Raw genomic sequence first — 278,147 nt, 5'->3', positions numbered from 1 at the left:
TCGGGGAAAAAAAGAAAGAAAGAAAAAGCCCCCCCCCCCGAACAACCACGACCACGCCCACTTTCGATGTCAGACGTTTTTGTGGTTTGGAGCCGAAATAGCTAAGTTGGGAGAGCGTTAGACTGAAGATCTTGGATCTTCTCGAAAAGGCCACGCCCATGTTTTCATTCAGAAGTCTCTGTGGCTCCAGTGGCTCTATGATGGCCAATACATATGACTGAATATTTTCAGGAACACAAGAGATCCCACCAATCCCAATAGTTTCATCAGGTTCGATGTGTCGGGGGAAAAACCCATTGGCCATGCCCCCCCCCAGAACGGCAACGGCCACGCCCAATTTTAATGTCAGAAATCTCTGTGGTTGCAGCCGAAATAGCTCAGTTGGGAGAGCGTTAGACTGAAGATCTAAAGGTCCCTGGTTCGATCCCGGGTTTCGGCAGCCTGGTCTACCTTTTCAGAACAAGCATATGTCAGTGCTCTTTACCGCTCAGTCCATTCAGGGTCAAAGAGCAAAGAGGCAAATGCCAGCTCACAAAAGACAAGTTGCGACAGCCTATCATTTAAGAGATGCTTCTTTTCCAGTGGCTCCATGTTGGCCAATACTTGTGACTCAATCATTTTTAGGAGCACAAGTGATCTCACCGATACCAATAGTTTTCATGGGCTTCGCTGTGTCGGACAAAACATTGACCACGCCCCCCCGAAAAGGCCACGCCCATGTTATCATTCAGAAGTCTCTGTGGCGCAATCGGTTAGCGCGTTCGGCTGTTAACCGAAAGGTTGGTGGTTCAAGCCCACCCAGGGACGACTGTGAGACAGCTTCTTGGAAGATTTCACAACAGACAATTTGCCTTATGTGGGGATGAGCAATCATCACCTCTCTCCGTGCAATGTGCTCTTTTTCTCAGGTTGGACTTTCGACATTCACTTCATTAACGGCAACAGTCTGAACTCTGTTCGACTTCACGTCACAGAGAGCCTCATCAAAACACCACAAGCCATTGCTGAGCCTCGTCCTGAGCGCTCTGGCTCATTAACACATGAAACCTCTGCTGACGACCCAAAGCCCGTATATACCAGAGCTCCCCTCCATTTTCTTAGACTGGCCAATCTAGTCAAGCTAAGACCACAAACACATCACTCCACTTTGATGATGTGTGAAACTTCTTCCAACACATATGACCAAGTCCACTTGACACAAAACAAACGTACCACATGGGACTCAAGAAATTACAAGAGAGTTCAACGGCAACCTGACACACTGCGCACAGTATCACCAGCATTGAGAGGTTGATGGTTTTTTTCCAAAATGGTGGTTTTGGGTTGGGATTTTGAAATTTCCTTTTTGACCTCACAACAGGCTAGGTTGAAATGGGCCATTTAGGTACACTCATGAAGCACTCGTCCCTGGGTGGGCTCGAACCACCATCCTTTCGGTTAACAGCCGAACGCGCTGTCCGATTGCGCCACAGAGACAGGTACCTATGTAAAGTGGGCGTGGCTTCGAGTTGGAATCAAATTGTTCAAAGAGAAAGCCAGGAAATGAGGTGTTAGGTAGCTTCAGTTTGTCTTTTAAGAGATGCTTCTTTTCCAGTGGCTCTATGATGGCCAATACATATGACTGAATATTTTCAGGAACACAAGAGATCCCACCAATCCCAATAGTTTCATCAGGTTCGATGTGTCGGGGGAAAAACCCATTGGCCACGCCCCCCCCCAGAACGGCAACGGCCACGCCCAATTTTAATGTCAGAAATCTCTGTGGTTGCAGCCGAAATAGCTCAGTTGGGAGAGCGTTAGACTGAAGATCTAAAGGTCCCTGGTTCAATCCCGGGTTTCGGCAGCCTGGTCTACCTTTTCAGAACAAGCATATGTCAGTGCTCTTTACCGCTCAGTCCATTCAGGGTCAAAGAGCAAAGAGGCAAATGCCAGCTCACAAAAGACAAGTTGCGACAGCCTATCATTTAAGAGATGCTTCTTTTCCAGTGGCTCCATGTTGGCCAATACTTGTGACTCAATCATTTTTAGGAGCACAAGTGATCTCACCGATACCAATAGTTTTCATGGGCTTCGCTGTGTCGGACAAAACATTGACCACGCCCCCCGAAAAGGCCACGCCCATGTTATCACTCAGAAGTCTCTGTGGCGCAATCGGTTAGCGCGTTCGGCTGTTAACCAAAAGGTTGGTGGTTCAAGCCCACCCAGGGACGACTGTGAGACAACTTCTTGGAAGATTTCACAACAGACAATTTGCCTTCTGTGGGGATGAGCAATCATCACCTCTCTCCGTGCAATGTGCTCTTTTTCTCAGGTTGGACTTTCGACATTCACTTCATTAACGGCAACAGTCTGAACTCTGTTCGACTTCACGTCACAGAGAGCCTCATCAAAACACCACAAGCCATTGCTGAGCCTCGTCCTGAGCGCTCTGGCTCATTAACACATGAAACCTCTGCTGACGACCCAAAGCCCGTATATACCAGAGCTCCCCTCCATTTTCTTAGACTGGCCAATCTAGTCAAGCTAAGACCACAAACACATCACTCCACTTTGATGATGTGTGAAACTTCTTCCAACACATATGACCAAGTCCACTTGACACAAAACAAACGTACCACATGGGACTCAAGAAATTACAAGAGAGTTCAACGGCAACCTGACACACTGCGCACAGTATCACCAGCATTGAGAGGTTGATGGTTTTTTTCCAAAATGGTGGTTTTGGGTTGGGATTTTGAAATTTCCTTTTTGACCTCACAACAGGCTAGGTTGAAATGGGCCATTTAGGTACACTCATGAAGCGCTCGTCCCTGGGTGGGCTCGAACCACCATCCTTTCGGTTAACAGCCGAACGCGCTGTCCGATTGCGCCACAGAGACAGGTACCTATGTAAAGTGGGCGTGGCTTCGAGTTGGAATCAAATTGTTCAAAGAGAAAGCCAGGAAATGAGGTGTTAGGTAGCTTCAGTTTGTCTTTTAAGAGATGCTTCTTTTCCAGTGGCTCTATGATGGCCAATACATATGACTGAATATTTTCAGGAACACAAGAGATCCCACCAATCCCAATAGTTTCATCAGGTTCGATGTGTCGGGGGAAAAACCCATTGGCCACGCCCCCCCCCAGAACGGCAACGGCCACGCCCAATTTTAATGTCAGAAATCTCTGTGGTTGCAGCCGAAATAGCTCAGTTGGGAGAGCGTTAGACTGAAGATCTAAAGGTCCCTGGTTCGATCCCGGGTTTCGGCAGCCTGGTCTACCTTTTCAGAACAAGCATATGTCAGTGCTCTTTACCGCTCAGTCCATTCAGGGTCAAAGAGCAAAGAGGCAAATGCCAGCTCACAAAAGACAAGTTGCGACAGCCTATCATTTAAGAGATGCTTCTTTTCCAGTGGCTCCATGTTGGCCAATACTTGTGACTCAATCATTTTTAGGAGCACAAGTGATCTCACCGATACCAATAGTTTTCATGGGCTTCGCTGTGTCGGACAAAACATTGACCACGCCCCCCCGAAAAGGCCACGCCCATGTTATCATTCAGAAGTCTCTGTGGCGCAATCGGTTAGCGCGTTCGGCTGTTAACCGAAAGGTTGGTGGTTCAAGCCCACCCAGGGACGACTGTGAGACAACTTCTTGGAAGATTTCACAACAGAAAATTTGCCTTCTGTGGGGATGAGCAATCATCACCTCTCTCCGTGCAATGTGCTCTTTTTCTCAGGTTGGACTTTCGACATTCACTTCATTAACGGCAACAGTCTGAACTCTGTTCGACTTCACGTCACAGAGAGCCTCATCAAAACACCACAAGCCATTGCTGAGCCTCGTCCTGAGCGCTCTGGCTCATTAACACATGAAACCTCTGCTGACGACCCAAAGCCCGTATATACCAGAGCTCCCCTCCATTTTCTTAGACTGGCCAATCTAGTCAAGCTAAGACCACAAACACATCACTCCACTTTGATGATGTGTGAAACTTCTTCCAACACATATGACCAAGTCCACTTGACACAAAACAAACGTACCACATGGGACTCAAGAAATTACAAGAGAGTTCAACGGCAACCTGACACACTGCGCACAGTATCACCAGCATTGAGAGGTTGATGGTTTTTTTCCAAAATGGTGGTTTTGGGTTGGGATTTTGAAATTTCCTTTTTGACCTCACAACAGGCTAGGTTGAAATGGGCCATTTAGGTACACTCATGAAGCACTCGTCCCTGGGTGGGCTCGAACCACCATCCTTTCGGTTAACAGCCGAACGCGCTGTCCGATTGCGCCACAGAGACCTATGTAAAGTGGGCGTGGCTTCGAGTTGGAATCAAATTGTTCAAAGAGAAAGCCAGGAAATGAGGTGTTAGGTAGCTTCAGTTTGTCTTTTAAGAGATGCTTCTTTTCCAGTGGCTCTATGATGGCCAATACATATGACTGAATATTTTCAGGAACACAAGAGATCCCACCAATCCCAATAGTTTCATCAGGTTCGATGTGTCGGGGGAAAAACCCATTGGCCACGCCCCCCCCCCAGAACGGCAACGGCCACGCCCAATTTTAATGTCAGAAATCTCTGTGGTTGCAGCCGAAATAGCTCAGTTGGGAGAGCATTAGACTGAAGATCTAAAGGTCCCTGGTTCGATCCCGGGTTTCGGCAGCCTGGTCTACCTTTTCAGAACAAGCATATGTCAGTGCTCTTTACCGCTCAGTCCATTCAGGGTCAAAGAGCAAAGAGGCAAATGCCAGCTCACAAAAGACAAGTTGCGACAGCCTATCATTTAAGAGATGCTTCTTTTCCAGTGGCTCCATGTTGGCCAATACTTGTGACTCAATCATTTTTAGGAGCACAAGTGATCTCACCGATACCAATAGTTTTCATGGGCTTCGCTGTGTCGGACAAAACATTGACCACGCCCCCCCGAAAAGGCCACGCCCATGTTATCATTCAGAAGTCTCTGTGGCGCAATCGGTAAGCGCGTTCAGCTGTTAACCGAAAGGTTGGTGGTTCAAGCCCACCCAGGGATGACTGTGAGACAACTTCTTGGAAGATTTCACAACAGAAAGTTTGCCTTCTGTGGGGATGAGCAATCATCACCTCTCTCCGTGCAATGTGCTCTTTTTCTCAGGTTGGACTTTCGACATTCACTTCATTAACGGCAACAGTCTGAACTCTGTTCGACTTCACGTCACAGAGAGCCTCATCAAAACACCACAAGCCATTGCTGAGCCTCGTCCTGAGCGCTCTGGCTCATTAACACATGAAACCTCTGCTGACGACCCAAAGCCTGTATATACCAGAGCTCCCCTCCATTTTCTTAGACTGGCCAATCTAGTCAAGCTAAGACCACAAACACATCACTCCACTTTGATGATGTGTGAAACTTCTTCCAACACATATGACCAAGTCCACTTGACACAAAACACACGTACCACATGGGACTCAAGAAATTACAAGAGAGTTCAACGGCAACCTGACACACTGCGCACAGTATCACCAGCATTGAGAGGTTGATGGTTTTTTTCCAAAATGGTGGTTTGGATTTTGAAATTTCCTTTTTGACCTCACAACAAGCTAGGTTGAAATGGGCCATTTAGGTACACTCATGAAGCACTCGTCCCTGGGTGGGCTCGAACCACCATCCTTTCGGTTAACAGCCGAACTCGCTGTCCGATTGCGCCACAGAGACAGGTACCTATGTAAAGTGGGCGTGGCTTCGAGTTGGAATCAAATTGTTCAAAGAGAAAGCCAGGAAATGAGGTGTTAGGTAGCTTCAGTTTGTCTTTTAAGAGATGCTTCTTTTCCAGTGGCTCTATGATGGCCAATACATATGACTGAATATTTTCAGGAACACAAGAGATCCCACCAATCCCAATAGTTTCATCAGGTTCGATGTGTCGGGGGAAAAACCCATTGGCCACGCCCCCCCCCAGAACGGCAACGGCCACGCCCAATTTTAATGTCAGAAATCTCTGTGGTTGCAGCCGAAATAGCTCAGTTGGGAGAGCGTTAGACTGAAGATCTAAAGGTCCCTGGATCAATCCCGGGTTTCGGCAGCCTGGTCTACCTTTTCAGAACAAGCATATGTCAGTGCTCTTTACCGCTCAGTCCATTCAGGGTCAAAGAGCAAAGAGGCAAATGCTAGCTCACAAAAGACAAGTTGCGACAGCCTATCATTTAAGAGATGCTTCTTTTCCAGTGGCTCCATGTTGGCCAATACTTGTGACTCAATCATTTTTAGGAGCACAAGTGATCTCACCGATACCAATAGTTTTCATGGGCTTCGCTGTGTCGGACAAAACATTGACCACGCCCCCCGAAAAGGCCACGCCCATGTTATCACTCAGAAGTCTCTGTGGCGCAATCGGTTAGCGCGTTCGGCTGTTAACCGAAAGGTTGGTGGTTCAAGCCCACCCAGGGACGACTGTGAGACAACTTCTTGGAAGATTTCACAACAGACAATTTGCCTTCTGTGGGGATGAGCAATCATCACCTCTCTCCGTGCAATGTGCTCTTTTTCTCAGGTTGGACTTTCGACATTCACTTCATTAACGGCAACAGTCTGAACTCTGTTCGACTTCACGTCACAGAGAGCCTCATCAAAACACCACAAGCCATTGCTGAGCCTCGTCCTGAGCGCTCTGGCTCATTAACACATGAAACCTCTGCTGACGACCCAAAGCCCGTATATACCAGAGCTCCCCTCCATTTTCTTAGACTGGCCAATCTAGTCAAGCTAAGACCACAAACACATCACTCCACTTTGATGATGTGTGAAACTTCTTCCAACACATATGACCAAGTCCACTTGACACAAAACAAACGTACCACATGGGACTCAAGAAATTACAAGAGAGTTCAACGGCAACCTGACACACTGCGCACAGTATCACCAGCATTGAGAGGTTGATGGTTTTTTTCCAAAATGGTGGTTTTGGGTTGGGATTTTGAAATTTCCTTTTTGACCTCACAACAGGCTAGGTTGAAATGGGCCATTTAGGTACACTCATGAAGCGCTCGTCCCTGGGTGGGCTCGAACCACCATCCTTTCGGTTAACAGCCGAACGCGCTGTCCGATTGCGCCACAGAGACAGGTACCTATGTAAAGTGGGCGTGGCTTCGAGTTGGAATCAAATTGTTCAAAGAGAAAGCCAGGAAATGAGGTGTTAGGTAGCTTCAGTTTGTCTTTTAAGAGATGCTTCTTTTCCAGTGGCTCTATGATGGCCAATACATATGACTGAATATTTTCAGGAACACAAGAGATCCCACCAATCCCAATAGTTTCATCAGGTTCGATGTGTCGGGGGAAAAACCCATTGGCCACGCCCCCCCCCAGAACGGCAACGGCCACGCCCAATTTTAATGTCAGAAATCTCTGTGGTTGCAGCCGAAATAGCTCAGTTGGGAGAGCGTTAGACTGAAGATCTAAAGGTCCCTGGTTCGATCCCGGGTTTCGGCAGCCTGGTCTACCTTTTCAGAACAAGCATATGTCAGTGCTCTTTACCGCTCAGTCCATTCAGGGTCAAAGAGCAAAGAGGCAAATGCCAGCTCACAAAAGACAAGTTGCGACAGCCTATCATTTAAGAGATGCTTCTTTTCCAGTGGCTCCATGTTGGCCAATACTTGTGACTCAATCATTTTTAGGAGCACAAGTGATCTCACCGATACCAATAGTTTTCATGGGCTTCGCTGTGTCGGACAAAACATTGACCACGCCCCCCCGAAAAGGCCACGCCCATGTTATCATTCAGAAGTCTCTGTGGCGCAATCGGTTAGCGCGTTCGGCTGTTAACCGAAAGGTTGGTGGTTCAAGCCCACCCAGGGACGACTGTGAGACAACTTCTTGGAAGATTTCACAACAGAAAATTTGCCTTCTGTGGGGATGAGCAATCATCACCTCTCTCCGTGCAATGTGCTCTTTTTCTCAGGTTGGACTTTCGACATTCACTTCATTAACGGCAACAGTCTGAACTCTGTTCGACTTCACGTCACAGAGAGCCTCATCAAAACACCACAAGCCATTGCTGAGCCTCGTCCTGAGCGCTCTGGCTCATTAACACATGAAACCTCTGCTGACGACCCAAAGCCCGTATATACCAGAGCTCCCCTCCATTTTCTTAGACTGGCCAATCTAGTCAAGCTAAGACCACAAACACATCACTCCACTTTGATGATGTGTGAAACTTCTTCCAACACATATGACCAAGTCCACTTGACACAAAACAAACGTACCACATGGGACTCAAGAAATTACAAGAGAGTTCAACGGCAACCTGACACACTGCGCACAGTATCACCAGCATTGAGAGGTTGATGGTTTTTTTCCAAAATGGTGGTTTTGGGTTGGGATTTTGAAATTTCCTTTTTGACCTCACAACAGGCTAGGTTGAAATGGGCCATTTAGGTACACTCATGAAGCACTCGTCCCTGGGTGGGCTCGAACCACCATCCTTTCGGTTAACAGCCGAACGCGCTGTCCGATTGCGCCACAGAGACCTATGTAAAGTGGGCGTGGCTTCGAGTTGGAATCAAATTGTTCAAAGAGAAAGCCAGGAAATGAGGTGTTAGGTAGCTTCAGTTTGTCTTTTAAGAGATGCTTCTTTTCCAGTGGCTCTATGATGGCCAATACATATGACTGAATATTTTCAGGAACACAAGAGATCCCACCAATCCCAATAGTTTCATCAGGTTCGATGTGTCGGGGGAAAAACCCATTGGCCACGCCCCCCCCCCAGAACGGCAACGGCCACGCCCAATTTTAATGTCAGAAATCTCTGTGGTTGCAGCCGAAATAGCTCAGTTGGGAGAGCGTTAGACTGAAGATCTAAAGGTCCCTGGTTCGATCCCGGGTTTCGGCAGCCTGGTCTACCTTTTCAGAACAAGCATATGTCAGTGCTCTTTACCGCTCAGTCCATTCAGGGTCAAAGAGCAAAGAGGCAAATGCCAGCTCACAAAAGACAAGTTGCGACAGCCTATCATTTAAGAGATGCTTCTTTTCCAGTGGCTCCATGTTGGCCAATACTTGTGACTCAATCATTTTTAGGAGCACAAGTGATCTCACCGATACCAATAGTTTTCATGGGCTTCGCTGTGTCGGACAAAACATTGACCACGCCCCCCCGAAAAGGCCACGCCCATGTTATCATTCAGAAGTCTCTGTGGCGCAATCGGTAAGCGCGTTCAGCTGTTAACCGAAAGGTTGGTGGTTCAAGCCCACCCAGGGATGACTGTGAGACAACTTCTTGGAAGATTTCACAACAGAAAGTTTGCCTTCTGTGGGGATGAGCAATCATCACCTCTCTCCGTGCAATGTGCTCTTTTTCTCAGGTTGGACTTTCGACATTCACTTCATTAACGGCAACAGTCTGAACTCTGTTCGACTTCACGTCACAGAGAGCCTCATCAAAACACCACAAGCCATTGCTGAGCCTCGTCCTGAGCGCTCTGGCTCATTAACACATGAAACCTCTGCTGACGACCCAAAGCCTGTATATACCAGAGCTCCCCTCCATTTTCTTAGACTGGCCAATCTAGTCAAGCTAAGACCACAAACACATTACTCCACTTTGATGATGTGTGAAACTTCTTCCAACACATATGACCAAGTCCACTTGACACAAAACACACGTACCACATGGGACTCAAGAAATTACAAGAGAGTTCAACGGCAACCTGACACACTGCGCACAGTATCACCAGCATTGAGAGGTTGATGGTTTTTTTCCAAAATGGTGGTTTGGATTTTGAAATTTCCTTTTTGACCTCACAACAAGCTAGGTTGAAATGGGCCATTTAGGTACACTCATGAAGCACTCGTCCCTGGGTGGGCTCGAACCACCATCCTTTCGGTTAACAGCCGAACGCGCTGTCCGATTGCGCCACAGAGACAGGTACCTATGTAAAGTGGGCGTGGCTTCGAGTTGGAATCAAATTGTTCAAAGAGAAAGCCAGGAAATGAGGTGTTAGGTAGCTTCAGTTTGTCTTTTAAGAGATGCTTCTTTTCCAGTGGCTCTATGATGGCCAATACATATGACTGAATATTTTCAGGAACACAAGAGATCCCACCAATCCCAATAGTTTCATCAGGTTCGATGTGTCGGGGGAAAAACCCATTGGCCACGCCCCCCCCCAGAACGGCAACGGCCACGCCCAATTTTAATGTCAGAAATCTCTGTGGTTGCAGCCGAAATAGCTCAGTTGGGAGAGCGTTAGACTGAAGATCTAAAGGTCCCTGGTTCAATCCCGGGTTTCGGCAGCCTGGTCTACCTTTTCAGAACAAGCATATGTCAGTGCTCTTTACCGCTCAGTCCATTCAGGGTCAAAGAGCAAAGAGGCAAATGCCAGCTCACAAAAGACAAGTTGCGACAGCCTATCATTTAAGAGATGCTTCTTTTCCAGTGGCTCCATGTTGGCCAATACTTGTGACTCAATCATTTTTAGGAGCACAAGTGATCTCACCGATACCAATAGTTTTCATGGGCTTCGCTGTGTCGGACAAAACATTGACCACGCCCCCCGAAAAGGCCACGCCCATGTTATCACTCAGAAGTCTCTGTGGCGCAATCGGTTAGCGCGTTCGGCTGTTAACCGAAAGGTTGGTGGTTCAAGCCCACCCAGGGACGACTGTGAGACAACTTCTTGGAAGATTTCACAACAGACAATTTGCCTTCTGTGGGGATGAGCAATCATCACCTCTCTCCGTGCAATGTGCTCTTTTTCTCAGGTTGGACTTTCGACATTCACTTCATTAACGGCAACAGTCTGAACTCTGTTCGACTTCACGTCACAGAGAGCCTCATCAAAACACCACAAGCCATTGCTGAGCCTCGTCCTGAGCGCTCTGGCTCATTAACACATGAAACCTCTGCTGACGACCCAAAGCCCGTATATACCAGAGCTCCCCTCCATTTTCTTAGACTGGCCAATCTAGTCAAGCTAAGACCACAAACACATCACTCCACTTTGATGATGTGTGAAACTTCTTCCAACACATATGACCAAGTCCACTTGACACAAAACAAACGTACCACATGGGACTCAAGAAATTACAAGAGAGTTCAACGGCAACCTGACACACTGCGCACAGTATCACCAGCATTGAGAGGTTGATGGTTTTTTTCCAAAATGGTGGTTTTGGGTTGGGATTTTGAAATTTCCTTTTTGACCTCACAACAGGCTAGGTTGAAATGGGCCATTTAGGTACACTCATGAAGCGCTCGTCCCTGGGTGGGCTCGAACCACCATCCTTTCGGTTAACAGCCGAACGCGCTGTCCGATTGCGCCACAGAGACAGGTACCTATGTAAAGTGGGCGTGGCTTCGAGTTGGAATCAAATTGTTCAAAGAGAAAGCCAGGAAATGAGGTGTTAGGTAGCTTCAGTTTGTCTTTTAAGAGATGCTTCTTTTCCAGTGGCTCTATGATGGCCAATACATATGACTGAATATTTTCAGGAACACAAGAGATCCCACCAATCCCAATAGTTTCATCAGGTTCGATGTGTCGGGGGAAAAACCCATTGGCCACGCCCCCCCCCAGAACGGCAACGGCCACGCCCAATTTTAATGTCAGAAATCTCTGTGGTTGCAGCCGAAATAGCTCAGTTGGGAGAGCGTTAGACTGAAGATCTAAAGGTCCCTGGTTCGATCCCGGGTTTCGGCAGCCTGGTCTACCTTTTCAGAACAAGCATATGTCAGTGCTCTTTACCGCTCAGTCCATTCAGGGTCAAAGAGCAAAGAGGCAAATGCCAGCTCACAAAAGACAAGTTGCGACAGCCTATCATTTAAGAGATGCTTCTTTTCCAGTGGCTCCATGTTGGCCAATACTTGTGACTCAATCATTTTTAGGAGCACAAGTGATCTCACCGATACCAATAGTTTTCATGGGCTTCGCTGTGTCGGACAAAACATTGACCACGCCCCCCCGAAAAGGCCACGCCCATGTTATCATTCAGAAGTCTCTGTGGCGCAATCGGTTAGCGCGTTCGGCTGTTAACCGAAAGGTTGGTGGTTCAAGCCCACCCAGGGACGACTGTGAGACAACTTCTTGGAAGATTTCACAACAGAAAATTTGCCTTCTGTGGGGATGAGCAATCATCACCTCTCTCCGTGCAATGTGCTCTTTTTCTCAGGTTGGACTTTCGACATTCACTTCATTAACGGCAACAGTCTGAACTCTGTTCGACTTCACGTCACAGAGAGCCTCATCAAAACACCACAAGCCATTGCTGAGCCTCGTCCTGAGCGCTCTGGCTCATTAACACATGAAACCTCTGCTGACGACCCAAAGCCCGTATATACCAGAGCTCCCCTCCATTTTCTTAGACTGGCCAATCTAGTCAAGCTAAGACCACAAACACATCACTCCACTTTGATGATGTGTGAAACTTCTTCCAACACATATGACCAAGTCCACTTGACACAAAACAAACGTACCACATGGGACTCAAGAAATTACAAGAGAGTTCAACGGCAACCTGACACACTGCGCACAGTATCACCAGCATTGAGAGGTTGATGGTTTTTTTCCAAAATGGTGGTTTTGGGTTGGGATTTTGAAATTTCCTTTTTGACCTCACAACAGGCTAGGTTGAAATGGGCCATTTAGGTACACTCATGAAGCACTCGTCCCTGGGTGGGCTCGAACCACCATCCTTTCGGTTAACAGCCGAACGCGCTGTCCGATTGCGCCACAGAGACCTATGTAAAGTGGGCGTGGCTTCGAGTTGGAATCAAATTGTTCAAAGAGAAAGCCAGGAAATGAGGTGTTAGGTAGCTTCAGTTTGTCTTTTAAGAGATGCTTCTTTTCCAGTGGCTCTATGATGGCCAATACATATGACTGAATATTTTCAGGAACACAAGAGATCCCACCAATCCCAATAGTTTCATCAGGTTCGATGTGTCGGGGGAAAAACCCATTGGCCACGCCCCCCCCCCAGAACGGCAACGGCCACGCCCAATTTTAATGTCAGAAATCTCTGTGGTTGCAGCCGAAATAGCTCAGTTGGGAGAGCGTTAGACTGAAGATCTAAAGGTCCCTGGTTCGATCCCGGGTTTCGGCAGCCTGGTCTACCTTTTCAGAACAAGCATATGTCAGTGCTCTTTACCGCTCAGTCCATTCAGGGTCAAAGAGCAAAGAGGCAAATGCCAGCTCACAAAAGACAAGTTGCGACAGCCTATCATTTAAGAGATGCTTCTTTTCCAGTGGCTCCATGTTGGCCAATACTTGTGACTCAATCATTTTTAGGAGCACAAGTGATCTCACCGATACCAATAGTTTTCATGGGCTTCGCTGTGTCGGACAAAACATTGACCACGCCCCCCCGAAAAGGCCACGCCCATGTTATCATTCAGAAGTCTCTGTGGCGCAATCGGTAAGCGCGTTCAGCTGTTAACCGAAAGGTTGGTGGTTCAAGCCCACCCAGGGATGACTGTGAGACAACTTCTTGGAAGATTTCACAACAGAAAGTTTGCCTTCTGTGGGGATGAGCAATCATCACCTCTCTCCGTGCAATGTGCTCTTTTTCTCAGGTTGGACTTTCGACATTCACTTCATTAACGGCAACAGTCTGAACTCTGTTCGACTTCACGTCACAGAGAGCCTCATCAAAACACCACAAGCCATTGCTGAGCCTCGTCCTGAGCGCTCTGGCTCATTAACACATGAAACCTCTGCTGACGACCCAAAGCCTGTATATACCAGAGCTCCCCTCCATTTTCTTAGACTGGCCAATCTAGTCAAGCTAAGACCACAAACACATCACTCCACTTTGATGATGTGTGAAACTTCTTCCAACACATATGACCAAGTCCACTTGACACAAAACACACGTACCACATGGGACTCAAGAAATTACAAGAGAGTTCAACGGCAACCTGACACACTGCGCACAGTATCACCAGCATTGAGAGGTTGATGGTTTTTTTCCAAAATGGTGGTTTGGATTTTGAAATTTCCTTTTTGACCTCACAACAAGCTAGGTTGAAATGGGCCATTTAGGTACACTCATGAAGCACTCGTCCCTGGGTGGGCTCGAACCACCATCCTTTCGGTTAACAGCCGAACTCGCTGTCCGATTGCGCCACAGAGACAGGTACCTATGTAAAGTGGGCGTGGCTTCGAGTTGGAATCAAATTGTTCAAAGAGAAAGCCAGGAAATGAGGTGTTAGGTAGCTTCAGTTTGTCTTTTAAGAGATGCTTCTTTTCCAGTGGCTCTATGATGGCCAATACATATGACTGAATATTTTCAGGAACACAAGAGATCCCACCAATCCCAATAGTTTCATCAGGTTCGATGTGTCGGGGGAAAAACCCATTGGCCACGCCCCCCCCCAGAACGGCAACGGCCACGCCCAATTTTAATGTCAGAAATCTCTGTGGTTGCAGCCGAAATAGCTCAGTTGGGAGAGCGTTAGACTGAAGATCTAAAGGTCCCTGGATCAATCCCGGGTTTCGGCAGCCTGGTCTACCTTTTCAGAACAAGCATATGTCAGTGCTCTTTACCGCTCAGTCCATTCAGGGTCAAAGAGCAAAGAGGCAAATGCTAGCTCACAAAAGACAAGTTGCGACAGCCTATCATTTAAGAGATGCTTCTTTTCCAGTGGCTCCATGTTGGCCAATACTTGTGACTCAATCATTTTTAGGAGCACAAGTGATCTCACCGATACCAATAGTTTTCATGGGCTTCGCTGTGTCGGACAAAACATTGACCACGCCCCCCGAAAAGGCCACGCCCATGTTATCACTCAGAAGTCTCTGTGGCGCAATCGGTTAGCGCGTTCGGCTGTTAACCGAAAGGTTGGTGGTTCAAGCCCACCCAGGGACGACTGTGAGACAACTTCTTGGAAGATTTCACAACAGACAATTTGCCTTCTGTGGGGATGAGCAATCATCACCTCTCTCCGTGCAATGTGCTCTTTTTCTCAGGTTGGACTTTCGACATTCACTTCATTAACGGCAACAGTCTGAACTCTGTTCGACTTCACGTCACAGAGAGCCTCATCAAAACACCACAAGCCATTGCTGAGCCTCGTCCTGAGCGCTCTGGCTCATTAACACATGAAACCTCTGCTGACGACCCAAAGCCCGTATATACCAGAGCTCCCCTCCATTTTCTTAGACTGGCCAATCTAGTCAAGCTAAGACCACAAACACATCACTCCACTTTGATGATGTGTGAAACTTCTTCCAACACATATGACCAAGTCCACTTGACACAAAACAAACGTACCACATGGGACTCAAGAAATTACAAGAGAGTTCAACGGCAACCTGACACACTGCGCACAGTATCACCAGCATTGAGAGGTTGATGGTTTTTTTCCAAAATGGTGGTTTTGGGTTGGGATTTTGAAATTTCCTTTTTGACCTCACAACAGGCTAGGTTGAAATGGGCCATTTAGGTACACTCATGAAGCGCTCGTCCCTGGGTGGGCTCGAACCACCATCCTTTCGGTTAACAGCCGAACGCGCTGTCCGATTGCGCCACAGAGACAGGTACCTATGTAAAGTGGGCGTGGCTTCGAGTTGGAATCAAATTGTTCAAAGAGAAAGCCAGGAAATGAGGTGTTAGGTAGCTTCAGTTTGTCTTTTAAGAGATGCTTCTTTTCCAGTGGCTCTATGATGGCCAATACATATGACTGAATATTTTCAGGAACACAAGAGATCCCACCAATCCCAATAGTTTCATCAGGTTCGATGTGTCGGGGGAAAAACCCATTGGCCACGCCCCCCCCCAGAACGGCAACGGCCACGCCCAATTTTAATGTCAGAAATCTCTGTGGTTGCAGCCGAAATAGCTCAGTTGGGAGAGCGTTAGACTGAAGATCTAAAGGTCCCTGGTTCGATCCCGGGTTTCGGCAGCCTGGTCTACCTTTTCAGAACAAGCATATGTCAGTGCTCTTTACCGCTCAGTCCATTCAGGGTCAAAGAGCAAAGAGGCAAATGCCAGCTCACAAAAGACAAGTTGCGACAGCCTATCATTTAAGAGATGCTTCTTTTCCAGTGGCTCCATGTTGGCCAATACTTGTGACTCAATCATTTTTAGGAGCACAAGTGATCTCACCGATACCAATAGTTTTCATGGGCTTCGCTGTGTCGGACAAAACATTGACCACGCCCCCCCGAAAAGGCCACGCCCATGTTATCATTCAGAAGTCTCTGTGGCGCAATCGGTTAGCGCGTTCGGCTGTTAACCGAAAGGTTGGTGGTTCAAGCCCACCCAGGGACGACTGTGAGACAACTTCTTGGAAGATTTCACAACAGACAATTTGCCTTCTGTGGGGATGAGCAATCATCACCTCTCTCCGTGCAATGTGCTCTTTTTCTCAGGTTGGACTTTCGACATTCACTTCATTAACGGCAACAGTCTGAACTCTGTTCGACTTCACGTCACAGAGAGCCTCATCAAAACACCACAAGCCATTGCTGAGCCTCGTCCTGAGCGCTCTGGCTCATTAACACATGAAACCTCTGCTGACGACCCAAAGCCCGTATATACCAGAGCTCCCCTCCATTTTCTTAGACTGGCCAATCTAGTCAAGCTAAGACCACAAACACATCACTCCACTTTGATGATGTGTGAAACTTCTTCCAACACATATGACCAAGTCCACTTGACACAAAACAAACGTACCACATGGGACTCAAGAAATTACAAGAGAGTTCAACGGCAACCTGACACACTGCGCACAGTATCACCAGCATTGAGAGGTTGATGGTTTTTTTCCAAAATGGTGGTTTTGGGTTGGGATTTTGAAATTTCCTTTTTGACCTCACAACAGGCTAGGTTGAAATGGGCCATTTAGGTACACTCATGAAGCGCTCGTCCCTGGGTGGGCTCGAACCACCATCCTTTCGGTTAACAGCCGAACGCGCTGTCCGATTGCGCCACAGAGACAGGTACCTATGTAAAGTGGGCGTGGCTTCGAGTTGGAATCAAATTGTTCAAAGAGAAAGCCAGGAAATGAGGTGTTAGGTAGCTTCAGTTTGTCTTTTAAGAGATGCTTCTTTTCCAGTGGCTCTATGATGGCCAATACATATGACTGAATATTTTCAGGAACACAAGAGATCCCACCAATCCCAATAGTTTCATCAGGTTCGATGTGTCGGGGGAAAAACCCATTGGCCACGCCCCCCCCCAGAACGGCAACGGCCACGCCCAATTTTAATGTCAGAAATCTCTGTGGTTGCAGCCGAAATAGCTCAGTTGGGAGAGCGTTAGACTGAAGATCTAAAGGTCCCTGGTTCGATCCCGGGTTTCGGCAGCCTGGTCTACCTTTTCAGAACAAGCATATGTCAGTGCTCTTTACCGCTCAGTCCATTCAGGGTCAAAGAGCAAAGAGGCAAATGCCAGCTCACAAAAGACAAGTTGCGACAGCCTATCATTTAAGAGATGCTTCTTTTCCAGTGGCTCCATGTTGGCCAATACTTGTGACTCAATCATTTTTAGGAGCACAAGTGATCTCACCGATACCAATAGTTTTCATGGGCTTCGCTGTGTCGGACAAAACATTGACCACGCCCCCCCGAAAAGGCCACGCCCATGTTATCATTCAGAAGTCTCTGTGGCGCAATCGGTTAGCGCGTTCGGCTGTTAACCGAAAGGTTGGTGGTTCAAGCCCACCCAGGGACGACTGTGAGACAACTTCTTGGAAGATTTCACAACAGAAAATTTGCCTTCTGTGGGGATGAGCAATCATCACCTCTCTCCGTGCAATGTGCTCTTTTTCTCAGGTTGGACTTTCGACATTCACTTCATTAACGGCAACAGTCTGAACTCTGTTCGACTTCACGTCACAGAGAGCCTCATCAAAACACCACAAGCCATTGCTGAGCCTCGTCCTGAGCGCTCTGGCTCATTAACACATGAAACCTCTGCTGACGACCCAAAGCCCGTATATACCAGAGCTCCCCTCCATTTTCTTAGACTGGCCAATCTAGTCAAGCTAAGACCACAAACACATCACTCCACTTTGATGATGTGTGAAACTTCTTCCAACACATATGACCAAGTCCACTTGACACAAAACAAACGTACCACATGGGACTCAAGAAATTACAAGAGAGTTCAACGGCAACCTGACACACTGCGCACAGTATCACCAGCATTGAGAGGTTGATGGTTTTTTTCCAAAATGGTGGTTTTGGGTTGGGATTTTGAAATTTCCTTTTTGACCTCACAACAGGCTAGGTTGAAATGGGCCATTTAGGTACACTCATGAAGCACTCGTCCCTGGGTGGGCTCGAACCACCATCCTTTCGGTTAACAGCCGAACGCGCTGTCCGATTGCGCCACAGAGACCTATGTAAAGTGGGCGTGGCTTCGAGTTGGAATCAAATTGTTCAAAGAGAAAGCCAGGAAATGAGGTGTTAGGTAGCTTCAGTTTGTCTTTTAAGAGATGCTTCTTTTCCAGTGGCTCTATGATGGCCAATACATATGACTGAATATTTTCAGGAACACAAGAGATCCCACCAATCCCAATAGTTTCATCAGGTTCGATGTGTCGGGGGAAAAACCCATTGGCCACGCCCCCCCCCCAGAACGGCAACGGCCACGCCCAATTTTAATGTCAGAAATCTCTGTGGTTGCAGCCGAAATAGCTCAGTTGGGAGAGCGTTAGACTGAAGATCTAAAGGTCCCTGGTTCGATCCCGGGTTTCGGCAGCCTGGTCTACCTTTTCAGAACAAGCATATGTCAGTGCTCTTTACCGCTCAGTCCATTCAGGGTCAAAGAGCAAAGAGGCAAATGCCAGCTCACAAAAGACAAGTTGCGACAGCCTATCATTTAAGAGATGCTTCTTTTCCAGTGGCTCCATGTTGGCCAATACTTGTGACTCAATCATTTTTAGGAGCACAAGTGATCTCACCGATACCAATAGTTTTCATGGGCTTCGCTGTGTCGGACAAAACATTGACCACGCCCCCCCGAAAAGGCCACGCCCATGTTATCATTCAGAAGTCTCTGTGGCGCAATCGGTAAGCGCGTTCAGCTGTTAACCGAAAGGTTGGTGGTTCAAGCCCACCCAGGGATGACTGTGAGACAACTTCTTGGAAGATTTCACAACAGAAAGTTTGCCTTCTGTGGGGATGAGCAATCATCACCTCTCTCCGTGCAATGTGCTCTTTTTCTCAGGTTGGACTTTCGACATTCACTTCATTAACGGCAACAGTCTGAACTCTGTTCGACTTCACGTCACAGAGAGCCTCATCAAAACACCACAAGCCATTGCTGAGCCTCGTCCTGAGCGCTCTGGCTCATTAACACATGAAACCTCTGCTGACGACCCAAAGCCTGTATATACCAGAGCTCCCCTCCATTTTCTTAGACTGGCCAATCTAGTCAAGCTAAGACCACAAACACATCACTCCACTTTGATGATGTGTGAAACTTCTTCCAACACATATGACCAAGTCCACTTGACACAAAACACACGTACCACATGGGACTCAAGAAATTACAAGAGAGTTCAACGGCAACCTGACACACTGCGCACAGTATCACCAGCATTGAGAGGTTGATGGTTTTTTTCCAAAATGGTGGTTTGGATTTTGAAATTTCCTTTTTGACCTCACAACAAGCTAGGTTGAAATGGGCCATTTAGGTACACTCATGAAGCACTCGTCCCTGGGTGGGCTCGAACCACCATCCTTTCGGTTAACAGCCGAACTCGCTGTCCGATTGCGCCACAGAGACAGGTACCTATGTAAAGTGGGCGTGGCTTCGAGTTGGAATCAAATTGTTCAAAGAGAAAGCCAGGAAATGAGGTGTTAGGTAGCTTCAGTTTGTCTTTTAAGAGATGCTTCTTTTCCAGTGGCTCTATGATGGCCAATACATATGACTGAATATTTTCAGGAACACAAGAGATCCCACCAATCCCAATAGTTTCATCAGGTTCGATGTGTCGGGGGAAAAACCCATTGGCCACGCCCCCCCCCAGAACGGCAACGGCCACGCCCAATTTTAATGTCAGAAATCTCTGTGGTTGCAGCCGAAATAGCTCAGTTGGGAGAGCGTTAGACTGAAGATCTAAAGGTCCCTGGATCAATCCCGGGTTTCGGCAGCCTGGTCTACCTTTTCAGAACAAGCATATGTCAGTGCTCTTTACCGCTCAGTCCATTCAGGGTCAAAGAGCAAAGAGGCAAATGCTAGCTCACAAAAGACAAGTTGCGACAGCCTATCATTTAAGAGATGCTTCTTTTCCAGTGGCTCCATGTTGGCCAATACTTGTGACTCAATCATTTTTAGGAGCACAAGTGATCTCACCGATACCAATAGTTTTCATGGGCTTCGCTGTGTCGGACAAAACATTGACCACGCCCCCCGAAAAGGCCACGCCCATGTTATCACTCAGAAGTCTCTGTGGCGCAATCGGTTAGCGCGTTCGGCTGTTAACCGAAAGGTTGGTGGTTCAAGCCCACCCAGGGACGACTGTGAGACAACTTCTTGGAAGATTTCACAACAGACAATTTGCCTTCTGTGGGGATGAGCAATCATCACCTCTCTCCGTGCAATGTGCTCTTTTTCTCAGGTTGGACTTTCGACATTCACTTCATTAACGGCAACAGTCTGAACTCTGTTCGACTTCACGTCACAGAGAGCCTCATCAAAACACCACAAGCCATTGCTGAGCCTCGTCCTGAGCGCTCTGGCTCATTAACACATGAAACCTCTGCTGACGACCCAAAGCCCGTATATACCAGAGCTCCCCTCCATTTTCTTAGACTGGCCAATCTAGTCAAGCTAAGACCACAAACACATCACTCCACTTTGATGATGTGTGAAACTTCTTCCAACACATATGACCAAGTCCACTTGACACAAAACAAACGTACCACATGGGACTCAAGAAATTACAAGAGAGTTCAACGGCAACCTGACACACTGCGCACAGTATCACCAGCATTGAGAGGTTGATGGTTTTTTTCCAAAATGGTGGTTTTGGGTTGGGATTTTGAAATTTCCTTTTTGACCTCACAACAGGCTAGGTTGAAATGGGCCATTTAGGTACACTCATGAAGCGCTCGTCCCTGGGTGGGCTCGAACCACCATCCTTTCGGTTAACAGCCGAACGCGCTGTCCGATTGCGCCACAGAGACAGGTACCTATGTAAAGTGGGCGTGGCTTCGAGTTGGAATCAAATTGTTCAAAGAGAAAGCCAGGAAATGAGGTGTTAGGTAGCTTCAGTTTGTCTTTTAAGAGATGCTTCTTTTCCAGTGGCTCTATGATGGCCAATACATATGACTGAATATTTTCAGGAACACAAGAGATCCCACCAATCCCAATAGTTTCATCAGGTTCGATGTGTCGGGGGAAAAACCCATTGGCCACGCCCCCCCCCAGAACGGCAACGGCCACGCCCAATTTTAATGTCAGAAATCTCTGTGGTTGCAGCCGAAATAGCTCAGTTGGGAGAGCGTTAGACTGAAGATCTAAAGGTCCCTGGTTCGATCCCGGGTTTCGGCAGCCTGGTCTACCTTTTCAGAACAAGCATATGTCAGTGCTCTTTACCGCTCAGTCCATTCAGGGTCAAAGAGCAAAGAGGCAAATGCCAGCTCACAAAAGACAAGTTGCGACAGCCTATCATTTAAGAGATGCTTCTTTTCCAGTGGCTCCATGTTGGCCAATACTTGTGACTCAATCATTTTTAGGAGCACAAGTGATCTCACCGATACCAATAGTTTTCATGGGCTTCGCTGTGTCGGACAAAACATTGACCACGCCCCCCCGAAAAGGCCACGCCCATGTTATCATTCAGAAGTCTCTGTGGCGCAATCGGTTAGCGCGTTCGGCTGTTAACCGAAAGGTTGGTGGTTCAAGCCCACCCAGGGACGACTGTGAGACAACTTCTTGGAAGATTTCACAACAGAAAATTTGCCTTCTGTGGGGATGAGCAATCATCACCTCTCTCCGTGCAATGTGCTCTTTTTCTCAGGTTGGACTTTCGACATTCACTTCATTAACGGCAACAGTCTGAACTCTGTTCGACTTCACGTCACAGAGAGCCTCATCAAAACACCACAAGCCATTGCTGAGCCTCGTCCTGAGCGCTCTGGCTCATTAACACATGAAACCTCTGCTGACGACCCAAAGCCCGTATATACCAGAGCTCCCCTCCATTTTCTTAGACTGGCCAATCTAGTCAAGCTAAGACCACAAACACATCACTCCACTTTGATGATGTGTGAAACTTCTTCCAACACATATGACCAAGTCCACTTGACACAAAACAAACGTACCACATGGGACTCAAGAAATTACAAGAGAGTTCAACGGCAACCTGACACACTGCGCACAGTATCACCAGCATTGAGAGGTTGATGGTTTTTTTCCAAAATGGTGGTTTTGGGTTGGGATTTTGAAATTTCCTTTTTGACCTCACAACAGGCTAGGTTGAAATGGGCCATTTAGGTACACTCATGAAGCACTCGTCCCTGGGTGGGCTCGAACCACCATCCTTTCGGTTAACAGCCGAACGCGCTGTCCGATTGCGCCACAGAGACCTATGTAAAGTGGGCGTGGCTTCGAGTTGGAATCAAATTGTTCAAAGAGAAAGCCAGGAAATGAGGTGTTAGGTAGCTTCAGTTTGTCTTTTAAGAGATGCTTCTTTTCCAGTGGCTCTATGATGGCCAATACATATGACTGAATATTTTCAGGAACACAAGAGATCCCACCAATCCCAATAGTTTCATCAGGTTCGATGTGTCGGGGGAAAAACCCATTGGCCACGCCCCCCCCCCAGAACGGCAACGGCCACGCCCAATTTTAATGTCAGAAATCTCTGTGGTTGCAGCCGAAATAGCTCAGTTGGGAGAGCGTTAGACTGAAGATCTAAAGGTCCCTGGTTCGATCCCGGGTTTCGGCAGCCTGGTCTACCTTTTCAGAACAAGCATATGTCAGTGCTCTTTACCGCTCAGTCCATTCAGGGTCAAAGAGCAAAGAGGCAAATGCCAGCTCACAAAAGACAAGTTGCGACAGCCTATCATTTAAGAGATGCTTCTTTTCCAGTGGCTCCATGTTGGCCAATACTTGTGACTCAATCATTTTTAGGAGCACAAGTGATCTCACCGATACCAATAGTTTTCATGGGCTTCGCTGTGTCGGACAAAACATTGACCACGCCCCCCCGAAAAGGCCACGCCCATGTTATCATTCAGAAGTCTCTGTGGCGCAATCGGTAAGCGCGTTCAGCTGTTAACCGAAAGGTTGGTGGTTCAAGCCCACCCAGGGATGACTGTGAGACAACTTCTTGGAAGATTTCACAACAGAAAGTTTGCCTTCTGTGGGGATGAGCAATCATCACCTCTCTCCGTGCAATGTGCTCTTTTTCTCAGGTTGGACTTTCGACATTCACTTCATTAACGGCAACAGTCTGAACTCTGTTCGACTTCACGTCACAGAGAGCCTCATCAAAACACCACAAGCCATTGCTGAGCCTCGTCCTGAGCGCTCTGGCTCATTAACACATGAAACCTCTGCTGACGACCCAAAGCCTGTATATACCAGAGCTCCCCTCCATTTTCTTAGACTGGCCAATCTAGTCAAGCTAAGACCACAAACACATTACTCCACTTTGATGATGTGTGAAACTTCTTCCAACACATATGACCAAGTCCACTTGACACAAAACACACGTACCACATGGGACTCAAGAAATTACAAGAGAGTTCAACGGCAACCTGACACACTGCGCACAGTATCACCAGCATTGAGAGGTTGATGGTTTTTTTCCAAAATGGTGGTTTGGATTTTGAAATTTCCTTTTTGACCTCACAACAAGCTAGGTTGAAATGGGCCATTTAGGTACACTCATGAAGCACTCGTCCCTGGGTGGGCTCGAACCACCATCCTTTCGGTTAACAGCCGAACGCGCTGTCCGATTGCGCCACAGAGACAGGTACCTATGTAAAGTGGGCGTGGCTTCGAGTTGGAATCAAATTGTTCAAAGAGAAAGCCAGGAAATGAGGTGTTAGGTAGCTTCAGTTTGTCTTTTAAGAGATGCTTCTTTTCCAGTGGCTCTATGATGGCCAATACATATGACTGAATATTTTCAGGAACACAAGAGATCCCACCAATCCCAATAGTTTCATCAGGTTCGATGTGTCGGGGGAAAAACCCATTGGCCACGCCCCCCCCCAGAACGGCAACGGCCACGCCCAATTTTAATGTCAGAAATCTCTGTGGTTGCAGCCGAAATAGCTCAGTTGGGAGAGCGTTAGACTGAAGATCTAAAGGTCCCTGGTTCAATCCCGGGTTTCGGCAGCCTGGTCTACCTTTTCAGAACAAGCATATGTCAGTGCTCTTTACCGCTCAGTCCATTCAGGGTCAAAGAGCAAAGAGGCAAATGCCAGCTCACAAAAGACAAGTTGCGACAGCCTATCATTTAAGAGATGCTTCTTTTCCAGTGGCTCCATGTTGGCCAATACTTGTGACTCAATCATTTTTAGGAGCACAAGTGATCTCACCGATACCAATAGTTTTCATGGGCTTCGCTGTGTCGGACAAAACATTGACCACGCCCCCCGAAAAGGCCACGCCCATGTTATCACTCAGAAGTCTCTGTGGCGCAATCGGTTAGCGCGTTCGGCTGTTAACCGAAAGGTTGGTGGTTCAAGCCCACCCAGGGACGACTGTGAGACAACTTCTTGGAAGATTTCACAACAGACAATTTGCCTTCTGTGGGGATGAGCAATCATCACCTCTCTCCGTGCAATGTGCTCTTTTTCTCAGGTTGGACTTTCGACATTCACTTCATTAACGGCAACAGTCTGAACTCTGTTCGACTTCACGTCACAGAGAGCCTCATCAAAACACCACAAGCCATTGCTGAGCCTCGTCCTGAGCGCTCTGGCTCATTAACACATGAAACCTCTGCTGACGACCCAAAGCCCGTATATACCAGAGCTCCCCTCCATTTTCTTAGACTGGCCAATCTAGTCAAGCTAAGACCACAAACACATCACTCCACTTTGATGATGTGTGAAACTTCTTCCAACACATATGACCAAGTCCACTTGACACAAAACAAACGTACCACATGGGACTCAAGAAATTACAAGAGAGTTCAACGGCAACCTGACACACTGCGCACAGTATCACCAGCATTGAGAGGTTGATGGTTTTTTTCCAAAATGGTGGTTTTGGGTTGGGATTTTGAAATTTCCTTTTTGACCTCACAACAGGCTAGGTTGAAATGGGCCATTTAGGTACACTCATGAAGCGCTCGTCCCTGGGTGGGCTCGAACCACCATCCTTTCGGTTAACAGCCGAACGCGCTGTCCGATTGCGCCACAGAGACAGGTACCTATGTAAAGTGGGCGTGGCTTCGAGTTGGAATCAAATTGTTCAAAGAGAAAGCCAGGAAATGAGGTGTTAGGTAGCTTCAGTTTGTCTTTTAAGAGATGCTTCTTTTCCAGTGGCTCTATGATGGCCAATACATATGACTGAATATTTTCAGGAACACAAGAGATCCCACCAATCCCAATAGTTTCATCAGGTTCGATGTGTCGGGGGAAAAACCCATTGGCCACGCCCCCCCCCAGAACGGCAACGGCCACGCCCAATTTTAATGTCAGAAATCTCTGTGGTTGCAGCCGAAATAGCTCAGTTGGGAGAGCGTTAGACTGAAGATCTAAAGGTCCCTGGTTCGATCCCGGGTTTCGGCAGCCTGGTCTACCTTTTCAGAACAAGCATATGTCAGTGCTCTTTACCGCTCAGTCCATTCAGGGTCAAAGAGCAAAGAGGCAAATGCCAGCTCACAAAAGACAAGTTGCGACAGCCTATCATTTAAGAGATGCTTCTTTTCCAGTGGCTCCATGTTGGCCAATACTTGTGACTCAATCATTTTTAGGAGCACAAGTGATCTCACCGATACCAATAGTTTTCATGGGCTTCGCTGTGTCGGACAAAACATTGACCACGCCCCCCCGAAAAGGCCACGCCCATGTTATCATTCAGAAGTCTCTGTGGCGCAATCGGTTAGCGCGTTCGGCTGTTAACCGAAAGGTTGGTGGTTCAAGCCCACCCAGGGACGACTGTGAGACAACTTCTTGGAAGATTTCACAACAGAAAATTTGCCTTCTGTGGGGATGAGCAATCATCACCTCTCTCCGTGCAATGTGCTCTTTTTCTCAGGTTGGACTTTCGACATTCACTTCATTAACGGCAACAGTCTGAACTCTGTTCGACTTCACGTCACAGAGAGCCTCATCAAAACACCACAAGCCATTGCTGAGCCTCGTCCTGAGCGCTCTGGCTCATTAACACATGAAACCTCTGCTGACGACCCAAAGCCCGTATATACCAGAGCTCCCCTCCATTTTCTTAGACTGGCCAATCTAGTCAAGCTAAGACCACAAACACATCACTCCACTTTGATGATGTGTGAAACTTCTTCCAACACATATGACCAAGTCCACTTGACACAAAACAAACGTACCACATGGGACTCAAGAAATTACAAGAGAGTTCAACGGCAACCTGACACACTGCGCACAGTATCACCAGCATTGAGAGGTTGATGGTTTTTTTCCAAAATGGTGGTTTTGGGTTGGGATTTTGAAATTTCCTTTTTGACCTCACAACAGGCTAGGTTGAAATGGGCCATTTAGGTACACTCATGAAGCGCTCGTCCCTGGGTGGGCTCGAACCACCATCCTTTCGGTTAACAGCCGAACGCGCTGTCCGATTGCGCCACAGAGACAGGTACCTATGTAAAGTGGGCGTGGCTTCGAGTTGGAATCAAATTGTTCAAAGAGAAAGCCAGGAAATGAGGTGTTAGGTAGCTTCAGTTTGTCTTTTAAGAGATGCTTCTTTTCCAGTGGCTCTATGATGGCCAATACATATGACTGAATATTTTCAGGAACACAAGAGATCCCACCAATCCCAATAGTTTCATCAGGTTCGATGTGTCGGGGGAAAAACCCATTGGCCACGCCCCCCCCCAGAACGGCAACGGCCACGCCCAATTTTAATGTCAGAAATCTCTGTGGTTGCAGCCGAAATAGCTCAGTTGGGAGAGCGTTAGACTGAAGATCTAAAGGTCCCTGGTTCGATCCCGGGTTTCGGCAGCCTGGTCTACCTTTTCAGAACAAGCATATGTCAGTGCTCTTTACCGCTCAGTCCATTCAGGGTCAAAGAGCAAAGAGGCAAATGCCAGCTCACAAAAGACAAGTTGCGACAGCCTATCATTTAAGAGATGCTTCTTTTCCAGTGGCTCCATGTTGGCCAATACTTGTGACTCAATCATTTTTAGGAGCACAAGTGATCTCACCGATACCAATAGTTTTCATGGGCTTCGCTGTGTCGGACAAAACATTGACCACGCCCCCCCGAAAAGGCCACGCCCATGTTATCATTCAGAAGTCTCTGTGGCGCAATCGGTTAGCGCGTTCGGCTGTTAACCGAAAGGTTGGTGGTTCAAGCCCACCCAGGGACGACTGTGAGACAACTTCTTGGAAGATTTCACAACAGACAATTTGCCTTCTGTGGGGATGAGCAATCATCACCTCTCTCCGTGCAATGTGCTCTTTTTCTCAGGTTGGACTTTCGACATTCACTTCATTAACGGCAACAGTCTGAACTCTGTTCGACTTCACGTCACAGAGAGCCTCATCAAAACACCACAAGCCATTGCTGAGCCTCGTCCTGAGCGCTCTGGCTCATTAACACATGAAACCTCTGCTGACGACCCAAAGCCCGTATATACCAGAGCTCCCCTCCATTTTCTTAGACTGGCCAATCTAGTCAAGCTAAGACCACAAACACATCACTCCACTTTGATGATGTGTGAAACTTCTTCCAACACATATGACCAAGTCCACTTGACACAAAACAAACGTACCACATGGGACTCAAGAAATTACAAGAGAGTTCAACGGCAACCTGACACACTGCGCACAGTATCACCAGCATTGAGAGGTTGATGGTTTTTTTCCAAAATGGTGGTTTTGGGTTGGGATTTTGAAATTTCCTTTTTGACCTCACAACAGGCTAGGTTGAAATGGGCCATTTAGGTACACTCATGAAGCGCTCGTCCCTGGGTGGGCTCGAACCACCATCCTTTCGGTTAACAGCCGAACGCGCTGTCCGATTGCGCCACAGAGACAGGTACCTATGTAAAGTGGGCGTGGCTTCGAGTTGGAATCAAATTGTTCAAAGAGAAAGCCAGGAAATGAGGTGTTAGGTAGCTTCAGTTTGTCTTTTAAGAGATGCTTCTTTTCCAGTGGCTCTATGATGGCCAATACATATGACTGAATATTTTCAGGAACACAAGAGATCCCACCAATCCCAATAGTTTCATCAGGTTCGATGTGTCGGGGGAAAAACCCATTGGCCACGCCCCCCCCCAGAACGGCAACGGCCACGCCCAATTTTAATGTCAGAAATCTCTGTGGTTGCAGCCGAAATAGCTCAGTTGGGAGAGCGTTAGACTGAAGATCTAAAGGTCCCTGGTTCGATCCCGGGTTTCGGCAGCCTGGTCTACCTTTTCAGAACAAGCATATGTCAGTGCTCTTTACCGCTCAGTCCATTCAGGGTCAAAGAGCAAAGAGGCAAATGCCAGCTCACAAAAGACAAGTTGCGACAGCCTATCATTTAAGAGATGCTTCTTTTCCAGTGGCTCCATGTTGGCCAATACTTGTGACTCAATCATTTTTAGGAGCACAAGTGATCTCACCGATACCAATAGTTTTCATGGGCTTCGCTGTGTCGGACAAAACATTGACCACGCCCCCCCGAAAAGGCCACGCCCATGTTATCATTCAGAAGTCTCTGTGGCGCAATCGGTTAGCGCGTTCGGCTGTTAACCGAAAGGTTGGTGGTTCAAGCCCACCCAGGGACGACTGTGAGACAACTTCTTGGAAGATTTCACAACAGAAAATTTGCCTTCTGTGGGGATGAGCAATCATCACCTCTCTCCGTGCAATGTGCTCTTTTTCTCAGGTTGGACTTTCGACATTCACTTCATTAACGGCAACAGTCTGAACTCTGTTCGACTTCACGTCACAGAGAGCCTCATCAAAACACCACAAGCCATTGCTGAGCCTCGTCCTGAGCGCTCTGGCTCATTAACACATGAAACCTCTGCTGACGACCCAAAGCCCGTATATACCAGAGCTCCCCTCCATTTTCTTAGACTGGCCAATCTAGTCAAGCTAAGACCACAAACACATCACTCCACTTTGATGATGTGTGAAACTTCTTCCAACACATATGACCAAGTCCACTTGACACAAAACAAACGTACCACATGGGACTCAAGAAATTACAAGAGAGTTCAACGGCAACCTGACACACTGCGCACAGTATCACCAGCATTGAGAGGTTGATGGTTTTTTTCCAAAATGGTGGTTTTGGGTTGGGATTTTGAAATTTCCTTTTTGACCTCACAACAGGCTAGGTTGAAATGGGCCATTTAGGTACACTCATGAAGCACTCGTCCCTGGGTGGGCTCGAACCACCATCCTTTCGGTTAACAGCCGAACGCGCTGTCCGATTGCGCCACAGAGACCTATGTAAAGTGGGCGTGGCTTCGAGTTGGAATCAAATTGTTCAAAGAGAAAGCCAGGAAATGAGGTGTTAGGTAGCTTCAGTTTGTCTTTTAAGAGATGCTTCTTTTCCAGTGGCTCTATGATGGCCAATACATATGACTGAATATTTTCAGGAACACAAGAGATCCCACCAATCCCAATAGTTTCATCAGGTTCGATGTGTCGGGGGAAAAACCCATTGGCCACGCCCCCCCCCCAGAACGGCAACGGCCACGCCCAATTTTAATGTCAGAAATCTCTGTGGTTGCAGCCGAAATAGCTCAGTTGGGAGAGCGTTAGACTGAAGATCTAAAGGTCCCTGGTTCGATCCCGGGTTTCGGCAGCCTGGTCTACCTTTTCAGAACAAGCATATGTCAGTGCTCTTTACCGCTCAGTCCATTCAGGGTCAAAGAGCAAAGAGGCAAATGCCAGCTCACAAAAGACAAGTTGCGACAGCCTATCATTTAAGAGATGCTTCTTTTCCAGTGGCTCCATGTTGGCCAATACTTGTGACTCAATCATTTTTAGGAGCACAAGTGATCTCACCGATACCAATAGTTTTCATGGGCTTCGCTGTGTCGGACAAAACATTGACCACGCCCCCCCGAAAAGGCCACGCCCATGTTATCATTCAGAAGTCTCTGTGGCGCAATCGGTAAGCGCGTTCAGCTGTTAACCGAAAGGTTGGTGGTTCAAGCCCACCCAGGGATGACTGTGAGACAACTTCTTGGAAGATTTCACAACAGAAAGTTTGCCTTCTGTGGGGATGAGCAATCATCACCTCTCTCCGTGCAATGTGCTCTTTTTCTCAGGTTGGACTTTCGACATTCACTTCATTAACGGCAACAGTCTGAACTCTGTTCGACTTCACGTCACAGAGAGCCTCATCAAAACACCACAAGCCATTGCTGAGCCTCGTCCTGAGCGCTCTGGCTCATTAACACATGAAACCTCTGCTGACGACCCAAAGCCTGTATATACCAGAGCTCCCCTCCATTTTCTTAGACTGGCCAATCTAGTCAAGCTAAGACCACAAACACATCACTCCACTTTGATGATGTGTGAAACTTCTTCCAACACATATGACCAAGTCCACTTGACACAAAACACACGTACCACATGGGACTCAAGAAATTACAAGAGAGTTCAACGGCAACCTGACACACTGCGCACAGTATCACCAGCATTGAGAGGTTGATGGTTTTTTTCCAAAATGGTGGTTTGGATTTTGAAATTTCCTTTTTGACCTCACAACAAGCTAGGTTGAAATGGGCCATTTAGGTACACTCATGAAGCACTCGTCCCTGGGTGGGCTCGAACCACCATCCTTTCGGTTAACAGCCGAACTCGCTGTCCGATTGCGCCACAGAGACAGGTACCTATGTAAAGTGGGCGTGGCTTCGAGTTGGAATCAAATTGTTCAAAGAGAAAGCCAGGAAATGAGGTGTTAGGTAGCTTCAGTTTGTCTTTTAAGAGATGCTTCTTTTCCAGTGGCTCTATGATGGCCAATACATATGACTGAATATTTTCAGGAACACAAGAGATCCCACCAATCCCAATAGTTTCATCAGGTTCGATGTGTCGGGGGAAAAACCCATTGGCCACGCCCCCCCCCAGAACGGCAACGGCCACGCCCAATTTTAATGTCAGAAATCTCTGTGGTTGCAGCCGAAATAGCTCAGTTGGGAGAGCGTTAGACTGAAGATCTAAAGGTCCCTGGATCAATCCCGGGTTTCGGCAGCCTGGTCTACCTTTTCAGAACAAGCATATGTCAGTGCTCTTTACCGCTCAGTCCATTCAGGGTCAAAGAGCAAAGAGGCAAATGCTAGCTCACAAAAGACAAGTTGCGACAGCCTATCATTTAAGAGATGCTTCTTTTCCAGTGGCTCCATGTTGGCCAATACTTGTGACTCAATCATTTTTAGGAGCACAAGTGATCTCACCGATACCAATAGTTTTCATGGGCTTCGCTGTGTCGGACAAAACATTGACCACGCCCCCCGAAAAGGCCACGCCCATGTTATCACTCAGAAGTCTCTGTGGCGCAATCGGTTAGCGCGTTCGGCTGTTAACCGAAAGGTTGGTGGTTCAAGCCCACCCAGGGACGACTGTGAGACAACTTCTTGGAAGATTTCACAACAGACAATTTGCCTTCTGTGGGGATGAGCAATCATCACCTCTCTCCGTGCAATGTGCTCTTTTTCTCAGGTTGGACTTTCGACATTCACTTCATTAACGGCAACAGTCTGAACTCTGTTCGACTTCACGTCACAGAGAGCCTCATCAAAACACCACAAGCCATTGCTGAGCCTCGTCCTGAGCGCTCTGGCTCATTAACACATGAAACCTCTGCTGACGACCCAAAGCCCGTATATACCAGAGCTCCCCTCCATTTTCTTAGACTGGCCAATCTAGTCAAGCTAAGACCACAAACACATCACTCCACTTTGATGATGTGTGAAACTTCTTCCAACACATATGACCAAGTCCACTTGACACAAAACAAACGTACCACATGGGACTCAAGAAATTACAAGAGAGTTCAACGGCAACCTGACACACTGCGCACAGTATCACCAGCATTGAGAGGTTGATGGTTTTTTTCCAAAATGGTGGTTTTGGGTTGGGATTTTGAAATTTCCTTTTTGACCTCACAACAGGCTAGGTTGAAATGGGCCATTTAGGTACACTCATGAAGCGCTCGTCCCTGGGTGGGCTCGAACCACCATCCTTTCGGTTAACAGCCGAACGCGCTGTCCGATTGCGCCACAGAGACAGGTACCTATGTAAAGTGGGCGTGGCTTCGAGTTGGAATCAAATTGTTCAAAGAGAAAGCCAGGAAATGAGGTGTTAGGTAGCTTCAGTTTGTCTTTTAAGAGATGCTTCTTTTCCAGTGGCTCTATGATGGCCAATACATATGACTGAATATTTTCAGGAACACAAGAGATCCCACCAATCCCAATAGTTTCATCAGGTTCGATGTGTCGGGGGAAAAACCCATTGGCCACGCCCCCCCCCAGAACGGCAACGGCCACGCCCAATTTTAATGTCAGAAATCTCTGTGGTTGCAGCCGAAATAGCTCAGTTGGGAGAGCGTTAGACTGAAGATCTAAAGGTCCCTGGTTCGATCCCGGGTTTCGGCAGCCTGGTCTACCTTTTCAGAACAAGCATATGTCAGTGCTCTTTACCGCTCAGTCCATTCAGGGTCAAAGAGCAAAGAGGCAAATGCCAGCTCACAAAAGACAAGTTGCGACAGCCTATCATTTAAGAGATGCTTCTTTTCCAGTGGCTCCATGTTGGCCAATACTTGTGACTCAATCATTTTTAGGAGCACAAGTGATCTCACCGATACCAATAGTTTTCATGGGCTTCGCTGTGTCGGACAAAACATTGACCACGCCCCCCCGAAAAGGCCACGCCCATGTTATCATTCAGAAGTCTCTGTGGCGCAATCGGTTAGCGCGTTCGGCTGTTAACCGAAAGGTTGGTGGTTCAAGCCCACCCAGGGACGACTGTGAGACAACTTCTTGGAAGATTTCACAACAGAAAATTTGCCTTCTGTGGGGATGAGCAATCATCACCTCTCTCCGTGCAATGTGCTCTTTTTCTCAGGTTGGACTTTCGACATTCACTTCATTAACGGCAACAGTCTGAACTCTGTTCGACTTCACGTCACAGAGAGCCTCATCAAAACACCACAAGCCATTGCTGAGCCTCGTCCTGAGCGCTCTGGCTCATTAACACATGAAACCTCTGCTGACGACCCAAAGCCCGTATATACCAGAGCTCCCCTCCATTTTCTTAGACTGGCCAATCTAGTCAAGCTAAGACCACAAACACATCACTCCACTTTGATGATGTGTGAAACTTCTTCCAACACATATGACCAAGTCCACTTGACACAAAACAAACGTACCACATGGGACTCAAGAAATTACAAGAGAGTTCAACGGCAACCTGACACACTGCGCACAGTATCACCAGCATTGAGAGGTTGATGGTTTTTTTCCAAAATGGTGGTTTTGGGTTGGGATTTTGAAATTTCCTTTTTGACCTCACAACAGGCTAGGTTGAAATGGGCCATTTAGGTACACTCATGAAGCACTCGTCCCTGGGTGGGCTCGAACCACCATCCTTTCGGTTAACAGCCGAACGCGCTGTCCGATTGCGCCACAGAGACCTATGTAAAGTGGGCGTGGCTTCGAGTTGGAATCAAATTGTTCAAAGAGAAAGCCAGGAAATGAGGTGTTAGGTAGCTTCAGTTTGTCTTTTAAGAGATGCTTCTTTTCCAGTGGCTCTATGATGGCCAATACATATGACTGAATATTTTCAGGAACACAAGAGATCCCACCAATCCCAATAGTTTCATCAGGTTCGATGTGTCGGGGGAAAAACCCATTGGCCACGCCCCCCCCCCAGAACGGCAACGGCCACGCCCAATTTTAATGTCAGAAATCTCTGTGGTTGCAGCCGAAATAGCTCAGTTGGGAGAGCGTTAGACTGAAGATCTAAAGGTCCCTGGTTCGATCCCGGGTTTCGGCAGCCTGGTCTACCTTTTCAGAACAAGCATATGTCAGTGCTCTTTACCGCTCAGTCCATTCAGGGTCAAAGAGCAAAGAGGCAAATGCCAGCTCACAAAAGACAAGTTGCGACAGCCTATCATTTAAGAGATGCTTCTTTTCCAGTGGCTCCATGTTGGCCAATACTTGTGACTCAATCATTTTTAGGAGCACAAGTGATCTCACCGATACCAATAGTTTTCATGGGCTTCGCTGTGTCGGACAAAACATTGACCACGCCCCCCCGAAAAGGCCACGCCCATGTTATCATTCAGAAGTCTCTGTGGCGCAATCGGTAAGCGCGTTCAGCTGTTAACCGAAAGGTTGGTGGTTCAAGCCCACCCAGGGATGACTGTGAGACAACTTCTTGGAAGATTTCACAACAGAAAGTTTGCCTTCTGTGGGGATGAGCAATCATCACCTCTCTCCGTGCAATGTGCTCTTTTTCTCAGGTTGGACTTTCGACATTCACTTCATTAACGGCAACAGTCTGAACTCTGTTCGACTTCACGTCACAGAGAGCCTCATCAAAACACCACAAGCCATTGCTGAGCCTCGTCCTGAGCGCTCTGGCTCATTAACACATGAAACCTCTGCTGACGACCCAAAGCCTGTATATACCAGAGCTCCCCTCCATTTTCTTAGACTGGCCAATCTAGTCAAGCTAAGACCACAAACACATTACTCCACTTTGATGATGTGTGAAACTTCTTCCAACACATATGACCAAGTCCACTTGACACAAAACACACGTACCACATGGGACTCAAGAAATTACAAGAGAGTTCAACGGCAACCTGACACACTGCGCACAGTATCACCAGCATTGAGAGGTTGATGGTTTTTTTCCAAAATGGTGGTTTGGATTTTGAAATTTCCTTTTTGACCTCACAACAAGCTAGGTTGAAATGGGCCATTTAGGTACACTCATGAAGCACTCGTCCCTGGGTGGGCTCGAACCACCATCCTTTCGGTTAACAGCCGAACGCGCTGTCCGATTGCGCCACAGAGACAGGTACCTATGTAAAGTGGGCGTGGCTTCGAGTTGGAATCAAATTGTTCAAAGAGAAAGCCAGGAAATGAGGTGTTAGGTAGCTTCAGTTTGTCTTTTAAGAGATGCTTCTTTTCCAGTGGCTCTATGATGGCCAATACATATGACTGAATATTTTCAGGAACACAAGAGATCCCACCAATCCCAATAGTTTCATCAGGTTCGATGTGTCGGGGGAAAAACCCATTGGCCACGCCCCCCCCCAGAACGGCAACGGCCACGCCCAATTTTAATGTCAGAAATCTCTGTGGTTGCAGCCGAAATAGCTCAGTTGGGAGAGCGTTAGACTGAAGATCTAAAGGTCCCTGGTTCAATCCCGGGTTTCGGCAGCCTGGTCTACCTTTTCAGAACAAGCATATGTCAGTGCTCTTTACCGCTCAGTCCATTCAGGGTCAAAGAGCAAAGAGGCAAATGCCAGCTCACAAAAGACAAGTTGCGACAGCCTATCATTTAAGAGATGCTTCTTTTCCAGTGGCTCCATGTTGGCCAATACTTGTGACTCAATCATTTTTAGGAGCACAAGTGATCTCACCGATACCAATAGTTTTCATGGGCTTCGCTGTGTCGGACAAAACATTGACCACGCCCCCCGAAAAGGCCACGCCCATGTTATCACTCAGAAGTCTCTGTGGCGCAATCGGTTAGCGCGTTCGGCTGTTAACCGAAAGGTTGGTGGTTCAAGCCCACCCAGGGACGACTGTGAGACAACTTCTTGGAAGATTTCACAACAGACAATTTGCCTTCTGTGGGGATGAGCAATCATCACCTCTCTCCGTGCAATGTGCTCTTTTTCTCAGGTTGGACTTTCGACATTCACTTCATTAACGGCAACAGTCTGAACTCTGTTCGACTTCACGTCACAGAGAGCCTCATCAAAACACCACAAGCCATTGCTGAGCCTCGTCCTGAGCGCTCTGGCTCATTAACACATGAAACCTCTGCTGACGACCCAAAGCCCGTATATACCAGAGCTCCCCTCCATTTTCTTAGACTGGCCAATCTAGTCAAGCTAAGACCACAAACACATCACTCCACTTTGATGATGTGTGAAACTTCTTCCAACACATATGACCAAGTCCACTTGACACAAAACAAACGTACCACATGGGACTCAAGAAATTACAAGAGAGTTCAACGGCAACCTGACACACTGCGCACAGTATCACCAGCATTGAGAGGTTGATGGTTTTTTTCCAAAATGGTGGTTTTGGGTTGGGATTTTGAAATTTCCTTTTTGACCTCACAACAGGCTAGGTTGAAATGGGCCATTTAGGTACACTCATGAAGCGCTCGTCCCTGGGTGGGCTCGAACCACCATCCTTTCGGTTAACAGCCGAACGCGCTGTCCGATTGCGCCACAGAGACAGGTACCTATGTAAAGTGGGCGTGGCTTCGAGTTGGAATCAAATTGTTCAAAGAGAAAGCCAGGAAATGAGGTGTTAGGTAGCTTCAGTTTGTCTTTTAAGAGATGCTTCTTTTCCAGTGGCTCTATGATGGCCAATACATATGACTGAATATTTTCAGGAACACAAGAGATCCCACCAATCCCAATAGTTTCATCAGGTTCGATGTGTCGGGGGAAAAACCCATTGGCCACGCCCCCCCCCAGAACGGCAACGGCCACGCCCAATTTTAATGTCAGAAATCTCTGTGGTTGCAGCCGAAATAGCTCAGTTGGGAGAGCGTTAGACTGAAGATCTAAAGGTCCCTGGTTCGATCCCGGGTTTCGGCAGCCTGGTCTACCTTTTCAGAACAAGCATATGTCAGTGCTCTTTACCGCTCAGTCCATTCAGGGTCAAAGAGCAAAGAGGCAAATGCCAGCTCACAAAAGACAAGTTGCGACAGCCTATCATTTAAGAGATGCTTCTTTTCCAGTGGCTCCATGTTGGCCAATACTTGTGACTCAATCATTTTTAGGAGCACAAGTGATCTCACCGATACCAATAGTTTTCATGGGCTTCGCTGTGTCGGACAAAACATTGACCACGCCCCCCCGAAAAGGCCACGCCCATGTTATCATTCAGAAGTCTCTGTGGCGCAATCGGTTAGCGCGTTCGGCTGTTAACCGAAAGGTTGGTGGTTCAAGCCCACCCAGGGACGACTGTGAGACAACTTCTTGGAAGATTTCACAACAGAAAATTTGCCTTCTGTGGGGATGAGCAATCATCACCTCTCTCCGTGCAATGTGCTCTTTTTCTCAGGTTGGACTTTCGACATTCACTTCATTAACGGCAACAGTCTGAACTCTGTTCGACTTCACGTCACAGAGAGCCTCATCAAAACACCACAAGCCATTGCTGAGCCTCGTCCTGAGCGCTCTGGCTCATTAACACATGAAACCTCTGCTGACGACCCAAAGCCCGTATATACCAGAGCTCCCCTCCATTTTCTTAGACTGGCCAATCTAGTCAAGCTAAGACCACAAACACATCACTCCACTTTGATGATGTGTGAAACTTCTTCCAACACATATGACCAAGTCCACTTGACACAAAACAAACGTACCACATGGGACTCAAGAAATTACAAGAGAGTTCAACGGCAACCTGACACACTGCGCACAGTATCACCAGCATTGAGAGGTTGATGGTTTTTTTCCAAAATGGTGGTTTTGGGTTGGGATTTTGAAATTTCCTTTTTGACCTCACAACAGGCTAGGTTGAAATGGGCCATTTAGGTACACTCATGAAGCACTCGTCCCTGGGTGGGCTCGAACCACCATCCTTTCGGTTAACAGCCGAACGCGCTGTCCGATTGCGCCACAGAGACCTATGTAAAGTGGGCGTGGCTTCGAGTTGGAATCAAATTGTTCAAAGAGAAAGCCAGGAAATGAGGTGTTAGGTAGCTTCAGTTTGTCTTTTAAGAGATGCTTCTTTTCCAGTGGCTCTATGATGGCCAATACATATGACTGAATATTTTCAGGAACACAAGAGATCCCACCAATCCCAATAGTTTCATCAGGTTCGATGTGTCGGGGGAAAAACCCATTGGCCACGCCCCCCCCCCAGAACGGCAACGGCCACGCCCAATTTTAATGTCAGAAATCTCTGTGGTTGCAGCCGAAATAGCTCAGTTGGGAGAGCGTTAGACTGAAGATCTAAAGGTCCCTGGTTCGATCCCGGGTTTCGGCAGCCTGGTCTACCTTTTCAGAACAAGCATATGTCAGTGCTCTTTACCGCTCAGTCCATTCAGGGTCAAAGAGCAAAGAGGCAAATGCCAGCTCACAAAAGACAAGTTGCGACAGCCTATCATTTAAGAGATGCTTCTTTTCCAGTGGCTCCATGTTGGCCAATACTTGTGACTCAATCATTTTTAGGAGCACAAGTGATCTCACCGATACCAATAGTTTTCATGGGCTTCGCTGTGTCGGACAAAACATTGACCACGCCCCCCCGAAAAGGCCACGCCCATGTTATCATTCAGAAGTCTCTGTGGCGCAATCGGTAAGCGCGTTCAGCTGTTAACCGAAAGGTTGGTGGTTCAAGCCCACCCAGGGATGACTGTGAGACAACTTCTTGGAAGATTTCACAACAGAAAGTTTGCCTTCTGTGGGGATGAGCAATCATCACCTCTCTCCGTGCAATGTGCTCTTTTTCTCAGGTTGGACTTTCGACATTCACTTCATTAACGGCAACAGTCTGAACTCTGTTCGACTTCACGTCACAGAGAGCCTCATCAAAACACCACAAGCCATTGCTGAGCCTCGTCCTGAGCGCTCTGGCTCATTAACACATGAAACCTCTGCTGACGACCCAAAGCCTGTATATACCAGAGCTCCCCTCCATTTTCTTAGACTGGCCAATCTAGTCAAGCTAAGACCACAAACACATCACTCCACTTTGATGATGTGTGAAACTTCTTCCAACACATATGACCAAGTCCACTTGACACAAAACACACGTACCACATGGGACTCAAGAAATTACAAGAGAGTTCAACGGCAACCTGACACACTGCGCACAGTATCACCAGCATTGAGAGGTTGATGGTTTTTTTCCAAAATGGTGGTTTGGATTTTGAAATTTCCTTTTTGACCTCACAACAAGCTAGGTTGAAATGGGCCATTTAGGTACACTCATGAAGCACTCGTCCCTGGGTGGGCTCGAACCACCATCCTTTCGGTTAACAGCCGAACTCGCTGTCCGATTGCGCCACAGAGACAGGTACCTATGTAAAGTGGGCGTGGCTTCGAGTTGGAATCAAATTGTTCAAAGAGAAAGCCAGGAAATGAGGTGTTAGGTAGCTTCAGTTTGTCTTTTAAGAGATGCTTCTTTTCCAGTGGCTCTATGATGGCCAATACATATGACTGAATATTTTCAGGAACACAAGAGATCCCACCAATCCCAATAGTTTCATCAGGTTCGATGTGTCGGGGGAAAAACCCATTGGCCACGCCCCCCCCCAGAACGGCAACGGCCACGCCCAATTTTAATGTCAGAAATCTCTGTGGTTGCAGCCGAAATAGCTCAGTTGGGAGAGCGTTAGACTGAAGATCTAAAGGTCCCTGGATCAATCCCGGGTTTCGGCAGCCTGGTCTACCTTTTCAGAACAAGCATATGTCAGTGCTCTTTACCGCTCAGTCCATTCAGGGTCAAAGAGCAAAGAGGCAAATGCTAGCTCACAAAAGACAAGTTCCGACAGCCTATCATTTAAGAGATGCTTCTTTTCCAGTGGCTCCATGTTGGCCAATACTTGTGACTCAATCATTTTTAGGAGCACAAGTGATCTCACCGATACCAATAGTTTTCATGGGCTTCGCTGTGTCGGACAAAACATTGACCACGCCCCCCGAAAAGGCCACGCCCATGTTATCACTCAGAAGTCTCTGTGGCGCAATCGGTTAGCGCGTTCGGCTGTTAACCGAAAGGTTGGTGGTTCAAGCCCACCCAGGGACGACTGTGAGACAACTTCTTGGAAGATTTCACAACAGACAATTTGCCTTCTGTGGGGATGAGCAATCATCACCTCTCTCCGTGCAATGTGCTCTTTTTCTCAGGTTGGACTTTCGACATTCACTTCATTAACGGCAACAGTCTGAACTCTGTTCGACTTCACGTCACAGAGAGCCTCATCAAAACACCACAAGCCATTGCTGAGCCTCGTCCTGAGCGCTCTGGCTCATTAACACATGAAACCTCTGCTGACGACCCAAAGCCCGTATATACCAGAGCTCCCCTCCATTTTCTTAGACTGGCCAATCTAGTCAAGCTAAGACCACAAACACATCACTCCACTTTGATGATGTGTGAAACTTCTTCCAACACATATGACCAAGTCCACTTGACACAAAACAAACGTACCACATGGGACTCAAGAAATTACAAGAGAGTTCAACGGCAACCTGACACACTGCGCACAGTATCACCAGCATTGAGAGGTTGATGGTTTTTTTCCAAAATGGTGGTTTTGGGTTGGGATTTTGAAATTTCCTTTTTGACCTCACAACAGGCTAGGTTGAAATGGGCCATTTAGGTACACTCATGAAGCGCTCGTCCCTGGGTGGGCTCGAACCACCATCCTTTCGGTTAACAGCCGAACGCGCTGTCCGATTGCGCCACAGAGACAGGTACCTATGTAAAGTGGGCGTGGCTTCGAGTTGGAATCAAATTGTTCAAAGAGAAAGCCAGGAAATGAGGTGTTAGGTAGCTTCAGTTTGTCTTTTAAGAGATGCTTCTTTTCCAGTGGCTCTATGATGGCCAATACATATGACTGAATATTTTCAGGAACACAAGAGATCCCACCAATCCCAATAGTTTCATCAGGTTCGATGTGTCGGGGGAAAAACCCATTGGCCACGCCCCCCCCCAGAACGGCAACGGCCACGCCCAATTTTAATGTCAGAAATCTCTGTGGTTGCAGCCGAAATAGCTCAGTTGGGAGAGCGTTAGACTGAAGATCTAAAGGTCCCTGGTTCGATCCCGGGTTTCGGCAGCCTGGTCTACCTTTTCAGAACAAGCATATGTCAGTGCTCTTTACCGCTCAGTCCATTCAGGGTCAAAGAGCAAAGAGGCAAATGCCAGCTCACAAAAGACAAGTTGCGACAGCCTATCATTTAAGAGATGCTTCTTTTCCAGTGGCTCCATGTTGGCCAATACTTGTGACTCAATCATTTTTAGGAGCACAAGTGATCTCACCGATACCAATAGTTTTCATGGGCTTCGCTGTGTCGGACAAAACATTGACCACGCCCCCCCGAAAAGGCCACGCCCATGTTATCATTCAGAAGTCTCTGTGGCGCAATCGGTTAGCGCGTTCGGCTGTTAACCGAAAGGTTGGTGGTTCAAGCCCACCCAGGGACGACTGTGAGACAACTTCTTGGAAGATTTCACAACAGAAAATTTGCCTTCTGTGGGGATGAGCAATCATCACCTCTCTCCGTGCAATGTGCTCTTTTTCTCAGGTTGGACTTTCGACATTCACTTCATTAACGGCAACAGTCTGAACTCTGTTCGACTTCACGTCACAGAGAGCCTCATCAAAACACCACAAGCCATTGCTGAGCCTCGTCCTGAGCGCTCTGGCTCATTAACACATGAAACCTCTGCTGACGACCCAAAGCCCGTATATACCAGAGCTCCCCTCCATTTTCTTAGACTGGCCAATCTAGTCAAGCTAAGACCACAAACACATCACTCCACTTTGATGATGTGTGAAACTTCTTCCAACACATATGACCAAGTCCACTTGACACAAAACAAACGTACCACATGGGACTCAAGAAATTACAAGAGAGTTCAACGGCAACCTGACACACTGCGCACAGTATCACCAGCATTGAGAGGTTGATGGTTTTTTTCCAAAATGGTGGTTTTGGGTTGGGATTTTGAAATTTCCTTTTTGACCTCACAACAGGCTAGGTTGAAATGGGCCATTTAGGTACACTCATGAAGCGCTCGTCCCTGGGTGGGCTCGAACCACCATCCTTTCGGTTAACAGCCGAACGCGCTGTCCGATTGCGCCACAGAGACAGGTACCTATGTAAAGTGGGCGTGGCTTCGAGTTGGAATCAAATTGTTCAAAGAGAAAGCCAGGAAATGAGGTGTTAGGTAGCTTCAGTTTGTCTTTTAAGAGATGCTTCTTTTCCAGTGGCTCTATGATGGCCAATACATATGACTGAATATTTTCAGGAACACAAGAGATCCCACCAATCCCAATAGTTTCATCAGGTTCGATGTGTCGGGGGAAAAACCCATTGGCCACGCCCCCCCCCAGAACGGCAACGGCCACGCCCAATTTTAATGTCAGAAATCTCTGTGGTTGCAGCCGAAATAGCTCAGTTGGGAGAGCGTTAGACTGAAGATCTAAAGGTCCCTGGTTCGATCCCGGGTTTCGGCAGCCTGGTCTACCTTTTCAGAACAAGCATATGTCAGTGCTCTTTACCGCTCAGTCCATTCAGGGTCAAAGAGCAAAGAGGCAAATGCCAGCTCACAAAAGACAAGTTGCGACAGCCTATCATTTAAGAGATGCTTCTTTTCCAGTGGCTCCATGTTGGCCAATACTTGTGACTCAATCATTTTTAGGAGCACAAGTGATCTCACCGATACCAATAGTTTTCATGGGCTTCGCTGTGTCGGACAAAACATTGACCACGCCCCCCCGAAAAGGCCACGCCCATGTTATCATTCAGAAGTCTCTGTGGCGCAATCGGTTAGCGCGTTCGGCTGTTAACCGAAAGGTTGGTGGTTCAAGCCCACCCAGGGACGACTGTGAGACAACTTCTTGGAAGATTTCACAACAGAAAATTTGCCTTCTGTGGGGATGAGCAATCATCACCTCTCTCCGTGCAATGTGCTCTTTTTCTCAGGTTGGACTTTCGACATTCACTTCATTAACGGCAACAGTCTGAACTCTGTTCGACTTCACGTCACAGAGAGCCTCATCAAAACACCACAAGCCATTGCTGAGCCTCGTCCTGAGCGCTCTGGCTCATTAACACATGAAACCTCTGCTGACGACCCAAAGCCCGTATATACCAGAGCTCCCCTCCATTTTCTTAGACTGGCCAATCTAGTCAAGCTAAGACCACAAACACATCACTCCACTTTGATGATGTGTGAAACTTCTTCCAACACATATGACCAAGTCCACTTGACACAAAACAAACGTACCACATGGGACTCAAGAAATTACAAGAGAGTTCAACGGCAACCTGACACACTGCGCACAGTATCACCAGCATTGAGAGGTTGATGGTTTTTTTCCAAAATGGTGGTTTTGGGTTGGGATTTTGAAATTTCCTTTTTGACCTCACAACAGGCTAGGTTGAAATGGGCCATTTAGGTACACTCATGAAGCACTCGTCCCTGGGTGGGCTCGAACCACCATCCTTTCGGTTAACAGCCGAACGCGCTGTCCGATTGCGCCACAGAGACCTATGTAAAGTGGGCGTGGCTTCGAGTTGGAATCAAATTGTTCAAAGAGAAAGCCAGGAAATGAGGTGTTAGGTAGCTTCAGTTTGTCTTTTAAGAGATGCTTCTTTTCCAGTGGCTCTATGATGGCCAATACATATGACTGAATATTTTCAGGAACACAAGAGATCCCACCAATCCCAATAGTTTCATCAGGTTCGATGTGTCGGGGGAAAAACCCATTGGCCACGCCCCCCCCCCAGAACGGCAACGGCCACGCCCAATTTTAATGTCAGAAATCTCTGTGGTTGCAGCCGAAATAGCTCAGTTGGGAGAGCGTTAGACTGAAGATCTAAAGGTCCCTGGTTCGATCCCGGGTTTCGGCAGCCTGGTCTACCTTTTCAGAACAAGCATATGTCAGTGCTCTTTACCGCTCAGTCCATTCAGGGTCAAAGAGCAAAGAGGCAAATGCCAGCTCACAAAAGACAAGTTGCGACAGCCTATCATTTAAGAGATGCTTCTTTTCCAGTGGCTCCATGTTGGCCAATACTTGTGACTCAATCATTTTTAGGAGCACAAGTGATCTCACCGATACCAATAGTTTTCATGGGCTTCGCTGTGTCGGACAAAACATTGACCACGCCCCCCCGAAAAGGCCACGCCCATGTTATCATTCAGAAGTCTCTGTGGCGCAATCGGTAAGCGCGTTCAGCTGTTAACCGAAAGGTTGGTGGTTCAAGCCCACCCAGGGATGACTGTGAGACAACTTCTTGGAAGATTTCACAACAGAAAGTTTGCCTTCTGTGGGGATGAGCAATCATCACCTCTCTCCGTGCAATGTGCTCTTTTTCTCAGGTTGGACTTTCGACATTCACTTCATTAACGGCAACAGTCTGAACTCTGTTCGACTTCACGTCACAGAGAGCCTCATCAAAACACCACAAGCCATTGCTGAGCCTCGTCCTGAGCGCTCTGGCTCATTAACACATGAAACCTCTGCTGACGACCCAAAGCCTGTATATACCAGAGCTCCCCTCCATTTTCTTAGACTGGCCAATCTAGTCAAGCTAAGACCACAAACACATCACTCCACTTTGATGATGTGTGAAACTTCTTCCAACACATATGACCAAGTCCACTTGACACAAAACACACGTACCACATGGGACTCAAGAAATTACAAGAGAGTTCAACGGCAACCTGACACACTGCGCACAGTATCACCAGCATTGAGAGGTTGATGGTTTTTTTCCAAAATGGTGGTTTGGATTTTGAAATTTCCTTTTTGACCTCACAACAAGCTAGGTTGAAATGGGCCATTTAGGTACACTCATGAAGCACTCGTCCCTGGGTGGGCTCGAACCACCATCCTTTCGGTTAACAGCCGAACTCGCTGTCCGATTGCGCCACAGAGACAGGTACCTATGTAAAGTGGGCGTGGCTTCGAGTTGGAATCAAATTGTTCAAAGAGAAAGCCAGGAAATGAGGTGTTAGGTAGCTTCAGTTTGTCTTTTAAGAGATGCTTCTTTTCCAGTGGCTCTATGATGGCCAATACATATGACTGAATATTTTCAGGAACACAAGAGATCCCACCAATCCCAATAGTTTCATCAGGTTCGATGTGTCGGGGGAAAAACCCATTGGCCACGCCCCCCCCCAGAACGGCAACGGCCACGCCCAATTTTAATGTCAGAAATCTCTGTGGTTGCAGCCGAAATAGCTCAGTTGGGAGAGCGTTAGACTGAAGATCTAAAGGTCCCTGGATCAATCCCGGGTTTCGGCAGCCTGGTCTACCTTTTCAGAACAAGCATATGTCAGTGCTCTTTACCGCTCAGTCCATTCAGGGTCAAAGAGCAAAGAGGCAAATGCTAGCTCACAAAAGACAAGTTGCGACAGCCTATCATTTAAGAGATGCTTCTTTTCCAGTGGCTCCATGTTGGCCAATACTTGTGACTCAATCATTTTTAGGAGCACAAGTGATCTCACCGATACCAATAGTTTTCATGGGCTTCGCTGTGTCGGACAAAACATTGACCACGCCCCCCGAAAAGGCCACGCCCATGTTATCACTCAGAAGTCTCTGTGGCGCAATCGGTTAGCGCGTTCGGCTGTTAACCGAAAGGTTGGTGGTTCAAGCCCACCCAGGGACGACTGTGAGACAACTTCTTGGAAGATTTCACAACAGACAATTTGCCTTCTGTGGGGATGAGCAATCATCACCTCTCTCCGTGCAATGTGCTCTTTTTCTCAGGTTGGACTTTCGACATTCACTTCATTAACGGCAACAGTCTGAACTCTGTTCGACTTCACGTCACAGAGAGCCTCATCAAAACACCACAAGCCATTGCTGAGCCTCGTCCTGAGCGCTCTGGCTCATTAACACATGAAACCTCTGCTGACGACCCAAAGCCCGTATATACCAGAGCTCCCCTCCATTTTCTTAGACTGGCCAATCTAGTCAAGCTAAGACCACAAACACATCACTCCACTTTGATGATGTGTGAAACTTCTTCCAACACATATGACCAAGTCCACTTGACACAAAACAAACGTACCACATGGGACTCAAGAAATTACAAGAGAGTTCAACGGCAACCTGACACACTGCGCACAGTATCACCAGCATTGAGAGGTTGATGGTTTTTTTCCAAAATGGTGGTTTTGGGTTGGGATTTTGAAATTTCCTTTTTGACCTCACAACAGGCTAGGTTGAAATGGGCCATTTAGGTACACTCATGAAGCGCTCGTCCCTGGGTGGGCTCGAACCACCATCCTTTCGGTTAACAGCCGAACGCGCTGTCCGATTGCGCCACAGAGACAGGTACCTATGTAAAGTGGGCGTGGCTTCGAGTTGGAATCAAATTGTTCAAAGAGAAAGCCAGGAAATGAGGTGTTAGGTAGCTTCAGTTTGTCTTTTAAGAGATGCTTCTTTTCCAGTGGCTCTATGATGGCCAATACATATGACTGAATATTTTCAGGAACACAAGAGATCCCACCAATCCCAATAGTTTCATCAGGTTCGATGTGTCGGGGGAAAAACCCATTGGCCACGCCCCCCCCCAGAACGGCAACGGCCACGCCCAATTTTAATGTCAGAAATCTCTGTGGTTGCAGCCGAAATAGCTCAGTTGGGAGAGCGTTAGACTGAAGATCTAAAGGTCCCTGGTTCGATCCCGGGTTTCGGCAGCCTGGTCTACCTTTTCAGAACAAGCATATGTCAGTGCTCTTTACCGCTCAGTCCATTCAGGGTCAAAGAGCAAAGAGGCAAATGCCAGCTCACAAAAGACAAGTTGCGACAGCCTATCATTTAAGAGATGCTTCTTTTCCAGTGGCTCCATGTTGGCCAATACTTGTGACTCAATCATTTTTAGGAGCACAAGTGATCTCACCGATACCAATAGTTTTCATGGGCTTCGCTGTGTCGGACAAAACATTGACCACGCCCCCCCGAAAAGGCCACGCCCATGTTATCATTCAGAAGTCTCTGTGGCGCAATCGGTTAGCGCGTTCGGCTGTTAACCGAAAGGTTGGTGGTTCAAGCCCACCCAGGGACGACTGTGAGACAACTTCTTGGAAGATTTCACAACAGAAAATTTGCCTTCTGTGGGGATGAGCAATCATCACCTCTCTCCGTGCAATGTGCTCTTTTTCTCAGGTTGGACTTTCGACATTCACTTCATTAACGGCAACAGTCTGAACTCTGTTCGACTTCACGTCACAGAGAGCCTCATCAAAACACCACAAGCCATTGCTGAGCCTCGTCCTGAGCGCTCTGGCTCATTAACACATGAAACCTCTGCTGACGACCCAAAGCCCGTATATACCAGAGCTCCCCTCCATTTTCTTAGACTGGCCAATCTAGTCAAGCTAAGACCACAAACACATCACTCCACTTTGATGATGTGTGAAACTTCTTCCAACACATATGACCAAGTCCACTTGACACAAAACAAACGTACCACATGGGACTCAAGAAATTACAAGAGAGTTCAACGGCAACCTGACACACTGCGCACAGTATCACCAGCATTGAGAGGTTGATGGTTTTTTTCCAAAATGGTGGTTTTGGGTTGGGATTTTGAAATTTCCTTTTTGACCTCACAACAGGCTAGGTTGAAATGGGCCATTTAGGTACACTCATGAAGCACTCGTCCCTGGGTGGGCTCGAACCACCATCCTTTCGGTTAACAGCCGAACGCGCTGTCCGATTGCGCCACAGAGACCTATGTAAAGTGGGCGTGGCTTCGAGTTGGAATCAAATTGTTCAAAGAGAAAGCCAGGAAATGAGGTGTTAGGTAGCTTCAGTTTGTCTTTTAAGAGATGCTTCTTTTCCAGTGGCTCTATGATGGCCAATACATATGACTGAATATTTTCAGGAACACAAGAGATCCCACCAATCCCAATAGTTTCATCAGGTTCGATGTGTCGGGGGAAAAACCCATTGGCCACGCCCCCCCCCCAGAACGGCAACGGCCACGCCCAATTTTAATGTCAGAAATCTCTGTGGTTGCAGCCGAAATAGCTCAGTTGGGAGAGCGTTAGACTGAAGATCTAAAGGTCCCTGGTTCGATCCCGGGTTTCGGCAGCCTGGTCTACCTTTTCAGAACAAGCATATGTCAGTGCTCTTTACCGCTCAGTCCATTCAGGGTCAAAGAGCAAAGAGGCAAATGCCAGCTCACAAAAGACAAGTTGCGACAGCCTATCATTTAAGAGATGCTTCTTTTCCAGTGGCTCCATGTTGGCCAATACTTGTGACTCAATCATTTTTAGGAGCACAAGTGATCTCACCGATACCAATAGTTTTCATGGGCTTCGCTGTGTCGGACAAAACATTGACCACGCCCCCCCGAAAAGGCCACGCCCATGTTATCATTCAGAAGTCTCTGTGGCGCAATCGGTAAGCGCGTTCAGCTGTTAACCGAAAGGTTGGTGGTTCAAGCCCACCCAGGGATGACTGTGAGACAACTTCTTGGAAGATTTCACAACAGAAAGTTTGCCTTCTGTGGGGATGAGCAATCATCACCTCTCTCCGTGCAATGTGCTCTTTTTCTCAGGTTGGACTTTCGACATTCACTTCATTAACGGCAACAGTCTGAACTCTGTTCGACTTCACGTCACAGAGAGCCTCATCAAAACACCACAAGCCATTGCTGAGCCTCGTCCTGAGCGCTCTGGCTCATTAACACATGAAACCTCTGCTGACGACCCAAAGCCTGTATATACCAGAGCTCCCCTCCATTTTCTTAGACTGGCCAATCTAGTCAAGCTAAGACCACAAACACATCACTCCACTTTGATGATGTGTGAAACTTCTTCCAACACATATGACCAAGTCCACTTGACACAAAACACACGTACCACATGGGACTCAAGAAATTACAAGAGAGTTCAACGGCAACCTGACACACTGCGCACAGTATCACCAGCATTGAGAGGTTGATGGTTTTTTTCCAAAATGGTGGTTTGGATTTTGAAATTTCCTTTTTGACCTCACAACAAGCTAGGTTGAAATGGGCCATTTAGGTACACTCATGAAGCACTCGTCCCTGGGTGGGCTCGAACCACCATCCTTTCGGTTAACAGCCGAACTCGCTGTCCGATTGCGCCACAGAGACAGGTACCTATGTAAAGTGGGCGTGGCTTCGAGTTGGAATCAAATTGTTCAAAGAGAAAGCCAGGAAATGAGGTGTTAGGTAGCTTCAGTTTGTCTTTTAAGAGATGCTTCTTTTCCAGTGGCTCTATGATGGCCAATACATATGACTGAATATTTTCAGGAACACAAGAGATCCCACCAATCCCAATAGTTTCATCAGGTTCGATGTGTCGGGGGAAAAACCCATTGGCCACGCCCCCCCCCAGAACGGCAACGGCCACGCCCAATTTTAATGTCAGAAATCTCTGTGGTTGCAGCCGAAATAGCTCAGTTGGGAGAGCGTTAGACTGAAGATCTAAAGGTCCCTGGTTCAATCCCGGGTTTCGGCAGCCTGGTCTACCTTTTCAGAACAAGCATATGTCAGTGCTCTTTACCGCTCAGTCCATTCAGGGTCAAAGAGCAAAGAGGCAAATGCTAGCTCACAAAAGACAAGTTGCGACAGCCTATCATTTAAGAGATGCTTCTTTTCCAGTGGCTCCATGTTGGCCAATACTTGTGACTCAATCATTTTTAGGAGCACAAGTGATCTCACCGATACCAATAGTTTTCATGGGCTTCGCTGTGTCGGACAAAACATTGACCACGCCCCCCGAAAAGGCCACGCCCATGTTATCACTCAGAAGTCTCTGTGGCGCAATCGGTTAGCGCGTTCGGCTGTTAACCGAAAGGTTGGTGGTTCAAGCCCACCCAGGGACGACTGTGAGACAACTTCTTGGAAGATTTCACAACAGACAATTTGCCTTCTGTGGGGATGAGCAATCATCACCTCTCTCCGTGCAATGTGCTCTTTTTCTCAGGTTGGACTTTCGACATTCACTTCATTAACGGCAACAGTCTGAACTCTGTTCGACTTCACGTCACAGAGAGCCTCATCAAAACACCACAAGCCATTGCTGAGCCTCGTCCTGAGCGCTCTGGCTCATTAACACATGAAACCTCTGCTGACGACCCAAAGCCCGTATATACCAGAGCTCCCCTCCATTTTCTTAGACTGGCCAATCTAGTCAAGCTAAGACCACAAACACATCACTCCACTTTGATGATGTGTGAAACTTCTTCCAACACATATGACCAAGTCCACTTGACACAAAACAAACGTACCACATGGGACTCAAGAAATTACAAGAGAGTTCAACGGCAACCTGACACACTGCGCACAGTATCACCAGCATTGAGAGGTTGATGGTTTTTTTCCAAAATGGTGGTTTTGGGTTGGGATTTTGAAATTTCCTTTTTGACCTCACAACAGGCTAGGTTGAAATGGGCCATTTAGGTACACTCATGAAGCGCTCGTCCCTGGGTGGGCTCGAACCACCATCCTTTCGGTTAACAGCCGAACGCGCTGTCCGATTGCGCCACAGAGACAGGTACCTATGTAAAGTGGGCGTGGCTTCGAGTTGGAATCAAATTGTTCAAAGAGAAAGCCAGGAAATGAGGTGTTAGGTAGCTTCAGTTTGTCTTTTAAGAGATGCTTCTTTTCCAGTGGCTCTATGATGGCCAATACATATGACTGAATATTTTCAGGAACACAAGAGATCCCACCAATCCCAATAGTTTCATCAGGTTCGATGTGTCGGGGGAAAAACCCATTGGCCACGCCCCCCCCCAGAACGGCAACGGCCACGCCCAATTTTAATGTCAGAAATCTCTGTGGTTGCAGCCGAAATAGCTCAGTTGGGAGAGCGTTAGACTGAAGATCTAAAGGTCCCTGGTTCGATCCCGGGTTTCGGCAGCCTGGTCTACCTTTTCAGAACAAGCATATGTCAGTGCTCTTTACCGCTCAGTCCATTCAGGGTCAAAGAGCAAAGAGGCAAATGCCAGCTCACAAAAGACAAGTTGCGACAGCCTATCATTTAAGAGATGCTTCTTTTCCAGTGGCTCCATGTTGGCCAATACTTGTGACTCAATCATTTTTAGGAGCACAAGTGATCTCACCGATACCAATAGTTTTCATGGGCTTCGCTGTGTCGGACAAAACATTGACCACGCCCCCCCGAAAAGGCCACGCCCATGTTATCATTCAGAAGTCTCTGTGGCGCAATCGGTTAGCGCGTTCGGCTGTTAACCGAAAGGTTGGTGGTTCAAGCCCACCCAGGGACGACTGTGAGACAACTTCTTGGAAGATTTCACAACAGAAAATTTGCCTTCTGTGGGGATGAGCAATCATCACCTCTCTCCGTGCAATGTGCTCTTTTTCTCAGGTTGGACTTTCGACATTCACTTCATTAACGGCAACAGTCTGAACTCTGTTCGACTTCACGTCACAGAGAGCCTCATCAAAACACCACAAGCCATTGCTGAGCCTCGTCCTGAGCGCTCTGGCTCATTAACACATGAAACCTCTGCTGACGACCCAAAGCCCGTATATACCAGAGCTCCCCTCCATTTTCTTAGACTGGCCAATCTAGTCAAGCTAAGACCACAAACACATCACTCCACTTTGATGATGTGTGAAACTTCTTCCAACACATATGACCAAGTCCACTTGACACAAAACAAACGTACCACATGGGACTCAAGAAATTACAAGAGAGTTCAACGGCAACCTGACACACTGCGCACAGTATCACCAGCATTGAGAGGTTGATGGTTTTTTTCCAAAATGGTGGTTTTGGGTTGGGATTTTGAAATTTCCTTTTTGACCTCACAACAGGCTAGGTTGAAATGGGCCATTTAGGTACACTCATGAAGCACTCGTCCCTGGGTGGGCTCGAACCACCATCCTTTCGGTTAACAGCCGAACGCGCTGTCCGATTGCGCCACAGAGACCTATGTAAAGTGGGCGTGGCTTCGAGTTGGAATCAAATTGTTCAAAGAGAAAGCCAGGAAATGAGGTGTTAGGTAGCTTCAGTTTGTCTTTTAAGAGATGCTTCTTTTCCAGTGGCTCTATGATGGCCAATACATATGACTGAATATTTTCAGGAACACAAGAGATCCCACCAATCCCAATAGTTTCATCAGGTTCGATGTGTCGGGGGAAAAACCCATTGGCCACGCCCCCCCCAGAACGGCAACGGCCACGCCCAATTTTAATGTCAGAAATCTCTGTGGTTGCAGCCGAAATAGCTCAGTTGGGAGAGCGTTAGACTGAAGATCTAAAGGTCCCTGGTTCAATCCCGGGTTTCGGCAGCCTGGTCTACCTTTTCAGAACAAGCATATGTCAGTGCTCTTTACCGCTCAGTCCATTCAGGGTCAAAGAGCAAAGAGGCAAATGCCAGCTCACAAAAGACAAGTTGCGACAGCCTATCATTTAAGAGATGCTTCTTTTCCAGTGGCTCCATGTTGGCCAATACTTGTGACTCAATCATTTTTAGGAGCACAAGTGATCTCACCGATACCAATAGTTTTCATGGGCTTCGCTGTGTCGGACAAAACATTGACCACGCCCCCCCGAAAAGGCCACGCCCATGTTATCATTCAGAAGTCTCTGTGGCGCAATCGGTTAGCGCGTTCGGCTGTTAACCGAAAGGTTGGTGGTTCAAGCCCACCCAGGGACGACTGTGAGACAACTTCTTGGAAGATTTCACAACAGAAAATTTGCCTTCTGTGGGGATGAGCAATCATCACCTCTCTCCGTGCAATGTGCTCTTTTTCTCAGGTTGGACTTTCGACATTCACTTCATTAACGGCAACAGTCTGAACTCTGTTCGACTTCACGTCACAGAGAGCCTCATCAAAACACCACAAGCCATTGCTGAGCCTCGTCCTGAGCGCTCTGGCTCATTAACACATGAAACCTCTGCTGACGACCCAAAGCCCGTATATACCAGAGCTCCCCTCCATTTTCTTAGACTGGCCAATCTAGTCAAGCTAAGACCACAAACACATCACTCCACTTTGATGATGTGTGAAACTTCTTCCAACACATATGACCAAGTCCACTTGACACAAAACAAACGTACCACATGGGACTCAAGAAATTACAAGAGAGTTCAACGGCAACCTGACACACTGCGCACAGTATCACCAGCATTGAGAGGTTGATGGTTTTTTTCCAAAATGGTGGTTTTGGGTTGGGATTTTGAAATTTCCTTTTTGACCTCACAACAGGCTAGGTTGAAATGGGCCATTTAGGTACACTCATGAAGCACTCGTCCCTGGGTGGGCTCGAACCACCATCCTTTCGGTTAACAGCCGAACGCGCTGTCCGATTGCGCCACAGAAAACTATGTAAAGTGGGCGTGGCTTCGAGTTGGAATCAAATTGTTCAAAGAGAAAGCCAGGAAATGAGGTGTTAGGTAGCTTCAGTTTGTCTTTTAAGAGATGCTTCTTTTCCAGTGGCTCTATGATGGCCAATACATATGACTGAATATTTTCAGGAACACAAGAGATCCCACCAATCCCAATAGTTTCATCAGGTTCGATGTGTCGGGGGAAAAACCCATTGGCCACGCCCCCCCCCAGAACGGCAACGGCCACGCCCAATTTTAATGTCAGAAATCTCTGTGGTTGCAGCCGAAATAGCTCAGTTGGGAGAGCGTTAGACTGAAGATCTAAAGGTCCCTGGTTCGATCCCGGGTTTCGGCAGCCTGGTCTACCTTTTCAGAACAAGCATATGTCAGTGCTCTTTACCGCTCAGTCCATTCAGGGTCAAAGAGCAAAGAGGCAAATGCCAGCTCACAAAAGACAAGTTGCGACAGCCTATCATTTAAGAGATGCTTCTTTTCCAGTGGCTCCATGTTGGCCAATACTTGTGACTCAATCATTTTTAGGAGCACAAGTGATCTCACCGATACCAATAGTTTTCATGGGCTTCGCTGTGTCGGACAAAACATTGACCACGCCCCCCCGAAAAGGCCACGCCCATGTTATCATTCAGAAGTCTCTGTGGCGCAATCGGTTAGCGCGTTCGGCTGTTAACCGAAAGGTTGGTGGTTCAAGCCCACCCAGGGACGACTGTGAGACAACTTCTTGGAAGATTTCACAACAGAAAATTTGCCTTCTGTGGGGATGAGCAATCATCACCTCTCTCCGTGCAATGTGCTCTTTTTCTCAGGTTGGACTTTCGACATTCACTTCATTAACGGCAACAGTCTGAACTCTGTTCGACTTCACGTCACAGAGAGCCTCATCAAAACACCACAAGCCATTGCTGAGCCTCGTCCTGAGCGCTCTGGCTCATTAACACATGAAACCTCTGCTGACGACCCAAAGCCCGTATATACCAGAGCTCCCCTCCATTTTCTTAGACTGGCCAATCTAGTCAAGCTAAGACCACAAACACATCACTCCACTTTGATGATGTGTGAAACTTCTTCCAACACATATGACCAAGTCCACTTGACACAAAACAAACGTACCACATGGGACTCAAGAAATTACAAGAGAGTTCAACGGCAACCTGACACACTGCGCACAGTATCACCAGCATTGAGAGGTTGATGGTTTTTTTCCAAAATGGTGGTTTTGGGTTGGGATTTTGAAATTTCCTTTTTGACCTCACAACAGGCTAGGTTGAAATGGGCCATTTAGGTACACTCATGAAGCACTCGTCCCTGGGTGGGCTCGAACCACCATCCTTTCGGTTAACAGCCGAACGCGCTGTCCGATTGCGCCACAGAGACCTATGTAAAGTGGGCGTGGCTTCGAGTTGGAATCAAATTGTTCAAAGAGAAAGCCAGGAAATGAGGTGTTAGGTAGCTTCAGTTTGTCTTTTAAGAGATGCTTCTTTTCCAGTGGCTCTATGATGGCCAATACATATGACTGAATATTTTCAGGAACACAAGAGATCCCACCAATCCCAATAGTTTCATCAGGTTCGATGTGTCGGGGGAAAAACCCATTGGCCACGCCCCCCCCCCAGAACGGCAACGGCCACGCCCAATTTTAATGTCAGAAATCTCTGTGGTTGCAGCCGAAATAGCTCAGTTGGGAGAGCGTTAGACTGAAGATCTAAAGGTCCCTGGTTCGATCCCGGGTTTCGGCAGCCTGGTCTACCTTTTCAGAACAAGCATATGTCAGTGCTCTTTACCGCTCAGTCCATTCAGGGTCAAAGAGCAAAGAGGCAAATGCCAGCTCACAAAAGACAAGTTGCGACAGCCTATCATTTAAGAGATGCTTCTTTTCCAGTGGCTCCATGTTGGCCAATACTTGTGACTCAATCATTTTTAGGAGCACAAGTGATCTCACCGATACCAATAGTTTTCATGGGCTTCGCTGTGTCGGACAAAACATTGACCACGCCCCCCGAAAAGGCCACGCCCATGTTATCACTCAGAAGTCTCTGTGGCGCAATCGGTTAGCGCGTTCGGCTGTTAACCGAAAGGTTGGTGGTTCAAGCCCACCCAGGGACGACTGTGAGACATCTTCTTGGAAGATTTCACAACAGAAAATTTGCCTTCTGTGGGGATGAGCAATCATCACCTCTCTCCGTGCAATGTGCTCTTTTTCTCAGGTTGGACTTTCGACATTCACTTCATTAACGGCAACAGTCTGAACTCTGTTCGACTTCACGTCACAGAGAGCCTCATCAAAACACCACAAGCCATTGCTGAGCCTCGTCCTGAGCGCTCTGGCTCATTAACACATGAAACCTCTGCTGACGACCCAAAGCCCGTATATACCAGAGCTCCCCTCCATTTTCTTAGACTGGCCAATCTAGTCAAGCTAAGACCACAAACACATCACTCCACTTTGATGATGTGTGAAACTTCTTCCAACACATATGACCAAGTCCACTTGACACAAAACAAACGTACCACATGGGACTCAAGAAATTACAAGAGAGTTCAACGGCAACCTGACACACTGCGCACAGTATCACCAGCATTGAGAGGTTGATGGTTTTTTTCCAAAATGGTGGTTTTGGGTTGGGATTTTGAAATTTCCTTTTTGACCTCACAACAGGCTAGGTTGAAATGGGCCATTTAGGTACACTCATGAAGCACTCGTCCCTGGGTGGGCTCGAACCACCATCCTTTCGGTTAACAGCCGAACGCGCTGTCCGATTGCGCCACAGAGACCTATGTAAAGTGGGCGTGGCTTCGAGTTGGAATCAAATTGTTCAAAGAGAAAGCCAGGAAATGAGGTGTTAGGTAGCTTCAGTTTGTCTTTTAAGAGATGCTTCTTTTCCAGTGGCTCTATGATGGCCAATACATATGACTGAATATTTTCAGGAACACAAGAGATCCCACCAATCCCAATAGTTTCATCAGGTTCGATGTGTCGGGGGAAAAACCCATTGGCCACGCCCCCCCCCCAGAACGGCAACGGCCACGCCCAATTTTAATGTCAGAAATCTCTGTGGTTGCAGCCGAAATAGCTCAGTTGGGAGAGCGTTAGACTGAAGATCTAAAGGTCCCTGGTTCGATCCCGGGTTTCGGCAGCCTGGTCTACCTTTTCAGAACAAGCATATGTCAGTGCTCTTTACCGCTCAGTCCATTCAGGGTCAAAGAGCAAAGAGGCAAATGCCAGCTCACAAAAGACAAGTTGCGACAGCCTATCATTTAAGAGATGCTTCTTTTCCAGTGGCTCCATGTTGGCCAATACTTGTGACTCAATCATTTTTAGGAGCACAAGTGATCTCACCGATACCAATAGTTTTCATGGGCTTCGCTGTGTCGGACAAAACATTGACCACGCCCCCCGAAAAGGCCACGCCCATGTTATCACTCAGAAGTCTCTGTGGCGCAATCGGTTAGCGCGTTCGGCTGTTAACCGAAAGGTTGGTGGTTCAAGCCCACCCAGGGACGACTGTGAGACATCTTCTTGGAAGATTTCACAACAGAAAATTTGCCTTCTGTGGGGATGAGCAATCATCACCTCTCTCCGTGCAATGTGCTCTTTTTCTCAGGTTGGACTTTCGACATTCACTTCATTAACGGCAACAGTCTGAACTCTGTTCGACTTCACGTCACAGAGAGCCTCATCAAAACACCACAAGCCATTGCTGAGCCTCGTCCTGAGCGCTCTGGCTCATTAACACATGAAACCTCTGCTGACGACCCAAAGCCCGTATATACCAGAGCTCCCCTCCATTTTCTTAGACTGGCCAATCTAGTCAAGCTAAGACCACAAACACATCACTCCACTTTGATGATGTGTGAAACTTCTTCCAACACATATGACCAAGTCCACTTGACACAAAACAAACGTACCACATGGGACTCAAGAAATTACAAGAGAGTTCAACGGCAACCTGACACACTGCGCACAGTATCACCAGCATTGAGAGGTTGATGGTTTTTTTCCAAAATGGTGGTTTTGGGTTGGGATTTTGAAATTTCCTTTTTGACCTCACAACAGGCTAGGTTGAAATGGGCCATTTAGGTACACTCATGAAGCACTCGTCCCTGGGTGGGCTCGAACCACCATCCTTTCGGTTAACAGCCGAACGCGCTGTCCGATTGCGCCACAGAGACCTATGTAAAGTGGGCGTGGCTTCGAGTTGGAATCAAATTGTTCAAAGAGAAAGCCAGGAAATGAGGTGTTAGGTAGCTTCAGTTTGTCTTTTAAGAGATGCTTCTTTTCCAGTGGCTCTATGATGGCCAATACATATGACTGAATATTTTCAGGAACACAAGAGATCCCACCAATCCCAATAGTTTCATCAGGTTCGATGTGTCGGGGGAAAAACCCATTGGCCACGCCCCCCCCCCAGAACGGCAACGGCCACGCCCAATTTTAATGTCAGAAATCTCTGTGGTTGCAGCCGAAATAGCTCAGTTGGGAGAGCGTTAGACTGAAGATCTAAAGGTCCCTGGTTCGATCCCGGGTTTCGGCAGCCTGGTCTACCTTTTCAGAACAAGCATATGTCAGTGCTCTTTACCGCTCAGTCCATTCAGGGTCAAAGAGCAAAGAGGCAAATGCCAGCTCACAAAAGACAAGTTGCGACAGCCTATCATTTAAGAGATGCTTCTTTTCCAGTGGCTCCATGTTGGCCAATACTTGTGACTCAATCATTTTTAGGTGCACAAGTGATCTCACCGATACCAATAGTTTTCATGGGCTTCGTTGTGTCGGACAAAACATTGACCACGCCCCCCCGAAAATGCCACGCCCATGTTTTCATTCAGAAGTCTCTGTGGCGCAATCGGTTAGCGTGTTCGGCTGTTAACTGAAAGGTTGGTGGTTCAAGCCCACCCAGGGACGACTGTGAGACAACTTCTTGGAAGATTTCACAACAGACAATTTGCCTTACGTGGGGATGAGCAATCATCACCTCTCTCCGTGCAATGTGCTCTTTTTCTCAGGTTGGACTTTCAACATTCACTTCATTAACGGCAACAGTCTGAACTCTGTTCGACTTCACGTCACAGAGAGCCTCATCAAAACACCACAAGCCATTGCTGAGCCTCGTCCTGAGCGCTCTGGCTCATTAACACATGAAACCTGGACTGTGCTTCATCGACTCCTCCTGTTTCAGCCACTTGCCTGATATTCTCCTACTCCACACCCCTGACCAGTTTCAAAGGTTTCCCACCCACTGCTCATTGTTTCAGTACTTCCCTGAACACAATGGAGAGGAATGAAAACAAAACCATATCCAAACAGTTGCTCCAGGTTACATTGCTGCTTTTTTAAAATCCATTTTTTAGGTGATGAAACATAATTTAACAAAACTATGTCAAACCCAATATAACTGAGTGAAAGTTTTGTTGTACGCCTTTAACAAAGTACTACAAACGAATGTTTGAATTTCGCATTAAAAGGTAAGAGAAAGAAAGGTATGAAACCATCACCATCCAGGTCAAACATCATCTTGGAAGCCATTACTACCAGAACCAGCCAATGTTTCTTTTGAATCTGGAAAAGAGTCGACTAGTTACACGTAAGTTGGTTGATCTTTCAAAATGTTTCACAGTTTAATACATTTTCACATTCAAATAACCAGAGCTCGTATTCTTCTGGGTTATTTTGTTGTGGTTTTGACATTTGTTTCCCAAATGGCAAATTCATTCCTCTTAAGTGTTCCACTTTGTTTCTTTCCACACCAACCATGGAATTTTTTGCGAGAAAATGCACTTGACAGAAGCCGGACTTTATATTTCTTCTGGCTTTCACATTGTGACGACCATGTTGGATCCACTGTCAATGACTACTTTTTTTCAAATTAACCGGGCGGGATGTTAAGTCTCCACAACAACTCCTCCATCCATGACACGAGGGAGTACGGCTCTCCTCACGTTCAATCTTTTGGCGATGACACGGCGAGACACTCCAGGATACTCCTCTGGTCCACACATCAGCGGTGAGTGTGAGGTTGAACTCTTGACACCTCTGTTGGCCCATGTGGGAGATTGCTGTAACCTCATTGCAGGCTGCCTGCTTTATTTTGAAACTCTGCTCATGTCAACATCACTGGGTCACAGTCCAACCTGTATCTCATATTTGCAAAAATCTAATCAACCACTCAACAAATGAAGAGTCGTAATCGACATATTTATTCAGAGCGATTGTCAAGAATACTGGATCCTATAAAACGGTGTAAATGTTGCCTCTACTGTTATACATCGTAGATTCAGGCCAACATGCAACAAGGCACCCAATGCTATATATTAAAAAAAAAGAAAAAAAAGAAACAGAAGAAATAAACATTATACTTTTGAAATTATAACCATTCATTACATCACTTATTATGGCATTCAAAATTTAAGTCAAGAAAAACATCTTATACACATGATAAAAGGTGAGTCAGTTTCATTATTGGCATGATTGCAAACTGTGAAATATCGTGTTTGGATCTGTACGTTTCCGGAACACGAGGTCCATTTTAAACACCCAGGCTGCCATTTGGAGAATAACCTGATTAATACCATACTGGAAGGAGATTCACTGTCTCTTGAAATAATGACTGATGTTCTGACTTCCCACCTGAAAAAACAAAATAAACCGTATGGAAACAAATTCAAGGCCTGTAAACGATCAAACTAGAGTCCTCCAGGTCGTAATCGGATAAGAGAGGTGCTGGAAGCAGAGTTCATCTGATGTGATGACTCAGGTCCGATCTGTGTCTCCAGTGTGGGACGATGTGGCCTGACCCTTCTGCGAAGTGTCGAGGGCCAGCTGCATGGACCAAATGCTCAGAGGCCGCATGTAGGCCAGAGAGCGGAAGATGCCCTTCTCACAGTAAGCTTCAGGAGTCTGGAAGGCCATGCCCAGCCTCTCCCACACCGTCCGGTAGCAGCCCTCCGCTGTACGCATGCCCTCCTCCCGCATGCCCTGGGAAAACAAAAAGAAAAGCTGCTTTAATCCATCAGCCACAACTCAATGACCATTGATGTGTGGAGTAAATAACACAACTGTAAATGGACTATTATCTTTGTCCCAGTATACATGCACAGAAGTGCAATTGAGGTTTTTTTTCATATATTCTGCAGTGGTCAGTATCAATCAAACGTGGTCCACTGAAGAAAAAGCAGTGAAGCAGGTTGGTTTGATCCCTCAGATGAGCTACTTGGAGCTTAAACTGCTGCAGAAATGTTTGTTCTGTGCTGCAGTCAAACGCAGGGACTGTAAATCTGTAAATAACGTGGTTATTGCAGTGGTGTGACAAAAGGACATCAACTTGGGCTATTAAAATTATTAATTAAATCAGGTTAGACATTCTAGGAGGGTCACTGTGAACGATCCAACACTACACAACACTGACTTATCAAGAAATCACTGAACAAGCAACCTCAGTGTTTGTTGACGACCTTTTCTCAAGCCTTTTGGATTCAGGGACGAGAGTCAGGAGGCAGTTATATTGGCACATCAAACGTTCCTGTCGTTTCCATATGCTCACCTCGTGGATCATCGTGGCTGCCAGGCCGTACACCACCCCGATCCACACCTCGTCCGACTGGACACTGGAGTGGTCGGGCACACCTTCAGGCCGCATGCCGTTGACTGCCCCCATCTGGCCTCCAGCGAAGCTCATTACATTCAAGTCAAAGACGGACTTCAGTGCACTTTGGATCTTTTCTTTTGGGAAAGCCTGCAGGAAGAAGGAGAGCCATTCTGAGACCACAAAACTCAAGACGATCGCCGAGTCTGAATGGAAGACGATTGCTGTCGTGACTTTTTGAAGTCCTGCAGTTACACATATCTATTTTAATCAGTTTGTCTTGTGATCAACGCCTTCGGCTGTGAACCAAAAGGCTGGTGGATTGGAGCCAGGGACCGGTAGGTTTGTGCTAATTCCACCGAGTTAATCATTAACATTAAAGCTGATAGTGCAGGTGAATATATAACTTCAAATCAAACAAAGCAAAATAGATAATTACCCTGGAATTGACAACCAAGGAGTAACTACACGCTATTGTGTCGTATGGTTCGTACTTTAACAGCTTCTCCTTTGAATCACTTGCCTGGTATTCTCCCTCTCCCAGTCCAGATGCCTTCAGGAACCAGTGACCAGCACACTGGTCAGACATGACAGTGTTTGAAAGGCTTCTCCCACTGCTGTCATAGTTGTAGTACTTCCCTGTAAAAAAATGGCGAGGGATAAAGTCAGAACCATGTCAAACCATGAATAACATTTAACTAAGTGAAGGTTGTTTTTGTACACGCTGAAGAAGGTGCAAGTGAATGACGTTACCGTTCCACAGCAGTTTATCGAAGGCAGCACTGCCCCTGTCCAAGAGGTCCTTGTAACGCTGGTAATCCTCCTCGCTGTCCACCAGTCTGGCCATTTTACACATCATGCACAAGGACGCCAGCCAAAGCCCACCACAGTACGCACTGCAAGGTACACATTTTAACATGTATGCGATAAGAGATTTGGTTTGTTTCCAAGTTCTTGTCTAATAGTTTTTCTTTGTGTTTTTGGTCGTTTCAGGTGCCATCTCTCTCTCTCTCTCTCTCTCTCTCTCTCTCTCTCTCTCTCTCTCTCTCTCTCTCTCGCTCTCTGAACTCTCACCTTGGTCCAGTCACTGTCCATCCATCATAGGTCTGGTCAGCATATCCAGAGTTCTCGATGAGACCGTCGCCGTCCAGGTCGAACTTGATCTCGGACGCCATCACCGCCTGAACAAGCCCCAACAAAAAGGTGACAACTTTTATATCTGGAGACGCTCACATCTTGAATTCTGTGTATCTGAGACAGTTTAATACATTTTACCTTACAAATAGGCCACATGTCCTGCAGGTACTGACGGTCCTGGGTAAGGTGGAAGTCCCTGTAAACCTGCAGCACGAACTTCAGGTTCAGATCCTTCCAGTCAGCAGTGTCGTGGATGAGATAGGCATTCAGCCTCAGCCACGGCTCATCGTCTGTAGGAATAATTTGGGATACGTTGCTGAAAAAAAAAACCTCCAAGATAAATCGGCAACATGTAAAATAAATGATTGCTGTTCTTTTACCTGGATCTCCAATGTCATGAGGCACCACATTTTTGGTCTTGAGAGGAGAGTAACGTCCGTTCATCAGATGGAGCCGCTCGGTCAGGTTTTCCTGAACCACGGTACCAGCTGAAAAGAGACGGCTTTTTATTCGACTGTGGTTTTTTTTTTTTTTCAAGTGTAGGACGGAAGTCCCCTGGTGGAAGCATCTGGAGATCGAGGGGCTTTCCTTTCCTGAGCTTTTTCCCTTTTTTATTTTAATCTTTGAGGGGAAAATAGTCATAAATGAGAAGAAATTGTATGTAAAACTTTCAATTACATTTGTAAAATATACTTTTATCGAGCTGAATTTATTTCAACCTGAAGAATTAGAGTTACAGGTATCACAGATGCAGACTATCAAGCCCAGTGGAGGTGAGTTGAGGGGCTTTTTCTCCCACATAATAAAAACCCTGGTCTAAATTCATAATACAGCATCGTCACTTTACTCACCAATGTCGTATTGCACACTCAGGGCAAGTTTGGGCCAGAGCATAATGAGGGCGAAGGATGCGTAGAAGTGCACGTCGTATGTGTTGTACATCCTGTACTCCTGACCTGGAAAACGGGTTAACGTGCGTTATCAATCTGCCGTGTGAGAGCATAAACAGATCTTTCTTTCAGTTCCTAAACAATGAAGATTTGTGAAAACGCAGACATGACTTTTGAGTTTTCTCATAAAAATAAGATTTGTTTAGAGTCGTATTATAAACGACAAAACAACGGGAAAAACATTTATAAACAAACACACGCTTGAGTGCACATGCATACTTGCACAAAAAAAAAGGTAATAAATCAAAAGTAGATTAATTCCGCTTTGACTGGCAAACGTTTTGGAAACATTTTTCCAACAGACTTTTTGAGTACGTGCTCCCATTTTAACGAAAATTCCATCCGCCTTGAATAACAGATATTTCAGTTTTTTTAGATTTTTGCAGAAACAGTTTGACAAATCATTAATAGAAGTCAAAGCACATTAATCCTGAATATGTCGCATGTTTCTATGTGCTTTTTGTGTACGTGCTCCCAACAGCAGAGGACTAGTTATGCATTGTGAATACGCACTTTGCCTCTTAAAGAGACAGGCACACAGAATTAAATTAGACGGGGAGACCAACACAGATCTGAAAAGGTTGGACGCAACGGTACATTTTTAACTCACGGTATAATATAAATATTAAAACGGCCTCATGATCCGTGCCTACCTTCCAGGTAGGCAAAGCGGCCGTACTCCTTGATGACGTCCGGCTGAGCGGGCAGACCGCCGTCCTCGCTGCGCAGCCCGCCGCTGACGTCGGCGTCCTCCAGGAGCTCCGTCCACACGGTGCCTCCGTCAGTCACGAAGTACAGCTCGTTGAACAGAGCAGACTTGTACCAGGAGGGCAGAGAACTGCGACACACGGGAGAACAAGCGTGAACTGGGTTTACCTGCAGAGTGAACGCACGTGGTCCGTCCTGCGCCATGACGCTCTCAGAGCCGTGACCTACCCGTCTTGCAGTATGGGACTCTGCCACTCGTCGATCCTCCGCTCCCACTGTGTGTAGTGTGTCAGTGCGTAGTGACTGAGCGAGGGTGAGGAGTCGCCTTTGCTCCCAAAGTATCGAGTGTATCTCCTGCAAAGAGAAAAGAAAACACCGAAAGGTTTAATTTGATAGATTCCACCAGTTTGGCTCCATCTATTGTTTTTCCCCATTAGTATTATCCTTTTAGGAGCTTTGGTAAAAGAAGAGGCTGTCATTCTATGTTAGGACAGATCAGTTGAGACGTCTACTTTCATTTCTTCTTCTTCTCCTCATACGCTGCATGTACCTGCTGTGTTCTCTCTCACGAGACCCAAAGGTGATTCCTGGCATGTCCCAGGCCAGACAGAACTCCAGGCTGTTGTGGCCCTGAGCCGCTACCGAGCAGCCCACCGCCAACGCAGCCGCCACCTTCTCTCCCTTCGGCGTGGGAGGGCTGGATCCTGCAGGGGGACGAGAGAAATGGAGAAATAAATGGGATGGAATAGAAATTCTCAACAGCGTTGCTCCACACAGTAAAAACACTGAGACAACATTAAACAACTCAGTGTTGTCAAATGTTGTGCAAAACGGTTCCACCTCTGGACGTTTGACCTTTCATGACTTTAATCATGAACCAAGTTCAAGTCAGTCGGTTTAAAGGCTTGTGATTGTATTTGCCCTTTGCCTCAAATTGGTTTAGATCTATTTGTATAATCTTTAAAAGCAGGAAACCACCTGCCAAGTCACTCAGCTGTAGCGTCCCCTCCATGTCTGCCGAGTCGACGTGTAATGTGAGTTTTAGTGTGTTTATTGTGTCCTCGCACCCGGTGGACACGGTCGAGATAAGAGCCATCGCTCAACCGTGTACACAGAAGTCCTGAGAGAATTCCAGTTTTTAAAGCAGAAGTGATATAAGAGCCGTCTCCTTTAAGGCAAGGTAGATTTATTCATATAGCAACATTCAGCCCATCAGACAATCCCCCTCACTGTCCACTTTTAAAACTAATCTTAAAACCCACTTTTATTCCTTGGCTTTTAACCATGTTTGAGACTCTGTCCCTGGTTTTATTGTTGCCAATCTATTGTTTGTTTATTGTATTTCACTGTTTTTACTCTTTACTGTACTTTTTTATTTTACTCTTTTATTGGAAAGCACTTTGGCCTCAGCCACAACTGTTTTAAAGTGCTGTATAAATAAAGCTGACTTGACTTGACTTCAGACACAAAGAGATTCAGAAAAGCATAATATAAAGCACAAGAAAATAAGCAAATGTATTATTTATTGGAGAGCCTGTGTAAATAGTAGTGTTTGAAGTCTTGATTTAAAAGAAGAGAAAGTGTGTCAGCAGGAGGTTTGTTTCACAGGTGAGAAGCGTAGGAACTCAGGTAACTGAAGAACCCAGTTTATTCTTTCAAGACGGCTGCTTGAGGCTCCTTAAGAGAGACTTTTAAAAGTGTCTTAATTAATAGATTTGTTTATTTTAAATGCTGCTGTGCAGCTTGATCTGGTTTGCTACATTTTTCTTGCTCTTGTAGTGAAATACTGCAGTAATAAGGTTATTTTCTGTGTTACTGTAGCAGCATTCTGTTGTCATACGCTGACTCCTAGTGGTCATAAATGGTATGTACCAATAGATTTTGATCTACAGGTCACACGACCAGTCAAACAACTTAAAAAACAGGTGAGTTTGGAAGTTAGGAGGTATAATAATGAGGCCTATAAAGGGTGAATGTATTTTGTTGCGTCTCTTGTGGAATGTCCACAGTTAGTTTTGAATCACTGACCTGTGGGAGAGTCCAGCCGGCCGTCAGTGAGGAGGTCGCTCCATAGTCCACTGCAGGTTCCCTTTGGCGTGAACGCCGTCTGGTGACTGACCTCCCTGTCCGCCTGGTAAAATGCACAAACACACACACACGTTCAATCAACGTCCTCAGATTTCACCGTCTCCTCTCATAAATCAATCACCCGCCTTGAGAACCAGACCAAACCTGCTCTCGGGCGGCGATGCACAGGGTGTACGGGTTCACTGTGGTGCAGTGGTGCAACAGGACCCCCGACACCGCCTCCCCGTCCTTCTCCAGGTGGAACGGCTCGTTCCAGTGGCCGCCGCTCTTGTCGTCTTTCCTCCCCGACCCGTTAACCATTGTAAACATTATGGAGACGTCCAGAGCGTAGTCGTTCCGGTTCTCTATGTCCCACACGAAAACCGCCACTGGGAGACTCGAGTCCTGAAAGACAGAAAGTATTAAATGGTTGACTTTACCTTCTGGGTTGTACTTAATGTCACAACATTAAGCCTTTATCGCACAAGTGACACTATTCCTGTGTGAATCAACCTGCATCTTGAGCAGAGACTGTGGCCGTCAGTAATGTAAAGACTTTTATGTTAATGGAAGCAATTTGTCTCATTTAGAGTTTTTCTAATGTAGAGAGTGAAATATGGACAAGTTTGTTGTTTTCAACAGGTTTACTCACATTAATGGCACATAAACAAAGTTTATTTACACTTTAAATATCCTCAAATCACAATGTGTGACTGACATTTTGCCCGACGAATGAGAATTTTTTTTTTATTCATCTCCGAGGGGCAGTTAGGCACATTTAAAAAAAAAAAAAAAAAAAAAAGAGTTAGAGAAGCAGCAGATTATAAACAGTGTCAGTCCTGCTGCCAGTAACGGTATGAGTAGTTGCTGCGGAGGTAGTGAAGGCAGAATTGTCTGTATAAAACTAATATTATTAGTTAATATTATGTAATATTGCAAAATGTAAAGTAGACGTGAAAGTAAAATTGCACATGAGGAGGTTGTAATAGTCATTTTGGCCCCATAGAGTTGAGGAGAACGGCACTGGGGACGAAGTTTAAGCTCTAAATTTAAACAATGTGTAACAAGGCGGATACAACAGAACTGCACAGTTGCAGTCCATCGAGTCAGAGGTGACAATGACATTATTATCCTGCAGGTCGTGTCGCCACAGAAAACCAAGAACAGAGTCATTGTTCTGCAGAAGGGACAGTTTGGTGTGGAAGTTAATGGACATTGATTCAGCTGGAAGCTGTTTTGTTGCTCTGGTCTGGACGGCGTCGCCATTTTCTGCTGGATTTGTTTTAAGCAGCTGAATGTTATCAGGCTGTCTCTAAACCCCCCCTCCCCCCTCCCCCACAGTTACCTGGTAGTCGTGAGGGATGACGGGGGAGACCTGTCTGCAGGTCAGAGTGACGTTCTGCCCCGGCAGGTGGTAAACGGTCCAGGCCCGGGGGTACAGGGCGTGGTAGAAGGCGTACTCGCCGCAGTAGCCCCAGTTCCAGCTCTGCATCGTCGGCGGGCGCTCCACAGAAAGCACCTGCTGGTAAACCGTCTGTCCTCCGCGGCGCAAACAAACCGTGAACTGGGAGGAACCAGAGAAGAGAGGAGAAAGAAGATCTTTTATTTTTTAATTTTGTTTTGTTAGGTTTACTTGAACGTCCCCTCAGCTTTTATCTGGAGCTTTAAATAAAGAAAACAAAAGGAATCGTGACAATCACAATAAAAGGGGAAGGTCCCCCCCCCCCCCAGAACAGAAGAGTCACACCCCTTCCTGGAAACACACAATAGGCTGTGGGTTGTTTGAAGGTTTCACTTCTCTTTACGACTGACCAGAAACTTTCAGCTGGCAGATGAGTTAATCTAATTTAAAAAAAATGTGATTAATCAGGATGGTGGATTAATCCACGTCCACGTCGACAACCCAAGCGACGACCCAGGAGTCCCGTCAATGTGTACCTGGTTGGCTGTGACAGTTTTGTAGGTGTACATCCCGGGGTGAAGCTGCCACCGGCAGAACTCCCCCCTCCAGCCCCGGGTGATGGTGCCTCCCCCGATGCCACCCAGCGGTACGCCTGCAGGTCAGAGGCAACACGGGCAAACAACAAATGTTAAGAGAAACCGAAACGTAAATTAAAATAGACATTGTGCCTCGAGCTGAAAGAAATCCAACCCAACACCTCAGAAAGAACTAGAAAGATCTATTTTCCTGTAGAAATCGATTTCAGCCTAAAAAACGTTTCATCATGTTGAACGTTTTAATCCTTCCAGATAGTTTAATGAGTCCTTGAAAAATCATGTAAAAATTTCATGTAACATTTTATTTATTTTTTATTATAAATATGTCAAGGATTAGCAAAATAATGGCATTAATTGATTATTAGTTTTCGTGAAGCGTCAGATTTAATATTTAGCACCCTCTTGTGGCATTAAGCCCCATTAAAACCACATTTTTAAATCCCAATTTAAAATCCGTAACGTTAAAGGGGTCATATTATTATTCGGCGTTTCAACACTTTCACATGGTCTCGTTGGTCATATTCAAAGTTTCCAGCTCCCCCCCCCCCCCCCCCCCCCCATTTGAATATCGGATGATAGGAGCTGCATTCAGAATGTGAACGCCGGCTCCGCTGTGGGCTCGGCCTGAACTCACCGTATATTTGACGTAGTGGTTGAGCGCCGAACATGTCAATGAAAGGCGCCTTCTTCTCCACCTGGGTCTTCTTGTACCACCACTTCAGATACCTGCGTGAACACAGTCCTGATTACCTCCCCGAAAGTCAAACACACCAGGAATGCAGGCGAGGAAAACATATCGACACTACGGCTGCACTCTGGGGTCGCACGTTAAAGGTGATCGATGGGTGAACGAAGGTTTTGTAATGACTCAACAGCTCCATTCATCCTATGTGTGCCGTTTGCACACATGCAGAGAGGAAAAAGGGGGAAATTGTTGCAGCTGCATAAAGGAAGTCAGAGTGAAAAAAAAAACCCTCCCCATAACTACTGAATGATCTCATCTTCCAGGTAGCAGCGTCAAAGATGTCCAACAGAAATAATGCCTTGCTTACGTAACGTTCGTATCAGAAAAGTTGTGTTTTGACAAGATTTTCAAAAACTTTAAGCGCGGTTGCCGTGGAAACGGACACCCAAACTGCAATGAAAGTTTTGTATTTTTTTTGAAAGATAGACAGGTAGACAGGGTTTAAAAGAAGAGAGCTTTAAACTGGTTCAATAAAATAAGTTTTTAATTAAAACTACATTCAGATAATGTTAGAAAAACCGGAAACATAAAATATATAGAAAAATAACGAAGGCAAAAACCTGATTGAATTGACTCCGCAGGACATATATAAAATAAATTAAATCTAAATTGTTAAGATGTATAACCAATACTTTTTTTTATATATTTCTGGAAAACACAAGACGAAAAATGAAAAAACAAGCATTGACATAAATAAAATCAAACTAAAACAAAATGTGAAAACAAATTTAAAAAATGGTTAAAATTGTCTAATCGGTAAAAGAGCTGATAAAATACAAAAATACTTTGAAATAAATGTGATTCTAATAAAGTTAATTTGATTGACAAAATTATATGTTGTCAGTTATTTCAACCTTTATGAGAGCGCATATTAAAAGTGCACTTGTAACATTTGCTCTCTGCCCTTATAAAAAGAAAAAACACATTTACTTGTAATATATATATATATAAATATATATATATATATTTCTATGGTTTGCTTTGCACCTTTTATGTGTTTATGGTTGTAAACGACATTACAGGTTGTCCTCAACAGGCCGGAGCCAACTGTCTGGCCTGCGACAAACAGTAAGGCAATCTAAAAAACTACAACAATAGCACTAATTAGTTTATTTATATGGCAGCTTTTATACTTCAAATACAACAGAGCGCAATTAAAAACAATAAGTGGATGAAATGAGAAACTAAAGCAGCACTGGAACAATTATGGAATTTAAAAAGTCACGGACTGTAAATCTCTCCTGTATTTCTGTCTCTCTTAGTGTGTAAATAATTAGATGGTTGGTTTTGCACTTTTTTTTTTTCCAAGAGCATTTTTTTATGTGACCCTCAACACAAGTTTTTAAAACCACAGGCTTAAATTCTTACTACAACTACCTTGACTACCACTACTCATAATAACAACAATAATAACGTCTCCAATTAAAACAACTTTTACTGACATCGTGCAAAACCCCCGCGGCTGTCCCGGCCCTGGGTTTGGCTGCTGGTCAGATTTTGACCCTCGGGGAGGAAGGCTGGCAACCATCAGAGCCGACCACAGCTTTCAGCTTCCTGTCAAACTCTGTGAGACTGCTTCGCTGTTAAAAACGCTTCAAAACGTGCAGCTTCGGGTCGTATCCGCAGACCGGGAGCCTTCCAGCCAAGCTCCACAACAAGGAGATCCTGACGATAGTGCACAACCTGCCGCGGCTCCCAATAGCTTGTTCTCCTCGTCCTATTCACGTCTTCATGAATGCAGCTGCATTGTTGCGTCTCTGGAAGAGCTGCGCGCCACGGCGACGGTGTGCCCGTCCCGTCCCGTCCCGTCCCCGGACGCCGTCGTGTTGATGAGGCGCTGCAGGTTTTAACGCCGTCGTCAACACGCGCCGGCGAAGGAGAAAACAATCAAAATGCCACAAAACCAGTTTGAAACGAACCGTCACATCTGTGAAGGGCGTGGTGGACTTTTTCTTTTTCTTTCTTTTTCAGGTCGACTTATTTAAGCTTAACGCTCATTATGAGACGAGGTTCCTCGCCGACGGCGTCGCCTCTGCATAAAGATAAACGCTGCTTTCAAGCTGTAAACGCTGCTTTCTCATTAGCCGATTTGGTTAATTATCTGAAAGAAAGAAAAAAAAAACCCCGTAGTTTGTTTTTTTGTTTGCTGAATGATGTGCAAAAGTTACCGAATCATTTCTCTAACCGAGACAATCGACTGTATAATGAAAGTCTAAAAACAGCTTAACATAATGTACTAATAATGTTTGTTTACACGACAACGCTGCGCCAAGTCACTTGAAAACGGCTCTCAAGGTGGAACTTATTGAAAGTCCTACGACTCCGATGGAGCGTTTTCACTTGAGAAACTCATGTAAATGGGTCATTTATCACCTTCGACAACGAACGTTGGGGGAGAAGGTTGTGTTTTCGTCCGCGTGTATTTATTTATTTATTCATCCATTGGTTTGTATGTATGTCTGTGACCAACTTTTAGCAGAAGGTACTCACACGAATTGCGTGAACTTTTCAGGGATGATTTGTCATCATTAAAAGGACCAATCAATATGATTTGGAGATGTTAAAGGCGAACCGTTACTGAAAGTAGTTTAAAAAGAACCGAGATAAAATGTCGCATACAAAGCGGATGAGAGGCATCCAAGGAGATCAGCGTCAGTTGCCATGGAGACGCTCCCTGCTCAGTGTCCCACACGGTGATGTCGCTACCCGACCCAATTTAACTATGAGCTCACGGCTATCATGCCAGCTACGCTAACTCGCGTGGCGTTGACCAATGTCTGCGCTCTACCGAGTGTAGCTCTAGCTTTTGTCCTCTATTTACGCTCGTTCCGTCTCACTTCGTCGATCCTCTCAATTCATCGTTGTTTCAGAAAGTGTTGCCACTCTGTTGAGCCGCGATTGAAATAACAGTAAGAGCCGCCGGCTGCTGCTGCTACTTTACATCTCAGATGTCAGCAGGCAGTTTGGAAGACAAACAAAGATCTGTGTTAGATTAGAGTTTTGTTTTTTCCTTCCTCTCTCTCTACAGGCAGACGTTCAGCTTAGGAATAGAAGATTGTCAAACTGAAGAACTCTTGACACAGTGAATGATCCGTCTGGTTTACTGCCTTTGTTTGTGGGCGAGTTTGAAGTCAGGGGTGTAACTTATCTACAAGGTTAACCTGGATCTGCGATACGGCTCTATTGATGATAAATGAGACGAGCGCAGAACTCCATGGCAGCGGCACGATTCCGTTGTAAAACGAGTGATCTCCATGCTGTACGTAGAGTTGGACGACAGTCACGTGGCAGTACGGCTCTCAGGTGTACGACGGGTAACGTGACACTATAGGTTGAAGCCTCCCCGGGCGCTCCACCTCGGTCACATGTATACGGGTTGAATAGAGGGTTGCTGCGGTAAACGTCGACTCAAGCGCCAGAGGAAACGCCGCCTGTGCAGTTCACAGCTGACAATCCAGACTCAATGTGGCTTCGTGCACGAGCCGATCCCGGCTGGCCGTCGGTGAGGGCCGTCGATCCATTGTCAGAGGGCAAACAAACACACACACACACACACACAAACACACCGACAAGCAGTTTACAAATTAACCTCAGACGACGTGTTCGGACTGATCGAAGTAACGGAACAAAAGCCACGCCTTGTTGAGATCCCTATGCATTAAAAAGCTTTTCTCACACTGGGAGACGCCTTCGATTCTAAACTATCTGATTTACCAAAGCTTATTTTATGATTTCACTTATTAATATGACATTTACGTTAAATTCAGGTGATAGATTAATTGATGGTTTTACCCTCCATTCCTAAAAAAAACTAAATGAAATGCAATTATGTGAAAAGTACTTTTCCTGCCCCACCTAAAGCTCTCGGTATACCACCGGTCGAGGCCCACGCCACACTTTGAAACTACAGTTTAAGAGGATTATGCATTTCTTAAAGCTGATATAAGGAGCTTTTTATTGTCTGTCTGAAGCTGCACAAGTGACTCTTTAAATAAGACAAAGACATTGATCGGTCGGTGAATCCCAATGCATGGATGGATGGCGTGCATGTTGTGGTTGGCCTCACCTGATCCCAAGGCCGATGTGATCCAGGACGTTGGACAGCGAGACGTCCTTCGTCTGGAATGGCTTCCTCTTCTCCTTGAACTCGTGCGCCAGACAGATGCGCCAGCCGTCCTTGGGCACGCCGTATCCCGTCTCCTTGGGCACGTACCTGCTCATGAGGTCCGCCGTGGATTTCTCCCCCCAGTCCGAAGTCATGTCTGTGCAGTATCTCTAGGCAAGCCTCAAGCAGTGAACGTGGGTGTGTGTGTGTGTGTGTGTAGAATCAGTTTGTTGAGTCTTCACCATGGATGAGGTGGTTACAGTAGGTTTCACAAGGTCCAGTAAACTGCTATTCCAGTGAGATTGATAAGCTCCTCATGGTTGTGCAATAACCGACTAATCGCCCGGGTTGCAGGTTCCAGTGCCATTATTCAGATTTCACAGTTTTGCTCAGTATCCTCCTGCCTCCCCTCCCCCCCCAGGGGAGTCCTGGATCTGGATCTTCCACTTTCGACCTCTTTGGCCCCTCTGGCACGGATCCTGCTGGATGACAGCCCCAGGAAGTGTCTCAGATGCCGCAGTCTGGGAGCCAGGGAGCCTGCGATCAGAACAGAAATGGGATAATGTCTTGAGAAAACCCGGCGATCATTTTTCACCAGATTCAGCAGGGCCAAAATCCAGAAAGCATCTCTGTAACCGACTGAGCGGCAAGAAGGCTGACCTGCACAACAGCGCCTTGTCATATACAAACATTTACTGTTAAATAAGGACCGGGGTGCGTCTTTTTAAAGCAGCGAACACCAAACTATAAAGGAGATCATTGTTGAATACATACCGGAGCGACGCTGTCAACTGCCTGCAGCTCCAGTCCGACCTCTGGCTGGACCCCGTAGCTTCTGCTAGCTCGGCATTCGACGTGCACAATATAACCAGAGGGTTTAACTTCGCCCTCAGTGCGTCTGTCAGGCACCCACGTCTCCTCAGCTGCCCCACCAACTTCTTCTTTTCTATTACTTTGTCACATCCAAGCCTCGGTTAAACAAACTACTGTATTTATAGATGATAAATAATGAAATATGTGATTGTTGCTGCTGCAAAATTGAGTGACAATTGAAGGAATCTGGACCTTAGATGTGCCTGACAAACATGACGCTGGGATAACTTGTTTAAATAGAGACGCGAAAGCTGCTTGAGCTATACCATTTGGACTGTAAATGGGGGGATTGTGTTCATTTCGACAAGTTCTCCTCCGATCAGTTTACATCACTTGTGATAAGTAGACGTTTTATTCTATTTTTAGTTCAATGAGAACCGGTAATATTTAAAGTTTTTTATTATTTTCATGCTGTTTTATCTCGGGACGGCTGTCTGTTGCCATAGCGACATTATTCCTCTCACTACCCGAATCGTGGGACGGCTTTTAAGTGGCCGACCAAAAACTATTCCTAACATTGTCGTTGCTGGCTAAGTCTTTTTCAAACACGAGTTTGAAATTCATTCCCGCTATGAATTTCCATTATGAAGTATTTAAAAAAAAACGATTTATAAATTGCACGCTGACATCCTTTTTGATCGATGGTTTTGTTCTCCGGGTTAGTTACTGGTCGCTCAGCAGTGGCTCGTCTTCATGGACAGTGTTGTTTACTGCAGCTGGAGTGCTAGCTGACCACATTAGCTGGATTGTCTAAAAAGATGTTTAAATATGGTGTTCCTGTAACAGAAAAGTGACTAAAAGTCTCCTCGAGGATACTACGAAGCATTCCTCGAACTGTGGTTACACTTCCGGCTGAGGTATGTTGTTATATATATATTTTAGACAGCCTTGATTAGCAAAGAGGGCCCAACAGGTTTGAATACAGCAGGATACGAAACGGCAAATTGAAAGACGATAACTTTTATGTTCTCACTGTCACAATTTCGTGGGTCTCATGTTTAAATTATTAACGTATTATTGTTGTTTTATGTCTGTAGATGATCGAAGTGGTCGCCTCCGTGGCCCGAGGCCCCGTGTTTCTCGCCGGGGAGCTCATGGAGTGTCTCATCACCTTCACCAACCCGATGTCTCATCTCTCCACCTCAGCCAGCAGGTAGGATCTCACCCTCCTCACCAAACCAGCTCACCTGGACAAATGTGGAGCGATTTGCGCGATCGACCCATTTATAATGAAATGTAAATAATGGATCGGTTCTTTACGCCGAAAAATAAACAACAACAAAAAGCGTCGTGGTTAGAAAACAGCAAGTTGTGCAAAAAGTACTGAAACGTTGAACAGTTTGGCATAAAAGTTTAGAGAAGCTCATATTAAGTTCACCTGAAATCACATTTTTAGTTTTATAGTATTTTGTAGTATTTATAATATTTCTTTATTTTATTTTGCTGTTGCTGCTTTTGCTATATATATATATATATATATATATAACAAAAAAAAACGTGTCATTGTACAACAAATAATGCAGCTCCTGTTAAATATTGACCAGGCTGTGAAAAACCCTCCCCAAAAATAACACATTGTCTGTTTTTTATTCTTTATTTATTGTTTTATTGTTATAAAAATGACACTGATACTATTGAGGGAAGATAAAAGGGTATCTAATTGGTTAAAATCAAATTTATTTTGACAGAAAGAAAAGAAAATGACAAGAATATATTTTACAAAACTCTATATTTGTATTTTAAAAAGTGTTAAAGACCAATTATTGTTTGTTTTTTTTATATTGTATATAATTTTTCCAGTGACAAATATTGGTCAACAATGATAATAGTGTGATGTGTGTGATAGAGCGACACGATTTAACAGGCCTGTTCATTCAAAATTTTCAAGACTTCTCAGTTTAAAAAAAAAAAAAAAAACTACCCGTGTAAATGCAACCAATTGTTTGGTTTCCCGCGTGGCACAAACTGGAATCTCAGCAGCACAAGTCAAAGTGCCGTGGTGTAACCTTTGCTCTCCGGCTGTGTCACAGTGAGATGCTGGCGTGGGCCAGCGCTCAGATCCACTGTCAGTTTCACGCCAGTGAGAACAGAGTGGCGCTGCCGGCCCGCGGCCACAAGCAGGACGTCCAGGCCGACAGCGACACGGTGCTGATTCCCAGCAGAGGTGAGCGTGCTCAGACTTGTTTCCTACTAAATAACCAAACATACGACAAAGATTGAACTGTGTCGGAAAGTTTACTCCACCCGTTTTCACTCCCCCAGGAGAACGAGGGCAGTGTGTGCTGGACACGCCGCCCAAGATATTATTCTGTGACCTGCGCCTGGATCCCGGAGAGAGTAAAACCTGTACGTGGAAATTAGGTTTTAAACTCTCTTTATCGATTGTGTGAATTTTAGGTTGCTGTACATTTAAAATAGTTTCATGTGTGATTCCCTCTCTCCGTTCCAGATTCGTACAGCGAGCTGGTGCCCATCGACGGACCGCCTAGTTTCCGCGGTCAGGCGGTGAAATACGTCTACAAGCTGACGATCGGCTGTCAGAGAGTCAACTCGCCCATTAAACTACTGCGAGTCCCCTTCAGAGTGCTGGTCCTGCAAGGTGGGAATCATTTCACTTCCTTGCCACTGCTCAATTCTCTCATCCTGCTTTAACTGTGATAATAAAATTTACAATTAGTCATAGTAATGACAATTTTTCAATGTCACAGTTTTTGCCATTAGTACACACACGCAGCAGGAGTTCTAGTCTACCTGCAGTTTAGTTGATGGAAGCAAAGGATAAACATCTTTCTTATAGAAAGTTGTATCTTTGTCCGACTTTTCTGTCTGCTGTTGCCTTTACCCTCTAAAAATACAACCTGTGTCTAACTACCGCCACCTAGTGTCCAAATAATGCAACAAGAATTAACCAAACATGCCAACAATAAGAGCAAAAATGGCTCCTACATTCAGAATAATTGTTCTATTTGAGGAGCGATTTTCATGCAACTTAAAGACACGTCACAGTTTCAAAGCTAAAGGAGCATTCCTGATGAGTTTGATGAGAGAACATCATGTTTTCTTCTTCTTGTTGTTGAAGCAAATAACACACAACTAGAAACTAGACGGTGAACTTCCTGCTCCTGCAGTGGACACGGGTTCAAGTCCCACGGATCATCTGCCCTCATCCATGGACGATTAAAGCTTATTCTGCTGCGACAATCTGTTTTACATTTCAGGGATATTTTGCACATTTAAGGGGTAAATTGTATCATGTTGTGCATCAGGGTATATCGTATAATAAATTGCACATTTCTGTTTTTTAACTTCGATTTTAAAATGTTTTTCTTGTCTATATTTTCTATTTTCTTATTTTTATTCTATTTTGGGTGATGTGTGTTTTGTCTATATTCTCTATTTCTGTATTTTAACTGGTTTGTCTTCACCGCACGCAAGATCACATTTCCATTCTCCTGTGTCTTGTATATTTAGCAGAATTGAAAATAGAAGCTCACTCTGACTGTGAGAGATTCAAATCAGCAGTTTATCATTCTGCTTTTACTGTCGATGTTATTATTCCTCACCTGGATCACCCCCCCCCCCCCCCCCCCCCCAGTGTCACGTCATTGACGTTCCTCCTGTGTGACTTCCAGGGATGCCGGAGGCTCCGTTCCCTCAGGACGAGGAAGTGTCCCCGTCCAACCCGTTCCTGGAGGAGGAGGAGGCGAGCCGCAGGGACGCTCGAACGTTGGAGCGCGCCCTGGACATGCTGATGGTCACCACCTCCAGACGCTGCCCCCGTAAGCCAGACTCTCCCTCGCGCTTCTCCGGGGGGGGGTTGTCCTCATTTTCTGTTGTAATTGTTTAAAAATAAGAGTCGTTTGTATCGCGTGTACTCTGCGCCACAACACACTTTCAATTTAAAGTTTAAAGTTGTCATGACACTACTTTAGCGGTCCGGCCCGCTCAAGATGAAAATGTCCTGCATGTGTCCTCTGAACTACAATCAGTTTGACACCACTAATTTAAAAGGTTCTTTCCTTTTTCACTCGAGTTTTTATTGATTTTTCTCATTTTTGATGAGAAATGACAAAAGGTTCTGATGTAATCTCATAAAAACTGATGCAGCTCGATATTGTTGCACCGTATTTAGTCAGACGCCCATAAAACAGGTGAAACGAGACAGAACGACAGAACAATTTTATACACCGATACTTCTCATCTTCACGTTTTCTTTTCTTCCTACGGGATGATTGAAGTGTCGGAGCTGAACTTAACCTTTAATCTGAACTGTTCCCTTCTCTTCAGACATGTTTAACATCACCAACATGCGAGGGAAGGTGGCAAAGTTCTGCATCTTCAAGACGGTGTACCGGCTCGGCGAGGACATCATCGGCACCTTTAACTTCTCGGAGGGCGACATCCCCTGCCTGCAGGTGTGTTCGCCGCCCGGCCCGCCGCTTCGCGCCCGTAATCTGGACCTGCTGTAACCTTCTGCGCGTCGTCCTCAGTACTCGGTGAGCCTGCAGAGCGAGGAGGAGATCCAGGAGCTGTACCGGCGGAGACCCGGGCAGGCGGTCAGCGTGACGGGACACGGGCGGCACCTGGAGTCCTGCCTGCACACGGCGTCCAGCCACTTCTCGCTGCCCATCCCCCTCAACGTCACGCCGGGCTTCAGCACAGACATCGGTCAGTCGCCAAACGTCCGCCGCTGAGTGGTGTTAGACCAGAACATCCACAGTAATCGCTGCCGCTGTGATGTCACGGTCAAGTCTTTAGTCTTAACCGTCCGCTTGAGCAAACTTTAGTGTCATTCGCAGGTAGTTAGATTCTGCTTTACTTGTCCCACAACAGGGAAATTCACTCATAATTCTATCAGCATCAATAAAATATCTACATTTAAAACACATTAATTAAAAAAATACATAAAAAGTATTCAATAGTAAATCAGAAGGTTTTTTATATTCATTCAAAATGTGGTTGTACTCAATAGTTACTGGTGATTTTTAGAAGTAGTGGCATCGATTACATGCCGTAAATTATACTTGAGTATAATCAAATACTTGGGGAAGTAAATATTTAAAACAACTACATCATTACAGTAATGTGAGTCCTCGTGAATTAACCCTGTCGCAAACAAAACTAATAATTCTGTCGGTTTTGAATGTAATGAAGCCAGTAAAGTAATAACTTTGAAGGAGGAGTATCCTAAATGAAGGAGTATGGCCATTATTCCAGCCAATATACGTAGTTTTGATCGACAAGCTGCAGAAAACCTGCAAAAAAAGCTGTTATTTCCTTGATAATTAGTAATTATTGCATTATTGTCTACAGTTACTACATTTTTAGAGATTAAAAGAAAAGTTGACTCCTTATGTAATAACTTATTAGATATTCAGCACAAAGTTATGACTATGGCTCAAATTATGATATTGGCTTTAGAACCTGCTTAATTCTTTCTGTCAGGCAAGAGTACTAACCACTGCACTACGTAAACCTTAGAGAACATATATATATATATATATATATAAGAAAACCCTGGTTAAATTAGTACACACACACCTAAAAACACTCAATCAGACTCGCACTTTGTTTTGCATCCCTAAACACACAGAAGCTGATTTACTTCCTGGATGCACTGATTCTGACAAAAATGCAAAATAAGATGCACAGTCCATTCAGTACGTTTTATTACAAATATTGGTTGTTAAAAAAAATTTTTTTAATCGGTTTTGTTGCTTTTCGTTTTACGCATCGACAACAAATTGTTGACGGTCCCTTAACCGTCTGCAATATTTAGAGGCCACTGAATTATATGCAGAAACAAATACCATATGTTTTAACAAGTTCAATATTAGAACACATATATATATATATATTAATTCTGTGCCAAGAAACCTCGAGTAAACCCAAGAAAAATCAAGAGTAAACTCCGGCTATAGAAATAAAAACTACAGTAAACACTCAGGATCAATCATGGAGGTCACATGGTGTCATATATATATATAAACATTTGATTTAAGTACAAGGTGCTGAGCTACAAGGACAAAACCTGCAATAATAGTGAAACGTGACATAATAAATGATTATTCTGGACGCTTCTCTCTCCTTCCTCCGCCCAGTGAGCCTCAGGTGGCGCCTGCACTTTGAGTTCGTCACGGCCCGCGAGCCCATGGAGCCCCCCACCGTCCTGCAGAACCAGTCGGAGGTGACGGTGTGGGCCGGGGCGGAGCACGTGGACGTGGACACCTTCAGCTGGAACCTGCCCATCAAGGTCCTGCCCACCAACCCGGCCCTGGCCTCCTACGTGTCCCAGTTCACCGGCACCAACAGCATCACCATCTGACCCCTCTGGGCACCGGGTCGCCCCAACCGGGAACCACCTCCTCCACGGTGCCGACACACCTGTGCATCATCGTGTGTGTGTGTGTGTGTGTGTGAGTGAGTGAGTGAGTGTGTGTCGTCTCTTTCGGTGCTTCACATTCCAGCAACACAAAGCTATTCCAGAGCCAGTGGACGTCACGACCGGCTGAACAGCTGAAGGTGGAACACGTCAGACTGTGCGTCCGAACACTGATGAACTCTATTTATTTTAGATCCCACTCCTTTCATTTCCCTTTTTACCAAACCACCATCTCTAATACAAGCTGTTGTTTTGTTTTTGTTGAATAATATATATATATATATACCTGCTTTATTTCCAGCTGGTCGTAGGAACCACAGGCGAACAGCGACAATATTCAAGACCTTTATTTGGATATCACACGAGTTACAGCAGAAAAACAGGTCGAAGTTAATAGAAATATATTTTATTGTATGGAAGTAGTTGCTGATATTTACAAGAGATTATTGGAATGAAAGTGAGACTAGTTCATTATTAAAACATCTGGAAACACTAAAGAGAAAAGTATAGAATTATGCTTTTAGTGTTAAAATAAATCTTCGTTAGAATGAGTTCTTATTATTTTAGCTGCTAACTGTGTTAACTGTTAAATACTGAAGATTAAATAAAAAAAAAAAAAGATTGCTGTTTCCTCAAACTGTCTTTTAAATAAACTTTCACAGGCGAACATCGTTCCTACATTCATTTTCAAAGTTTTCACTCGTGACGTTTATAAAAACCGCCTGTTGGAGAGCGGCGAGCGGCGAGCGTCTGTCTCAGCCGTCCAGCTGCTGCAGCTGCAGCGCCCCCTGGCTGGGGTCCCGCATGCCTTCGCCGGGGGAGCACGGCAGGCGGGGGTCCGCCGTCTGGACCAGGACCACCTTGCAGGTCAGCGGTTCCACCCGGACCTTACACCAGGCGGGGAAGTCGACGGGCCGGTGCACCCTGGAGGCAGCAGAGCAGGCGGGACTCACTCAGGTACTCTTGTGTTACTCGGCGTTCAGTTCAGGGGAGCGGTACAACGGTTCAGATTTAAACTTAAGTTTCTTTCTCGTGGCACGGGTGATTAAAAATGTCTATTTTTCCAATAAAACTTAAGAATTACCACAGAAAATGACTTGAATCTCAGGCCGCCTCGCTGATATCTCAGGTCTCACTCTCATCTGCTCAATATGTTTAAAAAAATCTATATTTTCTCTGAATAATTTATATAATTTGTGGACCAGATCGGAGCGGGTTTTGGCTCCGGGGTCTTATGACACCTCTGGTTTATCGTATTTAAAAAATGGTTTACATATCCAACAAAACCAACTGCCTGCCAAAGTCTATTGTTAGATTGTTTGAACCGCTTTTCCAACATTTCAATCAAAAAATCCCACAAGTTTGGCTTTTATTTGGACACCAGATTAACTCACATGGACCTCGCTGTTACAGAGCTATACTAATAAAGTAGTTTATATTTTAAAGACTTAAAATGATGCTTCTGTGAGGTCATGAATTATTCATAATTTCCTCATGACATTATTAAAATACTCTTAATTGAAATGGAATCTTTGGTGTCATGCCCTGATAGTTTAACATTTATTTCTTTTTTCTTTTTAACTGTTTTCTCATTTTACGTTGGTTTAAAGTGTGAAATGGAAAAACTGAACAAAACTTTTCAGATTTATCCCCGTAATGTTTACAAGTTTTTTGGTCCTACGTTATAAAGTCTTGATTCCAGATAAATTCCTCCATCGCAACTCGTGCAGGTTTGTAGTACCAAGCACTGAAACATGCTTCACACGCGCATCAGGGTTCCTGTTAAGCAGAAGCGTCACACTTTTAACTTTGACTCAAAACTCTGTGTGACGGACTTTAACTCAGGATTATCAGTTTGGAATAAATATTAATCCAGCCATTCCAAGCCTTCACTCTTCCCTCTCAGCTGTTGTTTCATTAGGTTCATTTGATACATTGGAATTCGTATCGGTACAATAATTGTTATATAAATTAAAAATTTATAACATTAATATGTTTTATTTTTTTTTATTTTAGGTTGTCAAAAGTTTTTATTTGAACTATGTGGTCATTTTTAAATGTCTGTTGGTATATTTTATATTAATGATTTAATAATGTAATCTATAATCCCATTTGCATTAAAAACAAAAATCTCAAATTAGTATGAATTATTATTAGAATTAGTAGGGAAAACGTGGCCGTGAGAAATCATCACGAAAAAATTACTTTTTATATTTAATAGAACACATTTTTAGATCTTAATTTATTTTCAGAGTAATACAATATGAAAAGTAAAACTCGTTATCGCATTTACAAAATGTATAGTTAGCATCTGACTGGCATGAGAAAGTTCTGCTTTTATTTTGTAATTAATAATAATAATGTGGAAAAACATTTAAGTTAGGGAGTGGTGGTGTGTGATGACTGCTTTATAATCACATGTGCTACTATAGCTGCTTCTTATGTGTAACTCCTTTTGAATTACCAATATATCAATAAATCAAACAATTCAGCTTTTATTTTCTTGAGGTTTAATTGGAATTATAGAGGAGGAGAACTAAGAAAAAATATTGTTTTTTCCGTTGTTTTTTTAAAAAAAAATCTTTTAATGTGACTATCTTGAAGTTATTAAGAAAAACCTTGAACTGAACATTTAATATTTCATTATAAACTAAAGTAAAACCTTCACTTTCTGGACATGAGCCTGTTTAAACCACATGATGGAGGCTTTTTGCCAGAGGTGACCTCTCAAACATTCTGATTACTTTAGGAGGATGTCGATATTCAAAATGATTCCGCGTCTGCGGCGCAGCGACGGCGACTCACGTCTCGCAGCAGCCGACGCCGACGGGGTGCAGGCAGGTGCACTGCATGCAGGCGTTGTCCATCCAGGTGTCGCCCAGCGAGTAGTGCCTCCCCTCGAACACGCACAGAGCTGCAGCCGCAAAAAACGTGGACACGGGGTCACATGTGGGACCGCCACGCCGGCGTGCAAAAGAGTGTGTGAGAGATCTGTGAAGGGTGAGGTCTCACCTCTGGAGTCGAAGTGGCACTCCAGCGGCGCCGCGCCGCCGCCGCCGCCGGTCCACAGGAGGAACCCCGCGGCTGCCAGCACCCAGTTCACCCCGGAGAGCTCCATCTTCGTCTGGTCTGCTCGGCTTGTGGTCCGGCTTCTCCTCCGGCGCCCTCATTTATACATCCGGAGGCTTCGTGAGTGCGGCGTGGAGGCGTGGCTCCATGGCGTCGTGTGTGTGTGTGTGTGTGTGTGTGTGTGTGTGTGTGGTTGGTGGGGGTAAACTGAAGGGGGCCTTGTATCTTGGCGCGGTGTCTTCCGGAGATCACCTCGCTGCGCTTCAGCGGGCATGAACCCCTAAAGTGGTAGAAACAATGACACATCCATGCGGTGACTAAGAGAGGGAAGGGGTGAGGAGGAGGGCAGCGAGGGAGGGAGCGGAGGGGAGGAAAGAGGGATGGGACGGAATTATCAAACATGATTCACCACCATGCAACTTCTTTTTAATGTATGGAGACAATATTTCAGCCAAATCACTGTACAGAAACTGAGAATGTGACTAATGTGAAACACCTTTATTATAAAAAGATGCAATAAATAGTTGCTTTTTTTATGACTTATGTCCAGTCTATATATAATAAATGCACATATTTTACTATTTCCGGCATAAAAATCCTCTTTCTCTAGTTTGTCAAAACACTAATTCCATTCAGCGTAATGTTTCATGACTTTCTCTCGGGTCCAAACATTTGAAAACATTCTTAACGCTTATCCAAGTGCATATTTTCACTTATAAAGCATCACTGAAGTGATTTTACTGGAAGAAAGACGATTTTCTACCCAAAGAAAAATAACAGCAGCTCCTATTTCAGTGTTTAACCTTTAAATTCATGTATTCTGTGATTCTCATCCATTGACAACGTTAAGTTACCAAATATGGTCGTTTGCTTGATAAAATCTGAATTTCCTACCAGTCAATAGATTTTCAGTAAATTCAAACTGTGACTTCGTCCAGTTTATTCAGTTTCTTTGAGACGATCCTACCTGGATGAATGAAAAGCATGGAAAGACTGCGCCGTCTCACCGTCCACTAGTTTCCTTTTTGTCGTGACCACAAGGTGGCGCTGTGTTCTGAGAGAGTTCTAGGTTCGAGTCGACTGGATCTTCTCTTTGGATTTTCTCCCTCCCACGGTTCTGTGAGGTTATTTTTTGACTCTAAATTGCCGTCATGAGTGAATGTGTGATTGTGTTTTACCCAAATTTAATTAAATAGAGTGATACAGAAGATGGATGAAATGGTATACTATTTCATTTTTGTGTGGTATAACATACTATTCTTAAAGTATCTTCGATGTGGGTCAGATTTAATTGATGGGAAAGTCTAAGTTTACATTTTGCATCCATAATATCACTATGAGACACATCAGGATTGAGGTGTCAAACATTTTAGTTCAGAACAATTTCATCTTCATTGGTCAGATCCAGTAGATTAGCGCCGTTAATAAACCTTTAAATTGAAACCTGAAAGAATTTCTTTGTTGTGGTGCAGAATATACATGAGGACAATGTCCACGTTTTCACAAAAAACCAAACAATTACTACTCAAAATGACGACAATGTCAACATAAAGACCATTTTAAGTAGAACTTCCGGTGCAAAACACAGTGAAATGTCAGAATAACTCCTCTCGCTGTTGCATTATGGGTGTTTTAACAAAGTCACTCTGACTGCATGTAATTTGCTATTTAAAAAAAAAAAATCAATCTATGAAATTTTTACAATTTTCTTGATAGTTTTGTCCCGATTGGAGCCTCTTGCTGGCCGGTTTTGGCCCTTGGGCCTCATGTTTGACACCCCCTACATTAGGACGTAGTTTCCTTTTTTTTAGTTTTTGGGTAATGCGTCTGTCACGTCATTGATCACAACCTGACAAAAATCCTCAAAACGTCATCTGACCTGACCTCGCTGGGTTTTTATCCGTCCGTTTGCCAGCGAAACATGAGCTCATCTTCTCCCACTTGTTCCCTATCTGCAGGCAGAGCCGGAGATCCTAGGAAAGAATCCTCTCACAGGAGGCCCCGGAGCCTCGTAACGGGGGGGGGGGGGGGGCGGTTTACTCTCATGCCCCCACCGTAGTTCCAGTGTCGACGGTCTCCCGTCACTCAGATGTGTTTCTTCAATCGTTCAGTCAGTATGACTCACAGCTGGCTCCGTCCAGCTGCTGCTCGCCGTTTCTTTCCGTTTAAATCATCAGCAGGTAAATGTGGAGACGCCTCCTACGGTCTTAGAATCAGATGATGATCTCAGGGTGGGAGATGGTTTGAAATCTTCCGTGAGTTCAGCCTCGGTCACGCCGACCACCTCAAAGCCTGCGGGGTCCCATACAACGCCCCGACGGGAGACTTCCCACCCCGACCAGAACGACTGTTTCTGTCGTCAGCGTTGGTAAACTGGGAGGAACTCGTCCAAACACAAGGTTTTTTCCAGTCACACGCCTGTTCTGTTCCTCTTCACGGACATGCACTTAATTGGTGACAAGTGCGTTTTAATTGGGAAAACTTTTTGAAAGTTCACGAGGCCCTCATCGTGACATCACCGTGGACTGTTTGTACTGGTTGAATACTTTCCGTGTAGAAAAACAAGCCGGAAAATGGATTCAGTGTCGGTGTCTTTCTTTTTTCTCGTCCTGTCTCGTTAATGGTTACTGTGAACACTACGTTAGAATAGATCACATTGTATTAATCCCACATGGGGAAATTTGGTATTAGATGATAAGATAATTATAAGATTATAAATGTGTAAAACTGATGTACAGAAGATCCAGATGGGGGAAAATACAGATGTTTACAGTTTTTACATGTCTGTTATGTCCAACTCGTTCCAGTTCAGGGGCCACATACAGCTCAAGTTCATCTTGAGTGGGCCAGGCTGGTAAGATAGAGTCATAATAAACTTTAAAGTTTTGGTTTGTTGTGGCACATGTGAGTGTACTTTATGAAAATGTCTATATTAAAAAAAATAATACTACAGAAAATGACTCAGATCTCAACATAAAGTCAATTTAAGTGAAACCTGGTGAACAATACAGTGAAATGTCCCCCCCAAAAATTCTATTGCTGTTCCATTATGGGTGTTTTTAATAACTCACTGACAGGCTGTGAGGTCAGTGCTAGTTTGGACATCATGGAGCGGGAGAGTTTGGACTGGAAAAAAAAAAAAAAGGAACAGTATGCACAAATAAATTGTTACTAAATACGTTTAGAAATAATAAATAAGGGTAACGCACATTGTAAAAAAAATAAATAAGGATAAGCCACATTATAAAGAAAGCAACAATATGCATTAAACATGTAGTACATGTATGTGTGTATTTGTTTTACGATTGATTTTATATGGAATTTATCTTAATCTGTCTGGATTAGTGCAGAATGAAGTTTAAATTGCTCTAAAAAGTTTCTATATTTCGCCAAATAAGAGATTTCTAATTTTTTTTTTTAAACTGCTCCTTTACAGCGTCTAAGCCCCGCCTCCTTGTCCACTTCCTGCTTCAGACTCAATCAATCGATCCCCGCTGCCAGGATTCTTCCTCGAGCGAACTAAAGCCTGGGAGCAGCCCGGCTCGACTACTCTCCCCTGCTCGTGTATTTACTGCAGTGTTGTTGTGAAGCTAATCGAAAATACCAAATCATGTCCGGAGAGACTTCACGTAAAATAATGTGTTTCCCGTGACTGCAGCCGCTCAAAGAGACGTTTTAAAGGGAGTGTAGAGACCGCGGGCCTCTCCAGCCGTGTGTTCGGGGTGTTAGCCGGGCTCCGGGGACTGTTTATGGTGAAGAATCGAGGCCTAACCGCTAACAAAGTCTCCCGTCCACCGTGAGAGCGGAGTTCATGTTGAAGGAGTCCGGGTCCTGGTCCTGCTCCTGGTTCTGGTTCTGGTTCTGCTGAGAGACTAGACTTCTCCCCTCGGAAGATGGACACTGACAAATTCAACTATGTCTACAGCTGTGACCTGGACATCAACGTTCAACTCAAGATGTGAGTTTGTGCTGAAGTGTGTCTTCTTGTCTTGTGACTTCTCTCTTTGTTTCTCACTTTTTCACTATTCGCAGCTTCTTAAGCTGCGATTACAACCAACCTGCAAGAACCAGGCTGATAAATCACGACAAAGTTGTATGAAAGTAACTTATCGGTCAGATTTTTGTTCATCCAGCCCAAATATTCCCATAAAAATCTTTACATTTCACCTTTTAAAGTGTCTTTTTTTTTTAAATTGATGAAAATATCTATATTGTCACAAAAACACAGCAATTACTACAGAAAATGACTTCAATTTCAACATAAAGCGAATTTTAATCACGCAAACTACAGTGAAATGTCCCAAAACATTATTTTGGATTATGCATGTTTTTGTTTTGCAACAAGAAATTTGTTCCTTATTTCCTTTGGTGGATCCTGCTTTTACCCACAATATATGGCATGGATGCATTTAGTAGTATGAAGTCATTTGTCTACACATAAAGTATCTTAGATGTGGATCAGATCAGGCATCCTTAATATCAACATACATGATATTCATGATATATCCAGGGGTGCCAAACACATTTCAGAGTTCAGGGGCCACTTAAGCCTCGTCTCCTCTGCAGAGAATATGATGTGATGGAATCCCCGTCCAGACTGCAAAAAGTTGTGATTGGTACCCAAGGGTTATGATGTTTTTCGTCACCCTTCCTTATGGGGTACCTAGTAGAGGAGCAAAACACCGCCGTCTGCTGATTGGTCAGTGATTTAGGTCACTCTCAACAAGCCCGCAATATTTGAATCTCTCATTGGCCGTATGAGTCCTCTTTTGTTTACATGCATCGCTTTCTGCACTCTGGTCTTTGTTAACACGACTGTTGCGCAGTGACATCACATGCCTGTGTCGTCCACAACCCCGCCTACATTTTAGACACGCTCTCTGTGGCGTTGGGTTTGTTTACGCTTTGGTTTAACCGTCCCGTCACATGTGCAGTGGAAACAAAGCTACACAGCCCAATTTCTAATTGTTTCTAATTAGTTACTCCAACTTCAATCTATTATCATTTTACTTGGTAATTAATTTATCACAAAATTTCTGAACCATAGTAGTTGACATTTTCTTTTTTCCTCTGTCAAACTTTGAAAACATGTCGTTTGAAAGAAACTGCATGCCCACATCAGGTTGTAAACATTTTTAATAAAACACACAAAAATCCCTCTAATACGTCGCCAAACATGAACTTATTTGTCACGCCTGTCTCGATAAGCATCTTCCCTCCTCTCTGGTCTCCCCTCCGCTCCTCCAGCGGCAGTTTGGAGGGAAAACGAGAACAGAGGAGCTACAAAGCGCTGCTGGAGGACCCCATGCTGCGCTTCTCCGGCCTCTACCAGGAGAACTGCTCCGACCTCTACGTCACCTGTCAGGTGTTCGCTGAGGGAAAACCTCTCGCTCTGCCCGTCCGCACCTCCTACAAAGCTTTCAGCACACGATGGAAGTAAGAAGATGTCTTTTTTATGTATCGTAGACGATTATTCGCCAACTGTTGATTTGATAGCAAATCAAACCTACACTGGTTCTCCCTCTCGCTCTCTCTCTCTCTCTATCTCTCTGTCCTGTGCAGCTGGAACGAGTGGCTCCGGCTGCCGGTCAAGTACCCCGACCTCCCTCAAAGTGCCCAGGTTGCTCTCACGGTGTGGGACATCTACGGCCCCGGCAGAGCTGTTCCTGTCGGGGGAACCACGGTCACCCTGTTCGGGAAATATGGGTAAGTGTTGCACAAGTACTTTCACGTCCTTATTGACTGAAAACAGTCCGTTTTAAAAAGAAGTGAGTGGAGGATGTTTTTGTTTTTTTCTTAAAATCATTAGTCCAAAACATTTGTAAGACTAACATGGCAGGTCACTTGGAGGACAAACCAGGAGTGAGTACATTCTTACCACTTCCTCATGTGACGTGCTGGAGTCACACCACATGATTCCAGGAGGAAATGTCGCCTCTTTCTTCTGATTTGAACTCGTCTCTTCCTTCAGTGTGGAAACAAATCCCAGGACCATACAGACTCAGGCCTTGTCTAGACAGGAATGTTTTCCAGTCAAAATGCATTTTTGGTTCACATAACATCTGTACCCAGAGCCACTAAAAACGCAACTTTTTGAACCGTTGTTACGACACATGAGCCCCACGGCTGTAGTAAATAGTTGTTCTAATCTGCACATGCTCAGTAGATGGACAGTAACAACAATGGGAGTTTCAGAGGGGCACTGCCGAATCTTCAACCCTGGAAATGACCTGGATACTGAATGTTTCCTATCCCTGGTTGTTGTTTTCGGATATTTCACGACATTCTGGTTACTCTCACACAGTTATGAACTCATCTGCCAACTGCCATCAGAACTCTGTAGCCCACTGAACAATCGGACTCAGTTACTGAAAACATCATGTGGTACCAGTTCGAAGTACTGTGGGCCTGCAGTAGATCTTTGATTGTCTGTGGAAATTAAGAATATCTGCTGCGTCGTGCTCACAAGTATGTCGGCGGGTAAAAATAACACCGAGATCGCCCAGTGAAAAGTGATGCAAGTCCCGTCACGCGTTGTGTGCCATGAGAAAGCTTCCTGAACCTCCAGCACAGCTGTGGAAAGACATGCGAGTGTAAATGGGTCAAGAGATTAGCCTCCTCCCGTCTCTCTCCAGCATGTTCCGGCAAGGAATGCATGACCTGAAGGTCTGGCCCGGCGTGGAGGGGGATGGAGGGGAGCCCACCACCACACCGGGGCGCACCAGCAGCAGCCTGGCCGAGGACCAGATGGGGAGACTTGCAAAGGTACGACGCCGCCGAGTGTGCATGGACAGGAAAGTGACAGGCAAGGACGGGATTGTGTGTGTGTGTGTGTGTGTGTGTGACTTAAAGGACCTCAACACTCGAGGATCAGGTGAGCGAGAGACTGTGTGTTCAGATGCAAAGCCCTGTCTAAACCATCGTCTGTTCCAGGGCCCTGACCTGGAGGTACTCGGTGATGTGAGTACAAGTAGAGGAGTCAGTGTGCAGAATGCAGAATACGTGTGACGTATGCGTACGAGCAAAACCTCGGTCAGAATGTATCTGTGAACAAACACAAGAAAAGCAGGTATTTCTTGATTTTCTTACCTGCTGCATCAATGTTCACTGTGTATCAGGTACTTTTAACTTCCTAGAAGCTTCTGCTTCCGGATACGATCCTGAAAACTCTGTAGTACAGAAGAGGCGTTTTTATTTTTACCACAGGAAGTGCGAGGGAGCGTTACAAGAAGTCGCCATGGAGACGGGCGTAAGCAACACTTCCTGGAAACGCAGTCGTGTAAACGGGGCCTCTGTAAAATACTCTTATACTTCTAATTCTTTCATGATTTATCCACAAAGAAATATTAACATTTAGAAAACTGTTTCTATCCAGCAGAATTTATCGTCAAATATTTGAATCCTTCACCTTGAAATATATTGTTTAGCAATTTGAAGCTTTTAATTTGAAACTTTAACTACTCGTTGGAGGTACCTCTGCGTTACTCACTGCTCACTATATCTACGGGCAGTTTGAAGTTTCGCGGGACAAACATGTAAACTCTCTTTGACGTTCTCATGAATACGCTGTGGCCGAGGTTTAGCTGTGGAGCACTTCCTGTCTGTAGAGTCGTATGGCTGCGTTCTTCCAAGCATCACCACACACATCCATTCTCTCATTTTCTGTTGTCGCCATACGTTACCCCGCGTGTGTGTGTGTTTCTGGTTTTGATGCGTCTATACATGGGGGGGGGGGGGTCAAACAACATTTTAGTTCAGAAGCCACATAACATCCTAATTTTATCTTGAGTGGTGCCTTGATGATCTTCAAAAAAAATTAAAGCTTTTAGGTTTAATTTTGAAAACGTCCATATTCTCACAAAAGCAAAGGACTTCTACGGTCCCCACCCTGACCGCATGGCGCTGAGGCTAATGCTTCATGTCTCTCATGTCATCATCACTGAGATCTCAGCTCGGGTCTCATTGTGCTGTTTTGTTCGCAGTGCGTAAGAAAATTCTTTTTGAAATCAATTTTTATTTGGGATTTTTACAATCTTCTATTTTCTGGTTTTGGCCCTTATGCTCCCCCCCCCCCCCCCCCCCCCCCCCCCCCCCCCCCCCCCCCCCCCCCCCCCCCCCCCGGGTCTGTAGAGTTAAAATGATGTTCACCAACTCGTTTCAGCTGTTTGGGGATTTTCAAGGAGAATGTTTTAGATGGATGACACTTTGCTCTCTCTCACCTCACTTGCTCTCTCTCGCTCTCTCTCTCGCTCTCTCTCCCTCCCTCCATCTAACGTCGTATATTGTTGTCTTGAGGCTGCTACCAGTTCTTCCGTTGGTTTCAAAGCGTGACCACTAATTCTAACCAGCTGAGCTGTGGTCGTCCTCGACGTTCTCTAACTGAGTGGACCGGCTGGCCGCTGCCACAGAGTCGGTGCATGACTGTTTGACATGTTTGCGCCCCAGCCACCGCGCTGTGACCAGCTCCACCACAAAGAACGCCTCAAACCTTTTGTCTTTCCCTCTTTGGTTCTATTTTTTTTGTAATTCTTTGTATTTGTCCTCCTCGTCCTGTTCTTCTCCCTCCAGCTGACCAAGGCTCATCGACAGGGCCACATGGTGAAGGTGGACTGGCTGGACCGGCTGACCTTCAGAGAGATCGAGATGATCAACGAGGTGAGAACCAGGGATCACGTCTTTATTTCCTCCATGTGTCTTTTTCATCGTGGTCTTCGTAACCTTTGTGTTTTCGCAGAGTGAGAAGCGCAGCTCCAACTTCATGTACCTCATGGTGGAGTTCCCTCGTGTCAAAACCAACGACAAAGAGTACAGTATTGTGTACTACGAAAAGGTATTTTCAGTTCCGTCTTTCTAGACGCACGCCGCCGTCACCTGAACGCCGCTGATCGCTGTGTTTCATTGCGTCTCCGCTCAGGACGGAGACGAAGCGTCGCCCGTTCTCACCAGCTGTGACATCGTCAAAGTTCCCGACCCTCAGATGGCCATGGTGAGAGGATGAACGACGCGTCATGTCTTTATCGCAGCTTTAAGGAAATGATTGAATCCTCGTTATTCTGAGGTTTTGGTTTTGGTTTTGCTCGCGGCCACAGGAGAACCTGGTGGAGAGCAAACATCACAAACTGGCTCGAAGCCTTCGCAGTGGGCCGTCGGATCACGACCTGAAGCCCAACGCCGCCACAAGAGACCAGCTCAATGTAAGCAAACCCCGCTGGTCAACATTCTCCTCTCATAGCTGATGTCAGGAGCAGAAACATGAACTAGTTGGAGTAAGTTTAACAAAGACTTTGTTGACTCTAACTCACCTCGAGGTAATTAGTATCATGATTCTTTATATAAATACTTCATTGCTGAATGGAATCAAAAAAGAATCCATCCGTCTGTATTCCCACCGACAGATTATCGTCAGTTACCCTCCAACCAAGCAGCTGAGCTCCGAAGAGCAGGACTTAGTCTGGAAGTTCAGATATTATCTCACCACTCAGGAAAAGGTGAGTTTATTTGTTTGTTTGTTTTTTAAAGTCATTTCTACCCTTGTGGTTGTTTACAGTTTTCTCCTCGTCCTCTTTCGCCTCCAGGCCTTGACAAAGTTCCTCAAGTGTGTGAACTGGGATCTGCCCCAGGAGGCCAAGCAGGCGCTGGAGCTGCTGGGCAAGTGGAGGCCGATGGACGTGGAGGACTCCCTGGAGCTGCTGTCCTCTCACTTCACCAACCCCACGGTGCGACGCTACGCCGTGGCTCGCCTGGAGCAGGCTGATGACGAGGTGGGTGGAACGAGGGGCACCGATGACGATCCGTCTCAGGCCCGGGTTACGCAACGTTCTCCGGTGGGAACCCAACGTTCTCCGGTGGGAACGCTGCGTTCTGGCTTTTATTTTTGTTCCAGAAAAGTTTTGCGTTCTGAAAGCGACGTCTGTTTCCACAGCGACGGCAGAAACACTGAACACGATGCAGTTAGTATGCCAGGCCACAAGTTGGCGCTGTCGGTTTTTGTAATGAAACCCCACACACACACACACACACACACACACACACACACACACACACACACACACACACACACACACACCAGGTACACTCTGCACTATCATGAGGACTGTGACTCTGGTGGTTAATCTTCTCGCGTCTCGTCTGCAGGACCTGCTCATGTATCTCCTCCAGCTGGTGCAGGCGCTCAAGTACGAGAACTTCAGTGACATCCAGGGAGGCTTGGAGCCGGGCAGCAAGCGAGACGGCCAGGGGCTTTCAGATGAGTCCACGCTGGACAGGTCAGCACTCCGAAGCTATAAATACGACTTTGTCTGGCTGTGGAACACAAATAAGTCATCAGTCTATTACCTCACAGAGGCAGGAAATGGGTCGAACAGCAACGTTCAGGGGAGTTCAGCATGTGCTGTTCTCTCCCAGAATCTAAATTTACCCCCAGCCGTTCCCTGGAAGTGCCATCGCAGATTTTCAGAATTGGAATATCTGTTGTTCAGAGAGCGTAATGAACCAAATTGGGCGTTTCGATTTTACTGGCAGACGTTCCGGCTGTGGCCAGAATCTCCTCCGTCTCATCCGTGACTCCTGAACACTGTCCTCTCAGTTCTAGTAAACATGCGAGAGCTGGTCTCTGGAAAAAGCTATTTTTAAAAAAAATAAAAGCTGCAGACGTCAAAATAAAAATGGAACACAGTCAGTCAACTCATCTAAAGCTTCACGTTCCACTTATGTTTGTTATCATGATTTGGAGAAGCCGACCCTCTTATGTCATGTCTTTACAGTTCCCAGATAGTTCCGTCCGGTCAGTCCGCGGCGGCTCAGAAGGGAAAAGACGCCGACAGCGAGAGTCTGGAGGTCAGAAATGAAGCCCAACGTCTGCAGAATTTCAAATATCTCCCGTTGTCTTGATCGATGTTGTGTGAGTAAGACGTGTGTCATTCTGTCTGCGTGTCTTCGTAGCAAGACCTGTGCACGTTCCTCATCTCACGTGCATGCAAGAACTCGACGCTCGCCAACTACTTGTACTGGTGAGTACCGCTTCACTCACACGAGGAGTGTTTGTGAAGCAAATGATGTGTGAAGTGTTTTTGTTTTTTTGTTTTTTTTCCGATTCAGGTACGTGATTGTGGAGTGCGAGGATCAGGACACTCAGCAGAGAGATCCAAAGACTCACGAGATGTACCTAAACGTCATGAGGAGGTTCAGCCAGGCGTTACTCAAGGTGGGAAACGGACGTGATTAATCTGAATATAAGACGACCTCCAGTCCCGCGTCGTGCCTGAGCTCCCCGTCACTCTGTCCCACCGCTTCACTCCGTTTGTCCTCCCTCCAGGGTGATAAGAGCGTCAGGGTGATGCGCTCGCTTTTGGCGGCGCAGCAAACCTTCGTGGACCGACTGGTGCAGCTGATGAAAGCCGTCCAGCGGGAAAGCGGAAACCGCAAGAAGAAGGTAACGGCGGAGCGAAGACATTGGCGGGTTCACACAGGAAGTGATTGACGGATTAGAAAATAATGGCCGACGGAGGGTCAAATCTCAGGAAAAGGCTTTTTACTATGACATGCAGAGAAAGGGTGTCTTCTCACAGAGGAGTGAACTTTTCAGCGTTCGTTACCATTTCCTGATCGTCTTAGCAGTTTGGTCCGCTCGCCGCTCTGACCTCGGCCTGTCTCTTCCTGTGCGTCTGCAGACGGAGAGGCTGCAGGCTCTGCTGGCCGACAACGAGAAGGTGAATCTGTCCGAGATCGAGCCCATCCCTCTTCCCCTGGAGCCTCAGATCAGGATCAGAGGCATCGTCCCCGAGACGGCGACGCTCTTCAAGGTAAACAACACTTCTGTGGCTCACCGAGCTCGTCTGACCTCCTGACCTTCCAACCGTTTTCACTACAGAGACTGAAACGGAAAACATTTACTGGCGGTTTATTTTGATAGGTTGTTTGGTTCCCGTTTGCATATTCAAGTACTTTTTCCTCACTTCCCGTCAGAGCGCCCTGATGCCGGCGAAGCTGATCTTCAAAGCCGAGGACGGAGCCATGTATCCCGTCATCTTCAAACACGGAGACGACCTGAGACAAGACCAGCTCATCCTGCAGATCATCTCGCTCATGGACAAAGTAAGAGCCAAGAATCCTCTCTGAAGAAGAAGTATTAAGATGAAAGTACACGTAAAATACATGGAATAGATCAGAACAGCCACTTTGGCTTCTTTCTACCACCGAGAATTAGTAATGAGCGGCCATGTTTAACCTTTAGAATTGTTTTTGGGAGTCAATTTACTAGTTTTATCTTATTTTTCTTATTTTTAAATACCATTTTTACTTGTTTTAGCTCTATTAGCCACAGTTGTTGCCATTTTACTTGTATTTCTTTCTTATCGTTTTCAAGTGGGTTTTTCTTTGTTTAACTATTTTAGAAATTTTAACCATTTTAACTGTCGTTTTGTTTTATTTTCCACTTCAAGCTACTTTCATATAGGATTCTTTCCAGCTGTTTTCTTTATTGAAAGTGTTATTTCGTTTTAGTTATTTTTGCCATTTTTTTTCTATTTCTACTTTACAAATTTTGTCGGTTCTTCCTCTTTTGTTCCTTTGAGATTTATTTATTTATTTATTTATTTATTTATTTATTTATTTATTTATTTATTTATTTATTTATTTATTTGGCATTTTTAGCTTTTTCAACCAATGTCGGTCGCAGAGCTCTGGTAGTTTCGTTGTCCTGCTCTATAGATCTTAATATTGATGTTTTGAATTAATCAAATTGTGAAGCTTTTCTTTTCTGCCTTTCTGACAAATGCTAAATATTTTGTTGTTTGTTTGTTTGTTTGTGTGCAGCTGTTAAGGAAAGAGAATCTGGACCTGAAGTTGACGCCCTACAAAGTTTTAGCCACCAGCACAAAACACGGTGAGAAACACGGCTTCAGACTAGTGAGTTAGTGAGAGTCGTGAGAGACACATATCAGGTGTCCAGGGGACATGTGTCACCATGTCCCCTGATCGATGCTTTTAAGGCTCAAAATTATGAAATTATGAAAAATCATATTAAACATAATCAACATATTTAATCACAGTCCAGTCATTTTGTTGCAAATGACTCATTACTGTGTACGATCATTTAATTTCAATTTAATTATTTCAACTGGACTTTCTGACCACAAATTCAGTGAGTAAATGAATTAATTTTAGACAAATTTTAAATCATAAATTAAAAAAATAAATTGATCCGTTTTACATTTTCCAACAGATTTGCTATAAAAAATATTTTACATAATTCTATATTTTTTATATATATTTTTTATACATATAAATATATATATTTTTACTAGTCTGACTTTAAAATGTCTGTAAAAAAAATGAAAAGGAACCTTGAAATAACTTTTTCTATTTCAAGTACTGTAGTAGTGTGTACTGTACACAAGAGTTAAATGGGAAACCAGTTTAAAGTATTTCAGTTTAGAAACTTTACTACTTTTTTTCTGAAACGGAAATAAAAAGTAGTTGCAATAGTTTTTTTTTTGTTTTTTTTACTTTTCAGACTAAACTTTGTTGAATTTGAATGAACTTCGTTAATACATATTAAAACATTTTAAACTTGAAATTATTCCGTTTTCATCCCGATTTCTTAAAAACAAAGACTGAGGAGAAGCGAACGTTAAACCTGGAGGATGTTTTAACATGAAATGTGGGAGAACCGTGACGCCGAGGGTTTTGGATGTTTGTCTTCCTGCTGTAAACGGTTTAATGTCTCCTTGCAGGTTTTATGCAGTTTGTTCAGTCTGTTCCTGTGGCTGAAGTCCTGGCGACTGAAGGAAACATCCAGGTGAGTCAAACTCCAGGTTACAGTCCTGCGTCGTTTCACTGCATTTTTCACCAGAAGGTTTTATTAAAACCTGTGGAGATTTTTATCTAGTAATTGTTTAGTCGTTTTAATCATCTGCACTGTAAACATGCAGCACTTTGCCCGCCTCTCGTCTGAACTTCTTTTTTCAAACTTTTATTTTGACAGAGCTTCTTCAGGAAACACGCGCCGAGTGAAAAAGGACCGTACGGCATCAGCTCGGAGGTGATGGACACCTACGTGAAGAGCTGCGGTGCGACACTTAAATCCGATCCGGTCTTTACTCCTCTGGCCGTTCAGGCCTGCGGAGAACGTAGAGTGACGTTTCCCCGTCTGTGTGTCCTTGCAGCTGGTTACTGCGTCATCACGTACATCCTGGGAGTCGGGGACAGACACCTGGACAACCTGCTGCTGACCAAGACCGGTGAGGCAGACTTCCTCCTGCCACGGCCAGCGGCGCTGCGCTCTCTCTAAAGGGATTCTCCTCTCTCTCTCTCTCTCTCTCTCTCTCTCTCTCTCTCTCTCTCTCTCTCTCTCTCTCTCTCTCTCTCCCAGGAAAACTCTTCCACATCGACTTCGGCTACATCCTGGGCCGAGACCCCAAACCGCTGCCGCCGCCCATGAAGCTGAGCAAAGAGATGGTGGAGGGGATGGGCGGCATGCAGAGCGAGCAGTACCAGGAGTTCAGGAAGCAGTGTTACACCGCCTTCCTTCACCTCAGGAGGTACACTGGATCTGTTTCCTCATCTCCAATAATCGAAATAAGAACTACTTTAGAACTGAGTATTAGGACCGTCTTAAAATGTCAGTAAGAAGTCTTTAAAATAGAGAATCAATCCATCTTCTAGACTTGTTTAGTCTGTGTTTTCAAAAAGATTTTCTTTTACACGAACCCACATCGAAACCCTGTCTAGACCTGCGTTGAGCCGGTCCAACCTATAGGGGGCAGTGTAACGAGAAGCATAAATCCCAGTTGAACTCCTTCATTGAGAGAATGTAGATATATGACCAGCAGGTGGCGGTAATGCAACTTTATGGATGTAAACTTTTGTTAAACTGAGAAGAAGACCGATCATGAGTGTTTAAAAAAAAATTATATATATTTATTTTTTTTTTTTTTTGCGTATACCACGTTTACAGTCAACCACTGAGCCGATCTTTAAATTTAACTATGAAATATATTTTTTATATATTTACAACCCCAGAGAACTCATCTCTTTTCAAATTCAGCTGCTGCAGTGTGACTGTTTCTTCATCACTTCAGTAAAGTATCTCTCTTCCTCTTCCTCTTCCTCTTCCTCTTCCTCGTCCTCCTCCCTTCAGGTACTCCAACTTGATCCTGAATCTTTTCTCCCTCATGGTGGACGCCAACATTCCCGACATCGCCCTGGAGCCGGACAAGACTGTAAAGAAGGTGGGTTTGTTGAACCGTCGGTTGAGGGGGACGGGCAGCGCCGTGTCGGTGGCGTCCCGTCTCGTCTCGCCTCTCATACCGTCGTGCAACACTTCAGGTGCAGGACAAGTTCAGACTGGACCTGTCGGACGAGGAGGCGGTCCACTACATGCAGAGTCTGATCGACGAGAGCGTGGGCGCCCTGTTTGCAGCCGTGGTCGAACAGATTCACAAATTTGCTCAGGTGAGTGTATTTAATGATACAACCTCTAAAAAAGACCGAATCTTTCATCACATCAGCAGTTTTATGGAGAATTATCTGTTAAATTTCACCGCCGAGTGTGGAGGCGGTCCGACATTCGACCTCTTTGGGAATCTGCGAGTTGTTTTATCGGTTGTCGCGGCAAGTTTGACATTTCTGATCCTATCGGAAGATGATCTCAGTCTGTGAAGCCGTCTCACTGAACAACAAAAGACCAAAGTTTTCGTGACGAGATTTCGCCAGGACCCGCTCCATCCGACCGAAGCTGGAAAGTGAACATGCATCAAAAAAAAAAAAAAAAAAAAAGAGGTTCAAAACCAGCGACTCTGATTTTATAGCCTGCTAAACGCTGACACAGCAACTTTTCAGAACCAGTGTGTTTCCCCCGCGTCACCTCGTCTTGAAACGTCTCTCATCAGTATTGGCGCAGATGAACGGAAGCGATTGGCGAAGACGCCGACGCGGACGGAAGACGCCGCCGACGTCGTTCGGGATCCGACGGGCGCCGTTTCTCGAAGCCGAAGAGAAAAGGAACCCAGTGACACTGTTTTAAAAAGGCCGAGATTGCACTGCCAACCTTTACTGCAAGACAGCGTGAGCCGCGACGGGCTCTTTGCTTTCTCCTGTAAATATCGTGTACATTAATTATTAAAATGAATGAATGAAATGTAAGGCCAAAATAAAAGACTGTTGTTACAACTAAAAAAAAAAAAAAAATTGCTCACTGTTGTTTCTCCGAATTGTATATTTGTCTGATCATTTTAGCCCGAAAGTCCCGCGGCGTTCATGACACGCAACATGCTTCTTAATAGAGCATTGCTGACCATCTGTGGACGGACAAACCGTCAACGCTGGGGGCAGAAACCATCCGGACCCCCCCCCCCCCCCCGCCGGGGGGGGTGAGTCACACAGCCAGTGACTCAGCATTTCCTGACAGGAACCTGGAGCGACTCTCTCTGGACCAGTGTGTAGATGAGAAATTACTTTTTACTATTTATACTTTATAAAAGGTTTTCAGTCGATGAAATAACCATGAAATCCTTCTGTAGATATTTATCATCAGATATAAAATATTTGCCGTCGACCTGTAGAATCCTCGTAAAATTGGAAGGATAAAATTGTCAAATCAAAATAAAGGAGAAAATCTGCTGATTCGAGGATAATTTAAGTCAAAGGTTTTTAAAAGGTACTACGTATTAAGACTGCAGCGATACTTGAAGTACTACGTGAGGACTCTGGAGGGAACAGCGGCTCCACTGTCGTCAGGTGCTCGTCCCCCGGCGCCAGCGTTCTGCTTCGAGCGCCCGTCAAGTTGTTATTCATAAGAAAAGCAATACCGCCGAGTCGTACGTGAGGCTTTGGACGAGTCCCCGGGTTTCTGTGGACTCTGGAAACGGCAGAAACAAACAAGGCCGGACGGCCAAACCCTCAGTGTGGCGTGAAGAATGCAACACCAGCAAAACAGAAGGCCGGAACAGCGAGACGTCAGGATGGTCCGTGTTTCCACGGCGGCGGCGGCGGCGCTCCGGTGGGGGCAACTGTGAGTCAGAGAGATTTCGCGGCAGCGGCCGACGGGAGTCGCGTCGCTCCGGAGGAGGCCGGGCGGCGCGTGGGGGGTCAGAAGATTTTCTTCACTCGTGGTTTGGACTTGCCTGGCGAGACGCAATGGAGCTCGACGGCGAGGCGGGAAACCGCCACCGCAAGGCCAATCGATGCGCGTACGCAGAAGAAGAGATAAACTCTGCCCGCTTCACCGGGAGTCGACCCGCCGCGCGCTGAACGCTGACTCAGCGAGCGCCGTTGGCGGTCGTCCGGTGGGCCCCCGGGGGGGGGGGGGGGTCAGAGGTCATGGGAGCGCGGCTGTTTCGGTTCTCTTGAGCCAAAAACGTCAAACGTTTCTCTTGAATAAATTCCGTCTCGGTCGTCATGAAAACATAATCTGATCAGATTAACAGGAACCTCGTCTGGAGTTGAACTTCCTCTCAGATTAGAAGCTTTTCTGTGTGTTTTCCTTTCATCGAATTTGAAATCCGTGTTTTAGCTGGGAAGGCACACGGTGATGCAGTAACTCCAGAATTCCTCTAAAAAGATCACGAAGGATGAAATCAGATTAGAGTTCAAGGACAAATTCAATTACTGAGAGGAAAATGTTATGAAACCTGTTTTATTTTTTTTATTTTTTTCTCTCCTTAATAACTAAATAACAGACTACGGAAGAGTTTTAGAGCCACTGAAGAAGAAAAAAAATTCGGAGGCTAAAAAAAAAAAAAAAAAACCTTCGTGGCCTCATGAAAAGTCAAAAATCTAATTTGAGATTGTTTTCAGGCGGTTTAATGAAGTGATGAAAAGACGCTTCAGGACAGAGTGTAGCTCATAAACACGGAGCAGTTATCATCAGAACCAGGACCAGAGGAGACAGAGCAGCCTGCTGCCTGGTTCTGTAGAGGGAGTTCGTCGAGTACGAAGGACGAAGACACGGATCCTCGGCTGCTTATTTAAATGTTCTTATTAATCAAGGAAATCCTGTGTAAAATCACACGTCCATCAGCAGTAAGCAACCCGATATAGTCAGAAGTAAGTGATTTAATGTGAATTCACATCTACGGGCGAATGATGAGATGGACAGACGTCTCTCCGTGAAAATTTTTTTTTTCAAATTTGATTATTTTCGACTTTTTCTGAGGCCACAAAGGTTTTTTTTTTTTTTTTAGCCTCAGAATTTTTTTTTTTTCTTCAGTGGCCCTAAAACTCTCCCGTAACAGATGGACGCCTTAAAACAGCTTAAAGTTGTGTCTACTGCCCAAAATATATTTTTTAAATAACAGTTTGATTTACAAAAATAATTAAGAAAAACGTTTAAAAACCTACAAAAAAAAACAACTTGTTTATCTTAATGTGGCTCTAAAACGTTAAAAGTTAAAAATCAAACAGTACGCTGAAGTTTATTTAAGTAAAAACTTTTTAAAGTAAAAACACAACTTTTCTAAGATGTTTCTTTTGCAACTTCCATAACTTCGTCCATGTGGTTGTCCGTGTACTCCCGTTGTTAATGTTTACTGTGAATTCCTCTTTCATGTCGTTTCTTTACAAAAACAACCACCAGCACCACCTTGTGGCCTGGCATGCTCACTACGCCCTACTTGGTGTGAAAGCCAAACTTCGGAAATGAAAACGATGCGTCAGGTAAACGGGGCCTCGATATGCTCGGCTGAGATTATGTGTATATTTTGATTTTACCTGTGATAAGCTGGGTTTATCATTTAGGAATAATCTTCTTCTGAAGCAACTGAGTGAGATTAAATCTGTTCGTCTGTCCAGAAGTTTCCACTTCCACACCGTCAACATGTTGTCCCACGAGTTGAGACCTCACCGCCGGTACAGAAGTATAGTACTTCTTTTTTTTAACCTTGACCAATGAAAGTAGGGGGGAAGGTTTTTGTCTGTATTTATTTATTGGTGTGTATTTATGTATGTATTTTACCAAGTTTTTGCAAAAAAACAGAAATGAATTAAAACTTTAACGACAAACAGTTTCTGAATAAATCCCAAAAGACCGCAGATAAAAAAAAGTCCCATGAGAGAGGACATCCTGGAGATCAAAGGAAATCAGTGTCTGTTGCCATGGAGACACACCAGAGGCTGCCGTTAACCAATGGAGCGCCACCGCCCAGCTGGACCGAGAACTTTGACCCGTCACAAACCATCTCGTCCACGTCCCACAGCCTCACACGTCTCCTGCGTTTTGCTCGAGTCCTCATTGGTCCCACGTCTCCACGGAGGAGTGCGACGGATTTGGGATGCTGATGCCAGAGTCCGGTCCACATGCCCGCCCCCCGCTGTCCCAGTACGCCGCCTGATCCCGCAGCGCGTCACACGAGCTCACGTGGACCAGCGTGGACGGGAGGTGTGTCCACGAGTGGACGGCAACATCTGCCAGCTCCAGGTGGACGTCACCGAGGTCCACTGGGAGCGTGGACACGGGGGCCAAAGGGACCGGGTCTTGTCCTGGAGCCTTGACGGATGGACAGAATAAATGAGCGGATGTCACGTGAGTAAGAACGAGAACCGAGATGAACGTCAGGAACAAAAACCACACCGGGATCCTGGGCTGGTTTTCCGTGTCTCGTCCGTCTCGGCTGGATTTCCGCCGACACGCGATGAGACATGGAAAGATGAGCAGGAAGGACAACCCCAGTCCCAGATACGCCACAGGCAGCTGGCCTGCAGAGGGAAAACACTCGGGTGGAAATGCTTTGTCAGGAATTCATTCAGTCACTATCGTCCCCACTTGGAGGACTTACCTGCCTTACCTTACCTTACCGTACCTGCCTTGCCTTACCTCCCTTACCTTACCTGCCTTACCTTACCTTACCGTACCTGCCTTACCTTACCTTACCGTACCTGCCTTGCCTTACCTCCCTTACCTTACCTGCCTTACTTTACCTTACCTGCCTTACCTTACCTCCCTTACCTTACCTGCCTTACTTTACCTTACCTACCTTACCTGCCTTACCTTACCTGCCTTACTTTACCTTACCTGCCTTACCTTACCCTACCTGCCTTACTTTACCTTGCCTGCCTTACCTTACCTTACCTGCCTTACTTTACCTTACCTGCCTTACCTTACCTGCCTTATCTTACCGTACCTACCTTACCTTACCGTACCTTACTTTACCTTACCTGCCTTACTTTACCTTGCCTGCCTTACCTTACCTGCCTTACTTTACCTTACCTGCCTTACCTTACCTGCCTTATCTTACCGTACCTACCTTACCTTACCGTACCTTACTTTACCTTACCTGCCTTATCTTACCTTACCTGCCTTATCTTACCTTACCTGCCTTATCTTACCTTACCTGCCTTACCTTACCTTACATTACCTTACCTGCCTTACCTTACCTGCCTTATCTTACCTTACCTGCCTTACCTGCCTTACCTTACCTTATTATAATTTGAAAAGCCTCATAAGACGAATTAAACTAGACTTGTTAGGACGTCTTGGACGGCGTTTCACTCTTCGTCCAAGCTCAACTCCAACTCCACTCCTCTTCCTCACCTGACTGGGAGAGCGTTTCCACACACCGAGGAGCAGACTGGGGAGAGGCGGCCATGGAGAAGGTTGGGAAGGAGAAGTTGGCCACGATGCAGTGGTTCTGACCCGGAGACAAACCGGAGAATTCCACGTAGGACACCGGCTCCTTGCTCCACACCGTGCGGCTCTGAAACGGGAAAACCAAAGAGCGTGACTGATTACAGCTCGTTTTGACTGATTACCGTTACGCGCTGATGCTTCAGAAGCGACGATAATCCAAGAAATACAAAAACCTTGAAGGAGTGGATTTTACTTTGGAAAATTTTAAATAAGATTTTATTTATAAAAAACAGAACGACATCTTAAAAGCAGTTTTTGTGATATGCTTCTGGTATATCGACCAAAATCCTCAAACATGTAGTATAAATTGTCACCACTAGGTGGTGTATTGAGTCACTGACAGACAGGAGGAATAGTTAACATAACGTCTGGATCCCAGCATCGACTCGACACTGCCATCTAGTGTACAACAGAGGCAGGATTATCGTGGAATCGCTTTAATGTTATGAGACGTTTCTATTTTCACTTGTTTTAGCATCTTCTTTTGTTTTTTAGCTATTTATCGGACGACCTTTGTAGTTTTCAGTTCGTCGGTATCGACTTTAGTAAAGTGTTTTATTTTATTTTGTAAAAAAAAAAAAAAAGTCCTGATTAGCATTTTGAAAAAATTTAAACCAGTAATATGAGTTTTTCGTAGTAAACGGATGAAGTGAGACCTGCTGCTCCGACCGGTTGAGGCGGTTGTACACGGTGACGGTGGTCCAGGGCTCGATCAGCTGTGAGACCGGACAGCAGCGCTCCACAGAGCACCGCCTGTTGGAGGCACAGGGGAACTGCACCTTCACCAACAGCTGCTGCTCCTTTAAAGAGACGGAGACAGAGGGAGGGCTGAAGGCTGGGGGGAGGGGGGGGGGAGAAGGATGAAGTAAGGAAAGATTAAGTGACAGAAACAAAAAAAAGAGAAATATTGAAAATAGTAAGGACAGAAGAAGAAGAAAAGCCAAAGGAAGAAATAGACAAACAAGGAAAGGAAGAATAGAGAAAGAGAATAAAAGAGAGAGAGAGAGAGAGAGAACATAATAAATCTACTTTCACATGTTGTAATGAGACAAACAAACAAACAAACATTGAGAGTGACTCAGCAGAAGTTGTACAGGCGAAGACATCAAACCCAGAGTGAGACTGACTGAAGTCGCTGTAGTCGAACTTGCAGGGTTTTGTCCACACGGTGGCGCTGAGGTTGAGGTGGACGCCCAGACGGATCATGTTGTACAGGTGGAAGTTGGTGAAGACCTGAGAGACGTCGCAGCTGCTGGACGAGATCCAGACACACCAGGGGACGTCCTGCCAGGGGGCGCTGCACGCACACACACACACACACACACACGCACACACACACGCACACGCGCACACGCACACGCACACACACACACACGCACACACACGCACACGCACACACGACAACGTTTAGATCTTATTCATATCAGAGACTCAGAGCAGCAGGTTGAAAACTGATTCATGAAGGAAGGAAGGGAGAGAGAGAGAGAAGGGAATGAAGGATAGAAGACAGAAGGAAGGATAGAAGACTGGAGGAAGGAAGGATAGAAGACAGAAGGAAGGGTAGAAGAGAGAAGGAAGGATAGAAGACCGGAGGAAGGAAGGATAGAAGACAGAAGGAAGGGTAGAAGAGAGAAGGAAGGATAGAAGACCGGAGGAAGGAAGGATAGAAGACAGAAGAAAGGGTAGAAGACAGAAGGAAGGATAGAAGACTGGAGGAAGGAAGGATAGAAGACAAGGACGGGTAGAAGACAGAAGGAAGGATAGAAGACCGGAGGAAGGAAGGATTGAAGACAGAAGGAAGGATAGAAGACAGAAGGAAGGATAGAAGACCGGAGGAAGGAAGGATAGAAGACAGAAGAAAGGGTAGAAGACAGAAGGAAGGATAGAAGACCGGAGGAAGGAAGGATAGAAGACAGAAGGAAGGATAGAAGACAGAAGGAAGGATAGAAGACCGGAGGAAGGAAGGATAGAAGACAGAAGGAAGGATAGAAGACCGGAGGAAGGAAGGATAGAAGACAGAAGGAAGGGTAGAAGACAGAAGGAAGGATAGAAGACCGGAGGAAGGAAGGATAGAAGACAGAAGAAAGGGTAGAAGACAGAAGGAAGGATAGAAGACTGGAGGAAGGAAGGATAGAAGACAAGGACGGGTAGAAGAGAGAAGGAAGGATAGAAGACCGGAGGAAGGAAGGATAGAAGACAGAAGGAAGGATAGAAGACAGAAGGAAGGATAGAAGACCGGAGGAAGGAAGGATAGAAGACAGAAGGAAGGATAGAAGACAGAAGGAAGGATAGAAGACCGGAGGAAGGAAGGATAGAAGACAGAAGGAAGGATAGAAGACCGGAGGAAGGAAGGAACAATAGAAAGAGGGAAGGAATGAATGAAACCTAAAAGACAGAAGGAAAGAATAAAGGAAGGGAAAGAAGATGGGAGAGAACAAATAATGGATGAAAAAAGGAACTTCTAATGAACAGAGGAGGTAAAGAAATAAACGAGGGAGGAAGGATTGAAGGAGAGAAGAAAAAAGTATAAAAAGAAAGAGACGTAATACTGAGAATTTAATGAAAACTTCCTCACATTGAATCTCCTGACAGGAGACAGGCGAGTTTAAAGTACACATCAGAGTAATCAGTCGCTATAGTACACAGAGGAAATCAATACAGGGGAAGAAGGAAGGTATTTTAAAAAGTCCCCTCATGGCTGGAGAGGTGATGAAGAGGAAGTCTTCGCTCTGACTCACCCCTGCGTCTTGGTCTGGACCGTGAAGGTGGTATTAGACCTGGCCTGGGGACAATCCCACCGCAGGAGGCAGCCTAAGTCCAGCGACTCCACCCGGGTGTCACAGACTGACCCGGTCGTCCCTGGAGACGTCGCACGAAGCCCGCACACTAAAAATAGCACACACACACACACACACACTCTCACACACACACTCACTGCTTGATCTGTTAAGTCCACTTGTCACAACTTTTAACTCTTTTCAGTGAAAAGGGCCCCCGGGCCGACACACACACACACACACACACACACACACACACACACACACACACACACAGTCACACACACACACACACACACACACACCGACATGATGATGTTCACTCCACCTGTGATGAAGAGGAGGGCCGCACACACCCTCAGCCAGGTGCCACCCGCCGCCGTCGTCATGGTGATCTGGTGACCTCCGGATCAACGACACCAGACTGTGATGGACCGCAACGGTCCGGAGACGGAGGACAACGCTGCACCTGCAAGGGAGGCTCACTGAGGAAGAGGAGGAGGAGGAGGAGGAGGAGAGGGGATTATCTGCAGGGAGGTATGATAGACGGAGGGACGGCGGGGGGGAGAAAGGGGAGGGGAGAGATAAGGATTTAATTGAAGGCTGGTAATTTGTAAGAGAGAGGAGAGGCTGTAATCCACTTAACTCTTCATCAGTGACCATATTTGGTAACTTTGGTCTCCTTCGACTAACGGAAGGAAGTTCAAACAAATACTAGAATAAAAGAAAAATAGCTGTGCTGACAATTGAGATTTGTTTATATATATATATACTGTATATACAACAGGAATCTTCAGCTGCAGCTGATGATGAAGATGAATTTATTTAAAAAAGATCTGCTTTCAAAATGAAACAAAATCAAACAAAACACCCGATTAAGTTGAATAAATCATATTTAATATACTTCTTCTTGTAGATTGTGTTGCTGGACTCAATTATGCAAACTCAATTAATCCTCATTTAAAATCATTTCTTAACTAAAAATGTAAAAAACATACATATTTTTGGTCAATTTTACGGCTTCCAAAGAGATTTGATTGGTTTAAAATGCTGATTTTAAAGTGTTGACGTATTCAAATATCCTCTCAGGGTTAAAACGCTCAAGTGTCTTTTATTTTGTGGGACTTCCCTTTAAAAGGCTGAAGTGGAGGATTTGACAGAAAATAAAAAAACTATAACTTGAAGGTGTAAAAGTACACATCAAATTATGATTAAAGTAAATTTGCACTTTTGCACAGCAGCACGTTCTATAAAATGCAATTTCTCTATGTTTTCAGCCAAATTGATGTCAGTACCTCTGTGTGACTGTAGGGGGCAGTGCTGAGCACAATATCCATACATCCTTAAATCCTTGTTTCTGTACTGAAATAACGGATTAATTTATAAGTTTTACAACCGCGAAGACAAAAGTAAATATGTTTCTACACCAGTTTATTCTGTTCAGGGCTGCAGGTGGTTAAAATGCATATTTAGAACACTAGATATACATTAAATAACATCTGAATTGTTTTACATTAAAATATTGGCTCAATATCAAAACAGGGAAATATGTTTGGGATTTTTCATATTGAGCTATTAACATGCATTTCTAAAACATTGAAATAAATTAACTTTTTTTTAAATATATTCCATGTATATTTTCTATTTGATGCCTTATTTTTTTTTAATCTTTTGCTTTTAGAATCTCAAACACAGAATTATAAGATGATTATCCTATTTTCTTGACAGATGTCCCATAATTATTACAATAAAGATGTGACGTGCTTTTTATTTATGAATGTTTAAAAGAGCGAATTGTTGAAGAGTGAATGAGGTTTTTATTTTCAGACGCAAAATATTTTCTTTATTCAGCAAAATGGAAAAAAAAAAAGGTTTTTAAAAACAAACACCAGGAGGCCACGGTTGCATTCTGACTTTTTATTCAATGCCATATTTAAATAATAAGAATCTGTACATCTTTTAAGCAGGTCTTTGACCTTTTCATTCCCAAATATAAGGATATCAAGAGTTTCCATATTAACAACAGTAATACAGTCCAAGTGCTTCAGCAGGCAATCTGAAGGGCCGACAGATCGTACAGCAACAGAAACGGTCTCAACGGTGTAACACACACACACACACACACTCTCACACACCCTCCAACACACTCTCACACACACGTCTTGATAATTAAAGACATTAAAGCAAACCTGCCTGTTCATTCAGCACCAAACATAAACAGAAATCATTGCAACAGCGTTTTAATACTAAGCTTGAACATTCCTCATCATCAGTCATGTGAATCTTTACAGAACTGGAGCGTTTAACATGCAGAGTCGGCCGCAGTGCCGCCCTCGGTCCAGCAGAGGGCGGCAGAGTCTCCAGTACACTTCTAGTCCCACAGCTTGTTCTGGGAGAAACTCCCAACGTTTGTTGTAAAGTGAGTAAAGTTCTCCTGCGGGCCGAGCGTCCCGAGGCCCGCGCCCAGAGCGCCCGGAGCGCCCGGAGCGCCGGCAGAGTATTGCTGCGTTAAAATCTGTGCAAACTTTAAAGAGGCTCCGCCGGCGGCGTCCGGGAGCGAGCTTGGCGACGGGTCTTTTTTTTGTTGTTTCGTTTTAAGTCTGCGCCCCGGGCAGCGCCAGCCCCGGCTCCGGGCTGCTGGTGGTGGTGGTCGGGGTGGGGGAGGGGGGCAGGCCTTTGGGTCCGGGACAGAGCAGCCCGTGCGACGCCGCGCGGTCGACGTTCAGGTTCTTGTAGGGGTTCCGGCGCGGCGGCGCCCGCAGACACATGGAGGGGAAGCGGAGGCCGGCCAGGCAGCAGCCGGGACACGAGATCACCTCCTCCTGGTCCAGCGAGTGGCCGCTGCCCGAGCCGAACGGCGAGGAGCCGGCGGGGTCGCCCGCCGGGGAGTGGTAGCCGTTGTTGTTGGTGGGCGTGCTGGTGGTGGCGGCGGCGGCGCTCCAGCCCAGAGGGCGGCTCACCACCACGTTGTTGTTCTCCAGGTTGGACAGAGGGGGGAGACACTGAGGCCCGTGGCGGATGGCCGACCCCCAGCCGTTGGAGAGGCGGGGCGAGGAGTAGGAGGGCGGCGAGGGGGTGCTGCCCAGCGTGTCCGGGGAGCTGGTGCAGTCCATAGGCACCTCCTCCTCTTCCTCCTCTTCCTCCTGATTTATCGACAGCGTCCCGAAGGACATCGGGATCCCCGAGTCGCTCGCCTGCTCCGCCTCCTTCTCCCCCAGAAGACTCTCCTCCTCCTCCTCTTCCTCGGTCGCCGCCGTCACGTTGCCGTCGTCCTCCTCGGCGAGGGCGGCGTTGGGCGTGGACGTGAGGTGCGGCGGCGGCGTGCAGGGCAGCGAGTGGCAGCGCCGGTGCCTCCGGGGCGCGTCGGCGCGGCCGTCGGCGGACGCCGAGGCGTCGTCGCAGTCCGGCGGCGGCGGCAGGGTGAAGGTCAGCGAGATGACCGACTTGCTGGGCGTGTCGAACAGCTTGATCTTCCCCCCGTTCAGGTCCTCGCGCTGGGAGAACGGGTTGACCCGGGCGGGCGGCGCCAGCGTCCCGGAGGGGGGCGTGTCCGGTGGGTGGAGCATGTCCGACTTGCTGCGGGAGAGGCGCGGGTCCGACACCAGGCAGAGCGACCGCCTCCGGAGCGGCCCGGCGGACGGAGAGGCGGCTTGAGGGGAGAAGGAAAATGAGAAGACGTTAAGGAGAGACGGCTTCGGGTCCACGGCAGGAGATTATAATCCCGCGGGTCGTCTCACCGATCGCAGCGGCTTCGTCCTTCTGCTTCCTCTCCGCTTGTCTTCGCTCCAGCTCGGCGACGATCAGGGAGAAAGACGGACGCAGCTTCGCCTTCATCTGGCGGGAAACAGGAAATGGTCAGAACGTGAAGCCAAACTTAAGAAAATATCATTGCTGCTGTGAAAATAAAGTTTTTCTTACGTTACAACAAGCGATGGCGAGTTCCAGGAAGGCAGCAGGACAATCTCCAACCATCTGCTGGAAAGCCTCCACGTCAAGACCAAAATCCTGAAACACAGATTACAAATACTCAGATTACTCTAAAAGAATTCTGTAGTGCGAGTATTTACATTCAATTCATGATTATAAAGTCATACGTTTCTCGTTGAACTTTTGTAGCCGATAAATAATTTTATCACTGAATTTTACACCGTTTTAATGTAGACATTTATTATTATTATTATTATTATACTATGACAATGAAAACTACTTGAGTGATGTGTCAAAAGAACTGATAACTTTACTGATATTTGATTGTTGCAGAGGGACACTGGTAGAAATCAATCCCATTACTACTTTTCTTTCTATTAATATAAAGAAATGAGCCTCTGCTTCATGTCGTCTCCCTGCTGTAACGTCAAACAGCCACCAGGGGGAGCAGTGCTCCTGCGGGTGTAACCTGATGCAGCGTCCTACATAAACTCGACACACACACACACACACTCCCTTTCACTTTTAATCTCCTGCAGCTGTAATCTTTCCCTGCAATGCATTATGGGAAACCGCCGGCATACTGAAAAGCATCTCTTCATCAACACAGTTAAAAGAATGTAAACAGATGAATTAAAACGTGTGTCTGGTTCTCCACAGAGCTCTGAGCTGAATATTTATCTTAGGGGAGCGATGCATGCATGCAAAAATAAATAACTAACAAAAAAAAAAAAAAAAAAAAAAAAAAAAGGAACCTAAATTTGAATATAAAAAATGCACCAAAAAATGCAAAAAAAAATAAAAAAATTTAAAACGCACCAAAAAAATATTGGAAAAATTTTAAAATTAACAAACACACAGAAAGACAAAAAAACAAAAAAACAAGAGCAATCAGATTCCTGTCTCACGGCCAAAATGTTTCCAGATCACCTCCAGAATTTAACGGAATCTTTTATGGCCTGAAATTTATCTGTGGTGAAAATTTCGTCACAATCTGTGGAGCAGTTTTTGACAAACTAATAAACGCAGATGATTTTATCACTTCTTTGGCGACTCAACGACCCCAAAAAAATTTTAAATACAAAAAAAGAACCAAACACAAAAACATGAACAAAGAAAAGAATTAAAAACTAAACATTTTTCTAAAAAAAATTAAAAAAAATAAAAAAAAATTTTTGTGTGTGAGGTCAGACTTAAAAACACACACACAAAAATGTATTTATTTATTTATTGTAAATTTTTTGTTTTTATTTACACCCCCACACCCACCGTACAACAGAACCAAAAAGAAACACCAAACACACGTTGTGTTTCTAACGTGACCTTGAGAGCCCGAGGCTGTTAATCTGGGAGGAATTTCACTTGATGCAAAGAGAAGTGAGTCGACTTCCTGTTTGTGAGCGACAGCGATCAGCGGAGATATGAAGAAACACTTTACATATCTCTAAAATCATCTGCTGAGTCATGAAACGGCTGCTTGAAGTCCGATTCTGTTGATCCTCGTTTACATTTCATGTCTTAAAACAAACATTTAGTTTCAGTCGGCACTTTGTCTGTTATTCACTTTAGTTTTCACTTATTTTAACATGATTTGTTTGTAATTTCCTTCTAAAAAATGTGTTTTTATAAAAGGAACCTTGTGCAGAACGTCAGTTAACCAGTTGTGTGTGTGAGCCGGTGAGCTCGAGGTGACGGGTGGAGACGCTGGTCGGTACCTCGGTGCGCGGCAGGATGTCGGGGTCGGCCTGGATCCTGGCGATGACCTCACACAGGATGATCCCGAACGCAAACACGTCCACCTGCAGAGCCGGCGGGTCGATAACGGAGCAGAACCACACAGAAACAAAGTGGGATCAGTGTTCTGGTGGTTCGGAGGTCTGATCACCGCCACAGAGTGACGACTCAGCAACTTCAATTAAGATTTAAAAAAAAAAAAAAATGTCTCCCTGACATGAAGAAAAGACAAACCAGGTTCTGGAAGTACAAATTACTGCAAAATACTTAAAGTATCTAAAGTGTGTGTGTATAAAAAACCTAATGTTCAGTTTGTTTCCTCTATGAGACATTAATGACGTCAAAGAGCAGCTCAGAACCGAAACATCAGTTTAATGTGACACCAACAACTCATGTACACACCAAACACACACGTTACATAACTGTGTGTGTGTGTGTGTGTGTGTGTGTGTGTGTGTGTGTGTGTGTGTGTGTGTGTGTGTGTTTATGACCGACCGATTAAATATTAATGTGTGGACGTGGACGCCTGGCGTTCATCACACCGGCGGTGCACCTTGAACCTCGAGGAGAGAAAGTCACTACCTTCTCGTTATACAGCTCCCCGTGCAGCACCTCCGGGGCCATCCAGTAGGGGGAGCCCACCACGGCCAGCGGCTCCTGGTCCTGCTCCTCACTGCAGACGGAGAAAGAAACGAGTTCAATCAGCGTCGACACAACCAAGAAGGTCTTATTAAACCAAAATTAAATGACATTTAAAAAAATTAAAATAAAACCTAAACGTTTATGATACAAATAAATTTAAATACACTAAGAAAATTACCTTCATACAGTTCATACTGAAAGCCTCTTCTCAAAATGGATTAAATTATTATTTTATCCCGTGTGAATTTATTTATTTTTTTTTTTTTAAATAAATAAATTTGTAAAAATCACCCAAAACTTTTTTCATGTCATTATGGGATGTTTTGTGTAGAATTTTAAGGGGAAAAAATAGATTTAATCCGTTTTGGATCGAGGCCGTAACAACAAAATGTGGGACAAAGTGACGCGTTAATATTTCCAGATGAACCGAATGAGATTATTCTCATTCTGGTTAAATTAAGCATGTTTGCCAAATATCTAGAGATTAAGAGAAGAAGTACTAAAGACATTTATTATTGATTGCATAACTATTTTCCATGTATAAATTTGAAGTCAAGACATTTCTTGTCTTATTTCAGGATTTTTATTACCTTTTTATAATCTTAAGTGCTTTATCTCATCTTTCATCTCGTCTGGAAACTAGAAGGTTTTTGGAATAATTTCATTTAAAAATAAAAACATTAGAAACTCTTACAGCCGTGTGTGTGTGTGACGTGAGCTTTCAGTTTCTAACGCGGCGACATTCTGCCGACTCGTCATTATAAAATAGAACCGCGGTGGATCAGATGCTGAACAGTGACGCACCGAAACAATAATAGAGATTTATCAGGGTTTTCAGCGTGTGACGAGTTCAGGACGACGGGTAAACAGACGGACGAGGAGGAGAAACTGTCTGTGTGTGTGTGTGTGTGTGTGTGTGTGTGTGTGTGTAGTCGTCCTCTGTGTCTAAGAAGCCACAATGTTTTTCAGTTAAATAGAGATATTGTGCAATTTTAGCTGGATAGAAGAGGAACACACACACACACACACACACACACACACACACACACACACACACACACACACACACACACACACACACACACACACACACACACACACACACACACACACACACACACACACACACACACACACACACACACACACACACACACACACACACACACACACACACACACACACACACACACACACACACACACACACACACACACACACACACACACACACACACACACACACACACACACACACACACACACACACACACACACACACACACACACACACACACACACACACACACGTTGGCAGACACTTCCTCCCTGTTCTATTTCCATCTGCTACTGTGGGCTATGATACAGCAAAAGATGGTGGCGGAGGGAGAGGAGAGGAGAGGAGGATGAGAGGAGGAGTGGGGGAGGAGAGGGGGTGGAGAGGAGGAGGCTCCATGTAAACAGTATCTGGAGTGGAGGTCTGCGACGCAGGAGGACGGAGGTCAAAATGAGCAGAAAGGAGAAAAATGTAGATGAAGCAGAAGAGATGAGTGACGGAGAGACGAGATCCAGGACGACTGGAATAGTTTGACCTTATTTGGAGAGCTTTCCCCAAACACACCCCCCCCCCTTCTCTCCTTTCCCTTTCTTCTCGGAGCAACACACACACACACACACACACACACACACACACACACACACACAGAAACAGTGTCGTCGCCACCATCCGGCTGCAGGATGCGACTGTGTTTGAGTAGAATTAAAAAGCAAACAACCTCGAAAGCCTCGGAAACAAACGAGCCGCCGTCATTGAAACCAGAGTCCAGAGCAAACACAGTGATTGACACACATGCACACACACAAACCCACCCGCCCACCCCACCCACACCCACCCACACCCACACACACACACACACACACTTTCACTGTGAGCATGAAAACCAGCAAAGCCATGAAGCTTTTTGTCGCCCTGAGAACAACACACACTTGTGTCAACACAAAAGGTGGCAGTGAGCGAACACACGCGCACACACACACACACACACACACACACACACACACACGCACGCGTGCACACACACACGTGGGGCAGGCCAGGTTACAGCAGCAGCTGTCCCGTCTCAGCATGAGTGGTGTGAAGATGGACGATGACTGATGGGACGTCCATGTGTGTCTTTATAAGTGTGGACAGGACACACACATACACACACATACACACACATTCAGACCTTCAATGAATGTATTTCGCAAAAATACTTCAAATAAATTTGTTCTGTTTAAAAAAATTGAAATTCCTCAAATTTACACTTTTTTGATTTAAATGACTTTTTTATTTTTTTTTTTAAAGTTTGAACTTTTTCGCACTCCTCCAGTTTCTCAGCTTCTGGAAATTTTACACCTAATTTTATTCTCATGACTTTACAGTTGCTCTTTGTTTCAAAACTGCTTTCTAAGAATCTGAAAAATGACACTCGTGAAAAATCTCATTAAATTTCAGTCACACTTTGACTTTAATATTCAGTTTCACTTCAGAAAAACAGGATTTTTTTTTTTGCCTTGATTATTTAACTTCTGTTCAATTAAAGGAATAAAATTTTTGGTTACTTTTTCCCTTCATTGTTGATCAACGAGTGAAATATACTAGAAATTCACACGTCTTTTATTTTTATTTAAATTTTTTCACCATTTTCCAGAAGTTTTTGAACAAAACCTTTACTTTTCATATTCACTTTTAATTTAGCAAAATACAATTATGGTAAATCTGCTGGAAAGTCCAATAAAACCCACATTGTTGTAACATGGGGACACTTTTTGAACCTCTGTTGTGTCCAAGAGTCAAACGTCCTCAGAGGAGCAACTTCTTATTCTACCGGAGTCACAGTTAGAACGTTCCCCCTCGTCGTGGTGAACACATTACACCAACCAAAGGGAAAAATCTGAGGGATTATTAATCTATTGAGAGCGAGTGCAGCGTTTTGTGATGGGGGGGGGGAAGAGGAGGAGGAGGAGGAGAAAAAGAAAAAAGAAAAAAGGAAAAGAAAAAGAAAAAAAAGAAGAAAAAAAAGGAAAAGAAAAAAAAAAGAAAAAAAAAGAAAAAGAAAAAAAAGAGAAGAAAAAAAAGAAAAAAAAAGAAAAGAAAAAAGGAAAAGAAAAAGAAAAAAAAGAAAAAAAAGGAAAAGAAAAAAAAGAAAAAAAAGAAAAAAAAGGAAAAGAAAAAGAAAAAAAGGAAGAGAAGAAAAAAAAGAAAAGAAAAAAAAAGAAAAAGAAAAAGAAAAAAAAGGAAAAGAAAAAGAAAAAGAAAAAAAGAAGAAGAAGAAGGAGGAGAAGAAGAAGGAGAAGAAGACGAAGAAGACGAAGAAGGGGAAGAAAGAGGGGAGAGAGAGATAGAGAGAGAGAGAGATCAAACAGAGTGAAGGAATGTCGTCTATCAAACTCGTCTTATCTAATCGCAGCGCCGGCGGAAGGTTTTCAGGTTTTCAGGCGTCGGACTGACCTGTAATCTGGGATTTTCTCCGCCAGGCCAAAGTCTCCCACCACGGCCGAGCACACGCTGCCCTCCCAGCGCACCAGGACGTTCTGCACAGAGACGCCGTCACGTTACTACTACACACTATATTTACCTCCAGTCCAACACGCCTCATCTCCCCGGGCCAATCGTCTCTCCTGCTCCGGCGGATAGAAGAAGACAAAACCTTTAATATCTCGTCGGATCAGAACCGTAAAGTCGGGATTTTCACTTGATCCATTAATTCATAGAAAAACAGACTGAAGATTTCGGCTCCTGAACCACAGTAGAAATATTAATTATAAAGTAAACGACCTGGAAACCGGTGAATTCCTAAACGTCTCAGGGTTTATTTGACCGTTTCCTGTTATTGTGAGGATTTTTTCTCTGCTTTGTGTTTCTAACAAGAAAAGCGTCTTTATCGTTCTGTATATTATTTAAGTTTTACTGGTTTATCAGTGAAGATTAAAACCCATACAAACTGCTGGTCAATGTAGAAATGCAACAACAGTTCATGTCACTGAAGTATTGAAATAGAAAAGTGGAACATCGTCTGCATAGAGCTTTACTCTTTTAACTCTTTACAAGGAAAATCAAAGGAATATCTAAAGGAAACAAACACATTTCGCCTCCAAATCTCAGTAAAAGTTTCCTTGTTTTCACAAGTCAAATCATTTATTACCACATCGTCAGTGAGCGTTGGACATTTCCCTCAAAGACTCAAACGTTATATAAAACAAAAAGGCTGTTGGACAATTGATCGTTATCTGAAATCCCCTCCAGTGCTGGAATAATTTCTGTCCTCAGAACAAATGTAATATTAGATTGAAATCACCTTTTCAGACCCAGATAACGTAAATAAAGTTGATTGTTTGTCGTCTGCTGCGGCAGAAAACTGCAACCTTTAGAAATAAAAGAACCTTTTTTTTACCAGATAAAATTTGTCTCGAGCTGCAAAACATGTAAAATTTATGAAATGAAAAACTAAAATGGAGGTTGATTTTATAAAGCGTCAGGTACAGATTAGACATTTTATTTTATTATTAATTTCTGTATTAATTTCATTATTATTATAGTAATTTTAACCATTTTATATTTCTTGTTAATTCCAGCTCTTCTGGCTGTTTTTAGTAGATTGTAATCTGGATTAAACCATTTCTGAATATCAGTGTGCAAAGCAAATAAAACTAAAATGTTTATTTACTCGTTATTCTGTAAATGTGGCCAGAGGGGCTGAACCTCGTATCCGATCGTCCTGCGGGTCAGACTGGACCCCCCCCCTGTCCTGCGTTGGACGCACTTTTAACCATTTAAAGACTCGCGATGGACAAACTGGCGTGTAGACGTACAGAATGTAGATACAGGGCGAGTGTGTGCCGTCACCTTGGAGGTGAGGTCCCGGTGGAAGATGCCCTTGCTGTGCAGGTACTCCAGTCCTCTTGCGGTGTCCAGCGCCAGGCGGAGCCTCACGACCCACGCCAGGTAGACGTCGCTGCCCAACAGCTGCTCCAGGTTCCCGCCGTTGATGTACTGCAGCGTCAGAGGAAAACACCGCCGCTCACAACCTGCTCGTCCAGGTGACGCCTGCTTCCTGCATCGTTTGGCGAATTTACCACCACCACCACCTCCACCAGCTTCGCTTGTTCAATATTGCTCGTGTATCTTTTAGAAACCAAACAAGGCCTATTTGATTATTATTATATTATTATTATTTCTTCATAAATCAAACCACAATGATTTCAATTCTTATTCTCATAAGCAAAGTGCTGCATTAATGTCACCTGGATGAATATAGGATCTACTTTTTATCCATTTTTCCCTCTAAAGTCAAATAATCTAAGGCTTTTATCTTCTTTTTGGGTGCAGCAAGACTCTGTATTATTGTAGACAGATGCTTATATTTACCATTTCTTTGTACATTTTAAGATACAATACTAAAAACAAACATGACCTGTAATAAAAGTCCTTGTTTGCACTGAATATTGAGATTATTCCTCATACATTTTAACCAAAAACCTTCATAAACTCTTTTTTTAATGGTTTTATCATTTACAAGTTCATTTGAAAAGAATTTAGTTTTCTGTATTATAGCATTTAAAATCAATGGCAAAAGGAAATCTATTGTTATGAAATATATTTACGCTTTTTTTTATTATATAAAAGCAACAATTACACGAGACAAAACATAAAACAATGCTCGATATTGGATAAATCCATAATATTTGGTTTGTATCAAGTTATCGGGGTTACATGGAGACCTGCCTCTACATGCAGTAATTACACTGAAGGTATTATGTGTGTTTAATCAGGTCTTAAGGTCCAAATCCCCCCCATCGTATCCTCTTATTTCCATTGCCTCTGGCCCTGGTTACCATGGCAACACCGCATCCATCACCGCAGGTGAGAGGTCACGAACTGACCGACCTCCGCTTGTGTAACCGAGTCGATTCTGCTCAGACACGTATTGATGTTTGCATTCAGAGTTCATTAGTGATCTCGACTGCAATCAAATCAGCAAAAGCCTGATCGATACGGACGGTGAAAACTTAGAACTGTACCGCCAGTCTGAGCAGAACCACATCTGCAGGTTAGGGTCAAATAAGTGAATATAGTAAAAAAATAAAACAACAACATTGATACAGGAGGAAAAATGTGAACAAGTGAAAGTTGTTAATAAAAAATCTAAAGTAAAAATGCTAAAATAATGTAAGAGCAACATACAGATTAATTTAACATTCAGACAGAGTATAATAAAATATATTTAAGTGAAATTGTTGGGAAAAGTATAAGAAACGTGTTGAGAAAAATGCTCATTATAGTTTAAAAAATAAAAATGGAAAACTAATTTATGAGGAAGAGAGATTTTACTTTTTTTTTTTTTTTAAATTTAACTATTTTGAAAAGTTTTAGAAAAATCACAGGATTTTATTTTAACGTTCAGTGAAAAATGTGGTTTGGAAAAAAATAATAAATTAAAATATTTTGAAGAAAATTACAAATGAGAAAAAAAAAGCAAAAATTAAATTAAGTGAGAAAAAAAATATATATTTTACAATCCTGTGCATAACCTGTAAATGTATACAAATGAAGCGTGACTAAAAATACCTCTTATTACAAAGTATTTCAAAATTAAAAAGCATAAACATAAAGTAAAAAAATATATTTTGCAAGAAAAGTTTAGGGAAGTTCCCCAAAAATGTAAATATTGGAAATAAAGACTAAATATAATAAGAAATGTAAATTCTGTGTAACTATGATAAATTCTCACTTCCCCCCTAATATAACACCTATGGCCACTATGTGTGTGTCTGGATCCTGCTGGTATAATATCACAGCATGTTTATACCAAAGTGCTGCCAGCAGGCGATCAAACCATCATCATCCTCCCACACTCATCACTCACCTCGGTGAGGGCGTGCAGCTGCCCCTCGTGGACACACACTCCGATAAACCTGCAGGAGGAGCGAACAGCAGGTCAACAACCGTCCAACACGGAGGATCTTCCTGCAGAGCGGACGAACCAACCGGCCCGTGGTTACCTGAGTATGTTGGGGTGCGACAGCCGGTTCATGAGCTGCACCTCCCTGAGCATGTTGGCCCTGTTACTGGCCAGGATGTTCATCTTCAGAGCCATGACCTGACCCGACACGCGATGCTGCACCTGAAACAAGACGCAAACAGTTAAATTGGGTTTTATTTTGACACGGGAACGTAAATTAAGCCAGCTTAGTTTAAAAATTTACTCTCTAGCCTCAGCAAGAGTCAATCAGCCTGTTAACGCTCCGTTTAGACGGCAACGTTTCACGCCTGTTACTCGTTCTAAATTCACATTTTTAAGTTATGTTAACTAACAAAGCAGCAGCAATGAGAACACAACCTCCTCACTAACACACAAGGACTAAATATACAAATCAAGACAGCGAAAGGTGATGAGTGCTGCGTCACATCTGCAGCCAGAATCACAAGAGCCAGAGTGAAGACAAACAAACACTATAATAATTAAACACCCAGGTAAAACGTGAAGCCTTTAATAGTCTATTAATGGTCCGTTATGATAAACATGTGCCGTATACATACAAGCTGAAAGGAGTTTAAAATTAGTGTAGAAATCAAAAAAAAAAAGAGCTGCCGGCCCTTTAAACAAAACACTGAAGCAAGGCATTTAGAACACCTGAGAGCGCCATAAAACACAGATTAATTTATTACGGGCGCGTTAAATCGCATCATTATCGCCGCGCAAGGCCGTAAAGTTAAAGTGCAGCACGACGCCGAGCAACGTTTGGAGACGCCGTCTGGTACGGTAACCATGGCGACCCCCACATGTCACCCACCCCCACGTGCGGGATACACATTTCTGCACGTCGGCTTGGCAAGTAGCTCGGTTTGCAGTGAGAAGCATGCGAGGAGGAGAGTGTGTGTGTGTGTGTGTGTGTGTGTGTGTGTGTGTGTGTGTGTGTGTGTGTGTGTGTGGTGAGAAAGTCCAGCACTGTACGTGAGAACACAGGAAACAGTTTCATCATCATGACACACTTGGAAATTATTGCTTCCAACGTTCCAACGTTCATCTTGATATATTTGGGTGTTTCGCCTGCTTCCATCCCGGCTCTCCGACGTGTTTATTCCGTGTAATCTGGAAGGGACATTTGAATTATGATTAAAGAATCCCACCTCATGTATATAATCCAGCAGCCGACCTGCATATTTAAGGTGGAACATCCAAAAGCTAGAAACTGTGGTTTTACCGGATGCTGCTTAATATAGAACATCTAATTAAAAACCAGCATCACATGTTGTTAATCTGCATCTGTTAATTTCTTTTCAGTATATATAGTGTAAATTTGTTTAAACACTGAAGCATTAAATCACAGCTGAAGGCTGTTAGAACTGTTTAGCACCAGATGGTCTGCTCCTCACTTTCTCTCGTATAACTTAGAGGCAAAACAAGATATTCCTCTCTCACATTTTGCATTTCAAACTAAACTTTGGTCTCCAGTATTAAAAGGACCCCGGAGTTCAGGGCTCCGTTTTCATCTTGTGTGGACCAGACCGGCCAAACAGAGTCAGAATAACCTTTAAAACTAAACTTTAAGAGGTTTTCTTTGTTGTGGTGCAGCGATGAAAGGTGACCGCAACTGATATTTTCACACAAACGAACAATTTCAATTTAACTTTCTGGTTCAAATTCCAGAAAACTTCTCTAGTTGTTGCTTTATATGTGTTTTTTACAAACTCTGACAGCAACGTGTTGTATTAATTACTCTTAAATTAGTTTTATTAGTCTCCCTGCAATTTTCAAATTTGCATGTAAATAAACATTTCTAATAAAATTTGACGTTTCTTACATTTTTCACCTCAAAGTTTGAAGAAACTAAAAGTTTTGTGTGACTATAACTGGTGACCGTGTAGAAAAAAAAAAAAAAATCCTAATATTTTGTATTAATAAACATTTTTGCAGCGTTTCAGAAGCGGTCAGCGTCGAGTTTTACATTCAGGTATTTAGCTTCAGTCCACTTTGCTTTGCTTTATTATTAGCTGGAAGGTTTCAGGTTGCGTCTTCATTAGAGAATGAAGGAGATTGAATGAGGGTCGGGGGGGGGGGGGTGGAAAGCCTATTAGAGCACAGACAACAACACTATTAATACACACAAACAAAGTAAATCTTCACCACGTCAGCCTGAAGCGAAGTTCTGCACACATAAAATAAAAATAAATAAATAAAAATCACTCGCTCACACTTCTAACGCCGCTACGACACTTGAGGACGACGTAGGCCGACGGAGCACAGACTCCCCCCGACCGCCTCGGGATGTAAAACGCACTCGGCCACTCTCTCCCGCCGCGCCTACGTGAAGAAATCCCCCCCCCCCCGGCTTTAATCCCCGAGATTAGCGGCGACTCGCTACACGTACGACGGCGGCGGCGGCTGCAACCCCGTTTGATCCCGAGCATCTGAAGCAGAATCTAAATATTCTAAAAGTCATAGAGACTCGTGTGTTTAATGCTGCAGCACGAAGAGAAGCCATTTATTCATGAGGTCACAGAGATATTTAGGAATCCTGGAATATCAGAACAGACCTGGAAAGTGTGTGAACGTGATGGAAACACGCCGAGGCGACACAAACCTCCCCAAACCTTTCGGTTTTGTCTCGACAAAGATTGTAAATGAAGGATTTTTTTATTTTTATTTTTTCCCCCCTTGGTGGTTTAAGTTTCAAGCTGGAGAGCCACATTTCCACTCCGCTTCTCCCCGGGATGCTCATCTCGCCGGCCTCGCCACAGGAATGTCCCCGGGCCTACCAGCAGATTATCCCGCCAGCGACTCGCGCGCTCGGACACGCCCTGGAGCTCAAAACACACTCCGCCTGTTAAAGTGCTGCCGTCAGCAGACGCAAAAGGTCACCGGCGTCCTTCGCTCGTCTGTCATTAGCCGGCGGCTCAATGAGGAGGAGGAGGAGGAGGAGGAGGGAGTGCAGATGGAGGATGAAGGCAGGAGAAGGAAAGACGTTCGACCTCCGACTGGTTTGAAAGCAGCTGAAGTCTTTTTTCCTTTGGACCAAACAAACCGACTGTTTCCACTAAACAGAAGTTTCAGTCGTGACAGATGGAAAATTCTGTAGTACTACAAGATTTCTTCTTTTTTTTTTTTTTTTTTTTTAAGTTTGTTTGCATGATGGCAGCCAAGTTCTTTTTTTTTTTTTTTTTTTTTTTTTTTTGAGAGTCTGCATGACTTCCTCTTCACGGTTTGAGATTCAAAGAGTCCAGAACCTCCAGTCTGGAGACGATTTTCGTTTTTTTCTACGCGATATTTTCGCAGGAAGTTGAGGGGAATCGGGTCGCTACGGGAGTGTCGTGATAAACACGAGGGGGGGGGACAGCTTCACGCCGTCTTTCACGGGTACTTTCCTCACCGGATCGGAGTTCCGGCCTGAACATTTTGGTCTCGAGAAAAAGCAACAGTCAGATTTTAAATACTGAAGTTTTTACTGAATTACGTTGGTTTAGACGACATGACCGCACGACCCGACGACACACCGAGGGACTTCGCCTCCAGCCGGCGCCGCAATTTTTAAAGCCAGTGTGAACTGTTCCCTCCGGCCACGTTTACTCAGTTTTAAAGTGAAAATGCAAATTTCTTGTTGCGTCTTGGGAGTGCGTTTACACGACAACGGTGCTCGGGAGTCGCCGACGATCCAATTTTTGGAAATTACGTGTCGCTACTCCTCCAGAGTGTCAAGACTCCCAGTGCATTTTCTCTTGGTACTTTTATTTTGACAGTCGCCGTGATTAACAATCCAACTTGGTCGTCTGTCCACTAGAATGTCTGTGTTCTCCCGTTATTGTTCATAGCGTGTCGTTCTCTGTTCGTGTGGTTTCATTAAAAACATAAAAAAAAAAGTAGCACCCACTAGTGGCCAAACATGAAAACTACATTGTTTAGCATTTCTGCCTCTGCATTGTAAACGGACATCGTTTTCAAAATGTTGCGTAAAACTTTTGAGAAACAAAAACAGCACATTGACTTTGATTTTCAAAAAGTGCAGTTTTAGTGCAAAGAGCACTTCAGAACGTCAGAGTTTTAAATCAACCGTGACAATGTTGTGAATAACGCCAGCAAAGTTTTGAAAAGTACTTTTTTGCAGCTGCACTGTTCCACAAAACAAAACTGACGTGGTTCACTGACTGAACCGCCTCCTTTGCAGCACTTTTCAACTACATAAAGCATAATTTGTTTCATAATCTGCATTTTGTAGACCATCACAGGATCGTATAAATCAGATGTGACATGTGAGCGTCATGCTGAAGTTTGAAGGGACTACTTCCCCCCCCCCGAGGGGCCGGACAACAGTCACTGGAGAAAATTACTCCTCCTACTAACCAACTGGAGGCTTAAGCCGCCGCCGCCAGAGGCTCTGCTCTGCGCTGGAGCATGAAACAGCTCCGGAGCCGAGTGGGGTCGGTCGGTCGGTGGACGAGCAGGGAGGTCCGGCTCTGTGCGGTCGAGTCGGGTTCAGAAACCCGACCTGATCCTGGAGGCGGAGGGCAGCGAGCAGACAAGCCGACACACAAGCCGTCAGTCTGCCTGTTGCATAACGACAACACAAAGGTGAACCCCCCCCCACCACCCACCCCACCAACACCACCCATATCCTGAAAACACAAGAGGTGACTCTGGTTCATGCAGGGAAAAAACACTGATGAATGCAACCTCAGCTCTTTTATTCCTCCTACACTCCAGGTCTGCACACTTTTCATGAAATATCTCCTGAAATCAAAAAAAAAGAAAATCCTTCAATACAGACAAAACCCAGCCTCATCTCTTTCATGCTGTTCTTGATAATCACTGAAGAGCTTGTGATGCATTTATTAACGCGGAATAAAGAAATCTATAGAACCGAGAACTGCAGATTTTCAGATTTTTTTTTTTTTGCCACGTCAGCAGTTTTACCCATTTTTACTATTTTAAGAGATTTTGACAAATTTTTCTTTTTAACTTGAGGGTCAATCATTTTACTTGAGGACCCCCCATACGGCCCGATTTCACCTCGAGTGGGCTGAACCAGTAAAATAGAGCCGTTATAACCTTTGAATTTAACTTTGAAAGTTTTTCTTTGTTGTGGCACTAAAAGCAAATTTAAAGATTTCAAGGATTTTTATTGTCAAGCCATTACTTGTTTTTACATATTCCGGGAGGAAAATCTGTTCCGGTCGACGTCAAAACCATAAAAAAAAGAAAAGAATGTAGTAGAATAAAATAGAAGTGAAATGTAAAATAGATGGGAAATGTCCCTATTTTCACAAAACCAAACGATTGCTCCTGAAAATGACAGAATTAAAATATCAACATTTTACAAAGTGTTTTTAAGCCTATTTTGTGGCTTTAGTGTTTCAAGTCATTTTAGCCTTTTCAGCAGAGTTCCGCTGCGTCTCCACTCAGCTGACTCTAATCCGCCTGCTATTAAATACAAGACGCGAGCGCTCCTCCCAGTCCAAACAAAACCAAACAACAAAACACTCAATCCAAGACGAGGCGAAGTCGGCAGCGCTGCTCATTTTGCTTCATGTGATCGGATCAGCGTACGGAACAGAACTTTCTCCCCAGAGTAAAACCTTCACGTCACACCTGCACGTTTCCCTCAGCCGAGGCGAGATCCTGGATCCGTTCGTCCTCGAGTCCCGAGTCTCAGGAGAAGCTCTTGTTTATTAAATCTGAAGTTCTCTTTCGCTGTGGGCTTCACTTTTATTCCAGCGGGATTTGGAGAGGCCCCGGTCACAAGGTGGGGATTGAGAGGCCGGAGTATTTATTAGGTTGAGGGGTTTATGGTCTGGAGCTGCGGTGCAGGAAGTCTGAGGATTCTGGAGTTTTACTCAAGAAGTGAATTCTTTTCTACAGAAAGAGTCTCGTTTTTTTCTTCCTTGTTCTTACTTTAGCAGAGTTCTTAATGTCTTCTCCGACGCTCCCTTCCTCTCCGACGCTCTAAAGCCACGTTTACACGTCAAGTCAAAACGCATCGACTTTGAGTGCGTTTCAGAAAAGTTTCACGTTTCCACGGCAACATTAAGAAAACAATGTCTATCCGACATGATGACATGCAGAACACCAACATTTCTTCCAGGTCAGTTAAGCTTTTTTTTTTTTTTTTTTTTTTTTACACACGTCGATATTGTGATGGATTTACAACGGCGACGCACGATTAAACAAACACACCTCAGGATTGCACCTTCTCGGTTTCTGAAACATGAAGCGCCCAGAAAAACTAATTATCTGCTTGTGTTTTCTTGAAACTCATTTCTGGTTAAAACCACTTCTGAAGGTGTTTTTTTTTTTTACCGCCGATTTGTGGAGCGACGCAAAGATCAAATTCAAATATGAGCAAAGGAAAGTGGGCGAGCGCGTTTCTGACGCCACGAGAGATAAGAGCTGCTGAAGCATTTCAGACCACAGAGAGCGACGACTTCAAACACAAATGAGCTCAGTTCCATTTGTTTACAGGGGAGCGGCCTTCCTCCGGCCTCCGCCGAAGACGACGGCGCTGCCGCCAACATGTGGACTTAAGGAAACGCTTCATTGTGCTCCGATGTAAACACACACACACACACACACACACCGTCTCCTCGCATGAACCTCAAAAAAACATGACGAAAGAGTCGGTTTGAAAACAGAAGTGTTGAGAAAGAGAGTTGCGCAATCGTCTATTTCAATCCCCGGTCCAAGTTGAGCAATAAACATGGCGGTTCATGTGAATGCGGGCACGTCGCATGCTCGCCCCGGCGCTGTGGTGTTTGTGCGGCTGTGCGGAACATAAACAAAAAAAAAAGCTCAAGGGGAGAGCGGCGGCGGCGGCGGCGGTGGTGGTGGCGGAGCTCGCCCCGACTGGATGGAGAGCGGAGAATAATGAGGGGAAGAGTGCATCGCCAAGGCGGCAACGTTCAAGTCTGCACTGGCTCCTTCATACCAACAGCGCCGTCCAATCCACACACACACACACACACCTAATCCCAAACACTGAAACTGATCACAAGCTCGCCGCAGACAGCCGATGATGGATGGTGGAGCAGTTTTTCTTTTTTTTCCTTCCTCCTTTGTTGTCGTTTTATCTTTCCAGACCTGAAATTGTTCCTGAAGCAGAGGTGCACAAAGAGCCGGTCACATCTCGACACGTCCTGCCGGGAGATCCCCCCCCCCCACAACCCCCCCACGGGCCCCCGTTTTGTTCCAACAATCGCCATCTCTTTCTCCGGCGCCGCTTCAGGGACTCTCCACGCCGCCGATGTGAAAGAAATGAGACGCAACAAAAAAAACTTGGATAACCCCGAGAAGCGGCGCACGATATGAACCAGAGGGACGAGACGGAGCAGGTTTGGAAACGTACAAAGACCAAATGGACGCGTCGGCTTGTTTCTGGGGTTCCTCGGGGTTCAGATTGAGGAGCCGCCAACGTCACAAGTGAACAGTGACCGCGTTGCTTCACACTGGACGTTGGCAGCAGCTCGCTGTTCATCGAGTCTTCCAGAGCGTAAAGTTTGTGTCTTCATTAATCTCCGTCTCCATGCGAGGAAGGAAAACGACCGACTGCACACACCGAACTCCGTCGGTACCGATAAAACCAAACGGTACCATGTTTCGGTACCCGATCGCATCGTAAGTGGGGGAGTGGAAGAGTAGGCGAATTTCCGAGCCGTACTTGAACACAGCATTGCACGCACACGAGCGTAATCACGTCGGAGCAAGCATGGCGGAGACAAAGTGCTCGACGGTCTCCGCTTTTGAACACGTGATGCGGATTACGCTGCAATATTTGTGGCGTGACGTGCAAGGCCAGCGGCGGGGGAAACTCTCAGAGGAAAATCCTGGTGAAGCACTAGATTTATCTCACGGTTGAAGAGTGCACAATTTAATAACCTCAGATCTACCATCACAGATCTACAGATCTACCATCACAGTGTTTCCAGAGGGTAAAGAAAGGAATAGGAGTTACTAGTGGGGTTTTAATTTGTGCATTGTTAAGAAAAAACACTGCGTAGTTATCGTTAAGGGTTTTTATTTTGAAGACATTTGTGAAACTGCGATTTGATTTATTAAAAGTTCATATATTCAGAAATATATGCTCAATTAAAAAATTTTGATTTTATTATGAAACAAGTTACCATTTATTACCACAGACACACAAAAGTAATGAAAACTGGTACCGTGAGGTACCGGTATCGGTTCCCAGGTATCGGTACCGTATCGGTGCAAATGTGAAAGGATCCCATCCATTTGCACGCTTCAGTTTTTCCGCAATAAAAGCGACTGAGGGTTTCAGCTTCTAACCAGCAGGCGCGTGAACGCGACACTCCGATGTGTCAGAGCTGCGTTTGCTGCAGCTCGTTTACGAGTCTGTCCACGCCAGCCGGCCCGGGGAAAGCTCCTTTATTTGCCGCTTTGTTATTTCAACGTCCGGTCACTTCCTCCGCCGCTGCCATCCGGACAAATGGAGCGAGATACCACAATAAAAGCGCCATAATACCACAATCACATTAAGCCTTTGAAAAACTGCCGTCTTCGCTTGAATCACAAACAAAAAGGACAGAACACACGGGGACACAGTGAAATACTGATGCCAAATACATCTTTAGGGTTTAAATCAAATATAATGACGCGTGTAGAGAACATGCATTTGTGGGATGGAAGCAGAGCTCAATCGTTCAAATTAGCCAGAAGGCTGGTTTGGTTCTTGGCTCAGTTGTGTTTTGTTTTTTTTTGTCCATAATTCCTCCAAGACATTTCTCAAACTTGTAATACAAAACTCCTAAACGACACCTTTGTGGTTTCTGAACTATGAGGGATTCAGATTTCAGGGCAAAAGTAATTATCTGACGTAGTTGGGGCATGTTCTCCAGAACAAGAGGCTCCCGTTGAAATATCCAAGATTACAAAAAGCGGGAGATAAACACCAGCGATGAAGGCAGAACGGATAAAAGTCATCACGGCGAGGGAAAATGGTTCTGTCCGGCAACAACTTTTGAGTAAAACTTAAACACACACACAGAGACCACAGCAGTGTTTGGCAACTCACTTTCTTCACATTATCACCATGTCACAAGCAGCTGACGCTGACACACACACACACACACACACACACACACACACACACACTCTAAGCCGGCTATATCGCAGCCGTTATGACATTTATAATAAATAGTTAATTTTATCACAAGTCGAGTGATTAAAATTAACCCTTTGACTCCGTTATGTAAAGAATACCTCCTTGGACAAGTTTTATTGAAGTATCAATGTGTTCAAACGTCAGGGAGAGAAGCTGCCATCAAACCGGATTTATTATTTTTTTTGACGGTCAGAATTTTATGATTTTGGTCGCCATGACAACGGACTCGCATCGCGACATAGGAACACAGATTAGGAGGAAAAGACCAACGATATCGCCGCGGTGGTTACGTTTCGTCTGACAATTCAAAATGTCAGTTCTGTGACGACAGAAGTCTCAACGTTCATCAACCCCCCCCCCCCCTCCCGACGCAAAAGACTGAGTCGCTCCACAGCGTCTGAAAACAAAGAGCGTATTTCCATGTCACATGTAAATGGTGGAAAAAGACCAAATGAGAAGCAAATCCGAGAAGAGGCCCGCTCTTCGTTTTCTTCAACACAAAGCAGGACTTGATGAGCAGACACAGAAGGAACTGTTGGTCCAACCAGAAATTGATCCGGTGTTGTTGGTTCAAATCCCCACAGCTCTTAAACATACAGAATAAATAATCTCTTCCTGCAGTCTGGAGAACCGCGGAGTAATTACGCAATTTATTTGAGATTGAGGGATTTTTTTTTTTTTATTGCTTGTGAGCAATCGGGATTGGAAGTGAAGGGACTGTTGCACAAGAGCCAAGGTGGGGGGGCACACACACACACACACACACACACACACACACACACACACACACACACACACACACACACACACACACACACACACACACACACACACACACACACACACACACACACACACACACACACACACACACACACACACACACACACACACACACACACACACACACACACACACACACACACACACACACACTTTTTTTTTTTCTTGCTCCCCCCTTTTTTTTCCTCTTCAAACTGCACAATTGCATTCGGGCGAGGTGAATGGCCGCCCGTCCGCCCGCCGCGGGCCTCCATTGATCCGCTCCGGACCCCGAAGCTCAACAGCAGCGTGCACTCATGGCAGGAAGCCAGAGCCTTTGTAACGGCGCCTTAAAACCTCCAATTGAAGTGCGAACATCTGAAGGAGGCTAAATTTAATAAAACATCAGAGGGAGGTTCGTTCCCGCTGAACACTCCGCCTCCTTTCTCCTACGAACTGCGCCGGGACGCGGGAGCGAGGGCCGATTCGTCGACAAACGCTTAAACCTGAGTGATGGCGGCAGCGACAACTTTGCATTTAGATGGAGCGATTTAAAAGGGCAGGCAGAGCCACGCGTTAAGTGGCGACGTAACGAGCCGGCGGTAAACACGGCGACATTTGCAAGCTCGTTGGCCATTCAAAGGGCAACGCTGAGGGAGTGGCCTCGCCACGCCCGGCGTGCTCCTCTTCCTCAAAAGACTCCTGAAGGCGAAGACGCAACACGACAAGTCCAGCGTGAAACCGAAACACAAGGTTGACGTGAGGTAAAGGTCAAGCTTTGTTTAGTTTCAAATTAAAAATCAAGTCTTGAAAGGAAAAACGTGTGCTACACTACATGCTCTTATTGTGAAGAGCTGCAGTTTGGATGCTTTTTTCCCCACCATGATTTTTATTCCTCTACGTCACGATTCCTTCTCAACAGCTAAAGTTTAGTGTAAAACTTTATTTTCTTAAACACTGCATTTATTATACGCATAACAGACTAAATAAAAAGTAAATCCGCTTTAGAAAGTGAAACTGTTCCGACAGGCGCAGACTAGATATAAAGCCTCCGATCCTGCGTCATTAAAAGTGCTTGGGGATTTTAAGTATTTCTCACTCAACCCAAAATTACTAATTTGACAGTCGAGGTTCAAGCCGTCATGGTGGTCATTAAAACTCACACTGGAGATCTGGACGGTTTCTACACTGGATGAACTTCCTGCAGATACCACAATAAAAGCGTACCACCATGAGGCTGAAGCAGATCAAGGAAAGCATAAAAAAGATGGCCTCATAGTAATTTTCCACTAATAAATATGTACGAAATGTACTTTAATATTTCATTAAATTCAGCACAGAAATTCACATTTTTCTGCTTCGTTGTCGACAAACAATTCATCGGTTTACAAATGTGGATTCTTACAAACAAGCTTCAAAATCCTGCCTTCACATGATTCCTTATAAAAAGTAAGCTGCACTACAATAAAGTAACATGCACACGAGCGTAAGGCCTTTTTAAAAATATTAAGAAAACAAATAAACAAATGGGGGCAGAAAACCGTTTGTGACCTTCAAACCACATCATAGCTTCAAATCCGGGATAAACGAGGCCACGAGAGGAGAAAACAAAACAAAAACAACTTTGCTCCAGTTAGTTTTGGTCTCATTTCAACCACAGATTTTAAAGAGATTTAACTCTTCCCGTCTTTTATATGATGGAAAAAAAAGATGACATCTATATTTTCTGTCCGAGTCTAAGTCAGATTTAAGTATTAAAGTGCAGTTAAGCGTCAAACAAAAGGAAATGAAGTCATTTTTCCTTTAGTTTTCTCTATTTTCACTGCAGAAAAAACAACTTATGATCTTTTAAAGAAATATTTGATTCCATTTTTTTCTCTCAATGCACCTAAAAATGACTGCAGACGTCAGAAATATTGTCAAAAGTGCCGTGATTGTCCTCAAGAGCTAAAACACACAAACAATTCCAAAATAAAAGTTAACGAGGCTCCGCCATTCAACAAATTCAGGCTTCAACAGGTTTTAAGCAAAAGTGCAACATCAGCAACTACGATACTTCAGTAGAACGGAACGCGAAAGATGACGAAAATCTGTTGTTTTTGCCCCTCCCCTCCCCCGCCCTCTCACACTGAGCTTCCCTCGGTGAGGCTTTTCCTCTCAGAACGAGGCCGCCTGGTCGTGACGGAGAGTCGGGTTTCTACCTGTCCAGTATCCGCTTACACGCCAAGAAACACGCCGCCTCCGTCTGGACGCACGTGTGACAGCGGCGGCCAGGGGGTGCGTGGCTTTACGCCACCGAGCCGTGGACTGCCTGTTGACGAAGACGTAGTAAACCTTCACTTCTCATTGGGGGAAAACGAGGCTCAATCAGGCGAGGCGACGTCAGAAGGTCACGAGAGGCCGGAGCTTCTCCATCTTAAGGTCCATCTCCGGACCGGCGTCGCAAATTAGCCGATAAAAATAAACGTCAGTCTTCCGTATTGATTTATGGAAGGCCGGTGACATACTGAGACCGCAGCTCGTTTGTCCACGTCTATAAAAGGACATTTAGAGACACGCATGTGGCAGAACCAACAGACATTAGAACACCGCGATCATTCTGCGGTTTTACCGTCTCTGAAATTATATCAATCTGCAGCGACACAAACTTAAACTTGCAGTCGGTGTCAAACGTTTGGCGTCTCCCCAGTCGAGCCCAATGGAGGAGTAACGGTTTAATGAGACGAGAATTAAAGCATAAACTCAGAATGCTTTGATCATCTGGATTCACTTTGAAGATGAAAGGGTTCGAATGAGCTTTTCTCCCATGTTTGTTTTAGATTGTCGATACTGATGAATGGTGACGTGCGTCACCTCACAGTGCTTTAGGCTCCGCCCACAGCCCAGGTCTTGATGCTCGATAACGCCTACATGTGTGATCGGACCTCGAACCGGCGCGCGCCACCCGCAGGTCGTTTTCTCTCTCTCACCTTGAACACCTCGGAGAAGAAGCCCGCCCCGATCTTCTCGCGGCTGAAGTCGTCCAGGCGGGCCAGGCTGGACACGGCGCTGCGCAGGGCCCGGTAGGACGACGGCCGGATCCGGTTGGTCCCGTGGACGCTGTGCATGGGCGGCTCCGCCTCCCCCTCCGCCTCGCCCCCCTGCTCCGGCTCGACCCTCTCCGCCTCCATCTCGGGAGGAGGAAGAGGAGGCGGCGGGATGAGGACGTGGGAAGTTTTAAAATCCAGTCCGGCTACTGTTTACATTTCCCATGTCGGCTGCAAGGCCACAGGAGGAGAGAGAGACCGAGAGAGAGAGAGAGAGAGGGAGGGAGGGATGGAGGGATGGAGGGGAAGAGCTGCAGCTGTGGTCAGCAACCAGTTGGGCCTAATTCCTCTTGTCAGATGGCAGCAGAGGACCGGAACAAGCTGGTGTCAGTCAGTCTGTCTTCAGCTGAGGACGCAGCTGCAGCGGCGCATCCTGCTGCGTCAGTGCGCAGTTTGGGTGAAGTCCCACATGGGAGGAGGAGGAGGAGGAGGAGGAGGAGGAGGAGGAGGCCGGGCCGCTGGGTTTCCTCACTGCGCAGGCTTCTGCCGTTGCTGCTGCTCCTCCTGCAGAGGCCGGGGCTCCCCGCCCGGATCCACCAATCGAATCCAGTAAACGCAGACCTGCCTCACGGCCACCGCAGCCTATTGAAACCACAGAGGAAGAGTGAGGATGGAGGGAGGAAGAGGAGGAAGAGGAGGGGGTGGGGGCAGTTCTGATGAGACTCTATCATCCCATCACTGGAAGTCATGATGCTCCTGCCCTGGAGGAAAAATCCTCAAACTATCAGACTCTGACGCAAGAGGTTTTTTAGGGCATGACTGCAGCTCTGACTGTCATGATGACATGGAGTCCAACACCACCACCACCCCCCCCCCCCCCCCCCCCCACACACACACACACACACCACACCCCCCAAACCTGCAGGAGGAAGACGAACCATCAGAGAGTTGACTCATGTCATCAGGTTCTCAAGATAACGAGCACGAACACCGCGGCTCGTCGTCACTCGCTGCACTTTGCCCATAAACGCGGCGGCAGCGGCCCCGAACCAACCACCGCACAGTGTTTCCCGGTTAGCGGTCGCTCGGGTCACATTGACGGGGGGGGAGAGGAGGTGGGGAGCGAGTCCTCAAAAAACCCTCCGAACGGCCGCAGGAGGAGGGGAGCGCGTGCAGAAGCCTCACTGCAGCGGCGGCTCGTGAATTATAGATGGGACTTTTCACGGGAGTCCACGCGCGCCACACGCGCAGCAAACACCGGTGACCGTGAAGAAAAACGCTGACGCATAAACCCGCACCGACACGCCGCGGAGACGCGTGTTTCCGCGGAGGCACGCAGTAAGGAGGAGGAGGAGAAGGAGGAGGAGGGTCGGACTCACCTGGCCTTCCCCGGGAAAATACAAGCCCCCACCGCACGAGCCCGGACCGAGCTTCCGGTTACCGAGCGCTTTACGGGACTAATTAATCCTCCGCCGCCACCGGCACTCAACAGCGTGGCTCCGCGGCTCGTCTCTCGGCTGCTCGCTGCGACTCTGCGGCGTCGCGTCGCGGAGGGAAGTGGAGCGGCGACTTCTGCTGCGCTTTAACGGAGGGGGGCGGGGCAGGGGAAGGGGGCGGGGCATCACGTGATCACCGCGAAAATAATGCACCTGTGGGGGCGCGTCACCCCCCCACCCCACGCCTCTCACCTACTGTCCTAAATCCAGTTTTTTTTTTAAATTAAAGTACCTAAAAAGTAGTTTCACAAGGGAATATGCACATTAATATAAATTTGTACTGAAATTGTAATTAGGAATTTTATTTGATTTTAAGACATTAATTTTTATTGATATTTTAACTCTCGTCTTTTTCTGTGTGGAGCAATGGTACTAAGAATTACCCTCCAAGATAAATAAGATATTTCTATTCTATTCAATTCTATTCTATTCTATTCTATTGTAAGATGAGTAAAACTATGGATGAATAAAGCATTACAAGCTATATGTAGACTAATCGCCGGCATAATTTATACATTTGTTAGACCACTGCATCACTTTTTTAACATTTACACAGATCTGCTGGGTATTTATGCAGCTGCACACATACATTAAACAACTTGTCAGGTTCAAGTGATTCAGTGAAGCAAATAAAATGAGCTCAGGCCTTCATCAGGTGACAGACTGAAGGAGAGGAAAAAACAAGGTTGTCCTTTAGAGACAGGTGATATTTCTATTTGTTTAATGGCTTAAATAAACATACAGTGTTTGGCTCCTTACTTATGTCCTGTTCCCAGTTGGTGCATCTGATTGATGGTTATTATTAGAGATTATTAAAGGTGATGTCGTTTGTCATGAAAAGTAACTTTACACTGACAATAAAGACTTGAAGTATAAACATGTCCTTTAATAATCCTTTAAGTTACAAATGTTCAATTCACACATATTTTAGTGAGTGATAATATTTCTACTTTTACTACTTTTACTATTAGTTATGCTTTTCCTACTACAACTACTACTTCTACTACCAGTACATCTTCTACTACTACCACTCCGACTATGACTGCTACTTCCACTACTGCTGCTTCTCCTTCTGCTACTACTACTGGAATAGCTTTAACACATAGAAATATGAAATGCAGTAGTAGTAATAGTAGTAAATGGATAAAAACTGATACTTTTATTGACTTTTTAAGTATTCAGCCCAGGAAATGTCTGGTTTGATTAATATATACCACTAATGACAGAAAAACAATGGAAAAGAAAGTAATCACTAAATCTTATTGTACTTTAAAAAAAAAAAAAAAAGAAAGTAGGATGACAAATACACTTTATTATTCCTACACCTTTTCAGCTCTTGACTAATTATTATCAGTGGTTTTATTAAATATATGAGGAATAGAAAAGTCACCGTTAGATGTAGATTTCTTTAAGAATAAAGTCTTATCGGGTAAAATCCTCCATCCATGTCCAGTTTGGAGGCGCTGGAGCCCAGAACTCCAGGTGAGGTCAGTTTCCACTCTGCACAGACCAGAGAGACACTCACACACTCACCAGGGGGCGATATGGAGTCCACAATTCACTTCCGAGCACGTGGAGAACATGCAAACTCCCCATAGACACCTCCTAGTGCGGGGACATTCTTACAGCGAGGTCCGGCCGGCTGCGTTTGAGCCGCCTGGAGGCGTCGAATACCAGCGGGCCTTAAAGAAGTGTGTCGTACAGCCACAAGCGATCTCACACCTCACAGCCACATACTCCGAGTGCTGACACACCATTAACACGTCGCCTGGATCTGTCTGTGTGTGTGTGTGTGTGTGTGTGTGTGTGTGTGTGTGTGTGTGTGTGTGTGTGTGTGTGTGTGTGTGTGTGTGTGTGTGTGAGAGTGAGATGTTGCAGAGTTATTATATTGCGTTGGCTCCGTCACACCACTGTCACTGGCAATAACAAGCACTATTTATTATTTAGAGCTGCCGATCACTAATTCATCTCCGCGGCTGTGAGATTCCCTTTGAGTCCGAGCCAGGCTTTAACGGAGCGTGTGTGTGTAAGTGTGTAAGTGTGTGTGTGTGTGTGTGTTACAGGAGATTATTTTGACCCCGGTTGACCTTTTCCGAGCCGCTTTATCGCTCCTCTGATGACTTTGTGTCGTCGTCGGACTGATTAAAGTGAGGACAATGTAATAACGTTATGAGGGCGCAATGAAATGGAGTGAAAAGTGAAAAATATGACGCCTATATCATCCACTATTATATCATTGATGAGGAAACTGCACAGAAAACAGAAAAAAAATACTTTTAAATTCAAAATATGGTGTATAATTACGTTATTGGTTGTAGTTATCACATTTTGAAAGACTTGTTTTTTTAATTCTGCAAAATCGTAACACAACATATTAAAATATTCTGAAAATCTTATTATTTTGGTTCAAATATGTTACAAATTTAGCCCTTTTCTGGTTTGATTAGATTGAAAATTGACCAAGGTATCATTGTTTTTGGTCGCTTTTACACTACAGGCTATTATTATGATATTAGTTGCTGCTGCCACATAGTCAAAACAAATACAACTTAATCAAAGTAATTTATAATTAGTATTTATAATGAGTGAATTCCACTCCTGATTATTAGTGTGTGTTAAAAAGTGATAAATGTGAGTTTGCCAGCGCTCTGAGGGCTTCTGAGGATTATTGACGTGAGCTTCTGATGGACTGTCTCTTAATGTTGCTGGAGGTCTGCCTCCCCGCTGATGAATGGGCGGTTGCCTCTTGTCAATACAGCAGATCAAAGACCTGCGTCAATACGTCATTAATGTAAACCGTGGCCTACAGACACAGGAGCTACACAACCTGCGCCTTTATAATAAGACTATTAGAGTCTAAAATCAATGGGAGTCAATGTTTCTTGAAGGAACAAAAAAATAGAGGCGATAATGAGGTTGGTTGGTGTGGCGTTATGGTTCAGACCCCCTGCTGGCGAGTTTTAACAGCAGCGCTGTCCTGCTGCCTCCAACACCTGAGCTCCTCGGAAAGATGCGAGCCTCAAACACAAAGTCAGGGGGTTAAAAACACCCATAATGCAACAGCTCCAGGAGATATTTAGCATCTTTAAAATTGGCTTTATGTTGAGATTGTTGTCATTCTCCATAGAAACTGTCTGGTTTGGTGGAAAATATCAACATTTTCATCACGTACACTCTGAACCACAACAAAGAAAATCTTTAAAGTTTAGATTTAAAGGTTGATATGGCTCTATTTCACCGGTCAGACCCACTGAACATGAAACTGGGCTGAATGACACCTGCTTTAAAACATACACACCATAAAACAAGCACTCATTCAAGAAGAAATGGTGACATGTGTTGGATATTTGTCCAGTTTTACGCGTCTTTGAAAGATATTTCATTGCATAATCCTCATGTGAATTAGAATCTTTACGCCCACTTTAAAGTCTTCAAGTCTCGACACACAAATTTAGACTCACATGTATTTTAATGTGCGGTCAAACAAGGCCAGTCGCTTTCAAAGAAGCACCAGTCTCCCCTGAGGGCTGCTCATATACACTTTTCTGTGGAGGTGGAAACTAATTCACGATAAACTCATAGGCGCAAAACTACAAGTGTAACAGCCACGACAGTTATAAACTAGATATAAAGACTTAAGTGATATTCTACATTAAATACATCTAACTAACATTGGAAGAGTGGGTTGCTTTAAGACAGCTGTTAATGATAAAATCTTATAATGTGAAATAAACCAGGAAGTCCTGCATTTACCCAAAAGTTACCAAACAATGTGAATTCGTCCAGAAACACTTTGCAAACCAAGAAATAAAATCTCTGCGTGCACGAGACTGATTATTTACTCCAGGCTGGACGCTCCTGCAAAGAAAGATCAATAGAATTCGCCTGTTTAGCAAAACCTGACTTGAGTATGAATTAAACATTGAAGGAGACCTCTCCTCCATCTGAAATTCCAATTTCCACCTATACGTACAGGCAAGTCCGGCCGCCGCGGTTCCGTACGGCGGGCCTGCTGGTGGAGGTCACCTCTCCTCAACACTCATCTGTGGTGCGGGGGGTGGAGGAGAGAGGGCGGGGGGTCCCCGCCACCTTTATAATTGGATTCTGTAGCACACCAGCTGTTTCATGTGGCCAGTCCCCAAAGGTTTGAGTGGTGGTGGTGGGAGGGGGGGTGGGGGATGGGGGGTGGGGTGGGGGGGGGGGGGGGGGGGGGGGATTCACACATGGGACCACAGCCTCCCCCCACTCCTCCAGCACTGGATGAAGAAAAGCTGCCAAACGAGCAGACAGACGAGGGGAGACGGAGCTGCCGGTGGGGGGGGGGGGGGGGGCGCCAGGAATACGAATATAGCTTAATACCCACGACAATAAAAAGATACTCAATAGAAAAAACACTTGAAACACGAATAACGTTCATGATTTTAATAATCATAAAAGTTTTTAACGACAACACGACTGCATCAAAGATCGAAATCATCTTAGCGATGATTTTCAACCAGCGCCACTCGATTGCTGGTGAAATATTTAAAGTTTGGACACAAGTAATAGAAAATATTGCATCATCGGCATACAATTGTGCTGTAATATATGATGGGACGTACAAACACTAGTCTCTAAAATGTCTCGATAGATAGATAGATAGATAGATAGATAGATAGATAGATAGATAGATGTCTAGATGTCTAGATGTCTAGATGTCTAGATAGATAGATAGATAGATAGATAGATAGATAGATAGATAGATAGATAGATAGATAGATAGATAGATGTCTAGATGTCTAGATGTCTAGATAGATAGATAGATAGATAGATAGATAGATAGATAGATAGATAGATAGATAGATAGATAGATGTCTAGATGTCTAGATGTCTAGATAGATAGATAGATAGATAGATAGATAGATAGATAGATAGATAGATAGATAGATAGATAGATAGATAGATAGATAGATAGATAGATAGATAGATAGATAGATAGATAGATAGATAGATAGATGTCTAGATAGATAGATAGATAGATAGATAGATAGATAGATAGATAGATAGGTTTTAACTAATGAAAAGTGTGTCTCAGGCGGGACGCAGTGGACCCGAGGGGACCGCCGTTGGTCCTGCGTCGTCCTCCAGGGCCGAGTGAAGCCGCTGGAAAGTGGATGAGAGCGAAGCGCTCGGCTTAAAAGAGACAGTAAAGTAAATTAGAGTCCACTCAGGGACTGATCCGTCATCTCATTAGGAAAATGAAATGTCTGGATGATACCTTGTGATTCATTTAGCAGGAGAGGGTCGGCTTTTTTTTTTTTTAAAGTTTGTTTGTTGTCTGCTGTGTGAAACGTGAGCACGGCGGCGCTGCCGGCAGGTGAGACGTGCCGTCGATCTCGTGACAACAGACGTCAGGAATCAATGGGAAAAACGTCCCAGAGTCTCGTTGTTCCCCGACCCCGGCTCATTTCCCCCCGAAGCGCTTTTGTTTCAGGTTCTCCACTCCCTGCACAGACGCCACGGCCGGGGGAATAATAGGCAGTTAAACGCAGATATAATTGCTTCTCTCACACAGTCGGCGTTTCCCGGGTTCCCCCTCCGAGTCCCGACACGCCCCACCGTCGTCTGAGCTTCGGGTTTCACCTCGCAGGTGATCGGCTTGTCTGCCTTGTTTCATCTCTGGGACTGTGATGTGTTTTAGGGGGTTTATCTCCCCCTCCTGACAGAAAACATGTTTTATTTACCGAGGATGAAGTTTCACCTCAGAACTGTGTCAACGGGTCGGCAGGTTAAAGGTCACCGCTTGTGTTTCAGCCACTTTCTTAAAACTAAACTATTTTCTTTCATCGGGTATCTGGACTTCTTTTTATTTTTCCAAGGAATTCTTACATTTCCTTCCTATTTGAATACATATATCTGTATTTTCTATGTTCTTCCATAGACGTTCCATAGCGACAGGATAATTATATACCGAGTATATACTGCATTTTACCCCACCAGTACAAAAAAACCTTCAAAATGGCAACTTGTATTTAAAAAAACAATTTTTTTTTGTAATTAAAGAAAAAAAAATCTATATTTTAAAACAAAGCTGTTTGTACCTGAACGTCTACTTAAGAGTTGCGAGTGCGACTCTGCTGCCCGCCTCCGAGCTTCTTGCTTTAACTGGCCGTGAAATGAGGCTGATCCTGATACGGGAGGATCAATAAGCAGCTCGGCAGGCTGTGGACAGTAGTGATCTGACAGAACGCCACGTTTTTCACCAATATGAGAAGCGTGCAAATCCCCGTCACCGACGTCACGTCGCATTAGAACGTATAAACACATGAACCTGCTTCACGGCCTCAAATAACCACAAAGCACAACAACGTCTGAACGCTTACATATAAACTGAAATATATATTTTCTATCAAGAGGCACCAATGATCAGAATCTGGATTTTAAAATGAGAAATGTTTAGTTTAAATCTGGTTCACCTGTAGACACACTTAAACTGATAATTGAAATAAATGTTTATAAAAATCATTAGTTAATTCAATGTACATATGCAACATAAGTAGGTTTTTAACATGAACTATATACAGTTTTAACCTGTATATACACAAAAATGTTAAGGTGAAAAGCAGTTCAATTGTAGATATTTCCACTAAAGTGTCAATACAAGAAAGGGATAGCACTTTTAAATAAAACATGTCGATAATAAAACTGAAAGTTTGTCATTTTGGAATATATCCGTTGAATATTTTGTATATATTGCGGCTTATTAATGGATAAAATTCACCTCGAGAATGCCGTTAAAGGGATTTAATTGCTTTTAAAATCTCTATAAATGTAATTTCTCTGAATAATTTTGAAAAATATCTATAAGTTCAAATATGTTCAAAATACAACAAGCAAATTTTTTTTTAAAAAACACCATAAAAACAAATTGTGAAATTTGAAGGTCGCAGTACTGTTATAACATAAAGTATCTTTAAATATCAAGTGAAATAACTATAAATGTCTGTATTTTAAAATATTAATTCCCTGACACCTGTTCTCCAATAAATAAAAAATTGCAAATTTAAATAATAGAACAACATTTTCTTATTTCCTGAGGAACTATTTGCCAAACCGAGCTGTGGAGCTGCTGCAGTGCTGCAGGGAACCAGCAGCAGACAGTATGGATCCTCCACTAACCCACTGACCTGCATTGCAGAGGCGCTTTCTGTCCCCCCCCCCCCCCCCCCCCCCTTCTTTCTTTCTTCTACATGTTCTGTGTGTTTAATGAGACTTAAGCCTCTTTCTTTTACGGTGGCTCCCTCTAGTGGCTGCACACTGAGCTGCGGTCCACTCACATCTGTGATTCACACCAAGTATAGTTTTTTTTGTTTGTTTTTTTAAGTGTATCTACAGAGCCACATCAACATTTATTCTCGTCTACAGCCTTAAATGGTTATAAAAAATTTTAAAATTGTTATAAACAATCTATAGTCCATATCCTCACGCTGACATGCTGATATTTCCCACAGTCTTGTCTGTCTCTCTGATGTTTTGGAGAAAATTGCTTCCTTCCAGGAGGGTGCAGGACTTCCTGTTTATATTCATATTGGAGATAAAAAAGCCTCTTTATGATTTATATTGTTTAGAAGTGAGATTTTGTCAAACATGAGGCCCGTGGGCCACAACCGGCCTGCAAGAGGCTCTAATCCGGCCAAATCACCAAGAAAATGGTCCAAAATTTTTAATAAAATGGAATTTAAAAAAATAAACTAGTTTTTTAAGAATAGTGCACACAACCCAACACCAAGACCCCGAGCTGAGATATCAGCGATGCTGCCGTGACAGATAGTAAAACGAGCATTAGCCTCAAAGCCGTCCAGTCAGGGTGAGTTTGTAAAAAACACCCATAATGCAACAGCTAAAGGAAAAAGGGTTTTTAAACATTTTACTGTATTTTCCACCAGAAGGTTTCATTAAAATTGGCTTAATGTTGAGATTTTAATCATTTTCTGTAGTAATTGTTTGGTTTTGTAAAAATACGAAACGTTTACATCATGTTTTACATTACAAAGAAAAACTTTAAAGTTTGAATTTTAAGGTTATTATGACACTATTTTACCGATCTGGTCCAGTCAAGATGAACTCATAGGCTACAAACATGCAGATTAAACGTTTAGAATGTTATTTCTCATCGTAAAGGTACTTAGTTATTTGATATTTCCATCACATCTAATAAATATACCCCCATTACTGGAACTAAGTAGTAATTTATGGGTACTTTGGTGTGTATTTTGTACACATTACTTTTATCAAGTAAAACTTATACAATCACAAGTAACCACCAAGTGAGTCTGTCATTTGAATTCATATTAAAACCTTTTATTCTACATGTTTGTAAGAAATAATTGAATCTTTTTAACCTACAATCCTGATTTATTCCTACATTTATTCACCATGGTGTAGTTTCTATTGACTAGTTTGTGCTTCGATTGCTGATATATTCAAATAAACTGAATAAATTTCTTTTCTGTGAAATTGCAGTTCAAGGAGTTTTGAAAATAACTAAAATACTTCGAGATTAATACGTTTGAGTGGTTTTTAACAACGTTTGCTTGGAACTGGGGCAAATTAAATCAGAAAAGAGCCTATAAAGAGAGTAAATAATTACAGTAATGTATTTGTAGTGTTTGTATGCTATTTAAATCACTTTAAAAAAAACAACAACTAAGCAGCACTCTTGTATGAACATGTCAGAGATGAAGTGGTTCATTAAACTAACTTTGTATTCTAACAAATAACGTGTACTAATGCAGTGTATGTTGACTTTCAGGCTTTACCGTTTCGTAACATAACAAGTTAAGTCAGAGCATCCGGTGAAAATAGTTGAATAAAAGTGTTAAATAGCTGATTTACAACGTCCTGGAGGTCATTCAGGTGAAAATCTTAATTACAGTTCAACTCCGGTTATATTTGGCGGCAAATTCGGATCAGAGGAAAGCTCTCAGCAATAAGTCAAACAGCTTTCGGTTAGGATTTTCAAAATTAAACTCAACCTAAAAATTATAATAAATTCACAAAGTTGTTTTATTCCGCCTCCCCGCCCCCTTCAGAGTGCCCTAATGAATAAATAATGATAGATGAAATGAGATGTGGAGGAAAGATCCTGAAGTTTGACCAGTTTGACTTGGTGTGCGCCAAACCAGTAAAATAACAGACTAATAATCTATAAATAGCCCAAAACATTTGTATGTTGTCCGTTTGTTCAAGTGTAAAGGAATAAGATATCTTTTGTTATAGTAAATGTTTTTACTATTATTTTAGATAAATCTGGTGCAAAGCATCTTTCCTTTAAGATTAATGTATTTTATTCATGGTCTAAAAAATAAATATATAAAATAAAAAAAGACCTAGTGTGAGCTGCATTGGACCCTGGTTTGGTTTTGGCCTTGGACTAGTCTTTCACACTTTTTCTGTAGAGTCAATCAAACCTTGAGAGCCATTTTATTTAAAAAACAATTTAAGAATACATTTGTAGAACGCATGCATAAGTATACATACTGTGTGTGGATGTGTAATCTTCATAATTATTATAACCTTTGGAGGATTAAATCATTTATATTTGGTGAAGCTCTATTAAGCTCTGCATTGTGAATGACGAGGAAAAAAACCTTTATGTTCTGCATCACCGACTTATTGAATTGAGTTTCTTTTATTTGCAGCATGCAGAGAGTTCCCGCCGCAGCCTCTCTGCCCTGCGCGAGCTTCACGGCCTCACTCGGGGTATAAACAGCTCGAGCGGGCGGTGCGCCGCGACGCTCACAGCAGCCGAACCAGCCGACGACCTTCCGGGCCTCGTTCCGCCTCTCTTCATCCCGGTCAAACCATGGCTCTGAGCAGCGTGGAGAGGCTCCAGGTGTGGCTCTTCAAGGCGTTCACCGCGGTCCTCTTCGCGCTCTTCCGCGTCTTGTCCCCGCGGAAGTCCGCCGCCGAGTCCGGCAAGAGGCTTCCGCCCGTCCGACACCCGCTGCTGCTCGAGTCGGCGACGCAGCTCGCCCGCAAGATCCGGAGGAAAGAGGTGTGTAGCCGGCCGGCGGAGCTCCGCGGCTGCCCGCTGCAGCTTCCGTCAGTGTGTGTGATGGTTAATGTGTGTGTGACAAACACAGCAGGCCCGTTTTAGACCCAATCAGATAGCAGCACGTTTTTAAAATTAATATTTAAATTAAAATCTCGCATTGCTGGGAACCGTTTACCAAGGACACATCTAGTTTCATAACCCCCGAAGAGTACGACTCTTTACTTTGCTTCAATTGTACTGCAATACAAGATAAATACAATTACGAATATTCAAGTTCAAAACATCATCAACAGTACTTTTACTTGTTAATGAGTACAATGTGATCAATCATAGTACTCAAATCCAAGTATAGTTACATTCCTTAACTTGGTCCTGAAATTTAGCTCCAAATATTTTTCTACTTTTACTGAGCTCACTACTACTAGAGTAGTAATTTGAAGTGTGGCAACATCTCATCCACATTTTTTTACATTTTATTTTCATCAACAGGATTTTAGAATTATTTAAAATTAACACCAGACAACATCAAACTACAATGCAGTGTTGTTGTTTTTTTAAATAGATTTAAAGCATTTAAATTTAGAACTTCTACCATTATTATAATACTCATTGTGACATTTTACTTCAGTTTTAAAGTAAAGTGCGTTGTGGGTAATTTGTTCCCCCCACTTCTGGTAGTTTGACCTGTTTTTCATGTGTGTGAGTAACTAATCCTTGTGTGTGTGTGTGTGTGTGTGTGTGTGTGTGTGTGTGTGTGTGTGTGTGTGTGTGTGTGTGTGTGTGTGTGTGTGTGTGTGTGTGTGTGTGTGTAGGTGTCCAGTGTGGAGGTGGTGCAGGCTTACATCGACAGGATCCAGGAAGTTAACCCTCTCCTGAACGCCGTCGTCCAAGACAGGCAAGACGGAGCCGCGAGCAGCTTCACCGCCGACATTAATTCAATCGACACAGACTGAAATTTGAAAAGCTTCCAAAACCTACACATATTTCATATTTAGTACACATAAAGTACTTTATTTTTTTGGGTATTCTTTATCATTTCAGCCTACAAGTCCTAAAAATCAAAACCACAAAATCTCAAAATGTTCAAATATTTAATAAAATCAAATGTTTTAGCAATTAAAGTGTAAAAATAACAATTAATGCGCCAGTATTAGGTTTTTAATTACGCCTATAGATAAAACCAGGCTGGTGTCTCGAGTAAATATACACAGGATTATTAAATTCAGTGTAAAAGTGTCATTATAAAGAGGTTTTAACATACTTGTGTGCAGTTTTAGTGCACACATACGCAAAAAGTATGACTTCCTATATTTTAGAGTGTATTATCAAAGAGCTCATACTTTAAAAGAAATTTTTTTTAAATATCTTTGAAAGATTTTTACATTTTTGGCTAAAGTGTGAAAAATACAAAACAAAAGAAGTAAAACTTCTCGTGTTTTAATCGATGACACAACTAATACTACAGTGATATTTACAGTATTGGGGGTTGTAGGAGCTTAAAGAGTAAAAGTAAAATACTCTGTAAAATCAAGCAGTATTTGTGGGATAAAGTGAGTTTGCGCTGTGTAGGTTCTCCACGGCGCTCCAGGAGGCGGCGCTGGTGGACAAGCTGATCGAGGAGGAGAGCGGAGGGGAGGACGTGCTGGAGGACCGGCTCCCCTTCCTGGGAGTCCCACTGTCTGTCAAAGAGTCCTTCTCCCTGCAGGGTAACTCACCTGCTGCTTCCTCGTAACGAAAAGTACTCGCACTACTCGAGTAGGAGCAGAAATACTTGTGTAAAGGTACCGACTGAACTTCTTTTCTCGAGTGGATTTAAGAAAGTATAAAAAGCTGTAGTGGATTTTAAACTTTATATACGGTGGTGTTTTTTTTTTATTTTTTTAAAGGATCTTAATCCTGTGTGTATTTCTTTTTATATTAGTTTGTATTTGACCAAATTTTTCACAAAAACTACTCACCCGAATTGCATGAAATTTTCAGGGAAGATGTGACGTCATAGAAGGACCAAACGGTTACATTACGTGACGTTAACGGCTAAACGTTTACGAATAAATCCCGCCAAACTGCGAAACGGCACTATTAAATCTCCCAGAAAGCCTTGCAGCCTCTCCATAACCTGGTAGCTGAGCCGTTTCCATAGCAACAAGTCACGTTTCACACATCGATACTGGCTTAGTATCGAGCTGAGCTAACGGCTAACATGCCGGCGATGCCAACTCGGTATGCTAGTACGGAAATCGCCAATTGCCAACGACCCATTTGTCGCCATGGAAACCAGTAGACGACAAGTCTATTTGCTCCACCACACCACTCCTTCCATCATTTGTCCTGGCCGTTTCAACTGCTTCATGTTGACAAATTTCCGTGTGACCCCTTTGACCTTTGACCCGCGACCGCTAACCGGGGTAGCGACGTCACTCTTGTCATGTGGGATATCAGCGGACAGGGAATTGAAAACTGAACGTTCTGGCGTCAGTTTGAAAACAATGGAAACATAACTGACCGCGTTATGATGAAAACATGTTTAGGAGCTTTTTATGACTTTGACCTTTGACCCAATTGCTCTCAAAATCTAATGGAACCGTCTTTGGATGAAGACAAATCATCCCTGAGAATCTTTGGTAAAATGCAGAAGTCACATGACCCCTTCCGAGGCTCCTGGACTGAAGTGGGTGTGACGTACCTGATGTAACATGTGACACTCCCCCCCCCCCCCGTCCTGCAGGCATGCCGAACACCACCGGCCTCCTCTCCCGGCGGGACGTGGTGGCGACCTTGGACGCGCCGCCGGTGGCGCTGCTGAAGAGGGCGGGCGCCATCCCGATGGGCGTCACCAACACCAGCGAGCTGTGCATGTGGCTCGAGTCGCACAACCACCTGTACGGCGTCACCAGCAACCCGTACGACCTGGAGAGGATACCGGGCGGCAGCTCAGGTCGGCACGGCAACGAGGGGAGACAGAGAGGAGGCGGGGTTATCGGTGAACGCTTCACAAAACGACCATTTAACCCTTCAAATGCCAGTTTGGCTTCTTGACGTCACGACAGAAACGTAAACGGTTTATTTCTTAAACCGTCTTGGATGAATCAAATATTAGCATCAAGTTGAAAACGACTGTTTTGTTGTTTCCGAGTTTAAATTTACTCTCCCCTTACGTCACTGGGGATAAAAATCTAAATGAAATAAAAACTTAACTTCAGTTCTGATCAAAACTATGAAATACTGACGTTATTTGTATTTTATCCGGTTAAATGCCAGTTTGATTACACGACATCAATATAGGACAAAAATCTTAATTTCCATATTTAATGATATTAAACTGTATTTATCGGTTTTATATCAGTCTAATCTGTCAGATTAGCCAAGTTATTGACTTTGACGTCATTATTTGTGTTTGTGGAGCATCATGTTTACATTCCCCTCAGACTCAAGTCATTTAAGTCCAATTGGAAAAACATGTGATCATGATTTCCGTAATATTGTCAGAAATCAGTCAAATCTCTTTATTCTTATAGAAGATGTAACGTCTCAGGACGGTCGGTAATATTGAAATAAATCTAGTAAAAGTTTTGAATCTGTTTTCAGTCACGTCAGGTAGTTTCAGCTCAAGTTTAAAAAAAAACAAAAAAAAAAACAAACATTAATAAGATTAAACTTTGGCGCCACCTGTCTGTTGCTCTGGCCCTCAGGGGGGGAGGGCAGCATCCTGGGGGCGGCGGGGGCCGTCATCGGCGTGGGCTCCGACATCGGGGGCAGCATCCGCATGCCCTGCTTCTTCAACGGGATATTTGGACATAAAACCACCCCAGGTGAGAGACACTGAACACTTTATTTCCGTTCCCTGTAAAAGCATAAAAAAATAAACAGACTTAACGCAGCTACTTAATACCGGAATGGTTAGAGCCCGATAAGTAACAACCACACGTTTTATTACACTATTGTTAATTTATGATGGTGAATCTTTGCATTTGATCTCGTATTAAACCGACACGTAGAGGATAGGAACATTTGTTTTTCTGCAGTGGAAACCAACAAAGAAACACAGTTTTCTTTAAAAAAAAAAAAAAAGGTCTGAATGAAATCACCTTTTATATAAAAAAAGACAACAGCCCCTGGATCTGATCCCTGTTGGTTCTGCAGGCGTCGTGTCCCGGGACAACCAGCATCCTCCCTGCACGGGCAGACATGCCGAGTACGTCAGCGTCGGGCCGATGTGCCGCTACGCCGAGGACCTGCTGCCGATGCTGAAGGTCATGGCGGGACCCAACGCCAGCATGTAAGAACCCGGCTGCCGCTCGGTGTTGCGCAAGATCTCCGCGAGACACGCGGCGACCTTTACCCCACGTTGGCATTCTTGAGAGAGGCGGGCCGGGACAAGTCCGGTGCCGCTTGTTTACACGGACCTTGAGCCAGCCAGCGTCTGTTAAAGTGTCTCTTTGTTAATGTGCAACTGCCGAGCGGTGATGTGATCCGCGGCGTCCGCCTGCAGGTTGTCCCTGAACACAAAGGTCGACCTGAGGAAGCTGCGGTTCTTCACCGTGCCGCACGACGGCGGCTCCCCGTTCACGTTCCCGGTCAGCCGGGAGCTCGTCGCCGTCCAGAGGAAGGTGCGGCCCGAGACTCACAAACATGTAAACGTCCAGGACGTTTTCCAGGTCCTTTAACCCCCCCCCGTGTGATCGGCAGGTGGTCGCACGTCTGGAGGCCGACCTCGGCGTGGAGGTCAGGGAGGTTCGATTCCCCGAGCTCCGCTATGGCTTCCCCATCTGGAACACCTACATGGGTCTGCCGGGCGCCGACGGCAAAGTGAGTTTTTGAGAGAAACAGGAAATTGCAGTTTTTTTAAAAAAAAATGCTGCTACTGCGCATGCTCACCAGGGCCGTTCGTTTAGTTCTTCTGCACATGCTCAGTAGACAGTAAGAGTCATGACAACCCGTCCACATTCTCCTGGGACTTGGTACCGACCTTTCACCAAACGCTGGAGGGAGGTCTCGTTTTCGTCTGTGTTTATTTAAATTGAGCGTGCTGCGGGGGGCGCCGGCGCCGGTCGGCGTTACTACGGCGTGCAGAAAGCACCCGGACAGGAAGTTGACGTTTTTCAGATGAACCGTCGTCTCTCCTCAGCCACCGCGGCCGTTCGCCGAGCTGATGGGCGGGCCGGGCCGGCCGGCGTGGCCGCTGTGGGAGCTGCTGAAGTGGATGGTGGGCCGGTCGGAGCACACGATGGCCGCCATCGGTAAGATCACACGCTCTCTGGTGCTGCTTTCCTGGCGTTTGTGTTGAAGCCGTGTGTGTGTGTGTGTGTGTGTGTGTGTTCAGTCCTGGGCCTGATTGAGATGACCCGCAGCTCCAGACCGTCGCCCTTCATCGTCCAGCAGAAGGAGAAGCTGCAGAAGGAGGTGGAGGAGCTGCTGGGAGCCGACGGCGTCTTTCTTTACCCGTCACACCCCAGGGTGGCGCCCAAACACCACAACCCGCTCTTCAGGCCCTTCGACTTCGCCTACACAGGTCAGTCACTTCCTGTGTGTGTGTGTGTGTGTGCCTCTAATGTAAAATAGAATGAGTGACTCTTTAGTATATTTAAGGAAAAAAGAGCGAAGGAAGAAAAGAACGCGAGAAGGAAGGAAGAAAAGGAGGAAGGACAGACGAGCAGCATCAATAATCCTCGTTTGACACTGGATGTTTGTTTGTTGTGCCTGAAGGTTGTTTACATGTAGAAGATGCTTTGTTCTTCATGAAAACAAGAGTTTCAGTGTTTCTCCGGTAGAGATCAATGATCAGATAATCAATGTCTGTATTGATCTGGAAAAGAAGAGTCCACACACACACACACACACACACACACACACACACACACACACACACACACACACACACACACACACACACACACACACACACACACACACACACACACACACACACACACACTTCAGTTTGTGCTGGCGCCCTCTAGTGGTTTCCCTCCAGACTGTTTCTCCTGCTCTCTAAGACGCTTTCAGATCATACCTACAAAGTTTTTCTTATTTACACACCAGTCATTTAAAATGACTTTTGATTCTTTTAAATAATTTTTAAAAAAAAGGCACAATTATTAAAAAGAAAAAAACAGCTAAAATTACTAGATTATCTAAAAGGGGGGAAAAAAGAATAATGAATCTGCTTAGAAGAGATTAAGTCTTAACTCCTCCCTGTAAATAGTGTTTCTGTGTTTTAATCTCATCTTTTCTGCTTATATTAGTCAGTTTAAACCTTGTACATACTATTTAAAATGACTCATCCTGTCTTATTTCATACTCTACTTTCTTTCTATTTATTCTTTGTGGAGCAAAGCTGAAAGGAATTTCCCTCTGGGATTAATACAGTATTTCTCTTTTATTCTAAAATGTCAAAACTGTCAAAAGAAGGATGAAATCTCTAAAATCAGCTACAAAAACAGCTGAATTGTAATTAATATTTAAGAAATGCAACATAAAAAAACTTCACCTCAGTAAATTTGGTGGAAAACGACCAAAATGTCAGGAAGGTTGCAGAGTCCCGACTGAATGAAAAAGAGATGAACTGTACCTCATCAGATATTCTCCTCCTCCTCCTCCCAGGAGTCATCAACATCCTGGGGCTGCCGGTCACCCAGTGTCCTCTGGGGCTGGGGGAGGAGGGGCTTCCCCTCGGGGTGCAGGTGGTTGCTGGGAAGCTGCAGGACCACCTGACCCTGGCCGTGGCTCTGCACCTGGAGAAGACGTTCGGGGGCTGGAGGGACCCCGGAGGACGCTCCCAGTAATGTGAAAAACAACACGCCGTGACCAAACGTCCCCGCCGGAGCACGAAGCGCCTTCGTCCACTAGAGAGTTGAGATTTCTTTTGCACTACGGGGGGAAATCGCCCGATCGGTTCAGTGTGACTTTAATTTTGTCGTTTCTTTTCAAGTGAGGAAAAGCTTTAAGAAGAAATGTACAATATTTTTGTTCTTGATTTCATTTTATAATTTCTAAAAAATAAGCTAATAAAAGAAAACATGAATGACGTTTCTCAGCTGGTTTCTGTGTCGTACACGAAAACGCAAAGATTCTTTGTTCTGCGTTTAATGTGACATTTTGATATTGACGCCCGTTTCCACGGCAACTTCAGAAACACAAAACAATGTGGTTGGCCCCCGTTGGTTTAAAAACACACACACAAGAGAACAACACGCTTTAAACATTAACAATGACGAGTCCCTGGAGAACATGGACGGGGAGTCATGACACTCAACCGTTAAGGTCTACTGAGCATGTGCAGAACAACCATTTCCTACGGCCGCAGTGCACATGCTCAGTAGCAGCATTCCAGAACAGCTCTGCTGTCCCATTTACATGGAGACGGTGCATTTTTTTTTTTTTTTTTTGAAAAGTTGCGTCTTCCTGTTCCCAATGGAGACGGAGTATTTTCCATAAAGTTGTATTTTTCTAAACCGTTTCCATGGAGATGGGACGTTTTTCAAAAAGTTGTGTTTTCAGTGACAATGAGCAGCGTCGTGTAAACGGACACACAAAACAACCAAAGTGTCACGCTTCAGGACCAGGACCAGGAGCCTCCTACCGAGGAACCTTCGAGCCTCAAGCAAACTCAAGACACACTGCTGCTGCTGCGAGGCGAGAGAGCGAACCACTTCACCACTGAGCCGTAGCAGAAGCAGCCAAACACAAGAAAGAATAGAAAACACCTCATTGGAGTCTTTTTTTTTTATTTTCTTCCCTTCTTTTGAAAAAAGGATGAAAAAAAAAAAAATGTGTGGAACATCTACCAGAAGGCTCCAGACGGAACTATCCAGCCTCCATCAATCGTCACAAAACACTTGTGAACGGCAGAAGAAGCTGCGAACGCCACCGGTGTACAGAAGGATCACAGACGGCTCGTCGGTACGGACGCTGCAGAATCAAGTGGTGCGGCTCCGCCCCCTCCTGAGCACAGCGCCATCCGGAGGAGACGTAAAAAAAACAATAAAAGAGGAAACAACCAAAAGAAAAGAGGAAAAGATACAGAATTGATCTCCTGCATGTTGGCGCTGCAGGAGAAGGGAGGAGGACGACCTCTGACCTTCCCGGCGCTCCCGTTTTGGCCCAAATGCAAATACTTGTATCTGTGTGTAAACATGGCTTGAGAACCCGGGGGAGATGGGGGGGGGTGGGGGGTCTGCGGCGCCTCACGACGTGTTGGTGATGGGCTTGTACTTCTTGAGGCGGGTCCACTGCCCTGTGTTGTAGTTCATTTCGAACACGGTGTCCACCAGCATGGTGGTGCTGCCGGTGCCGTCGGCTTTGGGAAGCACCTCCGTGTGCTCGCTCAGCTTGATCTGGATGATCTCGCCCTGCTCCGGACACGGGTTCTCTGCGGGACCAAGCACACGCGGCGGCTCCGTTAAAGAGTCTCAGCAGTACGTTCCGGACTATTGAGCGCGCCTGAATAAGCGCCGCACCCACTAAATTAAAAAAAATAATAATAAAACCTGTAGAACAAGATGAGTGCACGATAGTTTCCAAGTTTACTGCATTTTTTTTTTTTTTTTTAATTGCTCAATTTGCAAAAGAAAATATGTAAAAAAAAATTTTTAAGTATGAAAAATATCCTGATAAAGTTTTCTTACATTAGAATTCAGATTTATATTCGTGTGTTTTTGCACTAAAGACTGAAAGTACAGGAGGAAACACAAAGTTCACCTCTGGATCCGGCCATGAAGCCCAGGATGAGCGCCTTCTCGGGTCTGGTGACCTTGTTGGCGGTCTTGAACATCTCCTGGGCGGCGTACATCTGGTCTCTCTGAGGGGCACAAACAGCAGAGACGTTCAACGCGCCGCCCCGCCGCCGCCGGAGCGCTTTGCCGCCGGCGTCCTGCACGTTACCGTGAGCGACAGGTTCTTCTTGGGCTGAGGCTGCGGCGCGGTGGGGGCCGGCGTCGGCGTCGGGGTCTGAGGCGTGCCGGGAGGCTGGGTGGGCGTCTCCGGCTGGGTGGCGGTGGCCGTGGCGGCGGGGCCGTTGCTGGCGGGCGTGGAGGCCGGCGTGCTGGGGGACGTGGGCGTGGCGGGGTTGGCCGTGGTGCTGGCGTTGTACATCGGCGTCCTCTGCTTGTACTGGCCCGGCAAGGCGGCGCCGGCGCTCGCCGTGGCCGACTCCTCCGGCTGGCGGGCCGCCTGCAGCGTGTCGCGAGCGGAGCCGCCGGCGTTGGCTGGTGGAGAAAGGACGAGTTTTAATTCAATCGACGCGAGGCGTGAGGGAGGGTCGGCGTTGTGCGGCGAGGCTCACCTGGCTGCGCCTCGGAGCTGGGAATGTAAGAGGAGGAGGGAACCATGCTGGGCGTGGCGGGGAGGTAGCTCGTGGAGGGAAGAGGATTCTCGTTCAGCGCCCCCAATTTCTGAGGAAGGAAGACGGAAGATTTCAGGAAACATTCTGTGGATTTGATATTTTAAATTCTCGCCTTTTTCTATAGACGGAGGTGAAATACCTGTGCGGAGACGAGGCCGGCAGCGTAGTCGGGCGTGGTGTTTTCCACCACCGCTTCCTCTTTAGCCGCTTTCTCTCCCGCCTCCGTTTCTACGTCGAAAAACACAAAAACAACATAAGCATCACCCATTCGTCAGGAAACCTCTTCAAAACGACAGCCGGTGAAACGTCGCTACCCAAAGTCTTTCTCCTCCTCTTCGCTTCTCTTCCGGCTCCGACCATGTCCAGCTCGGAAATATCTAACAGCTGAAACAAACAAACAAACAAACAAACAAACAAACAAACAAACAAAGTCTCATTCAGTCACGCTGAGTCATTAAAGCATGTGGCCGACACGAGTCGAGAGCAGAAACAGCGACTCACCTTGACTCCTCTTTCTTTGCGCAGCGGCGTCCGCGGGGGGGCGATGGGGGTGCGGTTACTGGGGGGGCTGAACATGCTGGGGGTGGGGGGGCTGCGGAACGGAGCTTTAGGAATCCCTTTGAGAGGAGCTGAGGATCCAAACATCAGACATCGCCGTTAACTGGAACCTCTCACCACTTAATGGACCAATCTGTGTGTGTGTGTGTGTGTGTGTGTGTGTGTGTGTGTGTGTGTGTGTGTGTAAAACTCACTTGTAGTGTCCATCTTTTTGACCAGTCCTCTCCCTTTGGCATGAAAAGGCACTCCGGCGGTCTTCTTCAGCTGCTGGGCCGTCTCCGTGGCTGAAACACAAACAAGCGATCGGTTTCCGACTCTGAACCAAAACAAAACCAGTCGATCGTCACGTCGTCGCAGCGAGAGACAAAAAAAAAAGAAAACGTACATTTCTGGAGCAGCTCGGCTCGCAGCGTCGCGCTCTTGGGCTTCCTCTTGAGCTGGAAATGTTTGACGGGGGGAGTGAGCGGCCCCACCAGGGTGGTCAGCGCACTCTTGTTTAGGTACTGGCACTCCAGAGGAAGCATGGCGGACGCCTCACATTCACTGACTGAGGAGGAGGAGGAGGAAGAGGAGATTTAAAAAATAAACAAAAAACAAACGTCCCAGACTTCTCACCGATCAATCAGTTTGATTAGTAAAAAGAAAATAATGAGAAATCAGAAATTTCTGATGTGATTCAACATCATCGGACCAGGGTTTTGTCCCACGGGGGGACACGTTTAGGACCCCTGATATTGAGACAAATATGTACATGGAGTGTTTTCCTGCTCTCGCTGGCACCGAGCCAACATGACAACACAATCCAAAAAAGAACAACCTTTCTCCCTGAGCTCTCCGAGAATGTCCTGCACGTTAGGATTCTGCTCCTCCAGGTCCAGATTGAGGGAGCCCGTCTCTGGGAAGGACTTGAGGATGTCGGCCACCATCAGCACCCACGGCTCCGAGTCCACCGTCGCCAGCTGGATGATCTCCGACAGCGCCTCCTTCATCTGGGAGGAGAGGCGGGGTTCCGTTATGTTAGTGGAGGAGCACCGTGATAACTGTACACCAATGACACGTCACTAAACTGACTTTGTGACTGCTGTTTCTTCCTCCTGGGGCCGATAGTCAATAGTCATATTGACTTAAATTGTTGACTTATGACAATGTGATGACTTATAAAGCAACAGAAAATTTGTGATTATTTTAAAGACTGCATGAAACTTGGCATTAAAGCACAAGTTTCCTCCCACAGTCCCAAAACGTGCATGTGAGGCTCACCGGTAATCCTAAGAGTCCGTTCACACGTGACCTTAACACGGCTTCCAGCCTCATTAAGCCAGAGGAAAATTCATTTAAAAACACTGAAAGGTGTTTAGCACAACTTTAGCACTTTGATGATGCATTAACCTTGAATATTAGAAAGTATTGGTATCGTGGATACTGGCCTCAGCAGACTGATAGTAAATCTTGCAGTGTGGCACAACCACTACATCCACTGGGAATAGGTTCAGGTTCGGTGTCTTGCCACTACCGCCACACAAGGGACCGCTCTCCAGCTGCTTCACCGGGGCTGTTTGACCGGGAACCAGGCTGTAGGACCGCCCTCCCCGCCCCGTCGTACCGGGAGCGGGGTCCGCCCTCCCCGGGCCGTGGGACCGCCCCTCCCCTCCCCGCTCCCTCACCCGGCCGTCCTGCGCCCTGCCCACAATGTCTGTGCGGGACCCGCCAGACTAATGTCGCCCGCCGCAGCTGCTCCACATTTCTGAGTTGTTTGGAGGGAAATTCTCCGCGGAGTCACGAATCTTCGGAGGAAACTTTAACCGAGTGTCAGGAGCTGCTGAAGGGACAAACTGTCGCACCAACAACCGCCGCTCTCTGCTTTTTCCTCGCGACACACGACCGCTTCGCCGCGGCGACTTTAACACATTTTATTAATAAAACAGACTTCTAACAAGTAGAGTAACAACTCGTAGGGGTTGAGGGATTTTTTAAATTCAGCGCAGCGGAGTTTTTAGACATTTCCCCGCCGAGAATATGAGCCAGAAAGCCGCCGGGCTAACGGCGGAGCTAACGGCTCAGCAGCCCACCTCGTCCACGGTCCTCCGCGGGAGATGCAGCATCCCGAGCAGCAGCTTGAGCTTCACCGGCGGCGACAGGCTGGAGAAGCAGAGCCGTATGTTGTCGATCACGGACACGGTGAGGAGGGAGGCGATGCTCGGGGGCGTCCACAGCTCGTCCGTGGATCCCAGCTTGTTGTGAAGCCACAGGCCGGTGTCGCTGTCCTTCATCGACGCCATCTTGGAAAAAGAAGTGTTTTGAGTTCGGGCATTTTAACGGGCTACCTAAGAAAACAGTCAGGACCCCGCCCACACCGAGGCGGGGGACGATTCTCACCAGTGAACCACAGCCAGCTCAATCACACAGACACACACACACACACACACGCATACACAGCTGGACGTCACCTGGAAAACACACACTTTATAACTTCTTCACGTATTGTTCTGTTAATAAAGTGATAATACAAATCCCGCAGACACCAAAGTGCAAAATAATCTACTCTTGTTCACTGTCTGCCCCTAAAAGTCTCATTATTTTCCTAAAATATGACTTTTTATGCTTGGAAAAACAAATGAGTTTGAGAGGAAATCATGATAAATAAAGTTTACGGAGAAACTCAAAATAATAACAAACATTTTCAGCATTAAATTCATTACAATTGCGATATGGACACATTAAAATGATAAAAGCAGCTTTACTGCCAAAGCATAGGAGTTGCAGGTTTAAAACAATGACCCATTATATTCTATTTGAAAGGCTTTTTTAATAAAAAAAAACAATTGTAAACTGTGGGGAGGGTTTGTTTTTAGTGTGTCTCCCTTACACTTGTATTACACTCGCTTAGGGGGATAAATTAATATTATTGACTTAACTTCACTGCACTTATTATGATTTATTAGAACATATTAGAAATGAGGCATCTTGGGAACAGAGGGAATGATCTATCTATCTATCTATCCATCTATTTATCTATCTATGATGATACCTGAGTGTAAATCTGTCTTGAAGTTGCTCCCGAGTCGGATGATTTAGGCGCATGCGCACTGGCTCGGTGCTCATAAACCAGTGTCGGTGGGCATCTTCTCTCTCCTCCGCTTCAGCAAAACATCGTCGCTAATTAACGGTAGGTCATTTCTCTGTATCACACAAAGGACGGGAAATAAACACAGTACGTGTGAGTCGAGCGTTTATAGGGCTTTAATAACGAACGTTATAAAAGATGTTTTTTGTTTTTTTTAATGCACAAAGCGCATCAGTTGTTGGTTTGATTCATTACGTGGCGGCCGTGTAGACGTTGTTTTTGATTGCGCTCGTATCCGTGCACGAGCGCTGAATGTTTATTTCCACGCCGAAGGTTTCGCTGCATCGCGTCCATGGCGTCCCGGTGGTTCGTGCAGGCGGCCGCGGTGCTCGTGCTGGCGGCGCAGCTCCTCTGTGTCGCCGCGGTGGAGGCGGATCAGGAGACCGGGACTGTCATCCCCGCTGAAAGTAGGTGCTTCGAACACAGTGTGTGTGTGTGTGTGTGTGTGTGTGTGTGTGTGTGTGTGTGTGTGTGTGTGTGTGTGTGTGTTTACGCAGGCCGGTGATGTCTGGAGGTCCCGCAGCGCGGATTCTAGGTCATTTAATGAGTTTGCGCGTGAAACGGGGCCTTCTGACACACACACACACACACACACACACACACACACACACACACACACACACACACACACACACACACACACACACACAGAAAAAAATCTAATCAAAATTTGTAATCTTACTCATACAGTCAATAATCTTCATATCCATGTTATTTCGTTTGTTCTTGAGGGAAATCAAATCATGTAATTCTATTCAAGCGCTCGAGAACAATGTCGTCTTAAGTAAATTTCACAATATTTAATCGAGTTGAGCACTGTTTCTACCACATGATGTTTTTAATGCGCTGATGTACATATAAATGTACGACTGTACGGTGTCCTTGCGTGCCGAGAAAGTCGCCTTCAAATAAAATGTATTATTACTATTATAATCTTCCACATACTTAACTGGAAAATACTTATAATTCAGGACCATTCCCACTGTGAGTTCTGACTTATGTGGAAGTTGTAATTATGCTCATGCATACATAAGTTACTACATAAGTATTAGCACCATTCACAAACTACCACAATTCCACGAAATACTTAAGTCCAATCTAAGACATGTAAGCAGAACGTGCGCAATGAGATTTAACTGCAATTTACACACACACAGTACCACGATTGAAATATTTTACTTGTACAGTACGTCCACAGTGGGAATGCATATTAACATATTTTGAATTTTATTAAGCATTTCTTTTATCCAACAGTGAAAATGTAACATTTTGCTTTTATATTCTTATTTGCTCAAGAAATCAGCTTTAAACTTACTGAAATCTCTTAATATTTGACTATTCATATTGTAATTGCCTTCTGAAATACAGATACCGGAGTGTTCTGTTTGGTATTTGTGATCTTCACAGGATTCGAAAGTGATTAAAAGTCGAGTAACATGACGCTTTTTTGTGCTTTAAGTCAGTGGGCAGAGAAGATTTGGCAAACTTTCCTGCCGCAACCCTCATACTCTGCATTTCATCCCACAAATGCATCTTTCTTACAAATCTGGCTTCATTTAAAACACGTAATCCAGATAATATGTGAATTTTACGCCATCGAACGCCCAGGAAATGCCATAAATCTTAATCTGCGTACGTGTTTCTGAACTCTTGTCTCATGCGTCCAGGTCGTCCCTGTGTGGACTGTCATGCCTTTGAGTTTATGCAGAGGGCGCTGCAGGATTTGAAGAAGACGGCCTTCAACCTGGACGCCCGGGTGAGTGAACGCCGCGGCGGGATTAGCATGCTCGGGCTTTCTCTTGCTTATCTCGGCTTTGCTTTACCCAGGAACGTTCAACCCCAGCCTGTGGGCGTGGCCCTGCACCGTTTAAAACAACAAGATGCAAGTTCATGATAAAAGTAACCGCTGTTCCCGATCTGTCCACTGGGGGGGCGGCACTGCTTCCTTGACAATAGAGAATGTGCAGTTGCAAACGCAAACAAATTAAACAGGTGGCGACGGTGCGTGAAGCCGGCGAGAAACTTTAAAGCTTCATTATTGCGAGCGAGTTAGCATTAGCATTAAAGCCGTACGATGAGGGCGAGGGACTGCAGGAATCCTGCGTTCTGATACCAGACAGACTTTTCACTATATTAATTCACATATTATGTTTTGTCGTCCTGAATGTCCTCAAACGACTCGACAGGCCGCCGTTCAGGTTGACTCAAGTGGGTGTACGGATGTCGGGAAAACATTGTCGTCTCCACGGCAACCGCCATGCTTCCATGAGCGAATAGGGACCCGTTTACAACATTAACATTTCAAAGGGGAAAAAAAACAAACATTGTTTTTGCGTTTTCATTTCATAAAAGATTTGTGTTTACATTCCAGTGTTTGTAAAACGATGTCCGTTTACAAGGCAACGGCAGAAATGCTTGAAAACATTGTAGTTGGCCCGTTGGGCCACTAGTGGGTGCTGTTGTTAGTTTTTGTGATGAAACCACACAGACATGAGAACAATACGCCGCGAACACTAACAAATGTGAGAACGCCGACAGTGGAGGCCGCCATTATTGTTATTGTCCATCGACTGCGTGGGTCATATGGACGATCGTATCTGTCCGTCTGAGAGTCTTGTGCTCTTTCTGTCCTCCTTGTTTCAGACGGAGACGCTGGTGCTGAGGGCGGAGAGGAGGGCTCTGTGTGACTGTATGCCCACCAGCTCGCTGCGCTGAACTCAACCATCAGAAATCAGCCCCCCCCCCTCACATCTGTCTCCTAACCTCGACTCATCTGCAGCGACTGTCATCCCAACTCTTCTACACAAGCCGCACTTTATTTTGTTTTCCCTCCATTCCACCGTCGAGTGACGCTTTGGTTTGAAGTCACGCGTCGTGGGGCCACGTTACTGCGTTCCCTCATCCGGGGCCACTTTTATACACCCATGTTTTACGTTACCGAACGCCCGCAGGCCGACTTTCCATCGACAGCTGTCATCCGTCTCCGACGAAGCATAAACTATTTTTTAATACTTTTTAGTATTTGACTGTATAATGTAGATACAATAGGACGCATCTGTACATTTTACCCGTCGAATGTGTTGTACGAGGTTAATGTTTACGACCATTAACACACATGGAATTGTAGCATCGCATAGAGATTATGTATAACAGTTTAATAACAGTCTTAATTAGTCGTTTGAATGATTACCATTACCGGGAGTCCGAGTGGCGTCACGCTGACTTCAGGTCATTGACGTGGTCGTGCAAAATAAAGGTTAAGCTTGTACTTCCCTCCGTCGTGAGGTCTTCTGTAAAGAGAGGTGAGGTTTCGCCACGTCGGCGGGCAGACAGGAGAGTACTTGTAGGTTTTGACTTAGCGCAGCACTGTAGCATGAATTTACAGCACTTTTCTGTTCACCTATTGTTAAAATAGATTGTATGTATAGATTACATAAGCTGTATGCACACGGGTCCATGTGATGGAGGTGTCTGATGGAGGTGAGTCAGAGGAGGAGGGAGGGAGGGAGGGAGGGAGGGAGGGAGGGAGGGAGGGATCAACACCGGCGGGAATAATAAACGTCTCTGTTGCTTGTTACTTTGTTAATATGACGTCACAAGAAGCCCCATCGATTGTCTTAATGTTGTACCGATAAATAAAAACACTGAACGACCTTTACAGCTTCGATTCCGTCGTCTGTGTCCAGCGAGCCAAAGGTTGAATCTGGAGTTTGATTCCCGCGCAAAAAAACACTCAGCCAGTCATTTTATCAGACTACTTCAGTTTGTAAATGTGCAAAGCTGGTAGGAGACAAACCCGTAAATACATGAGCTGAGATAAATAAAGTCTTATTTGTTAAAAAAAACAACAACTTGGAACTGGAACCAGCAGAGGGCGGTAGCGTAACCACGGACGCCAACTACTGTTGAACCCAAGTGAAGAAGAAGAAGATGGGAAACAGTCATCAGGGTCGAAAAAGACCGGCAGGAATCAATGTTGATACACAGAACCAGCAGATGGCGGTAATGCAGCTTTATGGACGCAAACTGCTGTCACAGCCAGAAGAAGAAGAAGAAGAAGAAGAAGAAGAAGAAGAAGAAGAAGAAGAAGAAGAAGAAGAAGAAGAAGAAGAAGAAGAAGAGCATTTTTGAAAAGCAAAACTGCCAAGAAAAGACATAACTTGGGTTAAAATGGATAAAATTTGGTTTATTCGATCCTGTTATTATATTAGTCCCACCAACTCATAATAAAACTTAAAATGACTGATTTTAAAAAGTGAAATCTTCAGTGTTTTCCTCCCCGTTTATCCATCATTATCTTCCTCTGCTATTCTGTTTTCTCCTTTAATATCTTGTTGGGTAGAAAAAGTTGCTTCACATCGGTTGAAACCAGAGGGGCCAATTCAGAACTACTTCAAACAGAATGGAAAAAATATATATATTTTATTATCGTCATTTCACCTTCAGTGGGGTTGTCTTCGTTTAAACAACTGGCTTCTCCCATTGACTCAGTGTGTCTGCTCGGGGGCTCAGGCAATGTTTGCCTGTCTTAAAACACTGTAAAAAAAAAACCACTTAAACAAAACAAACAAAAACCCTAAAACATGCAGGACAACTTTAACCACAGGAACCAAACAACTCGTTTTGTTCTCTTGACTTCTGGATTATTTATTGTGAATTCTGCAGCGGCCTCCAAACAGACCATTTCACATTCATTGTAAATATTCTATGGGGTATTTTTGATGCTGTTTATGTCTGAGGTTTTGGAATCTTGAGGAATTGTTCAACCATATGTGTGTTTGTGTGTTTAAAGGATTTGCATACGATTCAGAGTTTGAACCAGGAGTACATGACACAATATTTAAAGACCCTGAACAAGCCTGTGGCGTGTACAACAGACGAGTATAGTGTAGTGTTTGTGGAAAACATTGAAGACCTGCAGGAAATGAAGACGGTGTGATGCTTCTGAAACTAGTTTAAACACCTTGACGCACCTGATTTCTGATCAGAACAGCATCTTAAGGGAGACGGAATCAACATGTGACAGTTTTGGAACACGACGTCAGGACCCACAAAAGGACAAAGCTCATTTTGATGCTGGAGAAATTTTCTTTATTCAATGTCTGTTCAATTATCCATAAAAATGAAGCCTGAGTTCATTTGAATTTGTTGACAAATGCTGCACGCTCAGAGTCAGGAAGGGTCTCTATTAAAGATTGCTTTAACTCTTGGATGAAAACTTTTGCTTCAGATCAAATTGATCAAAATTAAACTTTTGAAGCTCCTGCTTGGATTAGATATTGACAACATGAATCCCCTGCAGTTACACCTTTTTATGTGAAGCTGCTCATCAGCCAGCACCTCGTCGCTCATCGACATCAACCTACTGTGGTTCATCTCCAGAGGCTTCGACCCACAGTGGTTCATCTCCAGAGCCTTCGACCCACAGTGGCTCATCTCCAGATGCTTCGACCCACAGTGGTTCATCTCCAGAGGCTTCGACCCACAGTGGCTCATCTCCAGATGCTTCGACCCCCAGTGGTTCATCTCCAGAGGCTTCGACCCACAGTGGTTCATCTCCAGAGGCTTCGACCCACAGTGGTTCATCTCCAGATGCTTCGACCCCCAGTGGTTCATCTCCAGAGGCTTCGACCCACAGTGGCTCATCTCCAGAGGCTTCGACCCACAGTGGTTCATCTCCAGATGCTTCGACCCACAGTGGTTCATCTCCAGATGCTTCGACCCCCAGTGGTTCATCTCCAGATGCTTCGACCCACAGTGGTTCATCTCCAGAGGCTTCGACCCACAGTGGTTCATCTCCAGATGCTTCGACCCCCAGTGGTTCATCTCCAGAGGCTTCGACCCACAGTGGTTCATCTCCAGAGGCTTCGACCCACAGTGGCTCATCTCCAGATGCTTCGACCCACAGTGGCTCATCTCCAGAGGCTTCGACCCACAGTGGCTCCTCTCCAGAGGCTTCGACCCCCAGTGGTTCATCTCCAGATGCTTCGACCCCCAGTGGTTCATCTACACATGCTTTGACCCCCAGTGGTTCATCTCCAGAAGCTTCGACCTGGAGAGGATCAGAAGCTGTGGGAGTTTGGGAAATGAGACGTGCATGGTTAAATACAAAATGTTTAAATGTCAGAACGGTGCTTCTTATACCTTATGTTCAGAGCTTGAAATAATGTCACTATGACCAACATCCAATGAAAGAGTCTTTCAAGATCAACTAAACACTACAAACAGATGTGTTTACTCATTGTGTCTGATACAGATAAAGAGTTTAAGTCCATAACATAATGCTGCTGCTTCATACTGCAAAAACAACCAATGAATGATCCTCATTTTAGGAGTGACGGTGTTTCCCTCGTGAAGCCTATAACTCATCAACATGCGCTTCCAGATCAATATCATCTACTCACCCATCTTTACTGCAGCATTGTTTTGTACTGGTGCTGCTTCCAGCGCAGACACAAGTGCAAAGATCAGGAACACGACGCAGATCTTCATTTTCTAAACGACAAAAAAAAACATGAAGTATTCCCAAAACACACCTCCAACAACATATACAGCAGAGAATACGACTGGATGAATGTAAAGAGAAAGAAAAGATTTGCAGCTACCTTAAAGTTGACGTTCCAGGTCAAGTAGAAATGATCTTGAGAAGCTCAGACTGTCGACTGGAAGCAGGTGAATTCTTGCTTCCCAAACTTCCTTTTTATAAACTTCTGAGCTGTGCAAACATGTTTGCTGTCGGCTCCCGTGGTGCCATTACAATTTGCAAATTGAAGTCCACTTTGCAAATTTGTGACAAAACTGCTCTAAGGGTAGAGCACGAAGGGCAAACATTCTAGCACCGTAGGCTAACGAACAATTCTCGTACAATTATTTAAAGTGCAGATGACACCAAATAAATACCCCAAATAATGTATTTTCATGAGATAACAAAAAATAAAAATCTATATTTTTAGCACCTCTTTGAAGTTCCAAAATGCGTAGCCTGGGAAAGCAGCGATCGCACCTGAAGAGGGATTAGAGACCATCATCACTCCTGACAGCGAGCACTGGAGTCCCTCAGGGCTGTGTGCTAAGCCCACAGGTGGAACAAGTAAACTTTTTACTAAAGTACAAGTAAAAGAACCAGTCTAGAAATGTAGCTCAAATAAAATGTACTCAGAGTAGAAGTTACTTTTTTGACAGAATAGAAAAACATAATTAATACAACTGAAATGTGGCAATGATAGTCTTTCAGAGTGAAAATGTGTGCACTTCATTTAAATGGTGTAAAACTAGAAAAAATTCATTCTAAATTAAAACGGGACCTCGCACTCTGGCCAATCAGAGTCGGTTCATTCATGGCCTCTGCACCATTTAAATATTGATAAAACATACATTGGTGTGAAAAAGTGTTTGCCCACTTCCTGATTTCTTATTTTTTTTAATGCACGTTTTCCCGCACGCAAATGTTTCAGATCGTCAAACAAATCCAAACATTAGTCAAAGATAACACAAGTAAACACAAAATGCAGTTTTTAAATGAAGTGTTTTATTAATGAGGAAGAAAAAAAAATCCAAAGCTACATGGCCCAATGATCCCGCCCAAAAAAATTAATCCCCACCGAAAATCGTAATTGAGCATCAAGACCTGCGGTTTCAACGTAGCCATAGGAACAAGGCATGGAGTGAAATACATTAGAATCGGGTCACATTTCGCTGAAGGAGGCCGAGATGTCCTGTGTCCTCAGTCACTCCTTCACCTGCTCCTGTGAGACTGTAAAGAAATACCTTGTGATTTTAATCATATTCCCTGTTTAACTGAGATTAAATTACATTTTTTTTTTTAACTCTCCACATATTGAGGATTTCCCTTTTACACTCTTCTGACGACTGAGGGAAGCTGGCTGATTTCTCTTCAGCCGCCTCCTCCAGCTCACTGCCCATCATCCTCTTCACATTGGTCCTGATGGTTTTTACATCGTCAACTCATTTTCTTGCCGTTCCTTTTTCCACTTTGCCACGCTCGGCCTCCTTAAGCTACAAGTCACGTGTGGGGGGAGGACGCTTGAAATCCAAGGACGCGGGTTTGGTTCTCACAGTCGTTCATGAGCTCATGGTAATTTTCTACCTGATTATTCAAAAAACAAAAACAAAAAAAACTGTATGTCAACAGGTAATTATGGGTTAGCTGTCCAGATTAAAATGAAGTATTGCTTTTATCTTTGGTCTGCTGGGCTTGTCAAGTAGAAATGATGTTGATTTATGAACAAGCTGCCAAGCAAAGTTTCCCAGGCAAATATGTGACAAAGCCTAAATTTACCCCAGGCGCAAAATAAAGTGCACAAACACACTTTAATCCCTGGAGACAGATCGGCCACGGAGAATAAACTAACGCAGTCACATGTCTGCGGCCACCCGCCTAATTATCTTCATGGTTCCACAACATCTCAAACGACAATGAAGCCAAAGCCGACTGGTCAAGTAGTCGACTTCAGGGGGAGACGCTCAGGAAATCCACACAGAAGGCAGGAATAACGTGTGCAGGGTTTACTGATTGTGAAGCGACAGAACGAACCATTACACCGCTGTTTGCTGCCTGTCGCCTTGTATAACAGCAGTATTACCTGGTTCCTTTGTCAGCAAATACCAAGAGGCGTTTTTTTTTTTTTTTTTATCTTAAAGTAAATATTCCATTATTTTTATTTGCCTTTTCAACCGTCAGTCTGTTTGTGCCAGGCCCTGAAGGCCAGAGGAAACGCAAATGTTTATTTTCTAAATTTCCTGACACGTATATTTGGTAAATTCACAGTGCAAACAGGATTAAGAGATTGTTATTATGGTCTATAAGTAATCTCTGACACGCTATGCACCATCGGGTGTTTTCCACTCTCTCTTAACATTGAATGTCGAGAAATGTTGGGAACATCCGGTGCGTCGACGTGCGGCGGTGCTCCTTCTTTTTGAACATGTATGATTTTATGCACCCGGTCTCCTCCTCCGGTTTGCCCTCTGCCACATCCACAATGTAATATTTAAATCTTTGGAACTCCTTTCGATTGTCTCGAAGACAGGCTCTGCACCCCGTCGGTATCGTCAAATATTGAAAAACTTTGCCAAACTGTGTCAGCCACACCCACCGTCACTGATTCACGGGCGAAGATTTTGCCTAAAACGTCCACAAACAACGCGATTCCCGGGCGTCTGAGACGAAAGATCGGACCGGGGAAAAATTGTTCTTAACCCGGTCGGGTGTTGTGCAGAGCTTTAGCCCGCGACTACTGTCGGATTGTGTCTGATATTTGGGGAGTCCTAGCGGCAGCTGCGATCCCGTAGACTTAAAGGAGACATATCATGCTTTTAAATCCTTCCTTTTTACATATAAATCATACAGTTGTGGTCTATACAACGCGAAACTGCAATGCTTGGGTCTGAATTCCTCATTATTAGAGCTCCACAGGCCCCTTTTCAACCCCTTTTCTGATGCGCTTCTGAGAGCAACTCGTTTTGGGGCGGTCTCTTCAAATGCAAATGAGACACTTCATACCCCTCCTCCTCTCCAGGTTGCAGAGGTGACACTCGGTTCAACTACACCCTGTTCGGCCATCTTTGTAGTTTGATAGAACAGATACAATTATCTAGCGGCGCAGAAACTTTATATTCACACATTATTTACAAAATGTCAACAACGGAAGATTTGTCCATCCAGCCATACATGTTGGAGCCAGAGTCGGACCCGGCAGAGCGAGATGAAAATGACGATGATGCACCTACAGAACAACGTCTTCATATGGATGTAACGCAATGGTGTGTTACTATATTTACACTAACTTCTCCATCCATGCCCACTACTACAATACTGCCTGTATTACAACGACTATTTAACACAGAAGTTACATTATAATCTAAAACGAGCACACAGCGCTAACATATGAAGACGGTGCAACTGCTAATGCTAACAAAACAATGACAGGGACGTCTTATCATCACACTTTTTAGCGTTATATACAGCTTACCGAAGTGCTCTGTTCGTCGTCTCCATAGATAGAAGGAACTGACCGCTCAATCAGACCAAGTCTTTCGGCAAATCCTTCTTTATACTGGCGGAGGTTGCTGAAGCAGTCGTCCTTAAAGTGATTCGCGCACACAAAAATGACCTTACCCACAGATGTGGGTACATTTCTGTGAAAAATAAAACTCAACCAGGCACTTCGAAAAGGTTCTGATGCTGGGAGACGGTGTAACGAAGCTTGTGGGTTACTACATCCAACAACCGAACATTTCGACTTATCCTCTCGTAACTTCGGTTGGACTACAAAATCGCAGCGAGAAACAAAAATGGCGGATTGCTCGAAATGTCGATGTCCTAATTTGGCAGTTCCGCTGAGAATACTGTGACGTCATTGTTCAAAAAACGTAATAGAGAATAGAAAAATCGAAACCGATCGCAAAATATGACCAAAACAGAATATAAAGATATCAACGGAGCACCTGAAGAGACTACTTTGAACTTTTCTGTACTTCTAAACACTCTAAATATACAACAAAATGCATTTAAGGGCTAAAAAAGTGGATTTAGCATGATATGTCCCCTTTAAACAAACCAATAGAAATGCAGCACGACATGACGTAGTTCATAAACACTGGACTCACGGCGATAAGCGAATACTCAACATCGTCTTCAGCACGCTGAGAGTTTCTTTACAACGATGACAAAAAGAACGATTACAAGGTTTCGACCAGCCCGATGGCGGAAAATCGCTTGTGGGAGCCTAAAAGAACAAAGAATGAGGGTTTATCTTCTTTACTTAAATAAGAACAGTAAAGTACTTTCAACTTCTTTAATTCAGCAGTACAGATATTTGTGTAAAAATAGAGTTCATATTGTTAAACAAGAGTAGTAGAAAAAGTACCGTTTGAACTTCACTTGCGTGGTACTGATATTTTTTTCATAAAAGCACAAATCAAACTTCTAAATCTTTTGCCTTTAATTATTTATGCCTTTTCAGTAATCTTGAACATTTTGTTATTGCTAGTGGTGGATTATAGGCATTAGTAATTGCTTTAATAATTCAACTTGTATTATCCTCCTGAAATAGTCAAAAATACTTAAAAGTATATTAATATCACTTTGCGCGCATCTCATTGCCGAGAACACCTGAACGCAGCAGCATCTCCACTGCACATGCGCAGTGCATCCTCCCGTTGCGCTGCAGAGGAGGAGCTGCTGCTTTATAACGCAGGATTTTTTTTATTTTTTTTATTATTATTATTATTTTGTGGAGTAGGTCTACGAATCGAACACGGTGTGTGGGGGCGGAGCAGAGGGAGGAGGAGGAGGAGGAGGAGGAGGAGGAGGAGGAGGTTGAAAGTGGGGGTGGATGCAGCCTTATCAATAGCAGGTTGCTTGTGATGATCCAGTTCAAACTAGTTCTGCTTTACATATGCGACTGTGCCACTGCAAGCTCTCACTGAACATGTGTGTGTGCGGCTCTGTCCCAACTTTATTGGACATTTCATACTTTTATGCCGACGTTGTTTCCTCTGGCACCATTTTCTCATATTTGGACGGTGGAGCTTGTGATTATCAGTAAATGTCAACAAACACACGTATTCACGACAGGGAATGCTCTTTGATAGACCGATTCTGAATGATAATGGGGGGGGGGGACGGGGGGACGACGACGACAAAGAGCCGGAACAAGCGTCTCAATCGTCCTCTCCTTCGCCACTGCAGCCGCCGCGGCCGTGCGTAAAAAGCCGCCGCTTGTGCTCGTGCGTCGTAGAGCGCACACAGATCAGGTTCGAGGCGGGGATATCACGCTCCCTGCTGGTAGAGGGGAGGGGGGTAAAAACTGGAGGGGAGCAGCGGAGGACTCACTGCAATGCCGCAGAGCTGTCAGTCAACCGGCAGAGGAGGCTGCACACCGCAGACCTGAGCTCAGCTTCAGCACCGGTTTCACCATCGATTCACTGCTTATTATGGAGCCTGTTTAAACTGCGCAGTGGCGATGGCCGCCAATGCAAAGTGCAGAAAAGTGCGTGTAATTTAATTATTTTTGATTTATTAAAGAAAATCGCCAGCTTTCCTCCGGTTTGACGCATCGCTCCCCCGCGCGCGCGCGCGCGCGCTCTCTCTGCGCCTTTGTGCTGCATCCTCACGCAGCCCGAACGAACCGGGAAACCTCCTCACCGTGAAGACAAACCGGCTCAGAAACAACCCCTCCGCGCAGTCTCACCATCACACCCCTCTTCGAAGGCCCACTTTCTCAAAATACACACGTCGCCGGGGGTGTCGTGCCTCAGTTGTCATCCGCGCCACAAATGGTCTTTCCTGCCTCGGGAGCGCGCGTGCATGGAGCAACATGAACGTGATGCGACCGGATCGGATTTTACTGCAGAGATCGCGGATATTTTACCCCCACCCCCCCCCCCACCCTCAACAAATTAAACTTAAACTTCACCAAAAAACCTTGAAAAAATACAACATGTTTTTACAAAAAATAAAAAACTATTTTGAAGGAGTACATGTATGTTAAGATGTTTTTGTATTTTTTACATGTGTGACTTATTTTTTAATGTTCTGACTGGATCTTATTATTGGTATCATGTTTGTTTTCCAAAATCAATAAAACAATATCGCTGGTTAGAGCAAACTCACCCACAGTAAGAGGGTTAGGGAGGTAAATACAAAGCAACACTATCTGCATCTTTAAATCCTAAAATCAATGGGAAATGGTATTGGTGAGTGTGTTTTGCCGTCTAACACTTTTCTTTTGTAATTGTGGCTTTCAGAATGACTGACTCACGTCGAGAGAAATCCACTGTATGTGATGCATATTTTAGTTCATGAAATATTAAAACCGTCTTTGATTTAACTGGACCTGAATGTTAAATAAGGTTAAAACGCTGAACAGCCACATGTGGCTGCAGAGCTGCAGGTTATAGTGTCCCCAATGAAATTTTAACTGAATTTTTTTCAAAGAACTAAAACGGTTTAAATAGTGTCTGCAAAAGTGGAAATGGCATTATGAAATTATGTAATAATTCAATATAATGATCATTATATGTAAGTAGTAATAATGATTCGAACAGCATCACTTATAAAGTTTATTTTTAAAAATACTGAATATTGTAGTAAGAATTATTTCAACTTATCTTTTAATCATATATTCACATATCTGATCTCTACCAGCAATACTTCATAATAATATTTCTGAGCAGAATAAATCCTTCAATGAAGAAATTCTCTGATTTAAGTTGAGTAGCTAGATGTTTATTTTCATTGGCAGATCTGTACAAGATGTAAAGATGAATAGTTTTACTCTTCTGTGTTTCAAGGAATCTGATATTATCCTGTGTGCAGAAATAAGAAGGTTTGACGGAAGAAAACAATAATCGTCAGTAGTTTAGTTTCTCACCTCGGACGATAGGAAAAGTTAACCATGAAAAAAACATAGATTAAAAAGAAAAAAGTCCGAGATGAAATGAAAGTTTAAATCAATATGAACAAACTCCTTTTTCCACCTAATATTATTTTTGCAATGTTTAAAACGGAGCTTATACCGATTCATTTATTTAAGTTTAGCGCCTGTACATCTCTCTGGTGACTTTATGTCCAGTCTTGTTTTACTTCTTACCCATCAACATCATAATTGTCTTCTCTACATAAAAAAGTTTGGGCGTTTCACTTAAACAGCTAAAGAAATAGATAACAAGTCAATGGTCAATATGTGTTAACTCATTTCTCATTTTTATCTTTAGTGAGTTGCGCTATAACTGAGATACTATATGTGTAGTTTAGGTCTTGAGAATTAATAACAATTACAACAGTTTTAAAATTCTCAATCACACAAACTAAAATATATATATATATTTTTTAAATGCTATTACATCATGTTTGCTCAGTCGCAATATAAGACTAGAAAATGCAAATAAGTCAGAATAAAGTTGTTTTTTTGTGCGCAAATAAGCCAAATATATTGTTGGATTTGAGTACTTGGTGAAACATATTCAGTTAAGTTCTCCTCTCGTGTCGTTCTGCTCACCATGAAGATGTACTGGCTTCTTTTTTTTTGTGTGGTAAAGGTAACAGACCTCTGCTTTAAGCATCTCATTCACATGTACTCATATTCCTTCATGCATGCGCGCTCCCGCGGGTGGGCGGGTTCTGGCTGGGATAGCTACCTTGGCGCTACACCCCCCAACACACACACACACACACACACACACACACACACACACACACACACACACACACACACACACACACACACACACACACACACACACACACACACAGCAGCCTGCTCAGATGCGCATGCAGAGAGGGAGGGAGTGGGCGTGTCTCCCCTCCCTCCCTCCTTCATCAGCATCTAACGGCGCAGCGCCTCCGCCAATGTGCGCAGCTCAACCCCTGAACCCGCATCTACCCGCCCTGCCCGCTTATAAATACGACTTGAATCGCACCGGCAAGTCTTGGTCTTCAGAAACGCTCAGGGTTGCAGCAGAACATCCCCCTTCGTCTTATCCCCCCTCCATCGTTTCTCTGTTTTTTAACAAAACCTTCATCCATTTCCACTCATCCCTCCCCCACCCCATTCAGTCCTTCTCGTTTTGTTTTTGTTGTTGTTGTTTTTTTTTTTTTTTTCTTTTCTTTTCTTCTTCCTCCGAACCGTAGCGATTTGTTTTTTTGCGGCCAGTTGCATGCATTGTTCGTCTCCCAAAATGGTTTGCGAGACTAAAATTGTTGCGGACGAACACGATGCTATACCTGGGACCAAAAAAGAGTCGATGATGTGGAGCTCGGCTCCGTCCACCGCGGCTCTGAACCCCGCTGAGGCCAAGGATGTGCGGAGGGACGCGGTGTTTATCCGCGAGTTCGAGCGCGCGGACCAGGAGGAGGTGCGGCGCATCTTTTACGAGGGTATAATGGAGAGGATACCCAACACTGCGTTCAGGGGGCTCAGGCAGCAGCCAAAGACACAGTTTTTATATGCTCTTCTGACAGGTAAGCGCCCGCATCGCTCCAAACTCTCCTGCTGATTTTATAACATCTATTACGCATGGAGATGATTTTTTCTCCCTCCACCAGTTCAGACAGGCTCGTGTCTCTGTTGCGCTCTTATCTGATTTTGTGTTAAATCCCAAACAAATCAAACGTTTCCTTGGCACCGTCCGGCCGCCGTAAAGGCAATAAGAACAGCTAAGTTTGAATCCGCTGCGGCACCGTGAAGCTCCCGCACCGGCCGGCATGTCGCGCATCACGCAACAAAAGGCATGGCCGCCGCATGGTGCATGTGTGTAAACCGGCGGGGCGCCGCCGCTCCGATGGTGTGATGACATGCCGGTGCCGTGAATGAATGGCTGAATGAATTCTGAGGGATTGGCCCACAGGGTGCGCGCACGCACACAGGAAAGCACTCCCCAACATGCAAAAATAAATAAAAAAAATCCTCCCCTCTACGACGTGCACACGCACTGTGCTGGTGTACCCCCCTCCTTCCTCCTCCTCCTCCTCCTCCTCCTCCTCCTCTTCACAGCCGCCGATCTCCTCTGGCTTTTGTTGATCCTGGCACAGAGTTCAGCCTCCGGCGCCGTTACGCACGTTAAAATGAGGCCGGTCTACCAAACACTGGTTGTAAAGACTGCGACAGTCCGGCTTATAAAGATAGATAACACTTGACAGCAATGCCTGTAACCCCCCCACCCCCCACCCCCACCCCATACCCCCCCCCCCCCTTCCGCGCGCTCTGCAGGTTTTCTTTTAAACAAATGTGATCGAGTGAGAAGTCATCACCCAAACTCGCAGACAAAACGCATGCCACACAACATGCTATGCGCATCCTTTCTGCTTCCTCGACCCTTTGCGCCCCCCAGCGTCACATCTCATTAATAACCCCCCCCCCTCCCCCTTTCAAAAAAACAAACAAATTAGAAAAAGAAAAAAAGAGTTGCACTGGTTGGATAAAGTCACTACTAACACGCTGAAGTCCTGGTAGAAGCCACAGAGAATGCGGATACTTCTTTGCAGCATTTCTAACCCGTCTTGTTTCACAGAACGCAGGTTCATGTGAGGAGGCGTTGATTAAAATGTTTGTATTTAGGATAATTAGATGTATCGTATTGCTTTTGCCTTTTTCTATTCACCTGTGTCTGTTTGGGATCAAATTCTGCCAGAAATCAACCATGTGATTCTCTTTTCTGACAGGTTTCGTTTATTTTTCTTCCATTTCTCCATAGTAATGTGCTTTTACGTGACCAAATCCGTCACGCTGACCTGCTGCGCGCCCCTCATTCTCATGGGTGCGCGGTACTACTACAGCAGGAAAGTTATCCACAGTTATCTGGACTGTGCTCTGCACACGGACATGGCCGACATAGAGGCGTATTACATGAAACCCACAGGTAAGGAGGAGGGGAAACCTCAACTGCTCTCACCGAGTCATCACACACGTCCTCTGTGTTTTGTCAGCTGGCAGCGCTCCACCACCTCCACGAGCTTTAAACCAACATTCCAACTATGACATGGCGTAAACTGACTAAATAGTCCAAGCTCCTTTGTATTTGATCGGTCCGAGTCGACTTGCACCTTTAGAGAGAGAGCACTGGGATTCAGGGGGATAAAATCTCAAAGCACGAACACATTGGATGTTTGTAAATCGTATTTGACATCATATGTTCTCCTGATGTTGTGCAGCCCTACTTTAGACCGCGACGTCCTCCCATAGCGCGCGGTAAAAACCGACCCACGCGCAGGGACACAGAGGAAAGTCCTCCAGACTGGAGTCTTGCTGTTTGTTCCCAGACTGAATGGTGCACAAGTAGCTTTGAACTGCCACATTCAGGCCCCGTTTACACAATTTATTTATTCCCTCTATGTAAAAATAATACAGCAGAGTGGGTGCAGGGTGCTTTTAACCGAATGCCAAGTAGAAGTTCCAACAACCTGAATCAGTTTGTGTGTTAAAAAGTTAAAGTGAGTGACTCTGCGGCGGCAGAATGGACAAAAGACGAGAGCGACAGAAAAAAAAAAAAAAAAAGCAGCTTGACGGACACGTCGCGATAAAAGTTTAAAGCGCAGCTCGGGTCTGGAGAGGCAATGCAGAGGCAAATCATCAAATATGCAGGTCATTTCTCTGCTCTCCTTCCTTCCTTCCCACCCATCCTCCTCCTCCTCCTCCTTCTCCTCCTCCTCCTCCTCCCTTTCTCCAGTCCTTCCCCCACTCGCTTCCTCTCCCCTCCCGGCCTGCCGGGGTGGGGGTGACGGCCATCGCAGGGCTATTGATCGAGCAGTGGAGGCTGCTGATACACTTTCCGCAGAGACGGGAAGGCTCATTTCCCTCACTGAAGTTTCTAATATGAGATCAAAAAAAAAAAAAAATCAATCCACCCTCTGGTGTTATGTCGAGCTATTAATTCTCCACCGGAGGTTCAACTTTGGCAGCTTTGCTCCTTCTTGGAGACGTCCTTCCCCTGTTCACCCAAACCGACACAGAGAGCAGGCATTAGTTAAGCCAGTCAATTACCCTCCCTTTGTCCGCTCCTCTCTGACATTGTGCTCTCCGGTTTGGTAATCCACTGCACGCACAACTGCAATTTAGCATTCCCATTATCGCCGCGGGGCTGCGATGGTTTAGAGGGGGTCAGGCACCACCGCTCTTGGACAATGCTGATGATTACAGCCGCGCAGACTGAATGGGCCCGCGGGGACGGACACCTGGGTACCAGCGCCGCCGCCGCCGGACAGCCTCGGCTGTCGGAGCGCGTGCGCCGTTGTTGTGTGCGCTTTGTGTGGCGTGTGCGCCGGCATGAAGGAGTCGGTGAATACCGGCATTTGGCACGCTGCGGGGAAACCGGTTGAACTCGCCCCGCGGGGTTCAACGCGAGGACGGGCTGGAGGAGCTGGAGATCGGCTTTGGTTTGTAACGTAGACGACGCCGTTTAATCTTGTTTGTTGAGGTTTTAAGGAGTTATGTCACTTACCTCTGGTGACCTTCAGGGTTGTCGGGGTCTTTTAAACCACAACTAGCCCCCTTTTGTTCTCAGTCTATTTGAAAGTCCCAGAGGGGAGGAAGATCTCGTTCTGCTGCACTCTGCCAGCCTTACCACCTGCCGCAGGTCTTCTTTGTTTTTCAAAGATGAACCTGCACATGAGCTCTAAACTGACATCCCTGATTGTTGATAATGCAGGTATCCAAATGTGGAGATTGCTTCTTGTGTATTTCGTAGTTTTGGTAGTTATGCCACCAAAAAAGATGGAAAAATCTCATGTGAATAGGAGTTAATGAGGTTTTAAAGTTGTCTTTGGAAAACCACAGCTGTCAGTGGTTTTAAAATCTCTGAGTTTATGATGTGCTGCCAGCCTCACCACGTGCTGGAGGTCCCATCCTTTTCTTCTTTCTTTCTCCTCTTAGTGTTGTTTAGTTCGGCGCTGGTGGAACTGTGTGTGAGATGTTTAAGATCGTGTGATGAAGGGCTCATGGTTGATGAGTGGGTTTTCAAGCTGTGAAGCAGATCTGAGTTCTGGAGGTCAGGGGGATCGTTGAGAAATATAAAACTACATGTCAGAACTGATTCTGGTATAATTGAGACAAATAAACATGGAAAAAAAAAAAAAGATTTAGTGTAAAAAACCATATGTGCACAATATGTCACAAAGTTAACGCTATCGTGATATCAACATAAAATATCACAGAAGACTGACTGAATCACAGAACTTGTGCAATAAACTAAATTAAATTTAATGTAAATAAAACTAAAAAGCAAAGAGCAAGAGAAAGGGTGGTGTGTTTGGAGGGCAAAATGTCAAAATATTCATAAATCGCATACGTGAACATTTGTATTTATCACATTATTCTGGATTTTTCCATTATATTGTGCAGCAGTTACGGTAGTATTTCACTATATATGACCAGATACTTTAAATTGAAAACATTTAACTGGCATGAGTCTTGTTTTTAAAAACCTATGAAGTGTAACAGTCCCCAACTATAACACAGATCTCAAATATATGTGAAAGAAAACAGGATTCAACCAATGATGGGAACTCGTGAGAATCATTTAACCCTCACTAAATCTGAACCTGCTGATTTATAGTACTACAGTAAACCAGAAACGTTGAGGTAAGAAAGCCCATGAAGACGCAGTCAGTAGTAGGAGGTAATAAGAGGAGTGACTGGAGCCACATGCCACAGCGATACGACAATGGATAGTGTTATCTCCTGTGTGTGTGTGGAGCTGCGATCGCTCAGTGTCTGTCCGTTAAGGCCGACCGTCACCGCTCTCATTTCCACCTGTAATAACGTGTGTGAGTGGAGGCGGACAGGTTGTAAAGCAAACCGAAGAAACAAGGAACCAAGTCGATTCATGGTCACAAGTAGCAGGAATTCGGCACAAATGACTTCAGACGCCGTTTTCAAATCTCTCGTTTTTTTTTTTTTTCCATTTGGATTCGAGCTCAGAAAGGATTTGAAACTTTTCATTTCTAAGAGTTCATTATTCAGATCCAACGGTCCAATTAAAAGTTGACGATTCGGAAGAGTTGCAATTAAAATACAGTGGCTGGCGGGAGAAAAAAGACCTCTTTGTACTTGCCCTGTTTTTCTTTCTTTTTGTTCCTTGTCCTTCCTCTGAGGACAGAAACTAATAAGGGAAATCAATAGATGTTCCTCAGTGGAGCATTAACAACTTACCGTACGCAGCATTTTTGGAAAGAAACTGTAGGAGAGGCCATGAAAGTCCAGAGGAAGCTTTTCCCTCAGAAATCCACAGAAGAGACTAATTTCTCTCGTTTGTTAGCGACGTTTTCACAGTGAGAACACGATGAATATCTGATCATCATCCGATTTCTGTCATTAGATAAAGATCACGTAAACAGAAAATTGTCATTTGTGAACATGAGGTAACAACAAGCATGTTGTTTGTTGGACTATTCTGGGGTGAACTCTTAATTTTCAGAAGTTTTGGGGTGTACATTAAAGCCCAGTGGGATCTTGCCTTGTTTGAATTTCAGAACGTTCAGACTTTTTGAAAATGGTCGCCCCTCAGGCCACCGGTTGATGTTTTCTGTAATGCAACCACAAATGTACACAGAGAAGTACACAATGTAAACATTCAAGCTTTTTTTTTTTTTTTTTAAACGGGGTTTCTTCATCGTACAGTTCTGGTGTATGTAAGAAATCAGTCTCAACGTATGCAGACGATGGTGTAGTAAATAAGGCTGTTAAATTCAAAATAGTGAGCAGCACAAACACTCGTCTGGGATCCGTCGTTGAAAACTGGATTACAACCACGTGCTTGAGAGAAAGTGGAGTTTTCCCTGTTTACGAGGAGGCTTCGTAAACACTTCCCAACAAGTGAACTTTTAATCGGTTCTCAATGTCGTTCGTATCGACGAACAACTAAAACTTTGCAGTTTTCTCTTGGAAGCGTCACGCAAACGCGACCTCAGCTCGCGCCAAGAAAGCTTCAGCTATGATCACCGATCAGCCAACGAACCAGCGTTCCTCTTCAAGTAAGAATCCAGCCGCAAACGCACAAAGTAGGTTTGCCTTCGGGTCCAAGCAGGATTCAGGTTCTCGCACACGGGTTGGCTCTCAATCCGCTCGCCTCCCGAACAGAGAGTGTAATATAACAAGAGGTCCGCCTCGACATTAAAGCTGAACCCTCCACGGCTTTCAGTTTCACCCGCTGATTAATACAGGCGGTTTAATGAGGCGTCATAACCACGGCGGGAGTCTCATCGGTGCAGGAGACGCTGTAATACCTGCCGGTCAGTCTCACCGTGGCTCTGCATGTGTGTGTGTGTGTGTGTGAGAGAGAGAGAGAGAGAGAGAGAGAGAGAGAGAGAGAGAGAGAGAGAGAGAGAGAGAGAGAGAGAGAGAGAGAGAGAGAGAGAGAGAGAGAGAGAGAGAGCGTGGGTGTGTGTTTGTTCCAGAAGAGAGAGCAGCTTCCTCTGCTGCTACCTGCTGTGCTTATTTTAGCTCAGAACGACAGAATGAGGGAGACGGATAGAGGAGGAGAGGAAACATCTGAGAGGGGAGCGCTCTCCGTCGTGTCACATGATGTTGCTGAGCGCGTTGCAGGCGAGTCCACAGCTCGTCGGTGTGAAGATCCACAAACGGGATCTCCTGAGGATGTTTCTGACTTACCGCAGATTTAGAAGGCGGCGGTTCGCTCACTCTCCCACCTGTATCACTCCTCCTCCTCCTCGTCGTCCTCCTCCTGCTCCTCGTCTCGGTTTCATATGAGCTGGAGGTGCAGAGGAGGCGCTGCGGCGGCTGCCCGGGTTATCCGTCATGTTGCTTCCTCCCAGCAAAGGAAACACTCTTCTGTCTCTTTAAAAAGCTGGAAGATAAACAAAATACACAAATGACAACAAACCTCAGCAGTATACACAGAATACATTGCCGGTAAAACCATTCCTATTATTCGGAATACTGTTTGAAATATACATTTAAATGAGCGCAGTTTCAACAATATGCAGTTTTAAACGAAGCTTCTTCCTGCAAAATGTTCTTAAGTTGCAGCATTTTGCCAAATTGACCCTCATTCAATAGCGTTGCTGTTTTTTCTACTTCATCAATAAGGTTTGAAGTTTAAACAAATTCTATGCAGCAGTTACATGTAATTCAGTGTCTTCTAATGTTCTTCTCTTTCAAAATCGTCTCGAGGCCTGGATTGAATCCTCTGGCAGTTTTGTTGTCATGTGTTTGACGTCCCTGAGCCAACTTGGAATGTTTCAGTATGAAGTTAAAGTTCAGATAAATATCTTATAAGTCAAGATGTTTGAGACACAGTAACTGGAATTTCAGCATTATATGTGTATCTTGATAAGTTTTCAAGTGAAAACGAAACTTTCATTGTGCTCTGGGTGCTCGGAGCCACTGAAAACGCAACTTTTTGAAAACAGTCCAACTCTGTCTCTAGAAAATGACTTTTCTGAAACGCAGGTACTGCGCATGCGCACCACAACCATAGTAGATAGTTCTTCTGCACATGCTCAGTAGATAGACAATAAGAACAATGTTTCCCCCAGAGTCTCCGTACTCCCCTGGGACTTGGTACTTTTATTTTGACAGCCACCGTAATAACAATCCAACTTGGTCGTCTGCCCAGTATAATGTCCATGTTCTCCCTTTGTTTATGTTTATAGTGTGTTGTTCTCTGTGCACGTGTGTGTGGCTTCAATACAAAAACAACCAACACGGAAACTACATCTTTATCAGCGTTTCAATGTCAACGGACATTGTTTTCAAAATGTTGCCGTGTAAATGCAGAAGTTATCTGAAACGACGAGGCAAAAACTGTGTAGTCTTCACAGATTGTTGCGTAAAACAGGGTTTTAGTGATGAGTCCCGGTGTAAAAATACACTGTAATGTGCAAAAGCAACACTCTCCACCTGCGTGTCGTATTTATAGTCAAAAAACTGCAATAAACTGCTTAGATGTGAGCAGCTTGGCGGTAAAGCGAGAGCCTCCACGATGAGATGGTTCGGACTTGTAAAAGAAGGTGGAGCTTTCAGACGGTGGAGACGTTGGAACTAAACACAGAAAAACTCTTGACTTTGACCTTCATTCTGTAAACCTGCAGAAAGCCGTACAAAGTCGGGACACTGTGTTTCTCTTAAGGCCGATGAAAGCTTCCCAGAATGCACCGTTCACCCTTGTTGTTTTGCTCCGATGCTAATGCTACGTCGCTAGCAACGATCTCAGCTCGGGCCTCGGGATGCCCGACGATAACATAACTAACTCACTGAGGTAAAGATATATCTCAGTCTTTATAAAAACCTTCGTGTGACGTAAAGGATCGGCTCCTCGGACCTCACCGTGTGCCCGTCGCCTCACCACGTCAGCGTGTTTCTCCTCCATTCAGTGTTTTGACGAAGCCGAGCTTGTCATTAATAATGCATTGTCGTCCCACTACCCTCTGCCTTTGTCTCACGCTCTGCCTAAATCCACGCTCAACAAAGGCGCTCAACTGACGTGTCGGCGGCAGCTTCGTTCGCGGCCGCATTGTGCATCTTCTCGCCATCTCCGCTCTCAAGGCGAGTAATCAGCAGCATTTATCATAACAGAGGCGCTCTCTCAGGCCCCGCCATTGATCGGCGGGTGATGACTTGCAGCTCTGAAGATTAAAATTGATTCCCACGGCAGTCGCGGCCAAATTAGCTTGATCAGGTTTGATGCACACATCGTGGTGCACGTGGTGTAAATCTTGTTTTTGCTGTTAAAACAGCCTCGAGCCGTTAAGACACGGAGTCCAGTAGAACTCTGAGGGACGCTGCTGATGGAGATCTCGTCAAACTCGCTCAAATCCTCACAGTAGCTCATTTTATTTTTTTCTGCCAAGACGTTGATCAGCAATATTGACCAAAGTGAAACACGAAGGCCAACTTTCAGGAATCGAGTCTGAACGTGATGCAATTAACGCAAAGATAACAGGTTACGTAATTTGGCTCGACGCCATACTTCCTAAGAAGTAAGTACCAAAGTGTATTTGAAACATTGCCATTTAGAGGATTTTAGTATTCACCATAGCGTCATCACCTGCTTCGCTTCTCTAACAGAACAGTACAGAATAGGTAGCAGGTCCCGTCATGTTACTATGGTAACATAAGGGAGCAGGTGTGAGGTTCTGTTGCAACAGTAACAGAACAGAACCTCTCGTTGAACGGGCAAGAAGACGGTTCCGTTACCAAGGTAACAAACAAGAGCAAATATGAGCTTCAGTTCTGTTCAGGCGATCACTATGGTAGCGGACCAGAATTGGTGTGAGGTTCTGTTACTATGGCAACAAAACATAACGGTGCTCCTACTCTGTTCTGTTCAGAACAGGTAACGGGTTCCACCGAATTGGTATATGTTTCTGTTGCCACAGTAACGGAACAGAACCTCATACTTGTCCTGTCATGTTCCGTCAGCATAGTAATAGAATCTCATGTCGGTTCTGTTCGGTTACCATAGTAACAACTTTAACAGAACTGTTATGGTGACAATTTGGAGGTTCTGCTCCGTTCCTGTGGTTGCCATGGTGACGGCACAGAACAGGTCTGAGCTGTGGGTTGTAGGTGAGAGAAAAATTCTGCCCCGAGGGCCTTTGATCCCCCGGATGAAGGAGTAGAATCTGCTGTGACGGAGGCCGTGTGACGAAGCACTATGAACGGACGGGCGGTAGAGAAGCCGAGAGTCAAAGGAACAACGAGGCAATCTGAGGAGTGAAAGAGAGGAGGACTCGTCTCGTTTGAAGCTTTTTCCTGTAAACGCCGTCCTCAAAACAGATGAATTATTCATCCTGTGTGTGTGTGTGTGTGTGTGTGTGTGTGTGTGTGTGTGTGTGTGTGTGTGTGTGTGTGTGTGAACACATCTGGAAAGCGTGTCCAGTGTCACATGGTCACGTCCTCTCATGCTCTTTTGCCCGCGGCGGAGGAGGAAACTGCTGATGTGCAGGTTGTATGTGACAGGCTAATCCATACTCCCAGCATGCACTCTGGCCTCAGGAGCTGGGCGTGTCTGTGTGTGAGTGCATTAAGGAGTGTGTGTGTGTGTGTGTGTGTGTGTGTGTGTGTGTGTACAGTATAGGACATGAGGACACCTTCAAGTAACAACATTAGTAATTGGTCCTCAATGGCTTTTACCATTAAGACAAGATCAAATCATGAAATGATAAAATGCTTTAAGGGGGAAGGTCAGTAGAATTTTCATTTTTACATTTTGTGAAAAAACTCTAAATGTTGTCGTGTAGATAATTAGATGTGACATAGTTCAAACTGCATCTTTGAAATCACAAAATAATTAACCACGAATCTAGTCAAAAGTTAAAAATATAGGAGAAATATCACAATCTAAATTTGATGAAATTACAATTACAATGCAGCCTAATTTGAGTGTCTTATTTTATAGACGTAACCTAAGTAAATGTAAAAAAACACAAATAAACAAGATAAACTTTACAGTCTGATCTGTTGAATTTTTAAGGAAAAAAACTCTGAATTAAGGGAAGAATATTAAAGAAAAAGTCTAAATATTAAGAAACTTAAACATTTCTAGTTGATGTTCACCATAATGTTTTGATAATTTAAAATAAATCTTATTACTTAAGGTTTAAGAAGTGAACAGGGTTTTTACTGTATTGTGGCACTAATATACCATCATACATTCCTCGCCAGTGGTTATGTTTTGGGGAATATTTTCAATTATAAAATATAATACACAAATTTATCATCACGGGAAAACCCTTTTAAAAACACAACAGGATCAAGTACAGCAACAACAAGAGGGATTATAAATATCTAAGTTAATTCAGGGAGAATGAAGTGACGGTGCTCATTGTTACGTTGGTTACTGGTCCTAATAAGAACAATAAAGTCGTGTTGCGGGAGAAAGTAGAGGTGAAATCAATCAGGCGGGGGAAACGCGTCGCTTGCAGAAACGCCTGCAGTGATGCAACACTTTTCAAATCATGAGCGCACTGCTGCTTGAAGTGACCTCACCGGAGAGCGCAGAGGCAGTGAGTGGGTTCTTTTCTTTTGTTTTTTACGCCCGCAGTCCAGCGCCGCTGACCGGAGGCAGACCGAGGCCTCGTCTAGACTCCACGCCTATCGGCTGAATTAGCCCCGCAGGTTTCATGTGAAGGGGAGGAGAATAAGCTCTTCAGACGCCACAGAAGCTCCGTGTGTGTGTGTGTGTGTGTGTGTGTGTGTGTGTGTGCGTGCACTTTTTGGATTTCATGCAGGGTTCATATCTCGACATCAGTTTCACTCTCCCACACGCACACATGTATGGAGGCAGATTGACACCCCCCCCCCCCCCCCCGCCCCTCCCCCACACCATCGAAATAAAGGGGGAGAAATGAGATCTGCTGCATTAACAGTACAGTAATCTAATCTCTGAATATGTGAGGATGATTTCGAAGGATTCCCAGAGCTCGGAGCGCTTCCTCTGCTTCATTTCTTTCTTGTCTTGAGATCATCTGTATCCCACTGGTCCCCTCCCCCTCTGTAATGATGGCAACCCCCCCCCAAGCTTCTCTTTGTACACCCTGCCAGCCATAATGGATCCTTTCAGGCTCGTTACTTTTACTGTTAACACTGACTCCTCGGCTCACTCTTCCTCCGAGAGAGGACGGATGAATGACTGGATATTTTCTCTCAATTTCCTTTTTTTTTTTTTTTTTTTTTTAATCTGACTGAGTGAATAAGCTCATTCATTTACAGCCACACATTCACATAAACGGAGGACGAGCACGGCGTCACCACCGGGTTGAACTTTACTCACAAGCACAAACTTCAACTTCCACGTAGAAGCAAGTCTTGATCTTTAAACTCTTTTACAAAAATATATATAAATATTTCCCAAATTGTGAAATTACAAATAAACAAATACAAAACTGTGACAGATGCATGCAAAATTCACAAAGTTTTTGAGCTATTGTCAATCTGCTTCAGTAAAAACTGGTCAAAATACAACAAAGGCCCCTAAAATGTAACCATATTTGTTCAAAATAAATATATTTTGTGTACTGCAAATAGTTTCAGTTCACAGTAATCGTGTATTTTGACTGAAATATGATGCCAAAGTTAAAAACCTTCATTTTTGTTGCATCTCGACTCTTCATTGACACGGAAAACGGCATTTGCGAGTCTCCAAACACTGCTTGTTTGCTCTCCCTCTCCGTGTAGAACATGGATAACTGCATAAAGTCTGCGTGAATGTTTATATTGTCCTGTTTTCTCGTGGTTGTCTGCAGAGTGTCCTGGCGTGGAAGCGACAGCGGATTCAGCATTTGTCGCGATCAAAATATTGCCGTCCGAACGTGAAACTTCTCCAGGAACGATTTCCAGTCGATCGTTCTCGTGTAAAACAGACTGGGTCCAATCAGGGCCGAGAGAAAGAGCACTGTTCTTGAAGCTCATGTTGACCTGGCCTGGTGCAGGACTCCAGACCACATCAAGAATATTCAAAAGCAGTTTAAAGCGTCACTGCAGACGCTGCAGTTCAGATGTAGACTTGTGGTGTCAAACATGCTTTTCCTAAATTATTCGCCGCTTCGTTTTGATTTAATTGATAAATACGACATATTGCAGAGTTTGCGCTTACTTGTCTCGAGTTACATGAGTTTGACGGCCCAGCCGTGGAAGCATTTTTGCCCCACAACAGCCTCAAATAGTCCCCAGTCGCTTCTTCCCCCTCTGCGACGGCGCCGAAACAGGCAGATTATGCAGAACGTGCAGCCTCAGCTGGGGAATCCCAACAAAGCACCTTTTATCTGGGACCAGTGGCGTTTGGGTCTGGCCTATGAAGGAGTTATTTTGGAGCCTGTGGCTGTTCTCCGGTAACTTTCCCGGCACATCGCTGCGTGGCGACCCCCCCCCCCCCCCCACCCCCACCCCCCCCCCGTGTGTCGGGGGAAATGAATCCCGGTGGTTTGAAGGCAGACGTGAGTCGTGATGTCAGAAAAGCTCCACACACTCAGTTTATTCCTCTTAGATCAACGGCAGAGATGGAGGGAAGACGGAGAGCATCTGACATGTCGTTTCTTTTTCTTTCTGATGGAGCTGTTTGTCTCATGTGATCTTTTGGAGACACACACACACACACACACACACACACACACACACACACACACACACACACACACACACACACACACACACACACACACACACACACACACACACACACACACACACACACACACACACACACAGTATGATGAGCCGGGTTGGCGTGTGTGCCCTCCTGTCCTGTCCTCATTCCTGGCACAGCCTCAGTTCAGACAGATGGTCAAAAGGGCTTTGTAGAAGTATACCCCCCCCCCCCCACACACACACACACACACCTTTATCACACGATGATAATGTCGAGCACCACAGGGGTTGACACCGCAGCTTTGACATCTGCCTATAATAAATCCACATTGTTCGCTGGTAAACCTCCACAGAATCACACAACTATTTTTTTTTTAATGTTCATTTTATATGAGGAATTAGAAAATAAAAACAGATATAACAGTTTATTTCAGACCATGCACTTTTACATTTAGTATTATGTATTCATTTTAAATTTCCGATTTGTTTCCCGAAATATATTTGTTTCTATATTTTCTTTTTTTAATGATGTGCTTCCACATTGGCTTGATTTAACTTTATTAGCCTTTTTTCAAATGTATTTATTTCTGTGTCACTGTGCATACATCAGTAAACTAGGACGTAGGTTATTGTTCCGTTTTAGAAGTATACAAATGAATGAATGAATGAAAAATGCATATGAAAATAAAAGAAAAAGGTTAGGAAAGAAATGACTAAATGTTTAAAAAGGAAGACGTGAATAAATGATCGTCAAAGGGACTAAATAAACAAAAGTGAAATAGATTTTTGAATTAATTTGTAAATGAATGTTTGAATCAATACACACATTAAGGTGGAAGTAAATAGATAAACAATCATGGATATGATTGAAAAAATAAACAAATATAAAAATAAAGATGCATTTGGAAGTTAATAATAAATTATTTATTGTGGAAATGAAGGAATTATTAAATGTTGTAATCAATATTTAAAAAATGAAAAGAAAAGTATAGATAAATTTTGAAATTTATAAATAAAGGCAAAAAAATCTATAATAAATAAAACAGATTTTTATCATCATCACCGTACTATTTTTTATTAAATTATATTATTGTCATTATTATAAAACCTTTTTTGTGTTCTTTTCATTCATTCATTCATTCATTCATTCATTCATTCATTCATTCATTCATTCATTCATTCATTCATCACTTACTTGCGCCACGTTTCATTAGTGTTTCATCAGAGACGGATTTCTTCAGTCACTGCATGTGTTTGATAGAAAGCACCTAACGCAGTTTTAACTTGTTTGCGCGGCCGTGAGAATGAGCAGCAGAAGATCAGGACGAGGAGGGTTAAAGGTGTTGGAAAGGGAAAGCACAGACCCAGAGAGAGAGAGAGAGAGAGAGAGAGAGAGAGAGAGAGAGAGAGAGAGAGAGGGGGTCGGAGTGTGGACGGACAGACGGACACAGAATTTGACCGTCCGCAGCTCGGCCTCTGCCAGTCACGGAAAAGTCAGATTTACTCCAGCTGCAACAAACAGATGGCCTTTTAGTACAAAAGCCACGTAACCGCTGCTAACACAAGCTGCTGACGCTAATGCCGCGGCGGTCTGGACGCGGTTACGTAAGAACGGCAGGAGGCTCAGAGGGTCGCTTCTTTACCAAGATTATGATCAGCGTGGGAAAGAATCACGAGATGTCACCTGACCTCAGGGTGAGCGAGGTAGAAGGCAAAACTGCTCTTAGTTAAAACACACTGAAGTGAAGTTACAAATTTATGAACAATATGAAATAAAATTGTCGACATATAGCTCACGTCAAGACTTAACCTGATGACACAATAAGAATATGTAAAAAAAGTGGAATAGAGAGATAAGTGATAAAGCCAGTATAACAGTTTTGACAGTTGCAGGCTATATATAAGGACTTATGAGATATTTTAAATTAGAATAATCCAACAAGCTCAAGAGTTTGTTTTTTTATTGCCGATTGAACAGCTTTTAGTTTATATTTTATAATGTGAGACAAAGATAAAGGCAAAGGTAAAACTTGTTTCCTTCAACCTCAACAATTATCAGTAAAAAAGGCCACTCAAGGGCAAAAACAACGATAAGTCGCGAGTCCAAGCTGAAAATTCAAGGCTTGAACGCTGTGAGTAAACAAATATCAGCGTTAAAACTGGTTCATATTCACATTCTTCACAGTTCTCTGGTGGAGGAGCGCTGTCTGCTGGCTTTTCTGGTTCTGCTTTGTTTTTTCCTGCGCGTGTCTGTGGAAAGCATCTGTGTGATTAACACTGTTTTAACAATGTCTCTTCAGTTTTCACGGGACAAAATTGGATCCTTGAAACATGAAAATGCCACATTTCTTCCATGTAGTGACTGAAAGCTTCAACCCCTCTCCAACCACGAGTGTCTGCAGTTTCAATCAGCGCAGTCAATGAGTGGATAATGACATTAAGGACCAGCCGGGCGCTGGCCTCTGGCTCCATCGCTCAGACTCAATCAGGCCCCTCAAGCCTTTACAACATGATGCAATATGCAGCTAATGTGAGAAAAGGGGAAACGAGAACTTGCAAACCGCTTTCAGTTTCACTTTCATCTGTGCCGTTTACAGTTCTGCTTGACGGCCAATTACCATGATAACCTCGTTAAATAAGCCCTGTGTGTGTACAGTTATGTAAGAGTGTGAGAGAGGGTTTGTTTCTTTTAGTGTCACTACTTCCTTTGAAATATGATCCAAAGCTTCAGTGTTTCAGAGCAGTGACGCTCCAGAGTTCCCCTTATTGTTTTTAGGGAGATATTTTGGAAGTTTTCCCGTGTAGTCTCCCCAGATTACCACGAGGAAGGTCTCTGGACCCTCTTGACACGCCCACTTTCATCAAAATAAAAGAGTCTAGCCTTAAAAAAGGCAGTTTCTCAGGGCTTCTTTACATTTTAGAAAGTCTTTCTCTTTCCTTTACCAGGTGCAAATTTTGACAATTTCATAGTAGAAAAAGCAACAGACCCTTGCTGAGATCTGTGTGACTCACTACTGCCGCCTAATGTACAAAAGTGGCACTGCTTGATTTCTACATACTGCACATTTAAAGGCCGAAGGGAGCTAACCGTATAGTTGTTGTTTTTCTTCTGCTGTGCTCCGCCAGGCTCCTGTTTCTGGGTCGCAGTGCTTGACGGACGGGTGGTGGGCATCGTGGCGGCGCAGGGGCGCGAGGACGACAACACGGTGGAGTTGCGGCGCATGTCGGTGGACTCCCGCTACCGGGGCAAAGGCATCGCCAAGGCGCTGGGTCGACGCGTCCTGGAGTTCGCCGTGCGCAACAACTACGCCGCCGTGGTCCTGGGCACGACGGCGGTCAAGCTGGCCGCCCACAAGCTGTACGAGTCGCTGGGCTTCCGCAGAACGGGCCAGAGCGAGGACTATCGGCTACCGGGGATGAGCCGCTCGGCGCTGGAGAGGCTCTTCTTCCAGATCCGCTATAGCCGCTACCGCCTGCAGCTTCGTGAGGAGTGAGAGGTGACAGGGAGAGGGAGAGAGAGAGAGAGAGAGATGGAGAAGGGGAGATGGAGAAAGAGAGGGACAGAGTGAGAGAGAGCAACGACCCTCCTTCACCGGCCCCGGCAGCATCCTCTCCTCTGACAGCTTTTATTTATTTTGTGTCCTTAGAGATAACTTTGAGTACTTAACACTTCTTTTATTTCATCTTAAAGTCACTAACGTTTCTTTTTATTACTATTAAACTTTTTTTGATGTTGTTTTTTTGTATAATAATTTTACATTCTAAATAAGAGTTTGTTATTCTAATTAATCTCTATTTTTTTGTATTTTTACCCCTTCCTTTTCCACTGTGGGAGATATAATTTGGCTTTTTTTGAAGAAGACATGAAACAGCTACAGACAGTTTTTTTTTTTTTGTTTGTTTTTTTACCCCCCCCCATTCTCAGCCTCTTTGGCTTCAGATGTGAAACTCCCCTTCATTACTATTCCACAACTCCAATCTTTGCCCTTCCCCCAGTACGTCCAGTCTTCCCCTCGGTGTCCCCACGGCTGAATTCAATGAGTTCAGCTGCAGGGGACGGGGGGGGGGGGGGGGGGGGGGGGTACATCCAGGTGCACGCTCTCGTGCAGTTTTACATAACCCAAGTCGGCTTTTGTCCCGAGAACCCAGACAGCAGCGTGGTCACAGGAACATGCATCGTCCCCGGTCCTAAACGGACTTGAATCAACATGATGCATCTTCCTCACACACCTTCCTCCTCCCTCACCCCCTGATTGGATGTCTCTTTTCGTTCCGGATCACTTGGGGTTGTTTTTTTTTCCCCCCACCGGGGGCCCGTGGAGAGGGTCCCCGATTTGGTTGAGGTGACAGGAGGGTGGAGCTTTTCTTGCTGGCAGATTTTTTGAGATGAAATATAGCTGCATGTCTGAGCTTGTCTGCGTGCGTACGAGTGTTTGTTGGGAGTGTGTTTACTGTGTGTTGGAGTATGAATGTGTGTGTGTTGGATGAGGCTGTGGTCAAACGTTGGACCTCGTCTCACCCTTCGCGCTATAAGTCAAGTATTATCTGACTGAATATCACTACTTTCTATGTGTGCTTACAAATTGTTTACGGATTGAATCAAGACAAAATCAATGTGGGACTGATAATGAGAATTTTTTTTTTAACTTTGAAGAAGAACAACAACAAAAAAAAAAATCACCTTTAAATATGCAAATTTTACTGTCAAAACTACGACAATTACAAAGTAGCTGCAGTCTACGCTCCACATACCGAATCCAGGTTATTGGGGAACAACTTGGGTAAGATGTGAAACTAGCAATACCTGCAAACCTACAGTACACGACTGAGCACAAACAGCAAATAATTCTTTTGAACCAGTATATGGACATTAGGATCTCCCCCATGTATTTATATTGTGTATACAGCTAAAGACTCATGTAGCGAAGTTTCTCCCATAACGCCTCTCTCTCCTCCCTCCATCCTCCCACCATTCAACCAGCAGCAGTAGATTCAGCCATCCACTAATCTGAGCCTAAGTTGTGTCACCCAACCATTTGTAGAAAAGTAGATATAAAGAAAAAAGTTACACAAAAAAAACACATAAAACTAAAACAAAAATCTGATAAAAAAAAAAAAAAAAAAAAGGAATCAAACGTAATTGTTACGAAGATAACACTGACCCTCCTTGCCTTGCTTTCCTTTCCTTCTTCCCGAACCCCCGCCTCTCTCGGACTCTCCCTCCGTCCCATTCATGACTCTGTCTGCAACCCTGGGCTAGACCACACACCTTCCATTCAGACCCCACGCACCCTCCTCCACCCACCTTTGACCACTCCTGGTAGAGGCCCCCTTTCCATCCACCCCTCTCCTACCCCACCCAAAAAAGCTCCACCTCTGCATGTGCCACAGAGCCTTGCTGCACTGCTTTTATTATTCCATTCGAAGCTTGTCGGACCAACCCTTCGACCCCTGACCCCTGACCCCCCCCCAAACTACTGATGCCATCCAGGCAGTGTTTGACAGAAAGCTGGCTGTTTTGCACATGATACTATACGGGTGTGCGAGTGTGCGTACGTGTGTGTGTAATCACTCGGTACACTCACCCCCTTGCAGCACTGCCTGGATGACACCATGCCTGCCAGCCAACCAACTGTAGAATGCAAAAAGCAATGCAAGTGTGGCATGCCTCTGTACCCAGTGTGTGTACGGTGCCTGCCCTGGAGAAGTGTAGAAAAAAAATGAACACAAACGCAAATATACATACACACACACACACACACATATATATATATATATATATATATATATATATATGAAAGAAAATAAGCTTCTTTTATAGAATGAACATAGAAAAGAAATACGTGTTTCTTTTGGGGGTAAAAAACAAGAGAAACTGTACCATTTGCATGAAATGTCTCTTTGGATGCAAATATAACTCTTAGGAGAGAAACTCCTAGCACATGGCATACAGTGGAACCATAGGCTTGTAATTACTTTTTTCTTTTTTTAAATAGTTGTTTATGTAAATTTAAATTATCTTATCAAACAACGGCGTGGAAATAAAGTTGGTTAAAAAAAAGAAAAGAAAAAAAAAGTTGCTATTTAGAAAAGTTTGTAATCAAGATGGAGAAATAAAAACATGTTTACTTCCATGAGGAGGACTTGAGCGAAGCAGTTGGTAGTAAAGGTCTTACTTACTTATGGGCATTCGAGGAACGACGCAGAAGGAGGAACATCCATCACCAGTCATATCAAGTGAATTATCTTTCATTCTTCGAGTACTTCGTCAAGTACGCAGAAAAAAACAAAGGGAGAACGAGTTAAATGTTTAGATTTTCTCCCCTCAAACTCCAAAATGCCTAAAACAATAACTGTATGCGCCGGCTTTCTTTGCTTCTAGTATAATACACTTTCCACACTGTTATTTATCTTTATTCCTCCTCAGTGGACAGAGTGACCTTAGTTAGCTGATGAGACGCCGTTGTACTTCAAGGCTTTTGTTTTTTTTACTCCTTTTTAAATAAAGCTTAGATACCAAGGTAATATCTAGTACAGTATACTGCATTCAAATACAAAAAAACACAACATTTCGCTGTCTTTCTGAAATAACAAGATACCTGAAAATACTCAGAGGCCAAGAGTCTTTTTATAGTTGTAGTTTTTTTTACTCCCGTCGCCGCTGACAGAATTTGGATATGGACCATTTCTAATATATAGACGATTCAGAAACTACTCCAGAGCAGATAAATAGAACTTTTTGTCCATATGCTCGCCGTTATGATAATCTGATCACAGACGGCAACGGGTTTGAATTTGTTTTGGGACAAAGTTCTGATCGAGTTTCAGACTCAATGTCAACCAGACTGGCTTCAGACTGGTTTTGTACAGGTATCAAACAAACATGTGGATTGGTTTCAAAGTTTTGCATTAAATATCAGTTAGTATTAGATTAGCTCAAAGTTATATTTAAAAAAAAAAAAAAAGCCCCTTGTACTGTTTTAAATCAATATTTTGATTTATTTTTAAACTAAACGCTCCCCACTTTCGAACTAGCATCAGCTTTGACTCATCATTGATCTATTTTACTAGTTTATTTACTAGACTGATCTCCGACAGGGTTTGGACTATATAGCGACAGGTATTTGGAGAGAGTCAGATTTGCACATGAACTAATACTCCATGGACACAGGACGACGCAGCGAAAAATGAGAAAATATCGAGCAAATGCTTAAAATACTTGAAAGTGATATAATTTTGAGTGACCTCCCAGATTTAGAAAAAAGCCACAAAGACAAAGTTAAGTCAGAGAAAGAAAGCGGCCATTGTTTCATAGCGCGAATGCGATGCGTAAAGATTTTCCCAAATAAACCGACACAAGGCACAAACGCACTGATAGCATCACACGGTACTGTTTTAGATGTATTTCTATCGGGGCGACATGTGGGGGATGCCTCACACCACATCAATGCATCTGCTTTGAACTTGGTTGTTGCTGGAGAGTTTAAAAAAAAGAAATAATAATAATATTTTTGTGACGTTTCTGGAGCTACAGCACCACTGACTTTTCTACAGGATTACATATCGACATTTAGTGCAAATTGGCCGCAACGAAATCGCTGAATGAATTTCTTGAATTCGCATAAAACATTTGCATCCCAGGACTTGTCCCACGGTTGTCCCAGATGACTCAAGCCCGCCTTGAATTTTTGTGTGGTCAGTGTGAACGTGTTTACTTTGCATTGGGAGGAGGGGGAGGGGTCGGTTGACCCGGGTACCTCTTCCAGGGATGGCAGTGGGTCGAACTCTGCTTGGCAGCAGTGAGAACAGCGGATATGGGGGAATCTGGACCGGCCTCCACCGTGCTGGGACGGTTCTCAAAAAACAAATAATAAGACAGCCATAAGCAGGAAGTAGCCTGCAGAAAATGGCGCTGAACTAGCAAGACACAGAGACGAGCGATATTGATGACGACACGGGTTTAGCGTCTTGTGACATGCATAAAAAGTTTTGGACAATTTTGACCCCAAAAATATTAATTCAATGCGATTCCAAGTCAAACGTCAGATAATTTCATGCATTTTCTTGAGTGAAAAACTACTCAGGCGTTGTCGCAGCCCGGTGGATCATTGAGGAGGTGCTCTGGTCTCGTTGAGCGTCAGTGGTGCTGGAGATTCAGACTCCATCACAGAGTCACGGCCACAACGTTGAGTGTCAAACATCCGGCGTCAGGCAGCGTTCAGGCCCTCGCCGCGTGACTCAGCCCACGCTCCGTGAGACGTGGCACGCACACACACACACACACACACACACACACACACACACACACACACACACACACACACACACACACACACACACACACACACACACACACACACACACACACACACACACACACACACACACACACACACACACACCCTGTGGTGAAGACCCCATGGACGAATGTGAAGTCTGTCGATTCTGAGCCATTTCTGCTGCTGCCAATCTCAGTTTCTTGCCTGATGAAATTTGTGCATTTTGAGAGAAATTATAATCCACACTGGTACATATTCTGATTGAAGGTGTCATTGATGTAGATGCCTTTGCAAAGGCCTTATGCACTGGAATCCAACGCTGGAGTTCAATTATCTTGAGGACTGCATGGCTTAAGGTGGTCAAAGGGTGATTTTTGAATTGTAAAGACAAAGTGCACTGACTATAATGCATTTATTTCTGGTCCGAGCAACGTCTGTTTTTTACTTCATGTGAATGCTATGCCCTGTGAAGTCTCACCTCTCACCGCTTGGAAACTGGTACTGCATACTTAATGTTAGAATGTAGTAATTGAACTGTATGCGATGTCTACCAGAGTGTACGTTTCGGTACACACCATTCCTCTGAAATGCTCTGCTGATGTACAATCCGAAAACAATCGTACACTTTTTGTTTCTATCTGGGATTTTTTACATTTTTTTCTGTGATTTGTTCGAGTGCAAGTGAGCTTTCCTATTGGTTGAGGTTTGAGAAGGTATGCTGCATAAATGCCTGGAGAAGGTATTTTTCTTTTCTTTTTTAAGTTTAGAGTGCTTTACAGCCCCCCCCCCCCCCCAAAAAAAAACTAAAAAATTAAATATTGTGATGCTCTCTAAGCCAAGGCTGAAACAGAGGCACAAGTTGAATGCAGCTTGTTTTTTTTTACTTTACTGAATCGCCAAAACTACCAAAACAAAGGAAATATCTGTATGGGTCAATTTTCATCAAGTCCAAACTGCACAATTGTACAGATCCTGTGGGCTTGTTGTGTCGTTGATCAGCAGCCTTGAGGGTAAACACTCGCAGGTATGAATGTAAACTGCCAACATTTTCCGTTTTTACTGGGTTGCTTTTTTTTTTGCTTTATGAATAAGAGGAACGTGGGGGGGGGGGGGGCAAACAAGCAGCTATCGGTTGTTCTACCATTAAGTGACTGAAACCACTACGTTAGATGTTAGACATGTTTGTGCGATTGTAAATAACTGTATCACTACCTACTGCTGATGTATTATTTACTCCAACCTACTCATCTTTGCTGGTTTTCAACCAAACTTTTGTTTTGTCTCAGAAAATGGTCATCGCCTGGATTGTTCCACCTAATGAGGAAGGCGAGGGGCGAGGGAGGAATGTGCCACATTGGCAGTTAAAAGAGGGGTGTGTGTGTGTGTGTGTGTGTGTGGGTGTGTGTGTGTGTGTGTGTGTCTGTGGGGTGGAGGAGGTCTGCAGCGACAGAGCTCCCCAGCATGGACTCCCTCTCTCTCTCTCCACCTCTGGTGATGGATTTTGCTCCACTGTGGCGAATACAGAAGGACTCACTATGGACTGAGGCCACAGGTGCCAAGAACAAATAAGCACTTGTAGCACAACTGTGTCTTGTTTTGCTATTACAGGTAGTCTGGGATTATTATTTTTTCCTATGAAGAAAATGGATAAAGTTTCTCTTCGGTCTCCTGTATGATTGACTGTATGTGTCATAAGCATAGCTACAGGACATGATACCGTAATGTATAATTCATACTGCAAACCCAAGGCTGTTTTTTTGAGGTGGAAATTTGCCAAAGGTGACAGTAATTGCTGCATTTGTATTCCTCACATGGCTATATTTGTTTCAACACAATCCTATACTCGCCTGTTATTGTTTGGAGAAAATAAATCCTGTCCACGTGCCATCGAATCAAGCAATAAATACAAAGAAACAAGACAACACCGCAAGATAATGACGCATAATCTACAAGGGTTTTTATCAGAAGAAAACCCATGAAATGCGGCATTGATATTGTATCCCTTATACTGTACCAATTACTGGCAGGGATGCCATCATAGCATTGGCATTATCACATCACCACTCATATTGAAGCCTGAAGGGGTGTTTGATTGTGAAATGGGTTTTTTTGTATTTTTCTTTACAAAGAGGTGTCAAAAGTTCTTTCTTTCTTTTTTTTTTTTTTAACTCAACGTCGAAGTACACGGGTGTACCTCTGCATATTTGTACAGATGTCAATAGGAAGTGACACGAGAGGGATGGTGGATGCTAAAGAATGAGCAGTTCAAGCAGACAGGGTGAAAAAAAAAAAAAAAAAGATGGCGTAGACGCGCTCTGAAAATACATTCACATGTAAATCATTGAACTTTGAAGGGGACCTATTATGCTCTTTTTATCATCTGCAGGAGTCTCACCCGATAAATTTCAAACTGCCTCATTAGACAGTCCTAAAATTAAATCTGGGCCCACTCTTATTAAAAGAGGCACTTTGAAAATCTATTCATACCATTCTGTGTTGAGTCACTAACGACAATCTGTCTTTCAAACGTTTGGCTTTGATTGGTCGTTGCAGTGGTTCTACTTTGGGGAAAATATGTTCTATTGATCATCTCAAACCGGATGTCTTATGCTAAATCTGTTAGTTCTTGAAACTTACCCAGTCCGTATTTTACATGTGGTCAAACTTTAATTCTTTTTATATTTTTTGGGTGTTTTATAGGTGTAAACCTGATTATTAACCACTGTGGAGTAGCCAAAGGGATTCCGCCATTGTTTTATTATCTATTTCCTCAACTGTTTCTTCGAATGACTCAATATACCATCTGGTGGTAATAAATGGTATTGCAAATCTCAATAGGGAAGTCTTTGGCAAGCTAATATGTATCTTGACAATATTTACGGGTCATGAAATATTAAAAAAGCATCATAGGTCGACTTTAACTACGAAAACTTCCGTCTTACTTATACTACTGACTGCAAATCTCAACCACTGTTCCAGTACTCCCAGAACAAATCACAACTCTCAACTATGTTGACGTTCCTCACTAGTAAGATTCAAAGTGTTTTTGCTGTTTTTGAATCTACGAGTTAGTAACTGTAAAGTTGTAAAGTACATTTTACTGTAAATAGCATCTGGGGTTCTTTTTTTTTTTTTTTTTTTTACCCCTTTTGTATTTGCATCTGTGGATTTAAAATGAATAAATATATTTTAAGAGTATTTACAGTATTATTGAAGAGATTGTACAGTAGTGCAGGTGTCCTAATCTGCCCTACATCACAAATGACCCCAGACAGACGCCGGCTTTCAGAGGTTAACAGCGCGCGCCATCTTAGCCACCCGGTGTGTGTGTGTGTGTGTGTGTGTGTGTCGGCACCGGCGGGTTCACACACCCCGTCTGCTTGAACTCTCAGGATGTCTGAGGGAGCCGCCATGACAGCAGAGCGCCGGGTGATAAGAGCGGCTCTGGAGCGAGCTGTTGCGATGGCGAGGCTCTCTCTGCCCCCGGAGCCCTGTCATGGCTGTTGCCTGTTGCCAGGAAACCGACCCGCACAAAGCACAGCAGGGGGATTGATATGCAGCCGCACTGTGGGGAGGCAGGCGGGTCAACCGGCCGGCTCCGATGGAGGACTGATGGAGAGGTGGAGCAGACAGATAAGGGGAGGGAGTGTGTAGCCCCGGGGTGAGGAGAACTTAAGGGGAAGACTTTGGTTCCAGTGAGGAATTTCAGAGCAGAGGCCCTCAGGCCAGGAGAGTAAATAGTGTTTGGGGGCTGCTGTGCTGAGGGAGATCCAAGAGAAGGCAGTGACTGAAGCCTTTTGGCAGATTTATTGAACTGCACATGTAAAAAACAAATTGAGAAACTACCTTGCTGGTTTCGCCGGTCTGACTCAACCACAGTGCAACTGCAACCTGTTTTTTTTAATTTTTTTTTTAAATGGGGTCTTTCCGCTTTCAGTTCCCTTTTCTGCCTTTTCCTTTGGAAGACCGCTATATTACCACCTGGGATTACGAAGATGATTTATTATTGTGATTATCAACCCTTTCTTTTATACCGACGACAACTGGAACACTGTATAGATGTAAAGATGGGATTTCCTGCATTATGACGACGATTGAAACATGGATGTACATATATTGTATCAATTAAAATGACGATGCATTAAGCTTTTATATGTGGCACAAGTCAACTGTTTCTTTCATCAGACTCAGAACTGGGGGGCGTTTGGAGTTAAATGGGAGAGTCGCAGTGATACAGGAGTCTGAAATGACAGCCGTGGGGATTTATGCACCAGGGAAGATCTACTTACACACCAATGAAGCCGATGCCGTCGACAAGTGGAGCCTTCCCCCCCTCAGGACTCGCATCCTGCTACCGGCATCGGCTAGGACGCTCTGCTAAGTGTGAGGGATTTAATTGATATCTTAAATAAGAAAGTCTTCCAAGAGATGCGACACGTAAAGGTCCAGAACTGGCCTGGAGGAGGCAGAAATCACCGAAAGGAGCCCTGATTGTGTCGAGAATAAATCTGGACGTGTCAGAGAAAAAAACCACAAGAAGACATTTTTCAGACACGATCTCGCATTGGAAAAAAAAGTCCACCAGTGTTTTGGCTTCACAGCAATAAGAGCAGAGGCAAACCAAAAAACTGAAAAGGTTGTGAAAATCTGTATTAGGGAAAAGTAATAGCTGGACAATCATGAGCATTAATTAGAGTAAAGTATTAGGGTGTATTGGAATTGGAATATTAAGAACAGAAATTACTTTTTGAGGCAGGCCAATGATTTCACACATCATCATCCAGATCATTTTGTTTGATGATTATAAACAAAACATTTTCTCAATCACTTCCTACTTGTCAGGTTCTAATTCACTGCTGCAAAATGTACTAAAGTGGAAGTTTCCTGGAATCGCGGATGACATGAGGAACCAGGTGATAACGAGCACACGGGGGGGGGATTATATTTTGCTGCCTTGGGCCTGAAAATCAGATGAAAAGGTTTAACCTGCGAGACGCTGGCACTCTGCACAACTGAGCTGAACATGAAGGAGCTGCGTCGCTGTTTGTGCTCACGAATCTGCACATACCAGTCTCACGCTTCCCTCGATTAAAAAAAAAAAAAAGGGGGGGGGGGGGGGGGGTGCACACTTAAACCTCACAACAATGAAAGAAAAGAGGGCCAGATTTCCATAACACTGTCCAGCGCCGTGGCTCTGAACTGCTCATACTGACCTGGTGAGAAAAGCTTCCCTCACATCAGCGTATTCCTGTCAGCTGGAGAAAAAAAAACAAAACAACAACCAACAACTCAAAAGCTCATTCCGCACTGCAAAAGAAAGGAAGCTGCCGGAATGTTAAGCAACTGTTGGATTTTCCACACGCCACCTTTGTCCCCACATAAAAAAGTGACAACTCTCATAATTAGCGGCCAACATGAGGCGACATTTCAGATACATGATGGGGGGCTAGGCTTTGTTCGATATGTCACGAGGCGCAGGGGTCTGCCAGCTCCGCTTTGGCCAACTTAAAGGGTCTTAATTGCGAGACAATATCAAAAGGGGACTGAAGAGGGTCTTGCTGTGGCTGCCAGAGACGAGGAAACTCGGTCAGTGTGTCTGGAAGACGGCGAGTGCGTGCGTGCGAGCGCATTCATGCCGGCTGTGTGGATAGAAACTGTGTGTGTTCGTGCTGGAGCGTTTGTGGAATGTGCGAATGTGAGCGCGAGACAGAAACAAGAAAAAAAAATAAAAAACGAAGGGGCGAGTAGCTGGAGTAGCCGAGCGAGCAGAGGAAGCTGGATGTGTAAAGATGCACAAGGTGATATTTATGAGGCAGAAGCACCAATTCAAGGTCAAACTATTGTGGCATTCCAATGAGACTGGATACCTGGATGGAGGGTAGCTTATGAGAAAACCCATGCAAGAATAGGGAAGAACATGCAAACTCTGCACTGAAAAGAAAAAAAAAAAGAGGATGAGGAGTTCACACACGTAGGAACGACTAAGGCCTCGTTTCCGCGACATTTTAAAGTGAAAACGAGACATTTTCATTGTGTTTTGGACGTCCATTCGCGTGACAACGGCACACGGAGTCACTGAAAAGACAACTTTTGGAAAACAAATTCCGAGATGGAACGTTTCTAAAACTCCACGACTCTGTCTCCGTCGAAACTGGAGACGAAATGTGTGAGTAGACGGACAATAACAACGGTTTCCTGCATGATGTCAAGACTCTCAGTCCAGATTCTCCCGGGACGTGGTAGTTTTATAATTTACAGTCTCCGTAGGGACAAACCAACTTGGTCGTCTGTCCATACGAATGTCCACGGGAGTGAGTTTCTGCCGATGTCGTGTAAACGTAGAACTTTTCTTAGTTGAAAACTGAAACTCAAAGCGTTTTCACTCGCCATGTGGAGTCGGTGGGAAAACAAAGGAAAGAAAATGAACATTTTGACGCTGAGCCAACATTTAAACTCTTCATGTAGTTTTCAGGATGTTATTAACATGTAAATTCAAATGGTTCATTTTGTCCCACCGCTCAGGAAGGCACCATTACTGCTGGGTGAAGTGTGATTTGCCAGTAGGGGCTGCAAGGCGGTCGGCGGTTCAATTCCGATTCGACAGGCTTTTTGTTTGATTTTTCTAGATGTGTGTTGATTTTATTTTTTCTGGTTTCCAAATCCAAACACAAACTTGAGCTAATTGATTCTAAATTGGCCCGAGGTGTCATTTCTGTGTATTTGTCCTGTGATGGACTGACGTGTTCAGGGGTGTAACCTGCCTTCAACACGATTGTTATTTCTACCTCGAGTAGTGATCGAAGACACTTAACTAGTAAATATAACACATACTTAACAGATTTTGACGGGGAAAAAAAAGCCGATTAAAAGCTTTTACTATAAAAACTCCTTTTCCTTGTTCAGTTCCAAAACAAATCTGAGTTTATCTCAATGATACTTTTGTAATGTCTTTCAAAAATGTAACTAAAGAAGGCATGCTGAGTTGGTGGTTTCTTTCTGAAAACACATCCTGCTTCGTGGTTCAGGAAGGATGTGAGAGTCATACGACACGCAAACAAGCTTTATTCAACAAGGACAGAGAAAAAACATCGAACCGGCAACCAGTAAAAAACAATCACACCTTATTTCAGGTACGGAGAACACAACAGCTCCTAACAATGTGCTTGATGAGCCACTCTCTTGAACAAGGAACTTGGCAACAGAGAACAAACGCATTGTTGGTCCTGATAAGACAAGGAGGAGGAGGAGGAGGAGGAGGAGGAGGAGGAGGAGGAAGAGGAGGAGGAGGAAGACGAAGAAGAGGAATATTTGCTTCTCTTTTTTGCAGGATGAACAGCGAGAGAGAAAAGAAGGAAAGAAAGAACTGGCGCAATCCAGTCTGTGGCTAGAAGCAAGAACCGGGAGCTGCAGCTGCCTGGTTTCCATGGCGACGAGGATGCAGGACAAGAGGAGAGAGAGAGAGAGAGAGAGAGAGAGAGAGAGAGAGAGAGAGAGAGAGAGAGAGAGAGAGAGAGAGGATGAGACGAACAGAGATACCACGAGGGGAGAAATGGAACAAGAAACCCAGAGAGGGCAGAAGGGTGAGAGAAAAGTAGATTTAATAGAGAGGCATGTTGGTGGAGGAGGAGGAGGAGGGTGGAGGGAGGAAAGGACGACTCAGGGAGAAAGGATGCTCAACTTAGACATGGATCCCCAAGACTTGCCACTGGAGACCGCCACCTTCAGGGGAACCTGGAAAAATACATGAGTGAAAGAAAAGGTGACACACATGATTCCTCTGTTATCTTTGCACACGTCTAATTTAAATAATGCATCCAATCCTCCTCCGCCTCCTCCTCCTCCTCCTCCTCCTCCTCCTCCTCCTCTACTTCCATTAGCGTCTGCACCGTGTTGATGAAAGAAAAGCTCAACAACGTGAAGATGTGAATCCCTCGCCGTTGCAAAATCTCCAACCATTCTCCGACTTTACTCACTTTGAGATGAACCCCGAGGTGGTGGATGTGCTGGAGCGACTCCATCGTCCTCTTCACCAGAGCTGCACACACATCGCCAGAGGAGCGACCGCACAAAGTTAGCGCTTCACCACCAGAGAAAATATGTTTAGTGAAAATAAACAAAATACGGACACACTTTTACTGTTGCTAATCAATACAAGTGAAATCTCCATTCCTGCGTTTTCAGTGACCCCGGGCAACGTTGTCGCGTTTCCGCAAGAAAATGTAGCGTGAACCGAATTTACCTGCGAACCGCTCCACCTGGGAGTCCTCCACTTCGAAGAGGAGCTCGTCATGGAGCTGCGCGATCAGCCTGCGGAACAGACAAAACATAGGTATAGAAAACTCTTCGTCAATAATGCACGCGGCCGTGTTTTTCCAAGTGGAGATTTAGAAAGAAGCTATGATATGAAAGGGGTCATGTGAGGTTTTCCCTGCAATGAGACAGTTTAAATTTGGATGTAAAAAACAAATAAACAAAAAACACTTTCTTGAATTTAGAGTAGATTTGAGAAACTTCCCATTGTTTTTATATTGAAGGCTTTTTTTTAAGTTCATCTGAAACCACCAGTAAAATATGTAACTGCTAGTTAAAAAAAAAGAAGAAGTTGATTGTATATCTCTGTCCTTTCCTTTTTTTTAAGTGTCCAAATTAAGTTTAGTATAAAGAGACACAGCCTGAGCGTTTTTTCAAAAAGTTGGGTCTTCAGTGGGACACAGAAAACGCAACGAAAGTTTTACATTTTCACTTAAAAACGACCTTAATTAAACAGCTTCTCCACCAAAGTGTCCATTTACTGTACCATCATCTGCCTACGCTGAGACGCATTTCTCACAAAAGACAAACACTGAGTGGGTCTTAGAGAACAAAGAAGCTGAAAGACGATGGAACACTGGAACTCTGCATGCGACCAACTAGTGGTCGGGAAGGAAACTACAGTGTTTTTAGTGTTTTCTGCAAACGGCAATAAACTCATAATATTTGTAAAATGGAGTCAAAGGAGATAATAATGGCAGGTTGTTTGTCAGTTTGTTTGACCTGGCAGAAAGCGAGCCGGAGGAGGAGACCAGGTTGAAGATCCTGATCATGGCCGTCTTACAGAGGTCAGCGGCTGAGCCTGCGCACACAAATCACACGTAGATCCATCAGAGGAAGAGTCAAACTCTGCTGAGCAAGCAAAGGTTTGATGACGTTTGTGTAGTGTGTGATGTAAAAAAAAAGAAGAAAAGTAAACCAGCTTCTCGTGAGGCGGTACAAGTTTACTGCACATGACCGTCAATCGGCACACCTTGAACCACGAAGTTGACGGCCTGCCTCTCAGCCTGCATGCGGACTCCCCAGACGGGGCAGCTGATGTTGGGGAGCGCTCGCCGCCGACCCATGATGGACAGCGCGTAACCTGCAAACAAAAACAAAAACTTGGTTAAAAGTTTTGCAACTCATCGTGACGTCGGCGGGTATCTTTGAACGTCACTATTTCACTCTTAACACAACAAATGTTTCCCACAGATTTAATTACACCTGAAATACGTCAGGAAAAAAAAGGCCCAACTCGGGATCTTTCCATGTTTAGTGCCTCTTAAAAAGCCTAACAGATAAATTCTAGTTAGAGGCTTTTACTTTCACATCTGTGAGGTCTTTGTATCTAACAGTTGTTAAACTACTGATTTTGCACAGAAGCTTACAACAAAATTAGAAACAACAAGACCAAACATAGATTTCCGACCTCCGCCAGGTGTAGACATGGACACAGGGAAATGACCGATATTCCACATCCAGATCAACTGTCTTTATTCCTTTATTTAATATGGTGATATGCGATTTTATTTCATAATTTGAAAGAGCACAAGATAAGATAATATACTGTAAAATGAACATTTTCTATTGTAACAACTACTTTGATCGATCACCACCGATATTTAATGAGTTTTTACTTTGATGAAAAAGCACCTGTCTATCAATTTTTTATGAAGATCAGCTTATTAGTTTTTGAACGCAGATGATTTTATAACCTCCCTGGCGGAGGTAAAAATGTTCCCAATTTGCCATCATTCTCTATATATGTGATTCTGTTCTAAATATGTTCTTTTTATTGGTTGAATAAAAAGTAGTTTGACCTTCTTTATATTCTAAATATCAAAATAAAAAAAAAATCTAACGAAAAAGGGGAAACCAGAAGAAAAGAAAAACACAAACCTCCGCTCCACAGTTTAACAAAAAATTTGACTTATTTTCAGTAACTTGCACAACACTGCACATTATCATATGCAGGTATGCGACACACACACACACACAGTGGACCAGGACATTCCGGCAAGTGGACAAAGGCGCAGGCTTTCCAGCTAAATCCCTCTAGTGTCCGTTACTATGAGCTAAGCCGGGCAGGGCATGAAACCTGAATGACCCTCTTCCTCGGAACACAATTGTGCACACAAGCGTATTTGCATAGGAAATGAGCGCACTACAGTCGGTGACAAACACGAACCGTCCACTCTTTGTGAGACGACCCCGTGACACACGCATGTGACCTCCTCACCAGGAATGTGACCTTTGTTCTGGGTCTGACAGCGATGGTCAAAGACACGCACAGGTATGGAAGTGAGTCAAACTGGAATGTGTGTGTTCGTCAAATCCATTGAGGGGACCCCCCCCCCAACAACAACAACACACACACACACACACACACACACACACACACACACACACACACACACACACACACACACAGTCGAGGTCATTGCTGATCCAAGTTCATGGCAGTTTTCATGATTGCAACAGCTTAAAGTCAACAACAACAACAACAAAAGAAATACAGTTGGGAAACAACACAGAAAGATTTGATCGGGTCGTACTTTGTTCTTAGTTTGTTATTGGAAAGACGTTCCTTCCTCATGAAACACATCCGAACCTGAAATTCCTCGAAACCAACTTGCAAAGTGGAAAAATCTGGAAGCGGGTCTTCGTCATTAAAGCCTTGTTTACACGACGAAGTTTCAAGTGAAAATGGACTTTTAATGAGCTTTTAATGAGCTACATAACTTTTTAAGAACTATTATTACTGATTTAGAGTGACTTTAAATACAAAAGAAACAAACAAACTCGACTTAAAATGAGTTTCCCAACCAGTGCCAGGGGACGTCTTCACTACGAAGTGAGAACACAAACCACGACACCACCATGGGTTTCTAGTTGCTTCCAAAAAAGCAATCTCCTTTCTGTGTCTTTACCTCTTGTTTTGCTTCGTGAACAATGAGAGCTCGAGTGACACGTGGACGAGACGCACAGACTCAATCCGACTGGCAGCTTCATTCAGAGAAATCCAGCTGTGCTTCCAAGGTTCCTTCTCGTTGGCCATCAAACTCTTCCTGCATGATGCTCTCCTTCACTTTCACCTCCAGCAGCCTCTCCCCTGCTTTTCTCATCACTTTGCTCTCACTCCCACACTCTGCCGCTGACCTCACCTTCACGTTTGCCCTTTGCAGTCTATTTTCGACCAACATGACGGCCGCTGAGGCTGCACTGTTCACCCCGCCTTGTGCTCGGCAGGGAATATTGCTGTATCAGAAACCAGTCGCCTATAAAGTCGCCGCACGGTGGACGAAGAGCCACGGCGCGCATTAATCTCCGCTCCCGGAGTCATAACAAATCTTTTTTTTTGCGAGTGCGTGTCTTCTTCCAGCCGGCACGAGGCTGCAGAGGACTATTTTATTGATCAGCTACATTCCTGTGCAGGAACGAGCGAGCGAAGGCAGCGAGAGAGAGAGAGAGAGAGAGAGAGAGAGAGAAATGAAAGCGGTGACATAGACTGGAGCAGGCCGAGTAAAAAAATGAAATATTGATGATCATGGGAGGAAAAAAAAAACACACACACACTTGAATGGCAAACGGATTTCACGTGCAGCAGAGTCAACGCACTGTATAGTTTTAGCCACATTCACCCGAACACCAAATAAAAGCAGTGACAGCTGTCATGGAGGGCGACCAACTTCCACTGGGAGGAACTTGGGGCTTCACCGTCTTGCCAGAGGAGGCTTCCAGTGGCGACCTGTTCAGGGGGCAACCTGCCGCCAGTCCACCCAATGGTGGTGAACATTGTGAGCGTCTCAGACTAAAGACCTGCGATGGCGCTGACATATTTGTTTGTGGTTTTAAAATGTGTTGCATGGTGAGGGATGTTCACAGTTCAGTCACAACCACCACACTTACTGCCGCACACAGTGTGACGACGGCAGTTTGCAGATTCCCAAGAAGGTGAAGTGTTGGACGACGTTCACGTTCTTCCTCTTCGGCTATACCAAGACTTTTCACTGCAGATCAAGCAACAGCACCATTCCTTGTTAGGTTTCTTTTTTTTTTTTTATTTCCTGACAGCACTGTCAGCATATTTAGATTTTTTTTATTTGTATTGACTTTTTATTGTTACTACAAACAATAATGGAACAAACAGCAGGGAAGCTCGATCTTGAGGTTGCGCCCCCCCATGGGGGCATGTTGTTACTACACAAAATCAGGCCTGACCGTTAAAACAAGTTAAAACAAGTTAAAACAGCATATTTAGATTATGTAGAAGATACTGAAGGTTTTAACCTCTGATTCAGTGGAGATTATTATCGTACCGTCACATTTACTGTCGCAGCAAGTTTACAAAAGCCAGGTTGTGTAACAGCTAATGAAATCACAATCACTGCTAAAGTCTCTGTAGCAGACAGACAGACAGGCAGGCAGACAGACAGACAGGCAGGCAGACAGACAGACAGAAGGCGAGGGACGAGTGGAGCACTGAAATCCCAGCACCATCTCTGATGGGAGCGTCACCATGGTGATGAGCTGATTTAAAGCCCACAGTTTGGCGCCTCGTCGCTCTGCCCCTCAGAGCGTGGCTTCCTCTGTGATCCGAGCGTGGCGTTTTCAAAGAATGGGTCCATTACCAGCCTGAGATGAGGAGCCTGTTTTCTGGGAGCAGGGGGCGGGGGCGGGGGGTGGGGGGGGGGGAGTGGGGGCGTGCCGCCGGTGATAGGTTGTAGTGGATGATTGAGCGCCTGTCTGTGCGGAGCGACGGGTCAGTGTGTGTGTGTGTGACTAAAGTGTCAGCAGCCGACGTGATAAACGCCCCGCACGCTGACCTACTTCCTGAGTTCTACCATCAAACTAGGTTCACAAAACAGATATAGAATTTCTGCATTTTTACTAATTCCTGCAAATTATGACCGTTATGGTTTAGTCTGTAACTGGATAAAGTTCGAATTAAGAAAGAAGCTTAACATTTTCTCATAAAACAACTCAAATGTCCACATTTAAAATCTAACTTAAATCATTTTAAAGATTATTCACACGCTTTTTTCGAAAATTTACGTTTTTGAACGCTTTTGTGACTTCCTGGTAGTAAAAGCTCGTCACTTTCAGTCTGGACCGCACATCAGTCAGAAAACACCGTCTTTATTGGTTTTTTTTTTTCAAACCTAATTTAAAAGGATGATTCATTAACTAGCAGGGAAGATGGACGTTTAACTCCAACATCGTTCTCAGTAAAGTGTCTGTTATGATGTATTCTGACCTCATCCCGCCGCCCGTCCACACTCACACTGTGCACAGTGTGCACTGAGGGTTAAAGTGCAGACTTTACACTATTTTGTGTGAGCGTGTTCAAGTCTCAGGTGTGCTGCGTTGGCACTTTAGTTGGATTATAAATAGTGTCCCGTCTGAACCATCAGACCTCCCCCTCCAGCCCGCCGCTCTCCATCCACTCTGTCCCCTTCAAGTATTGACCCACGGCAGTTTGTCTCAGTCCTGCCAATGCAAGCACATCTTCTTCATCTTCAGCCACACGATCCCACAGTGTGTGTGTATGTGTGTGTGTGTGCACGCTCATAGTGCACAGAGGAAGTCAGAAAAGCAGGCATATATATAGACATTGTAATTCCTGCCTTCAACCCGAGCCTTGACTAACTGTAACCTCTAATCCCGTAAACATTCCACTATTGAGTACTGAGATCCTGCAGCACCTTCAATCCTCTCGTTAACTTTCAGGTAATACTTCACAGAGCAGACGCGGTGGCGTTGTGCACGTACACACGCACCTTGTTTGCGGCTCTGCTGGATGGTTTTCTGGATGAAGGCCTGGACTTCCCTGTACGTCTGGAGGAAGCTGTCCTGGAATTGAGCGGCCTGCTCGATGCTCACCCCCAGGATCTCTGACAGACGCTCGCGCCCTGCACGGAGCAAAACAGATCAGTGCTAAAACAACACTTAACAGGTGTCAAACCTAAGTCCCGTGGGCCAGAATCGGCCCGTAAGAGGCTCTAATCCAGTCACCAATCCACCAAGCACATTGTTAATACTTCGAAGAAAACATGAGCTGTTTTTTGGGGGATATTTCACTCCATTTTACACCAGAAAGTTTGATTAAAATTTGTTTTATGTTGAGATTGTCGTCATTTTCCATAGTGATTGTTTGGTGAAAATAGAGACATCGTCATCACATAAAATCCACGCTACAACAAATCAAAAACCTTAAAACTTTAATTTAAAGTTTATTATGGCACCATTTTACCGGTCAGGCCCACTCAAGATGAAATCGGGACGTATGTGGAAGTAAAATGTTTTCCAAAAGACACTCACGTAGTGCTATTAAGATGCTGTTAATTTGAAGTATTTGATGATGATTCAGGGTAAATGGTGGCGTGGTGGTTGGCACAGTCAACTCAGTGAGACTGTTATGGATTCATGTGTCTCTGTGCATTTTGCAGGTTCTGGTTTCTCAATAAATTCTGTTCCATTTCCCCCCCAGTGGATCTTTTGCTTATGGAGTATAAGATAGGCTTTATGGCATTCAATAAGTACTTGTATCGGTACTCAGTATCGGCAAGTATCTCAAGTTTAGTGCTCGTATTTTGTACTCATCTTTTAATAAAGTGGAATTGGTGCATCCCGAAGTCCTTTCAAGAATAAGAAAATAATTCCTGAGTGGTTTATGGCACGAGAAGGTCCACTCCACAAACCATCTTCTAGGATAATGGTGGGATTCTTAAAGCCAGCGAGGTTACAAATGATCATGTTGGAAGTGAAGTAAAATCACATTTAGTGTCAAAAGAAAAAGAAGAAGCCAGAGGGGGGAGAACAAAGTTGAGAAAAGGGATGAGTGAACAGAGGACGAAGAGGACCAGAGGGTAAGATGAGACGAGGAGAGCCAAGTCAAGAGTGAGAAATTGAAGAGGACAAGATAAAAGGAGTGGGTGCACTGACCGGGGCAAGACTGCAAGTGTGTGTGTGTGTGTGTGTGTGTGTGTGTGTGTGTGTGTGTGTGTGTGTGTGTGTGTGTGTGTGTGTGTGTGTGTGTGTGTGTGTAAGCGCTGATGTACGGTTAATGGCACGTGCGACAGGAACTAAGAATTAATACTATCGCCCTCCAGAAACTCACAGCTGGCCCCTTTTCGACCTTCGCCGAGCCGAATGATGAACGGGCTCAGTTTGAGACTGGGAGGCAGATTTCGTATTCATCTGCCGGAGGAGGACCGACATCATTCTGTGACCCCACATCCAGTCTGGAGACCAATCATGGCAGACGAACAAGTGTGAAGTGGAAATGCCAGTCGCAGATCTATGCCCGGACAAAAAGGATGTACGGAGGAAACAGCCTTTACATCAGGAAAGGGAACACCTGGTGTCGAAAGGTGTAAAAGACAAATTTATGAAAATAACTAAGAATGTCGAGTTCTGACTGTTATGAAAAAAGTGCTGAAGCAATAAAGACTTCACAAATTAAACACTACAAACATTTGTATAGTGTTTCTGTACGACGGTACTCAATAGTAATGCTCAGGCTCAATTTATATGAGGTTTTCAGGTGAAAACAGGAAACCTTTGTTGCGTTTTGGGCGTCTGTTGACACGAAGTCACCGAAAACTAAACTTTTTGAAAACAGCTCCCAAGGTGGAACTTTTTGAAAACACTCCTCCGAGGAAACGGGGAAAACGCAATTTTTTGAAAAGCATTTTGTTTTTGTATTTATTTGGATTGCTATTACAAATGTGTGCCCACCCCCCGTCGTGCAAACGAGGCCTAAATGTGTGTGAGACCCGTCCACTTCCACCTGCCTTCGTCCAATCATTTTGGAGTGGTGCAGAAGAAGGATGAATGAAGACCTAAAGCACTGGTTGGGGTCAGAGTTCGGCACTGAGCCGTGATGGTCAAGCTGAAATCATTGGGACGGGCCCTGAAAGTGTTGTTTTACCAGCGTGTGTTTCTGTGTGTGAGACGGTCCACATTCCTGGTGAATGAGGTCAGACTTCGGAGTGAACTTTGACCCCCGTGACTGACGCGCCCTCTCGTACCCCTGGCGGTCTTTGTTGTCCTCTCAGTCTGCCGTCTTTCACCCGTGCTGCCGCCCTCCTTCACCCTATTTTCATCCCCTCCTCTTATCCCCGCCAAATGAAGAGGTAAGGCACATCACAGCTGTGTGATGCGCCGGTCGAGGCATTTCCAGAAAAGTCCTTAAATGCTAATCCGTCCTTTCACGTGTCGTGAATGAAGACCTGCGGGTTTACGTGTCTCTCTCTCTTTTTTCGAGTGCACGCCACATCTTACCTACTTCAACTCCCATTTATCACCCAGTGTCACGGCTCACCCTTCCTATTTGCTGACCTATTTGTATACATCCGTATGTGTACGTGAGGGTCTATGGTGCCGCGCTGCCCCTCCTCCCTGGCCTGATTATTGTCTTGCAGGAGAAAGCTTCCCTTAGTGTTCGGTCGCCATGGCAACGCATCCCTCCATGAAGAGCTGCCTGTCTGATGCTGATCAGCAGCTCCTCACATTCCCCTCTTTCTCGCCCGGCCCCGCCCACTCTCCACTCTTCCCCTTTCCCCTACATTACTCCACCACCTCCCCCTTCCACTTCTGCATGGAGCCTACATTTTTTTGCACTTGCCCTTCCATAAGTGGCGTCTGAATTCTCCTCACACACTTCAGATCTGTCGTGCATTTTCAGGCCTGACCTTTTGTCTTCCCACTTGTCCCCGCATGCATCTCTCGGACCCCGACGTGACTCACACGAGTAGCTCTCACACTTGCGCCACTTTAGCTGGTATTGTTTGTTTTATTGACTCATTTAGGGCGACAGAGTGCTTCTATTTGTTTTCTCCTGCTGAGCTGTAGTGAAAACACCACATAACTTTCGATCCTCAGCATGAGAGTGCCAGATTTTGTAAAAAAAAACAACAACCTCTGAGTGCACTCGAAGCACATTCGGTGCAACGTGGGAGAAAAGCCACTGGCCCAGTTTCCCACTAAATCAGGATTCTGATGCAAACCATGCGCTTTAGGGTTAGCTGATTAAATCAAACATATCTTCTGGGTTGTTGTTGCTGTTTTTCGGGGAGAACAGTAAATGTCTTGTATTGATGTTCTGGGTCAGAGTGGGCACGTGAAACTAATGAGCAGGACTAATTCTGCATGTCACTCCAATGTTTACTATCGCAAACAATTTAGATTTGATTTCCACACTGAAAGACAGTTTTTCCACATTTCCGCCATTGATCATGAATGGTACCGAAACATGACGTACGTATTCTCCTCATCCTTCACTTTAACAAATTCCTCCACGAGTTAAATAAACAAGAACCTCTCCGATTTCACCGACCCACAAATCCCAAAGAGCAGCACCTGTGAAAGCACGAAAAACAATAAACTTCTCTTCTTTTCAGGCCAGAGTTTGAATAAAAAAAACAAACGGAGTGTGGACCCGAGGGCAGAGGTCTGCAACCTGCAACCTTCAGTCTCTCTGGAGCGGCTCCCTGCAGCGTTCATACACACTTCCATCCACTTTCTATACGGCTTTCTCCGACCCAGGGCCGCCGGTGATCGCAGCAGACGGTCCAGCCGTCAAACGTAACACAGAAAAGACCTTCAATCAATCCAGATTATAGAGCATCTTCCTCTAACTTACTGAACTCCTCCAGCAAATCCAATATCACATTTTGGCTTTCTAATGTTTCAGTAAAAATGGTCATTTATAATCATGAGGTTCTATAGACAAACATGAGGCGGCGCTGTCTTTATACAGTCTGCAACCGCCACACCTGTTACACTAGAGAATGCCACACATGTTCACGTGACAAACGCAACTTTTAGAAAACGGCTCCCGAGGTGGAACTTTTTGAAAATTACCCGTCTCCATGGGAACGGGGGGAAAACGCAGCTTTCCCGAAACGCTGCTACTGCACATCGTTTTGAGCGTTTCTTCTGTTTCCGTGGAAACGGACATAATTTTCAGAAAGTTGCAGTGTGAACATGAAGCTTTTCTGCAACGAGAAATGAATAAAATCAAGCGTTTTCACTCAAAACGCTGTCCTGTGAGCAGAGCCACAGTCTCTGCCTGATCGGCTACATGGTGGAGCAGTGGTTGGTACTCTCGCCTCACAGTCAGTATATTTGCAGTTTTCTGTGTGTTTGCATGTTTTCCCTGTGTGTGGGCATTCTACACTTCATCCTGCTTCCTCACATATTGGGGATTATAGAGCCTAATAGCACATTTAGTATAACCCCCCCTACAGAAGATGGAAAAAGCGAGTTAGAAAGAGGACTTTTGGTTATAAAGGCTGCAGACCTCTGCACAATTCTCTCAGGTTGCTTCGATGAAACTCATCACCAGCCTCCCGAGGTTCGTTCAACGACATCTGCCTTATCGGTCCCATGCCCCTCAGACTCGTGAAACGCAGCCCGATGTAAACAGGAACACAGACGCCTCTATTATACAACCTGCTCGAGTCAGGAGAAGCTTCTGCAAGTCGAGCCTTAACCCTTTAACGGGCCACTGACCCCGTTAGGAAGCCTCTTCTAAGTTGATACCAACCGTTGAATACGTGATTAAATAGTTCTGCTGTACATTGAGTAGCTCGGGTTTTAGGAACATTTCTTTCAACTTATAGCACTTTTATGAATTTGTTTTGAGTAACCGTTTATTTCCATAAAATTGGGAAAATATTAGATCAAATGCAGTGTGATGCTATAAAAAAATATATATGTCGCCCTTTAATACTTGATAATGTGTCATATAACATTTAAATTCTTAGCAATTAATTCTGAAATTGTGTGAATTAGGTCAGTTTCACACTATATATGTATATTAAAGGCCTAAATTAGGAATTGCCGTCTTAAAAGTCACAACAGTTTGAAAAAACACATTCTTCCACAGAGACAGGAGGAAGTTTTCATAAACAATTAATCTAATTTCATTTTTTTTAATCGACATGAGAAAGTAAGAAGCCATACATCTACAGCAGCGGTGCAGAAGGTTCTGTGTCATTAAGAATACAAAAATAAATGTGTTGTGAACAGATAAAGGAAAAGAGACTGAAGTTGATGAAACCGTGTCGAGGAGAAGACTTTTGGGGGGGGGAAAAACTGAAGCGTTTGAATTAGCATTTGGGAATAAAACCAGCGTTTACATTTAAATCCATTGCAGATGATGAGAGGATGACTTTGGCCAGATGTCCGCCGTGCAGCTCGTCCACAAAGAGCCTCCCATGACACTGATTTGTGTCGCTCCCGTCATGTGTACCCGTACCAAAGTGTGAAGAAATAGGTCACAAGTCACACAGACGAGTCTCTTTACAAACCACATACGTGTATTACGCAATCCGTCCCGACTCTGGGGATTTCACTGTGGATATCCATCAGCAGTGCTCGTCTTCTAATCATCCCCTCCTTCCTTACTCTCGCCACATTTATTCTTATCCGCTTCAGTAATCCATTTACCCTCTCCACACAATGATCCCCTGTAGTTCTGGACCTCTCACTTAGTGTCACTTAGTCCCATTGTCTTGTCATTATGAAGTGATGCTGGTCAAGGGTCCATCCAGGAAGTGGTGGATGTACTCGCATACTTTCCAACCATCCGTCTTAGTGCAGACCACGTCCCAGACCTGAACCAGGGAGAGCCTCTCTGTGTATTGAAAGGGCGAACCACTACCCCACCGTACCGCAACTTAGGTCTGTGCTGTCATATACATTTTAGCTCAGCCCAATTTCATCTTGAAAATATATATGCATATATAAAAAAACGTCAATCTTTGAAATTGTTAAATTTTTATGTTTCACACCCCTGATTTACTTTGAAACCAGTTCTATGTTGGTAAGAAATACCAAAACCGGAATTTGAAACTGAAACTTTAAAACAAAATAAGAGACAACGTGGAGGAGGAACTATTCTAAAACTCTGAGTAAATATCAAAATTTTCACATACACTTCTGTAGTAGTTCTGTTTATTCAGCATTACTACTGAAACTGGGATTCGAACCTGTGTCCTATTAGGTCACCGCTTAAATGCCTTTAGCTTCACATGTAAAACTAACTTTTTGAATGTCCGGAATATGTAAGTTATAGTTAAGATCTTCTGTAGTTGTTGTTTTTAGATGTTTATGTTGTTCCCCTGTTAAGCTCATTAAACGGCTTGGCGTCGGAGTCGTGCATCATAAATGATCCTGCTTCGTCTGACACTCACCTGCTCCATATACCACGGAGTAAACGATGCGTTTGGCGTGTTCCCTGTCCTTGGTCGTCACCTCGTCCTCACTCACCCCCTTCCTGGAAGACAGAGGCCACTGAGAGGAGACCGGACATGCATCATTTACCTTTTGCAGTAAGTGAGGAGTTATGACACAAACTCATGTCTTTCCGATGAAACAGAATAAGAGATTATAGGAATGTGCTCATTTTTAATGAATACATTGACTGAAATTTTTTATTTGATTGATATTGATTCAGAACATAAACACAACATACCGTATTTACCACCAGTTTAATTGGAAAGGCTTGACACTTGTGGGTCTGCATTTTATTGTATTGTTCTTATTATTGAGTGATTGATTGATTTAATTTTGTTCTTTTCTTTCCTTTTTGTTTTGTCCTGTATGTGTTCACTTTGTGGTGTTGTATTATGAAATATTAAAAAAACTATTAATCTAAAAAAATCTAACTCAGGAGGCACATCACAGCTCAATATTTCAGTATAAAAGTAGCATAACGACACTTTAGTAAAAAACTTTTGGACATTTTCGGTTTGTTTTAGTGAGAAGTACAGTTCTACGGTTTGACACTTTCATAAAACAATTGCAAATTTATACATTAAACCAATTTCAACAGTGAAAAGTCTAAAAACCATCAGCAAACGTACCGTCGAACTACATCACTGATGCTGACGTCACGTTAGTTTTCATGGCTTCATCCTTTCAAGCATCCCGCTGTAGAAATCACATTGATTTTTTTATTTGTCCTCCATTCCCCGAATCCATCACTAATAGTCTGCGCCATTTCTTTTTCTCCAGACTCAATTATCATATTCAAACAAACTTCATAGAGCTTCCATTATATGAAACTGTGGTCAACTGACATTATATATCATTATCGTCTCCGACTGTTAAGGAGTGTGAATAGATGGTGATATAATGATACTAACCTCTACTCTACGGTAGGGAAAGTGTGAGATGTGAGGCTGAAACTCAGAGGAGGGTTTCTGCGAGGGAGAGAAAGTCAAAATGAGACTGGAAAGGCAGACAGTTACGTAATGTGACTTTAAGTCTGCTACAGTGGTGGGGAATCAGGCAGTGTGTGTGTGTGTGGTGGGGGGGGGGGGGGTCACGTCTGCATGGTGGCACTGGAGGGGGGGGCTGCTACTGCAGATCACTGTTAACTTTATTGTCTTCATGTTTTGCTTGTGTCTTATTCTTAGAATCTGAGTAAATAAAAACAAACTACGACACTTCTGCTTTAAAGTTCTGTGTTTTTTCATCTTTGGGTTGGAAAAGATTCTCTTATAATGTATACTGTTAGTTACTAAGTTTTCTCATATGATGTCTGATATGTTCAATTTAAAGATCTAATAAATATATAATCACGATTAATACAAGTAAGAATAGACACATTGGGGACATGTTGCTAAAAGACATTTTCACGTTGTATTATAAGACGGAATGAGGATTTTCTAGCCCCATCAGAAATGCAGTGAGAAATATATCCAATTTAGTCACATGTTTAGGCTGTAAATCATGAAATTTAGCCATTTTGGTCAGTAACCCAACATTCCTCCTCACTTTAATACAAACACATGATGGAGTTAATTCATTCCCTTGGGTAAACACTGACCCTTGAGATGCCGCCTGGAGTCGAAATTCTAAAATGTGAGGTATTTATGTAAATGATGAATAATCTACAATCGTGTATAGTGAGTTTTAGATGGAGTCTACATCTGACTGAGGGACATTCATCCTGGATTTTCATTGCCCCCTGCTGGATTATTCTACTGGAGTCTAAAGAAGAAAAAAAACAAAACACTGCAGTTTTAAAGGTAAATCCCTGTTTTTGGCTTCTGTTTTTGTTTTGACATTACTTTAAAATAATCTTTGTTGTGCTGCTGTGAGCCAGTTTGCCTCAAGCTTAAAGAACCATGAAGCATTTTCTTACTGGAGGTTTGTGCAATTTAAAGCAAAATGTGACTCGTATTCTAACTAAACAAATATTTAAGGAGGAAGTGAGTTTATGAATTAAAATGAAACCTTCTGGTTGATGTAGAAACACGTAGATTCAGTTCAACAAACACCACAAACTGAAACAACTGAGGAAGTAGAATATTTGTAAATGGCATTGGTTTTGTTAGTTATTATAACATAAACTGCAGGAATCTCATACGTCCCCAGTTTGAGTGAAGATTTGATTGAGAACAAACACTGAGACCCGAGCTGAGAGGTCAGTGACGCCTCAAAGTCATGCTGCCAGCGTGAATCTGGAAAAAATACCCATAATGCAACAGCCATAGGAGAGACATTTCACTGCATCGCTGAACTCAAATGTGTTTGACACCTCTGCCGTAACACAAGCACCCCCCCTAAAAACAAGTACATCCTGAAAATTACACATTTAATGCACTTTGAACAAATTATTTTATAAAATACAAAAGAAAGGGAGTAAAAGCCTGTTTTCATAACGTCACATTCAGTATGACATTAAGACTGATGCTATATATTCACTGATCTGATTCAAAGACAAATGAAGAAAAAAAAACTTTATGAAATATTTCTAATATCTAGTGAGTGTTCATGACTTGCCAGCTATGGTGAAAAACAAAAAACAAACTCTGGAATAATTCTGTTTATGTATAATAAATCACAGAATACATACACCTTTCATTGCATTGAATTATGTAAAATATATATCTTTATTGTATTGTAATTTGTACACGATCTTCATAAGATTTGGACCAAAGATCTATTAGAATCCATTTTAAGGTCAAATATGTATAGTTAACGAACTTAACTACCTTTTATTTATCTCTTAAGTCCTTAAAGCAGATGTGTTACTTTTGGCGATATGGAAGATATTCAGTTGTACATTCTAAAAGGATGGAACCATCATGGCTTAGTGGCTCGTACAGTAGTTTGCATGTTACTCGGCTTTCCTCACACAATCCAAAACGATGGATTTTAGGCTAAATTGTGACTCTGAACTGACTGGAGTTGGACAGCTGGATAAAGTAAATTAGCGGCCATTGTTCTCGTATATCTTCAATGAAAACTCGCCTCAAAACGATCAAAGCTGCAGGTCTGCGTACGGGAGGAGGTTAATCCCAGCAGATTGATTTGGTTAAAGGAGAAGGAGGAAGACTGTAAAGCCTCAATGGGCCTGTAAACGAGGTAATCTGGTTAACTGCGGGCCCGCCGCACCACACCTGACGGAGGCGGATGCTGGGAGTGTGTGGGACTCGCTACATCAAAACAGACAGGACCTGTGTGTGTGTGTGTATGTGTGTTTGCGTGTGTGTGTGTGTACGCAGACACACTCTGGCAGCGGAAGACGAGTAGGGGAAAACACACACTCGCAAATATACTCCAAAAGCGCAACAATGTGGTGACCGGAGCGACCAGCCCAGAGGTGTCCTACCCGTGGAAAAGAGGCAGAATGAGGCAGTCTGCATGGTCGTCATGGCAACAGCATTATTAGTGTTTGAGGCGAGGGAGCCGAGAGGGAGAGAGAAACCCCACCGAGCATCAACACTCACCTTGGCGAGGAGATCAGGAGAGAAGCGCGCGCGCGCGCGTGTGTGTGTGTGTGTGTGTGTGTGTGTGTGTGTGTGTGTGTGTGTGTGTGTGTGTGTGTGTGTGTGTGTGTGTGTGTGTGTGTGTGTGCGTGTGTGTGTTCATGTGTGACGAACCACTGAGAGGCCAGCATGGTGAAGACGTCCGCCTGTGGGCTGGTAAAAATGCGGAGCAGCTCAGGGTCGGCGGAGAGGTGAGCCAACAGACGCAGCTCCACCTGGCAGAAGTCTGACACACACACACACACACACACACACACACACACACACACACACACACACACACACACACACACACACACACACACACACACACACACACACACACACACACACACACACACACACACACACACACACACACACACACCTTTCCATGAGTTCAAAGTACACTAAACTGACATACAGTCATTTCCTGAGGAGTTTTCGCAGCATCCCAAGTATAGAAATCAACACCAGACACCTCCAGTCACATTTACTGGAGAAAATAAAAGCGTAGATGCAAGACATTGAAATTTCCAAAGAGAAAAATTACTTTTTATGATCAACCTGTTTCAATAAAGATAATGCAGCTATAGTCAAATGTTGATTAGTTTGCAAATCAAAGTATTTCTTAACTCATACATCAATAAAGCTCATAAAAAGCAAACTGGATTTAGTTTGTGTGTGTGTGTGTGTGTGTGTGTGTGTGTGTGTGTGTGTGCGTGCGTGCGTGCGTGCACAAGGTAACAAGGTAATCTTTCCCGGTGGCTTTCATTTAGACCTTAGACTAACACCTTGATTATTTTGAGCCACTGTGTCCATGGTGAGGTGTTCAATGTACAAACTTCCTAACCCGCCGTCTTCACTCCAGCTTAGATTCAGACTGCGGACGGCAGTATAGAAACTGTTACACGCTCTACGAAGCTATAAAAGTCTGGCACGTCTATTCAAGCAGGGAGAACAATTTTCTGCTATCAGGCTTGATTATACAGAAGCTCAAAAGAAAAATATTTCTCTCCACAGCAGTGACTAAGAAACACACATTTTATTTTTGTACACCGGGCTACATCCTCGAGCCCTCCATTAGTGCTGCTATTATCATTATCTGTGTCAAATATTACCTCCTTACACTGCAACAAAGTCGTGTGAGTTACAATTAAAGGGTCCAATTTTTCAGTACAGAATGTCCTGTCCCAGACCGAAACCCAACGCTGTTGTCCGTCAGGACACTCGAGCCCGACACACTCAGCACATCTACCGGCCATCACTATTTCATTTAGGTGGAATTAAGCCAATACGTCAGTCTGCAGTGAGTCGGAAACATTTTTAGTGGCCCAACGTGCTAACTACATCGTCTTCAGCATTCCTGCCGTTTCCGTGTAAACGGACATAGTTTTCAAAACGTTGCCGTGTAAACGCGAAACCTTTTCACTTGAAACGCTGTCGTGTAAAAAGGCTCTTCCATTTCTGTCACATTACTGTAATAAATGAGCTAATTCAGACACTTTTATCTATTTATTGTGATAAATGAAATAGTCCATTCATTGCTGCTCTGAGATTTGTTTCCAGATAACAGTGCTCTTTCTCTTGCCCCTAATTTACAACACCATCAGCTGTGGTGTGTTTTTTCGCACTAATGAAGTCAACAATGCCACGCCAATTCTTTCAACGAATAAAATTACAGATTATTTGAGTTTCTTTACTGTTGTCATTTCTATAGACCTCCCCCCCCCCCCCCCCCCCCCCCCCCCCCGCAGTTCACCAGATCGGCCACTAAACTTAATTGTTTGACACAAATTCTCAATTCAATCAAATCCCAGTCTTTCTGTGAACACGTTTGTGCGATGTGACGAAATGTGTAGCTGCTGAACGATCTGGTCATGTAATCGACAGGATTTGAAGCTAATTTGCTGCATCCGCTTCACAGAGAGTAAATCTCAGCAGTAAATCTGGGCTATTAAGGAAAAAACACGCCACTGGAAACTAGATGAACGCCGATATTGGACACCTGATGTGGCGACACATGATTTTAACCTGGGTGGACTAATACATGCACGTAGGGGAGCGGCAGGGAACTTCTGGGGGTCAGGGGGATGCCTTGTACCCAATGAGAATTACTTTATACTTTTGAGAAGAAAAATAAATGGGTTGGGACTTTAATTTATCTGCTGAAAAGGGCTGCTTGTGTAATATTGATGACTATGAAACCTGTTCAGATCTGGAGCATCCTGAGGCCTATTGTGCTTACACTGCTTTTCAAAAACTTCCACTGTTTGTTATTCGCTTCTAATCTCAACACTGCCCCCTCCATGCTACTGGTGGTACTGCAACATTTTGTTATCTTTAAGCTTTCAAGAGACAAAAATATGCATGATTTTTACCAAGACTTTTTCAGAGAAAAACACCTCCAATAAAAAGCCCTCGGAGAGTAAATTATTTCAGAAACTTGCTCAAGGCTTGAACAGAAGCTGGGAGATAACCAGAGGCTATGAATGAGACACAGCGACAGATAGAAAACTCAGCTGTACCGACCAACGGCACGCCACGACAGAAACGTTTCTGCACACAAGCGATACAGACCGACAGACCTCATTGTGGCGAGCGACATACCCTGTACAGACAGGTCTGCAGCTATTCTGTCCCTTTGGCACACCTGTATTGAAACATTTCCCAAGATCTGGTGGTGCACACACACACGTGCACGGCGACGACGGGCCAACACACGTTTATTTGCGCATTGACAAAGCCGCCGGAGTCCATTCCATTACTGCCAATGCACCTGGACACATCTCTCCCTCTGCTCTGCTGCTTCTAAATCAAATTAAAGTCCACCAAATGTGGTGGTGGTGGGGGGTGGTCATGGTGGTGGTGGGGGGGTTGAAATTGAGAGATTTTCACTCAGGATGAAGCAACCAGCTGTAATAGGTTTGTGGTAATGTGGGGAGAGGAAGAGTGATGACAGATGGGAAAGATGGGGAACGCGAGGGCGGGGGTGTCACGCATCGATGTGTTAAAAATAGTTACTGTAGCATCAAGCAGCATTGAGGTAAATTCAGCATTTTAAACAGACTTGGGGTCAAATCAGTTAGTCTCGCTGTAAATGGGAGAAGTTACTAAGTCCCCAGACTATTCAGCTCATAATTCACTGACTGCTTCCCTCGCAGGTTGCATTTGAAGGCTGATGACGTCTGTTATTGTGCGAGTAGGTTGTAATAACTCAACGGGTGTATCTTTTATTGTAGAGGTAGGAAATCTGTCTCTTAATCCAATCATCTAACCGGCACCCGTTATGGTCGCTGGACTACGCTGCACTTCTCTGTATCTTAAAGTTAAAAACTTCAATCGGTGGATTACTTGCAACAAAAAACTACTTTCATGTCTTTATTGTTTGGATCTGAATCCTTAATTCTTTATAAATGCTTTTCTTCAGCGAGGAAAGCTTTTCATTACTGCAGAGTGTTGTGTTGTCTATACGCAGTATTATTTCACTGAGAAGTCGGGTGGAAAACAAGGCTGAGGCCAGAGTTCTGGAAGATTTGGGCTTTCGCTTGGAGTTTTGTCTGAGATTGAACCCCAGTTCAAGGTGCTCTGATCCCTCCGTTAGACAGCACAGCACACTTTTAGGAAAAAAAAAACCCAAAGGTCTGCACAGCTGGTGGCAGAGAGCAGTGTGCTTCAAGGCTGTTGCACTCTGCGCAAGTGACTCAGTGACTCCCAACACTATTGTTGTAATGCATCCCAAAAAACCTTGAGTGACACAACTAAAAACTTCAAATACCTGAACTCCCAACCATTTGCTCAGGCCAGCTGGCTTCCACAGGGAAACAGCATTATACCTCTGGATAAGGGGACAAACATCTGCATAAATGTGACCATTCTAATGCAACATCGCCAACTGGCGCAGGTCCTCAGTCTCACTTGGTATTTGGTTATGTACATTTGAACTAGATTCATGAGAGTAAATATCAATATTGCCTTTTCTGGTAGTGAAGTCATGGCAGCAAGATGATCAGTTCATGAGCCATAAAATAAACAGCAGAAAGTGTCATTTCAGTAGCTTTACCTTGCAGATTACCAGGGAGTTCTCTGAAAAAAAAACAGAAAACCTTCGCAGCATTTTGGTTGCCCGATTGCACGACAGTGGTGCTCAGAGCCACTGAAAACACAATGTTCTGAAAATGGCTTCACAGTGGGACTCTTCGAAAATGCTCCAATTCTGTCTCGGCGGAGGAAAATGCGATATTTTTTGAAAACGCTGGTACGGCGAATGCACACTAGGACCGTAGTAAATGGTTCCTCTGCACATGCGTCTGTCCATACGAATATCCTGTACTCCCATTGTTAATGCTTATAGTGTATTGTTCCCTGTGTGCATGTAGTTTCATCACAAAAACAACCAACAGCACCGACTTGTGGCCCGGCATACTAACTACACTGTTTTCAGTTTTTCTGCTGTTTCCATGAAAACGGACATCGTTTTCAAATAGTTGCCATGTAAATGCAAAATTTTTCAGAAACGAAAAGGCAATAACGATGTGTTTACTCTTGAAATGTTGTCGCGTAAACGGGGCCTGAGATCCAGCCTCTGAATATAGACAACGCTGAATTGATACTCAACTCAGGTTGTACCTGAGCTGTTTCCAACTTCAGGGGCTGCAGCCTTTAAAGGTTACACCTGTCGGCTGATTATATTGGTAGCAGGGCATAAATTTAATGGTTCCATCAAATGCAGTACAAACTGGTCTTCAATCTTCTACAATAAGCCAAATGAGTATTCTCCCGAACAACCAAGTATCTAAAAGGTGCATCTTTCACAGTCTGAAATCGACCAAGAGTCAATTAGCATAAGCCCCACTTGGCTTTCAAATCACTGTCAATCGTTGGTATTGGTATTTACCATCTTATCACTGACGTCACCGTTTGAGGTAACTGGTGTCCCACTTCACGCTGCAACAGTGAGGCTAGAAATTCATCATAGACCCTCTCGTTTTGTTCGCTTTACCCTCCAGACTGCCCAGGATTCAGAAGGCCGGTCCCCAGGCGGCTGAAAAGGCCACGCTCCCCGATAGATGCAGTCCCTGAATTGAGACACAGCTCATTTACTTTTTCACCCAGGGCAGACTGCGCTGGGAAAAAGTTAAAAGCGGCTGGAAGAAGGCAGAGCGGAGCGGTGATGGCGAGGTGAAAGATGAGGGAGAAAAGAGACAACTGGTGCTGGTGGTGCTGAGACGAGCGGGGGAGTTTCTAAAGATATCATCCCATTAATGTTTTATGAGCTCCATCATACTTCCTCCAAGCATGGCTGGCAGCCTCAGGAACATATTGCTGACCAGGACCGGTCTGTGTGTGTGTGTGTGTGTGTGTGTGTGTGTGTGTGTGTGTGTGTGTGTGTGTGTGTGTGTGTGTGTGTGTGTGTGTGTGTGAACGAGAGGGGAAAACTGGGCCGTGATGAGGAAATATGCAGGATGTAAAGGAGAGAAATGGTTTACACTAAATACATCTTTGACCTTAAGTGAGCGCCGTGTGAGCTCTCCAAGGTCTGCCTCTTAACGGAGACCGCCTCTGTGATAAAAGCGCCACAATCAGGAATCCTTGTATCGACCCATACAAGAATAACTCTGCCCTACAGTAAGCCTCTCTATATACTGACTCCTGAAACTGGATCTGTTAAATAAAATCCATACGAAAACACTGAGAACTTAGAGAATATATATAGACGCTGGAGCACATTGCATTACCGAACATGTCAGCTATTAATTAACTGAATACTGACTTATGTCTGATTGCAATTAGATTGCGTGAACATGAACTTGTTTTTCAGGTAAACAAATATTTTGGAATATATTTGAAAAGTGAACTACTTCAATCGTCCCCCTGTGGCTACCTGCTGTGTAGCTTAATGTCTATATTTTCATACTCCATAAGGAGAAAAGACAAAATCTTCTATCTTTATATACTACGTAGCTTTTTAAAGTCATTTATGGCGAAATGTCAGACTTACAAATAGTTTTAACATAATAAAATATCCTTGGTAATAAGTGTTATTTTCCCGACTATAAGTCGCACTTGTTTTAGTTGTTTGGTTTGTGATGCAATTTATACTAAGAAGTGACTTGTATATCAAAATAGACCATCTGTGACCACTAGATGTCACTGTATGTCGACAGAATGCTGCTACAGTACCACAGGGGGAAAACAAACAAACAAACAAACAAACAAACCCTTTAACACTGTATTCGACTGTCAGAGGAACAGGATTTAAAGTAAAAATAGAAAACAGAAAGAAAGCACCAGAATTGTGATTATCTTCAAAAGATTTAAATAATTAAAATATTTTTCAATATTGAAAATCTCCTTTAGGCTGCTCATCTAAAGTCATTACAAATAATTGGGTAAAAAAATGGTGAATTCTGCAAGAATTTTATTACATTTTATTTCAGCTTCACCATCTTCTTTCATCTTTTTATTGTGATTTAATTTCATATTATTTTATCTTACTTCTTTGAGCTGTTTTCGGGGGTTATATAAATGTTGATTGATTAAAAAAAAATGAATTTAACGTCTATATATTGTTTTGTTTTTGGTTCATTGTATATTTTTGGTCAAATCCAGGCCCCTCTTACATTGACAATGTGGGAGTCTGTTCACACGACAACAGCGCTCAAGGCCACTGAAAACCAGACTTTTTGAAAACGGCTCCTCAGGGGGAACTTTTCAAAAACGCTTGGACTCCCTGGAAACGAGGTCAAACACGACGCAACTGCTGCAGTAAACAGTTCTATGCCCATGAGCGACTTGATAAACAATAACAACACTGGCAGCTTCTACAGCGTCATGACTCACAGTTCATATTCTGTCTTTTAATACATTTTTTTAATAACCGACTGAATGTTATAGCAGCATTAGTAATTTGCCAGTCAAAAGTTGTAATAGACTCAATGCGAAAAATGTCTTTTATGAAAACGCTTCATTGCACTGACAGCATTAAAGCTCTATGAAGAAATGAATGTGTATTAACTGAAACTGCAGCTAGAAAAACAATAAATATGCGAGTGCGAGCCTCCAGTGGTCTCTTAGACGGCGCAGAAGAAATATTGAGGGGACTAAGCCATGTCTCATATCTTTTTAATGCCACCATCCCCACAGTAATGTGAACAGCCCTCAGAGATGCTCCGCGGTACACTACAGCTCAGAGTATGAAGGTTATGGATGAAAGCTTAAGAGCTCAGCTCCAACCTGCACACTCAGAATATGAAATGTCCCTTGTGAGCTGTGGTTGGTGCAGAGAGGCTTCCAAGAAGGATGAATCGACCAACACGCAGGCCGGCCACGTCCATGGGCTATGTGCTGGACTGGATAGTGAGAGTTCAGAGAGCATCGGGGGAGAAATGTACCGATCTTAATCCCAGGAGGATCAGAGGAAGAAATAACAAAATTCCAGGTGTAGGAGTTATTCCCAGTGTCAGAAATCCTGAGTTAAAGTGTGAGCCGACTCCAGGATTATTAGATATCAGGGATTGAGGGGAGGAGGAGGAAAAAAAAAAAAAAAAGGACTCCTCCTTTTCTCCAAAATAAGCGCTGTCACAATGACAGAGGACGTTACGCAACTGCTCTTAACATTTTACTTTACCTTCAACTTTAAATTACATCATCCAGCTTTGATGGTGAAACCGTTTGAAAAGCTACATAATGTATTTCAAGTAGTTCTTGTTATTGCAACGAAGGGAGGGGGAAAAAAAAAAAACTGCATTAAAACCCCCACTGCATATCAAACCACTGTATTTGGTGATTTCTTCCAAATGACAATCACATGAGACAGGAAACAACAGTTGAGCCACTCGTTGAAAGTATCGCTGCTCGTGTAAATAATAATAAAACGCGACAATTGTGCTTCAAACTTCTCATATATTGAGAAGAACACTGAAAAGTGCGTCTTACTTCCAGTGTTGTTAAACTGATAGGAGTATATGATGAAATGTGTCATGGTTATTCACAGCAGCCATAAAACAAGTGACATGTCGGGGTATTTCTAGCACGTAACATTAAATTGGAGTGTAGTAGAGCTGAATGTGAGATGAGCAAAGAGAAATTTCACACTTAGTCTCATTGAAACATTAGCAGTTTTCAGCAGTGTCACTCTATTTCCACCATATATTAAAAAAAAAAAAGACCCATAATGGTGTTTCGTTGCATTTTGAGTGTTCGTTTACACAACAACAGTGCAAGGAGCCCACTGAAAACGCAACTTTTTGAAAACGCTTTGTTTCTTAAACAAAAATAACTTGAGTTAAAAAACCTCGTATGCAATATGTTTTCCTATTTGAACATGTCGGATGTGAAGAGTTTAGGACAGCAGCACTGCAGTAGTACATGTCTTCTCCACTACACTCCGGGAGATGCAGCAGAAACGAGTCGGACTGAATGTTTTTTTTTTTTACGAGGGATGACGTGGGACTTAAGCCTGCCTTTGTTCTCGTTTTTGGCTGGCTTCTCTCTCTCTCTCTCTCTCTCCTTCTCTCTCTCTCTCTCTCTGCAGCTCCCACACACCAGCAGACATCTCCCAACAGAAAATACATACCCCGGCTGACAATCACAAAAATAAACAGACACACACAGGTTAGTTTGGGACTGGGACGATTTTCAAAATGTACCATAAAGAATGTTTTGTGTTATCTTTGGCCAAATGGGCTTGATAGTGGAACATTTCTGGCAGAGACGATGAGTTCGGCTCTAAATAAAAGTTTCTAAAAAAAAAAAAAAACATCTGCCACAAAAGCTCCTCTCTCACTGGGCTGCGAAAAAGTGACAGAATTCAAGTTTTCAAAAATAACCTGAACCATTTTCCGGAGTTCTGGGGCTCACAAACAATGTCACTTGGGTTATATGTCTGGTAAAAATAGACGTCTCAAATCTGCCGTGAACTCTTTCTAATTTACTTTCTGCAATCTAGATAGTGTGAGAAACGATTACTGGACTGTGGAGAGACTCGCTTTGCTGTCGATAACATTAAACTTTTAATAAAGTTTATTTCGAAAACTGTAAAAATGTATCACAACTCATGGAAGAGTGTTTTCAATTTTGGCCTGGAGAGGGTTACTGGAGTGACGGTCGGGTAGATGTTTTCCCAGCATGCTTTTTTGTGAAAAATCTGACAAGCAAAACATAATAAGTTGAGGTCATAACTGTTGTATATTTTACGAAAAGACAAATTTTTTTTAACTGAATGTAATTGAATGTTCTTCAAAAGTTCTGGGGCTTTATGCACAGACGCATTTGACTTTTCACAGTAAGGCCTTCAAGAAAACTTTCTACATCCCTTTTAATTACCCTTCAATTTCTAAATATTACAACTTACTATGAGGTAAAGTATCCACAGCGTGTGAGTTTTGAGTTAATCTATCAAACGATCCACACACTGGAGTTGGAAGCACTGTGTTTGATTTTAAGACACATTTATTTGACTTTTTTTTTTTTTTTTTTCTTTTTTAATGGGATGGTTCAGCCTGGCGTCCGCGTCCATGTGTTTGTGGGTGTGTTTGAGTGGGCAAGTGTCCGCTCGCGGGTGTGTGTGTGTGTCATTGTTTGTATCTGGAGGATCCTGGCTCCCGTCCTGCTGCTGGCCCCCTGCTGACCCTGGCTTATCTGTCCGGTTATGTAAGAGCACAGCACTGTGACAGGCCCTGCAGACAGCCTCCTTTGCACTTACAAAGCCCTCCCAGACTGACAGAGTCACAGCTCTGCCCTGGTGAACCAGCCTGAGATGCCGACTGGTGGCATGTCACCCTTTGTATAGGGAGGGATTACAAACTGGGACAGAAGAATGTGTCACAAGTCACATCTTCATGTGCCAGAAGTTAAAATCTGACAAGGTCACGAGGTTGAATTAGTCCAGTAGAACAAATCATGGCAACAATCACTGTATTTATGTAAAGAATCTAAATGAACAGAACAAAAACATACAAGATAAATCTCATCCTACCTGCAGCCAGGAAGCTCCAGCCCTCCGGAGGGATGAACATGGACCGAGGATGAATCGTCACCACCTCTGCTTCCTTTCCTGTGGGGACCAAACACAGAGCCCTGAGGAACACCATCATTATTTCATTACAGAGCGTAAATAATCTGCATCTATTGGAACGGAATAATTTTTAACGTGATTATAAAGATCTTTAATTGCATATAAATACTAATATAACTCTCTGGTCTTGTCATACTTGTGAGTTCAGTGCTTCTCCACTTAAATAACAAAGTCATAGTAGCAGAAGATCACCTCAATGTAAATGCATATCTAAAGATGTCATGCTCTTCTCAATGCTGTTGGTCGGAATGCTGATTACAGGCTGCAGTAGATAGAATTTCAATTAGAATGACCTTCCTTAATTAGACATTATCGTGTTTAACATATGGACGTCTTTCACAGCACAAATCTATTGATCTGTGATTCAGCTCTAATATCCTGTGACAACGGAGGAGAGGCTCAGAGTGAACGGGGGCCACTCTTCAGCTGGTGTGTCGGAGCAGCAACACTTAAATCGGGTTAATGAGGGGTTTCATTACGGGGCCCCAACACCCCGTTTGGAAGAAAATCAGAATCCAATCACTGCAGGTCTGTCAGGGCGCTCTCCGCCGGGCTGCTGCTGCTGCTGCTGCACTGAAGTGCTGACCTCAGTGCAGCGGAGATGACGGGGGTCTGTAACAGCCATCACATTGTGCCGACCATCAGAGAACCACGTCAGCATGAAGAAAATGCCACGAGAGCAGCACATACATGCTGACGGTGGAAATGTGCACGCGCCGCACACAAACAGGGACGCGGCAATCAGTTGTGATTAGTGTCTCCATCTCTCACCTCAAGACACAAACTGATAACAGTTAGTGGGATGGGGGAGAGAGAGAGAGAGAGAGAGAGAGAGAGAGAGAGAGAGAGAGAGAGAGAGAGAGAGAGAGAGAGAGAGAGAGAGAGAGAGAGATAACGAGAGTGATGGAAAGTAAGTCAGGATGATTCCAGGGATGTAGCCTGCAGGGGTTGAGGAGAATCTGATGACAGGGGGCTCTGGGAAACTGAGCGAGGGAAGAAAAAGACATGCTGAAGTCAGCGCCGCCAGACAGCGAAGGAAAGAAAGAAGAAAAGACTACAGGGCAGACTTTGAGCTGGAAAAGCTGTGGCTCGGCTGGAGGTGACTGACGGTGGACGAGTGGTCACGCCAACAGATGCACGATGAGTTGTTTAGATCTTTTATTCATCAGCAAATGAGGACATTTGGTTTTTGTCCTGTTTTTAAGGACAAACTACCAGATGGTTGATTGTGTTAAGATGGAAAACAAAAGTATACAGGAAATGAGCTTCAGCGGTCTGACAGCGATTTACATGGTCTCACACACACACACACACACACACACACACACACACACACACACACACACACACACACACACACACACACACACACACACACACACACACACACACACACACACTCTCTCTCTGGCGATGGCGGCTGTGTATGACGTTTGACCTCAGTTTGGAGGAATTTTGTCCAAAAGAAACTTTGCTAGAAAGGTCGAGATGAACAGTTCTGTTCCAACAAAACACGGGATTAGAAGAAAGACCACTCAACCAACTGGACTCAGCCTTAATTCTTAACAGTTTCCTAAAGACAATCATCAAATCAGCCTACTGGCGGCTGCAAAACATTCCAAGAATGGAAGGATTTCTATCTGAAGACGATGCGGAAACACACATGGTGGACTTTTCTAATGTCTTCGCAGGTTTGAGTAAAGAAATATCCAGCTTGTGTGGAGTCCTGACCACCATAACGGGAGAGGAGCAATATAATCAAATAACGTTTTATTGTTCCTTTTCTTGTAAACATTCTTGTGCAGTCTGTTGACTCGGAGCAGTGCCAGAGAAATGAACTGGCCTCGTCTTTAATCAGGAGCCGTGAGGCCAAACGACAGTCACAATCACTCGGCGCCATGACGGGGTGAAGTGAGTGTTGGACGGTACTGCTGAGCCGGATGAACAGTGAGGATCTCCGTCCTGAAACGGATTTATTGTATCTTGGCTCAAACGGACTTGTTGGCCCGGGTACATGTGTCCTGACATGTTGTGTAATTCTTAAAGAGTTTCCCGTCCACATTTGAGTCAGACTGTCAATCGTGCATTTCTGTTGCATTATAATTGGCGTGGCGACACATAGCAACCATTCCACAAATATGAGGAGTCATACTGGGCTTTCTCAGATGACTGAGGTAATTAAAACCTTCTTCCAAAGGAAAGCAGACGACAAGAGGACTCGGGGGATGAGAAAGAAATAGAGAGCTGGAAAAATAAGCAGAAGATCTCATATTGCCAAGCTGATGCTTGTGTCCATATGGGCAATGTTCTCCCCGAGCTGTCCACAGCAGAGGCACGGTTTACACGAGAGTAAACAGAGGATCCGGCGCGTGGAGCTCGTAAGCTGCATGCCATGTGCTTTATATTGTACCGGGAGGCCGTTACGCACAGCTGGTAATTTCCTTAGATGTTTCCCGCGCAGGGAAGATGTGTTTTTCACCGGGGGAACGGTGGGAATAATAATTAGTTTGTGTTCTCGCTCTGGATTGTCTTCTGTCTTAATCAATTTATATAATCTGAAATCCCAAAATGTAGTTTTGTTTAGATGGGCAAAGCCATGTGGTCACAATGTTGTGGCTGACTGCTGTCAATTTGATATATTGCGTAGTGTTGGTAAAACTGATGTAATACTCTGCAGTTTTGGTTTTTAATGTCGTCATGATGTGAAGTTGGAAGAACGGAAGCAGGAGGTCAGTGAGGAGGAGAACCAGCGGCAAACAGACACTTTTACACTTTTTAGTGAGCAGAGCTTTAATTCTGCACTTTCATCATCCTCATAAAACCTTTTAATTTGCTCCGCGCTCATTAGTTTGTTTACTCTCTCTTCCTCCGCCACAACAGGCACACACACACACACACACACACACACACACACACACACACACACACACACACACACACACACACACACACACACACACACACACACACACACACACACACACACACACACACACACACACACACACACACACACACACACAAAACGATCCATAAAAAAACACACAGATACACATAGAGACACAGAAAAACACAACCACAGAGGAACACAAACACACACTCGTTTGCGAATGTGCACACACAGAGTACTTCTTTAACCTGTTGATGTGGTGTTTACCGTGTGTGTGTGTGTGTGTGTGTGTGTGTGTGTGTGTGTGTGTGTGTGTGTGTGTGTGTGTGTGTGTGTGTGTGTGTGTGTGTGTGTGTGTGTGTGTCTCACCTTGGACGTGTTGCTTCTTGGTGATCTGAACCGGCTGCCGTGGCAACGCCTGGAAGTTCTAGTTGGGGAGAAGAAGCCGACAGTGAGGCAAACGCCCTGAAGCCATGCGTCCCTCCCGTGAGGAGGAGATATTTTCCACAGTGTTTTGTAGCAATAAATTAAAAACCTTTTATAAATGAGTCCAGCCGGCACTCTTCAGAAGTGTGAAAGGTCAGAAGTGTGTTCGTGCAGAGACCCTCAGCGTGCTGCTTTGAAGCTGTAATGAAGGAAGTGAGCAGCGGCGCGGCCCTGACCTTCACCTGGATCAACCGTTTTGTCTGAATAAAAGAGGATTTTTTTCCCTGAAAATAGTTGGATTGTGTTTTATTACGGGTCTAATATTCAACCTCTGGTGTGATGCAGCGTCCTGCATCACAGAGCGAAGGTCTAAGAGACAAGAGGAGCACTGATGAGGAGACTGAGGACTGTGTATTAAACTGTACACAACAGGAAACACTCTATCAAAATAATGTCATTACTGTCTTTATAAATAGAAGAGTTCTACTGCAAAAAACTTTTTATACGGGGTATACAGTAAATGCAAGTTTGCCAAAACTTCACATTTGTCCTGCTTTTTTTTTTTTTTTTCTTCAGTAGTGCTCGGTAGTTTTTGAAACAAATTTCCTGTTTGTCAAATCTTAAGAAATTGTGTATTTGCTGTTTAATACAACTGTTTTGTATACAAGACACTCATTCTACAGTTATATCTGAAGACAGATTATCAAAGAAAGATTCATTATTTAATGCATTATCATCTCTTCCCCTTCAGCTGCGATCAGGTGACTCCTGTGGTACTTTTATGAAGCAGTTAAAAACATTTTTATTCAGGCAGGCCTTTGACCTGCAGCTGCTCATTTTTACTTTTTTGTGTAACTATTTATTTTTTTCTGATCTTATCTCGGTTTTATTTTTTCAGTTTTTAGTGCTGTGAAGCATCTTGTGACTCATGTCTGTGAAAGGTGCTGTATAAATACATTTTTATTCTATTCTATTCTATTCTAGAGCTATCTCTACATTCATAACATATAAACTAAATGAAAAGTTTGGAAGATTTAGTTTTTGTATTATTCTAATTGTGTTAATTATGACTTCTGGTTAGAGAAGAAACTAAAATATTTTGAATGACTGTATTTTGACCTATCATGGCTGATAAGTGATATTAACATCGAATGAAACACAAAAAACTCTAAATATTTCAGTTTAAACTTAATGTACCTAAAATGTAAGAATGTTTCCCATTGTATTCAAATTGTTTGAGATTCACCTGTAAAGAAAATAAAACGAAATTGATATTTATATGGCGACTTGATCATTTGAACTAGTTTCAGGGTCTAAACTTGGTGTGTCAAACATAAGGGTTGTGGGCTCCTTGTCGTCTCTAAATACAGAAAAAAAAAAAAAAAAAAAACCACCACCTGTAATCTTTTAATGAAAGTAACTGATTACTAATATGTCAACTGGGGTGGAAATAACATCACAGAGACTCAGGCCCTGTTTCCATGAAAAGGCTTTCAAGTGAAACTAGAAAAGAGAGGTTTCATTACAAGAAATAACAGCAGCACCCACTAGTGGCCTGGCATGAAGAACATAATTTCTGCCTTTATAATGCTGGTGTGTAAATGTGAAACTTTTCTGAAACAAAAACAAAAAAACGACGACTTTTCACTGGAAATGTGGTGTAAAACCACATTATTGCTCGATGCATAAATCGAGGATTTCAGACTATTTCACCTTGAATAAATAAGAAACGTTTATTATCTTGGCAGCATGTAAAAGTGGAAGAAAAAAAAAAACCTTCCTTTATTTACAAATGACCGTTCTTGTTTTAATGAACAAACTCTTGACAATTCACCCCTGCTTCCCCTTCCCCTTCCACGACCAGCATGTAGGTGCTTTATCTGGCTGGCTGCTCGGCTTGACTGAGATTAGGAATAACAAAAAGCCGCTCCGAGACTCCGGGACCATGGCGCTTTCAAGTTTTTTAGTCGCACATTTGAAAATAGGCTCAGCCTGATGCTGGCTGTGCTCTCAGGCCACCCGGCATCGACCCACTGAGTAATCTAAGACCTGGCTGATATAGACACACACAATTACAGGCATGCAGGATTTCTACTCTTTGCCCGAAGGAGCAAAAAAGGAAAAGCGATAAGGCTTGTCAGCCCCCCCCCCCCTCCCCCCCGACAAACACACACACACACACACGCACGCACACACATGCACAGACATGCATGAAGTTTGATGGGGATTAGAAGAAAGCAGGTTGAGACTCAGCAGTTCCATTTTAATCCCCGTTAATCCCACTGTATCCAGCCTTTGAAACACACACAACTACCCTAATTGTGTGTGTGTGTGTGTGTGTGTCTGTGTGTGTGAGAAGGATACTAGAATGGTGAAAAGGTTATTATCAAGGACGTCCAGGACACATTAATTGGTGCACACGGAGACGCACAAAGATATACACACAAGGTTAATAAAACAGGGCACATACACACATACCTACACACACACTTTAACTGTGTTTCCCATCATGGTCCGGACGATCACATGCATGGTTTGACCCTGCAGCCGGCATGCACGGGGTAGTTGTGTGTGCAAAAGCAACTCTCTGCCTCTATGACTAATTTATTATTTATTTGAGGGAGAGAGGGGAGGTCTGGAGGGAGGTGTGTGTGTGTGTGTGTGTGTGTGTGTGTGTGTGTGTGCATGTAGGACCAGGACTGCAGTGGCAGGGTGTGGACAGTGGAAAGAATACATTAGAGGCCAGGCACCAGTGATAAGCAGAGCTTCACCGCACACACAGCAACGCACCGCCCCGACAAGCTTACAAGCCGTACATGGGATACGTGACCCGGAGTGCGTATCCGGGGCGGAGTGATCGAGGGACAGGGTGCAAGTAATTAGAGCTGTGTGTGTGTGTGTGTGTGTGTGTGTGTGTGTGTGTGTGTGTGTGTGTGTGTGTGTGTGTGTGTGTGTGTGTGTGTGTGTGTGTGTGTGTGTGTGTGTGTGTGTGTGTGTGTGTGTGTGTGAGATGTGACAGGTAATTCAGTGTGTCAGATGTGAATGCTCAGCGTTCCCAACAGGCAGTGTTGCAGTGACGGCAGCATAAATCAATACAAATACACACACACACACACACACACACACACACACACACACACACACACACACACACACACACACACACACACACACACACACACACACACACACACACACACACACACACACACACAAAGGACACAAAGCAGAGAAAATTGCCTGACACGCTGTCAGGAAGCTACATGCTCAGTTTTCCACGGTACGCGCAAGTATTTTCTTCTTGTAGTGTGTATGCACGCACGCACGCACGCACGCACGCACGCACGTCCATAAACACATTTTAAAACACTTCAATAGATTTAAACTCAAACGATCAGCTTTATGTGCAATTTAATGTAGATTCTGTTCCTCTTATTCTCATATCATTTGACTATTAATGAGCAGACTTCGGTCTTACTCTGTAGTTTTCTTCTCAATGCAGGTGCTTAGAACCAAGATGCAGGATAATAAGGCTACAAAAACTCTCTGAAATCTCTTATTTAAAGGTGTTCTGTGTTTTCAGGTTAACGTAACGGTGGGATTCCCATCATCTGCACCAGTTCCTACCAAATCATCTTTGTAAGGTACCAAACATTAAACAGCAGCACAGCTGTTCCTTCACCGTGGTGTGTGTGTTATTAGCTCATTTCATTTATAAGCAGCAGATAAAAGTTTATTTCAAGTGTGGAATTGAGACTCTGGAGCTCTGGATATGAGGTCCAACATGCTCTCACTATGAGCTGACAAAACATTCATCAGGCAGAAAAAGCCAAACAGAGCTGGAGACGAGCGTGATAGATGATAGAGGAATAAAATCTTTGGCCAAGTAAAGGCCTTCAACAACAGTTAGCAGATTGAGGAGTCCCTCCAGGAAGCCGGCAGTGTGTGACCCCTGAACTAAAATGTGTTTGACATTCCTCATATTAACAGATGAAGGGAACTGCTTAAGATCCAAAGCTTTCACAAACATCTTTTGTTGTGGTGAATAAAGAGAAATTATGAAAGTCCAATGCCCAAATATTGATGAGCCACCAACAATTAATGCGCACACAACATAAAAATGCAACCCTACACACTGAGCTCAAACACAATAAAGATGATTTAACAGGTTCAGGTCAATGTAAAAGCCCTGCAGTGACACTTGAGTCACACATTCAGATTCACTGCTCGGATATGAAACGCATCTTAGAAGACTGAGGAGGATCGGTGACGTAAAGGAAAGGAGAAACTAAAGGGAATGAAAGCGGTGGCAAGGCCAGGAAAGCAGGTGAAGAACGATCAAGAGATTAAAGACAAAGATGAACAGAAAGAGAATCAAAGAGCAGCGTGTAGGCAGACAATCAATTCGTGTTTCACTGCAGCCTTAAAAAGAGAGAGAAACAAACGTGTGAGTGTAAATCACCAAGTGGGAGTTTTACAGCTGTCCTGAGCCAGTGAAATTAATTAGTGGGTGGCAATTTTATTACACACTGACCGATGAAATGTTGCTCAGTAATCTGTCATACTGTGGCGAGTCCATGTATGGTGACACCTACTGGACAGTCGCATTCACTGCAGCCTCCCGATACTGATAAAGCATGAAAAACGAGTGAGTGCTGAATAGAAAAGCAAAGCAAAGCAAAGCAAAGCAAAGCAAAGAAAAGAAAAGAAAAGAAAAGAAAAGAAAAGAAAAGAAAAGAAAAGAAAAGAAAAGAAAAGAAAAGAAAAGAAAAGAAAAGAAAAGAAAATATATTTTTTAAAATAAAATAAAATAAAATAAAATAAAATAAAATAAAATAAAAATAGGAATTTTATTTTTTTTTATCTCAGGAGCAGATTTTTGAATTCTGGCATGCAAAATGTACAGGACTGCCTAGAAATGAGATTTCTACACTAAATAAGACATATTTACCAATTTAGTTTAGGATGGATGGATGGTTGATGGAAGATGGATGGAAGGACAGTTGGACAAATGGATGGATGGAGTGTTGTGGCAAATAAGTGCAACACACACGCGTCTCTGTGTGTGTGATCTGACTCATTATCACTCTGACTGTGTCACTTGGGACAGAGACCAGTTCATTAACGGACACGGCAGGAGTCAAACCGAGTGTGTCTGGTAAGACTCCAAATAAATACACTCTCATACATCATACATAGATCCAATCCCAACATGGATAAAACAGAACATTAAACCCAACCAGGTATTAAAAAAACACGAGCAGCGAGGGAGCACTCGCATTAAGAATGCTAACACACACACACACACACACACACAGGACGGGCCCCATTAGATGGTGGCTGATGTTTTTCCTCCTCTAATTACATCAATGTGTGTGAATTATACAGCGCTGACATAAATATTGGTGTATTGCCTTCTGTGGTAAACATGCCACACACACACCGAGTGGGCCCCAGACTGACAGACTCACACACGACTGCTGGTGTCGTCTCTGCCGAGGCTCATCGGCTCTGAATGGGCCACTTAATCATGCAGATGTGTTTTTTCATGTGGTCTCTCTGCTGCTGACACCACCAGTCGCATTGTTCGTCATTCTCCATAATAACCGGGTGTTTGTATTCTTTAATTCCTCCTCATGCCCTGACAGGGACTCATAAATGACTGATAATTAAGCTCCTTCAGGGAGTGAGAACGTTTCCCCGTCAGGATTGGACAATGACACTGGGCAGCAAAGCGTCGGTTCGCACGGTTGACCTGGGGAAACATGTTTTTAAATGAGCAAAGCTTGAAATATTCATGATGGTTTGGACAAAGCTCCTTTGTTAGCGGGTAACTAAACAAAACAAGTGTTATGAAAGGGTAAGTGCGCTCAGCTGAGTCGTAATGAGCGCCTCCTGTTGGTCCCACAGTGCTCAGGTATGATGAAATCAACATTGTTTCTCGATCGCACTGATGCGTTTTGGTGTTGCATGGTAATTCTGTTGATTTGCTGCTTCTCCACTCGGAAGCTCAAACGTTTTATTTATGGTGGGAGCAGTTCTTTTGAATTTCAGGAGGTTTGTGTTGAGTGTTTAGGCAAAATCTAAACCGTCCAATTTAACCACAAAAACTGAAATGTTTGGTGGATTGTCTCGGGAAATGCATGTGATTATTCAACTCGGGTTTTATCCATGTGTGATTAGTTGGAACTACACAGCCATCAGTTTCAAAAACGGAATGGTGGGAAGTTTTTATTCCAGAAAAGTTTTGAAAATGACGTGCGTTTCCACGAAAACGGAAGAAGGCGCTGAAAACGATGGAGTTAGCGTGCCAAACCACCTGGGACCACTAGATGTCACTGTGTGCATTTAATGGTCTGTGGTGGCACGGCGGGGTAGTGGGAGTTTGCATTTTCTCCCTGATTACCCGGTGACTGTAATGAATAGGTGTGTTTGTCCATCTCTGTCTTTGCTCTGCGACGGATCGACTCCCCACAACTCTGAATTGGAAAATCCTTGATGAACGTAAATCCGCCCGCAGTGAGACAGAGCCAGAGTCTCAGAGGAGTAATGCCTTGCTAAACAGATGGGCACCACTGAATCCCTGGTGCCGGTGTGGGGTAAATTAATCACCCAGCACCAGTTTAATGACTCATGACGGAGCGCATGCACACATACAAATACACACACACACACACACACACACACACACACACACACACACACACACACACACACACACACACACACACACACACACACACACACACACACACACACACACACACACACACACACACACACACACACACACACACACACACACACACACACACACGCCTGCGCGCTCACTCTGGGGCTTGTTTGTATTCACAGGAGCACACTGCTAAATAGTCTCAGTTCGCACCCATCAAAAATCAATCAGCTCAGCAGGAGGAGAGAAGAAGAGCAAAACCAAAAATCCAGCGCATCCATTTACACGTAAGTGACTGATTTAAGGGTTTTACGACGTAGTCAGTCACGACTCATCTTAAGCAGCCGAAAGGACGAGCTACAATCAGTTTTGATCAATACTGAAACCGTGATTAATTGTAACTTTTAGCAAAATCAAAGTTGTTGTTCTTTTTTTCTACTGAGTCTATATCCTGGAAGCAGATTTACCCAAAATAACTGCAACATTTTCAGGTGAAAAGAGAAAACTTTATGTTCCCAGTGTCCGTTTACACAACAACCGCGATCGAAGTCACTGAAACTTTGAGGAAATGGGATAAACCTTTTCTGAAACTGTGCACGCTCAGCATAAAGTCACCAGTCACCATAATAACAATACAACTTGGTCGTCTGTCCATACGAATGTCCATGTTCTCCCATTGTTAATGCTTATAGCAGATTGTTCTCTGCACGTGTGTGTGATTTCATTACGAAACAACCAACAACGCCCACAGATGTTTTAATTAGAATTAAAACTCAAACTGCTAGTTTTACTAATGAAGCTCACATGTGATTAAGAAACTGACCTATAGTTTTGTGTGTATGGGTAGAAATACTTATAATTATGTTTAGAACTACAACTGAGCTTTTTTTTTTTTGGGTGTATCTGCAGTCTGACAGCTGTGTCGCCCTCAGAGAAATATGTGCTGTCAAATCGCCGAGCAAATAAAACCACCAAAAGTCAGAGAGTTGTAGTGATTGTCGGGTTTTCTGACGTAGAGTTGTGAAAGAATTCTAAAAACTCCCCAAGTCTTCGGTAGCACGAACACAAACCCTGTAATCTGTCATTGTTCTGTTGAATGATTTCTATAATTTATCGACTCTAGGAGCAGCTTTCAAAAGGAGAGGATCGCTGTCTGTGTGAAAGGACTGTATATCGTATGAAAACATATGAAACCGTCTCCATGTCCATGCGCCTAGGAATCTGTTCTCGTAGCTTTTGAATGAGGGAGCGAGTTTGAAACAGCTGCATGTAAAGGAGAGAGAGAGAGAGAGAGAGAGAGGAAGGTGGAGATAGATAGAGAGGAGAAAGAAAGAAAGCTAAAACGAGAGAGAAAAGAGGAGGCGAGAGAGAGATTCAATAACATCAATGCACCAAGGCGTGACAGGTTCAATGTTTTCTCTGGGATGAAGGCGAAGAGAAGAGACTTCAGTCTTATTAACCTTGTTTGGTTCCAATAAGTTAAAAGCGAGCAGACGAGCATGGGAGGGAGAAATATTCAAATGAATAGAATAAACAAGTGGGGTTATATTTGGAGCTGCAGCCGGCACATATTTTCTTTTATTAAGAGAAGATGAAACAGAGTGACTCCCGGCAGCGTTTCCCGCTCAGCAGCAGTTTTACAGCCGTCCTGCTCTCGCCCTCATCCAGGCCCTCTTTTTGTTACTGCAGTCTGGCTTCACCTCGACTGAACCCTCGCCACATGAAAGCGAACCCCCCCCCCCCTCCCCGCAGCTTCACATTTATGTGTGTGTGTACGAAATGTGTGTGTGTGAGTACGTGTGTGTGTATGCCGAGTCACGGGTCGCAGGACACTTCCCGTTTTCGACCTCAGCCCTCACCGACAGGCTGCAGGGGTTTCTCATTCAAAGCAGCGAGATGCGACGTGTTAATGGCGGCGGAGTGAGCCTTTAATTAACCACCAGCACGTTCAGCGCCACTTTGTAGAGAGAATAATTGAGAGTGAACTTCATTTGTGGCAGAATAATGACTTCACTTTGAGGGGGGGGGGGGGGGGGGGGCATCCTCTTTCCAGGAGAGTCGAGGGACTCGGTTCCATTCAAAGGGGAGAAAAAAAACTTTCACTGGGTTTGGTTCACTTTCACACTGCAGTTTTAAAAGCAACCGCAGCGACAAGGTCACTCGGTTACAGCAGCTGCTCGTTCTCGCCCTCCAGACATTTCTTTTTCTTTTCTCTTTTTCCCCGACAACTCAAGTTTCACATTTCCATCTCCTTAACATTTCAGTGAACCCTTGCAGGCCCCGTTTACACGACAACGGTGCTGGGAGCCACTGAAAACGCAACTTTTTGAAAACACTCTTGAGTCCGTCTCCATGGAAACGCTACCTTTCTGAAACGCTGACCCTGCGCATGCACACCACGGCCGTAGTAAAGTAGTTCTTCTGCACATGCTCAATATAGATGGACAATAACAACAATGCGTTTTCACAGGGCCTGAATATCCTCGTGGCGGTTGATACTGCAGCACATTTGGGACTCAAGGATTTTGCCCAAAGACTAAAAATGGTAACTTGTCAGCAGGATTTCAACCTGCAAACCCCCAAACACAAGCTCGCTTCTTTAATGTCTCGGCCACCAATACCCAAAGGGGCTATTAAAGGTGCCTTCGTTGTAAATAAATCTCTGTAAAGTGGAAAAGTAACATTTAATAGTGTCTAGACTGTGACAATAAATCTCTTTATAGAAATAAAGAGAGAAATATATTCCATCTTGAGAATGATGAAGTATGTCGATTTTTTGACATTTTATTAAAAATAAATGTCTTGTGACTTTTTTTTTTTTTTTTTTTAAATCAAGAATGAAATAAGTTTCGCAAAGTCTTTCAGTGCCACCTCCGACTGCAGATGTTCAATTTGAACATGCTTCACAGATTAAACAGTTAAAGAGAAACTTTTTACTCGGAGGCCTTACCTAAAGAAGCAGAACCAGTTTCACTCTTTCAAACAGCATCTGCGAGGAATGTGTGTACTTCTACCTCCACTCAAAGCTCCTGAATAAATATTGCTAATGTTTGCCGTGTCTTTACAGCTTCACCGAGGGAGGCGGAAAATGCCTCATCGTTATATGCTGGTAGTTTCCCCAAAAGAACGAGTAGGCAGAGCGCGTTTATGTGAGGGTGTGTGATTGATTGATGATGCATAATAAGACCTGCATCGACTGCTTTGCTCTGCAGTCGTCTTCGGAATGGGTTTTGGTGGTGATGTAACACTGGCACATATCCAGAGCGGGGTTTACTCTCAGGACAGATCCTGATATGGCGGTGCCGTCAACTGGTGCAGCAGACTCCGATAAGAGTCTGTCCTTTCACTTCACATTTCAGCAGGCAAGACGCCAGTTTCAGGCTAGTTCGGGGGCATTTTGTGGCATTTATTGGAAGTGACGATAGTCGCTGCAGAGGAAAGGGGGAAGAAAGAGACAGGGGTGGATAGCATGTAGAAAGTCTGATGAATTGAACTGAGAATCCCTCACCTCTACCCGAACCAGGGTTTGAATCCCTCCCAACAACCTGTGTGGCTGTCTGTCCTTTTCCCTTCTTCCATCCCCAAACTCCAACCGCAACAGTGGAAAGTCTCCACCTCTGAGCCAGGTTTATTATAATTATTTTAAATTCTGCAGTGTTTCGGTTGAATAAAGCATTAATGGTTTTTTGTAGTTCTGTAGCAGCATTCTGCTGTCATACAGTGACACCTAGTGGTCACTGATAGTATGTAGATCAAAAACCGATTTGAAACCAATGAATATGAAGGGCTGCTTAACTACACGCGCGGCGTGCGCCCAAAACAGAAAATGCTAAGAAGTGTAGGATAGCACACGTGTGCAGAAGGTTTTGCTGTTTTTGCTTATTTTTCTGAATGAGGTCACCATTGGGTTAAAAAAATAATGTGCACTTCTGAGTTAGAGGAAGATGCTCCATAATGTGGATGTTAGTCCTTAAAAAGAATTCATGAACTGTAAACAAAAACAGGAAGCAGCAACGAAACAGATTAAAGACTGATCGGTTAAAGACGGCTATTCCCAACAGAGGTATTCACCCTTCGATCAGGAGGATCAGCTGAACTGTTTCAGTGTTTGAGTGGAGGGAACCGAGCAGAGATAAAAGTGGTGTTACACAGCAGTCACATACATCTTCTAGTGGCAGCGCGATCAATTCGGCGTGTTGCTCACATCGCTCGCAAATCACTAAGTCAGATTAGAAAAGTCTCCAAGGCAATACAGCAAATGCAGCAGTGTGTGTGTGTGTGTGTGTGTGTGTGTGTGTGTGTGTGTGTGTGTGTGTGTGTGTGTGTGTGTGTGTGTGTGTGTGTGTGTGTGTGTGTGTGTGTGTGTGTGTGAGTGAGAGACAGAGCCGCGCTCAGTGACACAACCGATGGAGCATGACAGCTGGGTGTCGTTCAAATGAGCTATCGACCGGCCCATATGAAGCTGTGTGTGTGTGTGTGTGTGTGTGTGTGTGTGTGTGTGTGTGTGTGTGTGTGTGTGTGTGTGTGTGTGTGTGTGTTGATAATCAAGGTGGTAAGTACAAAACAGACAAAGTGTGGCTCTGCTGTCGACTGTTCTTCACGTCTTCTTCGGTACATTGTGCCTGGATGTGTTAAACCAGAAGATATACCGTATTATCCCAACTGACATTATACTACCGCAAGAAAGTATTTGTATGTATCTCACTTATGTATTTCTTCTGTTTTAAAGTACCTCATATTTTCTCATATTTAGTGTAATTGGTTTACTTTCATCTCATCAGATTAATCATGTTCCCTTTTATTGATATTTACTCTTGACTGAATGTTTACCCTCATATAATTGCTCTACTACTTTTTATATCTCACACACTCTTATAGCTTTGTGTGTAGCTTAGTTTTTGATTATCGATTGTATTTTAAATTACATTCAACCATCTGACGGGTGCGTTGTAAATAAGTATTGAAAGACTTTAAGGGGCAAAAACAGAGTCGAGATCAAGACCTTGAAAATGTGGCCTCAGGACCGGCATCGAGACCAAGACTGCTCTCAGGTACTACAACACTATCTTTTGGTACTGTGAAGGAGTGCCACATTCCATCATCTGTGTACACCTCCCATGTTATACTCTGTATAAGGATGTTTCACTCTAACGTTCTCATGTGCTTCGTGAAACTGACTCTCTTCTTGTATACAAGATTAAAAAAAATAAAAAACAACAACTTCCACTCCACGTTCTCTCTGTCAGCACAGACTTATTGTGTGACACAGTCGCACTGGCGTGTGAAACGCGGGCCTGGTGTCTTTCAAAGGCAGCGGCACGTCGTAAACAGCTCCACAAACCCCCCAGCTGACGCTTGCATAACAACGCATCCGCACATCTGTGTCTGTGAGCACTCGGTCCTGTTTGAGCATGTTTGTGACTGCGATGCAGTGAGAGAGAGAGAAACAGCAACAGAGAGCAGGGTGCTGAAAGAAACGGGAAGAAAAATGAAAGACCAAAGAAAATTATGTTACTCTGACTTTTGAGGTTAATATAAAAGAGCTGAGTGTTTCCTGTCTGTTGTGTTAAAATCCCCCCTAAAAAAACAAGGCTCTATGTGAAGATGCACAAAATTGAATTTTGCTCTTCATTATTTCGCTGACATACCGAGGAAAAGTTTAGCTATGCAAACAAATCACTTACTAGTACTGACACCAGTACCAGGTATGAGACTCGACGGGTTGATGCTCATTTTCTCGGGGTACGTCGGCAGCACCTGAGCAGAGCAGCTAAACATCCAACCTGCTGGTTGTCCCACTGGGAAGGAGCAACAACAGCCATGTGGAGAATATTTAAGATAAACAATAGAAGGAGAGGAAAAACGACTTGGGTGGGTTGGTGAGTATTTTCTCTTGGCGAAGTGTCCCAACCTTGCAGATGAGTAAGTTAATACTTGATTAACAGCGGATGAGGCTGCTGTTTTCATTTTGATCTGATGCCACCATGCTGCAACATCGACTAATCGCATGTCAGAGTATCAGAGATGGAAATTGGTCACAGTCTGTAAACGAACATGCGATGGAAATAAAACATTTCTTTAAGTATTTGCATTTTCAAATACTCTGTATTGGCATGAAACCAAACGTAAACTCTGCAAACAAGATGCATGTGTGTATCCATCATAACTGATTCTGATAAATTCAAACTAAAACAATCACTATTTTTTGATGACGCATTCAACTATCATGTTTAATGCCAGGCTGACATCTGCTGTTCACAATAGATTCCCTACAGATGCCAACCTCATCTACCTAAATGAGGTAAATGTTTCTTAAAGGCAATAAGTATCAAAGAACAACGTGGCTCTAAACATATATTCTATCAAGCCAATTAGTTCTCATGATGTATTGTGATGTGGAGTTTTCAGTATTAATGAATGTACAAGTAAGAGTTTAGTCTTTGTCTGTCGAGTAGAAAATATCAGCACCATGGAGAGCTCCAGTTGGCCAAAGCGGTCTCAAGTTTGTTCTATAAAAGCTCATAAAACCAGAAATCTTTGTAAAGTAAACCTGATGAGAGCGAGAGGTGTGCAGTGGAGTCGGGCAGGTGTGACTTACTGGGTGTTTAGCAGAGATCCTCCCAGTCACAGCGCTCGTCTGGAGCCACGTGGAGGAAATGTAGTTCTGAAAGAACACAGGAAGAAATGATAGATTCAGAACACTCAGTGAGAGACAGAGCGCTTCGGTCCAGCTAAATGAAACATATCCTTCCCATAATAAAAATGCTGAGCTAATGTGATTGAGTGTGGACCGGCTCAGCCTGAAAACAACAGCTGCGACGGCCGTCACCGTCATTACTGGGACTCTGTGTTTGGACCGAACGGCACCGACGGCTCAGCCTGAACAAGCTGTTTACAGGCTGCAGCGCCAGTTATGAGGCTGCAATAAGCAGGACAAACAACCAGAATATTGAGCTCCGAGCTGCAGTACAAGTGAGATCCAAACATATAAAACTCATTAAGCTGACAAATAAAAACACTCCTCTGTCTTCTGTCCGTCCGCTTCAGCTTGGTGGAAACTTTATTAGGTAGGTGAACTTTACAACATTGATATAACTAATATTAACTCAAATTGGACTGACGTAAATGCAAAACTAAAGCTACGTAAAATAAATTGACTTAAACTAAAGTAAAACTAAAATAAAATTACAATAAACTTTTACTAAACTAAATCAAACTAAAGGACATTAAACTAATACTAAACAAGTTCGAGTGAACCAAATGAAACTCAGACTTGAACTGAACTTAATTAAACCAAAAAAACTAAACCTAAACTCTATCAAACTAAACCTAACGTAAACTATATCCAAGTAAACCTCACGTAAACTAAACTGAACTAAAGTAAACTAAACCAAGTCAAACTAAACCCAAATAAACTAAACTAATACTAAAAGTGAAAGTAAACCAAACGTAACTTAAACTAAGCTCAACTAAACTGAACTCTACATAAACTAAGCTACATGTGGATTACTTGATTAGAAAAGGAAGAAAATGGAAGTTACTGTGATATTAATGTAAGAGCTCAGATTTTCAATTCTCTGATTGCAGATCATATTAACATTAATTAATTCTGGCAGTAGATCACCGATACGAGACATTGTAGGTTGTATCTCAATGCAGAGTGATAATTTTCACAATTCCCTGACACTAAGTACCAAAAATAAAAGCGACTTTAAGCTAAATAGAAGTAGACCTCAGATGTTTTGCCTTCGGCTGCGAGTGCGTCATATTCATTTGAATTACATTTCACACGAACCCACATAAGTCCGAGTTCTGAGTCGCAGTGTTGATATTCGTTTTGTCCGAAGCATCTTTCTCTGGGCGGCTTCGCCGCTTGCACAACACAAAAGCCCACCAAATGAATCGGCTGCATCGGGAGGCAGGAGACCTCGGCAAGGCGGCCAAACAGCTAGACTCATTTGCAGCAGTGAGTAAGCACAGACGGGCAAACACAAGCTGCTGCTCTCCAGCACGAGGCTCCGGCACACCGGTCTTACTGCAGCTTCACCGTGGCTGGATGTTACCACAGCAGAGCCTCCCCACACCCGAGAGCTGAACAGAGTGACAGTAATACTCAGTCACTGTATTCCAACGAGGAGGAAAAGCCGGGAAAAAGAAATGAATGAAAGAGAAATAGGTGTTTGTAATGTCATTTGCGTTTCCCCCAGCCACTATACAGTATATCCTCTCATTCTGTTAGATCAGCTTGTCGTGTTAACGCCTCAGTTTGTCATGTTGACTTCTTTTATCGGCAAAAAACTTTCTTTTTTAATAAACCCCTCTTTATTCCTCCCGTTTTTTCCAGTTACTACAAAGCAGTTGTGTCAAACACACTTTAAATCACCATCACGTGTTCAAACCACTATCATAATGCATGTGGAACCATTACTAATGGAAACAGCGTCTCTACCAAGGAGAGACCATATTGTGTTCGAGCAATAGTATGATAAACCAAATAAATAAATAAATAACTGTCTTAGGCTGTTGTGTTTCTTCTGTAGTATTAAACACAACAGGACACTGGTCGTGACAAACACAATGAGGATACAATTGTACATAAGTCCTGTTTGAACCAGAACTGAGCTGTGAGTGAACGATAACAAAAGCTGTGGGTTCTGCTGGGGTCCTTCTCGCCACCAGCAATCCTTCAGCTTAAAGTTTTACTGCTTTCTTTGGGGTTTTTTTTTAGTCCAAGCCTCCCGGAGAAAAAGTGTAAAAAAAAAGAAAAAAAAAAAAAAGAATCTATATCTCACAGGGAACAAAAACAAAAGGCTGTGAAAGATCCTGTTGTGAGACATGGACATGTGGTGTGACTACGTTTACATTTCAGGCTCACCTTGTTCGTCATGCAGGAGAGAATCCCGTCGACAAACGTGGACTTGATCTTGTGAAGCTGGTAAAAACAATGAAGACATTCGTTACTGGGACATAAAGACCAACTGGATAGTTTATCGGGTGATGAAGTAATAAATAAATGAACATCTGCTGCAGTGAGGTGCACCGAATGAGTTCACTTTTATTATGATATTTAGTTTTTTCTATACTTTTAATGGCCAATTGTGAAACTGCTCCACTCGTAGCTGGTGAGTTGTTTGTTTTCAGCTTCAAATCCTGAAAATACAGACTTTTCAATCGCATTGACAAATCTTATTACATGTACAAATTCTAATATAGATGAGCAGATTTTTCGCACATTTAAATACCTAATTACAAGCAGATTCAGGTTCACATTGACAACTCTGACTTTGGACAGACGGATTGAAGTACAGACAGACAGCTCTCCACACGCAATGACAAATCTCAGTCGCGACTTACTTGTCTGTACTCCAGGATGATCTTCGGCAGAGGGTGCAAATCCTGAAGCTGCAGAAGCTGCGACAAAACCAAGATCAGGACAAAAAGACAGACAAATTATTTCAAGTTTGTTGTTCATCTGTTGCCAGACATTGTAAACGCTAACCCCATGATACAATCACGTTATGTCACTGAATTCATGTTCATTGGCTATGAGATCCATGAGGAAGCATCCCGCCTTCAACCCCAGGTCCTTAACCAATGAATAGTGGCTGCTGGACCTCCTTGAAGCCCCGCCCCTTTTACTAACTGTCAATCACTGTCTGATTGACAGTGATTTCTTCATTATTAACAATATGAACTGAGCATGCCCAGTAGATACTATATTAGACATCACGGAGCTGCTTTAGTTCACATCACCGGGAGATTTGACAGTCATACTGTGTCTGTGTGTGTTTGCGTGTCGTACTGCAGCTTCCGATGTTGACTGCTGTTGTTTGTTGATGGTCTTGGGGAGCCTCTTGTTCTCGCAGCGCTCGTGAAGCCGAAGCTTCTCAAACAAAACCTTCGAACAATGTAAATTCGGCACGTTGAAACAAGCACAGGGCACACCGAGGTACACATACTGCACGCACACACACACACACACACACACACACACACACACACACACAGAGGTTGTTCACGTTGTAAACAGTTCACTGTATATCTTCCGGGATGTGTTGCGTCTTCACGATATTAAAATCAGGGCGCATGAGCAGGAGAATAAACAAGTAACTCACCATTCGGAGCTGAGAGCTGCTGGTCACCAGGAACATTTGTCCAGCTTCTCGATGGGCCTCCTGCTCCAACTGTTTCATTTTGGTCTGACAAAGGAAGAGATTCTCTGTTGTTCCACACAAAGCCAAGAAATGACACCTTTTTTCATTAAACCTTCAGCTCTCTAATCCTCCAATCAGTGTCAGATTCAGATATCACTTTTATGTCTTGTGTTCGTTACTCGTAAGATTTTTGTTTTATAAAAAAAAAAAAAGCATTGTTTTCTTTGAAATCTTTAGAATTTGCTTGGTGGTTTGGCCGGATTGGAGCCTCTTGCTGGCCGGTTTTGGCCCACGTGCCTTATGTTTGACACCCCTGCTGTAACGTTTTGATAAACCAGAGATCTCAGAGGCCACAGCCTTTCTTTTGCACCATATTTGCTGGCCCATGATTCATCTGCCTGTAGAACTAATTAATTTACTAAATGAGTGGCTGATAATCTGGTAAAAGGAGGTGATAATTAATCTCTAGTGACAACTCAGTGTATGTGTGACACATTCAAGGCTGTTGTAAAGATGAAAAAATTATTTTCTGTGCATATCTTTCAATAACGATGAAAAGTGTGGTTTACGGTCGAGTCACATTCCGTTTATCATTTCAACACGATACGTCTTCGTCAGATATTCCAGATTAGGCTCTCTATCACTCAGAGGAAATAAAAGCCAATTACAGTATCTTGAGACAGCAGTTGTTGTTTTTCTTTTATGACAAGATGGTGAGATAAGTCATTTCTGTGGCCTTGTGACTGTTAAGCTGTCAAAGACTTCTCAAACGGTGAAAGATGATCCAACTAATTCCAGACATGAGAATGAACCCTGCAGGATATTAGACATGCAGTTGTGGGACAATATTGTTTTAATGTATGATGCTAATAAATACCACATGGTCATCAAATTGATATCTCACGTTGTACCATTCTAAACCATACGATGGGAAAGGCATTCATATTTTTAAATCCATGCAGGATGTTAACTGTCGCCACTCTGCATTCTGTATAAGGTACAACACTTCACATGTAATCTTTAATCCATATATTCATAGAACAACCTGTAAAATGGCCAACATGTAGAAATCGTGCAATCTTATTGATATACTTTATTTAATTGTTTTTAATTTGCACTTGAGCACTTTAACATACTGGATTTAAGTTGCTGTCCCTGGTCTTAAATCAACATTATTTCATTTTTTTAACATTTCCTCTTAATATTTTGCCCTGTAGTCTCTCCCTGCGTCTATTGTTATAGTTCTATTGTAGCGCAGGTCTGCAAAGACAGTAAAAGGAATGCAAAATAATTTTTTAAAGAAGATTAAAATCTCTTGCGGCTGCTGTCTCTTTCTTATGTGTTTTTAAGAAGCTTTTAAATGTGAGGGTGTCGTTATCGATCTACTGGTCCATGACATTACAGTCCATCTAATCAAATCTATCGAATCTTCCTGCTCATGTTATACAGTATTACCATGAGTACAGTCATTTAACTATCCATTTATCTTCTATAATGCTTCCTTCACCACAGGGAGCCAAACCCAGCTGACTATGAGTGAAGGAAGGTTACACCAGGACATCACAGGATGAATACAAAGACAAACACCAACAGAGTCGCCAATTTGCCTTAAAGAAATGTTTTTTTTTGGCAGTGAGAGGAAACTAGCTCCTGGAGAAAACACGTGCACACTCATAAAAACCAAAACATACAGAACCAATGATGAAAAATACATGAGGACTGAATAAAGTACACGTGGGAATATAGGAGACAATAGTGAAAGCCAGAAAATCTAACTTCTACAATATTCAGAACGAACAACCATCCACCATCAATCTATTATATATTCCCACTTCGTCCCTGAGAGAAGTCAAATGTATTTTAGTTCGGTGGTCCTGTAAACCTAATTTAATGTTCAGTTAGGCTGAGCCAGTAAAACGAAAGCGGAACAACCGATAAATGCTGACAAGTTCAATGTTTGAGAGCAAAAAATTAAATACAGGTACGTCCTGGAAGTATTAAAGTTTGAGAAGCTTCTTACAAAGTTTATGGTCAAACTTCAATTTTCCTGAGAAAAAAAACACAAGACTGAAATCCTGCCTGCCAGTGGAAATGACTCGTCAAAACAGGATTTCTGCAGGCTTTAGAGTGCTTTTTTTTTGGGGGGGGGGGGGGGGGATAAAATTCATCATCGTGTCTTGAGAGAAGCTGTGCAAAGTAGCTCCTTATCATATAAACATGACTCATCATGTCATCATGCGCCGTAATCATGGAAACATGATGTAAACCATGTCGTCATACTCTGGTTGTCATGGAAACCCGCCGCTCTCCATGTCATCATGCTCTGGTAGTCATGGAAACGTGACGCTCTGCCAGTCGTGGCACTTGGACCGGAGCAGTAAAAGTCAACATGAGCAGAGACCAAACAAACTAAGATGTGCACACCAAAGGTACACAGTGTACATTAACTGGTCTGAAAACATCCTTTAGAATTGATTTGTTACTTTCACATCCAATACGTCAAATTGCTGTCGGCCAGTTTAGCCTGTGGGTCACAGATTTGACGCCACTGTTGTGGAGGGTTACCGTGGTGCCGGAATTCATCATATGACTAACAACCGTGTCTGAGAGAGGAAAATCAAAAAGAAAAATGAGACAAAATAGGAGAACAGAGCGACAGAATTGGGATTGTGGGGAATGTGTGTAAGCTGAAAGGGTTGGAGAAAAGTGGAGATGTGAAGCGAATGCCTGCGTGGCTGAAAAGTCAGAGAAGATGAGGAGGAATGGATGAGTAGCGAGTGGCAGGAGCCCTCGCTGATGCTGGACCCCGATAGATGATGACATTTGTGAAACAAGGGCGTAACACGGCAGGCACAACTTGAGAAAATGTAAAAACTGCTGGTGGAATAGAACATGACAGATAAGAGGGGGGAGTGAAATATAGAGAGACAGAAAAAGGAGGAAAGAGGGAAATCGGGGTTAGCTGGCAGACATGTAATACCAAAAAATGTGTACTTTGTTCTGTGTGTCTCGCTCACTGCCCAGAGCAGGCTCCAGACTGCCTCATCAATATTAGATAGTACCCCCTTAGTACTCTGTTACACACACACACACACACACACACACACACACACACACACACACACACACACACACACACACACACACACACACACACACACACACACACACACACACACACACACACACACACACACACACACACACACACACACACACACACACACACACACACACACACACACACACACACACACACACACACACACACACACAGGGTAACACTCGGGCTCACTGCGGTAAGTTTAATCTCTCCATTTCACACAATGTGAATCCAAATGTGGACTTTTCATTCTGATCCTGATGTGAAGGGAAAAGCATTTCTGTCTAATCTGACCTGAATAATCTGAAAATCTCACACACACGAAACAAACGAGGCTCATTTGGATGACATTTGTTCCGCTGTATGTTATTAATGCTTTCTGAAAAGGCCCGGACACACGAGGAACTCAGTTATAAAAAAACGAAAAAAAAAACAAAACAAAGACATCCGACGTGACAAAGTGGGGATGAGAGAGCGCGCTCGGAGACGCAGTGCAAAAAGCTCTGCAGCAGAAACTTCAGTGCCTCGGTACATGGGGGTATTTTGGCAGAGGCAGACAGCGATTTCCTCCCCTGCAGCACAGCCTCTTGAAGGAAAAAGACAGACTATCCATCCTATTTATAGTAACACGGCAAGATATCAACGACGGTCTCCACAACAACACCCCTGCCGGCGCTGGCGAAGGCTGTGAGCCAGCGTGAAAACAGGGGCTGAGGAGATGTGAGCAACTCCTGCTCATGTCCACAGCATCCGTACGCGTGTCCATCGTCTCTGCAATGTGTTTTTATCTGCATGTAAACAGGACGCGTCCCTGGAGGACGTCCGCCCACCACAGCACTAATCCTCCCCACGAGAGTGAAACCGAGGGAATACTCTTCCTCCTTTCCAGAGGCTTCCTCACAGACTCCCACTGTTAATTGCTCTCATTTGTATTAAAACAGCGGCTGTCTGCCGCACCGTGTTTTCAGCAGCCGCACTCCAAGTCAATCTGCCGAGAGTGATGCAGTAGTGGGTTGACCCTCACAGTTTTACGCAGGTAAATAAATAGTAAGGCGATGCAGGTTTATTTATATTATTTATGTCGCACCGTTCAGGCAATTCAAGGAGGCTCATAATAACTTGGGAAACAGTGAAAGGACATCGTGTTAAAAGTTCAAACCTTTAAAAAGAAAGGTAAAAGATTGTTAAACACATTAGACAAACTGCAGTTAATATTCAGTACTAAAACACATTCACAATGTTTAAAATGTACTGTGGATGGTCGGTTGGTTTTGGTGCCTTATCATCGACTGAGCATGAGCAGATCTCTCAGAAAAGTCGTGTTTTCACCGTTTACATGGAGACACAGTGTTTTTGAAAAGTTCCACCTTGGAAGCAGTTTTCAAAAAGTTGTGCTTACAGCACCGTTGTGTAAAGAGACCCCAGAAACTTTGGGATTTCACTGGAAACGTTGCTGTGTAAACGCAGTCAGCAACATTAGTTTGTTTAAGTCCACCCTAAGAATGCTATGATAAATGATTGGAGGTAGATTCTTCTTTCTTCTTTTTTTCATAATGCACTTTGGGGAAAAAAAGTCAAATGAGCCAGCGAATGTGAATATTTCTACAAAATGCCTTGCAGGCAGTTTAACAAACTAGTGAAACTCTACTTCAGAATCACTTTAGTAACAAAGAACTTCTTTGTCTTTTAGCTCAAACACAGTGTCGTCATCATCATTAGGACTTTGAAGAGACTGAGCAGCGTGCGGATCTCCTCACCGACTTTTTACAGAGGCGGATTAGCGATGGACCAGAGGAGCCGTTTCTACTCTATTCTACACATTGTTTTTTTACTTTTTTCTCAAAGTGCATGATGAGAAAATAAATAAATAAATGTAGAACTCACTGGTTTAGCACTGATTTTAATCTGTGTAGTTCTGTGTTTTAAAACTTTGAAGCATCTTTTGAGTTTCTGAGAAAGCGCTGTATAACTAAAATCTATTATAATTGTTATTATCAGAGCCAGGTCATTAAATTTCTCACCCCCAACAAGTCTGAAGTTCTCTTCAGAGCGTCTTTGTCCACGTGGATGTGGTGACTCTCCATAGCTGAAACAGCACACGCATTTGTTATATATATATATATATATATACAGTATATATGGACATATACTGAAATGGTTTATTGAGGTTTAAACAATCTTTAATGATGCTCACCCGCTAGAACAGGGATCATGTTCAGCTCCAAATCTGAGTAGAGCTCCCACAGCCCCTGGCTCTGTAAACACAAACAGTAAAGTCCGTGTACCGTATGTACAAGCAGGTACTTTATACTGTGTCTGCACAAGCCACCTGTAGTCTAGAAGAGAGCTCCATATGAAGGCTGAAGAGAGAGTAGAGACCTGAGATGACCTGAGAAACCTGCAAAACAGACAGAAACAAGCCAGGTGTGAGGTGCTTTGCTCAGCTGAACCTTCTGCGGCACGTCAGACTGAGACCAAGACTTCTTCATGTCAGTAGGCAAAAGATTGGTTTATTTCTGTGGTGAAACAAACTGTGATCTTTGGAATCGTTACACAAGGATGTCACTCTACTGCACAGATACACAGATACAAGCCCCCCCCCCCCCCCCCCCGTCCCCCCCGTCCCCCCCAAAAAAAACAAAAAACCTGCAATGCACCACTAAAGGTTAGGAAGCAGATACAAGCGAGTAAGCACAAATTTTTTACAACACAAGATAAAGAACAGTGCAAAAAAAAATAAAAAATCTAACTTGTAAATAACTGATGAGCCAGGAAATGAAACCGGCTTGTTGTTCCACGCAGGGTGCAGTTTGCAGTTTGCAGTTTGCAGTTTGCTAGAGGCTGTGGAGGAGATGCACTCCCCTCTTCTTCTGCTGGACTATTTTCAGAGAGAATACAATTTATTTCTCCAGCACAGTGATTAAAGCTACCCCACCAGCAAACTGGACAAAACAGGTGAATCAATTCAACGTAGTTTTAAATCCGAGCGAAGCCGAGCTGCCAGCGTTCAGGCGCTGAGGGAGAAAGTTGGATTGTCGAACATTGATGGATGTCGTGAAGAGGTGGCGAACAGAAGAGGAGGTAAAAGATTAGTTTCAAATTTTACTTCCTCCCTTTTTCTAATGATTACTTGTAAAATAAAAACCCAAAAAAAATGCATTTAAGAATAGATTTGACTTATTTTCATAGCTTTATCGTAATTTGTTTTTATTTAAACACATAAACACATAAACGACTTTGCCTTTGGCGGCACCACATACAGGTGAACCCGGTGAATTTGCACGGTAACTAACCTTCTGCGTGCCCACGGCGGGTGTTCTATGGGGCTGCTTGCAGTGTTTATTCAGAAGGTCCTGGAAGCAGGAGGAGGAATCAGCAGGATCCAGCAGCCACCCAGAAACCTGCGGGTCCTGGATACGACAGCCCGCCACTGGATGGATAACAAATAAACAAACAAACAGCTGGAAGCACGAGCCGTATTCGGGCCGAACGTCACGTCGAGAAAGAGACCGATGATAAATGTCGATATACAGAGAACGAGCACGTGTTGTACTGCAGCGGTTCAAAAGTGTTTTCACAGCTGTGCAGGATGGAAACAATCAGCTATTATCAACTCATTTCAAACTGTAGTACCTTTTGTCCAGCTCAGGTCTTTAGTGTAAAACTGCAGAACTGTTCGAAGCAAGTCCTTGGCTTTGTAGCACACCACCAGTTGAGAGCTTGAAAGCACTTGTAGGAGCAGATCTCTACAGGAAACAGACAAAAAAAAAAAAAGAAAGATGTCTCCTTGTGCTTTTGTGTGAAATGTTCATATTAATCATTCTTTTCATACAGATATAAACACACACACACACCTGGTATAAAGCTGCTGGCTCTGATGCATTTGTTGCTGGGCCCATGCAGGTGTGAGCTCCAGCTTCAAGTAGACCAGGCTGTCGTCTGGAGCCGGCGAGTCCCGCGGCACGCCGAAGGTCAGGTGGCTCTTCATCAGCACGAGGAGGCCACACGCTGGAGGAGGGAGCTTCTGCGTCGGGGATGGAGGAGGAGGAATATTAGCAGAGGGGCTGCTGGTTAATGAGGCAGCAAGCCACAAGAGTACACACTTACTTACTCATATATATGAACTGATGACTGTGAAATGTGAATTTTCACTTGATTGACTTTTAGATTAGAATTTTTCCGTTTTTTTTTTTTTGTTGATAGTTTGATGGAGACCAGGGGTGTCAGGTTGAGATTTAAAGGTTATGACGGCAATATTTTACCACTCAAAATGAAATTGGGCTGTATGTGACCTCTGAAGTCAAATGTGTTCGACACCCCTGGTGAAGAGGTTCTTCTCTGTCCTTCACTCTCCCACAATCCTCCAACCTCAACCAGTGCAAACAGACAAACCACTTCTGAGTGACGAAGTTTCAAAGTCTCAATATCACAAAAGGAGTCAATGACTTCATGTTTAAATAAAAGTAAGTGCTATTCAAGATTTGCCCAATGGAGGTTGGACTGTTTCTAACCCAATGCTGAGATCTAAAACTGATTACAGCAGATATTCACTTTGCGTCCACCTGCAGTAAAGAGACTCACAACATCCTGTAAGATTTCAGTTTTCACTTTTAAAAGAAATTCACTCAGAGATTTTGAAAAAAAACTGCATCAAACATGAACATTACAAGAAATGATTTGCTTCATAGCACAGAATTTTTTTTTAAATAAAATAAGAAATACTCTCTTGTCCAGTTGAGAGGTGTGTGTGTAATGTGTGTGTGTGTGTGTGTCCCTAAAATCAAATGAGTTCCACACCACTGTGCTGCAGGGTTCTTCTAGAACTATTGTTTGAATGTAAAGCTTAAACTTGATGTTCGACTCTAAAGTTCCAACAAATATCACAGTCAATGTTATTTTGGGATATTCTGGGTTATCTTGTCTAAATAGTAAAAGGAAGACTTGGGCTTCAGCCTATTGATTTTTAACGTGAGGAGTAAGTGGCTTCTTTTTCAAACCAAAATAATCCAGTCCTGAGGTGGACGTCAGAAAACTGAACTGTCTCTCCTTTGTTTTTCTTATTTTTTATAATGAGTGTTTAAAATAAAGCGTGTTTGACTTTAAAAATCTTCTCACCGCCATCTTGGCCCAGTGTGTTTACCTGTTCTGCATCGAGCTGAGTCGTTCCATCCCGGTACACCACGGTCAGCAGCAGCGCCTGAACCCGCCCGGCCTTCTCAAGCAGCAGCGTCTTCTCATACGAGTTCAGCTTCCCAGAATCCTTCACTCTGGGGTCGCACGTCAGCGCTGCGGCCGTGGTCTGTGGTTCGCGGGCGTGTCCCTCCGCGTGGAAACCTCTGCTGCTTTTTGCGGTGAGGCCAATATTTGACGGAGGACTCGCACCGTGCCTCCTCTTCAGGGAGGAAGTCGAGTTCAGGGAAAGGTGACAGCATTGATTTTCCGGAGCAGGCACGTTTATGTTTCCCAACTTTTTGTTGGGTACAGTTGAGGAGTTTCGTTCAGGGGCAGAGGTGGTTGTCGCAGGTAAGTTTGAGCTTCTCCCTCTGGTTCTTCCACTAGTGATCTACAGAACACACAAAGCAGGGCAGTGTGCAGACCGGCACAGAGGAAACGCACAAGAAAAAAAAGAATAAGCCAGAATTGACTTGGAATGACTGAGTCTGTAACACCAGAAGACGTTTGAAAGAGGATTCCTGCTGTCCCTGCTGGCTTTCTCACAGAGAACATCAATACTTCATAGCAGATCCATTTAGAAGAGTGAGGTGAATGGAATAAGAAAGATCAAGCTGCACGTAATTAGTTTTAACCCAAAGAAGGAAGACCTGATTTAATCAAACAGAGGATGATGCAGAATTTGTGAAAGGCTGAAGAAATAAACAGGTAAGGAGGTGGATAAAGACAGAACGCTGAGCGGTGGAGAGGAGAGGATGAGACTGTCGACCCTCAGCACCGTGTCCCGGACAGAAACACAAGCCACACACACTTAATGGGAACTCACACTCCCTCCGTCAGCCACCGCTGATCCATTCATGGATGAGTGGTTTTGTTGATAGTGCTGACTTGTGGTCAAGGTTCATGTTTCCTCTATCATGTCAGTGGTATGTGTTATGCATTATGCATTCATGTTTCATGCTGTGGTTGGCTTTGCTCCCCTGTAAACGTTGACACAAACAGAGAATAGAGAAAAATGGGATCTTCTCAAAGCGGCAATAGAATAGTGAAAACGCCTCGTTTTTGCCTTCCGTTTCAGGAAAGTTTGGCATTTGCACGGCAACGTTTTAAAAACCATGTCTGTTTCCACGGGAACGGCAGAAACACTGAAAATGATGTAGTTCGCATGTTGGGCCACTAGTGTGTGCTGTTGTTGGTTTTTGTACTGAAGCCACACACACATGCAGCAGAGCAAAAAAAAACACAATATAAATTAACAAGGGGAAAACGCGGACATTCGTATGGAGAGACGAGCATTTTGGATTGTTATTACCGTGACTGTCAACTACAAAACTAGCAGGTACCAGCAGAATATGGACTGGGAATCACGACTCGACAGGTAAACATCGTTCTTATTGTCTATCTACTCACGTTTGTGCAGGAGAACGGTTTACTATGGCTGTGGCGCGCAAGAGCAGTAGCAGCTGTTATGTCTTGATCCTGCACCCTTGATCGTCCACAGTAATCCAGTAAGAAATAATACAAATTTAGGCTTTATTACGCAGATTTTACTCTATTTTAGAGTTTCTGTTGTTCAAACTTTAACAATGAAATATAATTTCCAGATAGTTTAATAAGTGTACTTTAAAGGGTTCATTTTTTTTTTTTTTCATGATTACATCAGATGCTTTTCAGGTTGGAAAGATTAGTTCAACCAGTGGTTTTCAAACACTGGCACATCAGGGAGTTTGAGACAGGGTTGCAGCTGGAGGAAAAGTTTCAGGGTTAGAAGGACATTAAAGTATTGATCATCTTATTTGAAAAAAAAAAATGAATTTAAAGAAATGAATTGGTTGTAAGCAGATTGAAGATTAATTATAAAATATAAGATAATTTTAAGGCAAAATCATGTGGAGAAAAAAAAAAGGTGCAAATTATAAATAAGACTCACATGGAAGGAGTTGTGCTTTTTATTGCTTATGGATCCAAACAGTATGATCTCTACTGTGTAGGCATGTAATCGGAGTATTAAATATGAAATGAATATGGAATATGTATGAAATATTCGATTATTCACAGCATTGAGAATGCAGAGATTTAACGGTAGCCGGTGGAGGATGAGAAAACAGGTGAACCCAGTTTTGCAGAATTGCAGTGTAACCTCCCTGTAACCTTCCCAGCAGCTTATCAACAATTCATTATTCATACGCGGTGCTCCCTCCTCTATTTATGCAAAAATAACCGAGCGGGCACATGTGTACACGTTCTTTGAAGAAAGTGAAGATGGCTATTCTTTATTTTTCCGAACACGATGCACTAATGTAATGATATGCAGAGTTCTGCGGGACTGTCAGCGATAGCTGTCGTGGAAGGAATTCCTGTGAATCAGCTCCCTGAGGAGACTCTTCCTCGTTTGGCTGTAAACACCACCCGTTTTCCTGCTGACAGAGTCATGAACCCCCCCACCCCCCCACCCCCCCAGGGTGCTGTGCTACAGGATATAGACAGAAAACTGAGGCAGGCCGTGGCCCGCAGCCCAGTCTGCGGCCCGTGGAAAGTGTGAGAGTGTCAAAGACGGGAGAGAGTGAGAGAATCACAGAGTGAGGGAGTGGATGGGTGTGTTTGCTGCCGATTGTGGGAAATAAAGTCAAGTGCAGCCAGGACTTGCATGATTTGTCAAAAGTTGTACACAGAGAGATTTTTAAAGTCTTGCTGACGGAGCAGTGGGAAGCCGGCGTTATTCGACAAGCTTTCTATAACACCAGCAAAATCTCTTGTTAGTCTAACAATCCAATCAGCAACCTTCTAGTTTCTTTAACACCGACAAATCAGTCCATTTGTCACGTCACCTCAACTCTTCCTTTATAATTTTCTCTCATTGCTCGTCTTTATAATCTAATTTGTATACAAACACTCATTGTACAGACTCAATGCAGATCCGAGGCTTGAAGGGTGCTTCAATACTGCCACAGTGTCCTATTCCACCTGAGGCATTTTCTTTGTTTTGTTTCATGTACATCAAGGTTATTGGAGCCTAATCCTATGAAAGCAGCTGTGTAGTGTTTTGGGTGTGCAGGCTGTTTCAAGGAGGTTTTTTGAATGTGTGATATATGTATTTAGGCTCAATTATTCATATGAAGCCATTGAAGTTAGGTAAAATAAAAATCACATAAATGTCGTTTCAAATCTAAAGTTGAGCTTTACTCTCACGCTTTGATACTGAAAATGACTAAGGCCCCGTTTGAAGTGATAACGCCTCATTAATTACCCTCAAACGCATGGTTTTTTGACAGTGAGAGTAAACTGGAGTACTCACACACAGAGAGAACATGCAAACTCTCAAAATAAAAGCCCTGAAAGCCCGGACTCCAACCGAGGATGCTCCCACTGTGCAGTGAGAGGCCTTACCGCTCCTCCACCTCGCAGCCCTACGACCAACATCGCGATGTTGTGATAAAGTTTAACATCACAAAGGGTTTTCACGTATGTGGAGACTCACTTGCTGGTTGCCACGGAGACGTGAAGGCTTGAACCTTGACCTCCTTGACTCCCGGGACAGTGCCGGCGTGGGACGATTCGCTCTCCCCGAGTCCTCTGCAGGGGGAAGGAGGGAGGAGCATTTTTCATCCGATCATCACTTTTCGAGCACATCCTGGATCGATTGGCCCGTTCTGTCGTGTAAGCATGTTTGACTCGAGCAGGAATGGGCGTGTTCACCGTGTGTGAGAACTCAGCGGGCAGTCAGCACCATAAACCCCCAGGTAACATCAAACTGACATTTTATCTCAACGCAGCTTGGGACACGTGTTTGTGTGTGTGTGTGTGTGTGTGTGTGTGTGTGTGTGTGTGTGTGTGTGTGTGTGTGTGTGTGTGTGTGTGTGTGTGTGTGTGTGTGTGTGTGTGTGTGTGTGTGAGATGACTCAGCATGGCCTCAGCAGCTCAGACTGGAACTCCTTCGTGTAGCTGTAATGTGAGTGGACACAACACCTCGTCAGTCTCCTCAGCTCTGCAGTGTCATCAATGACACTGCGAAGACGGGAGGATGGCAGAGCGCCCCCACCCTACCCGGGCTATGGCACCACCAAGAGGCGTTTTCCTTAAAGGTGCAGCAAGTAAACATCTAGCAAGTGACACTTTTGGTGCTTTAGGTGGGAGCAGTGAGTCAATTTACTGTCCAAGTTGTCTTCAGCTCAGCTCTTTTGGATCTCCCCTAGCTGTTTGTCTTTCAGTTTAATCGCTACCGAGAGCAACAGACGCCGTGTGTCTTTTAAAGGAGCGCGAGTGTGAGGGTCGCAGGTTGGAATCCCTGCAGCAGGAAGAGCGTCTGGCATAAAAGCGAATCAAGTTTAAAGTGCAAGTTTGCAGTGACCTCCACACCAAAGACACTTCACTATATAGACTTGTCTTTACTATGAAATTATTACTGTATTACAGCAGAATACAAGCTGATAAAATAAATAGTTTAATCTATTTTTTCTTTAATAAGGTTGATCTTCTGCTGAACCCGCGTTGCTTGTTAAATATCACTGAGTGGCAGCAGAGTTCAGTATAAATATCGTGAGCATTTGCTGTTGCTGTTAACTTGTTTTTATCTTCAGGTACGTCTTTACAAGTGTGGTACGGTTTAAAAGGGAAATCATCAGGCTTTCTAACACTACGAGATTTTCTGTCAAGAAGCAGTTAAAACAATGAAATAACCTACCGAAGACAATTTTCATTTCAATTTGTGTGTAGTTTAATAACGAGTGAAGCAAATATCAAGACTATAATGTCACACTGAGCTTTGTTTGGCTTTGAATTTCAATTATAAGAAAAGGACAACTATGGCATTTTAAGACCAGCAGGTTACAATTCAACCACATTAGGAATATTTCTCTTTTTTGCAGTGGTATCAAACCCCCTCTCTGATGTTTGGTTAATCAATATATCAATAATTCAGCCATTCTTTGAGCCTCTCACTCATTTCTAAAGTTCTGTAGTTTAAAGACGTCCTTTGCTTTGACTAAAACATTTCAAAACGGGTTTTTTTTCCATTTTTTTTGTTTCAACTTGATGAAACAACATTCTCAAGTGCTCTGCTGCTCTCTGGTGGGGGTTAGTAGAACTACAACAGCCCCTCATAATGGTATTAATCTCATGTTGACAGAAGACTGAAGCTTGAAGTCTCAGCTCAGAAGTTTAAATTAGCAATGTGGATAGTATTGACAATTATTTCAGCATTATTACACTTTTAAAAATGAACAATTTTGATAGTATCTTCACAGCGTGCTTACCTGGACATTTTCGTTTGGTTTCACTATTCACAGGTGGCTCTGCATCTTCTTTCTTCTCTCCTGGGTCCGTGTCTCTGCTAGGAAACTCAGCTGCTTCTCTATCGTTTGTCTCACACGGTTTTAGGTTTGCGTCAGAAGACTGGAGATTCACTGCTTCTATCTTGTGGTCAGTGAAAGTATCAGTCCCCATCTTTGTCTTGTTCTGCGTTTCATTTTCAGACCTGAGCTCCATTACTCTCTCTCTCGCCAGGTCATCATGGCTGCTGCCCCCCTGATCGGAGGTGATGGGCTCACACTGTCCTCTCAGGTGGTCCATCTCGGCTCTTTCATGACGGTCTGCAGCATGGCACACGCTGATCCTCTGGTGTCCCCTTTGTGGAAATATGGGGCTATTTCCTGGACTGTCACAATCAAGTCCCATTAGTACAATTTTATGATCTGGTCCATGGTCTTTCTGTTCTACGTTCCCAAGCTTTTTACCAGCAGTGTGACGCCCAAACATATTCACATGCTGTCTGTTTAAGAGCTGCCCGGAGCCAGCCACAGTCCTGGGCTGTAAATCCACTATCGGCTCCACCAGGGCGCTCTGAGTCGTGTGTCTCTTTAGTTTTGTTGAGCATGGATCATATGAATATTCCTGTCTTGTTGCAAAGCTACTAGGATATAAATGTAAACCTCCAGGACAATGGGCCTTTTCATACGAGGCATCAAGAGACTGCTTCCTCTTTAATTGACTGCCTGAAGCCACGATATGATTTAGTCCATTTCTGTGAAAATTCCAGTTGTCGGACGTTTTCTCTTTGTGTGCATTGCCATCTGTTTCATTATAAACCCCAAGAGTGGACGTTACTGGGTGGCGAGTTATGAAGGGGTCCTCATCATGAGAAAGATGTGGATTTGTTATATGGATCATCTCATCAGGACTATCCTCATCTGGAGACGTATTCACAGTGAAAGATGGAGTGACGTCTTCAGCAAAGCTGCGGGAGAAAATGCATGAAAATGTTAAAAGTGCCTGGAACTCAGCAGGTCAGCAGCAGAAACAGCCACGATATAGCCACAAATACCGGCGTGGACTGATTTTATTCATGTTAGACAAAGTTATATAGTATATAGCAGAGGCGAGCAATGTGTGTGTGTGTGTGTTTTCCAGGTACTAGTTTCCTCCCACAGTCCAGAAATGTGTCTAAGGTCATTCTAAACGGCTCATAGATGGAATTACTTGGATAAAGCAGTATATAGAAGATGGATGGAGATGGAAGTGGAGGTTTTGTTAGAGGTAACCTTGAAGGGATGAATAAGTGAGGAACCACTGCTTTATGCAAAACCTCTCACATTAACTTGAAAAAGTACAATTAGAAAAGTTAATCCAATAAACCTCCTCACTGTGCACAAGTTAGGACTCATAGTTCAAACAGTTAATCTGAATCTGACACCGTCTCAGTGAAAAACTCTCCTCTCTTACTTTCTCCAGGACGCAGCTTCATGCAGTAAAGTGGTCCGAGGTGTGGGGAGGGAGAGGGGAGCTCCGTCTCCATGGCAGAAGGATGACGCAGCCTCACCCTGAGAGAACGACGGAGGCTGGGAAGCGGAGCACCTTCTGAAGGGACGAGTCTGTGAGCTCTGATAATGGGCCTCGGCTCGAGACGTCTGCCTCTGCGGTGAGAGATCCCGGCAGCAGGAGGAAGAGGAGGGGGGCTGGGACGACAGGGAGCTGGCTGGTGTCTGCCAGTACTGATAGCAGGCCGAGGTCTGAGCGCTCTGCTGCTCAGTGGAGGAGCGACAGTGAGAGGTGGAATGGGAGGACACCCGGGGCCTGGACAAGGGTCTGAACAGAAAGCGTGGACTTCTTCAACCGGCTTTCACACTTGAATTCAGTAATTTAAGCATAATAATATGCTGCTATCATTGTATTCAACATGTCTGTTTGAAATGTATTTGACCCCACTGAGATCATTCAAACACTTCCCATAAGACTTTACCCATTTCCCTTCAGACCTTCAGATAAGTATGACTGCAGGTTATTGGTTTATTAATACAATGCAGTGATTTAAAGTCACAGTGCATCAGGCTCTAGAGCACACAGACGAGGCCTACGTCTCTCTAACCTCATATCTTAGTAACTCAGCTACTGGAATAACAAACGCATTTTGAGCTGAAAAATATCAAATACTTGCATCTTGATATGACATACTTAACATAATCATTGAAGCTTTTGGAATATGCAATGCAAATAAACGATTTCAGGTTATTTTTTTGTTTATTTGCACATTAAACTATCAAAAATAAAAGATTAAACAATCTATGGCAAAAAAAAAAAAAAAAAGCTTTAAAAAAGCTAAATTTACTATAACAGCTAAAATCTGTACAAAGTAAAAAAAAAAAAACGGTTTAAAATTGCCCAAAAAGAAAAAAGGCAAATTGTGAAGAATGGTTCAAATACGTAATAACAAAAAAAAAAAAATTGGAAGACTTAAATCAGCTTAAAAAGTTAAAATTGCTTCTTTTTTGAAGAAGAAGAAGAAGAAAATGTAAAACGTGTGGGTACAATATCTAAAATGGTAATCTCTAAAACGGCTTAAACCACTAGAAAAAGTAGCTCAAAACAAAGAAAGTTAAAACAAGAGTCAAACCAGTTTTAAAATTCACAATAAAGTTCACACAAATGGTTTTTTTTTTTTTTAAAAAGAGGTAGAATAACTTAGAATGCTTAAAACTAAAGATTAGAAAAAGGTTAAATTTCAATAATTCTAAAGTGTAGGAATGAACCATTGTAAATTCTAACCTCATTTTAAAGGTTAAATATATTTTGCGACTCCCGGCAAATTAGACTCAGTGGCAAAATCAGCTCTTTGGTTGATAAAGGTTGCAGACGTCTCTGATACGGTGGAATTCTAACGCCCCTCTCCATTATTTATCTGCTCCTCTTCTATATGCTGCTTCACCAGAATGGATTGTTCCTGGTCACATCAGCTGATTCTGAGAAGTACATTTTAAAATCCGTGCACATCGTCCGACTTACCCGTCTGCAAATCTGGCCTCGTAATTCCAGCGACTTGCCTCCCACTGGCTGCTATCGTACCTCTCCACTAGTACGTACAGTGAAAGAAAAGGGAATTACATATAGAAATACAAGTGATGGAGCAGTCTGACTTTTTGATTTAAAAAATAAATAAATAAAAGAGACAAATGTGTCCATCTTTATAATCTAATGCTGTTTGATTATAGATACTAAGGTACTACCAAAAACAAAGGAAGTGTTGGAATGCACTGTATATCATATATAAAGCCTGCAATCGCAACAGAAAACACGTTTTCTATTCTCAACATGGAGGAAGAAGCTCAACCTTCCCGTGACTGACTTTGGCTGTGATCACCGGAGGAGCTCTGGCGGCGCCTGGCCTGCGGTCGGCTCTGAGCCTGGAGAGCGGCCAGGACTTTCTGCGCCACCTTGGACAGCGGTCCTCCTGTGTACGACCTGCCGCTTGCCCGCTCCATCTCCTCCTGGCTTCTGGTTTTTTATGTCTTTGGAAGTCTGATTCTTCAGCTATCAAAATGCCAAAACAAGACAGAGCCAGAGTTCAGTGACAGAGACATAATGAAAAAGAAAAGACTGGAGAAAAAAATTAAACTCAAACATTTTTATAGACATAATGATATTTTATTAATATGAATGACTTAAGACAAGAAACATTTAGAATATTTAAGAAAACTACACTAAAAAAATTCTCTCATCTCTTTATATGAACATCAACATGTTGGAACCCATTGTGGTTCCTTCATTCACATATTTACAGGTCAAACACAAATATCTTCAACCGGAACAAGAAGAAGAAAAAAAAAAAAAACATGGATTCTGGCTCTTTTTATTTCTGCGCTTTCTTCTTCGTCGCTTTGCTCTCAACATCCACAACAATTTTCTCCATTTTCTCAGGATTGAGGTTGAAGAGGACATACAACTCCCTCTCCTGTCTGAGGTGGCGTTTGTGTTCCAACTCGGAACGCTTGGCTTTAATTTCCTCCAAGATTTCTTGCATTTGTTGCTGTAAACTCTGCAGCTGGGTCTCGGTTTCAAAGAGCTGTGATGTCAGCTCCTGGACGGGAAGAAGAACAGACGAGGACACGGTTAAAGAAAATGAGCAAAAGGAGAATGTGACACTAAACTGCTGCTAAATGTGAATGTATAGTATTGATGGATGGATGAATGGGGTGAGTAGATAGAGGAAGACAAACTTCCCTTCAGCAATAGTGAGGAGTAATTAGATCACAGAATATTGATGGTGAAGCACACGCTCTAAGGCCGACTGACATCACTGCAATCAAGAAGAAGAAATAGACCCACGTGTGCGTTGGGGAAGATGAAGTCCTTGTCGGCAGCGGCCACTGGGTGAGCCTGTGGGCCTAAGAACAGGTGCTGGAGCTCGGAGTACAGGGCCTGGTGCAGCGCCTCACAGCGGCCGCCGAGGCGGGCCGCCACATCCCGTTGCTCTCGACTGGCGTCCTCAGAGGAAGCTTGCTCTGACCGGAGGTCACTCGCTAAAGCTTGAGCGGCTTCATCCAGTCCACTGAATGTCTGCAGAGGATCTGGTCGGTTGTGGTTGGAACCATTTTCCAGGAGATGGAGCAGTCTGAGGAAGATGGGTGGAATATCAGTGTTCCACTCAAAAAGCCACTCAGTTTATCCAGAAGGTAAATCAGACTGACAGGACTGATATTTGACACCCCTGAACTTCCACCGCTGACTTTACAGCAGCCAGAGTTCACTCCCCTTTAACAGTGCGGTGTTACCTGCTGAAAGCAGCATCCTTGGAGGTGATGACAGGGTTTGGTTTGAGGTTGAGAGCCAGGTCAGGGTGCGCCAGGGACTCCACCCTCAGAGATGCTGCTTCACCGTCCTTCACCAGTTTGTTGTGCAGCTTTTCCAGGTCACTGTGACACGACGTCCACTTCTTCAGCTCTTTCCCCAGAGCCACACGAATCAACTCCAGAGACGCTCTGTGCTGCAGTAAGTAGTCAATCACCTGTGTGGAGAGATTTAGACTTTATTTCAGTGACAAGATGCTTCTGCAAATCCTACAATTAACTGGTAGACAATCAATCGGACTCAATCGCATCAAAATGTCATTAAATGAAAAACAGTAGGTCATTGGAATGACGGTTAATAAAATCTAATCCAAAAGCTGTTTGTTCAGTCTCTAAAGTCTTGACAGTTCTATGAGCATTCAGACAAAATACATTTCATCTATAAGACACTAGGGGTCACTGTGGGATCATATATAATCTCTAGTTCTTCCAGTATCACTCAAACTTTTTAGGTTGTCTTTGAGAAAAACAGGGAACATCTGTTTCTTTACACACCCGGGTCACATGATGTATGAAACAAGCAGTTCTGTCAAACGGAGGGATCAAACGCACCAAACCAAAGTTGAACAAGCACCTTTCTACCATATTTGAACCTCAGACAAACTTGCAAGTGGAAGCCCAACTCTTAAAGAACGTTTATTTTTCACATGACTTCTCACTGAAATAACGTGGCAGCATGTGGATCGATGCGACTATCGGCAGGAATGAAATGTGTGTGTTGGAGAAGAAAGATTTGAAAGAATTAAGAAATAAAAAGGGAATGACGAGCTTTAAGGGTCTTAATCCAACACAGCATGTTCGCCTCCATGTCAGCTTCATCTCATAACTTCAAAAGCACCAAATTACTCACTTTAATGAATTTTGTCTGCAAAAACAATTAAGAATTTAAAAATTTCTCTGAGGTTGTTCAGGCATACAGGAACAAATCACAAGAAAATCAGATATATCACCCTGACAGAGTGTGTGTATCTGTTTAATGGAATCGGAAAATGAGTTGTATTAGTTGCTGACCTGAGACTGGACGGAATTGTAGTCTTCATACTTGGCTAGCTGTATATCCAGGTCTCCACTGACTACTGGCACACTCAGTGAGCGGGCCGACTCCCTCAAAAGGGCAAGAATGCCTTCATCATGAAGCATCTGTTCAAGTTTAACTTCTGCAGCCCGCAGTTCCTTCACCAACAAGTCCTCAGTCATATCCTGGAAGGAGGAGTTTGACAGGTCCTGGAAGGCAAAAGATAGATTTATGAGAGTGTGTGCTTCAGAGAGCATGTCAGAACAGCCATGACACACCCTCAGATTGAAAATCACAAGGGCAAAGTGCATGTATGGTTTTTACCTTGGAGGGAGAAAACTTGGAGAGCCATTTGATTCCAGCCATGAGGCTTTTCTCTTCTGCTGTTGCTTGTATCAGTTGGTACTGAGCCACGATGTAAGACCACTGAATTCGAGCCATCTCCGTCCTCTTACGGTCCAACAAACACTCCTCGTCCTCGGTCTGCTTTAGGTCTTCACAAGAGCCGAAATCAACCTTGGAGTGCTCAGTGGAAGAGGTTTCAAAAAGCTCTGAAGTGCCTTTGTCTAAAGGACTCTGTAGTAAAAGAGCTAATTTCTTTGTGTTGCACTCCTCCTGCTGCAGGAATGGACCCAGGTTGAGCTGAGACAGGAGGACAGGGGGTCTCTCAGGGGCAGAGGAGGCTGACTGGGCCACAGGAGCACCTTCTCCAACCTGCTCTGGCTCCCCCTCCTTGGCGAGATGTGAACCAAGCTGACGCAATTTCTCTGTGAGGCTTTCTAACAGCGTGTTGGTATCAGTATTCTCCGCTTCAATAGACGCATTGGCTTCACCCAGCTTGGATTTCGCCCTCTCCAGCTCTGCCTCAAGCCGCTGGTCAACATCTTCCCCAGAGGTGGCGAAGACCTGCAGCTTGTTACAGCGTCGTTCCTTCAGCGCCTTCTCTTTCAGCAGCGCTTGGAGTTCTTCCTCCAACTCCTCGATACTCATCTCATCCTCCGGGTCACACGTGGTGGATGTTGAAGGACACGGGTCTGAGTCGGGCGCGCTGCTCTCGTCTGAAAGTTCGATGGTTTTCAGGACCTTGCTCAAAGCTGCTTCATCCAGAATCGGTTTGCCAGACTTCTTCAGTTCCTGAAAGGCACGAGCCTCCTCCGTGGTGATGACATTGCTCTTGTTGAGAGTACGGCAGATAAAATGTAAGAAGTCATGGTTCTCCGGGGTGGAGTCAAACGCCCAATCAAAGTCTGAGGGCTTCAGCGATGATGCGTCGGGGTAACCGAGACGGCCCAGGGCCTCCACAAACTCTGCACTGCTGAGCATGTTTACCTTTACACTCTGCTAGTCAGTCAGACATGAAGGCGGACTGAACAGAAAGCAAAATGGGTGAGTGAACATACAGCAAAGCACAATCATAACCATTTGAGACTGAGAATACTATAAGTTTCAGTGGTTGCTTTACTGTTGAGCCCGTCCATTGTTTAGCCTCAAAATACCAAAGTGTCATCCGAAAAAGAAAAGCACGAATAGAAGTAAACACATTGGGAAATAAACAACACATCATCCAACTTACAGAGCAAAGTTATGAGCAAATATCAGAATGCAGCAAATTAATCATGTTTTCACGGTTCAATTGATTGAACTATGGGGCACAGTAATCCGATTGGAAACCCTCAAGCAAAGGTGTCAAACTCATTTTATTTCAGGGGCCACATACACAACTACTTGATCTCATTTGAACCAAACTAGCAAAAAGCAAGCATAGTAACCAATACAAACTTCATTGCAACTTCATACATCCTGAAAATATTGATATTTAACACACTCTATGGTTAAATCATGAGCAAACAACCTGGAATTTGAAGTGTTTGGCTCTTGTCATTGCTAGTAGTAGCATGGCTAGCTTCTAGCAGGCAAACACTTGGTTTACACGGCTGTTTACACGGATATAAATATCGTTGTTGTTGTCTGCAGCGGCAGAGCAAAGTTTTGTGTATAACCTGGCCGAGAAAAGCGAAATAAGTAGACAAACATTCCCCATAATACTTACATTTTTCCATGGAAAAACTCCGTGTTGTTAACGTCAGCGCCGCAACGCCTCTCAGCTCGCGCCAAGCATCCGAAACTGTACGTCATTACGTCATCCAGCGTAAGATGATACGTAAGACGCACTGAGCCACGTAGAGCCAATCAGATTTGGGGGCTGGAGTTCGTTTCCCGCCCTCTCTTCACAAGCTTTATTTGGTCGTCGGCTCCCGCTGTTGTTTCCACACATACTTCTGCAATTTCTCCGTGGACACATCAACTGGTGAGTTAATCCAGAGCGGAGGAGAGCTTACATGATGCATGAGCTCCATCAAGAGTTAATTTATCAGCACAGACAGAGAAGGTGCTGCAGCTGTTCCCACATCTGATCTTTTAGTTTTTTGACAGTCTTGAGCCATTTCTTGTACTAATTGTAAAACCTTCTCGTAATGTTAAGTGACTCAGCTCCATCAGCATCCATCAGAAACACTTTATATGACAATGACTCAGTGAAATGGTGCTTATCTTATCTCATATCAGCTGCCTCTTCCTGTTTGATTTTCAAGTGTTATTCCACTAAAGTTATATTAATGGACATGGGGTGGCCAATTTTCATGCTGCTCTGATTACTCCTATTTTCCTGTTCGTACATGAAAACTTATTTTTCAAATTTTCTACTGCTTTTTGTTTACATATTGTATATTGTTGTTAAAAATTGTAGTGTTTGTTTAATATGCTATTTCATCTCTGGACCGCAGCTATATAATTTTATTGTACAGGGAAACATCTTGTCTGATGTATTTCTTAAAATACTTTTTTTTTTTTTTTTTTTTAAATATCATTTCTACCAGAGAACCACATTGTAGATTATTTAACGATGGTGAGAAGTGGAGCCACTGATTTGATGCCAACTGAATGGCATTAAATGATGCTTATTGAATCAAAGCGCATTTTGTTTTATCATTTCCACCTTAAAATGCATGGATATTGTGTTGAAATGGGTCTTTTTGACAGGCTGGCTGGGAAGACAGGATTAGATTTTACTTGTGTTTTATTAGAAAGTCATAAAACTGCAGTTTCATATTGCATTATTGTACGGCCCACTGCACTTTTTCGGTCTCCCACAGCGACCCCTAACCTGAGAATCATGGTCAAAGCAAAGACGTGGGTCCTCGCCAAGTACTTTGACGGCTTCCCGAAGAACAGCAACTTTGAGCTGAAGGTGGAGGAGCTCCCTGAGCCCAAAGATGGAGGTCAGAAAAGTGTATTTATCTTACGTAGGCTTGGTGAGAGTTTTGCACGGATGAGTGTCTTAAAACTGCCACTGTTCTTTCAGAGGTGCTCCTGGAAGCAGTATTTCTCAGTGTTGATCCGTACATGAGGTAAGCACCATCAAACTGGAAATCAAGGCTCTCACCGGCATCACAAAGTACTTTTAACTGTTTTTGTTTTTGTTTTTTTCTCCGCCAAGGGTGTTCAGCAAGTTTCGCATGAAAGAAGGAGACGTGATGATCGGAGGCCAAGTGGCCAAGTAAGTCACATCCGTCCATCTTAAACAACACTTATTTCAACTCGGGGGGGGTGGAGCAGATCTCAGATGGGTGAAAGTGGAGAAAAACTAGAGACTCGCCTCATCTCAACTTTATTCTTTAAATAACCATAAAAGCATTGAGATAAAACTCAGTGCTGTAAGTAAATGATCATAAAGATAAAAACAGCAACGGCATGCTGAGTCAAAAGTCACGGAGTGACGATGGGGTTTTAGGATCTACATTATTTTACAGTAATCCAGCCTGGATTACTGGTTCAAAGGGGCTTCACTTTTTCCCAAATGCCCGAGCTGAAAAAAAAAGAAGAAGCTTGAAGCAGAAGTTCGTAACTTTCAATTGGATAGTCACCATGAATGGAATCTTTCACAGGAGCAGACATGAGGACTTGTGTTTCCTTTCTTACTGAGACGTAACAGAAGCAATCTGGTGGAGTAAAGATCAGAGATTACCCTTTTTCAATGAGGCGAGGCTGATTACCGCCAAACATTAGTCACTGCGGGAATTAAGAAACACAGAAATCTCCGTCATCCGTCACTATCTCCTGTGCATGTCTGAAGCTCACCGACATGACGGTTTTCACCTGCTATTAATCACCCGAGCCTTTGATTCTCCTTCCATGTGAATCATTCTTCTCTCATCCGTTTACGACGGATTTGTTTTTCCTCTCGGTAAACATTTGGGAGACATTACCGAGTGGACACACACACACACACGCATGTGTGTTTTCTCTTTTCTGGGAAACCACATTGTGTAAATCCCATCTGTTTCTTGCACGTCTGAGAGGAACGCTGCCATTCGGTTACGCAATACCAACAAGAGAGCGTCTGATTGGCTGTATGAATGAGACGACTGTACCGGGTATACAGACGAATTAGGAAGTAATGGAATGACTGAAAGGCCTTAAAACAACCTCCCCAGTAATGATGGTAATTAAAACCGTAACTCCCTTTTTAAATGGCAACTTTCATACAGAAAATGCCGAATAGAAATATACGTGTATATTTAATTAGAAAAGAAACATTTTATTATACCAAATGAAAGGTGACAGATCTAAACAAGACTTATACATACAGAGGTCATTAAGCAATTTTTTTTGCCCCAATCCCAAAATTCCACCTTAAGGGAAGATAATAATAGATAAATTAGAATAAAAAATTATGATCATAATGAATTATATAGTAGAAAAAATAATACAAGTATAAGAAATATAATGGGAATGAAATGAGTGTTCAGTGAAGCAAAATAAGACTAAACACGCTGCCGTTTTACAAACAATCTGTCAAATAGAAATATTTTAGAGCCTCAGTGGCTCCATGGGAATCAGTTCTAACTCTTTATTTTGCATTTCCTCTTTTTTTATTTTGGATAAGCGTGTCAGCGGCCGTGTAGGAGCTCGACAAGGTGGCAGATGTAACTTTTTCCCGGGCCTTTTCTGTCTCCAGAGTGATCCAGAGTAAACACCCGGCCTATCCCGTGGGAAGCCACGTTGTGGGTCGTCACGGCTGGAGAACCCACACCGTCTGCGACGGCGCCGAGCTCGAGCCCGTGTTGCCCGAATGGCCTCAAGATCTGCCGCTGTCGCTCGCGCTGGGCGCCATCGGCATGCCGGGGTGAGACGCAGAATATTGAAGTATCGAGGCCGAATCAAAGCTTCTGGCTTCTTGACGTGTGTGATTCCTCCTTTTGTTTTTATCAAGAAGCTCCCGTCCAGGGTTCCAGGTAACGGAACCGGCCTTCCTGATGTACCCGCGCTCCAGTGGTCACATCTTAGTAAACATGAGGCCGAGTTTCCATGACGTGTTCCAAGTGAAAATGGAAAACTGTTTGTTGTGTTTGGAGTGTCTGTTTACACGACAACAGTCCCAACAAACAGCAGCCCCCCCCCCCGAGCTGTGTGGCTGCCTGCCGATGGGTCAATTCGCTGAAGGGACGTCCCCAAGGGGGTTAATAAAATACAATTCTTCTTCTTCTGTATTGTTCTCTGCAGGCAACTAAGAGCTCCAGCTTGTGACCTGGCATGCTGGGCGAATCGTTGTCAGCGTTTTGCCGTGTAAATGTGAACATGTCAGACGTTTTCACGCGTCAAAACGGTGCAGTGACACTGTATTGACCAGCATGACCTATAAGTTCAATAAATTCGTAGCTCCAGATAGAAGCTTTTCTGTTTTTCTCCTGCAGGTTTCTACTATAGATCAGTAAGATCTTTTCATCCTCAAGAGCTTTGTCCCTTTTCTTGCATTGTTTAGCTTCCTAAAAGATGTGGAACGAGTGAGTCTAAACGACCTCAGTGATCCATCTTCTTGTGAGAAATAAACACCAGATGTTTGGTCCTGCTGATGAGCTGACCGATATCGTTGTAATGGAAACCATTACAAAGTTTATCCAAAGAGGCTCAAAGGAAAACCTGTTTGTCCCGCAGGCTGACCGCCCTGTACGGCATCGAGGAAGTCCTGGGGCTGAAGACGGGCGAGACCCTGCTGGTGAACGCCGCCTCCGGGGCCGTGGGCAGCGTGGTGGGACAGATCGCCAAGATCAAGGGCTGCAAGGTGGTGGGCTCAGCGGGGACGGAGGCCAAGGTGGCGTTTCTCAGGGAGCTGGGCTTCGACCACGTCTTCAACTACAAGACGGTGAGCTCGCTGGAGGACGCGCTGAGGACGGCGTCTCCGGAGGGATACGACTGCTTCTTCGAGAACGTGAGCAGAGTTTCGCAAGCACATTAGAGCTCTTCCTGTTGGGATTCCTGCGTGAACATTACTTTTCTTTTTTTAGGTGGGAGGTGATTATTCCACTGTGGCCTTGCAGCAGATGAAGGACTTTGGGCGAATCGCTGTGTGTGGATGTATTTCCTTGTACAACGACTCCACGCCTCAGACAGGTACGCCTGTATAATACTTCTAATTTACTGGAGGAAAAACTCAACGTGCAGTGATGTCCTTTGTCCACCAGATGGCGACATCCAGCTGATGTTCGGTCACATCTTTTAGTTTTACAGGCTGTTCCTTCTTGGAATAATATCGAAAGTTACTGTTTCTTAAATTCTTTCTCCATCTGTCTTTTTTTCTCACTCTGCATCGCTTGTGTTCACTATTTTCTTCTGTTTTCAAATTTTACCTGTGTTTTCTCTCCTCTCTTTCTATTTTTCCCTCATTTTCTCAATTCTACGTCTGTTTCGTGTCTTTTTACTCCCCCTCTCTTTTTCCCTCTTTGTGTCTCTCTCTCTCTTGCTCTCTAACTCCTTCTGTTTCTGGGAGTCATTTTATTTCTCTCGTTTGGTCACTTTTCTCTTTCTCTCACCTGTTTTCTCGTTTGCTTTGTCCCCCTTTTCTCACCTCATTTTCTTTCTTTATTGCCGTCTTCTTATCTTTCTTTTCTTTCTCTTTTTTGTTTTTCCTTCACTGTCTCTCTTTTTCCCTCCCTCTCTCTCTCTCTCTCTCAGGTCCGTACCCCCACTTGACCATTATCATGAAGCAGTTGAAGATGGAGGGCTTCCTGCAGAGCCGGTGGAACCACAAGAATCAAGAGTCCCTGAAGAGACTGATGGTGTGGGTGAGGGAGGTGAGAGCACATTGTAAAGTCTCTCTCTCTCTCTCTTTTTCCCTGTCGGGCCGTTGTGATCGCTCCTCTCTCCCCCTGCAGGGTAAAATTAAGTACCGTGAGCACGTCACGAAAGGCTTCGAGAACATGCCGGCGGCCTTCATGGGGATCCTGCAAGGGGAAAACATCGGCAAGGCCGTGGTCGCAGTCTGATCCGAACGCAGAAATGACCCAACGCGTGAAGGACTCGCCCAACTGACCAGGCGCCCGCATGTTAACATGCTGGTGGAGCTTTGGTGAATATACCTGCAATCTTAAACGTAGAACTATAGCGACCCTGAGCTGAAGTCTCACAGTTTGAAATGATTCATGATTAATCTGTTGACAAGTTGTGATGATTCATAGATGGTTTGTTTGATCGGATTGAGGCTAAGTTTGTTTGTTTAGAAGCACCACTGCTATCGCTTGTGGCAGAAACACGGAAACTTTCACCAGTACAGAAAGGATGTAATCACTTAACAGACTTTGACATTCATGTGCATAAAATAAAAGCTCCTCTGTAGCAGCCTGCTGTGTTTGGAATAAAGAGTTTTGGCCACGTTGCATTTCTTTGCTTGGGTTTGCTGAAATTGCATGTTGTACGTGTTCTGAATAATGTAAAAGCGGTGGAACGCAAACGTAATTAAAGGTGTTTCTCAGTCCTGATGCGCTCAGGATTCACCACAAGAGAAGGAGTGAGGGCGTCTGAATACCTGCCGGAGCTATCTGTGTAATTATGTAACACAACCAGAAACCCTGCCTCATGTTGGTATCTTCTGATCAACAACTCTGGAGCATTCATTTTAAAAAGAACCATTACCAGAAGCCCACAACATATTTTAGAGAGTTTTGCAATATTGACCAAAACTATGGTTTACATTGTATTTATGAGGTTTTGGAACCATTGATTAAAACGCTCTCAGATATTTTAGCCAATCTTATTATTTCATTAATCCATTTCAACTGCTTTAGCTGTTAGCTTTAGCCTTGTTAGCCATTTAAAAATTTTTTTTAAACAATTTTAAGTGATTTGCCTGGTTTAGCCATTTTAAATGTTTTAGCCGGTTTAGGACTTTAATCTGTTTTGGTTCTTTTACATAAAGTTTCAAGTGAATATGCATCATTTGTGTTTTAGAAAAGTTTCGCGTTTACATGAAAACGATGTAGTTTTCACGTTGGGCCACTAGTGGGTGCTGTTAATTCTGCCAGTTTTCGCCACATTGCCTGATTTAGCTTTTAAAGCCATGTTGTTTCAACTATTCAAGCCATTTCTTTATTTTAGCCATTTAAATTCTTTTAGCCTTATAAGAGATTTTCAGCCTTTTTTTTAAAAAAAAAACAGTTTTAGCCACATTACCTGTTTTAGCTTTCCGTGAGCCATTTTATCTTGTTTTAACTCTTGTGGCCGTGTTTTGCTTTTGTAACCTGCCATTTTAAACATGTTCTTGGTTGGTAAATTTCTCTTTTTATGCCACATTTGTTACCTGGAATTGCAAAGTTATCGGCAGCCAATACAAAGCACCTGTGACCCATTCTGGTTTAGAATACATTTCTTCTTCTTCTAAATCTATAAGTATAACCGTAAACCTGAACTGTGAGGACAACACCTTGCATGATGGACAGCTGAAACATTTAGGCGAGGGCGTGCCTTTACCTTACAAAGTCTTTATTGGCACTAATTGTTCTCGTTCAGGGTGTTGGTGGGGCGATAGGGTTGGGTACCTTCACACATCAGCCGTACAAAACTGGTGCGTCTGCTTCGATCGGAACCATTTTCCAACCCGCAGCACGTCGTACTGACTCGGACCTCTCACTGCAACATGTCGACAGCTCTGCTGGTACAAAGTCAGGTGAGTCGACTCAGATTCTGTGCTTCTACGACACATTCAGAGACGTTTTATCTGCACATCCTGTGCAGCTCAAATAGTTCTTCTCCTCCTCTTTTTTTTTTCGGCGCCTCTCTGTGTTGGAGTTGTCTCTCTGAGCGATCGTATCGTGGACATTTTACTAAAGCGTGAATTCACTCATTTACATTTCCTTTTGCGACTGAATGTGTTTCTTGTTTGCACAAGTTTAGTGTTTTGCACCAAACCTCGTATTGTGAAAACTGTAGCAGACTCCTACTCGTTTTCCGATGTTTCTAAAGAATTGTAGACACCGAGAGAATGACCCAGTCTGCTTATTTATATCCGTGGCAGCAGTATTTTACAAGGCGTCAAACATTCATGAAGGTATTCACATTTGTACGACATTCCAACGTTGGTTAAACTCACAAACGGCGATAATGAGGCGCCATGAAAACACAGTAATTACCTGTCGTCGGTGAGAACCGGACCTGCAAGTGTGCATCCGGGATCTGCCGGAGGGCTAATTAAAAGGGCGAGGTCCGCACGGTTGGCACAACAAAGAGAGAGTCGTCGTTGGGCGTCAGGCGAAGCGGCAGACCGGTTTGAGATCAGGTTGGCCTTGGCGGTGGAAAAGCACCGTTTTTTGCGTTTTCGTTCCAGAAAGGTGTCCGCCTTTACACGGCGATGCTTTGAGAATGATGTCCGTTCATGCAGGAATGGCAGAAACCATGGAAACGGTGTCGCTTTCATGTCCGGCCACTAGTGGGCGCTGTCGGTTGTTTTCCTAACGGAAACCACACACACACACACACGTGATCGATGCGCTATCAACATTAAGAAATGTTCACGGACACTCGTATGGACAGAAGATCAAGTTGGATTGTTATTCCGGAAACTATTTGCTACGGCGGTGGTGAGCATGTGCAGAAGCAGCGTTTCACAAAAGTAGTTTTTTCCCCCGTTTCCAGGGAAAAACAAAACGCAACAAAAGTTTTCCAGTTTAACTTGAATAGGCTATCGCGTGAACGGGGCTAAAGCGTCACATTCACACGGAAGAGCAAATTCAGGGTCACAGAATAGCCTCAAGTGCATGTTTTTGGACTGCGGACCCCCCCCCCCCCGCCCCCCCTCCCCCACCTGCACAGGGAGAACATGCAAACTCAACACAGAAACGCCCCCATTATATTTTCACTGTAAGGCGAGATTGTCCACCCTACACTTCTATATGGAGCTAAAATTTCGGTTAAATTTCATTTAATTACACTTGAGAAACTAAAAACTGCAAAGTAAAGACAGTGTTTGAATGTGCATTAAACTTTTGGTTTACAGATTTAAATCTTAAATATGCAGTAACCTGATGGGGTGGGATTAAATAAGTTTGGGTTTTTTTTGGGTGTGATGAATCTAATGTTCTATGTGGCATAACTTTGTTTCTGTGTCTAACAAATTCATTAAAATATAAATGTGTTTTACTTCTACTAAAGCAAAGTGCATAAAAACCTTAAATGTGTTTGTTTGTTTGTTTGTTTGTGTGCAGGCCGATTTCGTCCAACAACTGGCTGATGCCGGAGACAAGCCAGTGGTGGTGGGCTTCACTTCCATGTCGTGCATCAAGTTTGCCACCATGTATTCAGTAAGTGGACGAATGTGACCAACGCAAAAGAGAGCCGGTCACGTTCAGCCGCATCCGGATGCGAGGCGTTGTTGTGTCAGAGCCTCAGAGATCTGAAGGACGTCGCAACGCATCGACGCGCTCGTCTTGTTTCTTTTTTTTTTTTTTTTAACGTGATAAATGTCCTCGTGTGTTGACGCTCAGTCACTTTACTTTGTTGCAGCAAGTGGTGTCGGGGTTACCGTCTACAATGGTGTTCCTGCTGGTGATGGTGAATACTGGAGATGCTGCCAAGGTATGGATGGATGGATGGATGGACGGATGGATGGATGGATGGATGGATGAGCACACAACATATCAAAGTTGAATTAATTTATCCTTAACTAGAAGAATTTGGGTGCAGAAATGATCTGTATCAGTTTATTTTCCATCACGTTCATACGATTGACACCAGATTTATCTATAATATTAACAAAATAAAAACAGCAGCTTATTTAGGTTTATTTTCTATCAAGTATGTGTGAGTCTCGCTCCTCTTTTTCTTTTCAATCATCATCATCTTGTGTTTTTTTTTTTGAAGGAAATTGCTGATACTAATGGAGCTGGAGCCCCGCCCTCATTCCTGTACTTCCAGAACAACAAGAAGGTCGGTGAAGTCAGACACAAGAGATGGGGGCAGGACTCTCTCTTTCTCCGCCTGCTCTATTGTTCTCCACTCGTCTGACGTGTCGCTTCAGTCAAACTAAAACTAATTTGGTCTTTTGAGGGCAACAATGAGCCTCATGCAAGATGCCAGATGTCTAAACACAAGTTCTCCAGATGTATTCATTAATGGAAATAAGTATAATTAAATGTATAAACAGCTGCGGAGGAGGAGAGTCGGGACGACT

The 278,147-nt window shown here is 44.4% G+C and overlaps 13 protein-coding genes across 15 annotated transcripts in view; 7 read left to right on the top strand and 6 right to left on the bottom strand.

Annotated features, from left to right (window-relative positions):
* Window positions 1–59,477: 59,477 nt before the first annotated feature.
* Window positions 59,478–73,434, bottom strand: gba2 (glucosidase, beta (bile acid) 2). 2 transcript variants are annotated; one of them, XM_080485999.1, is made up of 18 exons: window positions 73,372–73,434; window positions 72,559–73,134; window positions 68,382–68,473; window positions 67,688–67,803; window positions 67,095–67,313; window positions 65,915–66,154; window positions 65,711–65,813; window positions 64,233–64,386; window positions 63,911–64,036; window positions 63,628–63,812; window positions 62,876–62,980; window positions 62,405–62,512; window positions 62,163–62,314; window positions 61,962–62,068; window positions 61,641–61,783; window positions 61,411–61,526; window positions 60,846–61,037; window positions 59,478–60,280 (listed from the first exon to the last, which is right to left on the bottom strand). In XM_080485999.1, exons 2-18 carry the CDS (start codon window positions 72,750–72,752, stop codon window positions 60,056–60,058), a joined length of 2,577 nt encoding a protein of 858 aa, XP_080342125.1. In that variant the 5' UTR covers window positions 72,753–73,134; window positions 73,372–73,434; the 3' UTR covers window positions 59,478–60,055. The 2 variants fall into 2 exon arrangements, with proteins under 2 accessions (XP_080342125.1, XP_080342126.1); XM_080486000.1 differs by lacking the exons at window positions 72,559–73,134; window positions 73,372–73,434 and adding an exon at window positions 69,935–70,362.
* Window positions 73,435–74,163: 729 nt separating this feature from the next.
* rgp1 (GP1 homolog, RAB6A GEF complex partner 1) lies at window positions 74,164–80,517 on the top strand. Its single transcript, XM_080486838.1, has 9 exons — window positions 74,164–74,327; window positions 74,508–74,623; window positions 75,501–75,634; window positions 75,733–75,816; window positions 75,920–76,069; window positions 77,103–77,249; window positions 77,758–77,885; window positions 77,961–78,138; window positions 79,572–80,517. The coding sequence occupies exons 2-9, from the start codon at window positions 74,508–74,510 to the stop codon at window positions 79,793–79,795; spliced, it is 1,161 nt and encodes a 386-aa protein (XP_080342964.1). The 5' UTR covers window positions 74,164–74,327; the 3' UTR covers window positions 79,796–80,517.
* Window positions 80,518–80,607: 90 nt separating this feature from the next.
* msmp1 (microseminoprotein, prostate associated 1) lies at window positions 80,608–82,970 on the bottom strand (the record flags this gene model as incomplete). Its single annotated transcript, XM_080486837.1, has 3 exons — window positions 80,608–80,776; window positions 82,658–82,766; window positions 82,865–82,970. 3 exons carry the CDS (start codon window positions 82,968–82,970, stop codon window positions 80,608–80,610), a joined length of 384 nt encoding a protein of 127 aa, XP_080342963.1.
* Window positions 82,971–86,427: 3,457 nt separating this feature from the next.
* On the top strand, window positions 86,428–99,093 carry pik3c3 (phosphatidylinositol 3-kinase, catalytic subunit type 3). Its single transcript, XM_080486800.1, has 25 exons — window positions 86,428–86,879; window positions 88,169–88,357; window positions 88,484–88,627; window positions 89,557–89,686; window positions 91,490–91,576; window positions 91,656–91,751; window positions 91,836–91,907; window positions 92,011–92,115; window positions 92,317–92,409; window positions 92,497–92,682; window positions 93,056–93,186; window positions 93,685–93,757; window positions 93,863–93,930; window positions 94,019–94,124; window positions 94,236–94,352; window positions 94,591–94,722; window positions 94,886–95,014; window positions 95,735–95,804; window positions 96,655–96,719; window positions 96,906–96,990; window positions 97,087–97,161; window positions 97,293–97,461; window positions 98,061–98,151; window positions 98,249–98,374; window positions 98,812–99,093. Exons 1-25 carry the CDS (start codon window positions 86,815–86,817, stop codon window positions 98,824–98,826), a joined length of 2,619 nt encoding a protein of 872 aa, XP_080342926.1. The 5' UTR covers window positions 86,428–86,814; the 3' UTR covers window positions 98,827–99,093.
* Window positions 99,094–108,225: 9,132 nt separating this feature from the next.
* Window positions 108,226–134,122, bottom strand: tesk1b (testis associated actin remodelling kinase 1b). Its single transcript, XM_080486215.1, has 11 exons — window positions 133,943–134,122; window positions 132,507–133,205; window positions 119,668–119,789; window positions 119,532–119,580; window positions 117,512–117,658; window positions 116,117–116,199; window positions 112,565–112,655; window positions 111,964–112,047; window positions 110,240–110,326; window positions 110,059–110,155; window positions 108,226–109,970 (listed from the first exon to the last, which is right to left on the bottom strand). The coding sequence occupies exons 2-11, from the start codon at window positions 132,705–132,707 to the stop codon at window positions 108,916–108,918; spliced, it is 2,016 nt and encodes a 671-aa protein (XP_080342341.1). The 5' UTR covers window positions 132,708–133,205; window positions 133,943–134,122; the 3' UTR covers window positions 108,226–108,915.
* A 9,653-nt stretch (window positions 134,123–143,775) lies between these two features.
* faah2b (fatty acid amide hydrolase 2b) lies at window positions 143,776–151,125 on the top strand. Of its 2 annotated transcripts, none has more exons than XM_080486146.1 (11): window positions 143,776–144,095; window positions 144,908–144,990; window positions 145,665–145,801; window positions 146,821–147,030; window positions 147,785–147,904; window positions 148,236–148,371; window positions 148,585–148,702; window positions 148,782–148,901; window positions 149,221–149,332; window positions 149,416–149,604; window positions 150,696–151,125. In XM_080486146.1, the coding sequence occupies exons 1-11, from the start codon at window positions 143,904–143,906 to the stop codon at window positions 150,875–150,877; spliced, it is 1,599 nt and encodes a 532-aa protein (XP_080342272.1). In that variant the 5' UTR covers window positions 143,776–143,903; the 3' UTR covers window positions 150,878–151,125. The 2 variants fall into 2 exon arrangements, with proteins under 2 accessions (XP_080342272.1, XP_080342271.1); XM_080486145.1 differs by having other exon boundaries at window positions 143,803–144,095; window positions 146,821–147,075.
* Window positions 151,126–151,480: 355 nt separating this feature from the next.
* nelfa (negative elongation factor complex member A) lies at window positions 151,481–156,391 on the bottom strand. Its single transcript, XM_080486668.1, has 11 exons — window positions 156,063–156,391; window positions 154,811–154,982; window positions 154,379–154,540; window positions 154,188–154,277; window positions 153,937–154,064; window positions 153,750–153,819; window positions 153,575–153,663; window positions 153,376–153,484; window positions 152,976–153,298; window positions 152,793–152,892; window positions 151,481–152,463 (listed from the first exon to the last, which is right to left on the bottom strand). Exons 1-11 carry the CDS (start codon window positions 156,270–156,272, stop codon window positions 152,279–152,281), a joined length of 1,638 nt encoding a protein of 545 aa, XP_080342794.1. The 5' UTR covers window positions 156,273–156,391; the 3' UTR covers window positions 151,481–152,278.
* Window positions 156,392–157,072: 681 nt separating this feature from the next.
* nicol1 (NELL2 interacting cell ontogeny regulator 1) lies at window positions 157,073–160,772 on the top strand. Its single transcript, XM_080486669.1, has 4 exons — window positions 157,073–157,159; window positions 157,391–157,524; window positions 158,785–158,873; window positions 159,761–160,772. The coding sequence occupies exons 2-4, from the start codon at window positions 157,410–157,412 to the stop codon at window positions 159,830–159,832; spliced, it is 276 nt and encodes a 91-aa protein (XP_080342795.1). The 5' UTR covers window positions 157,073–157,159; window positions 157,391–157,409; the 3' UTR covers window positions 159,833–160,772.
* Window positions 160,773–171,530: 10,758 nt separating this feature from the next.
* nat8l (N-acetyltransferase 8-like) lies at window positions 171,531–189,754 on the top strand. Its single transcript, XM_080486818.1, has 3 exons — window positions 171,531–172,103; window positions 173,336–173,500; window positions 187,810–189,754. The coding sequence occupies exons 1-3, from the start codon at window positions 171,800–171,802 to the stop codon at window positions 188,175–188,177; spliced, it is 837 nt and encodes a 278-aa protein (XP_080342944.1). The 5' UTR covers window positions 171,531–171,799; the 3' UTR covers window positions 188,178–189,754.
* A 10,864-nt stretch (window positions 189,755–200,618) lies between these two features.
* On the bottom strand, window positions 200,619–264,270 carry poln (polymerase (DNA directed) nu; the record flags this gene model as incomplete). The annotated part of the gene is made up of 27 exons (XM_080486733.1): window positions 200,619–200,693; window positions 200,936–200,997; window positions 201,202–201,269; window positions 201,996–202,074; window positions 202,246–202,356; window positions 207,035–207,166; window positions 213,458–213,540; window positions 217,160–217,271; window positions 227,004–227,081; window positions 230,362–230,419; window positions 243,690–243,755; window positions 245,967–246,023; window positions 246,446–246,502; window positions 246,894–246,989; window positions 247,207–247,290; window positions 252,370–252,434; window positions 252,543–252,603; window positions 252,660–252,746; window positions 253,642–253,778; window positions 253,982–254,094; window positions 254,203–254,372; window positions 255,489–255,740; window positions 258,908–258,927; window positions 258,999–259,093; window positions 262,370–262,600; window positions 263,795–263,861; window positions 264,135–264,270. The coding sequence occupies 27 exons, from the start codon at window positions 264,268–264,270 to the stop codon at window positions 200,619–200,621; spliced, it is 2,652 nt and encodes an 883-aa protein (XP_080342859.1).
* Window positions 264,271–264,416: 146 nt separating this feature from the next.
* Window positions 264,417–268,779, bottom strand: haus3 (HAUS augmin-like complex, subunit 3). Its single transcript, XM_080486251.1, has 6 exons — window positions 268,701–268,779; window positions 266,975–268,016; window positions 266,647–266,859; window positions 265,561–265,793; window positions 265,115–265,400; window positions 264,417–264,866 (listed from the first exon to the last, which is right to left on the bottom strand). The coding sequence occupies exons 2-6, from the start codon at window positions 267,971–267,973 to the stop codon at window positions 264,639–264,641; spliced, it is 1,959 nt and encodes a 652-aa protein (XP_080342377.1). The 5' UTR covers window positions 267,974–268,016; window positions 268,701–268,779; the 3' UTR covers window positions 264,417–264,638.
* Window positions 268,780–268,890: 111 nt separating this feature from the next.
* On the top strand, window positions 268,891–274,483 carry LOC308124028 (prostaglandin reductase 1-like). Its single transcript, XM_080486802.1, has 9 exons — window positions 268,891–268,958; window positions 269,803–269,928; window positions 270,012–270,057; window positions 270,147–270,206; window positions 271,668–271,835; window positions 272,645–272,918; window positions 272,995–273,100; window positions 273,662–273,780; window positions 273,862–274,483. Exons 2-9 carry the CDS (start codon window positions 269,823–269,825, stop codon window positions 273,970–273,972), a joined length of 990 nt encoding a protein of 329 aa, XP_080342928.1. The 5' UTR covers window positions 268,891–268,958; window positions 269,803–269,822; the 3' UTR covers window positions 273,973–274,483.
* A 913-nt stretch (window positions 274,484–275,396) lies between these two features.
* Window positions 275,397–278,147, top strand: part of LOC308123502 (thioredoxin-like) — a 3,524-nt gene continuing 773 nt past the window's right edge. The window contains exons 1-4 of the mRNA XM_080486019.1: window positions 275,397–275,648; window positions 277,183–277,278; window positions 277,481–277,552; window positions 277,838–277,903. Coding sequence (XP_080342145.1) covers window positions 275,619–275,648; window positions 277,183–277,278; window positions 277,481–277,552; window positions 277,838–277,903 — 264 coding nt within the window. The 5' untranslated portion in view covers window positions 275,397–275,618. The remainder of the gene's footprint in view (window positions 275,649–277,182; window positions 277,279–277,480; window positions 277,553–277,837; window positions 277,904–278,147) is intronic.

The sequence above is a fragment of the Lipophrys pholis genome (genome assembly GCF_963383615.2).
Source record: "Lipophrys pholis genome assembly, chromosome: 18".
NCBI classification, from domain to species: domain Eukaryota; kingdom Metazoa; phylum Chordata; class Actinopteri; order Blenniiformes; family Blenniidae; genus Lipophrys; species Lipophrys pholis.
The sequence above is the reverse complement of the archived record's forward strand: the minus strand, read 5'-3'. Positions and strand labels throughout refer to the sequence as shown.

Coding starts and splice junctions, on each gene's coding strand:
- gba2 (XM_080485999.1), bottom strand. CDS start 72,752: ATGACTTCGGACTGGGGGGAGAAATCCACGGCGGACCTCATGAGCAGG. Junction 64,037..64,232: donor CGTGAGAGAGAACACAGCAG/GTACATGCAGCG, acceptor TTCTCTTTGCAG/GAGATACACTCGATACTTTG. Junction 63,813..63,910: donor AGTCCCATACTGCAAGACGG/GTAGGTCACGGC, acceptor CGTGTGTCGCAG/TTCTCTGCCCTCCTGGTACA.
- rgp1 (XM_080486838.1), top strand. CDS start 74,508: ATGATCGAAGTGGTCGCCTCCGTGGCCCGAGGCCCCGTGTTTCTCGCC. Junction 76,070..77,102: donor CAGAGTGCTGGTCCTGCAAG/GTGGGAATCATT, acceptor TGTGACTTCCAG/GGATGCCGGAGGCTCCGTTC. Junction 77,886..77,960: donor GCGACATCCCCTGCCTGCAG/GTGTGTTCGCCG, acceptor CGTCGTCCTCAG/TACTCGGTGAGCCTGCAGAG.
- pik3c3 (XM_080486800.1), top strand. CDS start 86,815: ATGGACACTGACAAATTCAACTATGTCTACAGCTGTGACCTGGACATC. Junction 92,410..92,496: donor ATCTCACCACTCAGGAAAAG/GTGAGTTTATTT, acceptor TTTCGCCTCCAG/GCCTTGACAAAGTTCCTCAA. Junction 93,758..93,862: donor CCGACAGCGAGAGTCTGGAG/GTCAGAAATGAA, acceptor GTGTCTTCGTAG/CAAGACCTGTGCACGTTCCT.
- tesk1b (XM_080486215.1), bottom strand. CDS start 132,707: ATGGAGGCGGAGAGGGTCGAGCCGGAGCAGGGGGGCGAGGCGGAGGGG. Junction 112,048..112,564: donor GGGAGCTGTATAACGAGAAG/GTAGTGACTTTC, acceptor CCGGCTCTGCAG/GTGGACGTGTTTGCGTTCGG. Junction 110,156..110,239: donor TCGCCATCGCTTGTTGTAAC/GTAAGAAAAACT, acceptor GTTTCCCGCCAG/ATGAAGGCGAAGCTGCGTCC.
- faah2b (XM_080486145.1), top strand. CDS start 143,904: ATGGCTCTGAGCAGCGTGGAGAGGCTCCAGGTGTGGCTCTTCAAGGCG. Junction 144,096..144,907: donor GCAAGATCCGGAGGAAAGAG/GTGTGTAGCCGG, acceptor GTGTGTGTGTAG/GTGTCCAGTGTGGAGGTGGT. Junction 147,076..147,784: donor GAGAGGAGGCGGGGTTATCG/GTGAACGCTTCA, acceptor TCTGGCCCTCAG/GGGGGGAGGGCAGCATCCTG.
- nelfa (XM_080486668.1), bottom strand. CDS start 156,272: ATGGCGTCGATGAAGGACAGCGACACCGGCCTGTGGCTTCACAACAAG. Junction 154,065..154,187: donor CAAAAAGATGGACACTACAA/GTGAGTTTTACA, acceptor TTGGATCCTCAG/CTCCTCTCAAAGGGATTCCT. Junction 152,893..152,975: donor AGAAGAACCTGTCGCTCACG/GTAACGTGCAGG, acceptor TGTGCCCCTCAG/AGAGACCAGATGTACGCCGC.
- nicol1 (XM_080486669.1), top strand. CDS start 157,410: ATGGCGTCCCGGTGGTTCGTGCAGGCGGCCGCGGTGCTCGTGCTGGCG. Junction 157,525..158,784: donor GACTGTCATCCCCGCTGAAA/GTAGGTGCTTCG, acceptor TCATGCGTCCAG/GTCGTCCCTGTGTGGACTGT. Junction 158,874..159,760: donor CCTTCAACCTGGACGCCCGG/GTGAGTGAACGC, acceptor TCCTTGTTTCAG/ACGGAGACGCTGGTGCTGAG.
- nat8l (XM_080486818.1), top strand. CDS start 171,800: ATGCATTGTTCGTCTCCCAAAATGGTTTGCGAGACTAAAATTGTTGCG. Junction 172,104..173,335: donor TTTATATGCTCTTCTGACAG/GTAAGCGCCCGC, acceptor ATTTCTCCATAG/TAATGTGCTTTTACGTGACC. Junction 173,501..187,809: donor GTATTACATGAAACCCACAG/GTAAGGAGGAGG, acceptor GTGCTCCGCCAG/GCTCCTGTTTCTGGGTCGCA.
- haus3 (XM_080486251.1), bottom strand. CDS start 267,973: ATGCTCAGCAGTGCAGAGTTTGTGGAGGCCCTGGGCCGTCTCGGTTAC. Junction 265,401..265,560: donor AAGGATGCTGCTTTCAGCAG/GTAACACCGCAC, acceptor CATCTTCCTCAG/ACTGCTCCATCTCCTGGAAA. Junction 264,867..265,114: donor TCATCTTCCCCAACGCACAC/GTGGGTCTATTT, acceptor CTTCCCGTCCAG/GAGCTGACATCACAGCTCTT.
- LOC308124028 (XM_080486802.1), top strand. CDS start 269,823: ATGGTCAAAGCAAAGACGTGGGTCCTCGCCAAGTACTTTGACGGCTTC. Junction 270,058..270,146: donor AGTGTTGATCCGTACATGAG/GTAAGCACCATC, acceptor TTCTCCGCCAAG/GGTGTTCAGCAAGTTTCGCA. Junction 273,781..273,861: donor TGATGGTGTGGGTGAGGGAG/GTGAGAGCACAT, acceptor CTCCCCCTGCAG/GGTAAAATTAAGTACCGTGA.